We start from the raw sequence: 273,449 nt of genomic DNA, 5'->3' as shown, positions 1-273,449 counted from the left end.
TAGTCAGGGAAAAGCAGGCAAACTGTGTGTACGCCTGAGAAAAGGTCTTACTTGTAACTGAGAGAGAAATTAATATCAAAAGCAGGCAAGCTGTGTACAGCCTGAGCTTGTTTATGTTGTCTGAGAGAAATATGACCTATGTGAAAACCTGAACTGTGTGTTTGTGAAAGGACATTCAGTCAGGGAAAAGCAGGCAAACTATGTGTGCGCTTAAGAAATAATATGAAACCGATACGCTTCTTATAAAAATAAAAATTTATTTTGGGTTTTTTTATATCCCAGAGTATCTGTCATTTCTATATCCCATTCCGATCCTCAGGGCCACATAGGACCATGAAAAAGCCTGACCCTTGGGCATGTTACAAAAGGGAAATTTAAATAAAATATCTTGGAATATAGTATTCCTGGTGGCAGCAATCTTTTTTTTTTTTTTAGAAAATTTTTATTAGGTGAGAATATTAATATACAACTTTCAAATAGCATCTCATTATCCTTTCCCCCCCTTTCCCTCCCCCCCTTTCCCAAGACTTCCAACAGCTTTCCAACCCTATAGCCTAATCAATTCTCAATCTGTCCCCTTTTTCTGTAACTCCTTATCTCATGTTTACTTACTCTTTTATTCAACTAAGCCCTATGTATTAACTTCAAAAATATTGTTATAAACTTAAAATCTATTATCTATTACTTTATATTAGCTCCACATATATTTAAATTTAAACTAACTAACAGTCGGATAAAATATCTACTTTAGTAATTCTAACAATATCTATGAACTCTTAAGTCCACTTACATTTGGGCTAACAATTAGCTAATAATTCACTTCATATGGTAAAGACTCTATCTCTTCTAATAACAAATCCATTCTAATAATTTTCAAATTGCTATAATTCCCCCTTTACGTCCCACTTCTTTTCTAAATATGTTTTCAATCTTCCCGTCCGTAAAAAATTCCGCTGGATTCTGATCTCTCAGCTTCCTTGTCATTTTATCCATTTCCGCCATGTACAGCAATTTATGCATCCAATCTTCAATAATTGGTATTTCTTGCACCTTCCATTTTTGGGCATATAAAAGACTTGCTGCCGTCGTCATATAAAATAGTAATGTTCGGTATTGAGTAGGAACATCTTCCATGCTTAAGTTCAATAGCAATAGTTCCGGGTTCTTCTTTATTTGAAACTGCAATATCTCATTTATTACTTCTATAATATCTCCCCAGAACTGTCTGGCTATTTCACATGTCCACCACATATGATACAATGATCCTTCATGCTTTTTACATTTCCAGCATTTATCTGACATGTTAGCATTTCCAAGCGCAATCTTCTTTGGCGTTAAATACCATCTATAGATCATTTTATAAACATTCTCTTTAATACTGGTACAAGTTGAAATCTTCAGTGTAGTTTTCCATAAATATTCCCATGATTCCATTGTTATTTCTTTATGACAATTAATTGCCCACTTCACCATCTGTACTTTGACCGTCTCATCCTCTGTATACCACTTCAAAAGTATTTTACAAATCTTAGATATCTTCTTTTTGCTTTCTTGTAGTATAGTCTCTTCCAACTCTGAGTTTTCCCATTTAATTCCTTCTTTTGAACAATCCGAATTATAAAGGTCTCTGATCTGTCTATATTGGAACCATCCGTAACAAGAAGATAACTCTTCCGATTTAATTCTTATCATTTTCTGTTCCATAATCAATATCTCTTTATATGGTAACATTGGTACATTTCGCACTCGGTTTTTAGAGCGCGTTTGTACCTGTTCCACATCCCATGTTTGCAAGGTTTTCACACTTAAAAGCAGTCATGGGATGCAGTCCCGCTTTTTGTCCGCTGTATCCCCGATTTTTCCCCCTGCGGACATACCCCGATGTTTTTTTAAGTTCACTGCCGACTGGCAGCTGGCCCGCATTTTGCTAATGTGAACACTTTTGCCCCCTTTTTGCTTCTCTCCCCCCCTCTCCTTTTCCCTGGGAGCTGATTGGTTTGTGCAGAATTAACCACTCCCACCCTCCTCAGCTCTCTGAACTCCCTGTCCACCATTTTTTTTAGTAATGCGAGGTGAGGGTCATCAGGCTGTTTCTTCATTGGTTTCCTTCCTCCTGGTATGCATGCTCTTTTATTTTTTTTTCAAAAGCCAGGAATGATTCCTAAGCTTGCTGCTAATTCCCTGCTAGCTTTAAAAGCAAGGAAAGTGTTAAATAGCTGCTTTCTCCTTCCTCCCTTAGGGTATGCACACACATTCTTTTTTTTTTTTTAAGAGAAGAATGGGTTGCAACGTTGTAATGTTCCTGCACTTTCTTCCTGGCTTTAAAAGCCAGGAAAGGATTAAATGGCTGCTTTTCCCTCCCTCCCAGGCATGTTTCAGACTTTGCCAAAGAGGGGGGGAAAACCCAAGCATTTTGCACACCCCTTTGGAAACAAGCCTCTGCTTCCTGGGAGGAGATGAATTGGCAGCATTTTAACCCTTTTCTGGCTTGATTTAAAAAAATGAGAGTGGTACATGTTTTCCCCCAGAACTCTGCCACCAATTGCCTCTCCAGTGGGCAGGGGACAGCCCAATCAGCAAAAAGGGGGGAAGGGTTCCAACATTGCAACGTTACTATGCATGCTCAATTTTTTTAAAAAAAGTGTGACGTGAATTGCAAGGCCCCAAAAGCCCAAAATTGCACTGAGGTTTTGAAATGAAGCACAGACACCAAATCGAAATTGCAGTGGACAGTGTGAAATGAACAGGTGCAATGCCGAAGCCACTGCGATCGGGGCGAATGCTCATAAATGGCAGTTTAAACCGTAAGTGCAAAAAGGGCCATTGTTCTTCATTGTAGATAGCTCTCGGATCAATCACTTCAAACAGTACCACCCAAGAGGGGATGCCTTCACCCAGATATTTTTTATATTTTTTCCAGATCGTGAAGAAGCTCCTTCTGATATAATGATGCAAAAACATAGAATCAGCTTTTATTTTATCCTGCCACAAGTAGGCATGCCATCCAAACAGCTTCTTATAACCTTCCAATGTTAAGAGCTTACAATCTTTCAGTAACATCCACTCTTTTAACCAAACTAAACATATTGCTTCGTGATATAGTCTAATATTTGGCAACTGCAGTCCACCTCTTTCTTTAGCGTCACACAAAACTTTCATTTTTACTTGTGGTTTCTTGCCTGCCCACACAAAGTCAGAGATCTTCCTCTGCCATTTTTCAAATTGTTTAGTGTCTCTAATAATTGGAATTGTTTGTAATAGAAACATGATCTGTGGTAACACATTCATTTTAACTGCCGCTATTCTTCCCAGCCGTGATAGATTTAGTTTATTCCATTTAATCATATCTCTATCAATCTGTTGCCATAGCTTTTCATAATTATTCTTAAATAAATCAATATTCTTCGCAGTTAACTCAATTCCAAGATATTTAACTTTATGTGTTACTTCACAATCGGTAATTTCCATTAATTCTTGCTGCTTTTGTACCTGGTGGCAGCAATCTTCTCAGAGGGTGTAAGAGAAAGAGTAAAGGCAAAATCTACCCACAAGAAACAAAGGGTCATAACAGTGTCTTACTCTTGCTGTGTAATGCAGTGTTTTGTCTTATTTTTTATAAAAAAGAACTGTGATGCCCACTTCTTGAACACCACCTTTTATGCTATGTTGACTAAACACGAATTGATTTCTTTGATGCATTTCTTTTATCAGTCACAAACTTACTCATGTAAGATATTACCAGTTGTGGAGATGCATAAAAATATTCTGAGACAGTTATCAACGCCTGCCACTGGCAAGAAACAATCTGTTTATCTAGCACTCATGTTCCATTCCTATAAAATATTTGTGTGTATGAGTGATGTGTGATACAACATGTTTCCAATTTCTTTAAAGGACTACAGACTGATTGGGGCCCTTTGGATGCGCATCTTGTTCTATGTATAAATCTGATTAATATCTGTATAGAATTTGTCACAGATACAAAATTCCATGGAATAAACTTACTCAGCCCCTTGGGCTGGTCCATGAAATATTTGTACCATTGTTCTAGACAGTAGGATGAGCAACAAATGGCTTAGAGGCAGATTTCAAAGGAGACAATGAGAGATTAAAGTATGTCGGGCAGTGGTGTGAGATCATAATTCTACTCCCTGGTTATGAAAATTTGCTTACTGCCAACCCTGACTGACAAAGATTAACAAAGAGGAAATGCCCAAGTTCTTTGTGGATTCTTCACAGTATATGTGGTTGTCCATTTCTTCAGGATTAAACTTCATGTTATATAGGAGATCATGACTGCATCCCCCTCCCCATATACTTATAACATTACAGCTCTCCCACCCTTGTTGTTTCCCAGATAGAAATCTAACTTTCCCGAGTTGCAATTTGATCCAGTAGAAAATAAACTATTTATACCCCTCCCTTTTCCCCAGTGGGGACTCAATACAAACAATGTTCTCCTCTCCTGTTTTATCTAAAAGGATAAGTACAATGTGGGACAGGGTTAAACTGTCCAGCTTCCCAGAGACACCATCCAGCTCCAAATGACCCATGATTAATGTTAAAAATCAAACTAAACGTGGAGATGTAATTACAAATGTCCTAGGTAACGTATTGTTTACCCAAAAAAATTTCACTAGATATTTTAGCATACTTCTAAAAAAGGTGAGTTAAGATCGTCTGACAATTATACTACAATTTTTCCATTTTAGAAACCTAGAGTACACAACATTGCATTGCCTGCAAGTGTGATGGATTAGCCTGTGCAGGATGGATGAAACAGGCATTGAAATAACACAGCCTTTTTTGTAAGAAGAGGAGCAACTAAAATTACCAAATTACTCCACCTGGTGAGGGAGACCACTTTAGATTGACAAATGGGCTGTGAAATTGGATGAACTTCTGAGCTCAAATTTCACCATTTGGCTGGCTATTAAAGATGAACTAGTCACATTTTCCTATTAACCAAACTTTGGGGGTGATTGGCCAGAAGAGGTCTGGTGGGAAGCTTCTAGCTTGCCCTCCTACAACATGCTAAAAAGTGCAGAAAAATTGATAACACTGTCAGCCAAGATGGGCAAAATGCACCGATGATGGAAGTTTGGGTTCAAGGACTGAAGTCTATGCCAAGAATACGGTATAGTCCTTCTGAAGCTTTTAATTCTTGTGACCATTCCTGGAGAAGTAATGCTTAACAATTACTCCTAAAAGTATAGGTTAGCTAGTAATTCCCTTGTTACTTTCAAGTAGTCTGTAATATATCTAGCTAGGGTTGTACACCAAAAAAAAAAATCAGAATTCAGGAGTCCCAAAAAATGTGGAATTCTGAGAATATCAAGCTGATTCTCTAATTCAGTTCAGCTATAAGAGAGACATTTTTTTTAATTTGGCCATTATTCCCTATGGGAAAATCAATTGGGGGGCTGCAGGGAATAACTTTTCAAGCAAACTCCATCAAATTTGCAGGTAACCTACTCCTGATTGTCCTCTAACACTGCCCTACCCCCTAAGTTTCAGGAAGATTGGACTTGCTTTACTTTTGTTCCGGAGGGATTCCATTCCCTTGTTTCTGTTGGGCTAAGTTGCAACAGTGTCTCTTGCTTCAGTGTGGGTTGAGTGGAATGGATGTAATTTTCTGGTTGGTCCCCTTGCTTCGCTTTGATTAGTATGCTTCTGTTAATATGCTTCTGTTGGGCTTTCTGTGGGAGGAGCTCAGCTTGCATTTGGGAGTGTGCATTGGTCATGGCAGCCTTGCCCCTGTGTGTTTCTTCATCAGGGGTCAGCTTTGATTTTTTTCCCCTCTCATGGAGTAGTTGAAGGTGCCTTCTTCAGGGGCCCATAGAATTGGACCCCAGGATCCAATCTTCGTGGAACACAGAGATTTTTAAGAGGGCAATCAGGAGTAGGTCCCCTGCAAATTTGGTGTAGTTTACTTGAAAACTACTTGAAAATGACTGCCAAAGAACTATTCTCTTAAAAATATTTGTTGTGACCTGGTTGCTTCTGTATCTCACTCACGTTGCCTAAGGTGCTTTGCCATGCAAATGACCAGAATCCAACAAGGCTCTGAGGAAACAGTGCTGGTTGAGGGATATGAGAAGAAATGGGGTAGGGATGGGATTTTGCCTGTACACCTTCAATCTTATACACAAACACACAATATGAACCTGTAGTGGGACAGAGCACTAGGAGGAACAAATTGGGGGCAACACAGGATTGGTTGGTGGCAGGCTACTGAAAGATTGACTTCTATGGGGAGGGGCTGAGAGATTAGAAAATACCTTAAGCCTTGGCTGGTTCCGTTAGCTGGGGGTGGGGCTGCAACAGGGTGGCTTGTGGCATAGCTGGTTCCTTGGGCTTTGTTAAAACTGATTCCCTCAGGTTCTAGGGCAGAAATGTCTTCGTGAAGTTTCCAAGATGGGGCAGAATCATCAAGGAAACATAAACCACCCAGATCCACAGCAATAAAAAGCTGTGAGTATGGCTTCCACGAGGGCTTTTTTTCAGCGGGAACGCGGTGGAACGGAGTTCTGGCACCTCTTAAAAATGGTCAGATGGCTGGTGGCCCCGCCCCCTGATCTCCAGACAGAGGGCAATCTCAACTCCCCTCTGTCTGGAGATCAGGGGGCGGGGCACCAGCCATGTGACCATTTTCGCTGAGGGCAATTTAAACTTCTAAAAACTCCCCCACTTGTTCCAGCTGACCCAAAGTGATGTCATTCTGCGGTCTTGAGTTCCACCACTAAGTTCCACCACCTCTTTTCCCAGAAAAAAAGCCCTGGCTTCCACTAATAAGAGGGGCCAAGATATCCCATAGCCATTCTGAGAAGATCAGTCTTTTCAGTAAGTTTTTTAAAACGCAGTGCAAAAAACATTTTTTATTCCATTACAATACCCTGTTTCTCTTAATCTGTAAGAATGAGCCAATGATACGTTCCTCCCACTTATAAATAGTGCCAGCATCCAAGAGTGATGCAATGCCTATGTTGGAAGGAACACAACATTTGACTGGTACATATGGTAAGAGTAACTCATTACTGGACTATAGAGAATTGACTTCCATGACCTGAGGCAATGTATCAGTTGGATATGAGAGTAAGATTTGTGGTACCAAGAAATAAATACTTATTTCAGGTTTACAAACAAATCGCAATATTATACTTTGCAGCCTTCCCTATCTTGGGCCTGTATGCTTTGATCACATGGTGTAGTGGTTAAGAATGGCAGGACTCTTATCTGGAGAACCAAGTTTGATTCTCCACTCCTTCACTTGAAGCCGGCTGGGTGGCTGACCTTGAGTCAGTCACAGCTTCTAGGAGCTCTCTCGGCCCCACCCACCTCACAGGGTCATTATTTTTGCGCGGATAATAACAATATACTTTGTAAACCGCTCTGAGTGGGCATTAAGTTGTCTTGAAGGACTGTATATATATATATATATATATATATATATATATATATATATATATATATATATATATATATATATATATATATATATATATATATATATATATATATATATATATATATATATATATATATGTTGTTGTTATTATACATAAACCTACAGTATACTGAATCAACCATTGGTCTTTCAAAGTCAATATTTTCTACTCTGACAGAAGCTCTCCAGGATCTCAGGCTCTTTTATTTCACCTGCTACATGATCCTTTTAAATTGAGATATTGGGGATTTATCCTGGACAGGGTCTGCACACAAAGCAGATGCTGTAACTACAGAGCAAAAGGCCTCTGACTTAAGGAACGCTTCCATCCTTATGCTGCTCCCTAAGAACTGCAGGTGTTCATCTTCGTTCTTCTGTGCCTCCACACATGGGACTGCGCAGGCGCAGGCCAGCTGCCGGAGAATTTTCTAGAGCTTCTATGGCTCCGAAGGGGCCGTTTGTCGCGCGCCTCAGCGACCGTTTTCCCCGCCCAAATGGTCACGTGCTCCTCCAGCGACCAACGGCCCCTTCCGTCAGTTCTCTTCTTGCCGCCGCTTGGAGAGAACGTGAGCTTGTGCTCTGTGCTTTGTGCTTCGTGCCTTTCTTCTGACTGATTGATCTTGGCTTTTTGACTTCGGACTTCTGACCTCGACTATTCTTCGGATCTCGCTTTGGACTTTGACGTGGACTCGGTAATACGACTCGGACTGTTTTGACCTTTCTCTCGCGTGCCCCTTAAGATGGCCTCCACGGCTCTCTTTAAGCACTGCCTTCAGTGCCACACTAAAATGGCCAAAACCGATGGCCATGAGCTGTGCCTCTTTTGTTTGGGGGAGACCCACAATGTGTCGGCCTGTAGGATCTGCCAGGGTTTCACCAACAAGGCCCGGCAGGATCGCAAGGCCCGACTGAACTCCTCACTGTGGCAGACGGTCATGTCTGAGGGCACTCCGTTACCTCCGCCCAAGGCCGGCCCTAGCCCCTCTGCCGGACAGCAATCGAGAGCTGGCTCAGTGGCTTCCGCGAGGTCGGGGTCGAAACCGCGTTCCCCGAGTGCCTCGGCGTCGAGAGCGGCCTCTCCAGCGCAGGGTTCGGCGCGGCCGCCCCGGAGCGCGTCATCCACCAGGTCGGATCCGAGACCAGCTTCGGAACCGAGGATCCTGGTACCGAGTCCCCGGTTGGAACCGACGACCGGTTCGATCCCGATCAAGGCGAAGAGGTCGAAGCAGAGGTCCCCTTCCAAGGCGAGGAGCGCATCGGTTCCGAGGTCTTCTTCGGAACCGGCCAAGAAGAAGAAGAAGACCAAGCATCATCGGTCGCTGCGTCCCGCTCCTCCAGAGGAAGTCATCGTGCTTCCCCATACGCCTTCCCCTCATCTGGGCTCCCCTGAACCGGAGGAGGTCTCCGTACCGGTGCCGGATCCGATGGCCTTTGAGACTGTTCAGGCAGAGTTCTCGTCTGGGCCGGAGCCAAGCCCGCGGTCCCGTCGGAGCCGACCATCGCCTGCCCGTCGATTGCCGAGGCCGGAACCGAGCCCGTCACCTCGTCGGAGCCGTCCATCTCCTGCCCGACCATCTTCACCTGCTGCCGGTCGTGAGCGACGTCGGTCCGGGGACAGTGTCCGGTCTGTCCGGTCCGCTGCATCCCGACATCGTCAAGCCTCCTTCCTTCCCTCGCCATACCATTGCCAGTGGGAAGGGGCACCTGCCGGTTTCTCCATGTCGGAACCGAGGCCTTCGACATCGAGGCCAGCGTGGGTTCCCCCTCCAGTCCAGGTTGAGGAATCCCAGCTCGGTTCCGATGAGGGGGACGTCGAAAGCCTGGGGGACTATCAGTCGGAGTCCTGGTCTGAGCCGTCGCCTGCTGACGATGTGGTGCCAGCTACGGGTTCGCCGTACGAGGATCTCCGCATCTATTCCGACCAGATGGCAAGGATGGCTCAGGCCCTCGAGATGGACATCTCGGCAGCTCCCCGGACCAAGGACAAGCTCCTCAAGCGGATCTACGGTGACAATCCAGCGTCCATTGGCTTCCCCATGCTTGAGGGTATAGAGGAAATTGTGGAGAGGGTGTGGAAGGTGCCCTGTGACCAGCCTCCAACGCCCAAGCGCATCGAGCAGCTGTATAAGATCAAACAGGGCACCTGGCAGGCGTTGGTGAAGCACCCTCCACCTTCCTCTTTGGTCACGGAGGAATTCAACCCCCAGCGGTCAGGCCATTCCTCTGTGCCAGCCGATAAAGAGGGCAGGAAGCTCGATGCCCTTGGCAGGCGACAGTACACAGTCGCCTCACTGGGTCTGAGGATTGCAAATTATCAGACCATTATGGCGGGGTACCAGCTCTACTTATGGAAGAAGTTGGCGTCCTATACTCGGGACCTCCCACCTGAGCAGAAGGCTGTGGAGTCCCTGCTGCAAACCGGGGCTGTCAGGCTATCGAAACAGCAAATGAATGCTGGGAGCCACGCTGCCGACACTGCGGCTAGAGGGATGGCTTCGGCGGTGGTCCTCCGGCGCCATTCCTGGTTGCGGTCGACTGCCCTTTCCCAGGAGGTGCGTTCACGAGTGGAGAGCATGCCCTTTGAGGGGGACTCGCTGTTTTCAAAGGCTACCGACGAGACCCTAAAAAAGAAAAAGGAGGACAGACAGACGGCGCGGTCCTTGGGGCTGGCTCCTACGGACAAGCCCACCTCCAGGCCACGGTATGCCCCCTGGTCCGGCCCTTACCACTTCCAGGGCAGGTACCAGCAGCAGCGGCCAGGCTACCACCAGTATCCGGCTTACCAGCAGCGGTCATACCCTCCTGCACAGCAGCAGAGGAGGCGTCGGCCCTTTAAACCTCGTCCGTCGCAGCCGCCGGCCCAGCAGAGAGATCAGCAGGGCCCCGGGAGGCAGTACTGACGGGTCACGCCAGCCGTATCCCCGAATTTCTCGGACAGACTGAGTCCGCTCCTCACTGAGTGGGAGTCAATAACATCTGACTCATGGGTCTTAACAATTGTTGAAATGGGATACGGGCTGGAATTCATTGAGCTGCCTAGGTGCACTTCACCCCTGACAGCTGTCAATAACACTATGGCCGAGCTGGATGCGGAGATCGTGTCGCTCTTGGCCAAGGGTGCTGTGGAAGAATTGCCCTATGAGGACTCTGTAAGGGGGTTCTTCTCAAGGTTCTTCCTGGTCCCCAAGAAGGATGGGGGTTTACGTCCCATTTTAGATCTGAGGGGCCTTAATGCCTTCCTCAAGGTGACCAAGTTCAAAATGGTTACATTGGCGGCTGTGATCGCCTTGCTGAAACAGGGGGATTGGTTTGCGGTCCTTGACTTGAAGGACGCATATTTTCATGTGGGAATACGAGAAGAGCACAGGAAATACCTGAGCTTCGTTCACCGGCAAAGGGTTTTCCGGTATAAGGTGCTCCCCTTTGGCCTGTCCACTGCCCCACGGGTGTTCACGAAATGTGTGGCCCCTGTGGTTTCCTTCCTGCGGGAAGAAGGCTGTACCATCTTTCCGTACCTCGATGACTGGCTCATCGTGGCTGAATCGGAGTCTAGGCTGGTGCAGGACATTGGCTTGGTACTTAGCACTTGCCAACGCCTGGGGCTCCTGGTGAACTTTGAGAAATCCAAACTGGTGCCCAACTGCAAAGTGTCCTATATTGGTGCACTATTAGACTCTGTGGAGGGTAAGGCTCTGCTCCCCTTGGAGAGGGCTCGGTCCCTAAGGGGTCTGGTTTCCATGTTTAAAAGGAACCGCTTCCAGTCCGTGCGCACTATTCAGTGCTTACTAGGGCATATGGCAGCGGCCACCTCTGTGGTGCCCTTTGCTAGGCTGCGTATGCGCCCTCTCCAGAACTGGTTTGTGCAGAGGTACGATGCTCTGCTGCACCCTCCGTCCCTCAAATTCTCTATCCCGAGGGTCATCCTCTCCTCCTTGGACTGGTGGCTGTCTGATGACAACTTGTTTAAAGGGACTCCCTTTGGGTATCAGCACCATGACGTCACGGTTACCACTGATGCCTCTCTGTTGGGATGGGGGGCTTACTGTGGTGATGTGTCTGTGCAAGATGTCTGGTCTGAGAGGGAAAAGACCCTCCATATTAATGTGCTTGAACTAAGAGCCATTCGTTTCGCACTTGTGTCCCTTACAGCACTGCTGAAAGATCGCCAGGTGTTGGTGCAGACGGACAACACAACAGCAATGTACTACGTAAATCAGCAGGGGGTACAGTATCCATGGCCCTGTGCCGGGAAGCCACGCTCACTTGGCAGTGGGCTATCAGGAATGGCGTGTCGCTCCGTGCTATACACGTGGCTGGGTCAGACAATGCCCGAGCAGATGCCCTCAGCAGGGTCCCTTTGTTGGACCACGAGTGGGAACTGAACGTAGAGTGCATTGGGCCGATCTTTCAGATGTGGGGTCATCCAGTGATAGACGTGTTTGCCACTGCGGCAACCACCAAGGCCCACACGTTCTGTTCCAGGGCAGGGAGCGACCCCCTCTCTATTGGGGATGCCTTCCAGTTTACGTGGACGCAGGGCTTGCACTACATGTTTCCTCCATTCCCCTTGATCCCCAGGGTCCTGTGCAAGGTAGAGGAGGACGGGACGGACTGCATCCTGGTGGCCCCCTTTTGGCCACGGCAGGTTTGGTTCCCGAAGCTCCTGTGGATGTCCCAGCGGACATATGTCAGTCTGCCCCCTTGGCAAGACCTTCTCCTAAACGGGAGCCTAGTCCACCACGACCCCAGGAAGCTGCACCTGACGGCTTGGCGGATCGTTCCTCCCCTGTAGTTTTTACTGACGAAGTACAGAGGGTCCTCCTGAACGCCCGTCGACCATCCACTAGGCGCGCTTATGCAGCCAAGTGGCGCAGGTTTGAACTTTGGGCACTTGCTAAAGGAGTGGTGCCTGACAGCAGCCCTTTAGGGGTTGTATTCGAGTACTTGTGCCACTTGCAGGGCTTGGGCTTGAAGGTTTCCACCCTCAAGGTCCACCTGGCAGCTATATCTGCTGCTCACACCCGAGTTGAGGGTGTTACGGTATTTTCTCACCCACAATCCCGCCAGTTCCTTAAGGGCATGTTCAACCTTTACCCACCTGTGTCGACGCCAGTGCCTCAGTGGTCGCTGTCCCTGGTGCTTTCACGTCTAATGTTGCCCCCATTTGAACCTATGGCTACCTGCCCCTTGGATGTCTTGTCTTACAAGGTGGCATTCTTGGTGGCTGTGACGTCGGCCAGAAGGGTCAGTGAGCTGTCTGCGCTGCGGTCTGACCCTCCTTTCCTTGTGTTTCATCCCAACAAGGTGGTCCTGCGTCCCAGCTTGGGTTTTCTGCCCAAGGTGGTGTCCGCTTTCCACCTCTCGCAGGATATCTCGCTGCCTGCATTTTTTCCTCACCCTTCCTCTAGAGGGGAGAAGGCCCTCCATTCCCTAGACTTGAAGAGGGCCATTGCCTATTACCTGGATAGGACGAAAGGGTTCCGCTCCGGTCCCCACCTGTTTGTATGTTTTGGGGCCAAGGACAGGGGTAACAGGGCTTCCTCACAGACCCTGTCTAGGTGGATTGTGACGGCCATTAGCAAGGCCTATTCTCTGGCAGGGGTGGCTTGCCCGCTTCATGTCAGAGCCCACTCCACGCGGTCCCAAGCATCCTCTTCGGCACTCCTCAGGGGTGTGCCCCTAGTTGACATTTGCAAAGCGGCCACATGGTCCTCTGCAGACACCTTTGTCAGGCATTATGCCATTGATGTCAATGCGGAGCAGGATGTATCTGTGGCCAGGGCTGTCCTACACACCCTTTTTTCCTAGGGGAGTCTTGGATGTAGCTCCTTGCGTACCTGCTAGGTACCCTTGGGTAATATAGTGTATATATATGTATAGATGTATATATATTTCTGTATATAGTGTTGTATATATTGAGTATGTATGTGTTTCTACACGTCTTGTAGGACTGTATATATGTCTATGTGTATGTTATGTTATTCTTCTTTGTTCAATAAAATTGTGTTGGACTTCACCCCACCTTCCTCATTGTGTGAAGCTTGGTACACTCCCATGTGTGGAGGCACAGAAGAACGAAGATGAAAACAGAGTTAACATACCTGTAACTTATGTTCATCGAGTTCTTCTGTGCTGACACACAACCCTCCCTCCTACCCCGCTGTGAATTCCAATGCACAAAGATGTGGTGGCTGTAACGGAATTTGATGTGTTTTAAGGTGTTACGGCTAAGTGTGTTGGTCAAGCGGCGGCAAAGGAGAACTGAGGGAAGGGGCCGTTGGTCGCTGGAGGAGCACGTGACCGTTTGGGCGGGAAAACGGTCGCTGAGGCGCGCGACAAACGGCCCCTTCGGAGCCATAGAAGCTTAGAAAATTCTCCGGCGGCTGGCCTGCGCCTGCGCAGTCCCATGTGTGTCAGCACAGAAGAACTCGATGAACATAAGTTACAGGTATGTTAACCCTGTTTTGTTCCATATCCTCTTTTTTAGAGCTGAAGACAATGACATCATGAAACTGCACCTTTTTTCTGTAGTGGTGCCTGTGCTTTGGAATATGCTCCCATAGGAAACGTGTTTAGCCTCCTCTCTGCTGGCATTTCAAGAATTGGTCAAAACCTGCCTCTTCAAGAAGATGCTCAACGTGGGCTAAAAGTGATCAGATTTGGCTTTTTGTCATCAGCTGTTGCCTTTTAGATTACTTTAAATATGAGTTTTTAGCACTTGTTTTATTGTTGTAACTTACATTGTTTTCAGTACATTATGCAGTGCTTGGGATACTCCTGAGACAGCAGAGAATTTGGTGTGTTAAAATAAATAAATTCCAGCATTGTTCTGCTGCAGCCAAGTATATTGATATAAATGCTGAGCATCAAAGTTGCTTTTAAATCCTGTGGGCATCTTTGATCATTTCAGCCACTTAAACACACTTAAAGGAAATTGACTTTCTGCAACCTATTGCAATCCATTATGCTGGTATCTGATCCGTCTCAGATTTCAGAATGGCTGGAAATTGCCCCAAGAAGAAATTGAAACATCCAAGACTCTGCGCAGTTGTTGGAGTGGCACTCACCACTTTACTGGGGAAATATTTAGAAAGAACGTTTAACTGTGCTTTTTCTTCCTCCATTTTGCTTTGCCATGGAGGTAGAAATATCTCCACGGCATGAACTCCTCAGGCTGCAGCTGACAAGGCATAACAACCACCTCTGGGAGAGGATTCCAGGCTGGAAAACTGCTTGCTCAGCATTTCTCTGATTACACAATTTTTTCACAATACATTGGATTTTAACTCAGTGGGATGTAATTAAGAATGACAGAAGATTATTAGCGGATAAAAGGAGAAATTGCCCCTCAATGACACTGCCATACTAAATCAATTTGATCTATGGATAGACAATCATCTAATTTTCTGTGCAGCATTTGATAGTGTATTGCTCTGGCCTAAATCTTGTAGAGAAATTATGTTAAACAATTTATAAAGAGTTTAAAAAAACCTATTGAGGCTGACATTGCTGTTTCCCATTTGGACTACTTTTTATTGTTTCAAATCAAATAGCAACCTCAAAACTTCTACACCAAGTCAGTTTTTAACAGTAAAATATTTTGGCTTCCCCAATGAATTCTGGGAAATGTAGTTTGCAAAGATGATGATGTAGGGGACGTTTGTATTTTGGTTTTGATTGGATTTTTAGGATTGGGTTGGTGGTTTTGAGTTCCTCACAGAATTTCAATTCTTGTGGGTTTGGAGGGCAAATCATAACTGAGGGAGTAAGTTTATCACTTCCACACATGCAACTTCAGTAGATTTCAGCACCAGTTCTGACAATCAGTTATCTTTATTCCATACATAATGAAGATTGCATGCAATCTCTTTTTAAGACTAGGCCCAGGGGCTAACTGTTCATTTGAGGTCCCCATCTTTTACCTCTAAACCCTGCGTCATTGTCTGGTTGTTCTTAGGTGGAAAAAATAGGCAGATCACATGAAAAAGTTCCAAAAGTTCCACTGCAGAGTTGTACTTCCTGTTCCACTAGCACTTACGTCTGTGGTGCAAAACTAATAGTTTTTCCATTTGCTAGTGCAAGAGGAAGCCTGGTCCTTAGCAGAAACTAACTAGAACATACAAGATTAGTTTTAAAAATACAAGCTATAAACTTTTCACAAAACATCTATATGTGACATCAGAATTTAATGATAAGATTTTCTGCTTCAAAACTTTGAAAAAAAATACTATTGGATGCAAAATATGGCACTCCTTTAGCAAACCGAATGCACCCATTTTTACTGTGTTTGGGAACACAGTGACATTCCAACTTAATGGGCTATATCTTGATCAAATTTGCTCACCAAACAGGATAATAATACCTTCTAACGGTTATTTGCATTTGATGCTGTTGGGAAGCAGATCCCTTCCCCACAGAATTGTGAGGCATTCATGCACTTCCTAGATTTCCCCCAGCTTTTATTCAGTCTTTATTAAAATAAAACTAACAAAAGACTTCCATAAACTAGTAGAAGGGTAGCAGAGTAGTTTAAATTGCAAAGAGAATGCGATGGGTGTTTGGAGCTTGCTGGCTGGTGTGAGTGTGAGAGAAAAAAAAAACTTACGAGTAGGTTTATAAAATAGTTCTTTATTATAGGAACTCCATACTCTGATAGGAAAGAAGAGAGAGAGAGAGAGATTCCTATCTACCTATCTAGTCTAAGGATGAGCATGGATTGCAGGACAAGGTGGAGAGAAGAGATAGTTGTTTGACAAAGAGAGGAAGATAAGGATATCACGAGGAGGAAGTCCTGAGATTAGCAATCTACACATCAAAGGATAATTCAGGGCAATAAGGAGTAAACAGATTCCCTGATCTCTCTCTCTCTTTCTAACTTTCTGGTTTGTCCCCCCTCTAAAAACTGAGGAAGGAACAGCGTTAAATCCTCCTCTTCTAACAGTCTTCCCCAACCTGTCTTGCTATGAAGTTTTGGGAAAGATTGCAGCAAAGCCTGGATGGCTGCCTTATGAGTGGGAAAGTTTGCATTTTCCAAATCTCACCCACACAGCAGTCATATCCCACCACACCAGTAGGCTTACCATTTGTTTATGGCAGGCAAACTTCAGGCAATTCAGACTATTGGGCACACAATCATTGCACCTGCACAATGACATCATTTCCAGCACAGCCCAGAAGTGACAGCATTGAGCCAGGGCTGATTCTTTAGCATTCAGCCAAAAACAGTATTTTGGGTCCCAAATGCTATGTTTTTGGCTGAATCTGAAGAATTTGAGCTGGTGTGACGCCATTGTTTCTGGGTTGCACTGGAAGTGACATCATTGTGTGGAGACGATGATCATGTCCCCCTGGTAAGTTCCCACCTCCTGTTGGTTGCTGATGTGACCTGGCAACCCTGAACACCAAGGGAGTTTTTGGGTTTTTTTATTCAGCAATTGAATAACATTACAACAATCTGTATATCAGATTCTCTGAATTCCCAGCTTTCATTTTTAAAAACCTACAGCTTATCCCCTTTCAGTGCAGAGATATATGGGGAAAGGCACATCTCTACAATGCAAGGGCTAGAGACTTAAATCTTTTTAAAAAAATTAAAATGGGGAGTTCAGTGAATCTGATTCACAGATAGTTTATAAGTACATTATAATAATATAGCAATATTCAATTGCTGATTTTAAAAAAGTGGTGGGGGGAAGGCTGCTGCCCCAGGATTAGGGGAAAGAACTCTGGAGGAACCTCACATGTGGAAGTTCTGTTGCCATTGTGCTGTATAGGCAGCCACAGCAACAATAGGGAAACCACATATACTCATCCCCATGTGGACAACACATTAGAGCCAATTCATCCACTGAAGACCATGAATGCAATCCTAAACAGAGTTACACCCTTCTAAACCCATTGACTCCTATTGACTTAGAAGGGTGTTACCTCTGTTTAGGACTGAAACTGGTGCCCCATTAAGTGGAACACAGTGGATAACTAAAATACTGAAATTATTCCAGATGTACCTTTTCATTTACCAGTTTTACCGTCTTAGAAGAGAAAGGACTTGGTCATTTCAAACCTTGAAACATAGGACTGTTTATCAATGTTGATGTGGCCCCCTCCACATGTGAGCCCTGGGACAATTGGTCATATTACCACCACCCTTTAAAAAAAAACACTCCCAGAGTATATAACTGACTTGAGCTAGATATCAAACGCTGCTCTTACAGTTCTTTGAATCCTATGCAAAGAGCCAATGTGGGCCAATCCCTCTCTAAGTGTTCTGAAAATATCCCAATGTTATGACATTTACAATGGCATCCTAAGCCAAGTTACACCCTTCTGAGCCCTAGCCCTTGCATTATTGGTGGCTGATGAATATAGAATTTATTCATGTTGGAAGCCTGTCTGCATAAGCTCTATCCCCCATCAGGGGGATAACATTCCCAATCTCATGCATAGACTCCATGCTCACAAGGTGGTAATCATGCATAGGCTGGGGGTAGGGCAGTGCACTCGTGCCCAGTCCCTCTCTAAGTTAATTGATTTCAGTACACATAATGACATCTGCAGCCCAGTACTGAATCAGACCTATCATGGGCTACTGTATCTGGCAGCAGTTCTGCAGTACAGGTCTCTCACATCACATACTACTGGATCTTTTAAATTGAAGATGTTGGAGCTAGAACCTGGGACCTTCAGCATACCAAGCAGATGCTTTACCACAGAGCCACAGCCCTGTTCCAAATTGAGATATTTGTTAATTTTATTTGCTAGTTTTCTGAGAACGCAAGCTATATTGCCACAGATTAAAGACAATACAAAAATGTATCAGCAACTTCCATAAAATGAATCTACAAATGAAAAGTGAAAAACTGGCATTTTTTTTCTGAGAAATTTCTGTTGCCATCTTAACCACTTGATCTATAATATTAACTGTCACAGTTAGCTAAAAATTACCTTGTTTGGTGTGTGTGTGTGTGAGGGGGGAATCTGTTATCCTACAGTGCCCCATATCTCTCTGGGCCCACTTCAAAGGCACCAGCATTCCCATGTTAACTAGAGCAAGTATCAAAACAAAGCTTCATTTTTTCCAAATCCCTGGAGAAAGGCACATATGCATACAGGTGAAATGGATGGGATATACGTAAATCTTTTAAAATTACTGTTTCTATGACCAAAGTCATAAACAGTGAGCCATCACCTGTTAAAAGGGAAATCTAGAGTTTACTGTCAGAGTTATAACGTGATTTTATGACAGCTGCCAAAAATTTAGCCACAAAGTTACTTGTTATATCTTCATCTCTTAATAGCCAAGAAGATTTAGCTTCAAGAGAGATAAAATCCTGCTTAAACAGAGGAAGAATCAATTTAGTTTTCTAATCTAGAAATTCGGGACACTCCAAAAGAATATGATCTATAGAATCATTTTGGTTAGTGCCACATCCACAGAGTCTATTACAGTATGGAATATCACAAAACTTTCCCAAGAACACCGCTGATGGCAAAGCATTCAAACATGCAAGCATATATGCCCTTCTGTACTTTGGGAGAGTTAACTCAAACAAATAGTTTGGCATTTTTTATTTGAGGTGGGATACCAACTTAAAAAGAAGAACATACTCTGTGAACTCTAACCAACATGCTCTTATAATCAAAAGTCTTCTGATTAACTTATGCAATTCACTGCTACTCAAAGTTTCTATCATATAGTGGATGCTCTTCAAACATGATAATTTGTATTTCAAATATTTATCCAAATCACTTGTATGATGATCCAGAATAACTAATTCAAGAAGACCTGGTTCTAAGTTTGATTTCAAGATCCTAATTTTTAAATTAACTGCTTTCCATCAAACCTTTGCTTCATAAGACATCTCCCCAATCTTGGCTCTCAAAGCTATTCTGTTAGCAAGTAAGACCCCTCCCTCATACTAAAAGGGCAGTTTATGGATATGAAATATCATAAACCCCCTTGCCATAAGTTCTAGCCACTGCCTGGCCCCAGGCAGAGCAGGTGCCAGCTGACCTGGAGACTGGAAAGTTACCAAGAAATGAGTCATAGGGGGAATGACTGACTGACAGCTCTCCCAACCCCAGAGAGAAGCAGAGATAACGAGCCGTCCTGAGGAGACATCCAGTTTAATCCCGTCAATACCCTTCTGTGCTTCCCCTCATTCTATCTAACCTAATCACACTATTCAGCTAACCTTCCTGTCTATATTTACCAGATCAACAAGCTATATTTTTATCTATAGTCCACCCCAAGGTAGTCATATCAAACCTTTCCCAATGTATTGTTCTACCTCTGGTCTGGACAAGCCAATAAGGAATTATTTTTGGAAGCAAAGATGTCAGTTATGCTCCAGGGCATGTTTCACCCTATAAGTGGGCTGTCCAGCCCCATGCTCAGGGTGCGTGTGTGTCTTGGTACCTGCTTACGCATGCGCCCTGCCCCCCATTCCTTTGGACTTCTTCTCTCAATGAAAACCCTAGTTGTTTTGCTGCTGCTCCATGGACCTACTTCTCCTTCCCTCCAAGACTGGTAAATGTCACCCTTTCCCCAACACAGTTTCCCTATTTCTTCACTGTTTTCTTAGTTAGCTCTGTGTGCGTATGCTGTGTGTGATTTTTTGTTTGTTTGCCTTTTATTGCTTTGTTAATAAAGAAACCTTTCCTTTAGAACATCTGCCTGTTCATTTAAGAGTTTCTCTAAGAGAACAATCCTGGTGTACATTGGGGGAGATCCCCATTACCCCCTCTTGCTGCATCTTCTTGTATGCTCATTCCCCCAACTCACAAGAAGACCCCAGTCATTTGGGTAACAATCCTGACACACATCTCAGAGTTCCCAAGATATTGTGCAGGAACCTTAATAATGTTGGACCATATTGTGGATGTTTTTATGTCTTTTTATCTGATTGATTAAATTATATATCAGTGTTTTTAATCTTTTCTCGTGTGATCTTAGTTATGTTTTTTCTCTTTTTCCAACTTCCTTGGTTATCCTGCCTAGCAAATGGCCACTGAAACATTTGTTTCTTAAAGCTATAAGAGCTGCGTTAGTTACTTTTGGAGGGGTTAATTCCCTTCCCAGTATTTTGTTTTGTTAGAGATTTCAGATTTTTCTGTAAACCTGGGTTTGCATCTGCAAATTGAAATATCCACAAATTTTTCCATGTTGAGAATTAGATATATTGATATCTTTGTCAACTGAATTTAACACTTTGCCCATTTGCTAAAGGAGTTCGAGGAAATTTATGCAACAATGACTAAGGTGCCACAAGACTTTTTGTTAGCAGAAGAAAAAGTTTCTGTGTGGTTTGAGAACATAGACTATTGAACATTATGGTAATAGACCAGAGTCAAAATGGCCTTGAAGTTTAAACAAATTCGAGATCAGTAAGTACTGTAGACTGTATCCAAGTTTAAAAGCTGCATTGATGTTTGATTTGCAAATAAGTACTGATTCCTTTGCTTGCTTGGGATTAGAAGAAAATGTGTAATTTCATTCTGCATCACTTAGCTTTGAATTTCAACTAGAAAATTTTTGATGTATTCAAATTAGTTGAAATCTGCAAGATAATCATGCAGTACGACTAGGAAGGCAGCTTTAGTTGCTAAAAGATTGACCCTACAAAGATGCAAATGCAAATACCCTCTTTCAATTAATTCACAAACAGAAGAATTGCTGGGTCTGGCTACACATGAATCATTATGTATTTGAAAAAGAAATAAAGAGAAGACTTGTCTTGCAATCTAGAACTGGTATTTAGTTCCTTTTGTTGCTCAATGAGCATTAATTAATAGTTCATTTGAAGATCTGTAAGGATGGCTCAGGCTAGCCCAGTCTCATCAACTCTCAGAGGCTAAGCAGGGTCAGCTATGGGTAGTACTTGGATGAGAGGCCATCGAGGAAGTCCAGGCTTGCTCAGCAGAGGTAGGCAATGGCAAGCCATCTCTGTTTGCCTCTTGCCTTGAAAACCTTACAGGATTGTCATAAGTTGGTTGTGACTTGCCAGCACTTCACACGCGGGCACGCACTCAAGGAACAAAATACACAAAAGAACATTCTTTCTTGTATATAAACGAAATAAGGCAAAAGAACCATTGCTGTAGCTCAGATCAAATCCAGCTTCATTTTGATGTAGTGTTAGGGTTGCCAGGTCCCTCAAGTCTCCCAGCGGGAGACTGGGACGCCGGCTCCTACCTCCTTGGTCCTCTTGCTGTTGTGAACGCGTGCACACGCAAAGTACACGCACACTCCCAGTGTGCGTGATGATGTCACTTCTGGGAGTGACATCATCACACAGGGTCAAAGGCGCCCGCATGACAACGTCACACATGCCAGGGAGGGCAGAGAGAGCGGAACAGTCTCTCTCACCGCCGCCGCGTCCCTTGTCCCTGCCGGCACCGGCTGCACAGGGACAGCAGCAGCCGTGGCGAGAGAGCAAGCTGCGGTGGCCACGGCCTGCTCTCTCTCTCTCTCTGTGGCCACCGCTGTCCCTGTGCAGCCAGCGCCGGCAGGGACAAGGGGTGTAGAGGTGGTGGCAGCAAGAGAGAGAGAGAGCAGGCCATGGCCACCGCAGCTCGCTCTCTCACCGCCACCACCGCCATGCCCCTTGTCCGTGCCAGCAGCAGCTGCACAGAGGGGGAGGTGGCGGCGAGAGAGCGGCCCGTGGCAGCCGCAGCGGTGGCAGTGAGAGTGCCATGCTCTTGCAACCGCCACCTGCTTTCTCTCTGCTGCTGCCGCCGCTCGCTCTTGCAGCGCAGGAGCATGCCCTGCACCCAGGGGTGCACCGCGCCACCCGGGGAGGGGGCACCCCAGGGAGCGTGCCCCCCTGCCAGCCAGATAAGTGGGCACGGGGGGGAGGGTGAGATCAGGGGATCCCCCACCCCGAGCAGGGGGATGGGAACCCTATGCAGTGTAAGTGGCGTGAGCGTTCATAACAGGAGAAAAGGGCAAGAGGATCATGATAATAAAGGAGAAGCTTGGGGAAATGGCCTGCATGAGGAATATCAGGAGACATTATTGATAGCTGTAAAATTTCTTAAATAACAGCATCTGGGAGGTGATATCAGAGTTCCACATTGCAGCTGCTTTTTAACATTAAAGATTTTGGACATCCAATGACAGATCTCCATGGATTGTGTGTAGCAGGAAGATGGGATGTGCACCTTTTGCATATCTAGGGGCACCCAAGCGGGGGAGGATGTTTGTGAAGCCCAAGAGAGTGTGTAAATATTAGGAATTACTCTGGAGAAGGAGCTTACTGATAACACTTTCCAATGTACAGTGCATCCTGGTATCATTTTATCCCTGCTTGACAAATAAGCCTTTTTGACTTTTACAAACCAGAAGAAGTCCTGTCTGAGGAAATCATCTGTTTTCTTGAACTGCAAGAGCGGCCTGCAGTCAACACTATTATCACTTAATTAGGGACAATTAGTAAAAGGCAATGCAATGAATGTGTACTATTTTATTTTCCAGTCCCAATTCTGCTCATATAAGATTACACAGACAACCCCACTCTTTCCTTACATTGCCAGTGTGAGCAAAGAAAGCCACCACCAGGCCTGTATGGTTACTTCTAATATATCACTTTCTCTTATTATAACAAAGATTTGGGCTACTGAACTAAAATCCTGCTGTTCTACTGCAGACCAACATAGCGACCCATGTAAAGATTAAGCTGACTATATGACTGATCTTCCAAAATCGAAAATTCAACATACATCTCTTGCAGGACACATACAAAGATCCTGCCCAAATGAGTTTTGCCATTCATTTTAGCAAGGCAGAAGGAGGGAAGGCAGTATGATACAGCCCAGTCTCATCAGATCTTAGAAGCTAAGCAGGGTCAGTACTTGGTTGGGGAGCACCAAGAAAGACTGCAGAAGAAGGCAACGGAAAACCACCTCTGTTTACCTTGAAAACACATCACTGGGATGCCCTGAGTAGGTTGCAACTTGACAGCACATTAAGGTTGCCAGGTCCACTCGCCCTCTGGGAGGGAGGCAGCAGACCCGGCACTCACCTTTGTTGACGTCTTCATGAACACGCAAAGAGCATGTGCACTCCCAAGCTGAGTGATGATGTCAGCTTGGCATCATGCTGTCCCTGGCAGTGCTCCCACGCTGATTTCAGCCTGCTTGGGGCTGAATCAGGCCTGTTTGGGTCTGAAATCAGCCCGCTGAGAAGTGCAGAAGTGGCCCTGGAGTGCTCTCACACTCTGCAGCGAGTCAATTTTGGCCCCAAACGGGCACAATTTGGCCCACTGTGGAGCACAGGAGCACTGCCAGGAGGGTCCTGGAGAACTTCTGCTCTTCACAGAGGGCCAATTTAGTCCCCAAACTGGCCTGATTTGCCCCAAATGGGCTGAAATTGGTCCGTTGTGGCATGCAGGAGCACATCGCACTGCCCAGACACGTGCCCCAGGGGGTTCTTTTCCCCACCTTTCCCCCCACCTGGCCAGTAAGCAGTGGCGGGACGGAGGTGGAGGTGGGGTATTCCCTCATCCCTGTCCCCTGTGGGGGATCCCAGTGGGGGATCCCCCGTCCCAGTGGGTGACTGGTAACCTTACAGCACATACTTAGCAAGACAGAGCAGCTACATCTACATTCTGATGGCCTTGTTAAATAACGTTCTTGAAGCTGGCCAAAATGTGCATCATGGTGCCTTAAAGTGCTTGCCTGCAACTCATGCACAAGCATGAAAACATCCCTGAGATCTTCCCTAGCCATAGAAGCTCTCCTCAGTGCCCAGCCTTATGGGGTTTTTTTACATCTCACTCTCTCTAGGAACTCAAGGCAGCTTACCTGCGACTATAGTGACTGCAGGCAGGAGAATGAAGAGGGGAAAGCCTGTCTCTATCTCTGTGTGCTTCCCCATCTCAGTACCTCAATGGCTATTTTGGTGGGCCAGGAATCTGGGACTACATATCTGCAAGGGATTCTGCAAATCTTCAAGGCATAGTGATTAGTTGGGTTTTTTTTTAAAAAAAGTACAGCCTGACAAAGTGTTTCTTGTGGGTATCAACTTCCATATCCCACAGGGTAGCCATTTGGGCACTGAGGCAGAGCTGAATTTGGGTTCTCTGCAGTGATGGCACAATGGGCCTTGCAATGGGAGTTGTGTTTGGGGTATTTGTGGGGTGCAGAAAGATGTTTCTAGGTCCTTTGTGTTTAAGTACAGCTGTTATTCCTACATATCTTTGGCAGTCCCTTACCTCTTAACATACCTTTTTGGTTGATATTCAACATTTTTGAAGTTAATATTAGTATTTGTAGAACAGAAAGACTTAATCCTTAATGGCAGCCATTTTGCCAGTGTCTTCTGGCTCTCCTGGCTGAGAATGTTATTTTATGCTATGACGTAAATGTTTTGTAACTTTCGCAAATTTGTTTAATTTGTACTAGTAAATTCTATAGATCAGAAAGATTGCTGGTCTTCTATACTTTGCTGCTGTTGTTTTTAAAAATTGCCCCACTCTTTATTTTTCTTCTTCTGACATCTGTTAGCCTTTAACTTTTCTTTCTGTTACAGCTTTTTGCAACATCTTTCTGTCTTGTTGAGATGCATCTCGTGTCAGTTTTAATATCATTTTATTCTTTTCTAATACATTTTCTTCACTAGGACTCTCTCCTCTAGTCTGTGGAAAACATCCTTCCAGGCATGCTGGTTTTTCTATTAACTCTTTCAATTTACCTTTTTTTTTTTTACAACTTTCACTCCTTCCACCATTAGAGGGCGCTGTGGTTCTACATATTCCATCCCACACTACTCTTTCACTCTAATAGCAGGAAAGATATTTTCTGCTTCTCAGAGCACCCCTTCTTCCCACCAGCCCTACAATAATCTCACAAGAGTCTTTCTTCTCACAGTTCTTCTTCAATTGCCCTTTCCCCTTGTTGCAGTTAAACACTCTTTTCGGTTTTCGATTTAGAGCTTTAATACAGAAGTTGTTCAGTGAATGTATATCATCAACTCATGATGATCAGGTACCAGTTACAGAAACATATTAAATGAAATTCTCTAGATATTGGGCACAAACTCTTCTCCAAATACAAATGTGTTGTTCATACAACATCTACATATGTGGCTCCATGAGGGGGACCACAGGGTTTAATTATGTTGGTATCCCACTCATGTGGAAAATTTCCAGTGGTGGTGGTTGTTAGGAATATAGTGGCAATTACATGTGGGAACTAGAGATCCCAGGTCCCCCAGTAGGAGTGGGAGAGCCTCTGCTCCCACACTTCATCCCCCGCCACTACTCACCTGGCTGGTGGGGGGGGGGAGGCGGAGGAATAGGTCTCTCAGGAGCACTCCTGTGCTTTGCAGAGGGCCGATTTGGGCCCCAAATAGACCAAATCAGGCCTGTATGGAACCCATATCAGCCCACTGTGAAGTGCGCATGTGCTCCTGGCCCCTGTGAATGATATCACTTCCTGGAAGTGACATCATCATGCCATTCCCAGAGCTCATGCTTGAAGATGTTGAAAAAGGTAAGTGCCAGGTCCCCCCGTCCCTGAGGAAGGTAAGGGGACCTGGCAACCCTAGTGGGAACAAAGTATGCAATCTATTTCTTGGTACAAAATGAATCTTGGAATGGTTTTACAATGTAGTCATGTCACTTTTCAATGTTATGTTAGTGTTTATTAACCTCTAAAGCCTTCAGCATTTATGAATAAGTAAAATAGCACTAATATCAATGTAGGCCCTTGATGGACCTTTCTTTCCATCATGTAAACTCATCATTCATTTCTGCCTTTGCTCTTTTTCATTTTACTAGTCATCATTCAGTGGTATAAGTGGAAAAAGAATCTCTTGCAATCATTGTTTACCTCCTAGCAGCACCCCTGTTCCCCTTCCCATTTCCCATTGCACATGGGAGGAAAACTGATATACTTTATTGGGGAGGGAGTAGGGCTACCAGCCTCAAGGTGGTGGCTAGAGATCTCCTGGAATTACAACTGATCTCCAGGTGACAGAGATTAGTTCCCATGGAGAAAATGGCTGCTTAGGAAGGTGGACTCTATGGCATTATACCATTCTGACCCCCCCCCCTCCATCAACCCTGTCCTTTCCAGGCTCCACCCCCCAAATCTCCAGGAATTTCCCGACCTGGACCTGGCAACCCTCGGAGGGAGGTCTAGATGTGCCTAATCCAGGCTGTAAACCACGATATGGTTTATTTATTTCATTTCCCATAAGAAACATGTTTTATTTCAGGACTGGAGAGATGGGGAGAGAGATGTTGCAAATGTGAAAGACCCTTCTACTTGCATGGGGGAAGAGCTGCAGTGTCATTACTCCTTCCAGCTGCAGCCTCCACCCCACATTACACGCCATTTCTGAAGTGCCTCTAATCCTCTGGAATACCTTTTAGAGGGTGCAAGTAGGTGCAACAGGAAAGGGAAAGCATAGGTGCTTGCAGTTCTCTGGATTCTGCTTAATAGTCTTTTATTTTAAATTTTAAAAATTACTTGTGAAAATATTTAATAGAGTGAAGCAGAACAAAGAAAAGGAATTTTTTTCTCCTGTTATGCTCTTTCTCTCTACCTTAACCAGTACTTCCTCTCCCCCATTGATCCAATTAAGGAGATCTGCATGCAGAAGCAGACTTCCATGGACACTTCACTCGCCAAGTTAGGAACCCTGGGTGTCAATTAGAAGCACATCCAGATGCTTATTTAACACAAATGCAGTCAACGTCACACTCCATTCACACCCTCACACTCTGTGGGTGCTTTTTTTAATGAAAATTTGACTATACATCCAAAACATGGATAGAATGAGTAGAACGTGCACCTGAATGTACATTCACTCAGAAGTATATTTGGATGCCATCCAGTTTACTCCTGGTTTCTGATCTAGTAAAGTGAAGGCTGCTTCTGCACATGACTTACTGTGCTTAGAGTCAGCATCTGGCTTCTACAACTGCAGTCACTACAACTCTTCTGTTGGAGGCATGGCTTAATGTGCTTTGCGTGCAGAAGATCTCAGGTTCAATTTTTGGCATTTCCAGATTTTAAAAAAGACAGGTAGTAGTTGTTGTGAAAGGCCTCTTCCTGAGACTCTGGAAAGCCCCTTCCAGAGAAGACAATACTGAGTTTGATAGACCAATGGCATCTTCATGTGTTCATGTGCTTATTCTGCAAAGTGCTTAGTTCATGAAGAGGGCTGTGGCCAGTCTTCTTGGAATCACCCGGTTCCTTGGGAATAGCTCCAGGGAGACCCGCTGTTTCTCCACTCTTCAGTTCCAAACAGAAAGTGTCCAGTGAAAAGAGATGAAATGAAACCGTTTTGGCTATACAGCTCCTGAGATGTTGTGAGGGTGAAAGGGCATGAGATAGTACCCCTGCCAGTTTTCTTGAATCTGTGATAGAACTTACCTTGAGCTCCGAGGGCATCAGGGGCAAAGTGCCCTCATGCTTGAGTTCCTTGGCTCAAATTTCCATGATGAAATTAGGGCCAAGAGAGTTGTTCCCTCTTCCCTTTAGCCACAGGACGGGATGGGCGGAGAAATGAACTAAACAATTGCACATCCTGAATTCTGCACCCTCAAGTTCTTTAAAATGCAAAAACAATCTCACAGTTGAAAGATCTTTTGTGGAGAGCTCAGTCAGAGGGGGAAAGCTCTAAGTGCCCTTCCCACTCCCCCACCATTCTTCTGCTCCCAACTGCACCACATCACAGCTGTTTTTCATTTAAAAACTCTATTAGATAGATGCATCTCCTGTTAATGTAGTTTAGTTCTTAGAATCCTGGTCCAAAAAAGAATTATTTCTCCCACAATTAATGACATGTTTAATCATCTGTGTCAGAAACACAAAGTTGTAATGGATGAATTGTGTCTGGATAAAACAAATGCTATTTCTGCTGTCATTCTGTTTCTCCCTTTTCTCTGCTGCCAGTTGTTCTGTTTATATTCCGAGAACAGTATTAGTGTCATTCTCATGTTATTATTTTGTTGCCATGTAAAAATCAATGAAGTGTTTTAAAAGGTAAAGCTATCCAGATGATGAAACTCAGCTAAATAGGGCATCATTAAAAAGGGCGGCAGGGGGGGGGAGGCGGGGGTATTGTGCCAGCCCATCTGTTATGCTGTCTTACTGTGCTGAAAGAACAGGGCCTCTGTGTGCGTCATTCAAAGGCTGCATTGCCCAAAGGAAAGCCAGGAGGATGGTTTGCAATGTGCATTGTCTTGTACATTCTCTCTCACCATCTCAGGATGCACTCACACATAATGATATCAATATATGCATACTTCCAGCCCGTACATAACAGACAATATATATGGAGAGATGGGTGCCACACCAGGAAATACTTCCCCTTTTAATTTGCTTAACTGTTATTTACAATTATTCCATGCTTTGTGTGTATATGACTTCAAGTAAATCTGTGAGCATTCATCAAGATATAACCTGTTCTGTCTGGATTAGTGCCAACTCATAAGACAGAGGGGTAAGGAAAGTAACTCTCTCTGTATCTCATGGAATTCACTACAGGAAATGTGCAGCAATGATGATGATTCCTGTATAAAATTGGTTATATAAGCTTGCATAGGTTAAAGAGTTAGGAGGGCACTGATGTAAAGAGGCTAATATATACATGATTGTGTTCTACCTCACAAAATTCTTATTCCTTTATCTCACATTTTCTTCCCTGTGATTAGGAGGACAGGGCCCTGTCTTGAATTACATTGATTTGCCCCAGCTGCGCTTCTAGTGTTACTTTCAGAATATACACAGACAACCACATTGTGAACTGAGAATTTATGTTGATAAGCGTGTATTCTGCCCTTTCTCCAAGCAGTTCTGGAGCAGTTTGGGCCCATTTTGGGCTGCTGCGGAGTGCAGGAACGCTCCCACACTCCGCAGTGGCTCAAAACGGGCCCATTTCAGGTGTTGCAGAGCGCATGAGTGCTCCTGCGCTCCGCAGCGCCTCAGAATGAGCCCAATCCGGGGGCGCGTTTTGAGCTGCTGTGGAGGGCAGGAGCATTCCTGCGCTCCGCAGCAGCCCCCAATCCAAGCCCCTGTGGAGCGTGGGCGCGCTCCCAGGGCTGCATGATGACATCACTTCCCGGACGTGATGTCATCACACTTGCGGGAGCACACATCACAAAATTCTACATCAAGCATTACGTGAATTTTCAGTTTTTGAGAAAACAACCTAAAAAAAATTATTTTAACACTGGGCATTAATTTACTGAACTCTCTTATTTTTATTACATACAGTATTTATGAAATGTCCATTTCCAAAGTAGTAAATGGAAATGGAGCCTCTCTTCAGTGGGCTTTTGATAAGGCTATTATGGAGAACACACCTTGTGAGTAAAACAGATAGTTGACAAGCAAACAAATGGCTTGACTAAGCTAGCTAAGCTTAACTACTAAATTAAGCTGTACAGCAGTAAGTAGTAAGTTAAGCTATACAGCTGTAAGTACTAAGTACCGCTGAACCGTACTGAGCGTAATTTAGTCTGTGTGCGTGTGTGTGTGTGCGCGTGCATGTGTGTGTGTGTGTGTGCGCGTACACAAGATGTCAGAGATGAGTACAGCATTAGAGTACTGGATCTCCCCCAAATCTGTCACCCCAGGCATTTTTTTACCTCAGCTGAGTTCTGATACCAAGTTAGCTCAGCTTGGAGAAGAGTACTTGGGGTGGGGTAGGGCTACAGGGGGGGATAGCACTCAGCTTCCTTCAGCTGTGCGCCCCTTTTGGAGAGAAAAACTCCCTACTTTATGCATCCCTGAGGGCACCCTTGAGTTCAGATAAAGAGCCTGTCCTCACATCTAGTTTAATCTCTTTTAGATCTCAGGTGTTGTTAAAGTATCTGTGGATCCACCTTTTTAAAAAAACCTAATGCAAAATCATGATTTTTCAGGGAATTTCAAGTGACTGTATACATAAGCACATTCATGAGATGTGAAAGCACAAGACAGGATGAGCTTCAGATGATCACCACAACATGTGATTCCTCCTCCCTCTCGCCCAGGTCATGGGAATCAGCTTGAATATTAACGGCCAGCTCAAAAGCAATTTTGCTATGCGCTCCCAATTTCTTTAAATGGTGAGATGTCCCAGGGGCAGCACTGGCAACTTAGAGTATCTTGGTAATATTTGCTTAATTTATAAATATACAAGCAATCTACAGTGAAGTCTGAGAGGCAGCAGATTCTCTATCCCACCTCAGCTCACCAGAAAGAGACTATTGGTCCTGATGGTGCTTCACTTTCAGCACATAGCTCATTCTTTCTCACTCTCGTCATTCTAACCATAAAAATGGTTGTAATGATAACAACAACATCAGTGCACTTATATACTGCTCCTTTAAACAAACTAGTGCCACATGCAGAGCAGTGAACATGTTTAATATTTAGAGGCATTTAGCAAGAAATTACAGCATATCCATAAATAAAATATTATACGCATTACAAAAAGATTTTAAAAAACTACTTTCTGAATTATTCAGTTAGATCAGGGCCATGTTTAGGGGGGGCGGGGGGGTCGCTTGCCCTGGGTGCCACTAAAGAGAGGGTGCCGGGTGCGACTGCTGGCCAGGAACACGTGGAGCTGGTGGGCAGCAGTGTAGGCGGCTGTGTGAGAGGGCTGGGAGGCTGTCCATGCCACCTGCTGCTCCAACGGGGCGGCCTGCTCACTGGATGTGCAGAGCTGGTGGTGGCAGCACGGGCAGCTGCATGGGAGGGCTGGGAGGCTGCCCGCACCACCCTGGCCACCTGCTGTGCCAACAGGGTGGCCGGCTTGCTGGGCACATGGAGCTGGCGGCAGCATTACGGGCGGCTGTCCAGGAGGGCTGGGAGGCTGCCCACGCTGCACTGGCCGCCCGCCATGCTGACAGGAGAGCCACACTCTGCTTGATGACATCATTTCTGGAAAGTGATGTCATCGTGTGGTCCTGGGAGTGCGTGTGTGTGTGTAAAGTGCATGCACCCATGTGATGACAGGTGCACCACCTGACAGGAGTTGCCCCAGGTGATGGCAACCCAAGATATGGTGCTGAGTTAGATAATGTGGAGGTCACAGAGTACTTTTAATTCGATCACCACCACCCCAGCCCATGTTACAGTGAGAGACATTAGGTGGCATTTCAGAAACATTTTTGCTGTGAACTTGTGTCCGCACTCTGAAGAGATGGAAGTTCTTGTTAGTAGGTAAATTGGTAACGTGAACAGAATAAGAATTAACAGCTTTAGGTAAAACCTGGATAACTGGTGAAGAAAGCTATCTCCCCATTTGTCTCTCTCCTGTTCTTCAGTCAAACAATAATTAAGAGACAGTGTAGTATAGCGGTTAGAGTGCCACACCCAGGTTCTAGAAGGCCCGTGTTCAAATCCCCACTCTGCCATGTAAGCTTGCTGAATGACTTTGGGCCAGTTATACAGCTTAACCTGCCTCACAGAGTTGTGAGGATAAAATGGAGAAGATACAAACTATATAAACTTCTTTGGGTCCTACCTGAGGTATAAATGCAGTATAAATACTGCAAATAAATAATGAAAAATACAGGGACCATCTCCTGAGAGTAGCTTTCCCCACAGGAGAAGTAGTAATTGGGTACTATTGGAGAAGCCCATGTGGCTTTTCCACCTAGGGCTGCCAAGTGATCATATCCTCCTAGAATTCCTTTTTCTGTGGGGTACCAAAGGAGTTTGTAGCCAAACTCCTAGGTTAGATTTTAATAGGGCAAACTTTAATAAACTTAGAAATAAGATGAGAATGCTGTAAAGGAAATGAGCAAGAGCAGGGTGGGCTCTCCTAAAAGAAGAGGTCTTGTAGGCTCAAGCTATCAACATTTCAGCAAGACAGAAATGTGATAGAGGATCTAAGAAGTCAATATGAACATAAAAACATAAGAATGTAAGAGAAGCCATGTTGGATCAGGCCAATGGCCCATCCAGTCCAACACTCTGTGTCACACAGTGGCCAAAAACCAGGTGTCCTGAGGAGGTCTACCAGTGGGGAAGGGATACTAGAAGCCCTCCCACTGAATGCTCCCCCAAACACCAAGAATACAGAGCATCACTGCCCTAGATAGAGAGTTCCATCTATACCTTGGGGCTAATAGCCACTGATGGACCTCTACTCCATATGTTTATCCAATCCCCTCTTGAAGCTGTCTATGCTTGAAGCTGCCACCACCTCCTGAGGCAGTGAATTCCATGTGTTAATCACCCTTCGGGTGAAGAAGTACTTCCTTTAACTGTTCTAACCCGACTGCTCAGCAATTTCATTGAGTGCCCACGAGTTCTTGTATTGTGAGAAAGGGAGAAAAATACTTCTTTCTCTGCCTTCTCTATCCCATGCATAATCTTGTAAACCTCTATCATGTCACCCCTCAGTCGTTGTCTCTCCAAGCTAAAGAGCCCCAAGCGCTTTAACCTTTCTTCATAGGGGAAGTGTTCCATCCCTTTAATCATTCCAGTTGCCCTTTTAAGCACTTTCCCCAGTGCTATAATATCTTTTTTGATGTGTGGTGACTAGAAATGTACACAGTATTCCAAATGAGGCCATACCATTGATTTATACAGGAGCATTATGATACTAGCTGATTTGTTTTCAATTCCCTTCCTAATAATCCCCAGCATAGCATTGGCCTTTTTTATTGCCGTCGCACACTGTATCGACATTTTCAGTGAGTTATCTACCACGACTCCAAGATCTCTCTCTTGGTCAGTCTCTGCTAGTTTGGACCCCATCATTGTGTATTTAAATTTGGAATTTTTGGCCCCAATGTGCATTACTTTGCACTTGGCCACGCTGAACCTCATTTGCCACGTTGACGCCCATTCACCCAGCCTCGACAGATCCCTTTGGAGTGCCTCACAATCCGCCCTGGTTCTCACTATCCTGAACAATTTAGTGTCATCAGCAAACTTAGCCACTTCACAGCTTACTCCCAACTCCAAATCATGAATGAACAAGTTAAAAAGCACCAGACCCAATAATGAGCCCTGTGGTACCCCACTGCTTACCACCCTCCACTGTGAATATTGCCCATTTATACTCACTCTCTGTTTCCTATTCATTAGCCAGTTTTTGATCCACAAGAGGACTTGTCCTTTTACCCCATGACTATTGAGCTTACTTAGCAGCCTTTGATGAGGAACTTTATCAAAAGCTTTCTGGAAGTCCAGGTAGACAACATCTATTGGTCCCCCTTGTCCACATGTTTCTTCACTCCGTCAAAGAGCTCTAACAGGTTCGTGAGACAAGATCTTCCATTACAGAACCCACGCTGAGTCTTCCTAAATAGCTTTTGTTCACCAATGTGCCTACTAATTCTTTCTTTAATAATGGTTTCCTCTAACTTACCCGGTATTGACATTAGACTGACTGGCCTGTAATTTCCCAGATCTCCTCTGGAACCCTTTTTAAAGATGGGGGTGACATTAGCTACCTTTCAGTCCTCAGGAATGGAGGCAGATGTTAACGAAAGGTTACATATCTTTGTCAGGGTTTCCACAAGTTCACATTTGAGTTCTTTCAGAACTCTTGGATGTATGTCATCCAGGCCTGGTGATTTGTTAGTTTTTAAATTGTCTGTCAGTCGTAGGACCTCCTGTCTCATCACCTCAATCTGACTCAGGTCTTTCAATACTCCTGAAATCAGCGTTTCTGGAGTGGGCAAGCACCTTTCATCTTCCACAGTGAAGACAGAGGCAAAAAATGCATTTAGTTTCTCGGCCATTTCCCTATCGTCCTTCAGTAATCCTTTTACCCATTGATCATCCTGGGGCCCCACTGCCTCCCTGGCTGGTTTCCTGCTTCTAATATATTTGAAGAAATGTTTATTGTTGGTCTTTATGCAATGTGTTCTTCATAGTCCCTTTTTGCCTGCCTGATCATAGACTTGCATTTTCTTTGCCACAACCTGTGTTCCCTTTTATATACCTTACTGCAACTAGCTTTCCACCTTTTAAAGGAAACCTTCTTACTTTTTATAGCTCCCTGCAGGCCTTTTTTAAATACTTATTTGTGCCTTTCCTAACCTGTGGTATATATTTTATCTGAGCTTCTAGGATTATAGTTTTAAATAGTCTCCAAGCTTCCCCAAGGGTTTTGACCCTTTTGACCTTTCCTTTCAGTTTCTTCTTCACATGCCCCTTCATCTCAGAGAAGTTACCCCTATTAAAGTTAAAAGTGGTTGTGTTGGTCTTTTTGGGCAACTCCCTATTTATGCAAATGCTGATCTCAATAGCATTATGGTCACTGTTCCCAAGCGGTGCAACCACTTTTACATCTCTCACCAGATCTTGGGAATTACTTAGGTCCAAGTCCAAGATCGCCTCTCCCCTGGTAAGTTCTGCAACCATCTGCTCCTTAGCACAGTCATTGAGAGTGTCTAGAAACTCAGGGCCAAATTACAAGTGACGAATGACACTTGAACGGCAAGTGTATTCCTCCCTGTTCACTTGCCCTTCACTTGCTCTACACTTGATCCACTTGCCGTTCAAGTGTCATTCGTCACTTGTAGCTTGGCCCTGAGTCTCTTTCTTCCAACTTGAACACATGTTGACCCAATCAATGTGTGGGTAATTGAAATTACCTATTACTACACAGTTCTTTTGTCTAGCCACTATCCTTATTTCTTTCATCATGTTATAATCATCCTCTGTCTTTTGAACAGAGAGCTTTGTGATGAGCTAAGGTGGAAAAAGAAGATGTTCAAGAAATGGAGGGAAGGAAATGCATCCAAAGAAGAGTATCTAGGGGTAACTAAACACTGTATGGCAGAGAGGCCAAAGCTCAGATTGAGCTGAGACTGGGCAGGGGGGCTTGCCACAACAAAAAGGCATTCTTCGGATATGTGAGGCACAAAGGGAAGGTGAAGGGGTTGACACCCCCATTGCTGGGTGAAAATGGAGACACTCTGACAGATGATAGAGAGAAGGAAGAAAGGCTCAATGCCCACTTTGCCTTGGTTTTCTCTCTGAAAGAGAGAACAGGCTGATCTGCGAGAAAGGAGGATGGCAACATAGCCTGCTTGCCTTCTCACCACTCAGCTGGGCATGGAGAAGGCTTTCTGATCTGTGGGCCAGCCCAGCTTCCTGCTGCTGCCTGGCAGCCCACTTCCACACAGGGAGCCTGGCTGGCAGCCTGCTATGGTGCAGGACGGCCCAGCCTTCTGCAGTGCAGGCTGGGCTGCTCCCATGGCCTTTGGCGGCCTGGCCTGCTGCGGCCCCTGGAGGCACTCCGCTCCTGCAGAGGCCTGGTCTGGCTCCAACAGGGCCGGAACAGCCTGCTGCCAGGTGCAGGAGCCCGCCAGGACACCTGGCGCGCTCCTCTGGTGGCGCTCCCTGGTGCTCCCTGAGACGGGCAAAGGGGGCAGCAGAGCTCACTTCAGCTGTGCAGAGAGAAGTCAGGGAAACCGCCGCTTTCCCTCTGCCCAGATGAACCACGGGCAAAGGGGTGCTGCAGAGCCCACCCCAGCTGGCCTGAGAGAAGGAGGACGCCTTCTCTCTGCCCTGCTGCTCCACAGGCAGGGCACTGCCTGTAAGAGCCCGTTTGAGTAAGACACAACAGGATCTGGTGTTAGTACCAATATATGTACCAGGTTCTCTGTATTCTTTTCATTTTTAGAACCAATTAAATCTCTAACCCCTTCAGTCGCAGATATATAAGCAGAAATACGTATCTCCACAGTGGGAGGGGCTAGTTCTTGCTAATTTTTTAAAAAAATGCCAAAGCCCCGGTTGACTATGGGAGGGGAGGCAGCCAGCTGATGAGGGGATGGGGAAAAGGAAATTGGGGAATCTGCCATGTGGAAGCCCCATTGCTGCTATGGAAACCACACAAGCCTGTCCCTGGGTGGAGAACATCATCTGGAGATAACCTGTAAGGTTGAGTATGTAGGCACTTATTTTACATATGTGTACCATCCAAAGTAGACAACAAAATACAAAAAGAATAATACAATATAGAATATCAATCAAATAAATAAAATACATTCTAAAATATAGTTAGGAAGAAAAGACAGCCATATGTACACTTGATTTCCCAAGAGGACACTTCTAGGAGATGAACCTTATTTTTGGTGATAGAGAAGGCATACATTAAGTAATAACAGAAATAACAATAATACTTATTTTTAGCCTCTATACTACACCAGCTCCTAAACTATCTTAGACCTGCACTTACATAATTTTTTGCATCCTGGAAAGTATAAATCAAGTTCTGTAATTCACAAGGCTTTTTAGATTGGCATGTGAATAATCAGCCATTAGATAAATCAATAGACAGGAATATGGCTCCATTCAGAACAAGTGTATGTGACCTTTAACCTACAGAATGGAATTAATTTAGGCAAATGTTGATCAGGAGAGGTATTTGTAATGGAGAACTGGGTCTTCTGTGGCTTACCAAGTGATCGCATGGCATTTGCATACCCAATAAGAAATACTCCACTAAATGACCTTTCCAGATTTCTTCCAGCTTTATAATTTTATGATTCCTTAGTATGACTAACACAAGGGACTGTTTTATTTGGAAATCAAAAGGCATTTTAAATACATATTTAATATGCTAGAAGAAAAAGCTTTAATAATTAAGTTCTCTGAGTCCAAAATAGATGAGATGCAGGGAGATCTGTGACGAAACCTCCCTAATGTCTTTGTAGAAGAGATAACAGCTGTGCAGGGCCCCAGATTTGTGTCTGGGAGAGAGCAGGCTTATCCCTTCTTCCTGCATGTTTTTACTGACTAAAACAGGTGGCTGCTAGCCCCAGAAAGGGTAAAGCACTGGCAGGGCTGGCACCTCCATTGAGGCAACCCCGGTGATCACCTCCAGCACTGAGGGGCCGGAGGGGGCGCCGGGGCCAGGGGTAGGAGCATGCGCCACAGAGCTGGAGGAAGCAGTGTATGGGTGGCTGACCAGGAGGGATGGGAAGCTGCCCGCGCACTGCCCTGGCCACCTGCCACACCTGGCCCGCAGCTACTGCAGCCACCCAGCTCTCCCGCGCTGCCGCCACCTCCACCGCCACCAACATGCACCCCCAGCCGGGAGCAGCAGTCATGGACCAGACGCGGCAGGCATCTAATGCGGTGCATAGAGCAATGGAGCGGGAGGGCTGGGAGGACACATGCGTGCCTCCCCAGCCACCCGCCGTGCCTGGCTGGGATGGCAGCCTCTCAGCCCACCCGCTGCCCCATAGTCCAGGTGCACGCATGCGTGCACGAGGGGGCAAGAGCAGTCCTGAAGCTGCCCCCCCCAATGCCTCAGGCACCAGAAACCCTGGTGCTGGCCCTGAGCACTGGCACCCAGTAGATACCTGTCCCATTTTTTTCATGGCTAACAATGGGGAGAGGGGGTCAAACTGGTGAAACCATACAGTATAGGATTAAATTTCTTCTCCCCACTCTGCAGCCCAAATGTGAATTGGAACCTTGAGCAACTGATATTTTCTTTTTTAAAAACACTGGGAAGGACCATTGTTAAAAAAAGGGACTGGTGATGTCTCTGGCTCAAACCTTCAAGACAAGAACCATAGAATTAGACAGATAGATAGGCTAGTATCAGTCTCCTTCCTATCTAGGGTTGCCATGTCCCTTGTCTCCCCCAGCAGGAGCCTGGGAGCCTGGCTCTTACCCTGCTACCTCCCCAGATTCTCTCTTTGTGTACACATGCGCGTGCTCCCGGCTTACATGATGACGTCACTTCCAGGAAGTGATGTCACCACACAGGTTAAATGGCATTCCCTGTGCTCTCCGACAGGCCCAGTTCAGCATGCCGCACTGCCTAGGGGGGTGCTGGGGAGTGTACCACCTTACCAGCCAAGGAAGTGGGTACGGGGGGAAGGGTGGGAGCAGGGAATGGCACCTCTATTCCGGCCTACTCTACTATCACTCACTTTCTCTGATTGGTAGAATGTAGTCCAAGGGAACTTCCTTCCTTCTTCTTCCTTCCTCTCTTCCCTACATGCATTAGGAGAAGCCACATGGTATCTCCTCCTGGGACAAATGAAGCAGATGGCTTGTTAGCTAGGTTAGTTAGTCACTTTTTCTCTCCACTATACTTAAGTGAATGTACTTCTCTAAATAAATAGACCACTATTGATTCTTTAACTCAAAGGAGAGGCTCTCTGTGTGCAATTTATAAGATAATGTGGTAAATATTAGTTTAGGCTATGCTGCTGCACTGAAGCTTAGGAGGAGCACTCTGTTAATAAGGAAAGGAAGGGCTGACTGACCGGTCCAGCCGTCCTTAACTAAACCCAACAACCATAAGAGATCATCTCATCATCCTTAGCACTGAGTAAAGTAATTTATGATAATGATTTTGCAAAGTACTATAAAGTTTTGTGCTGGCTTGGAAGGCAGAAATAATCGATCATCTTGCACAGCATTCAGCATTCTGAAATGTCCAGCATATCCCTCAGATTGCCAGATGTCATCTGAATTAAGGTTAACAACTTCCTTTCACCCATTTCTTTTAACTGGATATCACAGGTCTGTCATAATACCAAGGGTTGGTTAACATAAAACACTTTTTTCTGTACATGTATCTTTTAAAAAAAACCAAACCAAACCAGAATTCCACATATACATCTCAAGTCTACAACCATTTGCATAACTGAATAGAACATACAAGACAGTCATTTGTTGTGGACCAATTACACAACAGCTTACAACACAATCCTTGGAAGAGGGGGTACACAAGGATCCAACTAGGTGCTATGCCAGTGTATCTCTGAGGTGTGCTGTCCTAGTACCCTGACAGTGCTATGCCCCAGCCAGGCACTAGTTTGGCAATACTGTGGAGCAACACCAACACAAGCCACTGTGCCAGCAGGGAAAGGTGCATACCCAGGGGTGTGGCAGGAGTTAATCAGCTCTTTAAGCCACCCAGCCCAGGAATGCTCCCCCAAATTGAAAGGAGCAGACCAGCAGTTCTGCAAGTTGGTGGCTGCCTGCCACAGTGGCCCTCAGGATTGCACTGCCCATTTATTATCATACTGATTATCTTGACCCATTTCAGTCTGGCTTCTGACCTAGTTTAGCACTAAAACAGCCTTGGCTGCCTTGGTGGATAACCTTCACTGGAAACTTATCACAGCAAGGGCATGTATGTTGGTTCCTCTGGACCTCTTGGTAACCTTTCACCATACCTTCTGGATTGCCTAACTAAGGCAGGTCTGAGGCATACTGTTCTGAGATGGTACCGACCCTTCTTGGAGGACAGAGCCCAGGAAGTGGTCTAAGAGATTTCTCTCTATCATATGTACATTTGGTGGGCCAGTTTGGACTCTGGAGTCAAGAGTAGGCTGGATGAGGAGGAACAAAATCAGGTTTAATCTCAAGATGGAGGTTCAGTTGGTTATGAATATAGATGGCAGAAATTAGTGTTGGAATAGTGTTTATTCTCCCACCCCACCCCACCTCCATCCCCAAAGATGAAGGTGTACATCTTGGGTGGTGATCCTCTTGACCCTGCTGATGGTAGTGCTGCCCCCACAGCATTACCACCAGCTTTATCCCAGAATCCCATGGAGAGATGATGGGGAAAGCCTGTTGAGGAGTCCCTTGGGTGAGGTCTTTGGTGGCAGCAGCAGCAAATAGCTGGATGGTCTAGCTTTCCTTCTCTCACCAAGAATGTTGCCTCTGGAGACCGTCAAAATGGTGCTACTCAAGTAGGCTGTTGTTCTCCTGCTGTTTACTTGTTGATGTCTTCTTGTATTAAGTTTGCTCTGCTATCTTATATGAGTTCATCCTGGGAAAGCACCTTAACTGCTCTTCATGTGGAGCATTTGATATGGTGCATGCTATATGGAAGAGAAGTTTTAGAGAAGACAGTGGCTGTTTCCAGATGGCTTACCTGAAGCCGCTCCATGCCGCAATGTTGTGGATCGTGCTGGGGAAAACGCAAAATATCACATTTTCTCGCTCGAGTTTTGCACAACGTCGCACAAAACTCACGCGAGGACTCCTGAGGACTGGAAGGTAGCTAATGTTGTCCCCATCTTTAAAAAAGGTTCCAGGGGAGATCCGGGAAATTACAGGCCAGTCAGCCTGACGTCAATACCGGGTAAGTTGGTGGAAACTATTATCAAAAATAAAATTAGTGGGCACATTGATGACCAAAAGCTGATGAGGAAAACTCAGCATGGGTTCTGTAAGGGAAGATCTTGTCTCACCAATCTGTTAGAGTTCTTTGAGGGAGTGAACAAACAAGTGGACAAGGGAGACCCGATAGATATTGTTTATCTTGACTTCCAGAAAGCTTTTGACAAAGTTCCTCATCAAAGGCTCCTAAGTAAGCTCAGTAGCTATGGGATAAAGGGCCAAGTCCTCTTGTGGATCGAAAACTGGCTAATTAATAGGAAACAGAGAGTGAGTATAAACGGGCACTTCTCACAGTGGAGGGTGGTGAGCAGTGGGGTGCCACAGGGGTCGGTATTGGGTCCAATGCTTTTTAACTTGTTTATTAATGATTTGGAATTGGGATTAAGCAGTGAAGTGGCTAAATTTGCAGATGACACGAAATTGTTCAGGGTGGTGAAAGCCAGAGAGGATTGTGAGGCACTCCAAAGGGATCTGTCGAGGCTAGAAGAGTGGGCATCCATGTGGCAAATGAGGTTCAATGTAGCCAAGTGCAAAGTAATGCACATTGGAACCAAAAATCCAAAATATAAATACAAGTTGATGGGGTCTGAACTGGCGGAGACTGACCAAGAGAGAGATCTTGGAGTCATGATAGATAACTCACTAAAAACGTCAGCACAGTGTGCGACTGCCATAAAAAAAGCTAATGCTATGCTAGGGGTTATTAGGAAAGGGATTGAAAACAAATCAGCCGGTATCATAATGCCTCTGTATAAATCGATGGTGAGGCCTCATTTGGAGTACTGTGTACAGTTCTGGTCGCCACACCTTAAAAAAGATATCATAGCACTGGAAAAAGTACAGAGAAGGGCAACTAAAATGATTAAAGGGTTGGAACACTTTCCCTATGAGGAAAGATTGAGGCGCTTGGGGCTCTTTAGCCTGGAGAAAAGACGACTGAGGGGAGACATGATAGAGGTTTACAAGATAATGCACGGGTTAGAGAAGGTAGAGAAAGATGTGTTTTTCTCCCTTTCTCACAATACAAGAACTCGTGGGCACTCTATGAAATTATTGAGCAGTCGGGTTAGAACAGATAGAAGAAAATACTACTTTACACAAAGGGTGATAAACACATGGAATTCGTTGCCACAGGAGGTGGTGGCAGCTACAAGCATTGCCAGCTTCAAGAGGGGACTGGACAAATATATGGAGCAGAGGTCCATCAGTGGCTATTAGCCACAGGAGATAGATGGTATTCTCTTTGTGGGGAGGTGGTGCTCTGTTGTCTTGGTGCTGGAAGGAAGGCAGTGGGAGGGCTTCTGGTGTCCTGGCCTCACTGACAGTCCTTTAGATGGCACTGGATTTCTAGCCACTGTGTGTGACAGAATGTTGGACTGGATGGGCCACTGGCCTGATCCAACATGGCTTTGCTTATGTTCTTAAGAAAACGTGATATTTCGCGCTTTCCCTGGCACGATCCACAACATTGTGGCATGGAGCAGCTTCAGGTAAGCCATCTGGAAACGGCCACTGAAAGCCTAAGCCCATGTGAAAATCATAGAAGTTGTGTTGTTACCAGAACTGCTTTTTATTATAATGGGGAATTAGCTATAGCAGTCTGTAACTTTAATATTAAGCGAGGATCATAACCTATGTATACGGAGGTCCCGATCCCAGACACTCTAGTGAAAAAGAGGCAGACAAGGAGTAAGGTCCAAACACGTGTATTGAGTGTGGCGTAAGCCTAGCTTGCACAATCATACAAAGAACATACAAGGTCTAAGAAATATAGAGTAAGAAATACAGAGACGTTCGCATTAGCGGGTTCCCAACGATGATAAGGGAAATACTCACAATCCTGGAGCGAAGCAGAGACACAGCAGCGAGGGTGGCCCAATGCCAGCACTGGGACCACAGACGGACAGCAAGGAGGTCTGGATAGGGAATGGCCGAGGCACCGAGTGGTCTGGGAGACCAGCTTAAATACCCCAAAATGTACCCTGGGGCTGGTGCTGTACTTGGTGGTTCTCACAGTTTAAAACAAAGGGTCTAATGGGTTACTGAATGGCTTGGATGGGCCACTTTGGTAATCAGATTGTGATAAGTGACACCTCAGGAAGAGGGGACAAAAGAGGGAGGGGGAAATCCAAGTGGGCTGAAAGGATGTTCCAGCGGACAGGGCTTGTCCTGATGTCATCAGCTTCTGGAATGCGGAGGTTTCTTTGAGATGCATTCTCTAAGTGCTTGGGATGGTCGGCACTTAGTTCCTTCTCCGGGGCGGCTCCTAAGATATGCAGAGCGGGGCGAGGGGCTCTCGCTGCGGACGTGGTGTGCCCGCTTCGCCGAAATGGCTTCTCAAAGCAGTCTTCTTCCCAGGGTCTTCTGGCTGCCTGAGAACATGGATGCCGGCTGGGCATAGCTGGGGCTGGATAGCAGGCTGCCCGGTAGCGAGGGCAAGCTCGGCGACCGGCCCGCGGGAGGCTCCAGGCGGGAACTGACCAGGGAGCGCCTAGCCAGGCTCGCTGGAGGTTTCCCCGGCAGGCGCCCGGCTGCTAGCAGCGGCTTGGGCCCATATGAGGCAGGCTTCCATGGAGGCAGGGGGAACAGCACACAAAACACAGTCCAAAGCAGGGAACAGGCACGGTCCGTGGCAGATGGCAATGCAGGCACGGGGCACACTTGTAACAGAGTCCAAACACACACTGGGAATTCCAGATACAGGTCAGGGCAGGGCTGCCCAGAAAGAGAGTCCTTGGTGCAGTTATCCAAACATGGAGTCAGTAAACTACACAGTCTATTACAGCAGCAGGGTAATTGACACGCAGGCAGGAAACTGACACGTGTACCAGAACACACACGTGCAAAGCAGTCTTTGGTGCAGCAGTAAAACAGTGATGCAGGAAACTCTAACACAGTTCATAGCAGGCTTTAAAGCAGGGGAGGGGGCCTACTTGGCAACAATTCCCCCCCTCGGAGACCCCGGGACGTCAGGCGCGCGGGTCTCCGAACTTGACTTCAAAGGCGAGGTGATCGGCAATGTCCGGTGGTCGAGCTTCGAGCGAAGAAGGAGTGGGAAGGGAAGGAGGGGGAGGCGTCACTCAAAAATTTAGTTTGGAGAACCACCTAACCGAATAAGTGCAATTTAGATCAGCCAATGGGCTGCAGGTCTCTGGGTTCAATTCATAGGCAGCAATGAGCAATTCATGCATATAAATAGCAATAATTCATAATTGTGTACATTGATTAATTCATGGATGAAGGTAATTCATACGGAATTCATGATGGGTTAAAAGCACTAAAAACCGGGAGCAATTAATATACATGGATCGATTCATAGATAGTTAAAATCATAAATACATAAATACATAGGATTAAAAGCAGAGACAATTCATGGTTGAATGTAGGAGTAAAAACAATTCATACAAGGTAAAGTGAAATGTGCAAGCAGGGCATAGACCAATTCATCGAGGGTAGAGTAACTCATAAATGGTTAAAATCATAAATACATATATGTGATTAAGAGCAATAGTTCATGAAGTTAAAAGCAGCAAGAATAAAAGCAAGTGCGTGGAAACAATTCATGAGGGGGGGGGGTAAGCGGCGGAAGGGTTCATGGGGGACAGAAAAATAAACTCTGCGGTTAAAAACCAAATCAATATGGCTGGATTAAAATCAAATTCATAGACTAGAACTGCCTCGGCGGAGGGAGTCGGGTTAAAAAGGCAATTCAAAAGGTTAAAATCAAATTCATCGGGATAAAGTTAATAGGGGGTGATAAAAAGGGTCCCAGTTCATGGGGAGATCATGGGCGCACTTGCAGCAGATAGAGGGAGGGACTAGTTCGGGGCTAAATTCATGGGAGTAAAATTCATGAAAGCAATGGCAAGAAATTCATAAAACGGTAGAGCAACAATAGATCACAGACGGCTCAGTCCGCAGTACAGCTGCTAGACTGGGTTGCATATTTACAAGAACAAGCAGGCTTAGTCCATGTGTTCCAAAACACACTTCCACCCCCCCTTGCTGTCTGCGTCAATCCGCAGGGCAGGGTCGGCAGGCGGCGAGAAGGGCTTCAGACACACAGTTCTAGTCCTCATGGAGGTGGCGCTGCTGGCGGTCGTTTGGAGACGGGCCGTGGGCTGGGAGGCAGATAAACACGTCCCCCCCCCTAGTCCACAAGAGGGCCTCGGAGCGGAGTCCGGCAGCAGAGCATCCATGGGGCCGGTGCAGGATCCGTACACATAATAAAACATAGTCATAGTTCATAACAACATAAGCAATAAAACAAACAAGGGTTAAAGGAGGGCGCCAAGAACGACCCTTAAGGCAAAAGAAGGTCGGGGTTATAGTGATCCAAGCGGTAAGACAGCTGGAGTTGCTGGAGCTGTCGGCGGCTCCAACAGCCCAAATAAAGTAGTGAGGCACATAACAAAACTTGAAAGGCCAAAATAACGATGATCGGGTGCAAAGCCAAATTGTAAATTCCAGTGGCAGTGGGGCTCCAGCCAAAGAGGGTTTCCCACCACGAGTGCTCACCGGTGGTCTTGATTCGTTGGACCAGATCCAAAATCTCCTTCCCGTTGTGGGACACAACCAAAGCAGTAGTATCCCCGTCCCTCTGGATGCTCTGGAGGGTGCGGTGGAGCTGCGGGTGGGCCAGGAGCTCGTGGATTAGTTCCAGGCCGATGCCAAGGGAGACTGGCTTCACATAGCGATAGATGGAGGGTGCCACCAGGATCTCTTCTTGGGTCCAGACCGGTACCGTGTAGGTGAAATCGCAGGCTGCCACCGAAGACAGGTTGCAAAAGCAGCGATTGACTCCCGGGATCACGGGCTTGAGCTGGAACGAGTTCAGGATCACAAAATCGCAGGCCGTTCGCACGCAGGCACATCCTTTCCCAAGGTAGACCACAGCGGAGCTGTTCTCCCGGACGACCTCAAAAGAGCACTCGTTGAGGGCGTCGACTTGCGGGGCTACACAGGGGTGATGAGGTGCAAAGGCTTGGTCCTGGCAAATGAAGTCGGTCTGGTCTCGATGCTGGCACCCTTGGAGGCTGACGAGCTGCCATCCGGTCGGGGTGAAGCGGGCCCAATGGTCGGGGTGGCGGGCGTAGAGGACCTCGGTGTCGCTGACTTGGAGTCCCAGAGGCACGACTGGGTACACGTGGAATGACGCGTGCGCACTGGCCGTTAATAAAAATAATTTAAGCTCCTGGGTGGTCGGTGAGAATGAGGAATTTACGAGAGACCACCAGGATTCAAGCTCCAGTTCTATGGGTGACAATTTGGGCATAATCAATCTTTTAATTTCCAGGGGCAAGTGCCCGTCCATGGCTTGCCGAATTAGCCCCATGGCCACAGCCTGGTTTAATTGTTGGGCTTGCATACATGCCATGGCTATTGACACGTTGCGTTCGAAAGACTGCGTTCCTTTGAGCAGCAGAGAAAAATCTCTTTCAATTTGACTCTCCCAGTTAACTAAAATGGAGCTGATCTCATGTTGCCCATTCGAAATGGAATTTAGGGACTGCACCACCGGTTTACCTAAGTCGGAGATGCTAGTCGTGACATGGGCAAACTTATTAGCGAGAGTCTCAATGTTGACCGAATCCATGATTGCTAAGCCTCCGGCTGCAGGAGCAGTCCAGTCGGCAATGCTTCGCCTGGCACGCGAGAGAGAGGGGGAGGGATCGATCCACAGTTGTAGCCATGCATTCCAACCCTTGCTACCGGCCTCCAGATAGGGAGCGCACTGCGGCAGCCTCTGGGTTACATTTAGCTCAGCTAAGTCTATGCGGATCTCTTTTAAAGACATTTGCGGGCGGACTAGAACTCTCTCTCGAATGTCAGTTTTCAAAACATGGGAGCCCACTATATGCGTGCCGCCTTGGCTTAATTGTTCATTGCTAGCAATCAAAGGGTCAATTTGGATGGTGTGGGTCTCCTGGGTCCGGATCAGCAGGGAATAATTGCCTGGTTCGTGAGTCAAATTTACAAAGAGCAGCCCAAGCCGGTGAAATTTCTCTACTAGGGGCTTGGTTTGGCATTCGGGCGTCTGCTGAACCAGAATCCAATCAGGTGGGCCATGTTTGGCTAGATCTTCCTCTTTTACAATCCAGGTCAGGTTCTCCCAGCGCTCTATAGCAAAGGAGAGAACTGTGCCTGAAGGGGGCGTGATAGTTACTGATGCAGATTTAATGGTAGTAGTGCCTAGTAGGATGGTCATTCTAAAGGGGTCTCCTGCCTTCCATACTGCGGCCGACACTAAAATAACTTCACAGTATGGTCCGAAAGCCTCAGTGACAAATGGCGAGGTTTTGAAGTTGGCAGGGGTGGTATATCTGTCTACCACCGGGACTGCGGTGGGGGCTGGCCTTATACGGGGAAGAAACATACAAGGAATCGGAGCAAGTGGTGAAACTGTATCGGTAGGCGAGTAACAGACTAATTCTTGGGACATAGTTTTTACTCCCACACATAAAATAACAAGCTCTGGGGGTCGGATCCACTGCTCTTCGCAACTGCGGAAGTTAGTGCGGTCCGTGGGGGTGGTCATATTGATCTGCTGCACAACCTTGCAGACCATCATTTCATTTCCTGCCAGGGTATTGATACATCTCCAGTGGGGGTAGGGCATTAATTTGGACGGGCGTCCCTCTATTAGGGTGCCTGCCAGCACGAGCAAACACAGGGTAGCCAGGTGCCTCATCTCCTGGCCTTCTTTTTCCTTTTGTAGCGAAAATATCCTGGGGAGACCTGCGGATATAAGTACAGGTTCCCTGAGTTTATTGCAGCAAAATAAATGAAGTAAAGGGGGAAAAAGAAAAAGGGAGAGCGTTTTTCTGCCAGCACTATTTACTGGTTGGGGCTCGAACGAGAAGTCCCAGAGCACTAAGCGGGCCTTCCAGCTTGTTGCTCTGGGGAACTCCTGTGCGGGGGCTTCTTTCTAAAGCGTGTATATTTCAGAGGGTAGCGTCTTTGCGTCGGGCGAGGGTCGGCTGTGCGTTAGGCGGGATTATGCAAACTCGCCCCAGGGGTCCCTGGGTGCCTAGACTATGTGGCCTTCAGGTGCCCCTTGCTTGGTGGCGGGCTGCTTTTATTTTGCGGGCTGAGAGCTATCGGTCCGGCTCGGCCTGGCCTTGCCGCTTTTAAAACGAAAAAAACTAGAGAGCGGTTTCCAGCAACTATAAGGGTTGCTGCTAAAGGAGACCTTCGTTCTATTTTTCTGAAATGATTTTTAAGTAGGGGTGGTTAGGGTTAAAGGTATGTTTTATGATGGTTTGCTTTTGCTTTGCCTTTTTCCCTCTGCTTTTTTTTGCAGGACCTCATGTATGTATTTCAGCGGACCATATTTTTTCCTAGGATCAATTTTTGGAGGGACTCCCTCGGGAGGCCCCAATTTCATGTTAAAAGAAAGAAACACACAAAGCAAAAGCACACGGGCGTGGGTTATTTTCAGGTTGCCCTCACTTGGAAGGCCTGGCAGGGCTTCACTAAAACTTCAATATGTCTCCCCCCCTTCTTTTCCCTTGTGCGGCACGGGCAAGGGAAAAGATTACGTGGGGCGGGCGGCTGCTGGCGGAAAGGGCCGAAGTGGAGCCGAGGGTGCTCGGCGGCGTTTATCGAAAAGCGGCGGAGGCGGCCGAGATCTGCCGGCGCCACTGGGTCTGGGTTGTTCGGGGGTCATCTTGGCGCGGGGGATTCTGGCTATGTAAATGAGGCACGCTGCCCCTTGTGCGTGGCGAACGCACCCCAATAACACATTCCAGAGGTAACATATTAACAAAATACTGGCGGGTCTTTTACTTTTGCACTAAAAGCGTACTGGCTGGTGGCGCCGTATAGCAACTCACCATGACGAATATGAACATTAGTAAAAGAGGGGTATTGGGCTGTTTGGGGATCCTTTTCCAGGGGAGGCACGGCCCTCAAAGCCAAAGCCGACCATCATGCGAAAGCGTGGGTCTGGCAGGTGAGACCCCGAATCTACGTAGATGCGGGATCTTCACCAGCACGGCGGGTGATATATTTTCGAATACAGGGATCACCTTATTTGGTGATTCCACCATGTTCGAAAGAATGCAGTCACCTCTGGGCTAAAGCCTCTCCAAACACTTTCACACACAGCAAATCTCTTTTGCCTGTGCAATTTTGTTCCGAACATGCGGCTTACAATCCAATTAAGAATCACTTTCGGTGGTGGTCCTATTTGGCTTTGATTGCCGTGTCCTCTCTTAAGGGTCCCAACTGTGGGGCCCGCCTAATGAGGTTCAAGAATAGAACTGGAAAAACTTTTGACATTCACACCTACATCTACATATTCTACTGTTTCTTTATTCTAAAGCTACAAAGGTTTGGTCTAAGGGGACACAGGGTATCTCTGGCCCAGGGTGGAGGGATATCTGGCGGATCACCGGGCAGAGGGGGGCTGGGCTGGTGGCGGCTCCTCCAGGGTCATACACAGGGGGGGCGGTTTGGAGCGGCTTCCCTTTCCATTCTTTTAACTGAGAGGCGTGAAAGTATTTTAGCCAAGTGCCTCCTGTCTTTCTCTGGATGGCTACCTGATAGACGGCTGGGGAGACTCTTTTTGTGATGGGGACTGGGCCTTGCCATTTGGCTGCTAGTGAATGCGCCTTTTGCGAGAACTTCCTGTATAGAACGAGCTGTCCTTCCTCCCACTGCCTGGGGTTCCTGACCCATCCTAATTTGCGGTCCATATCTCTCTGAGCTGTGCCCAACTTCTGGGCCACTTGCATGTGGACGGCGTGTATAGATGAGAGCAGGTCTTGGACCCAAGCGTCATTGATCACTACGGGCTGCATATCGGAAGGGAGCTGCGTATCTAGCCAGAAGGCTTCCGGGAGCTGCATTCTTCGCCCTGTCATTACCATATGGGGTGTGAGCCCGTGAACTGCGGTAGTGCCTCTAATGGCCATTAGGATTATGGGGAGTTTTTCATCCCAGTCTCTCCCGGAGGAGCGAACCATCTTGCGGAGAGCCTCCTTGAGGGTCCGGTTGGTTCTTTCTATGGCGCCTGAAGCTTGAGGGTGGCCGGCTATGTGGAAGCGTTGCTGGATGCCTAGCGCCTTGCATAGCTCCTGGGTGACTTCTCCGATGAAGTGTGACCCTAAATCAGAGTCCATGACTCTCACGATGCCCCATCGCGAAAAAACATTATTAAACAGTAGTTTGGCTGTGGTGGCTGCATTGTTGCGCTTACAAGGAAACGCTTCGACCCATTTGCTAAAGGGGTCAATGCCAGTGAGACAGTAGCGATTGCCGCGAGCAGTGGGGGGAAGGGGGCCGATAAAGTCAATCTGTATGCGAGCCCAGGGTCCGTCAATTCTCTGATGCTGGAGGGGGGCTCTAGGTCCGGTGGGGTCTGCATTGACCATAGCGCAGGACAGACAGTTGTCCACCCATTGCGCTATTTCGGTGCGCATGCCAGGCCACCATCCAACCTCTTTTACCCTTTCCAGAGTCAGGTCCTTGCCTCAGTGTCCCTGCTCGTGGACAAACTGAATTAAGTCGGCCCTAACTTCCAATGGCACTACCCAGTGGCGTTCACCGGCTGCATCTACTGCCCAAACTATGCCTTCCTCCTCTCGGATTATTAGTCTTCCTGTCTGATCTCTTCCTGCGGTTAGGAGGTCAGCTACTTCTGGGTCAGATAGCTGTAGTTGTGCTAGGTCGAGTGTTCCTGCGGTTCCCTGAGCCTGGCTGCGGGCTTGTGCGCGGGTGGTGACAGGGTGGAGAGGACAATCGGTGGCTGATTCCGGTAGGGGAGCATTTTCAGTGGCGGCTGCCTTAGCTGCGAGGTCTGCCTGATCATTCCAATAAGCGGTCTCTGAGTTTGTCTTCTGGTGTCCCTTGACATGGGTAACCTGTGTTGGGCCTGAGCGGGACTGAAGGAGCGCTGCTACTTGCTGCCATAGCTGTAGGTGGGCTACGGGTTTCCCATCGCTAGCTCTCCACCCCTGATTCTGCCACACCGGGAGCCAGACCGTGGCGGCTTTGGCCGTCCAATCCAAGTCTGTGTAAATGGCAAGTGGGCTTTCTGGGGGCTCAAACTCAAGCACTGCCAGAAGCGCTTGCACCTCAGCCGCTTGGCTGGAATGGGGGCGGGCTGGACCTTTGAGGGTATGGGCGTCGCTCACTCGCACGGCGCCGTAGCCTGTCCGAGGGGAGCCTCCAACGTGAAAGGAGGAGCCGTCACAGAACCAGCATGTGAAGCCGTTCTGTCGGGCTTCCTCTAGCGGGACTCCCCAAGTAACTGGCCAGACAACCTGCGGTGGTGGGTCCAGGGGGCACTCGTGCTCGGTTCCGGTTACTAGCAGGCCATAGGGGGCTGGTGGCTCGGTGGTTTCCTTTTTAAACTCTACTCCGCGGTTGACCAGGGCCAGGGTCCACTGTGCTATGCGGGCGTTTGAGACTTGTCCGTCTTGTATCTTGCCAGACAGAATATATTTGAGAGGCGTGTGAGTGGTTTGAACTATTGTGCATGAGCCTCCTATGATAAATTCCCAGTGGGTCAGACTCCAAACTAGGGCAAGGCACGTCTTCTCGCATGGGCTAAACTTAGTCTCTACTGCGGTTAGGTTGCGAGAGGCATAGGCTACTACTCTAGCGGTTCCTGCTTGCTGCTGGGTGAGCGTGGCTCCTATGCTCTTGTCTGACACTGCCAACTGAATAAAGAATGGCTGGGTGACATCTGGATGGGCTAGGGCCGGGGCTGCGGCCAGACTGCGCTTCAGCTCGGCTAAGGCTGTCTGTTGCTCCGGTCCCCACTCCCAGGGAGTGTTCTTCTTGAGGAGAGCATAAAGGGGGCGAGCTTTGTCTGCAAAGGACTCGATGAAGTCTCGGGAGAAGTTAAAAGTTCCTAGAAGGGCTCTGAGGGAGGGGACATCGGTGGGTGCAGGCAGCTTGGAAATGACCTCCATTCGCTGGGCGTCCGGGGTGCGACCCTCGGGTCCCAGGGTCAGACCCAGGTACTTGACGCTGGTCTGAACCAATTGGGCCTTTTCCCTGCTTGCCTTGAACCCAGTCTCGCGGAGGAGTTCCAGGACTTCCCTGGTGATTTGGCGGGCTAATTCTTCCGTGGGGGCGTGGACTAAAATGTCATCCACGTAGCTCAGTACGTGGGGCCTCGAGGAGGGTTGGAGGCGTTCCCACATCTGAACTACATGGGCATGACAAATACTGGGGCTGGAGTGGAATCCCTGGGGTGTCCGCTTGAACGCGTACTGCTGGCCGCGGAAAGTGAACGCGAACTTATACCAGCAGGACTCATGCAACCGGATGGAGTGGAAAGCGTTGGCCAGGTCTATGACCGAGTAGAACCGGGACCCAGCGGCAATGGCCGTCAGGATCTCATTGTACTTGGCCACAACCGGGGCAACTGGAGGGGTGGTGGCATTCAGGGCACGGAAGTCGACCGTCATTCTCCAGGTCACTCCATCTGCTTTTAGAACTGGCCACAATGGGGCGTTGCAGATGGACTGCATCGGGAGTATGACGTCCCACTCAAGGAGTCCTTCTATGGTCTTGGCTATCCCTGCCTCAGCTTCCGCTGGGTACTTGTACTGTCATTGGGGAGGGGGGTCCTTTCCTTCTATCAGGACGCAGGCGCCCTTCACTATCCCACACTCGGCCTTGTCTGTCACCCATACTTCGGGAAAGTCCTGAACCCAGGGGTCTCCTGTGATGGGGGCGAGAGGAAGGGGGGCTTTAAGGGCTGCACATCGATGGACTGCATTAACAAAGTCTGGGCCTCCCGGGATGCGCCACAGGAGCCCGTTCGCTAAGTCAATGGTCAGTCCCTCGGCTCGGAAGAACGGCATACCCAAAAGTCCATCATCTTCTCCCCGGTTGGCGCATGCCGAAATCCGGGTGGCCAGGTTCCCAACGGAGAGGGGGATATCCTGCCAGACCGGGGATTCCTGCATGCCGCCTCCAAAACCGGCGAGCTGCATGGTGGTGGGGGTCTGAATTCCCTTTGCAACTAAGGTGGGCCGGAGTATATTAAGTGAAGCTCCGGTATCTATGAGGAGAGTGGCAGGCTTCTTCTTTTCCCCGGGAGTCCCGATCCCTGCCTTTACTGTCGGTCTCCCCCATGTGTCCGGCTTTAGTTTGGCAACTATGCCCACGGAAGGAGACTGGGACTCGGGGCATCCCTATTCCGATCCTGCACTCTGATCGGTGGAAGCGGCGCTTCCTCTAAAGGGGTTGTTGGGGCTCGGGCGTGGCCAGGGGCTCGGGGTGGCCAGGTTCCCAACGGAGAGGGGGATATCCTGCCAGACCGGGGATTCCTGCATGCCGCCTCCAAAACCGGCGAGCTGCATGGTGGTGGGGGTCTGAATTCCCTTTGCAACTAAGGTGGGCCGGAGTATATTAAGTGAAGCTCCGGTATCTATGAGGAGAGTGGCAGGCTTCTTCTTTTCCCCGGGAGTCCCGATCCCTGCCTTTACTGTCGGTCTCCCCCATGTGTCCGGCTTTAGTTTGGCAACTATGCCCACGGAAGGAGACTCGGACTCGGGGCATCCCTATTCCGATCCTGCACTCTGATCGGTGGAAGCGGCGCTTCCTCTAAAGGGGTTGTTGGGGCTCGGGCGTTCCCGGACCGCAGCTATCGGGGGACTCGAGAAGGGAGGGTCTGGCGGCAAAGGGGGCGCCGACGGAGGTACTGGGGGCTGCTGCTGGTCTTCCCACTCCATGATCGCCTTCATTAGAACGGACGTGGGCTTTCCATCGAAGAGCTCCATGTTCGCTCCAATGTTTTTGAGGCGCATCCAAAGTTCCCAACGGAGGGAGTCCCTGGACTGGGGCGTGCTGCCACGGTCCCGGTAGCCCTCGTGGTCGCCCTGCGATGCTCCCCAAGCGTTAGACTGATCTGGAGGCGGGTAGACCTGATGGTTGTACGGGTGCGATGCTCGCGAGTGAGAAGGGGCTATGGGTGCATCCTGTAGTCGGGGCTCATGGGGTCCTTGCTGGGAGGAGGAACTGTAACTCGGGGCGGGCGCAAAGGAGACCCCTGGACGGTAGTCCCTCGGTCCCCTTCCCCGGCTAAAGCTGCCGCTCCTTCCCCTCAGGATTCCTCCCCTGGCCTCGGAGTACGGGCTGCGTCCCTGTGGTCGGTACTGAGAGTGGGGGCCATGATTGGCATAGGTGACTGCACATATCGGCTCGCTCTCCTTCCTACGAGAGGCCGGGGGCTTCACATGGCGGATGGCGCCGGTTTCTCGCAACAGGCCAGCAATGCTTCTGATGCGAGCTTCCAGGTCTCCCCATGAGATGCTCCCGGGCTCTACTCCTGCTAGTGCTAGGCGGGTGGTACTATTGAGTCCATCCAAGACTGCTCTCCTGAATTCTAACTCGTCAAAGTCGGGTACATCGCTGGCATCCAGGTCCACTTCGTCTGCTAGCTCTGCAAGAAGCTGTTTCCTAGCTAAATATGCCTCTGGGTCCTCCCCAGGTTTCTGGGACTCCGCAATATACAGGGCTTTCAAGCTCTTGGTGGGCCACAGGAATGCACAAATTTCCTTAATTGCTCCATACTGGCTGCGTGTGGCTAGCCTTCGGTTAGAAATATAGGCATTGAGGGCCGAAACTATCTCAGAGGCGGCGCATTGGCGAGCCAGTTGGGCTACATCGGAACCACTAGCGGAAGGCTGAGAGGTGGTCACATGGGTGAACCACTGGATGGCTGTGTCTCGGTTTAGGGGTCCCATGCGATCTGCTATGGCTTGGAGCTCATCAGGCCTCCAATTGCGGGTTTCCTTAACGACCCGGTCTGTTTTCCTGCCAACCTCATCCATGGATACAATTTCCTTAGTAGCTATTGGATGGAGGGGCTGTGGGGCTTCCTCGGGCTGGGGCGATTGGGATGCCCAGCTATCCTTACTATCTTCTGGGAGGGCCAAGAGGGCTGAGGGGTGCACGGCGGAAATTACGGCCTGTTGCATCCCCAAGTGTCGCTTCAGGGCCTCTAGCTCCCTCTTACAAGCGGAATGGTCCGCGGCCGCGGTTTTAGACTGGTTGTGGTCCGCCATGAACCGGGCGGCATGGGTGAGCTTAGTAATCTCTTCTTGTCCCTCAGTTAATGCGTGCTCAGCCATGTCGGCACGAGCGGTGGCCACTTCAGCCTTGTGCTGAGCGTCCTGGAGGGCGGTAGTTAGTCCTTGCTTCTCTAATATGAAATTGACGCGTTCGGCGCGCCACTCAACTGCTTTCTCCTCATTGTCTCTTTCCTGTTCGACTAGTTTGGCCCTGAGACTCTGGATTTCTAGATGCAGGGCGTCCTGTTCTCGTTTGGCTTTCTCCTCTAGCTCCTTCCTCTCTTTGTCCTGGGCTGTTCTAAGCCTCTCTATTTCCTGCTCACTATCTTCCTGCGCTATCTGTAATTTATTTATCAGGGACACGCTGTCCTGTAAGGCAGTGAAAAGGGCCCAAGCTCCGTATCTGTCTTTCTTGCTCGACTTGGGTTTCTCCTTCTCACAAAAATCTTGGAAGGCGCTTCTGACTATCTGGAGCGGGTCGGGTCCCTTGAAGGAACCGGCTTCCCAAGGGCAATCTCCCTTCTTCACTAGCCACTTCTCCAGTCGGGGCACGGTGGGGTTTGCCCGGTACATTTTTACTTTCGTTTAAGGCTGATCTCGGGGGAGGTTAAAGAGTAGATCAGCGACACCAGGGGTGGGGCGATTAAAGCTGCTCAAGGGTTTTAACAACTTCTTCCTCTCTATGTTCCTTTTGGGAGGTTTATCCTTCCCTCAGGTCCTCAAGGGTTTTTACCAGGGGGTTTTAAGGTTCTACTTTTAGGCTCACAAGGGGATTTTTAAGGGTCCTACACTCGGTTCTCCACCGGGGGAGAAGGGAGAATTCCTATTCCCGTTTCAAGCTTGCCTACAAGCCACGGGACCAGCAAAGCTTACTGGCTCAGAGGGTGCTCTCAAGCTCTCTAAGCCCAAGAACAAAACGCTCGCTGCTTCCAAGCCTCTGCTCAGAAGCTAAAGCTCAGGGGTCTCCCAAGCCTATGTGCTCAGAAAACCAAAAAGGGTTCCCAAGCCTCTGCTCGGAAACTGCAATTAAGGGGGTCTCCCAAGCCTCTGCTCAGGCAACCAGAAATGCTCCCAAGCCTCTGCTTAGAAACTGCAAATGCTCCCAAGCCTCTGCTCAGAAGCCAAAATGCTCTCAAGCTCTCTGCCCAAGAACTAAACAAAGTGTCCCCAGGCCTCGTGCTCAGAGACAAACGGTTAAACTGTCTCCAAGCCTTGACCAAAAGACTGAAAGCGCTCAAGGACTGCCTCTGCAAGTCCCCAAGCAAAAGTGCTCAGGAGTAAAGCTTACTGTACTCCCAAGCGAGGTGCGCTCGAGAGTCCTAACAACTCCCAAGCAAAAGTGTGCCCAAGAGTCCCACTGACTCCCAAGCGAGGGGCGCCCACGAGTCTGACTTAAAACTCGCAAGCGGAAAAGCGCCCAAGAGTCTAACTTAAAACTCTTAAGCACGGTGCGGCCGGCTGCCGCGGGGCTTCAGGAACCTGGCTTCAGATTCCCAAAGCTAAACTGACTGAACAACCAAACGGACTATCGATCCCTTCACGTTTCCTCCGGAGCGGGGATTGAAGCCTAAGTGCTGGCAGGAACGGGGTTTGGACGGACTTAGGAGAGACGGGGGAGGGCAGAAGAGAATTTTATATGTGCTGCTTCAGGATATATATAAATCTATAGAGCCTACTTCTGGGATCCCACCCACATAGACGCGTTTAGGCGGCCCGGAAAGTGGCCAGGAACTTCACCAGTTCAGAGGTCCTCACCCACAGTACACCGGTTATAACGGCTGGAGGGCCTCGCAGTGCACCACAAAAGGCAAGTAGTCCAAAGCTGGCTGAAGGAGGAAATGGGGGAAAAGCCAACCCACAAGATAGAGATGCTCGCTAGAGCCACACACACTCACACTTTTAATTCCCTGAGCTAAATTGCGCTCTTTGCACTGAGGTCTGGAAAATTTTCCTCTAAGTCAGTTCGCCGAAGACACGCGTGTCGACTCACGTGTATTCACACGAACTGGGTTATGCCCGCATTCTCCACCAGTAAACTGTTACCAGAACTGCTTTTTATTATGACTTCCGGTTTGGGATTCATGGAGGTCTAACGCAGCTCCATTTGTGGAGCTGACCGGATTGCCGTTTTAACCGGCCGGAGGGGTGAAAATAACCCGCGGCCGACTGCTCTCAGGCGGGGAGCAGGCAAAGAACGCTCAAGACCCTAGGGTGAGCTAGATCTCGGACGAGGGGGGGCTCTACACAAGGAGTCTCCCCCCCGATCCTTGAGGTCCCACCTTGCGACGGGTCGGCTATAATCTCTGCGGCAATTTTGGGGCCAATTCGGCTGGCATAAGACCTACATACCCAAGCTTCGATCGGGGAGGGAAGTCGAGAGGAGAATTTAAGATCGAAACAGCGATTACAACCCGAGAAAGTTGAAGAGAAGGTAAAGATCGCTATCTCTTGAAACGGGACAGATTGACAAAAACAGAGAGGAAAGAAAGTAGATTTTTAAACTGCAACAGACTAGTGAAAAGGAGGTGAAGACTCGGCAGGAGTTGTATTTTAAAAGAGACTAAGTTTAAAGAAGTTATTACAAAAATCGGACTATTGTTTTGAATACCTGTGGTTTTGGAGCTGTGGGAAAAAGACACCATCGCGAGACCTGCTGTGGGAAGACGGGAGACAGGAAGTGCGTAACAACAATAGAGTGGCTGGAGGGAAGCGGCCCTTGCCAAAGGACAGGAAGTGGGGAATCGCTATCTTTGAAAGTGGAAGGGTCGTGGCTTCAGCGGAAGAGGAAGTAGGCCATCTTGGATTACAATAACATAGAGAAACCATAGAGAAAAGACGCCCGACATTTTGGATATAAAAAATTAATTTTGGCAAAGATTGGGACATTTAAAAAAAAGGAAAACGTTTAATTATACGCCACGGAGCTGAGGAAGAGAGCAGATTCGTGGGAGCGAGCTAAAGCAAGCCCCACGATGTCGAAAAAAGAGTGGCAATCGGCAATAGAAAATTTGGACAAAAAACTTATAGACATGATGAAAGAACTTAAGGACACGAAATTGGAGCTTATTAAAGAGGTCAAGGAAGTTACACAGACAGTAAAGTCGGAGCTGTCAGAAGTGAAAAAAGGCGTGGAAACGATTAGCAGTGAATTACAAGGAACGCAGCAGAGAGTTAAAACAGTAGAAGACGCGATGGAGAATTTAATAGACACGCAACAAACAGAGATGAGGCTGGTGAAGGGGAGGATGTCAGTTGCAGAAACTAAACACATGGAGAAGCAGCTTCGTTTTCGTGGTCTGCCAGAAGTGGAAGGGAAGTCAGCGCAAGAACAGATGACTGAGGTGTTGGCTGATTACCTGGGGAAGGAGGAGGAGGAAATTGTGGCTATCCTAGATGTGGCGTATCGTGTGAACTCGAGAATTGCAACCCAGAGGAAACTACCAAGGGATGTGATTGTGCAGTTTACAACTAGAAATATGAAAGAGAGGATTGTGACAAAACAATTTCAAGATCCATTGGAGATTGATGGCAAGACGATTATTATAATGAAGGAACTGCCCAGATCAGTGTTATTGGACAGGAAAAAATATAGAGTGCTAATTCAGACTTTGAAGGACATGAATATCAGATACAGATGGGAGTTACCGGAAGGAGTGTCCTTTGAGTTTGGAGGGGCAAAAAAACGCATCAGATCTGAGCGGGAGATGGAGAGATTTATCAAGGACAATGAAAAAGACTTACCAACAAAACCATGAATATGGAGTGTAAAGTATTATCTTGGAATGTAAATGGACTAAACTCACCGAATAAGAGAAAAAATATTTTTCATTGGCTATTAAAACAAAAATGTGATATTGTTTGCTTGCAGGAGACCCATATTAGAAAACAGGATGTAAAATATTTAAAATCTGGAAAATTGGGCAAAGAATTTGTAGCGGCTTCCAACAAGAAAAAAAGAGGAGTGGTGTTGTATATAAAAGAGGAGCTGCAGCCAAAACTTGTTATGAGAGATGTGGAAGCTAGATTTGTAGCAGTGGAATGTAATTGGAACTTAAAGAGAGTGTTGGTAGTCGGACTTTATGCACCTAACGGTGCAAAGGAAAGCTTCTTTGAGGACTTAAGGAAGCACCTAGACGATCTTGTATATGACCAGATAATTCTTGCTGGAGATTTCAATGGAGTGACAGATTTGGAACTAGACAAAAAGACTACAAAAGCACAAAAGAAAAGAGGACTATTGCCAAAGCTTTTTTTTGAGTTGATTCAACAAGAGACTCTCGAAGACGTATGGAGGAGAGAATATCCTAAAACCAGACAGTTTACTTTTTATTCTGCAAGGCATCTTACATTATCAAGAATTGATATGATCTGGGCCTCAAAGGACTTAGCGTTATGGACTAAGGAGGTAGAAATAATGCCGATGGTAGGCTCAGATCACAACCCAATTATGTGGAAATTTGGAAAAAGGAGAAAAAGGAAAGCCTGGAGAATAAATGAGGACTTGTTACAGGAAAGTGAGAATATGGAAACATTGAGAAGAGAGACTAAGTTTTTTATACAATACAACGTGAATAAAGAAGTACCAACCAGTAAAGTTTGGGACGCGTACAAGGCGGTTGTAAGGGGCATACTAATGGACTTAAATGGCAGAGCAAGGAAAAAGAAAGAGGAGAAGAGACAAGAGATTGAGGAGAAAATAAAGGCCAAAGAAGCACAGTTAAAAAAGAGACCAGGGAAAAAGAAAATACATCAGGAAATCAAAATTCTTCAAGAACAGTTAACAGCAATGAGTAATAAAGAATTGGAGTGGAACCTTAAAAGACTGAATCAAAAAGCTTTTGAGGGTGCTAATAAACCTGGGAAATATTTGGCATGGCAATTGAAGAAGAAAAGGGAAAAGAAAATAATAAATAAAATCTGTGAAGAAAATAAAACGTACCTGGAGCAGACTACCATTAGTAGAGCCTTCTATAAATTCTATGCGAAGCTGTATAATAAAAAAGAAGTAACCAAAGAATCAATAGCATCATATTTGGAGAAAACTAAACTTCCAGAGATTTCGGAAGCTTGGAGAAACAAGTTGAACAGTGAAGTAACTGATGAAGAAATAAGTAAGGCAATACAATCCGCAAATCTAGGAAAGGCGCCAGGGCCAGATGGACTTACGGCTAAATTTTATAAGACAATGGCCAACGAACTGGCACCATTCCTAAAAGAGGTGATGAACGGAGTTTTCAGGGATCAAAGAATTCCAGACACTTGGAGCGAAGCGAATATATCATTGATCCCAAAAGAGGGCCAAGATCTGACTAACGTGAAAAATTACAGGCCTATATCATTACTTAACAATGATTACAAAATTTTTGCGAAGATATTGGCGGAGAGACTGAAGGGGTGGCTCTCGGAAGTCATAGAGGAAGAACAAGCAGGCTTTTTGCCGGACAGACAAATAAGAGACAATTTAAGGACAGTGATCAATGCTATTGAATACTATGACAAGCGTTGTGATAAAGAGGTTGGTTTCTTCTTTGTAGACGCTGAAAAAGCGTTTGACAATTTAAACTGGGACTTTTTGTTTGCCACTATGGAAAAGCTACAATTGGGAGAAAGATTCATCAGAGCAATTAAAGAAATTTATAGAGACCAGACTGCAGCAATTGTAGTGAATGATGAATTGACCAAGAAATTGACGATTAGTAAAGGAACAAGACAAGGTTGCCCGTTATCTCCATTGTTGTTCATTTTAGTATTGGAGATTCTGATGATACAAATACGACAAGATGAGGAAATACGAGGAATAAAAATAAAGGACTATTCATACAAGGTTAGAGCATTTGCAGATGACATAATGTTAATTGTAGAAGATCCATTGGAGAACATGCCAAAAGTGATAGATAAGATCAAGGAGTTTGGTGATTTGGCAGGTTTCTTCATTAACAAAAAGAAGTCAAAGATACTATGTAAAAACATGACTAAGCAGAAACAACAATTGTTAATGGAAACAACGGACTGTGAAGTAACTAGTAAAGTGAAATATTTGGGAGTTGAGCTGACTGCAAAAAATATAGATTTGTTCAAGAATAATTATGAAAAATTATGGACTCAGATAGAGAGAGACTTGATCAAGTGGAATAGACTGAATTTGTCATGGTTGGGCAGGATTGCAGCAGTTAAGATGAACGTGTTACCAAGAGTAATGTTTTTGTTACAGACAATACCAATCATCAGAGACTCTAAACAATTTGAAAAATGGCAGAGGAAAATATCAGATTTTGTTTGGGCAGGCAAGAAGCCTCGAGTGAAAGTAAAAGTTCTACAAGATGCAAAGGAGAGAGGCGGAATGCAACTGCCCAATCTGAGACTTTACCATGATGCAATCTGCCTAGTTTGGCTAAAAGACTGGATGACATTAAAGAATAAGAAACTATTAGCCCTAGAGGGATATAAAAAAATTTTTGGATGGCACGCATACCTATGGCATGACAAAGTAAAGGTCAACTCGATGTTCCTGCATCATTTTGTAAGGAGAAGTCTATATACAATCTGGAAGAAGTACAGAACTTACCTACAAGAAGGAACCCCCTTGTGGGTGGTTCCATATGAGGTGATAGATCCGAGAGCTGTGGATAATGAACAACAATGTTTAACGTACAAAGAAATAACTAAGATTGAAGTATCTAAACTTAGAATAAAGACGCAAGAGGAACTATCACCTAACTATGATTGGTTTCAGTATAGACAGATTAGAGACTTATACAACTCGGACTTTGCAAAAGGGGGCATACGAACAGAGAACTCGGAACTAGAGCAGACCCTTCTTAAAGAAGACAAGAAAAGAATATCCAAGGTATATCAAGTACTGTTGAAATGGTATACTGAGGATGAGATAGTTAAAACACAGATGGTGAAATGGGCTATAAACTTTAATAAAGAAATAACAATGGAGGCATGGGAATACTTGTGGAAAACTACAATGAAGACAACGACATGTATTAATATTAAAGAGAACATTTTCAAAATGATCTATCGTTGGTACATGACACCAAAGAAGATTGCGCTAGGGAATTTGAATACATCTAACAAATGCTGGAAATGTAAGAAACATGAGGGCTCCCTCTATCATATGTGGTGGTCGTGTGAGGTAGCTAGGCAGTTCTGGGGGGAAATAATAAGAGAAATGAGTGAAATTTTACAGTTTCAAATAAATAAGAACCCAGAACTCCTGCTGCTAAACTTGGGAATGGAGGGAATTCCAGCCCATCATAGGACGATGATATTTTATATGACTGCAGCAGCTAGACTTTTGTATGCGCAGAAATGGAAAGTACAAGAAGTGCCAACTATTGAAGATTGGATCTACAAATTGCTGTACATGGCTGAAATGGACAAGATGACAAGAAAACTGAGAGATCTGGACTCAGGGCAGTTTAACACAGACTGGGAGAAGCTGAAACAATATCTGGAGAAGAAATGGGAGGTGGGAGGAAAACTGTGGCAGTTTGAGAACTACTGAAGTATAATAAAAGTATAAAAGAGAGGGGTGACTTTACCGGGGGAGGAAGAGAAATGTGAATTTATAAGCAGTTAGATTAATTGATCGAGATATATATAGATATGTAAAGATTAAGTGATAGAATACTGATAGAGAATAATTAATGATAAGGTTTAAACATGAGGATTGAGTAACTAACAATATTTTCTTTCTCTGATAAGATTTATATGCACCAAACTGAATGCATAGAAGAGTTAAATTGATTGATTATGTGATAAGTTAGATAGAATTACCATAAAAAGATGAAATGAGTAATATATAGAGAATAAATCAAATTGTTTGATTTAAATGTGGGAAATTTTTATGGTTTACGATGTATAGGTTTATGATATATAGAAATATTCAAAACTGGAAAATGGGATAAATTGGTTATCTAAAGACGTACGGTTTGGGTGTATAATAAGTAAAGGAGTTAAAGATGTACTGCTTAATATAATGGAGAATGTATATTTGTTTTAGACAGATGAATTTTATAGAAGTAAGGGAAAAGGGACAGAGGGTGGGAAAGCTGTTGGAAGTCAACAAAAGGGGGGGAAAGGGAGGGGGTTAGAAACGAAAAATTAGGGGAAAATTGAATGTAATGTAAAAATAATAATGCTCTAACCCAATAAAAAATTTTTCAAAAAAAAAAAAGAACTGCTTTTTATTATAATGGGGAATTAGCTATAGCAGTCTGTAACTTTAATATTAAGCGAGGATCATAACCTATGTATACGGAGGTCCCGATCCCAGACACTCTAGTGAAAAAGAGGCAGACAAGGAGTAAGGTCCAAACACGTGTATTGAGTGTGGCGTAAGCCTAGCTTGCACAATCATACAAAGAACATACAAGGTCTAAGAAATATAGAGTAAGAAATACAGAGACGTTCGCATTAGCGGGTTCCCAACGATGATAAGGGAAATACTCACAATCCTGGAGCGAAGCAGAGACACAGCAGCGAGGGTGGCCCAATGCCAGCACTGGGACCACAGACGGACAGCAAGGAGGTCTGGATAGGGAATGGCCGAGGCACCGAGTGGTCTGGGAGACCAGCTTAAATACCCCAAAATGTACCCTGGGGCTGGTGCTGTACTTGGTGGTTCTCACAGTTTAAAACAAAGGGTCTAATGGGTTACTGAATGGCTTGGATGGGCCACTTTGGTAATCAGATTGTGATAAGTGACACCTCAGGAAGAGGGGACAAAAGAGGGAGGGGGAAATCCAAGTGGGCTGAAAGGATGTTCCAGCGGACAGGGCTTGTCCTGATGTCATCAGCTTCTGGAATGCGGAGGTTTCTTTGAGATGCATTCTCTAAGTGCTTGGGATGGTCGGCACTTAGTTCCTTCTCCGGGGCGGCTCCTAAGATATGCAGAGCGGGGCGAGGGGCTCTCGCTGCGGACGTGGTGTGCCCGCTTCGCCGAAATGGCTTCTCAAAGCAGTCTTCTTCCCAGGGTCTTCTGGCTGCCTGAGAACATGGATGCCGGCTGGGCATAGCTGGGGCTGGATAGCAGGCTGCCCGGTAGCGAGGGCAAGCTCGGCGACCGGCCCGCGGGAGGCTCCAGGCGGGAACTGACCAGGGAGCGCCTAGCCAGGCTCGCTGGAGGTTTCCCCGGCAGGCGCCCGGCTGCTAGCAGCGGCTTGGGCCCATATGAGGCAGGCTTCCATGGAGGCAGGGGGAACAGCACACAAAACACAGTCCAAAGCAGGGAACAGGCACGGTCCGTGGCAGATGGCAATGCAGGCACGGGGCACACTTGTAACAGAGTCCAAACACACACTGGGAATTCCAGATACAGGTCAGGGCAGGGCTGCCCAGAAAGAGAGTCCTTGGTGCAGTTATCCAAACATGGAGTCAGTAAACTACACAGTCTATTACAGCAGCAGGGTAATTGACACGCAGGCAGGAAACTGACACGTGTACAGAACACACACGTGCAAAGCAGTCTTTGGTGCAGCAGTAAAACAGTGATGCAGGAAACTCTAACACAGTTCATAGCAGGCTTTAAAGCAGGGGAGGGGGCCTACTTGGCAACAGTGTGTGAAAGAGAGTACTCAAATGCTATTCTGGTGGATTTTTCAATGTTAGCAAAACACCCTTCACAACTCTGAGTTGTAACAGTTTCCATGTAAGAATGTAAGTTCAGCCATGCTTGATGTAATTCAGCAATGTGTTTCAACCCTCACCTGCTAACACTCTCCAGCAACTGACAATCTACCTCTGAACCTGGAAGCTCCATTCAGCCATTATGCCCAGTAGCCAATGATAGATCTAGGCACCATAAAATGTGTCCAATCTCCTGTTAAATCCATCAAACACAGTACTTATTACCATATCTTTTGGCTGGGAAGTCCACAACTCAACTCTCTTGTTGTGTGAAGATGGTACCATATTGCCAAGCACATAAAAGAGCCAGACTACACATTACTTACCTCAATCAGAGACTACTAGAAATGGCCTCCCACTGCATACCATTATCATCACATTATTCTACTCATTTTCCACTAGTGAAAGGCACTTCTGTCAGTAGAATGGAACTTCCTTGCCTCACCCATACTGCTACCACTCATTGGTCTCCCTGAAATGCTATTTCTCAAGACCAAACAGGGGACCCTCAAGAAAAGCATGCAGGGCAAATCAAGAGTATGCAGTGGGAAGGGGAAGCAATGGACATTCCCCCTCCACTTCCATTCACAGAAAAATTAGCCTGGATCTAATCCTACATGCTTAATTCTAGGGACAACTGTTGAAATATTGGTTTTGTGTGTGTGTGCATGCATATATATTTAAAAAATACAAAAATGATGGCTTAGATCCATCCAGGGTTTTTTTTCAGCTGGAACGCGGTGGAACGGAGTTCCAGAACCTCTTTAAAATGGTCACATGGCTGGTGGCCCCGCCCCCTGATCTCCAGACAGAGGGGAGTTTAGATTGCCCTCCACGCCGCTGAGCGGCACAGAGGGCAATCTAAACTCCCCTCTGTCTGGAGATCAGGGGGCGGGGCCACCAGCCATGTGACCATTTTCTCCAAGGGCAACCCACTGAGTTCCACCACCTCTTTTCCCAGAAAAAAAGCCCTGGATCAATCCAAGAGTAGGTGGAAGGGATTCTGCTCATGAAGCACAATTTTCTCAGTTCCCCTCTTCCTGCCACTGTCCAAAATGCTCCCTTGAATGCTGTTCCTGGGGCAGGAGCAGCATTTCAGGAGACATTTTGGAGTTCAGCAAGAATGGAGAGGCAAGAAAGTCATACCCCAGACAATGAAATCCTTAGGCCTGTGGGAACATTCAGCTGGATTTAAGCCAATATTTTGCAAACACAACCATTTTGGTCTGTGTATAAGCCAAGATTGTTACAGCTTGGATCCTATGCAGTGTGAGCAGGGCTGAACTGCATAAACAGCAGCTTTCCTGCTTCCCACTGCAGTCTTCTATGATCACTGAAATTTTGCCCCACAAGTCAGTGCTCCTGCAGGAACATTATGGAGGTTGAACTGGGGTGTCACAGCAAGAGGGCAGAATGGATAAAATTATCCTTCCTCTCTTCCAGGAAAGGAAATGCCTAACATGAGTGAAATGGAGGTTAGGATCAAAGCCTCTGTGTTTGCAAAATATGACTTGGCAGAACAGATGGTTTTTAAAAGCAAGCAATCAAACAGAATGTTTAAATAGAATAAATAACTGTTAAGTTTCTTCTGTTTGCAAGCAAGCTTCACACAATTCTTTCCCTTAAAAAGGGAAGGAAATAAAATTGATCAGTGCTGATGTGTTCATTTATCCACATGTTGCAACTGCTCCATATGTGAAATGGTCTGTACTGTGGAGCTGAGGAAATCGAATGATATAGTACCCAGGTTACAAACTGAGCATTAGCACACAGTGCAGTAAGTGGTTGGATTCTACTGTCTGATTTATCCATCGTTGTTTGTCATTTTCTGATGTTAAGCCAAATTCACATGAGCCACTTAAAGCACTTTTCAGCCCCTCTGCTGCTAATGATGTTCAAGTGAAAAATATAGAGAGGTTTAAATGTTAGTGGTTTGGCCTTTTGATATGTGAAGAATACAAAGGCAGATTTGTGGACATGTACTGGTTTTCCGAATAAACGAATAAACATTTTGATCTTGTTGAGCTTGTCAGTGCATGTATGCTTCGGTTCAGAGGAGTTAGCCGTGTTAGTCTGTGGTAGCAAAATCAAAAAGAGTCTTAAAGGTGCTACTGGACTCTTGTATGCTTTGGCTGTAAGATTTAAATCATATACAGTGTGTTGTGCATAGTTATGGGCACGAACTGAAAAAACCCCCGAACAAGCTGTTCGTTGTTCATTGCCATCCACGAACAATGAATAGTAACAAACATGACCCTGTTCACAAACATGTTCGTTGTTCGTGGCCCCTTAAGGATCCCTTTAAACTATCAGCTGGCAGATGGCAAGGGGCATTCCCCCCAGCCTCCTGCCAGCTGATAGTTTAAAGGGCCCTTTCTTGCCATGTGCAAGGGGCAGGGCCCTTTAAACACCCCACAAACGGACCTTGCCAATGTCCAATACCCACCAAATTTGCAGGGGACATAGTCCTCACTGTCCTCTGAAGACCCTCCAAGTTTCAGAGAGATTGCATCCCAGAAAAGGCATGATCCATGTGTTCCCCCCCTTTGCTGTCATTTTCTGTTCACAGTGGCAAAAACAGAACTGCCTGTTGGAAGGCAGCTACTTTGAGAGGTTACAAACTGACCTTCCCAATGTCCAATACCCACCAAATTTGCTGAGGATATATTCCTCACTGTCTTCCAAAGACCCCCCCAAGTTTCAGAGAGATCGCACCCCGGGAAAGGCACGATGCATGGGTCTCCCCCTTTGTTGTCATTTTCTCTTCACAGCGGCAAAAACGGGACTCTCTGCTGGAAGTACTTTGAAGGGTTAAAGTCAGAAGGAAAGCCAGAAGGAGTTCAGACAGAGTTCAGTCCCTGCCGTTGCCAGGGGAATTGATTGAAAGGCCCCAGACTGTCTGGCTTGATGAATGGCTGACGAAGGCAACGAACGAGGCTTGCAACGACCACTTGTTTGTTTAGAATGGAGCCTCATGAATGGCTTGTTTGCGAACAGACAAACAGGATGTTTGTGGGTTTTTTCTGTTCGTAATGCTGTTTGTGCCCATGTCTAGTTGTGAATACAGAATTTTATAACTACTTGTGAGTGTACACTACTTAAATTGTAACATATGAGGTCTCAGCTGAAGGTACCACAGATACTTTGGTGTGTTCAGTTTACTCTTTTAACAGAACTTGTGTTGTTGTTGTTGTTGTTGTTGTTGTTGTTGTTGTTAAGTTTATAGCTCTCCCCCCCTGCAAGCAGGCTCAGGGGGGCTACAGCAGTAGATAAAATTACAGTAAATAGACAATAAAATCACAAACTGATTTTCCACAGCTTAATTACCAGTAACATAGATGGGCCCCCTTCCCCTTTCCCTTCACATCATACACATAAAAAGAGGGTGAAGGTGTGAATTTATAATTCAACTTTAGTTCATAATACATGGGAGAGGAGATGATCATATAGCCCCTTTGCTAGTAGGAGACCGGTAGGGAGGCTGATTAGATGGCTCCTTTGCTGGCCTCAACCATATGCCTGGTGGAATATCACCGTCTTGCAGGCCCACCGAAAAAATACAAGATCTTGGCAGGCCCGAGTGTCTTCTGACAGAGAGTTCTACCAGATGGGGGTCAGGACAGCCTTGGCCCTGGTCGAGGCCAGTCGAGGCTCCCTGGGGCCAGCGACAACCAGTAGCTGTTTATCTGCAGATCTAAGTGATTTCTGGGGTACATAAAGGGAGAGGTAGTCCCTCAGGTATGTTGGTCCCAGTCCGTTTAGGGCTTTATAGGTCAGGACCGAAACCTTGAACCTGATCCAGAACTCCACGAGGAGCCAGTGTAGCTGCTGCAGAGTTGGTGTCACATGCTCCCTGAATGGGATTCCCATCAGGACCCATGTGGCAGCATTCTGGACCCACTGCAATTTCTGGGTCAGGCCCAGTGGAAGCCCTGCGTAAAGCGAGTTACACTAATCTAATCTGGAGGTGACCATTGCATGGATCACTGTTGTTAGGTCATGGGCAGTAAGACAGGGGGCAAGCTGCCTGGCCTGCCGAAGATGGAAAAAGGCAGACCGGGCAACTGCCATGACCTGGGCCTCCATTGATAAAAAGGAGTCCAGCGTTACACCAAGGCTCCTGACCAATGGAATGGGCACAAGTGGTGCCCCATCAAATGCTGGGAGCTGGATCCCCACTAGGCTTGCCAATCCCCCGCCCGGGGTGAGGGATCCCCTGCTTACACCTCCTCCCCCCTGACCCCACTTACCTGGCCAGCAGGGGGCGCACCCCCGGGTGCCCCCCTGCTGGCACAGTGCACCCCACCACAGTGTGCCTCTGCGTTCTGCAGTGGGCCCGTTTCAGGCCAAATCAGGACCGGGGGGGATATAGCCCTTTGGTGAGCATGGAAGCGCATGACGGGTCACTCTTTGACCCACATGTTGATGTCATTTCCCAGAAGTGATGTCATCACGCACACTGGGAGCACACGAGTGGAGAATTGCACTGAAGACTTCAGAGGGTAAGTGCTAGGATCCCAATCCCCCACCAGGGGACTCAAGAGACCTGGCAACCCTAATCCCCACATCTGCCATCCCATGACCCAAGTACAGGACCTCTGTCTTCTCGGGGTTCAACTTCAGTCTGCTCTGCTTCACCCATCCAGAGATGGCCTCCAGAGCTCTATTTAGGGCATCGGGAGCAGAGCCAGGCTGGCTGTCTATCAACAGATACAACTGGGTGTCTCTGTACCAGCTGGGCAAGGGAGCGCATATAAAGATTGAACAACAGAGGGGAGAGTATCACCCCCTGCAGCATGCCATACACCAATGGTTGGCTTGCTGATAACCTCTACCCCAGCACCACCCTCTGTCCCCGACCATGGAGAAAAGAGAGAAGCCACTGCAAGGCAGTCCCTCAAATCCTTACATTGGCAAGGCAGTGGGTCAACAGTTCATAGTCGACCATGTTGAACACTGCTGAGAGATCTAACACCAGCAACGCTGACCCACCTTGACCCAGATGCCTACGGAGAACATCCATGAGGACAACCAGCACTATCTCAGTCCTGTGACCTGGGCGGAAGCCGAACTGGAAAGGGTCCAGGACCGATGCATCTTCCAGGAAACCCTGCAGCTGCTCCACCACTTCCCACTCAATCACCTCACCCAGAAACAGGAGGTTTGAAACTGGGCGGTAACTGGATGGGTCAGTGGGGTCCAAAGTAGGCTTTTTCAAGAGGGACCTCACTGTGGCTTACTTTAATGAAGTAAATGTGCTCATTCCCATATGGTATGTTTTTTAAAACTAATATATATGGATAGTCAAGGAAAAGATAGAAACCCATTTGTCACAAAAGGAATACAACTTCGTGAAATTATAGAGGCTCTTTGGAGGGGACAGTTTGTATTTTTGTAGTAAGGGACACAAGGATTAACAAGGATATTAAAGGACCACTTGTCAGGGCTTGCCGCGACTGCCGCTGGGCGTGGCACTGGGCGGTCTGCTCCTGACGTCACAGGGGGGCCAGGGATTCTGCAGGACCCTGCTCTGTGGAAGGAGGGGCGGTATACCTCACCCAGACTCCCTCTCAGTCCACTCGCTGGCCTGCTCAACCTGGCCTGCTTATCCCCTGCATCCTCCTTCACCTCCTTCCAGAACTCTCCCCCAAGCCTCCACCCTTGCATCCTACTGCTCTCACTCCACATGATCACTCCTCACTCACACCCACCACCCCAGAGCTCTTCCTAGCCACCTTATATAGGGCTTCCTTTCCCCGCCCCGCCCTCCTTCTAGGCTTGTGCCCTCTCCTGACTTGGCCCAGCTGTGCCTTCCCTCAGGTGTTTCCCTCCTACCACTAATCCCTTCTTGGCTTCCTTGCCTTGCTGGCAGGGTGGGATTGAATGCAAGCCATCCCCGGCTGAGGTCTCCTTGGCCTTGCTCATGAGGAGCTGCCCCAGCCGGCTTCGGTGCTGCTGAGCCTGCCTGGCCTTGCTCACGAGGAGCTGCCCCAGCTGGCTTCTGTGCTGCTGAGCCTGCCTGGCCTTGCTCACGAGGAGCTGCCCCAGCTGGCTTCTGTGCTGCTGAGCCTGGCCGGCCTTGCTCGCGAGGAGCTGCCCTGGCCAGCTTCAGTGCTGCCTGTTGGTTGATGCCGGACGGGGCTACCCATCTCCTCCCCCAGAATGCCTGTGGCAGCTCCACCTGGAGGGGCTTGGCTCCTAGCACCTCCTGAGCCAGGCTGCTGTTGTCTAGCCAGGGTGTGGCTCTGGGCTGTAGTGGCTGCTTCTCCTCCTTGGAAGGTAAGGGCTTTGTTTGGGCTATTGCTGTGTCCCTATTCCCCCTGCCTTGGCCCTTTTCCTCTAGCCTGCTTAGCCCCCTCTCCTCCCCCTGGGGGGTGGGACTAGCTGGCTTCTCCCTGCTCCCTCCAGCCTTCTGAGGCTTTGGCCTTTCTCCCCTTCCCCCTGGAGCAGGCAGGTTCTGGCTCTGTTTGCCAGACAGAGCGGTTGAACTGCTGTCTCCCGGCTGCCCCCTGCCGCTGCCTGTCAGCAAGTCCGGGGGCTGGGCTGCTGACCCCGGACACACCCCCCCTCTTAGCCTGGATGTCGGCTCGGGGGGGTCTGGCTCGAAGAGCCGTGACATGAAGTCTGCATCCATGTGGTTGGCCCCCCGACGGTAGGTGATGGCAAATCGGTACGGCAGCAGGGACAGGTACCACCTCAGGACGCGGGGGTTATGCTCCTTCATGCGGTGCATCCACTGGAGCGGTGCATGATCCGTCACCAGCGTAAAGGGGTTATTGGCCAGGTAATATCTTAAAGCCCCCACGGCCCACTTGATGGCGAGGGCTTCTCTCTCGAGGGTGGCATACTTCTGCTCCGCTGGCTGGAGCTTGCGGCTTAAGAACAAGATGGGCACCCTCTCCCCGTCTCGCTCCTGCATCAAGATCGCCCCGAGGCCCGAGGCCGACGCGTCAGTTGCCAGGATGAAGGGCCTCTCAAAGTCGGGGTTCCAGAGCTTCGTGGTGTCTGACAGGGCGGTGCGTAAGTCTTGGAAGGCGGCCGTCCGCTCTGGTGTCCAGCTGAGGCGACTAGAGCTGCCCTTCCTCAGGCAGTCTGTCAGGGGGGCTGCGCGGGATGCAAAATGGGGAATGAAGCGCCCATAGTAGCCGAGGAGCCCCAGGAACCGCCTGAGCTGACGCTTGGTCTGAGGCTGGGGGACATCCCCGATGGAGGCCACCTTCTCAGGGGGAGGGCGGACCTGCCCACCCCCTATGACGAACCCCAGGTACTTGAGTTCTTGGAACCCCAAGTGGCTCTTCTTGGGGTTGGCCTTCAGCCCCGCCTTCTGGAGCGCGGTGAGGACTCTCTCCAGATGTTGCAGGTGGGTGGGCCAGTCGGGACTGAAGATGACGATGTCATCAATGTAAGCCATTGCGAAGTCCCGACAGTCCCCCAGGACTTGGTCCACCAGTCGCTGAAAGGTAGCCGCTGCCCCATGGAGGCCGAAGGGCATGCGGCGGAACTGGAAGAGGCCCCGGGGGGTGGCAAAGGCTGTCTTTTCCTTGTCCTCGGGGCGAACTGGCACCTGCCAGTACCCTTTTGTTAGGTCGAGGGCTGATAGGTACCGTGCGGGCCCCAACTGCCCCACCAGAACATCCGCCCGGGGCATGGGGTACGCGTCGAACTTGGCCACCTTGTTCAGCTCGCGGTAGTCGACGCAGAATCTAGTCGAACCGTCTGGCTTCGGCACCAATACGATGGGGCTGCGCCATTCACTTCGGGACGGTTCAATCACCCCCAGGCGCAGCATTTCCTCTGTCTCCCGATCCACCGCCTCCCACTGCTTCCGGGGGATGGGCCGCCAGGTTGCCCGTGCAGATTGCCCCGGCTGGGTGGGGATGGCATGGTGCACCAGGTTCGTGACCCCAGGGCGTCTTGAAAAGACCCCGGGCACTTGCCTCCACAGGGCCTGTAGCTGGGCCTTCTGTGCAGGGTTGAGCTGTGGATCCACCTTCGGCTCCTCGAACTCTGGGGCGTCAGCGGTCCATGGCAGCTCGCTGTCTGGGAGGTCTAAGGGGTCTTCAGCCAAGACGCACCCGTCCTCTGGCCTCTCATGCCACCGCTTGAGCAGGTTCACGTGCAGGGTTCTGCATCGGCGTCGGCCTGGCCCGCACTGCAGCTCATAGGTGGTGGGGCCCAGCACCCTCCGAATTTGGTAAGGGCCCCTCCATGGGTTCCCCTCCTCCCGTGGGAACCCCGAGTGGTGTACCAGGACCTTCTCTCCAACTTGGAAGGTCCTCATCCTTGCACCCCGGTCGTAGGCCGACTTCTGCTTTGTCTGGGCGTGGGTCAGCTGGCGGTTGGCCTCGGCCTGGGACTGCTGCACCCGCTCGCGGAGCTGGCTCATGTACTCCGGTATGGGGGGAGCAGGGCTGCTGGTGCGGGGACCCCACCGTTCCGCCAGCCGAGAGAGCATCCCCCGCGGCTTGCGCCCGTACAGCAGTTCGAAGGGGCTAAAGCCGGTGGACGCCTGCGGGGTCTCCCTAAGGGCGAACATGAGGGGGTCGATGTATAGGTCCCACTGTCGAGGCTTGTCCTGTGTCATCTTCCTCAAGGCTTCCTTGACGGTCTGGTTCAGACGCTCTGCCAAACCATCGGTCTGAGGGTGGTACGCCGAGGTGAATATCTGCCGGATCCCCAAATTCTGGCAGAGTTGACGCATGGCTTTGGCCCGGAACGGCCCCCCCCGGTCTGTCAAGATTTCATCAGGCAGTCCCACCATGGCAAAAAGCTTGGACAGGGCTCGTATCATCCCCGGGGTCTGCATCGTCTTAAGCGGGATGACCTCAGGGAATCGTGTAGCATAGTCCACGATCACCAGGGCAAAGCGGTGGCCCCGGGGCGTGCGTGGCAGTGGGCCGATAAAGTCCATCGCGATGCGTTGGAAGGGCGTCTCCATGACGGGCAGCGGGGAGAGGGGAGCCTTTGGTGGGCGCCGGGCTGCCACCCGCTGACAGGTGGGGCACGAGCGGCAGTGGGCCTTCACGTCCGCGTTCACGGAGGGCCAGAAGAACTGCTCGAGGATCTTCTTCAGGGTCTTGTGGTGCCCCAGATGCCCGGCCCAAGCATGCTCATGGGCCGTGCGGAGGACTTCTGCCCGGTAAGCTGCCGGCACCAGTAGCTGGCGGATCTCTCCCTGGCCGTTTGGGGCCCGGGCTAGGCGGACCCACACCCCTCCTTGCTTCTCAATGCGGGGAAGCCGTTGGGACCTCCGCTCATCCTGCACTCGGTCCTCCTCACGAGCTGCTGTCTCCCGCAAGCGCTGCAAGGACTCATCTGCCCCTTGGGCCTCGCAGAAGGGGCGGTCGGCCGGGGGTCCCACTGGGTCCTTGGCCTGCGGGCCTGCCCCTGGTCTGGTAGAGGGACCCTCGTCCGGGTCGGGGGCCTCCTCCACTTGCAGCGCTGGGGCGACCTGTGGGTTTGCCAGTCCCTCGGTTGCCTCCCTAAGTAGCCTTGAGAACCCCGGTGCATCTCTCCCCAGCAGCATAGGGAGCGGTAAGTGGGCTACCTTGGCAACTTCCAGGCGGCGGAGCGCTCCCAGGTATTCCACTGTGATCCAGACCATAGGGTACGGCTGGGTGCGGCCCATCACGTCTGTCACCGGGACCCAGCGGTGCACTGGGGTGTCAGCTGGGATGAGTTGGGAACGAATTGCTGACACTGCACTCCCTGAGTCCAATAGGGCTTGTAGGGTCTGCCGTCCTATTCTCACGGTGGTGCACAGACCCTGCACCACCTTGCCGGCTGGTGGGTTAATTTCCCACGCAAACGCGCATACCACTGGGGGGGTGGCTGCGGGGGTGCAGGCTTGTATCTGGTGCTCCACTGCCTGTGCTAGCTCCACCTGAGCTGCTCGGAAGGTTGCCTCCAGCTTCCTCCACATCTCGTCCAGGTGTGCCTCTAGCCATGGTCTGAGCTCTGCCATGGCGTTGGAGTGCATCCCCTCACCTGGCGCCTGCGTTGGAACGACCTTCCCCGTATGGGCCACCAACTTGTCAGGGCTTGCCGCGACTGCCGCTGGGCGTGGCACTGGGCGGTCTGCTCCTGACGTCACAGGGGGGCCAGGGATTCTGCAGGACCCTGCTCTGTGGAAGGAGGGGCGGTATACCTCACCCAGACTCCCTCTCAGTCCACTCGCTGGCCTGCTCAACCTGGCCTGCTTATCCCCTGCATCCTCCTTCACCTCCTTCCAGAACTCTCCCCCAAGCCTCCACCCTTGCATCCTACTGCTCTCACTCCACATGATCACTCCTCACTCACACCCACCACCCCAGAGCTCTTCCTAGCCACCTTATATAGGGCTTCCTTTCCCCGCCCCGCCCTCCTTCTAGGCTTGTGCCCTCTCCTGACTTGGCCCAGCTGTGCCTTCCCTCAGGTGTTTCCCTCCTACCACTAATCCCTTCTTGGCTTCCTTGCCTTGCTGGCAGGGTGGGATTGAATGCAAGCCATCCCCGGCTGAGGTCTCCTTGGCCTTGCTCATGAGGAGCTGCCCCAGCCGGCTTCAGTGCTGCTGAGCCTGCCTGGCCTTGCTCACGAGGAGCTGCCCCAGCTGGCTTCTGTGCTGCTGAGCCTGCCTGGCCTTGCTCACGAGGAGCTGCCCCAGCTGGCTTCTGTGCTGCTGAGCCTGGCCGGCCTTGCTCGCGAGGAGCTGCCCTGGCCAGCTTCAGTGCTGCCTGTTGGTTGATGCCGGACGGGGCTACCCATCTCCTCCCCCAGAATGCCTGTGGCAGCTCCACCTGGAGGGGCTTGGCTCCTAGCACCTCCTGAGCCAGGCTGCTGTTGTCTAGCCAGGGTGTGGCTCTGGGCTGTAGTGGCTGCTTCTCCTCCTTGGAAGGTAAGGGCTTTGTTTGGGCTATTGCTGTGTCCCTATTCCCCCTGCCTTGGCCCTTTTCCTCTAGCCTGCTTAGCCCCCTCTCCTCCCCCTGGGGGGTGGGACTAGCTGGCTTCTCCCTGCTCCCTCCAGCCTTCTGAGGCTTTGGCCTTTCTCCCCTTCCCCCTGGAGCAGGCAGGTTCTGGCTCTGTTTGCCAGACAGAGCGGTTGAACTGCTGTCTCCCGGCTGCCCCCTGCCGCTGCCTGTCAGCAAGTCCGGGGGCTGGGCTGCTGACCCCGGACACCACTGCTCAAAAAGAGTTTCAGGTGAGTGGCCAAGTTGGTCTGCAGCAGAACAGCAAGATTTGAGTCCAGTAGCACCCTAAAGACTAACAAGATTTTCAGGAAGATAGTTTCAGGTGGGTAGCTGTGTTGGTCTGTAGTTAGAAGAGCAAGATTCGGGTCCAGTAGCACCTTAAAGACCAACTAGATTTCTAGGGTACAAGCTTTTGAAAGTCTCTCCCTTTGTCAGACGAAGAGAGCTCTGACTCTTGAAAACTTGTACTCTGAAAATCTAGTTGGTCTTTAAGGTGCTACTGGACCCAAGATTTTTTGGGTTAACCTTTTTTGAGAGTCAAAGTTCCCTGACAAAGGGAGTTTTGACTCTCAAAATCTTGTTCTCTGAAAATCTTGTTGGTCTTTAAGGTGTTGGGTATGTATGTGCCTTCAAGTTGCAATCATAGTGACCCCAGCAAGGGGCTGTCAAGGCAAGTGAGAAGCAGAGGTGGTTTACCTTCCTCTGTAGAGTCTTCCTTGGAGGTTGCCCATCCACGTACCGATCCTGCATAGCTACTGAGATCTGACAAGACTGAGCCACCTTCCATGCCACCTTCCCTCCTCTTTAAGATTCTATTGAATGCAAATGTTGATCAAAAGGGTGAATCTCTGGGTATCCCTAAAATCTAGGACTGATGCAAATGGGGTTAGGTTGCAGCATAGGGTTGCCAGGACCCCTCAATCTCTCAGCGGGGGAAGTGACTGTCGCAGTATTGAGTAAGCTACACAGGTGTCAGTGGCAGGGTTCAAGAGAAGACCTGACACACCAAGTTTCAGTACAAATGGTGTATTATACAATTTACAGGTGGATACATTACAGATATATTACGTTGACTGACAAAGTGCTTCGCCAGCAACCTGCAGAGCTGGAGCTCTTTTCACTACAAGACTCTGCATCCTTATATATTACTTAGTAGCCTATCCCCACACAGTGCTGATTCACTGTGCCAGCCCAGGTGTCCTTGACATTTACAGAGAAGTACATCACTTGGCTGGTATCACATGATAGCTACCTGTCTTCACTCTGTTACTACTGATGACACAGATCAGTCACTGCTAGCTGCCTCATCTGTTTGTTTATTTTATTATCTTGACACTCCTCCTAGGCAGTTCAGAGTGACTCCTAGTTTATTTCTTAACTGTACATATTGCTCAGTATACAAACACTTAGTAAACATATCAGCAATATTACATTCAGTTGAACATCTCTGCAGCTTTACAAATCCTTTGCCCACACTGTCCTTTACATTCTGATATCGGATCAGAATATGCTTGCTTCTTGACTTGGCTCCAAAGTCCTCAGCTAAGTGTTGAGCTGCTGTGTTGTCACATAAGATGGAAATGGGAACTTTACATTCAATCTTCATGTCCTGCAAAAGCTGAAAAACCCACTCCAAATGTATGACACATTTGCTTAATGCTGCAAATTCCGCTTCACAAGTGCTTGTAGCGACAAGAGATTGCTTGACTGACTTGTGCATTATCAGGGCATTGCCTAGGAAAATTACCAGACCTGTCGTTTTACCATCCAGACGGTCTGCCCAGCTTGTATCACAATACGCCTGCACTTGTACTTCCCCAGACACTCTGAGTACAAGTTTGTAACTTATCGTTCCCTTCAGATAACGTAAGATACGCTTGGCTGCTGTCCAATCCCTTCTGTAAGGACAGGCACCTCTCTAACATAGCAAGTGAACTGCGTAGCTTATGTCAGGTCTTGACCAACAGGATAAATATAACAAAGAACCTATTAGGGACTGATACCTCTGTACATCTTCCCATAACTCATCGTTTGGCTCTTTTATGAATCCTGTAACCATGGGTGTAGCCACACTCTTGGCTTCTGACAACCCATACTCTTCCAGCAGTTTAGTAATTTTATTTTGTTGGCATAATTCATAATACCCTTCAGGGGTTTGTGTGATTTCTACCCCTAGGTAATTGCTTACAGGCCCTAGGTGTTTGATCCTAAACTACCTCTCAGCCATCTGTATGAACCATTGTAATTGTGTGTTATCACCATACACATGTTTACCTTAAGACCAGACCTTTTTTTAGTGTCCGATACCTGGAACCTGTTGCATATATACCTCCTTCTGAGGTGCACGTGAATATGCTGTTGTAAAGTCATAATGGTCTATTTGCTTTACTTTGAATCCCTGCCTTGTACAAGGCAACCTTTAGAGACTCGGATCTTACAGTTGGTGAAAACACTTGTTTAAAGACCTCGTTACACACTGGTGATTCATACTCTGTTTGCATGGCTTGCAGCCATAATTGCTTCTCTTCCCCCTCAAGAGTAAGCACTTCTTGGTGATTACTTGATTCTCTGGCACACACATAATTGACCATTGGCTCAAAGCCATATCTTACTGGTGGAATTCCTTTTGTACTTCTGCTGGATACACGTAACTGCTGCCCAGAACTCTGTGCATCCTCTGAGGCTTGCCTCGGCGTAGCAGCCTCCTGTTTGAGCACCTCAGACCCTTGGTCTGTACTATCACCACCATTTGATAAAGGTAACAACACTTGTGGTTTACTTTCATAGCCATGTAATCTCTGCCAATTACTATTTTCGCAAACACTGGCCGACTTGCTGTACCTCAGCTTCTTATTTTCATTAGCAAAGCGATAAGCTTTCATGTTATTCTGATAACCCAGAAATGTTAGCTTAGTTGTTTTGGCACCGCCCTTTCTTCTCAGCTCAAAGGGATGTGCAGCCAAGCCAGCATACCAAACACTCTCAGAAAACTTAGACATGAATCCCTTTTGTATAGCATTCTGTAAGAGATGTTATCTGTAGCACTGGTCCACAATCGATTAGTTACAAAACATGCAGCTGACAGAGCTTCAGCCCAATAGGACATTGGCAAACCTGCATCTGCCAGCATTGCATACAACATTGTTTGCAGAACTCCCCCTTTCTGTTCTGCCAGACCATGCTCCTGAGGTACATAGGTATTTGTTAACCTCTGAACAACACCATTACACTTCAGCCACTGGCTGAACCTTGTTGACATAAATTCCCCACCTTGATCAGTTTGGATGGCCTTCAGGTCTACCCCTAGTTGCTTTTGTACACGTTTTGCCCAATACCTGAATGTGTCAAACACTTCTGACTTTTGTTTAAGTGGGTAAACCCAAGAGAAACGGGAAAAATCATCAGTTATTATCAGGGCAAAACAATTGTTAGAATGACTCTTTGGATAAGGACCTATAACATCCAAATGTACCAGTGCCAAGGGTTTCTGAGACACCCGTTTGCTTTCCTTGGCCACTGGAAATGCATTAGTTTTCACCTGCTTAAAAACAGTGCAATCTAAATATTCATTACAGCGGGAAACCTTCTCATTAGTCAACAGTGATAACGTTTTGCTTACTGTTTTAAAACTAGCATGCCCCAAATGACGATGCAGTAAATGTATACAGTTCACATGCTTACTCTTATTTGTAACTACTACAGCCTTGGCTGCAGCATTACTCACTATATACCTACTGTTTCGGAGCAAACCTCTTATCAGCACTTTGCCATCCTTAGATATTGAACACTCATCTCCGGCAAAAGTGACTGAGAACCCAGCCTTTGCTAAGGCACTAACGCTTAGTAAGTTGTCCTCCAACGCAGGAACACAAAGGACACCTGTGAAAACAAACACTAAAGCAGGGAAGTGTAGCTTTCCCTCACATAACACATTTGCAGCACTCCTGTCTGCTAAGGATACATGCTGCAGGCTGGACTGCCTTGTTTCATCCAGCAAAGCCTCTGATTTGCAGCAATTCTGTGTGGCTCCTGAATCCAAGACAAAATACTGGCCCTTTCCAGCCTCCTCTGTGGTAATGAGCCCCGCCTGCTCGCCATTCCCTGGATGCTGAGGTGCTTGTTGCCTCCTCCTCAGCTCCGGACATCTGCGCAGCAGGTGTGTCATAGACCCACAAAGGAAACATTTTCTCACAAGGGAAACAGTTGGCTTGCTTGCTTCTGGCAGTCAGCTGTCGTCCCTCACAGAGCCCCTTTGGCTGGCCCCATCACTCAGCTCAGGCTTGGCTCGGCTCCCGGCAGCTCCGACTCTCCGCTCCTCCTCCAGCAAACGTTCACACACATACGATGGTGTTAGTTGGGCTGCATCCAAGGACTCAAGTGATGTTATTAAAACATTATAGTCTTCAGATAAGGAACTCAGTAATACATACACTTTGTCCAGCTCCTCCAAGACTTTTCCTCTTGCTTCCAGCTGCTGAAAACATTCAGTCAAAGCATTTATATGTCCTTGCATAGAGTCTCCCTGCTTCATAACCAGGCGATACAGATGCCTCATCAGGGCTATGAGGGAGCCAGCAGACACTCTTGCATACACAGCCATTAATGCATCCTACGCTTGCTTTGCTGTCATCTTCTCCCGCACATATAACAGTTGGTCATCTGCCAGGCTCAACACAATGTGCGCAAGGGCTTTTTCCTCGGCAATTACCTCAGCAGCTGTGGGAGCAACTGGAGGGTCGTTTACATACCTCCAGAGCAACTCCTTCTTTAGATAATGTTCCATTTTGAAGGACCGCATAGAGTAATTTGTTGCTGTTAGCTTATCCACCAGCACTGCCGTGGACTACGCCATCTCACCCACCTCAGCAGTCACTGGAAGCTCAGCAACACCGTCCAACACGTCCTCTGGGCTGCTCTCACTGTCAGACGTGGACATCCACCTTCTGCTCCAGACTATCTCGTTCTTTCTCTCGCTTCAGAACCTCCACAGCCTAGTGCAGCCACGCGGGAACTGGGCCCATAACCCTGTAGCGGTTTTGAGTATGCTACACAGGTGTCAGTGGCAGGGTTCAAGAGAAGACCCGACACACCAAGCTTCAGTACAAATGGTGTATTATAAAATTTACAGGTGGATACATTACAGATATATTACGTTGACTGACAAAGTGCTTCGCCAGCAACCCGCAGAGCTGGAGCTCTTTTCACTACAAGACTGCATCCTTATATATTACTTAGTAGCCTATCCCCACACAGTGCTGACTCACTGTGCCAGCCCAGGTGTCCTTGACATTTACAGAGAAGTACATCACCTGACTCACAGTCCCTTTTAGTTACCATGGACGTGGAATCATTATACACTTCGATCCCCCATGAAGGGGCGAGATCAGTGGTAGAGAATGCCCTTCACTCGCGACCCCTTGATGTCCCTCCAACCAGCCTTATGTTGCAATTGGTGGATATTGTTTTGGAGAAGAATTATTTCCAGTTCAGAGACCAATTCTTTTACCAGTGTAAGGGGGTAGCTATGGGATGCCCAGCGGCACCCAGCATTGCCATATTGTATATGGCCGATTTGGAAAAAAGATTTTATCTGAACCCGGAGGAGAATCCTCTTTATGGGGAGATTCTCTATTACAAGAGGTTCATTGATGATGTGGACATGATCCTGAAGAGTAATGAACATGTAGAGGAACTGGGGCAATGGATGAATTCAGTAGATAATAACATCAAATTTACCTGGCAGTCCCATTCCCATAATATTAATTTCTTAGATGTGACAATTTATAAGAAAAATGATGGCACACTGGGAGTGAAACCATATAGAAAGTCCACTGACAGGTGGGCTTATCTTCACTATTCCTCCTATCACAATATGAATTTGAAACGTAACATTCCATTTGGACAGTTCCTGAGGATAAAACGCAATTCAACTGTACTTGAAGACTACGATAGAGAATCTTGTAGAATGAGGAACGCGTTTATTGAGAGAGGGTATCCTTGCAGGGTAGTGGATAGGGCAAGGATACGAGCAAATGCAGTGCCCAGGAGCTCCCTGTTATGTCCATCTGCGAAAGGGAAGCAGGACAGGATTGCATGGTCGATTGACTTCTCCCCTTTAGCTATACCAATTGCAAACATTATTAGACGGAATTGGCATGTGGTGAGTAGCATCACTGGGTGCACCCCCCCCTTAGTGGGCTTCAGAAGATCTAAGAACATAAAAGATATGGTGGTGCACTCCGATTTTGGCAGGGAACAAGCAATTAGAACTACACCAATTGGCCACTTTCCATGTGGCCACTGCAATGGTTGCTCCCTATCGGTTAATACAAATGTTATTGTGAATCCAATAACTAATAAAAATCTATACATGAAGGACTTTTCTACTTGTAGCACACCAAATGTGATCTATATTATTAGATGTACATGTGATTTACTGTATATAGGTAGCACAGTTCGACCAGTAAAGCTCCGTATTCAGGAACACATGTCAAAGATCAGAAACAAAACCTTAGAAGCACCCCTAACTCAACATTTTATTGACCACCATGGAAACGAACGGGAATTGCAATTCACGGTTCTCAGGGTATTGAGTAGTGGGGGGGGGTTGAATGTTTGAAGAGCCTTATTACGATTAGAAACGGAGTGGATATTCAGACTTGAGACCTTGGTTCCGGGTGGACTTAATCAGGAGGCAGATTTCACACCGTTTCTGTAATGTATTGCACACATTTCACGTCCTAGACACTGGGTAGGAAGTATATCCATATTGTTCCGTATAACTATTTTTTAGATCATTATTGTTCCGTGAGTCCCTTTTCTATCTGTAAAGTATGGTTTGTTTAACTGGAAATGTTAGTTGAACTGGAAATGGATGTTTTCTGTGTATTAGCACATATCACTTTAAGCAAATTTTGCACCTGGGGATGGCATGTTATGGGTGTGTTATATTTAAATGATGCCCATTCCGCAGAAATTACAAACAAGAGAATTTATTCGAGGATATTGAAGCATATGCATTAATTGAATGAAAGAAAGGATTTGGTTCATTCCTGTTCAGCGGTTATTGTGAATTCACTGGTAAATATTTATGAATTGAGGACTGCCATTGGCGTTTAATTTAAGTTTACTCGGAAACTGTTATGTAAATGGTATATTTATTGTATGTATATATGGTTTTAGGCAAATTCACGAAGGCTTTTGAAGAAGCGTGTGTTCAGCGAAACGGGGAACCTAGCCTGGCAAACCCGTTGCCATTCTCCCGTCGGGAGCAGTCCCCAACGGTTTGGGCGCTCCTTGACCCAATTAACTGGTTCCAGCTTATTTACAACTGCGGCTTCTTGTGATTGTGCCTGAACAAGGAAAATGAAATTAAGTAAATAATATATTTTGCAGTACCATGGTCTGTGTGGCTTTCGCCTTGCTTTTTTCTTTATTTTATTATCTTGACAGTGACATCATCACGCAGCCCTGGGAGCGTCCCCATGCTCCGCAGGGGCTTGGGTTGGGGTCTGCTGCGTAGCGCAGGAACGCTCCTGCCTTCTGCAGCAGTCTAAAACGTGCCTCTAGATCGGGCCCATTTTGCGGCACTGCAGAGTGCAGGAGCGCTCCTGCGCTCTGCAGCACCTGAAACAGGCCCATTTTGGCATGGACCGGGCCCATTTTGAGCCGCTGTGGAGTGCGGGAGTGCTCCTGCACTCTGCAGCGACCCAAAATGGGCCCGATCTGCACAAAAATGGGCCCGATTCTTGCCCGTTTGGGCACAGATTGGGCCCGTTTTGGTCCGCTCCCGTGCTCCGCAGTGGCCCCGATCTGGGCCAAAACAGGCCCGATCCTGGTAACTGCTGCACGCAGGAGCATGCAGCACCGCAGGGGAGTGCACACTAGGTGCATCCCCCCCACTGGCCAGATAAGTGGGGGCAGGGGTGGGGGTGGGGGATCCCCTGCTCCCCCAGTGGTCTAGCATCCCTATTGCAGCAGGTTTAACATATTTTCATTGCCCTACGGCTTCCTATATTTTTGTGCTAATGTGCATAAATGGAATATATTTTGCAATGTTGCAGTTGTTCATCTGCAGCATTGAATAATGAAGTTTGCTCTTGGATTAAATACATGTTATGGATCAGAAGATTTATGGTGCCCTCTATGGGTCATTTCATAGAAAAAGAGCTGCAGGAACTCATTAGCACAACTCATTAGCATATGCCCCACCCCTTCACATCACTGGAAGTGTGTCATTAGCATAACTAATTTGCATACACCACACCCCCTGACATCACCTATCCTGGCTGTTTTGGACCCGATCCTGGCCATTCAGGGCTGAAATTGGGCCCAAAATGGCAAAAGGGGCTGAAAATGGCTGAAAAGGGGACCAAAATGGTCAGGATTGGGCTGCTGCTGAGTGGGAGAGTGATCCACCACCCGTCAGAGGCCCGATCCTGGTCATTTCAGGCTGGAATTGGGACCCAAATGGCTGAAATGGCTCCAAAATGGCCAGGGATTTGGCCAGGGATTGGGCCAAAATGGCTGGGATTTGGCTGCTGCCAAATGGAGGAGTGTTCCCCCACCTGGCAGCGTCCCATTAGGGCCATTTTGGCCCCAATTCAGGACGAAACCTCCCAATCCAGGCCAAAATGGCTCAAAAAGGCCATTTTGGGCACGTTTTGGCCTGGATTGGGGCCAAAATGGCCGTGACTCGGTTGTTGCTGGGCTGGGGAGCCTTCCCCCAGCATGGCACCGAACCGATCTCAGCCGTTTCAGCCCCAATCTCAGCAGAAATGGGCCCAAAGCAGCTGAAAGTGGCCATTTGGAACCCTCCCCTGTGCGGCACCGACCCAATCCGGGCCATTTCGGCCCCAATCCTGGCCAAAAAGGGCCCAAACCACCCCAAAGTGCTTATTTGGGGGGCTTTTGTTTTGGCCCCAATCCAGGCCAAAAGTGCCCAAAATGGCCGTTTTGGGTCCGTTTGGGCCCAGATTGGGACCGAAACGTCCGGGACCTGGTTGGTTCTGGGCAGGGGAGGGTTCCCCCATCTGGCACCAACCTGATCTGGGCTGTTTCATCCACAATCCTGGCCGAAACGGGACCAGAATGGTCAAAAAACAGGTGGGCTATGCCACCAGACAGGTGACCTCTTTGGAGAACTGCCGGAACTGTGTTCTGGCACGTTCCCCCTTGAAATGAACCCTGGTGCCTTCTATGAATGAATTAGGGCAATCTTGACATAATTTTTACTTTTATACTGGCACACTTACCAGTACAAGACTTCAAGTTCATAGTAACACATTGCATATCTTTTGTAGGATTTATTGTAATAATATGAGAAAATTCATCTTCAAGCAGATAAGATGATCCAATATATTTAGGCATTATTTCAAAACCAGCAAGCTCTTCTGACATCTTGCTGTTTGCCGTAAGTGAGAAATTTATTTCAGAAGTGGGTTGGGGATATCCGCTTCAAATAAATCACATACTCACGTGAGTTTTTGAACAATGAAATCACTTTAGATCCAACACTGCGTGTCTTATGCTTTGTTTACATTTTAGGCTTGCGCTATGAAACTCCTTCACTGCATATACATTTATTACATTTCTAGGCCAGTTTGTGCGTCTGAGAAAGTTTGCTGTAATATATAGCTGTTTGTGTTGCATTCTATTAATTTTGGAGGTGCTTGAAGACTCTTTTTGTTTCAAATGTAATGAATCTTTCATCACTATGTAATGAAAGTAAGCCTCATTTAAACTCAATACAATGTACTTTGTACAGAATATCATGCTGCCTGCTGAATTCGTTTAACAATTCTTATGTACTACATTGGACTCTGGGTGTTGCTTTCTTATTCCCTTTCTTTTTCAGCAATAATAGGGAATTGGAAGTGTTTCGTGAACTCAAGTTAAAATACATAAACAAGACATTTTGCTTGTTCATATGGTAGAATTTCCAACAGAATTGTGGTTACTGTGTAATAGGCACTGATGTAGTAGTGAATTCCATACGTGGACCATTTTCGCATGTTTCAGCACAGTGCTAAACTCACAGAATGAGGGCGTCTTCATGACGCGATTTCTGACATTGTGCCACAATTCTGTTTTCGCGGCGCGATGTCAGAAATTGTGCCACAAAGATACCCTCATTCCGTGAGTATAGCGCTATGCCGAGATATGTGAAAACGGGTAAGAACATTTAAAAACATGAGATTATATAGAAATATATATAAATGTTATAACGTTGCACTAATACTGAGGAAGTCCTGGTTCAAGTCTCCCTTGCCTCTGAAATTTACAATGTGATCTGGGTCACTCCACTCTCTCAACTTAACCTACCTCACAGGATAATTTTGTGGATAAAATGGAGGAGGGGAGAACCACATGTGCTGCCCTGAACTCCTCAGAAGAAGGATAGGATAAAAAAATTACTACTACTACTAATAAATACATGTAGATACACCAGTTCCACTAGACTGCCTCATGGATAGTTTATCTCAATTGGTAAATGACAAAGCCCACCTGGGCCCAAAGTAGCCACAGATGGCTTGTCCTTGACTTAACCAGATATTTATTTATTTAAATGTTTATATCTTGCTATCAAAGGCACTTGAGGAGGTTTACAAAACAAACTCATTAAAAAAAACTAGGCACAGTACAAAATCCAGCTGAAAATCAAAACCATCCATTTTCCCCACGACTTTTCCTCCAAAGAACTCATGGTAGCATATATGGTTCTCCCTTCTCCATTTTATCTTCACAACAACCCTGTGAGGTAGATGAAGCTGAGAGTGATTGGCCTAAGGTCACTCAGCAAGCTTCATGACAGTTTGGGACTTTAAGCACCAGACCCTGGTATAGATCCACAGGTGTTAGTCTGTAGTTGCAAAATAGTAAAAAGTCCAGTAGCACCTTTAAGACTAAACAACGTTATTGAAGCATAATCTTTCAAGATGCTATGGTTCTCGAATGCTTATGCTTCAATAAAGTTGGTTAGTCTTAAAGGTGCTACTGGACTTTTTACTATTTTGCAGACACTGGTATGACACTCCACTACTACAGCTCAATAAAATATCAACTATAATATTACATGCTGCAGCTACTACACCTGAAAATAACTACAAGGCAGTTGGGACTGGTTCTCCTCAGATGACATCTTAAAAAGCACTACTTGGCAGTGTTACCTAACAGAGCCAGTGTGGTATAGTGGTTACCGGTATCAAACAAGAATATGAGAGACTCAGGGTCAAATCTTCGCTCTGCCATGAAAGCTTGCTGGGTGACTTTGAGTCAGTCAAAAACTTTCAGCCTAACCTACCTGACTGGGTTGTCATGACAGAGGATAAAATGGAGAAGAAGAAAATGATGTAAGCTGCTTTGGGTCTCCTCTGGGAGAAAGACAGGGAATCAATCAATCAATAAAGCAGACCAGGATAGGACCCCTCCTCACATCTGGCATGTCCATGTAAAATGAATAATGCTGCATGTAAGGCTGCTGACTGGCCAGGAAAAAGATGTCTCTGTCACTTTAATGGAAGTTTTATAAGTGGCAATGGGCAGGCAAAGCTTTTCACAGCACGGAGAAAATAATATTATTTGAGAATTGCTTGCAGATCAAATTATGCTGCATGGAATAATATGAGAAAACTGTAGATTCTCTGTAGAACCGATAGTACACACAAGTAATTAGGTTATTGACTGCAACAGCTGTTTACACAATCCTTGCTGACCTGCTCAAGTGCACATATCTTTTGTGTATTGCCAGTTGCTTTTAAAACGGATGCATACTGAAGTTTAATGGCTACCATTACTTCCTGATGGACAAGTACCAATCAATCTATACACCATTTGCTAGCATGAAACAAAAAGGCCTTCTTGTTTTAATAAACTGTAATAATTTTTATCTGATGTAATCTCATTAAAATAAATGGCAGATTCTAGTGCAAATGTTTTTTGATCTACAGTTCATACCAGATAAATTCAGGTGAGGTTCCCCCTTTTAAATTAACCTTCCCAATAACAAGGGACACTATAAAAAGCTATGTTTGACCATCAACATACTGTTGTTTACTCCTCTATTGGCTTACTTGCTTGCATTTTCCCTTGTCTCTGTCTAATGCTTTTTGGAAACAGATTTAAGGCTGGTGACATCTGATGCAGACATAGCTCTGGAAAGTTCAGAAACTGAATCCAGATGGCTACAGTGAAGTCTGACTAACGGGCATACATGCCCTTCTTTGTTACTCCTTTACAGTTCAAATTACAACTGGAAGGTATCGGTAAACTGACAGCAACACTCCATACAAGCTAGATATCTATGCCTACACCAGACACATGAGTTGGCAACTGCTTTTTCTGGTCTTCCTGTCTCCACTCTGTAGTTTGTCACTCAGGGACTGACTCCATGTTATGCGCAAATGCATAGAAAGAGTCTCTGAGAGAAAAATGGTTTTGGAAAGGGACAATGCTGAATGAGAGAATGCTCATGGGGAAATGGGATATTCAACCCATTCTTTGCTCATAGTTTCTCTGTTCCGAATGTATCCTACTAGCTGCTTTCCACAAAAATGCATGTTTGTTTGTGCTTTGAATTGTGCAGGGGGAGCCGTCTGGAACAAAGAAATAGTAGGAGGGGAATGGGCTAGGCACTTTTTACTGCTATCACTTCTCTGCTAATTAATATGTTCTCCCAAAACATATGAAGTAGTCCTATACTTTGTTACTAAAGTGCTCACAGTGGTATATGTAAATTTCTTTGTGTGAACTAGGGTTGTTAACCTCCAGGTGAGGCCTGGAGATCTCCCAGAATTACAACTCCAGACTACAGCGATCAATTCCCCTGGATAAAATGGCTGTTTTGGAGGGGAAACTCTATGGTATTATACTTCACTGAGGTCCCTCCTCTCCTAAACCCCACCCTTCCCACATGCAACCCATAAATCTCCAGGAATTTCTCACCTTGGAATTGGCAACCCTCACTGGGCTTAGGGGAATGAATATTGCACATCCTGAAGTAAATGAAAAATGATTGCGTTCCAGACCAGGTTTAGGATGGAAAATGAAGACTATAAGACCTAGGGCACCCAAAGAGGAGGCAAGCAAGAATGCAGGCACATGTGCATGGGCACATGTGCTGGCAGTATACAAGATAATGGCATGTGTGCAATTTGCTATTGGGAAGGGAGCTCAATAACAGGCACTTAGCACAATAACTGGCATTCACAGTTGAAAGGATCTCATGTAAGATGATCTGGGTAAAGACTGCTCTATCTGAGACCTTAGAAAACTACTGCCAGTCCAAATACTGGACTACATAAATCAATATGCTCAGTGAAAGATATGGAAATGTAGAGGTTGAATGGGAATTCAAGAAAGAGACCACTGACTTTGTTTTAAAGCAGCATTCTTCAATCTTTTATTCAGGCATTATATTTATACGCCACCAAATTCTTAAGAGCACAAGATGGCTCAAAACAGCAGTAAGCACTTCATCAATAAAAATGATTGGTAACAAAGCATGTTTCTATAAAGCCAGGAAAACATTTGAAACCAACCACAATGAATCAGATCTGTTCCATTTAGTGTGAAAAAAAAACATTTCCTATTGCTTTCAGAAGAGCAATGAGTGTGCGTTAAGCTTGATAAGGGGTTCTATGGCTCTTTGGATTTAGATACCCATTATTATATTTTTTTATAAAATCAAAATTCAGTATGAACACAATTCAGATGAATTTCTACATGTCCTAAACTCCATTTGAAATTGACTTGGTTTGGTACGGTTTTGCTCATAGTAATAGTAGCCCTGCTCATGTCTGCCATCTGCCCATTCAGATTTCTCATGTACTGAATAATGTCTGGGAGGCAGGAGCTTAGAGTTTTAACTGCCACATGATGCAGAGTCCCATGCCTCTTAATCAGAGCATCAAGTGATTCATTCAGTGAGCTTATTTCCTGCCACAGCCTATGCCCTACAAGAGGAGGAAAGCAGCCTGGGTTCACTTTGAAACTTTTCATCATCTTGCATTTTAGGCTCCTTTTTACAAGATAAATGGCAAACTTTTCTAATGAGGATTTTCTCAGAATGCTGCATGTTAATTGGGCAATTGATTTGAACTGCAGAAACAGAAACCAGAGATTTTTCCTCCTGCAACCAGCACAGGCATCTAAAATGGTGTTATAAGTTTAAAACATCATAATCACAAGATTCTAATATTTGGTCTTTGGGGAGTGCTTTAATTATTCTGGCTTAAACTTTTAGGTTACACCGTAGCCCTCCTTTAAAGCAGCTTTGATGCTTATGTGCAAGCCTTGAATTACGGTGAAGTGCTTTATTGCATGATTAGTAACAACAAATCTCAGGTGTTGAGAAGAAAACATGATAATTGGAAAGCTTTGCTTTGTTTCTGCAGCTGTGGTTTTACATTTGCTCCCTCAGAAACTAGATAGCTGTAAAAGGCGAAAGATTTCAGCCTGCTTGGGGGTGGGGGGCTTCAGTTTGGTTCTGTTGGGCTGTCTGGTGTGTAGATTGTAATTGGAGTGTGCCTGTGGCTGTAGCAGCCATGATCCATATGTTTCTGCAGTGGGAGTCAGTTTTTCCCTGCAATAGAAACAAATGGGGTGCCTGGGGGCACCTTCTTTGTGGTGCCATAAAATGTCCCCCCAGGGTCCAATCTCCATGAAACTTGGGGAGTTTTTAGAGGACTGTTAGAAGTAGGTCCCCTGCAAATTTGGTGGATTTTGCTTGCAAAATGCCACTCCAGCCCCCTAGATAGCTCCCCTAGTTTCCCCCATAGGGAATAATGGAGATTGTAGGTGGCTGGGGGTACCTTCTTCATGAAACTTGGGGGGGGGGGTTGTTAGAGGACATTTAGGAGTAGGTTTCCAGCAAGTTTGGTACAATTTGGTCCAAAAAGAGTCCCCCAGACCCCAAGAAAGCCCCGAATCACATTTCCCATTGGAAACAATGGCCATTTTTCCAAATTTGCTCTGTACTGCCAAGGAAGATTTGAGCATATGCAAGGAGGGGGTGCATAAGATACCATCCCTCATCTCCCCCACACCAACCAAATTCAGTGCTCTGCACAGACAACTCACTGATTATGACCATGGACACTTGCAAATGCAGCTACACGAAGTTGCAGGACACTTGCTCAGCTTAGGGAAAAGTAAACATGGGCACGTTGGAGCACACATCTAAACACTTGCACAAACTTACGTAAGTTGTCTCGTGTAGTTTAGCTCTCAGCCATGATGCTCACTGGGAAACCTTGGGACAGTCATTCTCAAACTACTTAGACTGCAGGATAAAATGGAAGAGGAAAGCTCTGTGGTTGCTGACCTGAGTTCTTTAGGGAAAGTGAGGGATAAAAATGTAAACAATTACATACAGCTAGGTCTCCCAATTTTTCTTTAAAACTGTCTCCGTCTGTGCCCCAATGCTACTGCTAGCCTTATTTTTTTTCTGGGCATCTTTTTAATTACTTTGCCTTGGTCTCCCTTACCTAGTTGTGTGTAGATCAATTCCCTTACTTTATTTTTCTCACATTTCTCTTATTCCCTACTATCTTCTCTTCTATTATCATCGTATACACCTCCGCTTGGTTTGTTGGCCACCAGAAGCTCCCACTCACCTTTGTTTGGTCACATAACAGCCTCTTGTCTTCAGCAGCATGTTTTTGTTTGGTGACTGTTCAATTTTGGGTACCATTGTATGGCTTTTAATTTACACCGTTTATTCTTTTCCTATCTGGCTTGTGTTTTAGTACCTCCAGTAGCTAGTAGGAAGTTGATCAATTTATAAATAACAAAACAAGCAAATACTGCATTATGCGGCTCCCACTGAGTCAAATAGTTTTGCCTTGTGTATTTCAGCTATGCCTCCATTCCACATAACCTGTAATCTGGCAATATGTGTATAAACTGCTGCCAACATTCATCTTGCAAATAAAATCACATGAATAATATTTTCACAGATTATGGATTCTTGAACATCAGGCTCCTGAGTAAACAGACACCCAGTCTACCTCAGCCCTTAGTGTGGGAATGTGCAGAGGCCCTTTGTAGTTTGCCTTTGCTTTCTTGCATGATGTGCTTAAACTGAAAGATTTAATAGTAAAATCCTTACAGTGACTCAACAGCAGCTTTAGGATTTGTGGGGCCCCATGCAAGTAAAAGGAAAATAGCTTCTAGCCTCCTGTCAGCAGGCAGAACACAGCACCAGGCAGAATTTTTTACAGAAATTTGCCCAAAGGTGTAAGGAGATTGCAGAATTGAAGTTGCAGGGTGAAGTGAACAGGTGTTAGGCTTTTTCAACTAGACAGAATTCTTGCATAACATGGCTGCAGATGGAATGTCTTGAGAACGTGCAATCAACTGCCTCAACATATAGAGGAGAAGCCTGAGGTTGCTCTTTGATGAGCTGCCATTCAAGACAGCAGTGGGGAATTTGCAGGAATAACCCAGGACAGGGCTTGGGGTTGAGGTGCAGGGCCCATCAGGAATGCTGCATGTGCCTGTGACCATCATACTGGCAATTTGGGGAGAAACAGCACGCCCAGCTTCAGTTTGGCATTGCAATGAGAAAAACACTTAAGGGACATTGATGCACTGTAACAAAAAAGCACTTCGGCTCCTGAGAGACAAACTAATTTGAAAGGGATATCTTTTTATTGACTTGCTGTAGTGTACATTGAGTAATGGATCATTGGATAGCGGCGCGCTGTTGTTGTACAATAGTAATCAGCTGCAGTTGGATTGTCTTGTCCACATAGAAAAATTCTCAATTACTCTAGCATAGTTATAGTTTAATTTTTATTCATTATTTTCTCCCTGATACTTGAACAGTTTACATGGTTTAAAACAATGCAATCAAATAGCATGAGAAAATATCTAATAAGCAGAGCAATAATGCAATATCCAACAAGATCTAGTGCCACCGCACTTGAAATAGTTGTGTTCTGCAATTAATATACTGGAAGATTCAATAAATAAGATTTTATTGACAGAAAAATGACAGAGGAGTAAAACATGACTAATGACACTCTCTGCTTAATAAAGCAGGCTTCCTTTTCTCAGGTTCCTCAACAGTCCGTTCTTGGATAAATCTGCCAATGTGATGTCACTACTTCTGAACTCTTAAGCCTACAGCGCTCCAGTAATACTCAAAACGAGGCAATGAATACAGGGATGACATTTATGCATGCAGCCTGTGAGGATTCCGGAGGTGCCATTCTAAGCTTGCCTCTTTGTGTGATGAAAATTGAAAAAGCTGAACGGAATAGATGGGTGACTAGTGGTTGTTATTGTATCATATGTTTAAGGTCATGTAATGATCATGAAGATGGCTACTGAAAAGACTGAAATCACTTAAAGGCAGAGCAAGAAAGGGCTATATGTCAAGCCTATGTCAGCCCCAGAACTTTGCCATATTGCTTGGGTGGTGTCTCAGAAAACTGCCACATCCCTCTTTTGAACTTTTTTTTTTAAAGTTTGCTCAGCTGAGCATATAAAGAACTAACCAGAATCGCCAGAAGAACTGAAGAGGCTGCCTATCTGTCAGCTTTTATGACATCAGCCATGATCTGAGAGAATTGCTGCTGAAAGCTGTCAGCCAAAATAGGCTGGACTGAAGGCAGTTATTAGAAATGTACTGCAAAGCAAAGCTCTCTTGTACAGACACTACATACAGAGGAAAAACGGGATTTTTTTTTTTAAAAAATGGTGGGTGCTTTTCTGCCAGCCTTCCCTCCCTGCCTGCTATTAGCTGAGCTAGTGGAGTGCCCCCAGAATGTTTAAGAACAGGTAGAGGTTAGCCACCAGATGCTGGAAAGTTTCTGCTGTGATTCTGAAGGCAGTGGAAGGTCAGTTTGGCTGAGGAGGAGTAAAAATCTCATACAGAACCTAAGGAAAGAAAGCTTATCAATGGAGAGGCCCAAGAGAATAAGGAATTTGTAGAACCAGGAATGAGACAGGAATAGAAAAGGTTTTATGCTGTAGAGGGTTATACAGCTAAGGGGTAGGAGGCCAAAATAAAAGGCAACGGAAAACCCTTTTGTGGAATCTAAGGACAGAGGAGTTAGTAACAAGCATAGAGAACAGAAGGAAATTAAATTCAACATGTTGATTCAGGTTAATTATTCACTAATATATAACCTACTGTAATATGTTAAAACCTCATTGTTAACATACACCAAAAAACAAGTCTTTATTATTCCTAGCCACTGAATGCATGTCAATTTTTTTAAAAAAATAGTACCACTTTCTGTGATTCTGAGACATGAACCTGACAAATACAGGGAAACTGTTCAAAAGATAAAAAACAGTTTCCAAAATGTCTATGTACTGTCACCATTCACACTTCATACATTGAAAAGCTGTTAAGAGGTCACTCTTGGCTGGCTGCAAAAGTACAGGTGAAATTGTGTGTGAAGTTCCTTTAAAAACGGAAAGCTCAGATGCATACCTATCAAGCATTACACCTGGCCTGCTTTCTGTCATTTGAATAGAACTTGTGCAAAAGAACTGCTCACAGACTCTAGCCCTTTGTACAAATGATGAACATGTTATTTCTAAAATGTATAAACTTCTGTTGAGGTTTGAGACGGAGGAAGAGCAAGTAAAAGAATGTATGATGAAATGGGCAAAAAATTGTGGACATTATATATTAATGGAGCAATGGGAAAATATGTGGACAAGAGGGCTGAAATTTACATTAAGCTCCAGTATTAAAGGAAATTTTTACAAAGTGATGTATCATTGGTATATGACTCCTTAAAAATTGGCTAGAATGTATAAGGGGGTGTCAAATGTATGTTGGAAATGTGCTAAACAAGAAGGGACATTTTTTCATATGTGGTGGACATGTAAGAAAGCAAAGAGTTTTTGGTTGCAGATAAAATCATTGATTCAGAAGATTTTGAAGATGAAACTTCAACTGAAACTAAGGACTTTTCAGTTGGTAATAATGGACAGCCAGTTGGAAAAAAGTTTTAGAACACTGTTTTTATACTTTATTACAGCAGCAAGAGTACTTTATGCACAAAAGTGGAAAACTACAACATTGCCTACAGTGGAGGAATGGTTGACAAAAGTTTTGGAGTTTGCGTTAATGGCAAAACTTACTGCATTAATTAGAGAAAGGACATTAGTTAACTTCTTGACTGAATGGAAACTAATAGACTTTTTGCATGAAATGGGTAAAATTGGAGAAAATTGGAACTCAACTTGTAGTGTAATTTCGGGTTTTTTGGTTTTCTTTTTTCTTTTCCTCTTAATTTTATAGATATATGTATTGTGTGTTATATTTAGAATTGTGTGTTTTTCTTGTTTTCTATGTTTGTTGTTTATTGTGTTGTGGTGTGTAGTTTATAGTTTAAATAAAAATTTTAATACCAAGAACTGCTCACAGACTCTGAAAGCCAGCCAAATCTAATTTCAGATAGTGCGCATTTATATCAAGGCAAGAGGATTAGCATGGTGGTTGGCAATGGAATTTCTAGATTATTGGTTACTGTCACCCCTGAAGTTATACTGTGACCCACTCTTAGTTACCATCTGTTGATAATTTAATGGAAATGGGTTCTCTTTCTGGTTCTCTGTGCAGCTAGCCTGGCTTTGTTCACAAGCACTTCAGGAAAAAAAGAGAAAGGTTTGTGCTTCCAATTTTTGTGCTATAAATTATTCTTGTGGATAACTCAGTAGTTGTTAGAGCTTCCAGTGCAGCATCATTCACAGTATTTTAAAAGTATTTAGAAGCAGCAAGTGTTACTGTTTACAGCTCAAAGGGAAGCATCAATCTGCCCAGACTGTTGGTCCAACAAAAGGTGTAATTTGGAATCTTTGGGATCTAGTCAATTTTTCTTTGAGACCAAAACAGCAACCACACTTATAATTATGAATTTAAATGTAAAACAAACATTTTCAAGATTATGTAGGAGAGATCCAACTTGCTGTATAGATCATGGACAATGCAATCCTGAGACCTGCTGTGCCACTGGCACCTGTGCATCCATGAACCTGCAGTGCCTCTCGTCTGCTCCCTACCAACTTTTGCTGGAGAGCCACGTCAGTGGCTGAGCCTGGCAAGGCGCACACCCCTCTGCTCCCAACAAACCTGCCAGCATCCCTAATGGCTGCACCACCCCCACAACAGGCACACAATTGGCAAGCAAAGACGCAGCCAATGCACAGACCATGATCCCCATTGCCTGTCGACACCTTCATCCCCGTTGCCACAGAGCAGGCATCTGGGAATCATGGAGGCGCCCCGTGGTCATGGAGGCGCATGGGTGGGTGGAATTGCCCAGCCAAGCATCAGATGGGGAGAATGCCCCCCCTCAAAGGTGCAGCCCATGGTGAGGGGGAGGGATGCGGAAACTGCCCCGGTGTAAGGGAGGGACCCACCAGGCGGCCTGACTGGGGCGGCCCCGGAGCCCACTGCATCCACATACCACTGCAGGTTTTGGGAGAGTCTTCAGTATGCTCTGCTGCTTCCAGTCATGATTTGTGGGCCTTCTTTTGAGCTAGATCAAAGGAAAATCTCCTTTGACATGACTAAAAGGAAAAAGTACTGAATAGTTGCAGGTGAAGCATCAGTGTGGAAATCCTTGTGGATTCTTCACCAAGAGTCAGTATGGGGAGGGTGCAGAGATAAGCTCCACACACACACTTGTTTGGCCCTTTAATGGGCTTTTTTGTGCCCATAGCTGAACCACAAGGCAGCCTTGCACTGTGGCCCATCTGGGAAGCATGAAAAGGGGGATGTTGAGGAGACCTGGCACAACTATCATCATGACAATGCGTAAGAGAAGGAGTGTGTGCATTCAGATGGGTGACTTCAACTAAGTATGGGTGACTTCAACTTCCCCGATGTGTGCTGGGAGACAGGCTCAGCAAAGCGTCATGAATCATGCAATTTCCTGACCTGCCTGGCCGATAACTTCCTAGGAAGCTACAAGGGGTTCGGCCATACTAGACTTGATATTAACCAACAGGGAAGAATTAGTAGATGAGATGAAGGTGGTGGGGACCTTAGGGGGAAGTTACCATGTCCTTCTTGAATTCCAGTTGCTGTGGGGAGCCAAGGAAGTTCGTAGCCAGACTCGTAGGTTAGATTTTCGTAGGGCCAACTTCGATGAACTCAGAGGCTTGATGAGAGTCATTCCGTGGGGGAGTGTGCTGGAAGGAAAAGGAGAGAGTGAAGGGTGGGCCATTCTCAAACACGAGCTTTTGCAAGCTCAAGCCTTCACTATCCCAGCAAGACGGAAACATAGTAAGGGCTCCAAGAAACTGATGTGGATGCACAGAGAGCTCCAGAATAAGCTAAGGGAGAAAAAGGAAATGTTCAGGAAATGGCGAGAAGGACACTCTAAAAAGGAGTATATGAGGGTTAGTAGGTACTGCAGATCAGCCATCAGAGAGGCCAAAGCTCAGTACGAGCTGGGTCTGGCCAGGAGGGCTCGCTACAACAAGAAAAACTTCTACAGATATGTGAGAAGCAAATGCAAGGTAAAAGAGGCAATTGGACCACTGTTGGGAGTAGATGGAGAAACTCTGATGCAGGACAGAGAAAAAGCAGACAGGCTTAATGACTTTTTTGCCTCTGTTTTCTCCCTGAAGAACTCAGGCACATCTAGAGATAGTAGAAAATGTGGCAGGACACCTGAGTGGCTAATTGACATTGACAGAGAGGTAGTGGAGAGGCATCTGGCTGCACTGGATGAATACAAATCCCCTGGGCCGGATGGGGTGCACCCAAGAGTGCTGAAAGAACTTTCCAGAGAACTTGCAGAACCCCTGTCCATCATCTTCAAGGCCTCCTGGAGGACTGGGGATGTGCCACAAGATTGGAGAAGAGCAAATGTTATCCCAATCTTTAAGAAAGGGAGGAAGGATGACCCGGGAAACTACAGGCCGGTCAGTCTGACTTCTGTTGCTGGGAAGATATTAGAACAGATTTTAAAGGGATCAATCTGTAAGCATCTGAAGGACCGCTCAGTGATCCGGGGAAGTCAGCATGGTTTTGTTCCTAACAGATCCTGCCAGACCAACCTGGTTTCCTTCTTTGATCGAGTGACCAGCTTACTGGATCGGGGGAACTCTGTTGACGTGATTTATCTGGATTTCAGTAAAGCTTTTGATAAGGTCCCCCATGACATTCTGATGGGCAAACTGGAAGACTGTGGAGTAGACTATAGGACAGTTCGGTGGATAGGGAACTGGTTGGAGGACCGCATTCAAAGAGTGGTGGTCAACGGCGTTTCATCAGATTGGAGGGAGGTGTCCAGTGGGGTGCCGCAGGGCTCGGTTTTGGGCCCGGTACTTTTCAATATTTTTATCAATGATCTGGATGAAGGAGTGGAAGGGCTGCTCATTAAATTTGCTGATGATACCAAATTGGGAAGGGTAGCAAACACCCAAGAAGATAGAATTAAAATTCAACAAGACCTGAATACTCTGGAGAAGTGGGCAGCTGTGAATAGGATGCAATTCAACAAAGGCAAGTGCACAGTATTACATCTGGGCCACAAAAATGAGAAGCACAAATACTGGATGGGGGATACACTTCTGGGCAGTAGTATATGTGAAAGGGATCTTGGGGTAAGAGTGGACTGTAAACTGAATATGAGCAGTCAGTGTGATGCGGTGGCAAAAAAGGCTAATTCAATCCTGGGTTGTATCAAAGGGGCCATAGCATCGAAATCGCAGGAGGTCATAGCCCCTCTCTATACTGCCTTGGTCAGGCCACACCTGGAGTATTGTGTGCAGTTCTGGAGGCCTCACTTCAAAAAGGATGTGGACAAAATCGAGAGGATGCAGAGGAGAGCGATGAGGATGATCAGGGGTCTGGAGACTGAGCCCTACGAGGAAAGGCTGAGGGCCTTGGGAATGTTTAGTTTGGAGAAGAGGAGGTTGAGGGAGGACATGATTGCTCTCTTTAAATATTTGAAAGGCTGTCATTTGGAGGAGGGCAGGGAGCTGTTCCAGTTGGCAGCAGAGGGTAGGACGCGAAGCAATGGGCTAAAACTACATGCACAAAGGTACCGACTGGATATTAGGAAAAACTTTTTCACCGTCAGAGTAGTTCAAAAGTGGAATCAGCTGCCTAGGGAGGTGGTGAGCTCCCCCTCACTGGCAGTTTTCAAGATGAGGCTGGATGAATACTTGTCAGAGATGCTTTAGGCTGATCCTGCACTGGGCAGGGGGTTGGACTAGATGGTCTGTATGGCCCCTTTCAACTCTATGATTCTATGATTCTATGGTGTTCAGGAATCCTGGGCTGCCACTCAGCTGGGGTGTCTTGCAGGAGATTATTGTATCAGGGGCAGGGGGAGGTACAGTGGTGGTCAGATAGGTGACCTATGAAAGTGGTTGCTGTTGGTCTTCTTGGCATTGAAAGGAGACATGGGTGTGGAGACAATGGTGCAAGGCCCAGATGGCCAGAGGGAATGGAGTACACGCACTCTCTCTAATTTTAAAGTAATACAGAAGATTAGATATCAGGGTGAAGGTTTCTAACACAGCCTTTTCTCTGACAAGCTAGTTTTCTGTCGATAATATTGTTTTCATGCATGCAGTTCCACCACTTGCAATCAGAAGTGCAACAGTCCAGGAGCAGTTTTCCATATGATCAGTTGTTTGTCAAGAATGGGGCAATCATTCTGTATCTGGGAGGGAAAAATTGATATGAATTGCCACTTCAAGAGGCCAAGTCAAATTAATTTAAATGCTATCTTTTTCACTATAGTGGGATTTTTATACACTCAATATGGCAAAAAAATTGCATAACATGAATAATTTTAATATGAGGTAGATTGAAATACTGGCTCATTCATTAGGTAAGTATCACATGTAAAATGGCCAGTGTGCACAATCAGCCCACATTTCTGCTGGAATTTGACAGGCCTACAGAATCCCTGTGGAAATTGCCCCCTAAAATTAGAGGGCAAAGATTATTTGATGGAATTTAAAGGGCTGGTTACAATCCTTAGGCCCTTCCCTTGGTTTCTTGTATGACTCAGTACAATCTCCCTAGTTATCTGCATTGTCTAATTTAGCTGGTTGCACAATAGATAAGGAGAATTTGGCTTTTTTATTTTCTCTCTTCATCACTATCTTAGATCAGCAGTGTTAACACTGCGTTGCCCACATGAAACTGAAAGGTAGAGAAATGCTACTGACAAAGACCTATGATCTGAGTTGCATGAAAAAAAATAAAGACTGATGCAGCAATGCTAAATGGACAGTATCAATTATTAACAATTCAATTTAAAACTCCTGCGAAAGGAATACTGTATGGTCCTGTGATTGCCAGCCTCCCTATTCTCCCTGTCCCTGCTTACCTGGTTGGTGGCGGGGGGAGGGGGGAGAGTGTTGGGAGGCTGCCTGGAGCAAATGCCATGTACGCACTCCAGGTCATTTCTGCTGTTTTCATTTCCGATTTGAAATGGAAGGGATGGGGCTCAGAGGGACCAAATCGGCCCAAATTATAGCAATTATATTTTGGGTCAATTTGGCCCCACTTAGCTCCCATTACTTCCATTTTAAACCAGAAGTGATGTCAGAGAGAGAGAGAGAGAGAGAGAGAGAGAGAGAAATGAGGAAAGGTGCCCAGCCAGCACCCAGTAATTATAGATTATGCATGGTTTTCAGACTTTTAATCATGCTAAACTGGATATCCTTATTATGCAGAAGTACTTTTTCTAACAAAGCCTATCACCATGTATCAAAAACTGTCAGGTGTAAAGTAGCCTGTGTTGATACCTTAGGGTTGATAACTTAGGGTTTTCAAACTTCTTCCGAAGTTGGGAACATTTAACCCAGACATGCTTAGCACTGGAAAAGATCTGATATAATCAAATGCAGTCCTAACAGTTTCTTTTTTGGAGCTTAGCTGAAACTGCTTAGTCATTGATGCCTGCATTTCCAGAGCAGACATTTGTGTAAAAGGCAGGCAGGGGGCTACTCCTCCTAAAAAAGCAAACAAGATTGCTTATCATGGCAATGATGCACAGTCACAGATTATTTAAAGATTAGTACACTTGCTGAGTCATATAAGATAGGCCAGGTAAATGGTCTGCTTTTGCATAGGAGGAAAATGTACGTTCTTCAGAAAGAACACAAGATTAAGCTAAAAATAACAGCAGGAATGACTAGGATGATTCAGTTATATTAAGCAAATGATATATAAAATTAGATAAAGTAAACTTCCACACATTTACATGTAATGGTTGTGGTTGTACTTGTTTTGTATAATTCCATTCAATTGTGCTCCCAGGGGGAAGGGGAGGCAGGAGGCAAAGGAGAATAAAAGGCAACAAGCACACAGTATTGGAGTAAAACACTGCCAGAACTTTACTGAATGCAGCCATTGGAACATTGGCACAGCACACGATATGGATCCATGCACTGGCAACTCATCTGTCACCCAATCGCACATCTCCCAGGTCACCTGCTGGAAGACAACAGGATGGCAGGAATAGGGACTCACATGGGTACAGACGGTTCCAGGGCTCTGTGGCAGGCCCCAGTGATACAGAGGCCAAGAAGACCAGAGGGAAGACTTTGGCCCCCAGAGCCTACTGGGGTACCCATGATTGGGTGCCCTGGCTGAAGCCGTGGGGACCTATCTAAAAGGCTGCAGCATGCCACTGTGGTGGCAGAAGGTGTCGATGGAGGAATCTACCACCCAGAGGATGGGTGAAGAAAGGGGTGTTCCACCCCTCATGTCCTGCTTTGGCCATGCAGCACAAATCAGCCCCCCAGAGATGTGGGAGTAATGGTTAGAGTGTTGAACTAGTACCTAGGAGACCTAGGTATGATTCTCCACTCTGCTATGGAAGCTTGTTGTGTGACCTTGGGACAGACACAGACCCTCACCCTAACCTACCTCACAGGATTGTTATGAGGATATAATGGAGGAGAAAATAATTATTTAATTTGGTTTGAGACCCCACTGGGGGGAAAGGCATGGTATTAATGTAGTTAAGAATTAATGAGGTTAGTTTTTTTTTTAATTTCACTTCATTTATAGCCTCTTGTTGAGGCTCACATCATTTATAGCCTCTTGTTAAGGCTTAGGGCAGATTACAAAATAGGGGGGGGGGGGAACAATTTGACCAGACAGCATAAAATATCCAATAAACAATGTAGTAGGACTAAGATTACAGAACTGGAATCAATGCAGATAAACAATCAAAAAAAGAGAAAAACCTGTCAGAGGCTTGACATACATAATGCTTGAGTACAGTGGGAAATGGGTAGCTGGAGATTGTGGTTTAATCCATATTGGTACTTCTCATGACTCTATGTACAGAGAGATTTGATGTTTTACAAACTGAGCACCCATGATGTTTCTGAAATCAAATTAATTTGTATGTTAAACCATACTTTACTTGCTATTCTGGCTTTTCTGCTTTCTACCAAGCTTCTTTCACATGATCTGTAACTACTTAAGCCTAGTCTCTCTCTCACTCTCTCTTTAAAAATTATGGCAGTTTAATTTAAAAATTAATAAAAATTTTTTTTAAACCTGACCAATACATGGATGCAAATATTCAGTTCAGATCAAAACTTACTTAACCACAATGCAAGTCACAAATGTTTCTGACAGTCTCTGTATATGCATGTCTGTATGTATATAGACAGTTGTTTATATATAATAATAATATTTATAAACTAATACAGCATATATACTATTTTGAATGTTGCAGCGTAATATTAAAACACTTTATGTAAAAATCGTATGTTGTTACATTGCCCTGAGCCTGTCTGACGGGGAGGGCAGTCTAGAAGTCTAATAAAATAAATAAATAAATACATTTAAAATAGTTATTTTAAAGATTTTTTTGTGACAATACTTATCAAATGTCTTTGGTAGCTGTGTAAACATACAGCCTGATACTGTGCATGCTTACTCAGAAGTAATCCTCACTGCATTCAAATGTGCTTTCATCTGTGTTTGTGTGCATGTGTGTTTACGACTGCAGCCCTAGACTCCAACTAAAATGTCCATACTTATTACTCAACTATTTAGATAGGATTTCTTGCAGGCTAGGTCTATTTAAGGCTGTTAAGAAATTGACATCCTGGTTACTGAGTTTATCTGAACAGAACTTTAATCCCGCTATACTAATTACAAGATCACAAAATGATGCTCATGCACTCAGAGGTTTGTTAACTTATCTGTAGGGATTCTGTATGTAGCAATTCTGTCTGCTATCCACTTCTGATGGAAGCAATACTCTTATAGATGAACATGGGACCAGTTTGCTACATTTGTCCTTCATAACACCATCTTTATCAGTTGAAAGAGCACTTTGTCTAAATTCTGAGTGAAGTAACTCACATAGTTCTGCACATGATGAAGAATGAATGAAGAAGTGTACAGCTGTTACTCTTTACACGGTTACATTGAATTTTAAGGCAACAAGTGACAGGTTTGTGTTATCTTACCTACAGAAATTTTACAGGTATTTCACAAGCATTCTGTTTGGGATACATTTTGTGACCTGTAGCTTTTATCATTGATATTATTTTCCCTCCTCTTACTGGATATATTTAGTTAACAGGCAGATTGTCAAAATGCAAATAGTGAGATATGTAAAATTTGTGGAAGGCAAAAACCAAAATATAAATAACGCAACAAACAAAGCAACAACTAAGCTGCTTTATTTATTATTGTTTCAAGGTAGCAGTGACGCTGATGTCTCAACCATTTAACTATTGCACAGATTTATTTATTTACTTATTATACTCTGCCTTTTTCACCAAGACTCAACATAATATAAGTTAATACAATCAATAGCTGGGATATATTAATATGACATATTAAATATGTACAAAGAACATCACTTTTTAACACCCCCCCCCCCCCAGATTATGAACTAGAGCTAGTTCTGGGGTGGAGGGGGTTAAGATACCTGTTTTGAATCCATTTTGTCCAGGAGAAAAGTAGGTTATTAATACTGTTAAATTAGATAAATATATGTACATGCTAAGCATGTGCTGCTATTAACAGATAGTCAATGAGAGGGGCAAGGCAAAGACCTTTATTCTCATATTTCCAAAGTATATACCATGTCCAAGTCTGTCTTGAGTGACCACAGTTCTGCACAAAGCACCCCTCCCTTCTGGGAACAAGTTTTATTGTTTAGGCTACAAGGATCAAACTTCTGAGAAATTAACAAGAGTAAGTGGTTAAGGAAACAGTTTTAAATTTGCGATTGTTCTTTATCCAGATTACTTATATATTTCAGTTACCAAAATGAGTTTTAATTCAAGCATGCTGATCTAAGTGGGTTGTATCATGTCTTTTTCTAATGTTGTACCACTAAACATCTTGCTACATTTGCTTTTTTGATTCTTTTCTCTCTGTAGTTCTTTATCTAATTCAGGGAGCAACCTTAAAGCTAGACTGTGAATTTCTTAGGATGGCAATTAAGCCTTATATTGATGTAGCTTTGACATTAGAATTGTTCTGCTAGTGCTCTAATGTTAAACTATCATTCACTAATGTACTGTTTTTAACATAGATGTATAGGAATACTGATTGTTGGTACAATAACTGAGTTCCTTTGTATAAAAAAGAAGTTAGATTACTTCCAAGTTATCTGATTTTAAACAGCATTTCAGAGTGTGAAATTAGAAGACCAGGAAAAGTTGGATCCAGTTTGTGGATGATGAAATTATTCAATACAGGTCACAACCAGCCCACTCCCCTTACCAAGATGATACATTCACCAATAAGATTAGAATTCTTATGACCCACTCCAATGACAATTGCTAGCATTGTCACAATGTGGCAAAAATCACAAATAAATTGGGCTGAGTTATACTAAATCTTCAACCTTTCCAGACTCAGGACCCACTGTGCAAGCATGTGACAGGAGAAAGGAAAGCCAGAATTATGTCCTCATTGGTGTCAAGGGCATGGGCAGCAGAACAACAGAGCCAGAGACAGGAAATATAAGGCAAGTAGTAGATGTACCCTAATGAGGTGAGAAGCCAAAGATCAAAGCCATGGATAAATGCAGAAGTCCGTGCTGCACGACCTCATTGCATTGTCTCACTGCTTCTCTCAGAATATGTGTAGTCTAGGCAGAAGGCATGTGACAGCTGCACACACTAGCCATAAGTGTTTCCAAAAGATACTTAAAAAGATGGCTCGAGGGTTCCAACCCACAGGTTGAGGACTATTGTATTGAACAATACACTAGCTAGGTAACAATAAAGAAGGAAACTTGCAATGGAAATGCCCTTCCCCAAAGCAAGTGTAACACCAATTCTTTGTGCTACCACTTACCATGTAAATCTTGGCTATCAAATTTCCTGGACCCCGCTGGTGTCCAGTAACTGTGTGTTCATTTTCGTTCTTCTGTGCAGTTCCACATGATATTGTGCATGTGCAGGTTTGCCAATCAATAGATTTTGTAACTTAAAATTCCTCTAGGTGGCACCTGCTCCTTCCCAGACTCCAGGCATGACATGTTTCCCACTGACCCTCATTTCATCTTTTGCTGCCGGTCAGAGAGGTTCTTCAAGGTATCTTTCTATCAGATTCTTTCTTCACCTGGAAGAACAAGAAGATACAGTCAGAATGGCTGAAAAGGCATTATTTAACAGTTGCACTCAGTGCAATATGAAAATGACCAAAATAGACGGACACTCTCTTTGCCCAGTCTGTTTGGGAGAGGGGCATAATGTTAGCTCGTTCCAACACTGCCAGAGCGTTATCTCTAAACCCAGAACCAAAAGAGCCACCAGGCTCAAGGCTACTTTATGGGAATGGGCATTGTCAGCTGTGACTAGTCCCTCTGCTAAATCATCTAAGTCCTCTGCCATTGCAGACCTCACTGACTGACTGGATCTGACACCATCAGCCATTGTGCTGTCTGAGGCATTAAGCCCCTCGGATCCAACTGTATTATCTTTGATCTGAAGACATCACTTGATTTTAAGTGCGCCAAACCTATTATAATAACCAGTGTAAAGAAATAGAAGAGAACAACACAAAAGGAAGAACAAGATCCCACAAGATCTGGGAAATCAAAGGGAAATTCAAACCACGGCTTGGGATGCTGAAAGATCAACATGGAAATACAGTATTTGATCAGGACAAAATAAAGGAAAGATGGAAAAAATACACTGAAGAACTATACAGAAGAGATGGAAGGATGACAGATATTTTTTGAAGAACAGTTCTTTGATGAAGAACTAGAAATCTTAGAAAGTGAGGTAAAAGCTGCACTCAAAGAAATTGGGAGAAACAAAGCACCTGGAGTAGATGGAATACAAATAAAGCTATTTCAATCTACAGAAATGGAGTCCATCAAAATCTTAACAAGAATCTGTCAAAAAATATGGAAAACAAAACAATGGCCCCCAGCCTGGAAACGCTGAGTTTACATTCTAATTCCAAAAAAAAGAAGATACCAAAGAGTGCAGCAACTGTCGGATTATCGTGTTAATTTCTCATGCAAGCAAAATAATGTTCAAAATTCTACAGTAAAGACTCTTACCATATATGGAACAAGAAATGCCAGATGTTCAAGCTGAATTCAGGAAGAGGCACTAGAGATCACATTGCAAATTTACGATGGCTAACGGAACGCACCAGGGAATTTCAGAAGAAAATCAGCTTGTGTTTTATATATTACAGCAAAGCTTTTGACTGTGTGGATCATGAAAAGCTATGGATAGTGTTAAAATAAATGGGGGTGCCACAACAACTGGTTGTTTTGATGCGCAACCTGTACTCTGGACAAGAGACTACAGTTAGGACAGAATATGGGGAAACACAATAGGTTTTTTACATTATACATCTAAAGTATTTCTGAAGGGTCTTTAGAACATGTTCCCTCCAACGGCTCAAATTGTACCTCAATGGTCATTGCAGATGGTTCTGGCTAGACTGATGGCTAGACCATCTGAGCCTCTAGCCATTTGTCCCTTAAGGATCCTTTTGATTAAAGTGGCATCCTTGGTAGCTATTACTTCCACCAGGAGAGTAAGTGAACTAGCAGCAGTGTGAATGGTGAACTAGCAACATCTTTCCTTAAGATTCATGCGGAAAAAGTGTTGCTGAGACCTAGTTTGGAATTTCTACCAAAGATAGTTTCCAAATTCCATACCTCACAGGAGTTAAATGTTGCTTGTATTCTTCCCTTCTCTGGAGTCCAAGGTGGAGAGAATGCTCCATACCTTGGATGTAAAGAGGGTCATACTTTTTCGCCTGAACCGTACAGCACCATTCAGGTCAAAGGTCAAACTTTTTGTTATGCAGATCCAAATAAAGGGGGGAAAGCTACTTATCAGGCCATTGCCAGATGGGTGGTTCAGGCTATCAAGATGTGCTATAAGCCAACTGACTTACCTTGTCCACTGGAAGTCCACCAGGTCACGGGTGTCTTAGGCAGCCCTATTGAAAGGTGTTCCTCTACAAGACATCTTAGAGCCACGCCATGGACATCAGCTAATACCTTCATTGTTACACTCTGGACGTGTATAATACGAGGGAAGCAGTCATGGGTCAAGCAGTCCTACAAATGCTGTTCTCATAAAGAGTGCATTCCTTCTCCATGGGTAAATTGGCTTGCTAATCTCCCATGTTGGACTGCACAGAAGACTGAAAATGAAAACAGGGTTGCACTTACCTGTTAACTGCTGTTCATGGAGGTCTTCTGTGCAGGCACACATACCATCCTTCCTACCTTGCTGTGTGCTCTTCACTACTTACCTGGAAGCCCAGCAGCTAAGGAGAAATTGAGGTTCAATGGAGTCGCTTCTCCCAGAGATTGGGCTGTTTCGGTGGGAAACAAGCTGCACTTACAATCTGTGAGGGGACAGATGACCCCTAGAGGAATTTTAAGCTACAAAATCTACCAGTTGACAGGCCTGCACATGTGCAGTCCCACATGTGCCTGCAACGAAGGCCTCAATGAACAAGAGTTACAGGTAAGGGCAACCCTGTTTTATGAAATGGCTTAACTGGAGAGAGAGAGCGTGCTGCTAATTTATGGCTCTTGGTATTTCAGTTCTACTGAAGATAGACCCTGCCAACAGCTGTGTCTAGCAATATCCCCAAGTTCTTCTTGACTGGCTTTCACTTTTCACACAGAAGTAATTTCTGTATCTGAATATCCCAAACACACTCTCCACATCAGGAAACGAGCCAGATAAAACTGATTTATAAAAATGGACAGAATATCTAGGATACGCTAGTTTGGAACTGTGCATTGCCTGCAATGATAAAGAGACTTTATAACTTTAAGCAGAGACTTTGTAACTATGTTAGGTTGGTTTCCAAGGGAGGAAATGCACCTTTGATGAGACATAAAATGAAAATGAAAGGAGCAGAAGTAGCAGAAAGTATGAATGTGTTTGATGTATGGCTACTACCTTGTTTTGCCAAACTAAATCATTCATTAATGAAGTATTTACAAATTGTATCTAATTTACAACTTACTCCATTTTTTTCCAAACCTAGGAGAGAGAAAAGGCAAACCCCCCCCCCTGTCTTTCTCAAGGAAATCCATTTGCTATTATGAAGAAACTGCTCAAAAGGAAGAATTATTAGCAGAAAAGGGGGACAGCAGGCTTGGCACTTTGGAAGGAAGGGTGCCGATATGGAATACAGCTGACTCGGTACAACCAGGGTGGGGTGCCCTAGTGAGAGAGGAAAAGAAACTGGGAGTGCAGAACTCAGCAGTACACAAGATGATAAATAACTCTGGGAACCGCAGACGAAACGCCAGCCTCCATCAGGAGAGGGTTCCCTTGACTCGGGTCAAGGTTCGCAGCCGCCGCTCCTATTGGTCCCCGAGGCTCATGTGGGGAGGGGAGAGGGAGGGAGAGGGCGCAGTCTGGTTGGCGGCTCAGCTTAGCGTCGCTGGTGCTGCATTTGCTGGAGGGGGCGGGCCGTGGGGGGTTTCCTTGGCGACTGGACGTGGAGGAGGGAGGGCTGAGGCGGCAGGGTCCCCGCCTGCGCCTGGAAGCGGCCGTCGCTGTCAAAGGGATAAGAGCGGCGCTGGCGGAGGCCGGGCTGGGCAGCCTGGTGCGAGAGGCAGGAGCAGGTAAAGCACGGGCAGGAAGCAGCGGTGCTGGAGCAGCCGTGGCCCTGCGAGGCCTAAGAGATGGGAAGGGCGGTGGGTGCAGGCAGAGCGGCTTCCCTGTCATGCTCACTCTCGTTTCTCAACTCTCCCCCCCCGCCCCCATTTAGTGCGGCTTGCCTTTGGAAAGGGCAGGGGCAGTCTACCCCCCCCCCGTCCTGTCCAGCCTTATGGGAGCAAGCGGAGCCCTTGCCTTGGCGGCGGGGCGCCACTTGCCCCTCGCTCCTTCCTCCATTATTGTAGTGATGTGCTGGAGTAGTTTGCCCTCTTTTGCTCATTCTTGCCTCCTCTGTATGACTGCTGCGAGGAAGGCAGCAGGGGTTGCCAGGTGCTGCTTTTCTTACCGAGGTTTTTCCTCTTAAAAGCCACTTCTGTCTTAGGGTCATGGTTTTTTGTTTTTTTTCCAAAAAGTGGCAGCTTTAGACCACGGCACTTATTACTCTGCAGTATTCTCAGAAGTGGGAGTATGCTCTCATTAGATAATCTTAGGGAACAGGTAGCAACTTCTTCCTTCAGTGGGAGAGAGTGAAGAGTCATATGGTTTGCCTATGTTATGGGGGTCCTCTTTTCTCCTCCCACCGAACCTGTGCTCATTGCTGGCTCTGCGTTACAGTTCTTGCTGCATTTTTGCTCTAGGAATACAGTACTTGCCAGGAGGTTGATACGCTAGCCTGGAATCCACTCCCCCGTGTCTGTCTTCAAGCACCAAGCGGGCTGCAGGAGGGTGGAAGGAAAGGCAGTGATAGTAATTAGTCATAGTAGCACCCAAGTTGTACGCAGAGGGGAAACGATGCATTATAACATTGGGCATGGTTCTTGTTAATGCAGCTGCCAAGTGCAGGAGAGGGCTTGCCTTAGAAGCCAAACAAGCTTTGCTGAAAGCTTTACATCTGAAGTAGATCTCTTCCCCCCTCCCCTTCTTTTACTGAGCCTTCTTGGGCAGCCTTCTCATACTGTTATTGGTTGCAGTGGTTGTGTCTGTTCTGTTCTTCTCTATGTCACTTTTGCACCACTGCAAGGCTTTTAAAAAAATCTCTAAGTCAAAAAACATATTCAGAGAAGCACAAATATGGTTGAATGGGAAAGTATTACTCTGGCTGTCAGGGACAGGCAAGCCAACAGTAATGGGATGGATTATGATCCCTTCCTTGGGGTCTTGGAAAGAAGGACATAATCTTCAGTAGTATAGGTGTGCCCTATTATGCATTAACACTGTTGGGCTAGTGTGAGAAGAATCCAGCCTTTTGTAATATTGTTATTTCTCTGGAGTAACCAAGCTGAGATAGGGCAAGGAGGAGCTAAGAGTTTTGTGCACCCCTTTAGAGGAAGTCAGGCTTTGAGAAACACTGCCTGAGTGATTCATGGTTATGATAGTTTATATGCTGTTTAATACGTCAGTCTTAGAATTGCTTATGCTCTGTTTAGTGTTTCTTCAACTCTGTGTTACACTGTGTAATCCGCTTTGAGTCTCAGTGAGAAAGATGGACTATAAATAACATAAATAAATAAAAATCTTCCATGGCACACTTTTAGTTTCTTGTGTAACCTTATAATGCAGATGAGTAGACTTCTAAAAAGTGAGTTATTCAATGATACCTGTGGCATTTTAATCTTGCAAAAGTTGTAGCAATTGATTATGCAAGATTTGGGTCCAATAGCACCTTAAAGGCCCTGACCTGGACAGCCCAGGTGAACTTTATCTCTTCAGAAGTTAAGCAGGGTCGGCCTTGGTTAGTAATTGGATGGGAGACCTCCAGTGAAGACCAGGGTTGCAGAGGCAGGCAATGGCAAACCACCTCTGTTAGTCTCTTGCAATGAGAACCCTGCCAGCAGTCGCTATGACTTGAGGGTACTCTCCACCACCACCACCACCACCTTAAAGATTAAGTAGCTTTCCAAGGTATGAGTTTTTGAGAGTCAAAGCTCCCTCTCAAAAGCCCATACCCTGGAAATGTAGTTGGTCTTTAAGGTGCTACTGGACCCAAACCTTGCTTTTCTACTGCAGACCAACATGGCTACTCTCCTGTAATGAAATTGATTATGTAGTATATTATATATTTTGGAGGTCAGATTTTGCACATTTGTGCGCCCAAGATTCATTTTATTGACACCATAATTCTATGAGGTAGGCTAGTCTGACAGAGAGAATTTGTTCAAGGCTACCCAACTGTGCTGAACCTGGTCTTGCACTTCTAAACCCAGGATTATAAACCATGAATGTGTGTATAAAAGGAGGAATATTGTCATCTTGAAAATATCTGCTGTTGTATGAAAAGCATATCTAATAACCTGCTTAATTTTTGAACTGATAATGTGTCTGGTGTTAAATTTTCCCTCATATAATGTATCACTTGAACAACCATATTGAATTACTATCTCTTCTATCCTATGAACATGGTTGATAAGAAAAAGTGTTTGTGAAAACACCTTACTAAGTGCTCTATATAATATAAACCTGCCTGCAGGCTTGCAAGCTAAATAGTTGTTCACATTGCAGCAGCACTCTTAACAGTGCAATTTTTCTTTGGTCCCTTTAAATTGATTTGTTTCCTTTAAGATGAGCTGAGTTGTTTAAATATGATAGTCCTGTAGCACTTCTGTCCATCTTTACTTTTATAAGTGCTGATATATGCACGCAGTCTTCCAGGTACATTGGGAAATGGAAGAGAGGATTCTGCATCATTGCAGAAGTGTAAAAGTACTATAGACAACTAAAGCTGAAAAAGGGAAATATTCCAACATTAGTCTTTAAGATGTTACAAGGCTGCTTATTATCTTTGGGTTTCCCATGACTTGTGAGTATATATCTTAAATATCTTTAATTATTTATGCAAAAGAAGTAAAATTGAAGTAGTGTCAATATTCTGCTAGAGTATTAATGCTAGAGATAAGATATTTAAGTACAATTTTGTGAATGCTGTTTAAGTCCAAGGTTTTTTTTTGCTATTGATAATGAAACATCAAATGTAAAATGTTAGTTTTGGTTAAAGAGAGAAACTAGTTTTTTTATTTATTTATGTCACGTATAACCTGAATTTCTTGCTGAGATTTAAGGTGGATTACAAAATATATAAAACATTTCAGTCAAATAGCATAAGACATCTAACGCTCAATGCTATAGAACTAGGATTACAGAATGCAAATAAAACACGTCTAAGGCTAACATACCATAATGCAGAGAGTTACAAAGGTAGAGGACAGTGCAATAAAAGCAATGCGATACATATAATAAACATTTCAGCAGACTACAATCTTGTTCTCTTGTAGAAGTGGCCTGTGGAGCTGTTCCATTATGCTATGGTTCTGATCTCTTTATTTATGTCATTTATGCCCTCCTGAATATAGATATATCCTGCTTTTTAGTCAAATTAGATCCCAAAGCAAAGTACAATGAAACTGTTACAATATATAATACACATACGTGGGTGTAAACGTGGCTGGGAGGGAAGAAGACCAGGACATTTATTGCTTGCTATTAGGTAAAGGTAAAGTTAGTCCCCTGTGCAAGCACCAAGCCATTAGTGACCCATGGGGGGACGTCGCATCGTGACGTTTTCTTGGCAGACTTATTACGGGGTGGTTTGCTATTGCCTTCTCCAGTCATCTACACTTTACCCCCAGGAAACTGGATACTCATTTTACCGACCTCGGAAGGATGGAAGGCTGAGTCAATCTTGAGCTGGCTACCTGAACCCGGCTTCTGCCAGGGTTGAACTAGGGTCATGAGCAGAACTTGAGCTGCAGGTATTAAGTAGTTCACCTGGACAGCTTACTCCATCTCGGTAGTCTTAATTAAAGCCTGGCATGCAAAGTTCAGATTTTCTACACAATGGAAGCAGCTACACTACATTCTACAGTATCTGTTGGAGCCTGGCAGAATGTTGAGAAAGTGGGATTGTCAGTCTCTTGAGATGCTAGTCCTCTGCTTTCACTCCTCATCTTCTGCCTGTTGGTGGCTTCTAATTGCTAAGCTGTGGGATATCTTCTGCTTCACTTCTGGAAATATGTCCCCATGAAAAGGAGCTGGTTAAAACAAATGACCTTTGTTTCTCACGAGAGGTCCACTTGCTCTTAAAGCCTGATGGAAGGTTGACATTAATATATTGTCGAAGACTTTCACAGCCGGAGAACGTTAGTTGTAGATTTTCCGAGCTGTATGGCCATGGTCTTGGCATTGTTGTTCCTGACATTGCTGCTGGCGAAACGTTAGGAACTACAATGCCAAAACCATGGCCATACAGCCTGGAAAATCTACAACAACTTGACATTAATACTTAAAAGGATTTGAAAGGACTTATCTGATCACTTCTGGCAAGTTGGAAACATCTGCAAGTGACCAGCACAGGAAGATCTTGTAAATTGTAAGAAAATTGGCTCTTTCCGTTAACATATTGGCTTGCCAGCCTTTTGTGGCAATGTGTCACAGGCTAGCAAAATTATGAATGGGCTTGCATGGACTTATTTCCCATACTGTCTTACAATCCTGCTTATTTGTTACAGTAGTGGAATAATGAAAAAGAGTGTTCTTACATCAACAAACCAAGTTAAAGGATGCAGTTATTTGCCCTTCCTTCAACACTTTTCTGCATACTCTGAAATACCATTGCTGAAGGCTGTGGGGAGGGAACCCCTCCAGAATAGGATGCCATACAGCAGTGCGGAGGAGGACTTGGTAAGAATCACCCTCTTGTATGAATTAAACAGGCTGTAGGTATGTTAGCATAAGAAGGGTGACTCCTGCTGAGTCCTCCTCCTTGTTGCAGCTCCCTCCCCAACACCTGTGTTACATGGCATTCTGTTATGGAGGGTTCCAAGACTGCCAGTAACAGCATTTGTGGGGGGGGGGGACACAGTAAGCTGTTGGGGGAAGGGAAGGCAGATGAAAATTCCTTCCATAAATGCATTCTGTTAGTGCAAGTAGAGGATCAAAGCTTTTATTTCCAAACTTTGAAAACAGATGTGTCCTTAGTTTGTGGGTATCTTTGAAAACAGATGTGTCCTTAGTTTTGTCTTTGCTGCCCTATTCTGCACTGTTTATTCTCTGAGATTATTATAACAATGTGAGGGACCCTCAAGGCCTTGTTTCATGTTCCCCTCCCACACCATGTCCTCTTTCCCTTTCCTGCCTCCCATGACCTCTCCCTGTTTCCTTTTCCTCACTTTCCTTTGCCTGTCCTCCTGTTTCCACTTTTCCCCTCTCTACCCCAGGCAACCTCTCCCCTATGGGCCAATTGCATGCTGCTGGCTCAGGCAGGCACAGTTGTGTGGTGGGGAAACTGCAAGAACTTGTATGAGGTACGTCTCTTTTCCCTGTATCCCTTTCCCACACATTATTTCCTCTTTCCCTCCCCCTGGCAGCCTCCATATGCTCATCTTTTTCTATATTCTTCTCTCCTTCAAACCCATTAAACAACTTGCCTTTTATCTGCTCTCCATCTTCATATATATATATTTACTAATTTTCTTTATTTATCTACTGCCTTTTTCCACTATGGAGACCCAAAGCAGCTTACATCATGCTTTTTGCCTCCATACTATCATTAGAACAATCCTGAGAGGTAGGTTAGATGATCAAAGGTAGGTAAGTCTTACCAACAATCCTGAGAGGTAGGTCTATGATGATCAAAGTCACCCAGCGAGCTTCCGCAGCAGAGTGGTGGTTTGAACCTGGGTGTTGTGCATCCTACTCTGAAACGCTAACCACTATGCTACACTGGCTTGGGAGGGGACTGCTGTTGAACAGTAGCAAGCAACCAGGCCTAAGTGAGCCATGCAAGTCGTGATATCAATGTGGTGGTTGTTTCTGGTCCTGATCCCAATGGCCAAAACAGCCCTGGAAAGGGCCCTGTTGCCTCCTCTTATGTTTCCTGACACAAAACAAGCCTGGAATATGATCTAACTGTTGCTTAATTGCCAGGCAACACCTACTAAGAGCATCCAGTTAAAGCTACAGGAGCTCCTTTAATCATTTTGGGTTTTTTTAAACCCCTCCCAATGTATTTTTTTAGATTTCAGATTTTTCTGCAAACCTGGGGCCTTTTTCAGATGTGTGGGAAGATTTGTCTGTTCATGGCTCCACTCTCCCAATTTAAGTATCCACAGATCAGGGCCACTTTTCAATTAGTATATAAGATGATGTCATAGCATTCAGCCTAATAAAGTAAAAGTATGTCTGTGTGTAAAGGAGTGTGATAGATGTAATTAAAGAACTTGTAAAGATTTCTTTGGTTCTTTAGAGTAATACAAGAAAATGTGCTTATGTTGCTGAGACTTCGTTTCATGGACTATTCAATTAATTGCGGAGTAACTTTGTCTTTTTTGACTTGGACTAAGAAGGGAACTTTAATTAACTATAGATCCAGCAGATCTGTCATTCCTCCTATGTCTTCAATAATTGCTAAATAAATCACGGTGTAGTGAGATAAAACTGTGTTAACTGGTGCAGAACAATTTTGCCTGCATGTCTTGAAGGAGACCTCTATTATTCATTGTTGGCGTTCTTTTGGTATCCTGATAATGCCGTAAGTGATTTTTTAAGAACTTATTCTGTATAGGCTTAAAGGGTTAGACATTTTGTTGCTTAAGAAGCTGGCTGTTTTCATGTGGCATAATGAAATATTAGATCAGAGGTTGGCTGAAACATTATTTAAAGAATGCTGCTGTCAGGATATTCCATGTAAGTTTTATAGCTTTTCTTGAGCCAAAATTTCATTTTGTTGCTTCTTTTATCTTGAACGACTTCAGAGAGTAATATGGCTTTTTATGGGTTTCTTTTTAAAAATAAGATGTGAGAGTTGATGGCTTTTTTCACATTTAAATAATCATGGAAAACCCAGAAATTAAAACCAACAATTTCCTTTCATTAACTTAACACATTGCATATGTAAGTTCTATGATTGGTATTGGAAATTCATATATTTATTTGCTGAGACACTGCAAATATGTGTTTCAGATTGATTTTATGTTAACACAAAACTCTGGTGCAAGCCCATTCTGTCTTCAAATTTGTTCCCACACCATACCACACCCATGAAGCAGCCTTATACAGAGTCTGACTGTTGGTTTATCAGTGACTGGCAGTAGCTCTCTAGGGTTTATGTATAGATTTATTGGACATCATCTACTTCCTGACCCTTTTTTAAGCTTGGAGATAACTAGGGATTGAACTTGGCACTTTTAGCGTGCAAGGCTGGTCTTCTACCCTTGGACCATAGTCTCACCTCTACCTTTAAGGGCTACTGAAACTTAATCCTGCCAAAATGGAGACACTACTGGTGGATGGAAGAATTGACCCAGGAGCTGATGTTTCCTGTTCTGGATGGAGTTGCATTCCCTTTAAAGGAGCAAGCTTATAGCTTGCAGATGCAGCTGTACCCAGGCATACTGTTTGATAAGACAGTAGTAGAGGTGGCTGGAGATGCTTTGGCTGGTGAGACAGCTGCAGCCTTTCCTGGGCAGGAAAGATCTTGCTTCTGTGGTACATGCCTTGGTAACATTTCGTTCTGCAAGTAGAAGGTTGTGGTATAGACCGCTGTTGTTGAGCTGCACAGCTGTCTTTTAAAAACATAATTTAAAACCCTGACTTTCATACCCATAAACAGTCTCTGTAGTGGCTCCCACCTTATTGAAAGGACCACATGAGGAGGTCAGGAAGGAGGGCATTTTTATAAAAAGGATAGCACTTTTTTTAAAAAAAAAATTTTAAACAATAATAAACAGCACTAGCCATTAAAAGGTATACAGTGAATACAGAAGGTAATGTCTTATAGAAACAAGAAAGTTGTTTACAAATGTTTTAACTCCAAAATACTGTCATTGTTTAACCTTACAACTAGAAGTAAAATATACATTGCCTTTAAATTTGGTTTGTTTGTGGGACCACCTATTCAATTTTTACCGAATAACCATTCAACAAATATGTGCTTCTTCAAACATAGTTGAAATTATCCATTATAGTGGCAAGAACACCACAATACACCACAATCTTTTAATAGTTAAACTTGATATGCAGGTGTCTACATTGTGAAGTAACCAGAGTTAGTTACTGTTTGCAAAATCTTTGATTTTGGTTGTAGCTTGTTTTCTTCTATATAGGTAAAAAAGGGAAACCATTTGTCAGTGAAGTTTGTTTCCTTAGGGAAATGTTCAGCTCTATATAAATCATCATTTATCTTTTCAAGAATAAAGTTGTTCCAAAGTTTATCAAACCAATTCTCAATCGTCGGTGCTTGGTTCACTTTCCACAGCATAGCTATGGCACTTTTGGCCGTGACAAAAAACGTTGCAATAAGCTCTCTTCTTATTCTTGGGATTGCTAAATCTTCCCATTGGTCTAGGAAGATGATTTTGGGGTCTAGAGGGACTTTGTAGCCCGTAATTATTTTGATCTTGCCTAGTACTTCTTTCCAAAAGTTAGAGATACAATCGCACTCCCACCAGCAGTGGGCGTAGGAACCTTCTTGTCCGCAATTCTTCCAACATAATGGGGATAAGGATGAGGAGATCAATGATAGCTTTTTAGGGGTTAGATACCACCTATGAATGATTTCGTATGTCTGCAGTTTCATTACATTTACATTTGAGTTGAATGTGTAAGAGGACCAAATCTTTTCCCACGTGGGGTTTGATTGATCAACTCCACAATCCTTATACCATCCGATTTGACAGTTTAATTGCTTTTTAGTTGTAACGTTTAGTAAGATTTGATATAGCTTGGCTATTGACCCTTTTTTTTGGAAAGTAGTATTGCTTAATAGTGTTTCAAATTCCGTTAACGGTTTGTTCATAATTGCTGAGAGATCTATTTCATATTTTTCAGTTGCAGATATTTATACCAGTGTAATTTCTGCTTTAATTTGTGTTCTAAGTCTACTTTCCCTAGCAAACCAGTTTGGGAGGCAATGTCTGTTAGTTTTGTTATATTCTCTTTCCTCCAGACCGCACTGAAGGAGGTATCATTTCCTGGCTGGAACCAGTGTTGCCCCAGGAAGGAGGCATACCTGGATATTGTGGGGCTAAATTTCTGCCTATATTGGTCCCATGTTTCCAAGATTGGCATTATCAGTTTGTTGCTGTGCACACACTTTGGACGGTGATTATTCTTTTCCCAGATCATATCACCTATTGTTCCTGTTTTTAATAGGGCTTGTGTTATTAAAACCCAGTCTGGGGGGTTTTCTAGATAGTACAATTGTAGGAGGTTCACCAGTCTCGTCGCTGCTTGGTATATCGTCAGGTCAGGGTAGTTAAAACCCCCAGCTGAGGTTTTTAATTTTAATGTAGAGAATGCTATCCTAGAATGTTTGCCTTGCCATAGGAAGTTGTTAAGAGTTATTTGCCATTGTGAAATTTGGAATTTAGGAACTCTGATTGGGATTGCTCTAAGTGGGAAAAGGATTTTGGGGATGAGAAAAGATTTGATGAGGTGGTATTTATCCATCCACGAGAGCTGCAACTTATTCCACTGTGTTATGTCTAATTTAATTTGGTTCATTATTTTATCGTGGTTCAGTTTTATCAAATCATTGAAGTTGAGGGATATGTTAATTCCAAGATAGTTTAGTTGTTTAGGGGTCCATTTATAACTGTATAGGCTATTAACTTGATTTATCTTTTCATTCGTTAAATTGTTTGCTAGAAATTGCGACTTTGACTGATTGACTATGAGGCTTGTTATTTGTCCAAATTCTTTAAGAAGAGGGTCAAGGTGACTTAAGGATGTCAAGGGGTTTGCCATATATATCAGCATGTCATCGGAAAACAGGCTGATTTTAGATGTTATAGAGTTTGTATTAATTCCTTTAACATGTGTGTTCTCTCTTAGGGCAATTGCAAATGGTTCCAACGCTATGGCAAAAGAGGGAGAGGGGGCATCCTTATCTTGTGCCACAGTTGATGTCAATGTTTCCTGATCGGATTCCATTCATTTTGATGTTTGCTGTCTGGTGTGAATAAATAGATGTGATTGCTTTCAAAAACCGATCCCCAAACCCCATGAATTTTAAAGTGTTGGTCAGATAGACAATTTCCACCGAGTCAAATGCTTTTTCAATGTCTAGCGACAAGAAAATAGCTTCCACCTGTTCCTGCTTGCAATAATCTATTAATTGCAGCGTCCTGAATATGTTGTCTGTAATTTCTCGTTTTGGGATGAAACCAGATTGGTCTTTGTGTATGTATTGTGCTATGAATGAGTTTAGCTGTTTAACCAAAATTGAAGTGAAGAGTTTGTAGTCGTGATTGAGAAGCGAAATGGGGCGGTATGATGCTTCTCTTTGTGGGTCTTTTCCTTGTTTATGGATGACAATTATGTCTGCCATCTTCCAAGTGGGAGGCATCGTGCCAGCTTCCAGGACTAAATTACAGGTGGATGTGGACTTAATACATTCGCAATTTTTTTATAACATTCGGCTGGGTAGCCGTCTGGGCCAGTGGCTTTGTTGTTTTTGGCCAGTTTGATAGCATCTATTGTTTCCTGTAGTGTTATAAGTTTTTCTAGGAGTGAGCGATGTATCTCTTCTAATTTTTTAATCCCTTTGAGTGATTGTAAGAATCTAATTATTTCTTCTTGGTCTGGTTTTTTTGAGGTATAGAGTCGTGTATAGTAATTGTTAAATAATTTAAGTATTGAATGTGGGTCCTACTGTATTTTGCTATTCTCATCTAGTAGAGAGTTTATAATGGTTTTTGCCCTTCTCTGTTTAATCTTGTTGGATAATAGGCGTATTTCTTTTGGTGTGTTAAACCAGTGCTTTTGCTTGGCTGCTATTAATTGTTTATGAGTAGTGTTAATTTCTAGGGTCTCTAATAGTTTTCTTTGGGTTATTAGTTTTTGATATGTTTTCTTGCTTCCCGTTAATTTGTGTTGTGACTCAAGTCTGGCGATATTTTCAGTTAGTTCCTGTTTTTGTTTTGTTCTGTTTTTATTGATTCTAGCTGATAGAGCTATAATTTGTCCTCTAGTTACCGTTTTTATTGTATCCCAAAGGATATTGGGCTTAATCTCATCTGAGGCGTTATCTGATATTGCATTCTCTATTATTTCCCCTATTTCCCCAGCTGAATATTGGTTGTGTAATAAATGTCTCGGTAAACACCATTGTCTGAATTTTTGAACTTTGGTTTCCAATGTGATTTCTAGGTTGACCCAAGAGTGATCTGAGACCACATTCATTCCAATGTCACTTTTGAGAGTATTCCCAAGCAAAGAGGGGGAGACTAGTATGTAGTCAATCCTTGTGTATGTGTTATGTCTCTGTGAGTAGTATGTATTCTCTTTTTCTCCTTTGTGATGAAATCTCCAGATGTCAGTGAGGTGATATGTTTGAAATAAGGAGCCCAGTTTTGTTTTCCTGTTTGTTTTTGATTTTTCCCCAAAATTTGATTTGTCCATTGTATAATCCATAATATAATTGAGGTCCCCCCCCCCCCCCCGATCAGGTGCCCTTCCTGAAATTTCATTAGTTGTTTAATGGTTTCATCTATGAAGTTTAATTGCTGTGTGTTAGGTGCGTATATGGAGGCCAGTGTATACCACTGATCTCCTATCAATCCTTTAGTAAATATATATCTGCCTTTTCAATCTTTCATTGTTTTTTTATGTTGGAATGGGAGGTCTTTTGATATCAAGATAGCAACTCCCCTTGACTTCGAATTGCCTGCTGCATGGTACTGGAATTGAATCCAATTTGCTTTCAACACCTCAGTGTTATTTACTCGGAGGTGTGTCTCTTGTAAAAAGACAATTTGAGAATTGGTTTTTGCTAGGTTTGATACAACTCACTTTCGTTTCACCGGGTTTCCCAAACCTCTGACATTAAATGAGGTGACTTTCATCCTGGATCCCATTTCATCTTGGATCAATGCACTTTAGTCGCTATTGGGGTGTTTATTACAATGTACTGGGTTTGCACTAGCATTCCTACCATTTAACAGTACTCTGTATTATTTCAAATGTGTACTAATCTCGTGTTAAGATAAACTCTCTTTTATAACTTATCAATATATCTCTGATTAACTTTGAGTACAACTATCCCCAGTTCAGTTGTGAATTAACTTTGAACAGATTCTGGAAAAATCTACTGTAAAACTTTAAGGAATACTTTACAACTGTCCTTTTAGAAATCTTTAGCAATAGTCAGTAAACCTACCACTGTGGTTGTTGTGGGTTTTCTGGGCTGTATTGCCGTGGTCTTGGCATTGTAGTTCCTGACGTTTCGGCAGCAGCTGTGGCTGGCATCTTCAGAGGTGTAGCACCAAAAGACAGAGCTCTCTCAGTGTCACGACACTGAGAGATCTCTGTCTTTTGGTGCTACACCTCTGAAGATGCCAGCCAAAGCTGCTGCCGAAACGTCAGGAACTACAATGCCAAGACCACGGCAATACAGCCCGGAAAACCCACAACAACCATCGTTCTCTGGCCGTGAAAGCCTTTGACAATACATCGAAAACCTACCACTATCAATTATAAAATAGAAACAGTGTCCTATATAACGGTATGAACGTTGGTCTAATATTGCAGGTTATATATAACACCACTGTACAAAGTCTCCAAATAAACTTATCTATTGCGCACTTTAACCACTGTTTTTATAACAGGACACCCAAATGTAAATCTATAAAATCTGATTGTCTCTGGAACCCTGATATACACCTCTGTCTATAATTTTATGCTACACCAAGTTTTGAGTATTTTATTAAGTTAACTATAACAGTGTTGTGTAAGTATTAGCTTACTCCTTGTAGTATTGTTATACATCACTAGTAAGTTTATATAGTATTGAATGTATTATATTGCAGGGCTATTGTCGGGTATAGAGTGAATAAAAGAACATGAAAGACACTGCAGACTTGGACAACCTGAAAAATCAGCAGTGGCTGAACATAGCCTAACTCAAATAGGGCACAGTATCTTATTCCAGGACACCAAAATACTGGACAACACTTCCAGACGGACAGCGAGGGGTTCTGGATAGGATGGCACGCGCACCATGCGGTCTGAGAGGCCGGCTTAAATACCCCAAAACGTACCCTGGGGCTGGTGCTGTACTTGGTGGTTCTCACAGATTAAAACAAAGGGTCTAATGGGCTACTGAATGGCTTGGATGGGCCACTTTGGTAATCAGATTGTGATAAGTGACACCTCAGGAAGAGGGGACAAAAGAGGGAGGGGGAAATCCAAGTGGGCTGAAAGGATGTTCCAGCGGACAGGGCTTGTCCTGATGTCATCAGCTCTGGAATGCGGAGGTTTCTTTGAGATGCATTCTCTAAGTGCTTGGGATGGTCAGCACTTAGCTCTTCTCCGGGGCGGCTCCTAAGATATGCAGAGTGGGGCGAGGTACTCTCGCTGCGGACGTGGTGTGCCCGCTTCGCCGAAATGGCTTCCCAAAGCAGTCTTCTTCCCAGGGTCTTCTGGCTGCCTGAGAACATGGATGCCGGCTGGGCATAGCTGGGGCTGGTTAGCAGGCTGCCCGGTAGCGAGGGCAAGCTCGGCGACCGGCTTGCGGGAACTGACCAGGGAGCGCCTAGCCAGGCTCGCTGGAGGTTTCCCCGGCAGGCGCCCGGCTGCTAGCAGCGGCTTGGGCCCTTATGAGGCTGGCTTCCATGGAGGCAGGGGGGAACAACACTTAAAACACAGTCCAAGGCAGGGAACAGGCACGGTCCGCGGCAGATGGCAATGCAGGCACGGGGCACACTTGTAATAAAGTCCAAACACACACTGGGAAATCCAGATACAGGTCTGGGCAGGGTTGCCCAGGAAAAGAGTCCTTTGTGCAGTTAACCAAACATGGAGTCAGTAAACTGCACAGTCTATTGCAGCAGCAAGGTAATTGACACGCAGGCAGGAAACTGACACGTGTATTAACACACACACACACGTGTAAAGCAATCTTTGTGCAGCAGTGAAACAGTAACGCAGGAAACTTTAACACAGTTCATGGCAGGCCTTAAAGCAGGGGAGGGGGCCTACTTGGCAACAGTGCTACACCTCTGAAGATGCCAGCCACAGCTGCTGGCAAAACATCAGGAACTACAATGCCAAGACCACGGCAATACAGCCCGGAAAACCCACAACAACCTTCGTTCTCCGGCCGTGAAAGCCTTCGACAATACATATATAAAATTTTCAATTCCTCTCCTTTTTTTTGATACTTTAATATTTTATCTATCTATATATATTCTATCTGTTTATTGTCTAAAAAGAATATTTTTTATTTTATTTTGTATTTTTTAAATTAATTTTTTTAAAATTTATTTAATTATTCTTCTTTCCGTTATTATTTTATCTTCTTTCCCTCCCCCCTCCCACCTGCCCTCCCTCTCTTTTACCCTCTTAATAAGTGAAAACAATCTCCCTAGCAACAATAAATTGCAGTTTGATTTATGATAATACAGGTAATTGATAAGACTAAAATTAATAATGCGCTCTCCTAAACTAGTGTGTGATTTCCTCGCACTAGTTTTGGGTAAGGTGTAAAATCCCAAACCTGGAAAGCAGTCTAATAGAGAGCATAATTGAGAGGGCTGCAGCCTCCCTTCCCCAAAGAAACCCTTGCCTAGCATGAGAGTAAATAACAAACAACCTTGAAAAGTGAGGTGAAACATGCTCTTTGCTGCCATCAAGTGTCCCTAATTGGAATCTTACTCCATTTTGTGGAGATAGCTGATCCGACGATTTTCTCTTTTGGATCCGACGATTTTCTCTTTTTGTTTCCATAGGTGTTTCTAAGTCGATGGAATTCAGAAGCTCTATTCCCAAGTAAGTCAGTGGCTATATAGCTCTTCCCGCGGTGGATTACTAGGATTTTGATGTGGTTCAGCCGTTTATATCTTGTGTTGTTCTTCCTCAAAGCCTCTGTAATCGGTTTGAGTTCCCTCCTTTTTGTTAAGGCTTCTCTGGGTAAGTCTGCAAAGATGTAGATAGGCTTTCCCTCAAAAGGTATCGATCCACGAAGTCTGGCTTCCTCCATTATTCTTATTCTTGTTCTCTGATCTGGTATTTCGATTATTATGTCTCTTGGAAATATTTTATTTTTATTTTGCTCCCTGTTGCCGACGCGGTAAGCTTTTGTGATTACCGGTGTAATTCCCTCTTCCAGCTTCAACTGTTTAGCTAACCATCTTGTTATGATTGTAATCATATCTCCTTTAAGGGTGAATATTTCATCCACCCCCCTCAGCTTCAGGTGATTTTGTCTGGCACTAATTTCTAGGCTAATCAGTCTTTCTTGCTGGCTTTCAATTAGTTTATTAACAGTGCTCATTTCAGTTCGTTTCTTTTATAGCAGTGAAGAAAGATTGTTGGTTTTTATCCACTTTATTTTCTTCTCTTTTTTTTCCTTATGTTGTTATGCATAATATTTGGCAGCGTTGTTGTTGTTTGCATTATTTAAGGGCCTTTGGGGTCAGGAGGCTCAGAACTCTCTCAGTATGCGTCCATTCCCTCAGGAGTTGACGCCCCACCCCCCAAAAGGATAGCACTTTCCACTGGCACTATAACAAAAGGGTTCTGCAGGGTGATTTTATAAAGGAGTAGGCTACCCCAATGTTTATTGTATGTATTATCTTGTACTTACTGCATTGTTTTCTACTTCTGTGATTCCTTTTTTGTTTAGTTTAGAACATGCATTTGGCACTTGTTTGCATTGTTTCTATTTTTTGTAATCCTAGTCCTATTGCATTGTTGGATGTCTCATGCTATTTAACTGCATTGTTTTACATCAGCGATACTCAGTGGTTTGGGAGCCATAGATGGCTCTTTGGCATTCCAGTGTGGCTCTATTGAGCACTTTCCCCCCAGTGTGGCACCTGCCTCATGTTTCGGGAAAGTGGGCAAGGCTCTTGACTGATTGGAAGCTGGTTCCCACCTTGAAGCAGTTGCTACCGGAGGAATGAGTAAGCTGCAAACCTCCTTGAGGTGTAGGCTTCTTGCCAGGGATGGAAGTAAATGTGGCTCTTTTGGTTGATGGTAATTGTGCATGTGGCTCTCCAAGAGCCACAGAGTCAGTACCGCTGTTTTTCACTATGTAATCTGCCTTGAGTCTCAGTGAGAAAAGTGGGCTATAGAGTTTCTTTATTAATAAACTTTTAAGGAAGCTTGGGTCTCCTCAGAACACTATTTGAAAATCATCTGTTGTACATCTTTGTTCCTCATTTTTTGGTTCAGTATACTGTATTGTTACGAATTTGGAGTCTGTTCTCTGTGAACTTGGCTTAAAATCACATGCCCTGGGGAAGCTAGAGGTTATAACAGAAGGAATGGTTATGTCTCTTAATGAGTTTAGATATCTTCTTAATGGATAAGAAATGGTTCTGTCCAAGGAGCCCCCAAGGTTTGAAGGAAGTGATTCTCTCCACTCCAGGTAAAATGAGCAAGAAGTGGGTAGGTGTGCCTTTGTGTGTACAGAAACAGAAGAGAAACAGTCAGTACTGTTGAGGGTTGGCTGAAGAACATGATGGTTAAGAGTCAGTGGATCTCTTGCCTTGTACAAGTGCCTTTTTGCTTCCTCCTGCATACTATCTGTATACTTGTGAAAAAAGCAAATATTACAAAACACTGTAAGTCTCTGCATGCTAAGGTTGTGCACCAAAAACAAATTTGGTAAATCTGAAATTTTTTAACCAAATCTGAGAAAATAAAATTGGAATTCCCTGAATTCCAAATTGATTTTCTAATTCAGTTTGGCTATCTCTGAAAAATTTGGTAATTTTCAGCCATTGTTCCCATTGAGGAAATGACTCTGGAGGGCTATCTGGTAGGCTGGAGAGGTCATCTTTCAACCAAACATCACCAAAATTTGCAGAGACCTGTTCCTGATTGTCCTCTAAAGACCTCCTAAATATCATGAAGTTTGGGCCCCTTCCATCTTAGATAAACAATTTATCCCATTTTTAAAGTTTGGGCCCCGGGAGCCAATTTTATGGGCTCCCAAAGAAGGTACCCCCAGTCACTCTATTATTCCCTATGGGGAAAAACATCTGGGGGCTATCCAGGTTGCTGGCAGTGGCATTTTTCAAGAAAGCTCCACTAAATTTTCAGGAGACCTACTCCACACTGTTCTCTAAAGACCCTCCCAAGTTTCAGGAAGTTTGGCCCCTGGAGGCCAATTCTGTGGGCCCCTGAAAAGGAACCCCCAGCGACTCCATTGTTTCCTATGGAAACAAAAATCAGAACTAACTCCACTGCAGAAACACACAGAGGCAAGGCTACCACTGCCAAGGCATACTCCCAAATGCAAGCTAAGCTTATCTCAGGTAAGCCCAACAGAAGCACACTGAAGCAAGGGATTCGTTTTCGTTTTCGCGGCCATGTCGGACGCTCCTCTTCGCAGGTCCGAGAGGAAACGTCTGAGCAGCCTGACCGGGTGGCTGATCTGCAAAGATTAGCCCCCAGGACTCCCAGGGAGGGAGTCAGGGTCCGGGACGCTGCGGGAAGAGCCCTCTGGCAAATCGAGGCAGGGGGTAAATTGCCCGTTTGTCCCCATGGAGGCCGGCAGACGTGCGCGGCACCTTGCGTGCTGCCGGGCCACGGAAAACGGCAAAGAACAGGACTAGGCGGAAGCCTGTAAGTAAGCGAATCCCTTCTGTTATTACAAGCGTATGTGAAGGAGTGGTGGGATCTGAAGTTAAGAAGACTCGGATTTCTTCCCCCTCGCTGAGTTTCAGAAGGTTGGCGGTCCCCCCCCTAAAATGGCAGCGAAAAAACAGAGTCCTGCTTTGGGCAAGTCAATTTCGGCTGCCCTGCAGGGGAAAGCGGAGTCGCTGGAGGAATTGGTGAAAAGATCGGTCATCGAAGCCATAAAACCCTTTGTTGACAAGCTGAATGAAACAGATCAAAGGGTGGGCTTAATTGAGAGCGATGTGAAAGCCATTAAGGAAGCAGTGGGAGGGGCAGAGAAATCTGCTCGGGAAAATGCGTCACTCATGAGAGCAATGAACAAGGAGCTAAAGCTGGTGGAAAACCAGCTGATCGGGCTGCAAGTGGAACGAACACAGACTGTTTTGCGTCTCCAGAATGTTAAAGAGGAGGAAAACGAGGATCTAAGGGAGCTTGCCTCGGAATTATTGGCGTCACCCGCGAGGGCAACTAAGGAAGAGGTGAAAAGCGCCATTTTGGAAGTCCGCCGGGCTTCTTCAAAATATGCAATGAAGCAGCAGCTGCCTCGCGAGATTTTTATTGAGTTTGCATCCAGGAAGGTCCGAGACACTATCCTATTTAACTCATATAATGCGGACTTGGACTTTCTGGGAAATAAAGTCAAGATACTGAAGGACGTTCCATTTCTAGTTCGGAAAAGAAGATTTAAGTACAAAAAGCTCGCAGCTCTCCTGAGGGAACGAGGGATAAAGTATAAATGGCTATTTCTGGAAGGAATTTGGTTTAATTATAAAGATCAAGCCTACAAGATAAACTCAGAGGATCAGCTAAAGGATTTTGTGGACAAAAATCAAGAATTCGGGCAAGATACCATGCAAAATGAAGAAGACTCGAAGCCTGAAGGGAGGGGGGAGGCAGTGAGCGCAGTGGCTGTAGCTGCTCAGAGAGAACTGCGTCCGAGGCCCGGGGGGGGGGGAGAAAATTTAATATGGGTTGTATTTTGTATTTTGCAAGGTCAACCACTCCATTATTGCTTTATGAAGGCTTAAATTTTTAACCATGGCAGTATGAAGGGAAAACATTGTAGTGTAGTGTTTATTGTTTGTATGTAACCCCCCCTTTTTTCCAGCCCTCCTTCCCCTTTTCTTTCTTCTTTCCCTTTTCCCCTTTCCTAGTACTTTTGTAGGTTTTTTTTTGTAGATTTCTGTTTTAGATATTAAAAATAAAAAAAAAATCAAAAAAAAAAAGAAGCACACTGAAGCAAGGGAATGGAATCCCCCAGAACCAAAGTGAAGCAAGGAGAGAATAACACCACATCAGGGAATCACATCTAATCCACCCAAACCCAACAGAAGCAGGGGACACTGTTGCAACTTAGTCCAAGAGAAGCAAACTGAAGCACGGGAATGGCTTGTGCGTGTGGCTGGGTACTGCTTGGTTCTTTTCTGTGGTGTTCCCTCACTGGCTGAACCCAGTGCCTGGCTCCTGTGAACGATACTGGTTCTGTTGCGTTAAGTTGCACCAGTGTTGCTTGTCTCAGTTTGGTTTGGGTGGAATGGATGTGCCCATAGAATTGGCCTCTAGGATGCAATCTTCCTGAAACTTGGGGAGCTCTTTAGAGGACAGGCAGGAGTAGATCCCTGCCAAATTTTGTGGAGTTTGGTTGAAAAATGACCTCCTGCCCACCCGCCAGATTGATTTTCCCATAGGGAAAACAATGGCCAAATAGTACTGAATTTGATAACTATTCAGAATACTTGTTTTTTTTATTCAGAGTACTCAGATTTCTCCAAATCAGCCAAAATTAGATTTTAATCTGAATTCCAAACTAAACTGCACATCACTACTGTGTGTTCTTCTCTAAAAGGAACCAACCCTTGTACGTGCTGCCCCTGGAACCTCTTACCACTCAAAGAAAGGAGCATGTAACTGTATTTTGCAAGTGTTCTTCTCACAGTCAAATACTGGTGATCTTCTTAATAAGACAACAGAACTTTGTAGACTTGCCACATCATAACTAATTCCGTAACCCTTTGCCATGGTGCTGAACAGTGCCTGATCCTCTTCTCCAGATGGGTTGAAATCTGTGCTGTCTCAAAACAGAAATGTCTTCACTCTACCCTTTGGACTTAATGGGACTTTTGTGAGATAATGTTAGATGAAATCTAGAGTGATCATAACTGCCTGGCTTGATACAGGCTGTTCTGGTTTTCTTATTCTCTTCTTCTTGGACCTCATCCTCTTTCCTCGATTCATACCTTCCATCCTAGAGCATGAGTGCAACGTACTGAAGCGCCAGATCCTTCATTTGAGCTGTGAGGGGCGATAGGCTTAAGAGGTTGGAGATTTCCTGGTGGATCTCACATAATTCGATTGTGTAGTAGTCGTTTACATCAGAGTTTGTGCATCTGAATGGTTCATATTTAACACCTTCCTGCAAGCAGTCCTGAAATTAGAAATACAGAGTTCCTTGTACTGAAAGCAGGAGTGAAGGAAACATTGAAGGATGGTATATGTTGCACAATTGCATGAATGCATAACCCACCTTAGTTAACGTTTCTGATTTGCCTTTGGTTGGGGATGATATACAAGAGGGAAAAGTAAAATTGACTTCAGAAACAGTTGCTCTTTGCATTTATGAGAGAGGGGCTACAAAGGTCATTGAACAGCAGCCCAGTGGATCTGTCAGTGCCATGGGTTAATATGCTTTTTCTAAAGTAAAGGCCTTGGAACATTTTTTTTTGCCTTAAAAGGATGCTGAAGGTAATCAGCTACTGAGCTCATTCTTAACCCCAGATTCTGTTTCTATCATATTGTAAGCCAAACAGAGCCAGCTGAAGAATCTCTTCATGATTAAATGTTTAAACTTGCTTTAAAAACAAAGCAGTTACAGTATTTAAGGCAGAAAAGGGTTTTTTTTTGTTTTACTCGTGTTCTTTTGCCAAGAAGCATTAAGGATGCATAAATGGTATTTACTGGGCAATAGGCTGGGGCTTTTCTTCTCCATCCCTTTATTCCTGTCTCCCCACACCTATCTGTTAGCAGTGTTAGGGCTGGTTACAATCATCCATTCATGTTGTGCTGCTTTTGACCAGTAAGTTCTAGCTACTTTGCCCACTGGTCCAACTTATGACACTTGCACAGAATTGCTGAATATATGAAGATCTTCTTTCCTTTCAGTGGCAAGAGCTTAAACATATGTAAAAAGGATGTACATGTTGGGCTACCTTTGAAATGAACAGAGCCACTTCCAGGCAGGCGTACATGTAATCCATCAAGGTGCTCAAACTAGCTGCTGTCATGCAAGTGTCAGAATGGACTTCCATGCCATTTATCAGTGTGGATAGCAGGGGACTTTTTAAAAAGCTTGGGAGGCTCCACTCTTCATTACACCTAAGCCCTGTAGGTCAGGAAGGGCCCCCTGTTTCTCTGGAACTCACATGCTCCCAGAGCTAAAGAAAGGCATGTAAATCTCATGCACTTATTGGAGTTAATTTGGTGAAACTATTTAGGTTGGAGTTCTGGCCTTTTCTGGTGGTTCTTCAGGGCAAGGGTGCTGCTGGACAATACTACACAGTGGCTCTGGCTTTTCCCCACTTGCTGGCTCAGTGAGAAAGGTGCCTCAGTAGGAGCCAGGCTGGCTTGGCCTTCGAGGACAACCTGCCACTGCTATCCTACTGATTCCAAGCCCCCAATGTGTCTCATTTTTTTCTGGATTTAAAAAGCTCTGAGAGGGGCAGACCATTAAAAGCCTCTTTTGTAAATGGTTCTTACATCCCATACTGCTTCTTAGATTTCAGCTTTTTATATTAATGGGTCCTTTTATTGGGTGAATCCCCACTAGTGGTTTTCCATGGTTCAGCTTCCAAATGACCTTGGGGTTTTTTTGCATTTCCACATGTGGGAAGGCAATCCTAGCAGCAGCTTCGAAGTCCTGCAGGTTTTGTCCGGTTTTTTTCCTTCCTGCTTTTCCCCAACTTATTTGTCCATTCGCTGCAGATTAGGGATTTTAATTGTGCTAAATTCTTTATCTGATGTTCTCCCCACCCTTGCCCTTTTCTCCTGCCCTTCGAATCAACTAAATTTGATTGGTTGAACACAGTTTTCCAAGCCACACCTACTACCCTTTTCCTTCCCCTCTTGTTTCTCTCTCTTTTAAAAAAAAATTATAAAAAACGTTGCAATGTTTCTACATGTCTACCCCCATTGGGGAGTAATGTGGGAGACAAATGAAGTATATAAATTGAAAAAAGCTTCTCATTTTGCCTCTTGGTGACCTGTGATTTTTACCCCAGTCTTCGTGTTTTATAGTCCAGGGGTTTGGAGTCCTGTTCTCTGTTAGGTCAAAAATGTGCAGTGTTACACAACAGGTTTGATTTCCCACCCCTCCACTTGTAGTTGGCTGGGTGACCTTGAGTCAGTCACAGCTTCTAGGAGCTCTCTCAGCCCCACCCACCCCACAAGGTGATTGTTATGAGGATAATAATAACATACTTTGTAAACCATCTAAGTGGGTGTGAAGTTGTCCTGAAGGATGGTAAATAAATTGAATGTTGTGGTGATGGTGGGTTACCTTGGTCCAGTCATACTCTTTCAAGCCTAACCAGTGGTGGTCTTAGCCTTGGGGCATCCAGATCAGCAGCTGTGGGCCCCGTGCTGGTGTGTGTGTAGGTGCACAGTTGGAGTCTTCACCCCCTGCAACCAGCTGCTGCCCTGAAGCTCCCACCACAGCAAACCAATCCTCTCCACTATTAATAGAAATGTAAAAGTAAAAGAAATACAGCCCCAGATATCTAATTTGTGTTCTGTTGCTCCATAAGAGCAAGGAATTTGAATGAAATGTAACAAATGCAGATTGGTATGATGACATGTGGTTTGAGTAGGTCTGTGCTATGTGTTCCATGTGGTGAGGTGATTTGTGCTTCACCATAACTCCAGTTTCCATCCTAGCCTAAGTTTACTGTGCTATTGCAACCAGATTAGAACCTGTCTGAGTGCTGGTGTGGGTGAAAATCAGCTGAGTTTTGAGTTTGGCACATGGCTAAACTGTTCTCCAGAAGCTTTGAATGGAAATAGCTCCACTTTTTAGAAAAGTGATGAGGCAGGTTAGAATTAAGTAATTCTGAAATGTGCTCATTTATCAAGAGATTTCCTACTAGTAATAATAATAATAACATTCGATTTATATACTGCCCATCAGAACAACTTAACTCCTACTCAGAGCAGTTTACAAAGTATATTATTATTATCCCCACAACAATCACCCTGTGAGGTGGAGCTGAGAGCTCTGAGAGAGCTGTGACTGACTCAAGGTCACTCAGCTGGCTTCAAGTGGAGGAGTGAGGAATCAAACTCGGCTTTCCAGATTAGAGTCCTGTGCTCTTAACCACTACACCAAACTGTCTCTAGAAAGAAATATTCGTGCTCATACGCTTTCTTCCAATAGGAAATCTCTTAATAAACAGCAGTGTATCATTTGGGGGTGGGGGGAAGGAATCCTCTAATATCTTGGAAAATATCCTCCCAGGTTTGTAATATTTCAAAGTAGAGTATCCCCTGTGTGACATTTCATCAACATCTATTTAAGACTGTTTCAGATGGGTAACAATGTTAGTCTGCAGTAGCAGAGCAAAATGTTGAGTCCTTTAGCACCTTAGACCCAGCAAAATTTTCTAGGCTATAAGCTTTCTTGAATTAAAGCTCACTTCGTCAGATACAAATAAGAATGAAGATCCATCAGCCCTTATATCCTACTCAGAAGATGGTAGAGTGTCTACACTGGACAAACAGGCCAGTCCCTACTCAAAAGTATAAATGAACATAAACCTTAATATTAAAAATCACAAAATTCAGAAACTGGTGAGAACATTTTAAACTTCCAGGACGTACTATTGCTTATGTAAGAGTGCAGTTCTACAGAGAAGCTTTAAAGGGAGATTTCAAAGTGAGATGGCAGAACTAGAATGCATTAAGAAGTTCAGGATAATGCAATAACATAAAAATAAGTGCTGGAAAGGACTCTTCTGAAAAGTGTATATAAAGTTTTCTATGAAAAATATATTCAGAGTACTTTATAGGAAGATTCAATCAATCCAAATACATTGGAAAGGATGATTTCTTTCTACTGAAAGAGAAGTGATGAGGTTTCCAACTAGGCAGACAAAGTCTCCTGCTTTAGTGCTCTTGGGCTTCTTATTTCACACTAGGCCCTAGGATGGTGGGAGGAAAATGTTTTAAAAAACGGCTCCACACCAGTGCCACACCATCACTTCCAGCAGTACCCAAATATGATGTCACGTCACCAGCATGGTAAACGAAGTGACAGTCTAGGATTTGCCCAGATCCTAGAGTGTCACCATGACAACATGCCAGCAATATGACATCAATTCTGGTATTCACTGGAAGTGACCTTCCATCACCAGCATGGCCCTATTGCCCACTGTTTGTGCCTCCCTGCTTGTTGGCAACCTTATTTCCAACATGATTTCTATTAAAGATTGAACACTTTTCTGAATTAAGGTTACATGCAAACCAACCAAAGTCCTTTCAGGTCCTATTGACTGACTGCAACAGATAAAGGTTAAGCATACATTTAGCTTCTTGATGTTATCAGATCATCTTAAATGTGCCAGAGTTTAGCTGGATCATATCCTAATCTTACAACATGTGTAATTAAATAGAAATCGTAAGACTTTTGACATCTTTGAGCTTGGTTTAGGTGTGGTGTGCATTGTCTACTCATTCTGTAATCCTAGCCCAGTTGCCTTGGTCTTTGAATATCTTACCCTTATCTATCTATCTTGAGTCTCAGCAAGGAAGGTGGGATATAAATAAAGTAAATAAAGATAAACCAGGAGTTGCTGTTGCATAAAAGCACCTGGGGGATCCTTGGACTCATGTGTGTCCCTTCCCCCTGCATGTGTTAAGATTGTAGCTTTGCTGTTACAGGTGAACTGGCAAGTGATGGTTTGTGTTTGCCATACAAAATGCAGTTTCAAACTAGGACCGAACTGTTGGAAATCTTTGTTTGCAGTACAAGCAACCCCCAAGGTTATTCTGAAAACAGGACTAAAGCACATACATTTATTAGGTATATTCAGTATATTTTATTTTTTATTTCTCAATATCTTGATCTTGTTCTATAGGTCAGTCACTGACAGGAAGGTCTTACACTTTATATAGTACTGTCAATGAGAGAACAACAATTTCTGGTGAGTATCAAATATCTCCATTGGAAATAAAGATATCATAAACATAATGGGATAAGAACGTTACATTGTCTCCTTTGAGAAAATCAGCGTGCTGTATTCATACTGCATACCTGTAGTAAATTATTCAATGTTACTTTAAAAAAATGGAATTGGAGACATTAAGGGACATAGCATGACAGACAACTGTTTCTTATAACTGAAGTAAGCATGGAGTTTGTTACAGGATAAAATATATTAATGCATTCTTGTGTCATTAAATGCCCATAAGTATATACTTTAGCTTTTGTTTCTTTGTTACTCTGCTCCTACATTAACACAGATCCTGTGTTTCTTATTGGTAATTTGTAGAAACTTTTTATGCAACTTCTTTGTTCTCTAGAAACTGCATGAAAACAAGTTTAGAAAACAGGTTAATTCTGAGATTAACTTTTGTTTCTTAATTTTTAAAAATAGCTCAGACATGAGCAGTGCCAGTAACTCACTGGCACGTGAATTTTTGTCAGATGTCAGCCACCTTTGCAATGCAGTGGACCAAAGCACAGAGACCAGGGAGGAAGAAGAGGAGAAAACACACATAGAAGCACTTGGACAGTACCTTGTCCAAGGTCGTGGATTTGTTTTACTTACTAAACTTAATTCCATCATTGATCAGGTAATACAATGTGTTTTTGTGTCAAAGTGTGGTAGGTCTTGTTTGAATTATAGCATCTTAGGTAGATTAATAAACTTGTATCAAAACAGCTTTCAAACACTGGCCGTGATCCAGAGAGTTGTGAGTGCTCTCGCTGCACTTAAGAGTTTAAAAGAATATGAGAGAAAGCACAGCTCCCTTTGCCAACTTTAATTCTGAGATTGACCAGGAAGAGAGTACTTGATCATATGCTGGATGCCCCTTCTTCCTGTTTTTTCCCCACATCAAATTTGTACTGGGAGGAGTTTATGCTTATGCCAGTTAGCAGTTAGGAAGGGGAAATACAGGGGCCTACTTATCAGGTCTGCCTGTTCATCAAAGGTACCGCTGAGAACTACAGGCTCTTGCCCTTTGGCTCATGCTGTGGGACATGCCCAAGTTCTATAGTTACTTGCAAGGAAAAGACAAACTTAGCCCAGATGAGACTCAGCTGCTGCTAGCTTGCTGCCAACAAGATCTTCCTCACTCCTCTTCCCTCTCCCCACCATCTGGCCTACGCCTGCTGGTGTGAGGAGGGCAGAATATAAATCAAATATAAAATAAAAAGGGCAAGTTAGTTTAGGCTGAGAGGGAGTTCTTTGCCCAAGATAACCCACAGTGTAAACCTTACATAGAATTACACTCTTCTATGAGAACTGATGTGCTTAGAATGTTGTAACTCTGTTTGGGATTGCACTGCCAGTGAGTTCTGTGGTCAAGTGAACTTAGGTCTTCCCATTCCTGGTCTGTCATTTCTTCAGTCTTCCAAAGCAGAAAATGATTTATTTTTAATAATTTAATTCAGAAGCTGGGCATCCACAGACTAACAGAGAAGTGCTCACAGAGAAGTGCTCCCAAACAATCAAAGGTTCTTTCTGAAGAAAGCGATATCAGACATGAGTACATCAGCTTACTGACATTGCTAAGGAAGACAAGAAACAAGTTTAAGTTCAAACTACACAGATTACGAGTGCCCATGCACAGTGTCATATACAACAAGGTCAAGTGGAAGCCAAGGATCAAACCCTTTAGGAGGTCCAGCCACCAAGCTGGTCTGACATTTTAACCTCCACTATGTACACTGCCTCTAAAGGTCTGCTCTCCCCATTCTCTGAAACTAGGGCAGTTAGAGATCCATAAAGTATACTTAGAATACTTTATGAATAGCTGTAGTAGATCATGCTCTGTTTCCCATATGTATCAAAAGAATAGTATTAAGACTAACATCAGCCTAATGTTTCAGAGCAGTAGCATTATTCCTTAAGTGGGTCCTGGCTTGTAAGTGAAATGTAGCTGAAGTTGTTTGAATGAATTTTTATGGAGGCAATATGGTATCATAATTTAAACATTTCAGTCACTTCCTGCTTCATCTGTGTCTATTCAGACTAGTAGGGGATGACTAATTTATTCTGTATGATGGTATTATCCTGCAAGTGATTTGTTCTTTCAGAGTGATAAGCTTCATAGCAAGAATATGCTAAGTACTCTCATGCCTTTAAGTTAGATTGGTTGGGTGTCTGTTAGGCCTAGCAGTAATTGGGAGTGGGTTTCACAGCTGTATTTAGAACTTGGCTTGCTGGTTCATGTATCACACTAGAGCAGTGGGTATTGGGGCATTGAAAAGAATATTAACTTTAACTTTTATATCTCTAGTTAATGACAATTTATAACTGTTTAAAAATTTGACTCTTAAAACAACTATGAAATGTTATGCAAACAAGCCTCTGTCTCCTACATAGGAGCTGACCTGTCGAGAAGACCTTCTTACTCTCCTCTTGTCTCTTCTCCCACTGGTATGGAAGATACCTGTGCAAGAAGAAAAGGCAATAGGTAAGTTATTCTATTTCTCATTTTATTGAAAAGATGCATCTTAATTGAAAATACAGGTTGGGTCTTAAGAAGGGTGAGCAGAGCTCTGTTCATAGAATGAATCTTTGCCATTTCTGCTTTTCTACTACAATATCCCCCTCCCACTGATTTCTGAAGATCAGAGAAATCTTGTGAATAGAGTGGGGTGTGGCACATAAGTCTGTGGTTGAAAGGGGGAATCCACAGATAGCAGGGAGATCATCTGTCCTGTGCTAGCACAATTGCCTTCCACTTGAGCAAGGATATCTTGAGATCCAGGGAGAAGAAAAGATCGAGTATATTCTCGCTTTATGAAATGTCCAGAGCAACACTAAATTGTTGCTGTTTCTGATTTGCAGATGGAATTCTGAGTGAGAGAGCTTATTGCTTGAATAAAACAGCTAATGCGGTAAAGTGGTCAGAATGTTGGGCTAGGATCTGGGAGACCTGAGTCTCCACTTTACCATTTCATGTCGCACACTCTCAGCCTAATGTACCTCACAGGGTTGTTGTGAGGATGAAAAGGAGGAGAGGAGAATTATGTAAGCCACTGTGGGCCCCCATTGGGGAGTAATGTGGGAGACAAATGAAGTATATAAATGGAAAAAAGCTGCTCATTTTGCCTCTTGGTGACCTGTGATTTTTACCCCAGTCTTCGTGTTTTATAGTCCAGGGGTTTGGAGTCCAGTTCTGTTCTCTGTTAGGTCAAAAATGTGCAGCGTTACACAGCAGACTTGTGATCTGCTGTTAATGTTCTACTTTATAAAAATATAAGCTAGGCAAGACATTTTTAGTGTTCAAGAATTTAAGAATGCTTGAACATGTATATAATCTATAAAAGACCTGCAGCTGGGGGTTGATTCATACGTGGTCCAAGCATATAGATTATATGCCAGGCTGGGTATGACAGTGAGTCCTGGGCTATCTCCCTATGCCATTTGTAGAACTTCCATTATGAGAGTGAACAAATACCAAACAACCGGCCCCTGTTCTTGAATCTAGCTGTTGTGAAAACTGTGGGCCCACCTTGCAGGATCCTTTTACACTTTTTTATCAGTTTTATCAGTGAGACATATGTGAGCCAAAGCTTTACTTGTAACTCAACTCCACTTGATTTTACACACCTTCATCATGTGTGAATTGGCCTTGGGGGCTCCTTGTTGATCGATTGTGATATATACGAACAATGTCTCTCTTCTTTCAATAGATTTTAATCTGCCCTTCTCTGTTGATATATGCTTGACCAAAGAGGCAAATCCAAGTTCTCTGAAACCTGCTCAGGAAAAAGAAAATGTAGAAGAAAGCTGTCATCTATCCACTCAGGCATCTGTAAAATTAAATTCTTCTCGAAAAAGCAAACGTCAGCGCAAAACCACCCATCGTTATTCTGTGAGGGATGCAAGGAAATCCCAGCTATCTACCTCTGATTCAGAGGGCAATTCAGATGAGAAGACTTCTGTAATGATTAAGCACAGAAGGTCCCAATTTCTGCAGCCTTTTCTAACAAACCCACCTAAGGAACAATACATTGTTGGCAGGGGTAGCTTTCCGGAAGCTGAAGAGGTCCAGCTTTGTAATGTTAGTAGAAAGAGCGTAGAGGACTCCAAACAGATCATTCCAGTTCAAGAAATCAGTTCTGAAAATTTGAGTGAGCCAGCTGCATCATCCTCTAGCAACCTTGAGAACTCTCCCTTTGACTTGTGTCTCATTTTGTTGTCCTTGCTGGAAAAAGTATGTAAGTTTGATACTGCCTTGAACCACAAGCCTGTACTGGCAGCAAATGTCATGTCTACATTAACGGAACTCTTGTCCAAACTTGCAGATTGTTACAATGCAAGCTGTGCTGCAGAAAATGAAATTGTTTCCTCAAGCTGGACTGAGGAACCAGTTGCTCTGGTTCAGAGGATGCTTTTTAGGACCATATTGCATCTTATGGCTATAGATGTTAACAACGCTGAGACCATGCCTGGCAATCTGAGAAAAAATCTTACTGATTTGCTTAAAGCAGCTTTAAAAACTAAGTGTTTGCTGGAGAAACAGTGTGATCTTTTTGCTGCAAAACAAAGGAGACTTTCTCAGAAGGAGGTTTGGGATGATTGTGTGTTTTCAAGATATCGTCATAGAGCCTTCCTTCTGCCAGAGTGTGTAGAAGGAGTTCTGCAAATTTTGATTTGCTGCCTCCATAGTGCCACTTCCAATCCACTTTATTTTAGTCAGGCAATGGATCTGATTCATGAATTTATTCAACATCAGGGGTTCAAACTATTTGAAAGTGGTGTGCTGCAGATGGAATGGCTGACTGCCAGGGACTCTGAGGGGAGCACAGAGGCGTCAGAATATCTCAGAGCCCTGATCAACAGCATTATGAAAATAATTAGCACTATCAAAAAAGTCAAGTCAGAACAACTTCATCAGTCAGTGTGTACAAGAAAACGACACAGGCGATGTGAGTATTCTCACTTCATGCATCACCACAGAGACCTCTTGGGGCTGCCAGTTTCTGCTTTTAAAAACCAAGTCTCTAAGAACCCGTTTGAGGAAACGGCAGATGGGGAAGTTCAGTATCCTGACAGGTGCTGCTGCATTGCTGTTTGTGCTCATCAGTGTCTACGTTTGTTGCAACAAGCTTCTCTTGGCAGCACATGTTTTCAGCTCTTATCCGGTGTCCATAATGTTGGGATATGTTGTTGCATGGACCCCAAGTCTGTAATTATTCCCTTGCTTCACTCTTTCAAATTGCAGGTCTTAAAAAACTTTCAGCCGCACATATTAAGCATCCTTAATAAGTTTATATTGGACCAATTGGGTGGAGCAGAAGTTCCTCAGAAACTTACCCAGGCCTCCTGCAATATTTGTACCATTGACTGTGACCAGATCGCTGAATTAGAGGATGTATTGCATGGGAACGCTACTGATGTTGTATCTGCATCAAGTTCTGCAACTCCATATAGGTTTCAAGGAATTTTACCCAGCAGAGGATCTGAGGACATGTTGCTGAAGTGGGATGCTTTGGAAGCTTATCAAGGACTTGTCTTTGAAGAGGATGACAAATTGCGTTGCATGCAGATGGCTAGTCACATTTGCAGTTTGATCCAAAAAGGCAACCCGGTTATTCAGTGGAAATTGTACAATTATATATTCAACCCAGTGCTCCAGAGAGGTGTTGAATTAGCTCATTACTCCCAACAGCTTAGTGTTGCTACAGACCTCAGTCAGCTAGGCAGCTACCACAGAAGGTGTTTCCCTCAGGAAGTGCTTCAGATCTATTTACAGACTCTACCTGCACTGTTTAAATCCAGGTTTGTTAATTTTCAACATTGTTGTGCAATAAAGAAAACGTTTATGCATTTTCTAACCCCTCTCAATGAAAGTTGGAAGCTTGGTTTGAAATGTATGATTGTAGTTCAAAAACAATTGTCCATCTTTCGTTAATGGGCTTTGATTAATAAGCACTATTATTGAATAGCAGGATTGGAGTCCAGTGGCACCTTAGAGACCAACAAGATTTTCAGGGTGTAAGCTTTTGAGAGTCATCTCATATCTGAAGAAGTGAGCTCTGGACTCAGATCTGCCACTGGGCTCAAATCTTGTTGTTCTACTGCAGACCCACACGGTCACTTCATTGTTGCATAGTTTTCATTTTTTAAGTGGGGTTTATGTGGAACTGCTATTAAAATGGAAATTGTGCAGAAGTGCTCTTGCAGGATTTTAACATTTGTTTGAACTTTAAAATATGCATCTTGACAGTGTACACACTGGGCTGGATCCAGGCTAATATTATGCTGATTCTGCTTGTGTAAAAACTTTTTAAAAAGTTCTTCTCTCTTTCTGGCTATAGCCTTTCAAAGGCACCACATTGGAAGCTCTGGAAACTCTTTGGAGATACAAGTAGTTATTGCTGAATGGAAAAATAGCCTCCTCGACACATTACGGTGTGTAGGTGCTTTATATAGTAATGAGAGAGGGGTTAAATGCTATTTCACAAAAATAAAACAATAATTCTGTAGCATACTAATAAAAACATAAAATCTGATACAGGTTTTTCATCCCACATAAAATCTTAAATCACAATTCCTTTCCCCATTTACTTTTAACCCTCCCAAAGGAAAACCGATTACACTACTTGGGAATAGGGGTTAAAATGACCCCAACTTACAGCCCCCAAAATGGAAATCTGATACTTCTCTCAATAATTGCATTAGCTACTAAGAAAAAAAATCAGGCCTCAAGAATAACTTTCTTCAGCAATGCAGGACAAAGAAGTATAAAATCTGGAATAGGGGTCAAAAATACCCCTAATTGAAAACATCAAGTCTTCACAGAAATATAAATGGGGTAAAATTGACCCCCACCACTTTTAAGAGCCAGTTTAGTGTAGCGGTTAAGAGCGCAGGACTCTAATTTGGAGAACTGGGTTTGATTCCCCACTCTTCCACTTGAAGCCAGCTGGGTGACCTTGGGTCAGTCACAGCTCTCCCAGAGCTCTCTCAGCCCCATCCACCTCACAGGGTGTTTTGTTGTGGGGATAATGATAACATACTTTGTAAACCACTCTGAGTGGGCATTAAGTTGTCCTGAAGGGGTGGTATATAAATTGAATGTTGTTGTTATTTATTATTATTATTTTTGTTGTTGTTAAAGAACAAGATAAGTTTATTTTAAAGAAAGCAATCATTTTTAACTGTTTTAACTGCTAGCCTTCTTGTAACCTGCCCTCAGGCTGCACCTGTTGGAGCCTTACAATTTAAGAGCTCTTCCTGAATTACAAACAAACAGCTCAGCGGACAGATGGCTAGGAGTTATCTAAACTTCCAGGCTGAATAGCTCCTTCAAGTCTGGAAAATGTGAAGAGGTTCATATGATGCCTGCAAACATTCCCAGGATTGTCTTGCAGCGGGCTAAAATGACCCCATTTTCAAAAATTGCCATATAGTTCAATTTGGGCTTTTCAAAGTAGCTATGGAGCAGAAGGGAGCTTTGATAGCGCACAGCAGAAGGAAACAATCAGCTCAGTGGGCAGATGACTGGGGTCATCTAAAGTTCCAGGCTGAATGTCTCCATCAGGTCTGGAAAATGTGAAGAGGTTCAGAGGATGCCTACAAACATTCCCATGCTTGGCTTGCAGGGGGCTAGAATGACCCCATTTTCCAAAATTGTGATAGTTTTCAATTTGAGCTTTTCCATGTGACAGTAGACATAAGGGAAGCTTTGGGAGAGCTCAGACACATGGCTTTTACCTGCTGTTACTATATACACAACAATTCAGGTTGCAAACCATGGTTTTCTTGGGGGTCAATGCGACTCCCAATTCCAAAAGTAGAATAAAACCCCAAAGCCAAAAGTGTGATATTTTTATACAACAAATGTTTGTGGATATAAATTATGGAGAGAAATTTTAGTTTCCCCTATTTGCTTCACCTTCCTAAAAGTATAATAGGTGTTGGTCCATCTATTTATACATTAAAACAGTGCTAAAATAATTTTTCAAAATTTGTTGAGGTCACTAAAAACCCCATTTACAATTATGCAAAGTACTTTCACTTTCAAGCCACATTTATTGGGGGTCAGAATGACCCCGTTAACGCTTTTGATGAACCTCAAACTTAAAAACGAAAAGAAGTGTGGAGGGAAGAGAAGAGACTTCAGGGCATTGGAGTTCATTGAGGAGAAAGCATAACAGGAGATTGGTGTCTGTAGAAAGTTTTAAATGGGTAAACCAATTTTTTTCAGTGACTTCTGGGGTCAAAATAATCCGTTTCCTTGGAAGGGTTCATAAAAATATTTTGTTATCTTTTGGTTATATAAATCAGAAATATAGCCATTATATTCAGCCTTCTGGACTGTGAGCAAAATACAAATAGTTGCTAGCATTCGACAATACAGTTGCTAGCATTATTTTGCAAACTCTTGTGAAATAGCTTGTACAAAAGTTCATGCAGTGCTATAATAGGTTGTATAGTGGATCTTATGCTTGAACTTGGACAAGAACTCTTGTGCAAGTGGAAGAACATCTTTGAATTTAGCTCAAATTTCCTTGTTCTCCCATGATATGTAAAGCATCTATTGTGATTTGAAGAGGCCTTCTGCATGCAAGCTGGCACCTTTGACTCCAACAATAATTTTCAAACCAGAAACCTTGTAATACTTATGATCAATACCAACATTTTAAAAAGCACTAATATTATAAATGTAAGAAGGTCCTTACTAGATCAGACCACAGATCCATCCAAGTCAGCATCCTCTTTCATATGATAGCTAGCAGGAGGCCCTTGGAAGCCTGTAAGATGACATCTTTATTGCATTACCATGCTGTTGTTCCTTCCCATCAATTGATAGTTATAATTCTTCTGATCATGGAGGTTGCATTAATAACAACTACAAAAGATACTACATTTGGTTTCTGAAAAATATATTAAATATTGTATTTTGAGTCAATTAGAAAATAATATATTTAAAGAGAGTTAATAAAGTTGCCTCTGGCCAACATTTACCCTCTGATATCATTCATCACATCTTTAATGGCTGTGACTTTGAACCAATCAAGAGCATATTACAGTATTTGAGGTTATGAAAGTATAAATGGCAGTTTCCAGAAGTGACATGGAAAGGAGGATTTATTTCTCTATAACAACATTCAATTTATATACTGTCCTTCAGGATGACTTAACACCCACTCAGAGTGGTTTACAAAGTATGTCATTATTATCCCCACAACAAAACACCTTGTGAGGTGGGTGGGGCTGAGAGAGCTCCTAGAAGCTGTGACTGACCCAAGGTCACCCAGCTGGCTTCAAGTGGAGGAGTGGGGAATCAAACCCGGTTCTCCAGATTAGAGTCCCGCGCTCTTAACCACTACATCAAACGATGCCCTTTCATTCCTAGAGTAAAGAGCTGGTCATGAATTCAAAATGTTGCGAATATTTTTTTAGGGGGGGAAAGCTAGCAAAAGTGTAAGCAAAAATATTGGATACTTAAAACCTTTACCCTGGTCACCAAAAACAAATAAATCTTACATTGCTTCTGAAAAACGTTTGAGCTTTGGTTTATTTCAGTTTAAAGTAAACAAGGACATTTTGTTCAGTCAATAGCTAACATAAATATCATACCTCAAACAGGATTTGTCTATTGTGAAAAGCCAAATGCATCCCAAAGCTATCAATACTTAGTTATTTTTTTACTCATTTAAAAATATTAGATCATTTGGTTTAAATTCCCTCTAACTCTGTTGGATTGTAGCCTGAACTTTGACTACTGAGGTGAAAGAAATAAAGGAGCCAAGAGGAAATGGCAAAACTGCATTATATTTTCATTTTTTACTTGTTTTATTTAATTGATAACTTATTTTCTCCTTCTCTTTGTAGAATTATACGAGAATTGTTCTTAATCTGCAATGGAGTAAATCAAATGACTGAATTAAATTACTTGGATTGTGTACGAAGTTATTCCTTGAAAGCATTTGAAACATTAATATTTTATCTTGGGGACCAGCAGACAGACCAAGTGGTGCTAGACCTAGATGGCTTAGACAACGAACAAAAAAAGTCTGCACAAGATCTTAGTGGTTTTGTTCATAGGCAGCAAGTCACTTCAGATGTGCCTCAAAGCTTGAGCAAATTTTATGCTGGTCTCAAAGAAGACTATCCAAAGAAGAAGAAATCAGTCAGTCCTGATGTACACATCAACATGATAAACATATTTCTCTGTGTTGCTTTTTTGTGTGTCAGTAAGGAAGCAGATGCTGATCGAGATTCAGCTAATGACTCTGAAGATACTTCAGGTTATGATAGTACTGCTAGTGAACCTTTGAGCCACAGGCTGCCGTGTCTGTCTCCAGAGAGTCTTACTTTGCCTTCTTCAGAACATATCTATAGGGCAGCAGATATTTGGTCAATGTGTCGCTGGATCTATTTATGCAGCTCTGTTTTCCAAAGACAGTTCCATAGACTTGGTGGCTTTGAAGTATGTCATAGACTAATAGTCATGATTATTCAGAAACTTGCCACAAAAGGAGAAAAGGAACAAGATGAACAGAAGAAACCTTCCAGTAGCAATGGTAAACGTTTAACAGAGGGTTCTTATGCTGAGCCTTCTGTCAGAAGTGTCTCATCAAAACTGATGCTGAGCAATGAGATGAACCAATTGGATCACGACAGTCTTGATGAAAATCTTGAGAATGAAAGACAGCCTCAGTGGGTTACCTCCTGTGACCACTTAAGTACAGAACAAATGTCAACTGATGGTACTGCAGAATCCAAAAAGGATTTAAGGCGAGAAAGTGAATGGCCACTCCAGGGTATAAGACTTTTGGAAGCTCTCTTAGCAATTTGTTTACACAGTGCAAATAACTTCCAGCAGAAGACAGAAATGGATTTTCTTCTCCAGGTAATACACCCATTGATACTCATGAAACTATTTGCATTGGAAGTATCAATAAAAAGCTGTTTTAGAGATGGAAGCAGAAATGACTCATGTTGGGGATTTTAGAACTCTGTTTGTTGCTATATGAAATTACATATATTGAACTACCAAGAAAATTAATATTAGGAATATAATTTAAATTGTAGCAGAATATCCACATTTTAAAGAAATTGTAGTAGACGCTTCGTTTGAATAAGAATGTTGCTCTTCCACTAAAAAGAAAAACCAGAGTGTGTGAAATACATCTTTGTAGGAAGATAAAGGATGGACCTACACATTGTATTTATTTCTATGATTGTTTTTCTTTTTCAAATATAGTTATTGTGGCTGATTTCTCGAAGAAAATAATAAAGTTGAGGGATAGGGAGGAGAAGAAGGAATCTCTCTTCTCCCAGAACTGCTTGTGTTACTGCTGGCAGGGGTGGGGGAGTCCCTGCAAGTTTGATCAGAAATAAATGTGGCTTAGTGTGGTAGTTTTCAGTGGGGAAATGGTCAGGGAGGAAGGGGTTTAGGAGCTGCTCCTTCCCCTCACTGTTCTCTCTATTGAAAATGCAGTCCTGCAGGCTGCCTTAGAAAAAGGGGTAGGGGTGGGGAGTGATACTGGAGCTAAATCTGATGTATAGATCTGGACTTAGGTGCCATGTTAAACTTGAGAAGGAGAATACTGTTGCTTCAACTGCTGGAAGAGCTGGGAATGTAAATGAAAAGTGTGATTGATTTTTTTTTTAGTACCATTTTAATTAACCAGAGTAAATGTGTAGACATGGTTTTTATCTTCTTAACGCAGAATGTTTCTGTGGAAGATATATTACTTGATATGAGGGACCAGCTTGCAAAATCTAGAATAACGGAAACTGAACTGGTGAAACCCTTGTTTGATTCATTGCTTCGAGTTGCGCTGGGAACCCGTTTTGCTGATCTAGATCATTCTGAAGAGAAAAAGGAAAAGGTAAAAAATAGCATATTGTGGAATGTTTGTAGATATTCTGTAGTCATAGATGCAGGTGAAATGTAAATAATATGTACACAAATTATTTAGTTTTCTTTAGGACTATGGATAATTCCTTTTACTAGGGTAGAAAGTGTGAGAAAGCTACTTTATACTGAGTCAGGTCACTGGCCTCTACTCCAGTTCAGTGAATATCAGTGATCTTGGTCAGAATCTTATTCCTAAAGCTGCTAGCTGAAGTCTTTTAACTGGAAGCGCTAAGGGCTAGAGCCTTGTACATGCCAAACAGACTCTCCTGTTGCTTAAATGTGTTTGGTCTAGCCTGGGCATGGAAGCTTGAAGCCTGGGAAGTGTAAGTAGGAATAGAGCAGAGTGATATGATGAAAACAGGACAGCAGCAAGTTAAAAAGCAGATATTAGTAGGAACTTGTAGTGGAGGAGGCAGGGAGTAGAAATTATAGAGGTCAAGGTAAAACTAGAAGTTGTGGAAAGTTTCATAGCTGCCCTTACAGACCAGAAGGCCTACTGAGTGTTGAATGTAAGGAAGCAGACAAGTAAAAGAGCATTAGGGCTGGATGACTAAGCTACAGATGCCAAAGAAGCAAAGGTGTGTGCATTGCAACAAACCAATAAACTTCGGTGGCAGAGCTCTAATACATTAAATGCAATTTTGCTGATTTCTTGAAGCAGCTTATCCTAAGTTTGGAATCTTTGTATCCTTATGCTTCCAGCCCTAATTGGCCTTTGTGTGTCACTTCTACATATTGTTCACAAGTTCACCAACATATGGTGAAGCAGATATTGCCAGTTAGATCCCTGTTTGGCAATATTTCACTGCAACCAAGTATCCCACGAAGCCTAGAATATTCTTCTGTGGAGTTTTTTAATGGGATGTGTGTGCTACAGATTCATCAGTCTGCAAAGGAGCCTGTGCCTCAGCCGGGTGACTTATCTGAAGAAGCTGAAGAGTCACAGTGCTGTAACTTTAATGTTTTTGCTGAGGAAGAAGCTTATGATGCAGACAGTGAAAGCAATCCTGATGACAGTGAAAGCAGGGATGAAGGTAAGCCTGAACTTTCATTTTATAAAATGTAGTCATGCATTCTAGCAACATCCATGATGCATACATAGAGCTTCTGAGGTAGTTTTCCCAGTTCTTTCCTATGAATAGAGAAATATCCCTCCTGTCCAGCACGAAGGCTTCTTGACCATGGGGTTTTAGTTGCACTTGTGTGTGTTGCTGGAACATTAAGGGGAAATGCATTGCAGCATATATTAGTAGGTATGAGTTTTTATGATATTTTAGTTAAGGTTTGGATAATATTTCAGTCTAAATACAGTATGGTGGGACAGTCAAAACTTATACAAATAAACCTGTGTGTTGATCTTAGAGTTTCTCTCAGCTGATGTCTTGAAATCTCAGTGAGTTACGTTTCCAGTGCAATGAAGAACTGATTGTAAACTAATTTTCCCTCCAGAACATGAGGAACTCTTGATTGCAAATGTGTTCAAACCCTCTGTTAAATACTGTCTAATAGATTGTTTCTAAACACTGATGCCAGAGTTAACCTTTTGTGGTGTATTTTTTGTCCTCTTTTGATTCTTGCAAGAAGTCTGTGTGAGTCAGGAACTGAGAATATATGGTGGCAGCAGCACCTACAGTCTGACAAACTCATTGATCATTGCTAATGTGTTTTGCTGTATTTCCTCCATTCCTGATTACCCTGAAAAAGGGCAGATGAGCATAAAACACATATCTTTTGTGGGTTTTTTTTTTGCTCATGAGGCTGTATTATTTCTAGTAGTGACAGTGTGATGCTTGAATCCTAAAAAGTAAAACTTTGCTTTTTGTAAGAGGTACCTTGCAGATCTGTGTTTTTGCCCAAACTGGATGCAAAATTGTGTTGTAGTTGTGGTGGTGAATAAGCACCTCAATAAACAAACTGATAAAAATGGATGATCTTAATGTAGGAGGGAAATATTTTTGCCTGGTTCCACTTCCTATTGCAGTCCTACTTGCTATATGACAACCCCAACCATGAGTGTCAGTTTCAAGGGCTGTTAAGATGGGGAAGTTCTGCCTCTGGAAAAATTTTGCATTGGCAGTTTTTGTGATCTGGCTCCCTCTTTTATTGCAGTTATAAGTGAGTTAGGAAGCCATTGAATGACTGGGTTTTAGTGGTAACCATGTGTCTTTTCTTCCAGGAACAGACATTAAGACAGAAAAAGGATCCTTTGATTATTCCAGTTTTCACAGTGACATGACTGAAAACCTCACCCAAGGGGAACTAATATACCCTGAAGTCTGCATGTTGGAATTACAATTACTCACTGTTGGCAGTCCAAGCCTAGATGTTCTCACTCACGTCTTCCAGAGTTTCTTGAAAGTAATCAGGCTGAAGGGAAAAAATGCAACGTTACTTACGCAGCAGGTAAATAAAATTAAAGTGCTAGCTTAGATACTCTTAATTTTGCTATATGGCAAGAATAAGTGTAAATCACAACAAACTGATCTTCAAGAACTTTCTGGAACAATGTTGTACACATTATGAATATTTTTCACCTGAGTCTTTTGGCTCGTGTGGGTGAAAGGTTAGTGTTGGAAAGCAGCAGCAGGGATGGGAGAGTAATAAGCAGTTTGGACTAGGGGTGTGCAATTTGGTTTGGAATTCAGATTAAAATACTGAATTTTGGCTAATTCATTAAAATCCAAGGAATTCAAAATCAAAAACCAAGCATCCCAATTTTTAACCTAATTTTCAGGGGAAAAAACAGTAATGGAAAAATCAATCTGGGAGCTATCTGGTGGTCTGGAGGGCTCATTTTTTAACCACAGTTCACCATATTTGGGGAGAACCTACTCCTACATGAAATACCTCCCCTCCCCAAGTTTCATGAAGATTGGACCCCGGGGGCCAATTTTATGGGCCCCCAAAGAAGGTGCCTACACCCACTCTCCATTATTCTCTATAGGGAAAAATATCTGGGGGCTATCCGGGGGCTGGGGGGTGGCATTTTTCCTGAAAACTCCTCCAAATTTTCAGGGGGCCTACTTCTGATTGTCCTCTAAAGAGCCTCCCAAATTTCAGGAAGATTGGACCCTGGGGGCCAATTCTGTAAGTCCCTGAACATGGTGCCCCTAGCCACTCCATTGTTTCCAATGGAGAAAAAGTCAAAGCTGACTCCCAGAAAACACATTGGGGCAAGGCTGCCATGGCTAAAGCATGCTCCCAAATGCAAGCTGAGTTCATCTCAGAAAAAAGCCCAATAGAACCAAACTGAAGCACAGGAATGGAATTCTCCAGAACCAAGATGAAGCAAGGGGACCAGCACCACATCAGAGAATCACATCCATTCCACCCAAACAAAACTGAAGAAAGGGACACTGTTGCGCTTCATGGTGGGGATTCTGGTAAATTATTATGATTGCACAATCTATAGTCTTTATATTCTTAGGGTGCTGTGAAGAGTCTCTTGGGAGGATTCCTCCACATTTTGACACAGACAGATTCTGGTTTTCATGGTGAGTGCTAATTAACCATAATCACTGCTTTATTTGTACATTCCAGCACTTGGGGCAGTAACTGTAATGCATAGCTGTACATTACGAATTTTATAGTTTGAGAATGCTCAATTTGCTGGGAATTCTGAAAAACCTTGTATAATTCAATGTAATTAAGCCTTTCCCTCTGATTTTAGTGGTTGACTTTACTGAATTATGCCCTGAATTTGGTTGTAAATTTAAGATTTTCCCTCATTTCTCAAAGTATAATCTGATATGTATTGTGAAAAAGTATATTGCTCCATATGTTGAGTTCAATCTTTAATAAACTTTAGACATATTATTGAGAATGTAAAACAGCTGACAGACTGACTTTTTAAAAAATATTCTTTCTCCTTTTAGAAGACAAGTAATTATGGTAGGGCACTAATCTCCTGTTCCTTAGTTTATATGACGTCCTACATCCAAGAAACCTGCGCTTTTTTAAAGGACAAATTGATTCTAAACATTCGGGTTTAGGCCTAAATTCAGTGGAAATAAACGGCTTTTCCAAGTAAATGGTTTATCTTCATACTGCATAATCCAGTGAATGGCACATGGTAATTTCAGCTACTGCATGTCTTAAATCCCAAAGTATAAGGCTATGCATCTTTTAAATATAATTCTGCTTTTTGGTAACTCTGTTTACAAAGAGAAATACCCTTCCTAGAAACTAGGGGTGTGCAGGGCCAGGGTGATTCGGGTTTCCTGATTCGGTTTACCTGAATTGGGGGGAAAGCTGCTTCAGAATATCCAATTCAGAAAGATTCGGGTTTGCTTCGTAAAGATTTGGCCATTATTTTCAATGGGGAACATGCTCCTGGCTTTCCAGGAGCCTGGGGGCGGGGGGTCATTTCGTTACACAGCAAACCAAACTTGGTGGGGACCTTCTCCTAACTCTCCTCTAATGACCTCCCAAGTTTCAGAACCATGTTATGGCCCCCAAAGAAGGTACCCCATCCTCCTCCGCTTTCCATTATTCCCTATAGGGAAAAACAAGGGATCTTTCTAGGAGGCTTGGGGTGGCATTTTGCAAGCAAAATGCACCCAATTTCAGGGACCTGCTCCTACCTGTCCATGCCTTCTCCAAGTTTCAGGGAGAGAGCACTTTGGGGGGCCATGTTATGGCCCCCCAAAGGTGGTTTTCGCACCACACCATTTTATTTTTACTGTGGGGGAAGACTCCCACACAGCAGAAACACATGGATTGTGGCTGCCAATGGCCACAGCCACAGTATGGCTACACTCCACACACCCCAAGCAGTCCCTCAGAAGCAAACTCCCTCCCACAAAAAACTAACCACCCCTGCAGTAACTGCCCAGCCACTCCCCATTGGTTCCTGTTGTGGGGATATCCAGACTTCCAAAGCAGGAACCCATGGAATGTGACATCCATGGCCACAGGCATAATCCCCCTTTCAATCTACCCCCACAGCAGCCCCACAGACCCAAAGACATGCACCCCCAAGTCCCCCCCCCCGAGCAGGCTGGCCAGCCACTCCCCATTGTTCCCTATGATGGGAATTTTTAAACTGTCTTTCCTAGGGCAATTATGCACAGGCCAGGGGTGCCCAGTGGAGGGCACACTCCTGAGTGCAAGCTCGTCCCTGGGAAAACACACCTGAACCATAGACACTCACCTCCAGGTTCCCCACCACCCCCAGAGCAGGCTGGCCAGCCACTCCCCATTGTTCCCTATGATGGGAACTAACGGTCACACCAGCGAATAACACACAAATACACATTGAATCAAGTTCATTTTTTTATTTATTAGCTTTCAGTTACAGCATTAAAGGCACATGATGCTAGTGTCACATCACAACAGTCTCCTAGACAGTAGTACCACATCTATCCTCACATCAGAGAATCACAAACCCACACACACAATTACTTGCAAAAACACTTTATTTCTTGGTGTTCCTGGGCTGAGGGTGGGAGACAGCATACAATAACAGCAGCACATTTATACCCCACCCCCAACATAACCATAGTGACTCCAAGGGAGCCAAACCACAGTGTCACACATCCATTCCACCCAAACCAAACTGAACTGGGGGAAACTCTTGCAACTTAGTCCAGCAGAACCATTGTCATTTCTTGCAGCTGGGCTCTCAGTTCAGCCAGTGGGGAAACACCACAGAGCTGAACAGTACCTAGCTACAAGCACAACATAATGGCATTTGTGGAGCACGGTTGCAGAGGTTCCCCCCACCCCCCACCAGCTTCAGGCTGAACTGGAAAACACCTGTGAGGTAGTGTGGGGATGTAGCCTTCATCATCAGCTGGCCCCCATCCGCACCATCCCTATCTCCTCCACTCCTCCCCCACCCCTTCAACATGAACATTTTAACTTTAACAAAAACAACATTTTACAACATTCTATTCAGCAGCATAGCTAAGTTTGGCTGCTACTGTGAGTTTCTTGCTGTGAGTCCCTAACCTAACTAGTCCCTATCTAACCTGTCTCTCTCTCCAGGGGCAATCAACATTTCTGGGGCCTGTTATCAATTATCAGAATAAATTTGTACCCACAGGGTCTGTGACAGTTTTGGATTTCCCCCCCCGTTTGCGGGGGTGGGGGTGGGGGAGGCCAAATTGCAGGGTGTATTCTCTTTGCCACTGAGTTCCACCCTCCTCCTGCTGGATTTCTTTGTACTTCTAAAAGTTTAATGTAGGGAAGAGCGTGATTCTCCAGGTCCTGGACTTGCAGAGGAGGGCTCTGCAAGGAGGGCTCACCTCATTCACTCTGGAAGTCCACTCCTGAGAAATCAAAGAGCCGAGAGTTGACCTTCAGGAAGACCAACTGCTCAACTCTCCATGGGAGAAGGTGAGAGCAATGTGGGCAGACAATGTCGCCTGCATAAGAAAAGACGTGCTCGCTCTCCATGCTCATCAGAGGACATGAGAGGAGCCGCTGCACCTCAAGGGAGAGGTCTGGCCAGACCGCCTCCTTGTTGGCCCAGTAGCTCAGCAGATAAGTGGACAGCAACTTACAGGGCTCTGCAAGGTAGTCCCTGACCACTGCATCTGCTGAATCCTCTCACACGACTCACGATCCCAGAGGGGCTGAAGGCCCGCCAGAGCATCTCCATCGACATCCCAGCGGTGGCCACAGGGGGAGCCTGCTCAGAAGGGGCGCAAGAGGGACCCGCAGGGCTAGGCCCCTCGCCCGTCCCCTCTGATGACAGGTGGCCCCTATTGGCCTGCCTATGCCTCACCTGTGCACAGGGTGAGGTTCCCGTCCCGCTCGACAAAAGTGCCCTTAATGCGCGGGTTGCACATGGTTGCCAACATGTATGACTCCTTCTGCGTGAGAGACGTTAGCTTGGCAGCTATGCCTTCTGCAGCCTTCTCATGAGCATGCACACCACTGGAACAATGTCTGCACGTGGTGCGTCTGGGTCCACAAAGGAAGCCAATGAACTCTGGAGCGTGTGCACCAGAGGAATGTCCAGACCCAGGGTTGCCATGTCAGACGAGACTGCTACAGTGAAGTCCTTGAAGGGCTTCAGGACCTCCACTGTCTGGGAGACCGTGAGCCAATCCTCCTGGCTGAACTCACCCTCCTGCCTCCAAGCCTCGTGCTCTGAGAGCCACGCCTCGAGGGCGGCCTGCTGCTCCACCAAGCGCTCCAGCATGTCACAGATGGAGTTCCAGTGAGTGACTACGTCAGAGATCAGCACATGCTCCGGCACACCTGCCCTGGCCTGCTTCTGGTGCAATTCGTGAGTGGACTTCACACTGCATGAGAAGCGACCCGTGAGCCTCCGACATTTCTGCAGGAGATACTGGAGGTCACAAGTTGCGGGGTCCTGCGGTTCCGGAAAGGAGCCCACCCCAAGCGTAGCTTTCACCACTAGGTGAAGTTTGTGAGGCATACAGTAAATGCGCTCATGGCTCACCTGCCGCGCCACTGCCCTCATGGTTTGGCCACCATCCGTCACCATGAATCCCATGGTGACAGTGTCCTCGCCTATCCAGCCGTCCAATCCCTCCTCAAGGTGGCTGCGATGTTCTCCGCCATGTGCGACACATCAAGAACCTCGGCATGGAGCAAGGCCTTGAGGTAGCTGGCCCAGCGGTCTGCCATCCGCCCCTGCCTAACACTGGACACCTCACCCCCACCCTGAAGGTCCTCGGGTTGCCACTGGTGAGCAGTAAGCGAGAGGCATGCATGCTGCACACTAAAGCAGCTCCAGATGTTGGATGTGAAGTGCACAGTTCTCCCAGCAGCGTGGGACAACTGTGCCTTCACATGGTCCCTGGCAGCACTGTAAGACGAAGGCACCACGGTCTTGCTTAACGTCGTGCGAGCAGGGATCGTGTACTAGGGATAGGCATCATGGAGCCGCTCCTGGAAGCTGAACAGCAAACTTTTGAAACACAGTCAACAGAAACAGTTCTCCATCCAGTCAAGCCTCTAACCCTTTAAACCTTTAACCCTCCCCCACCCACAGCAACTGGAAAATAAAAGTCCCAACTAAACTATAAACCTTTAAATAAATACCAGCCTCCCCCCCACAAACAAATGCCCGAGCCAGAAGCTGCTTACACCAACAAAGGCACACGCGTGCACGCACGCACACACAAAGATGCAAGAATCCCTCCCCCCAAAATAAAGATTACTGTAAATTAACTTTTTAAAAACAATCCCTCCTCTTCCCCCCCAGACAACCAAAAAAATCCCCCCCCCGAGAAAACCCTGTGAGTCACTGACTCTCTCACCACTCCTGCAGTCCAGCGATGGTTGGGCAGGCAGGCCCAAACTGGAATCTTCCAGGTGTAGTCCTCTCCTCCTCAGTGAAGTCCTCCAGCAAGCCAGCCAACAATGGAGACAGAGAATCTACCCACCAACAGTGTGAAAGTCTCAATGTCTCAATGTAGGCCAAGGAAAATCGTGGGCTTTCCAAAAGGCAAGCCTCCAATTTAAATCCCCTACGGCATCTCCTTCCAGAGAATCCATTGGCTGGAAGGAGGATGGAGCAGTGGGATTGGACACTCCTAACTCCCCCTTCCCTCTCCCCCCTTGAACTCACTCACCCCTCCCATCCTGTAAATTAGGTGGGAATCTCACAGACTTTGCTGGCTGCTTGTATTGCATTGCATTGCAAACAGCCAGCGAAGTTCTGAAGCAAATTCAAGCTTCCTGCCTGTTTTTACAAGATGGGAGGGGGAAGGAGGAGCTTGTAGTGAGTCACGTACTCCTTCTGCCCCTTTCCCTCTCATAAGAAAGCGTGGGAAGCTTGATTTAGCTTCAGAACTTTGCTGGCTGTTTGCAAACAGCTGGCAAAGTACTGCTCCCAGCTGCCCCGAAGCTTTCTGAAGTGACCCGATTCACTTCGGAAAGCTTTGCTTTGGTGTTTTGTTTCAGAATTAACTCAACTGCCTTGTGTTTTTTTTTTTACTTGCTTTGTAGAGCAGGCTGAGCATTTGTGCTTTTGCAGGTAGTAAAGTTAAGCAGTTCTTAGCCTGGTATGTGTCTTCCTTGGACCTCTGACAGAAGCCATTCTGGGTTTCCAAAAAGGGAAAGTGGGATATAAGTGAAAGCATTTGTGTAGTAGTGACAGTCTTTCAAAATCATGAGGTGTGGGGGCGTGACACCGGCTCTGAAGGAGAAGGTTGTTTGAGAAGAGAGCTCTGTCCCTCCCCCCTCTAATTCCTCATTGTACATCGGCATAACAAAACTAAAAACCAAAACAAGAGAAGAATATGGGCAAACAAGGCATGAGGAAGAAAAAAGGAAAGTTAAACGTCTCAAAAAGACTGCAGGACTTCTTCCCAAACTCGCAGCAGGCAGCAGAGGAAAAGTGTGCTGCAATCAAAATGGTGGACGAAAGCAGCAGAGGTAGGAGCAATTTAACTACCCTTGCTGATCCCACGTTTATTGAATTTCTGCCCGTATGGAACAAAAAATAGTGAACAAAATGTCAACTTTGCTTCAACCATTGATAGATCAGCTAACAGAAATAAAATCGGCTTTAGATAAAACAGCACAGATTGCTGGACAAACACTAGCATTAAGCACTTCATTACAGTCTGAACTATCTGGGTTACAACAAGAGAACAAGCAACTACAAGAAAAAATTGTTCATATGGAGATAACAGCAAAAAAATCAAATCTGAAGTTTAGAAATTTTGAAGAGCAAGCAACTTTAAATGTTGATCTGCCTTCTTTTCTAGCATCTTGGATAGCACAACACTTACACCTCAAAAAAGGTGCAACCCCTTTGATTACCAAAGCTTACCAAGTGGGAACCCAAAAAAAATCCAGAATCTAAGAAGCCTAGAGATACCTTAGCTACAATTCCAGACGGGGAAATACAGAGAAAAATCCTGGCAATAGCAAGGAAGAAAGGCTCAATCCCTTATAAAGGAACGCCTTTCTCAATACTTACAGACTTGCCATCTTCAGTTTTAAGCAAAAGAAGAGATCTTGGATCAATAACTGAAGCATTGAGGAAAGCGCAGATAAAATATAAATGGACCAACTATACGAAACTTCATGTTAAAACACAGGACTTTACTTATCAAGTTACAGACCAGGAATCTGGAAGATTAATTTTTTCAAAACCTCGGTATTGCATTTCCTATGAACTGCAACAGTACCATACAGAAAAGAAAAGAACCCAATCTCTTGCCAACATACAGGGGAAGCAGGATTCCACTGAGATGCAGCCAGCAAGCCGAGAACAAATAAAATTTGATGTAACAAAATGTGATGTAACAATGCAAGTTAAATGCAAATTTTAATATGTAAATATGTTATGACCGTATAATCTTTAAAAATCATATAGGAGTAGAGGTATGGGGGGGAGGGAGCAGAGCTCATATAGGGCTCCCATTTATTTTTTTACAGTTCTTTAAGTTTGGTATATATTTAGATACCAATAGTCTATAGGGTGTATCTCTTAGGCTACAGGGAACTGATTAGCATAATTTAGACAATAGTTTATTTATCAGTATGTAAAATATTAATTATTTAACCGATCTAGGTATTAATATCATTGGAAAAGGGGGGGATTAGGGTTAAGTGTGGGAGGGGGGAATGAAGGAAGGAATTATCTTAATTAATAAGAGTTCTAATAAAAGCTACAAATCAATATTTTTCTTTTAAGAAGGAATAGAGTTAAGAGAGGGAGGGGGGAAGGGAAGGAGGGATTAGTTAAGCAGGTTAATAAGTGTTTGAATAATGGTTACAAATCATTGTTTTCTTTTTTATATATCGGTATTTCGGTAACCAGTCTACTGAAGATCTGGCACTATGACAATGCTTATTTAATCACCTTTATAAAAGAATCTATTTTTATATATTATCTTTGCCAATATACTGAGTATCATCAATATAGAAATAGAGCCTTATATCAAATATAATATTATAAAGATTTTTCAATAATAATGTCAGGCCTTTGGATAATGCTTAAGAAAAAAATTTACTCATTTATTTAACTGTTTTTGTATAGGTAGCAAACATTGGAAAGAAAACTAATAATATCATTGTATGCTAACTATTTTTAACATCTGTAATAGAAGACTTGTTTGATATTGTATAATATCTACCTTTATTATATTTGTTTGTTTGTTTGTTTTAAAAAATTATTGGATGGGTTAACAAACATAAACATAATAATCATTATCATTTTCCACCCCATTGCATTTTCCCCATCCTTTCCCCCCTCCCTTATCTAATGACTCCCAAGTTTTCCATACCCAACTTAACCTAAAGAATATATACTATAAACTCTTAAAATCTATAATAATATGCATAATATATATCTATATAATACATACTAATCTAGTCTATTTAGTTGTATTAACTATATTAATATAATATAATATAATATAATATAATATAATATAATATAATATAATATAATATAATATAATATAATATAATATAATATAATATAATATAATATAATATAATATAATATAATATAATATAATATAATATAATAGTTGTATTAACTAGATTAATATATATATTAATATACTAATATTAATTAGTATACTAATTAATATAGTAATTACTAATTAGTAATTAATATACTAATATATAATATATAATAGTATATATAATATACTAATCCTTAAATACCTATTATCTATATTATAAATCTGTTGCTTCTAATACATCACTAAAATATTATATATACTCCCTATTACCTATTCAACCTTATTTCTTCCCATATGAATACACTGTCTTACTCTTAACTTTATAATACTATAATACTATAACTCTATACTAATCCAATAAAATATAATAAAATATACCCCCTTCTAACCTTAAGTAAAGTTCTATCTCCCCCTTAACAACTGTCCAAAGACAATTTCCCCTTCATGTCCCACTTTTTCTCCACATATTTCTTGAATTTTTCCCAACTTAATGTATATTCCAATACTTCTTGCTCTTTCAATTTCCTCGTTAGTTTGTCCATTTCCGCCATATTCAGAACTTTCAAGATCCAGTCTTCCATAGATGGTATCTCCTGAGTCTTCCACAACTATGCATAACACATTCTGGCCGCCATAATCATATAAAATACCATAACTCTATCCATTTTATCGAAGTCTTCTAGGTTCATACATAATAACAACAATTCCGGGGTTTTAATTACATTCCTTTGTAAAATATCTGACATAACCTTTACTATATCCCCCCAGAACTGTTTTGCCTTGTCACAAGACCACCACATATGATAAAATGAACCTTCATGTTGTTTACATTTCCAACATTTATCAGACATCTGACTATTACCATTGGCCAACTTCTTCTGTGTTAAATACCATCTATACATCATTTTATAAACATTTTCTCGCACCGTGGTACGTGCTGAAATTTTAACTGTATTTCCCCATAACTTTTCCCAAGCTTCCATTGAAATACCTCTGGGTTTCTTTCCAGCCCAAACAAAATTTAAAATCGTTCTCTGCCACTTTTCAAATTGTTTACTATCTTTAACAGTAGGTATTGTCTGTAGTAGAAACATCATTCTTGGAAGAACATGCATCTTAATTACTGCAATACGACCTAACCATGACAAATTCATTTTGTTCCATTTAATCATGTCTTTATCTATTTGTTGCCATAGCTTGTCATAATTATTCTTATATAAATCGATATTTTTCGCTGTCACTTCCACTCCTAAATATTTAACTTTGTTCACTACTTCACAATCTACCTTGTCCATCAACTCCTTTTGCTGTTGTTTAGTCATATTTTTACACAATATTTTGGACTTCACCTTATTTATAACAAATCCAGCTAAATCTCCAAAGTCTTTCATTTTCTTCATCAGTTTAGGCATGCACTCTATTGGATCCTCCACTATCACCATTACATCGTCGGCAAAAGCTCTGACTTTATATGAAAATCCTTTTGTCCTCAGTCCTTTTATTTTATTGTATTCTCTTATTTGCCTAAGTAAAATCTCCAATACCATTACAAACAGAAGTGGGAAAAGCGGACACCCTTGTCTTGTTCCTTTTCTTATTTCCAACTTTTTTGTTACATCTGAATTAACAATTATATTTGCAGATTGATTTTTATATATTGCTTGTATAAATTTCTCTCCCAGCTGCATCTTCTCCATTGTTGTAAACATAAACTCCCAGTTCAAATTGTCAAAAGCTTTCTCCGCATCCACGAAAAACCCCCAACCTGCTTCCCTGGGTTTTTATCATAGTACTCAATGGCATTCAGCAGTACGCGTAAGTTATTTTTCATTTGTCTTTCAGGTAAAAAACCAGCTTGATCTTCTTCTAGAAATTCTACTAACCACACCTTAAGTCTTTCCGCTAATATCTTAGCAAATATTTTGTAGTCATTATTAGTTAGAGATATTGGTCTATAGTTCTTAACATTACTTAAATCTAACGCCTCTTTCGGTATCAATGTAATATTAGCCTCATTCCATGTATCTGGCATTTCTGCCCCCTCCAATATCTCATTCATTACTTTTTGCATCAATTGTTTTAAATCCTCTACCATCACTTTATAAAATTTTGCTGTAATTCCATCCGGTCCCGGAGCTTTACCCACTGTAGTAGCTTGTAATGCTTGCACCACTTCCATTGTTGTTATTTCAGCACCAAGCTTCTCTTTCAACTTCTCCGGCACCTTAGGCAAATCGATTATGTCAAAATAGTCTCTTATCTTTTTACAGCCCACTATTTTTTTCTGATATAGTCTTGCATAATATTTATAGAATGCTCTCTCAATCAGTCCTTGATCGTATAATTCCTTCCCCTCTTCCATAATTTTACTTATTGTTCTTTTTTCTCTCTCTTTCTTCAGTTGCCACACCAAATATCTCCCTGGTTTATTGGCTCCTTCAAATGATTTTTGCTTCATTTTCTTTAATTCCCACTCCACTTCTTTATTTTCCATAACCCTAATTTGTTCTTGAAATAACTTTTTCATACAACAATTTCTTTTTACCTGGCCTCTTTTTTAATTGCTGTTCTACTTGAATAATTTTTTCCTGAATCTCTTTTAACTTCATTTCTTTTTTCTTTTTGTCTCTTCCATTTAAGTCCATCAACACACCTCTAATTACTGCTTTATATGTATCCCAGACCTTATGTGTTGACACTCCTTTATTAACATTGCATTGAATGAAAAACTTTGTTTCTTTTTTAAGCACCTCCACACATTCTGGGTCTCCCAAAAGATCCTCATTAATTCTCCATCTCCGTTTCTTATTTCTCATTCCAAATCTCCACATCACAGGATTATGATCTGAGCTAATTTTCGGTAAAATATCAATCTCTTTAGTAAATACTGCCAATTCTTTAGACGCCCAGATCATATCTATTCTAGAAAAGGATTGATGACTAGTTGAGAAGAAAGTATATTGCTTCGATATAGGGTTGTACTTTCTCCAAATATCTTCTAAATTTCCCTGCCCTTACTTTACTTGATGATGAGCTTTTATCCAACTGTAAATCCACAACTCCATTCATATCTCCAGCTACAATTATATGATCATAAGTCCATTGTTCCATTTGCTCTCTTAAGTCTTTAAAAAATAAATCCTTAGAACCATTCGGTGCATATACTCCAAGTATCAACGTTTTTTTGGCATTACATAAAAATTCCACAGCCAGGTACCTTCCATTTTTATCAGAAACTATTAATTTGGGCTGCAATTCTTCCTTAATATATATAACAATTCCCCTCTTCTTTTGTTTTGTTGCCGAAACAAATTGTTTTCCTAACTTCTTATTAAATAGATATTTAACATCTTGATCTCTAATATGAGTCTCTTGTAAACAAATCATATTGCTTCTTTGTTTAGATAGCCAATGTAACACAGCTTTTCGTTTAGAGGGTGAATTGAGTCCATTAACATTCCATGAAATTAATTTGTACTCCATAGTTATAATCTTCTTGAACTAGGAAAGTCTTTTCCATTCTCCATCAGAAACACGTCCATTGCATGCTTTGACTTAATCACTTGTCTCCCTGATTGGAATTCAAAAGTCACTCCTTCTGGCAACTCCCACCTATATCTAATATCAGCTGCCTTCAGCTTTTGTATCAAATCTCTATATTTTTTCCGTTCTTGGAGCACTTTCCTTGGTACTACTTTCATAATTCGAACCCTTGTCCCAGCTATTTCCAGTGGAGTCTCAAAGTGCCTTCTAATGATTTCCTCCTTCATTCTTCTTGTGGTCAATTGGACAATAATATCTCTTGGTAAATCCTTTTGATCTGCATACTTTGAGTTGACTCTGTACACAATATCCAAGTGCATCATCATTTCCTCCTCTGTTTGTTCTAAAAATTCTGCCAGTATTTCAGCTACTTGTTTCAGAGCAGATCCGCCCATTTTCTCCGGAACATCCCTCATACGAATTTGCCTATCCATTGCTTTACATTCCATCATCACAATTCTTTCACCCATGCCCATAGTCTCTGTCTTTATAGCCTCTGTTTTTTTTTCTCCCTCCTGCACCATCTGTTGTGTTTCTTGCACTTTTTGTTGGGTATTCTGTAAATCTGTTTTTATTGCCTCCATCTCTTTTTTAACTCCGTTATTTCCGTCTTAATAACTTATTTAATTTCCATCATTAAATTTTGCTGTAATTGCTGTACCGTCTCCCAAATCTCTTTATTTCCCTCTGTTATTTTTTTGTCCAAATTCTCCATAGCAATTTGACAGTCCTTTTCTTTTTTTGAAGCCATCGGGCTTGCTTTGGGCCCCTATGAATCTGCTCTCTTTCTTAACTCCGTCTTCCTTTTAAATCAAGTCTCAATTCTTTTATATCAAAATTTCGGCCATCTGCCCTCACTTAAAATGGTGGTTAAGGCTTCCCTTACCCTTAAAATGTCAGGCGATGTTTTTCTATGGTATAAAATGTCGGGCGATCTTTCTCTATGGTAATGATGACCACACTACGATCTTCCCTTACTTTCAATGGTGGGCACTTCACTTCCTCTTCCAACGTTGTTTTCCTTCCGGCTCTTCCTGACCTCTCCCTCGCCGCTCTGTCTCCTCTCCGTCTATTATACTCTGCTGCAATAACTTCCTGCCTCGCATCACTTCTTCCGATTCCCACAATCCTCCCTCCGCGTCGCTATCTCCCCAACCACAAGTATGCAAAACAATATTTTCTTTGCTCTTTTTAGCTCTTTCTCACTCTCAAACTTCAAATTAAACAACTCAGTTCTTTAGTATGCTTTTTTTGCTTAGGATCTCAGTTCTTAATTTTTTTCTAAGATTGGTCTTTGTTCAGTAAAACCGTCCGTTGGGGGAGATAGTAATCTTTACTTAACACAAACTTCTTGGGTTGTACTCACTGCTTCAAACGTCCAATTCTGTCAAATTCTGTTCCTGAGGCTTGGGGTACGACGAGCCTATGCCAATTTAATGACTCCAGAAGCTGCTGCAGAGATTTTAGCTGCCCTTCTCCGAGGAGAGTCTCAAGGCTTGGGAGGAAAGCCCTTAATTCAGAGCCTCCCACCCGCCAAGACCCTTCACTCTCGGGGCTTCAAGCGTTCCAGCCTGATTTCTAGCTGAAATCAGGGGGCTGTGGGCGATCGATGCACCCCACCAGCCAAAAACAGCACTTCGGATGGTCCGGAGCTCTGGATCACGACAGTCTCGCCATTACCCCCAACTGGAAGTCCTTCTATATTTGTAACTGTTTATTAAGCATAATTTAATTTTAAAAAAATATTTTAAAAAAATCATGAGATGCTAGAAAATGTACTTGGAATTTGTTGTTAAACATAATAAAATAGCTCTTACTAAAACTGCAATCCTGAGTCTGGGCTATACCCTTTCACTCTGTAGTTGGCTGTTCAAATAAATAAATATTATCTTGTACAAAATACTTTCTTTTATCATGGAAAAAACTAGAATTCTGGAAGAGAGACTCTAGCCATCCATCTCCCTGACATCTAATTGTTTTAATGTGGATTGTTTAGAGGAGGAGTGTTTAGTTATGTAAGCCCCAGATACAGTGGTGTAGTCTGGACAATGAGGCATATGTTGAAAGTATTAAACTTATTCAGTGCAGCATATCTGTTACTAAAGTACACTATAGTATGATACAATCATGTTCTCTGTAAAACTGATCCTTAACAAGGTATGTGAAAGCTAGATCTCTAGATATGAGGTCATCTTTATCCTGATACCATGCTTAGGCTGTGGGTTTGAGCTAATTGGATAGCTGTAGCCAAAGTCTTTGGTCAGGTGTACATGACCCAAGCCCTCACAGCCAGTGGTGCTATCTGCATCAGCTGCTTCACCACCTTCTCAGCCATGGCTATTACCTGTGGTAGTAGGCGTCAATTATTTGAAGTCCAGGTCTCTCAGTTGGTTAGTGGCAGCCCTCCATGTTGTCTTCCACGGTCGGCTTAGCTCTGTAATACAGAGCGTGTGGGCCCCCTATGGGTCCTTGGGGGTCCTGTGCCAAAGGCACTGGTTGGCTTGTTGCTATGTTCTTACATAATTTTTTAACCAGCTCTGCCTGTGCCTTATATTTCCGTGCGAGTTCATTTGTCAGCTGGGTTTGATGTTCCATGAGCCATTGTTTGAAACACATCAAATCCATGAATGAGGATGTTGTACCCAAATTATGTGTGTCTGGTTATCTTGGCCAATTAAGAGAAATGAATACACACAGATAATGAAGTCTAATGAAGGATGTTGTAAAGAAAAGCCAGATATATTTGCAAATATAGGACACACTACTAGGTGAGCTCTGAGTGTGTCACCAGAACAAAGGCGTACATGCTATTTTAAAGGTACATTACATCACATTGGAGAAACGAAAGTCACACTCAAGGCAAAGCATCTGACTTCTTTCACATCTTTGGATTGGCTATTGTCTGTTTTTCAAACTTAGTCTCGCGACGGAACATCTGCAATTTTATCCCTATTCATACCTCCTTCTTATCAGCTTCCCCATATATGGTCACGCTACCCTCACTTTTCCTTATCTCTGTTTCTGCAGATGGGTCTAAGGAATGTCCATTTATCTATACTTCCTGAAGGCCAAAAGTTCTCCTTTTCCAGTGTGCAGCCAGAAAGGCCCAAGGATCCAGAGGGGCCCAGGCAGGGACCAGTTACTTTAAAACATGCACAAAGAACGTATTTCATGTCCCTTTTTCTATACTAGTGTGATTTCATGATTGATCTAAAGTCAGTACTAAAATTTGCTAATCTCACAAGGATGTTGTTGAAGTTAGGCAGAGGAGCTCCAACTGGATTAGGCCCCACAAGGCGTGCTATGCGCCTAAGGGAGGGTTCAGGGGCCCGTTGAGGTAGCTGCAGTGTCTTTTACACTGGGAGGAGTAGAAGACATGGGCCTTTCCATCACTTTCCAGGCCTCAGATATGGAGATGAGGATAATTTAAACTACCCAGTTCCTCACCCGTATTGGGCTGCTCCCTAGCCTCTCTGGAGCTCCCTGGCAGAGAAAGAAGAGCAGTCCCAACCGACTTCTCCTTGGTCTGCGGAGTCAGGGCTTTATATAGCCCAGGCCGATCTCCCATGGCTCCACCCCTCCTAGTTCCCTTCTCCTGAGTCCTCCTGACCTTGCAAACCTTCCCTCCCACTCTTGGGCTTGGAATTGGGCTGGCAGACACCCTTGTATAGCCTGGAGGCCTGTTGCCTCTGAGAGTCCAGGAAGTCTTACAGCTGGCAGGGGCATGGCAGCTGCTTCTAGTGGCTTGGGCCTTGTCCCTGGCATCTTTGTGGCCAGCTTGGATGGGAGCCAAGGCATGTGACTGGCCTTAGGGTGAGTATCGGCAGTGAGGAAAAGGCCAGAGCCAGCAGGAGGGTCCTGCCTCCTGACGTATTCTGTACTTCATTTGGTATGTAGGGGAACTTATAAAGTACTTAAAATGGAACATTCCAAACAAAAGGTTAATATAATACCATGTCTGGGTTATTCCCAGTCATTTAATCCTCTGCTGTATTTTTGTGCTAAGTACTTCACTGCAGTAGGATAGTATGATTATTGGCTGCAATTCAAAAAACTTATTTAGGTTAATGCAAACATGTCTGCCGGCAAATCAGAGCATTTTACTTAGTGTAGTCCATGGTGCTCTCCTTAATGCTCCTTTTGAGAGGAGGGAACCTTCAGGAATACTGTGGAATGTGAAGTGGAATTTGACAGGGGGATGGAGCAATAGCTGAAAAATCCCCCTTGGTTTGGACCACAGAAATGACACATGAAACGCACATAGAAGACAACTATAGATCCACTCCATTGCTTCCCTGGAAGTTTTGGAAGAAACTTATCCAGAAATACAGGAGCTGCTATTAGTATGTGAGAGCAACTTAGAAGCTATGCTGTGAGGTTCCAAGAGGCCATTCTTAGTATCTTTTTTAGACATTATTTGTTTGAAATAATGTACATTAGAGAGCCAGTTTGGTGTAGTGGTTAAGAGTGCAGGACTCTAATCTGGAGAACCGGGTTTGATTCCCGACTTGAAGCCAGCTGGGTGACCTTGGGTCAGTCACAGCTTCTAGGAGCTCTCTCAATACCACCCACCTCACGGTGTTTTGTTGTGGGGATAATAATAACACACTTTGTAAACCACTTTGAGTGGGTGTTAAGTTGTCTGGAAGGGTGGTATAAAAATCAGTTGTTGCTGTTATATTTATAGCAAATCATGTTTCTTTGGAATAATGTACATTTACTTATAGCAAATCATGCTTCTTCTTAGTGTGCCAGGAAGTATTGGTAGATCTGCTGGTGTCTCTGATGAGCTCAAGAACATGTTCAGAAGAGCTAACCCTTCTCTTAAGGATCTTTTTAGAAAAATCACCATGTACGGTAAGGATTGTGTTGAACTCCTAAAAGGAAAATATTAAACTACTGAATGCAGTAACCATGGTACTGAATACACTTCAGAATGAAATCGCCTGCTAATCCTCTATTCAGTAGTAAAACTGCTGTTAGGGTTTCCAGCCTCCTGAGGTCTGGAATTCTCCTAGAATTACAGCTTAACTTATCTCCATATTGCAGAGATCAGTTCCCCTGGAGGAAATAGCAGTTTTGGAAGGCAGAATCCATCACATTCCATAGTCTAGGTGAAACAGAAGTCCTAGAGTAGCTACAAAAGGTGGATGCTGTAAGACTTCTGTTTCTTATATGGTATATCATAGAGACAAGGAGAAACTGATCACTATCTTTACAGAGGCCAGGCAAAGGCCAGTTTGGAGACTGAGAGGGATGGGAAGACTGTCAATATCATCCTGTGGGTCTTCAGATGCATTTTTCTCAACTTTTGAGAAAACTCTGAAGAAGATTTCAAGAGGTTTTTTTTTTTAAATTGAGTGGACTGTAACTGCTTAGCAGCTAGTATACCAGAATAGACATTTAGGATAATTTGGTTACATGACACGCAAACCTGCAAGTAAAGTGGGACAAAAATTGTGGAGAGAAGTAATAAAATGAGAATTTTTAATTTAAAATTTGAATTGTGGGAGAGAGTGAATTCACAGAAAGAAGAGCTGATTTGACCTATATATGCCATTGCAAAATGTCACATTAAACTTCTACTTAGCTCCCTCCCCAGCATTGCCCCCAAATCTTCAGGAATTTCCCAAAATGGATTTAGCAATCCTAGTTTTTGTAGATTGGGTAATATACAAGTTAGTAACAATACAGAAGTGATTCTTGGTCCTGAAAGATCTGCAGGTTCAGGATTTAGTAATTCTCCAGGAAAAACAAATTTGAAAGTAGAGGCGCAGGCACTGAGAGTACCTCTGCATGCTGCTGTGAGTCAGGTGTACTGTAGTTCCTGTTTTGAAAAGGTTCAGGTTTTTCAGTGCTTTGGCAACTGAGCAGTAAATTCTGGGTTTGGATGCAATACATTGTCCTATTTCCTAACTGAATTTCTAGTCACTTGGTAGCCTGATAAAATCCATCATAAAGCAACAGCAAGCCCTGTAATACTTCTGGCCTAAATCAGTAAAGAGTCCAGTAGCACCTTTAAGACTAAACAACTTTATTGTAGCATACGCTTTTGAGATGCACAGCTCTCTTCGTCAGATGCAGAGAGCTGTGGTTCTCAAAAGCTTATGCTACAATAAAGTTGGATAGTCTTAAAGGTGCTACTGGACTCTACTGTTTTGCAACTACAGACTAACATGGCTAACTCCTCTGGATCTATAGCCTAAATCAGGAATCTTGAAAGCCTGTTGAAGGAAGAGAGGCTTAATTTGGTGTCTAATACCATAAATTGAAATATCTCAAAGAAGGCACAGCTGAGAGACATTACCAAAGATGCAGCAGCATCCCTAAAAAGATCTCTGTGTACTCACAGATCTAATTTCTGCCAGAGGCAGACTCTAGAAAAGGGCTATCTCCGGTTGAATTATGGTTTCATTACATGGAAACGAGCTGTTAATTATTTTGTATGTATTTTATTGTTTGCTGGTTTGTGTGTGTTTTGCACTGGATAGGACTCATAAGTCTTAAAAATAAATGTGAGTGATTTGGTGAAAGTGACTATCTTTCTCAAATCTATCTTGTTTTATCAAGAAAGATGCTGATAGATTTTGGAAACAGCTCTGAAAATGTCTGAAAGACAAATTCTATAAAGGAAGTTAAAAGGGACTGAATAAATTGAGAGAAGATTAGTTTAGGGAAAAGATTAAAAGCAGGAAGGTACAAATATATTGATGGTTTAGATTATGTTGAAAGAATAATAGATCTTAAGATTACAGTACAAGATGATAAAGTGATGCTTTAAAAATTGTCAAAATATTCATGACTTCATGCAGTAGGCCTCTGTAGGGAGAGTAAAGGGTTGCAATCAGCTACTTGATTATTTTCAAGTAATAGTTATGTTTCAAATGCTTTTGATATTGGATAATCCTGTCTTTGAAGAGAGGGTTGAGCTAGTTGGTTAATGGAATCCCTTCTAGTGCTAATCTGTATTAAGGTTTTTGTATGCTATTGAAATAGGACAGAGAAACAATTCTGCCATATTTTATGTAAATAGTAAGCAATTAACCTTTATCAAAAGACTATATGCAATATTTTAATAGCAGCCATTTTTTTGGATTTAAGTATTCAACTCAAGTACTTCAGCCTTAATGCTGAAGCATTCTTAAAAGTGAGTACATCTCAGATAGTCTTTAATTCTAAAACTAGGTTATGTTGTGTTGTCTTTATTCTTTGATTTATTTTTCTTAGGCCACACTGCTTAAAGGAGTTCTGAAGATTTTGGATGCAAATACTGAGATGAGGCCATTGCAACAAATTTCATTTCCTTTGCATCAAATTTCCAATTCAGGTAGCAGTCCTTTGCAAAAATCCACCGTCATTGGCAGCAAGATTACAAGTGGGCTAAGAAGAACCAAATTTGCACAGATGAAAAAGGAACAGGATGGTGAGAGCTTGCCTCACCATCTTCTTTCTTCCTGGCACGTTGCTCCAATCCATTTGCCATTGGTTGGGCAAAACTGTTGGCCACACATGTCTGAAGGCTTTAGCATCTCGTTATGGTTTCATGTGGAATGTGTTCAGGAAACACACAGTTTCTCAGAGAAAGCAAAAAGGATAAAAAGGAGAAGCAAGTCAGTCATTTCACATGAGAGCAGTTTTGATGATACAGGTAAGTCTGATTGTGAACTTTCTTTTGCAATTCAACTGAATTCAGTCTATAAGAGTTCTGATTTGTTTAAAACATCCATTTATTAATGTTTTTTCTAATTGCTTATTGCTTCATACTCAAAGGAAATAAAGTTGTTCCAAAGAGAGCCTTAATAACTTCAACCATACATAACAGATTGTATAGGGGCCAAGTCATTCTTCATCTTTCTTACGGAGGTTTAGAATACAACATGTCTATATCCCCTACTTTAATAAAGAAATTAATATTTATTGGATGATGAGACAGTTTTGTGAGGGGAAAAAACCCTCTGAACTTCTTTGGCCCTTTATATAAAATGTCTTATTTTTTTTAAAAAGGTGATGACTGCCAGTGGATTAAAATTTTATTTAGGGAAACTGCATTCAAACCGGTGTTTTGAACAAGAATTGTTGCTAGATGAATACAGAAGGGGCTGTCAAGAATTTACATGAATTTTTTATCGGAGGAGAAACGGTTTTAAGATTACTTTACTGGTACTTAGTATAACAAACTTGAGTGAACAATGGCAGTCAATGCATGGCAAGGCAAAGCGTGCTCCCATGCTCAGACTGAGAGAAATGCAATTCATAATATTTAATACCATGAAAAGTTAAGATTATTCAAAGTAAAATTTGTGATAAATGAACTATATATTGATTCTTACTTAAGTGTGTGTTCTGCCTGCTTAGTGAATATAAGGAAATGATTTTGCCATTATATAACAAATTGAGCATGATATGCTGCAATTCAGAGACCTGCACAGCTGGCTCCTTCTATCCAGTGGGGTTTTTAATTACCCTTCCCCCTGCCCCATGATGTCTTCCAGAGCTGAGATACATTTTCAAACTTGGGTGAGACTGAGAAATAATTTACTGTATGGTGATGGTGAAATTACCTTCTGTTTAAAAAGGAAAGAAACATATTCTGTTGGGAATGCCCAATACTAAGACTGTTAATGTGCTTTCAAAACAATTTTTTAAAGCCAAAAATTGAGATACTGTGGTATCAGGATGATAGGGATTCCAGAGAGTGGACACAATGAGAAAGATAGCAAGCAAATGCTAGATAAATTGAGAGATTTTGAGGTTAGCATGTAAAGAATGAGAGTGGAATTTAAAGAGACAAGAGAGCAAAAAGATGAGCCAGAAAATGGGTTCTTTCATTAGCTAGCCCAGCTTCCATCTACATATTATATATATATATGTATTATTATATATATATCACACGTGGTATATATTTGTGAGGTAGGCTAGGCTGAGAGATTAGCCCAAGGTCACCCAGTGCATTTTGTTGCAGAGTGCAGATTTTAAACCCTTTCCTTCCAATCCAAGGGTAACATTCTAACCAGTATTCCTTGTTAGTGGAACAAATAAAGGAGGCTAAAGGAAGTGAGTAAATACAAAGCAAACTTGGTATAGTAGAAGATGATAAAGAAACTGGTCAAAAATTAGCTAAACCAGAAAGATCAAAAAAGAGTTTTTGTAAGAATAAGAGAAACAATAACCAATTCAAATGTAGTAAAAGCAATAGAAACAGATGGTAAATTGAAAATTTGATAGAGGAAAGAATAGAAGAGACTTGAGAAGAGAAAATATGGAGTTGGGACAATAAAGAACAGGAATGAATATTGGAGACTGTAAAAGGCGCAAATCTGAGAATGAATTAGGTGACTAAAAAGAAGCTGAAAACATCCTACAGCATGTGTTCAAGAATGGAAAGTAGAAATGAGCGAAAGTTTTCACTGAGGACAACCTGTACTGCAATACGACAGAAGAACAAAATTACTGAATTTTTACTGAATACAGGTTATTGAATACTGAATTCAGGTTACTGAATACAGGCATCATCATAGAATCATAGGGTTGGAAGAGCTCTCCAGGGTCATCTAGTCCAGCCCCCTGCACAGTGCAGGAAATTCACAACTACCTCCCCTCTCCACACCTCCAGTGACCCCCTTACTTTATGCTCAGAAGATGGCAAAACACCATCAGGATCCCTACCAAACTGGCTTGGGGAAAATTGCTTCCTGACCCCAAAGCGGTGATCAGCATTACCCTGGGCATGTAAGAAGGGGCCATGAGAACTAATTACTAATGTAACCCTTCCTGCCCTCCCTTTCATGATCTGTCTAGGTTCACAGAATCAGCATTGCTGTCAGATGGCTATCTATTCTCTGCTCAAAAACCTCAACCCAACACCTCCCCAGGAAGCCTGTTCCACTGATGGAACGCTAAAACTATCAGGAAGTTCTTCCAAATGTTTAGCAGAAAACTCTTTTGATTTAATTTCAACTCATTGGTTCTGGTTCAATCAGGGGCAGCAGAAAACAACCATAATATCACTGTTATTTCTTACTCCTTTTATTTTTACCCAGAGACACTCAACTGAACTTCAATGCTCAGATACGTGTATTTCCTTACAAGTATATACTTTCTTTACATATAATGCTACTCCCCCCCCTTCCTTATTTGTCTGTCCCTTTTGAACAGGTTGTATCCCTCAATCCTCGTATTCTAATTGTGTCACTCCATCAAGTTTCAGTAATGCGTATTATGTCATACTCCCCTTCCTGTATTAGGACTTCAAGTTCCTCCTGTTTGTTTCCCATACTCTGTGCATTGGTGTAGAGACATCAGAATCCATGAGTTATATTCCCTGATGTTCTTGTTTCTGTGCTTACTTGTGAGTTAATGTTTCCTAGTATGTATTCCACTCCCCGCAAATCGTTAGTGTTCACATCTTCAGTTATAGGCTTTGAATGTTTCTCTCTTTCCCCCATAGGATTTAGTTTAAAGCCCTCCTTATCAGGTTTGCAAGGCTCTTACCAAACACATTTTTTCCTACCCTCATGAGATGCAAACTATCTCTTGATAGAAGAGCTTCATCTCGAAAGCGTAAGCTATGGTCCAAAAAACCAAAGCTTTCCTGATGACAACATCTACATAGCTAGTAATTTATCTGCAGTATTCTTCTTTCCCTTCCTAAACTATGGCCTTGTGTTCCCAGGCCCTTAACTTTTTTACCCAGAGCCACATAGTCTCTTTTAATGTGCCCTGGACTGTGCTGGGCAATAGCATTTGTTACCACATAGATAACCAAGAGAAGATAATAATCTGTGGGGGGTTTTTTTATAATATTTTTATTTTTTTATTAACTACATTAACTAACAATACAAAGGGAAGAAAGGGAACAAGGGGAGGAAGGAAAAAAAACACAACAACTTCAACATGTAACAACTATGCTACACAAAATGTTTTCCCTTCATACTGCCATTATTCAAAAGTTAAAGCTTTATGTTATATTGATGGAGTCGTTGACCTTACTAAATGCAAATTACAATTTAAATTCAAATTAAATTTTCCTTCCCCTCCTGGGTCCCGGACGCAATTCTCTCTGAGCAACTGCAGCCGCAGTGCTCGTTTCCTCCCCCCCCCCCTCAGACTTCTCCTTTTCGTCTTGCTTGGTGCACCGAAATTCCGGATTTTTATCCTCAAAATCCCTTAGTTGATCTTCTGATAATATCTTGAAAGCTTGATCTTTGTGACTGAACCAGATTCCTTCCGGAAATAACCATTTGTACTTTATTCCACGTTCTCTCAGAAGAGCTGCGAACTTTTTATACTTAAAACGTCTTTTCCGAACTAGAAATGGGACGTCTTTCAATATCTTAACTTTATTACCCAAAAAGTCCAAATCTGCATTGTATGAATTATATAGGATAGTGTCCCGGATCCTCTTAGATGAAAAATCAATGATGATCTCGCGAGGCAGCTGACGCTTCATTGCATATTTTGAAGTAGCCCGACGGACTTCCAAAATGGCGCTTTTTACTTCTTCTTTAATTGCCCTTGCGGGTGTCGCCAGTAGTTCCGAGACCAGACCCCGTAAATCCTCATTTTCCTCCTCTTTCACATTCTGGAGGTGCAAAATTGTCTGTGTTCGTTCCACTTGTAGCCCGATCAGCTGGTTCTCCACCAGCTTAAGCTCTTTATTCGTAGCCTTCACGAGTGACGCACTTTCCCGAGCAGACTTCTCTGCCCCCCCCCCCCCGCTGCTTCCTTAATGGTTTCCACTTCGCTCTCAATTAAGCCCACCCTTTGATCTGTTTCGTTCAGCTTGTCAACAAAGGGTTTTATGGCTTCACCAACCGCCCTCCGCACTACTTCCTCCAACGACTCTCCCTTCAGGGCAGCCGAAACTGACTTGCCCAGAGCGGGACTTTGTTTTTTCGTTGCCATTTTAGGGGGGGGGGAAACCGCCAACCAGATTCTGAAACTCAGCGAAGGGGAAGAACGAGCCTTCTTAGCTTCAGATCCCACCACTCCTTCGCGTGCGCTTGTAGTAACAGAAGGGATTCGCTTACTTGCAGGCTTTCGCCTAATTCTGCTCTTTGCCGTTTTCCATGGCCCGGCAGCACTCGAGGCGCCGCGCACGTCTGCCGGCCTCCGTAGGGACAAACGGGCAATTAACCCCCCGCATTGATTCCGGGGGGCTCTTCCCGCAGCGTCCCGGACCCAGCCTCCCTCACTGGGAGTTTTGGGTAGGAAAACTCATCAAATAATCTGTGGGTTTGATGAGTTTTCCTACCCTTTCTGTCACATCCTGGATGCGTGCAGCATATCTCTTGAGACAACAAGTCCGGTCAGCACACTTGTTGGGCATCCCCAATTACCAGCACACACCTTCTCCTATACTGGGGAGCAGAAGCTTGAGTCCTCTCATCTGGGAGGGGCCTCAGAAATTTGCTTCAAGGTTTGAGGAGGCTGGGGGAGTATTGCGCACGACAGTGTAGCAGCGTTGCCAAATTTATGGCATGCACCACCAATCACAGCTGCCCTTTCCCATCATGCTACTTTTTTTTTGCTACTGAAAGTGGGCAGGTCAGATGGAAAGTGGAGGATTTCCCAGATTAAACTGAGAACAAAGGATGTGTGTTACTCTAGTATTTCTATTTCTGTGCTGTTCCCACAGTTTACTTCTAAACCCTAACTGAATATCATTGGTGGTAAACAAATCAACCAGATTTCTCATTGATGGTAACCCAATCAGTAGTTATGGTCATTGGCTTCTCCACCTAAGGTATTGGTGGTGGACAGTGCCTGCAAGTCATAGCTGACTTATGGTGACCCCTGGTGGGGTTTTCAAGGCAAGAGACTAACAGAGGTGGTTTGCCATTGCCTGCCTCTGCAACCCTGGTCTTTGTTGGAGGTCTCCATTCCAATTACTAAACCTAAGGTGTTATATGTCTCTTTTGTTAAAAGAAGTAAAATAAATTGTTGGAGATAAGGTTGATTATGAGACTCCAAGGGAGACCAAGGGAAAAGTCTGGATTTGTAATCTGACTTTTTTAAAAAAAAACCAAAGTTAGGGAGATGGTAAACTAAGGTCGAATCCACATTCACTCATTACCCGCATGTTTATCGGATATCTTCCGTTTGCCTCCAATCCACGATTTTTTCCTCTTCGTTCACATTCCTGCTTCCAATTCGTCTTTCTCGCGCGTCCCTCCGGTCACACGGCCGCTCGAAAACCGCTTTTTTGGGAGGGACCTTTTCTTCCCACCCATTTTTTTAAAAAAAATTTGAGTGCACTTTTCCGTTATTTTGATCTTGCCTTATAAAGAAACATCATTGAAGATAATGATGCCTCTCTTTCCCCCACTGACAGCACTGATGGCTCTCTCCCGTTTCTTTTTTGGAAATTTGGAAGCATGTGGGAAGCTTTCGTGGGCATTTCCTATGCAGGACAGTTCAGTGCCTGAATTTTACTGAAGTTTTACTGACACTTCCTTGGAGTGTCATTATTTCGATATTTCATAATTTCGATATTACAGTAATATAAAATAAATAAAATAAAAAACAGTTAAAAAGGAAGTTTTGCGAGTCCGTTCTGAGGATGGATTCACCCCAAAATGATTTTTCAAACTACCAGATTTGATTCAGAAACAGCATAATCAATTAATCCAATGCTATGAAGTCAAAAACAGTCTTTTGCAGACTATGGAGCACTTGCAAGTTGAATCAGCCAATAGGAACTCTCGGAACGGCCGGAGAGACAGGAAGGGGGGTGGTTTTTAAAAAAACCATGTAAATTGCGCATTGGCCCGTTCACGGCCACCGTGAAACTCCCGTTGAAAACCTGTGACCACATATTCGGGAGAAATGCGAATGAAATGCGTCTGTTTAATGAGGTAATGTGACCGGCACTTGGGATTGCGTGGGGAATGCGGGGAACATGCGACTTAGAATAAGTAATGTGGATTCGACCTAAGACTGGAAAAGGGGTAAAGAACACCACCCCCATCCCAGCCCATCTGCTGGACTAACAGTGAAATCCTAAGCAGAGTTTCTCTAAGAAGAGTAACTCTGTTTAGGATTGCACTGTAAGAGAAGTAGGAAAAATAAAAAGGACCAAATGAGAGTAGCAGCAGTAACAGTAACTTATAGGGAAATCCAGTTTTTAACATCAAAACCAGAATAACCAGGAGAGAATACAATAAAGCCTTGAAAGCAATAGCTTAATAAAGTACAAGGAATAAAACACTAGCATTGCAGTTTGGTTGGTTGGATAAGAGGATCAAGTTCAGATGCAATATCACCAGCAAGTAAAAACAGACACACTTGATTAATTATACATAAAGCACTAAGCACTACCACTCCGAGTGCCTGATAGTTCCAAATTAAACAATGCAACGGAGTCAGAGGCAGCTATGATCATTACTATTGTTAGAATAAAGAATAACAAAGAAAAAGGTCCCTGTCCTGCTTTGAACCTGAGTGCAAACAGCAACGGGCAGATTGTTCCTCTCAACGGTCTAGAAAGTCCTAGCCACAAAAGGGCATAATGGGGAGCAATAGAGGACATAGTCCTTTATTATAGACTCTGTGATCTCAGAAGGTATTAATAAGGCAGGAAGATATACAGGTCGTCATCCTCCACCTTCAAGCAAGAGTAGTAGTTCTTGACAGATTCATACACACCTACCTGTACATAGTCTCTGGCTGCTGGGTGTACAGTTACTACGTTGGGCTAATACTAGTAGTTTTGCTTCATTATTCTTCTGTTGAGTGCTTCATTATTCTTCTGTTGAGGGGGGCATACAGGAATAGAAGATAGATGGTGTAAAGATGCATTAGATCAGCCATGGGTACATAATGATTGTTGTATCTACCTGCAATTGTATGTTATCTGCATGGTTTTGTAGTCTGTGGTTGGGACTAGAGCAGTATTTAGAGCATAGTATTTATACTATGCTGTTTGTTGTGATTGTATTGTATAATATTTTGTATTGTTTTTAATTGAGGAAATTGTTGTGAACCGCGTTGAGCTTTTAATCAAAGAGAAGTGGTATATAAATCAAATGAATAAAATAAAAAAATTATTAAAGGGGCTTTATACCTGCCACACAGCCCTCTGAAGGAGTCTGATTTTCAGTAGAATACTATCACCTGGAGGAAATTACCCCTTTGTAATGCTGTTGGACTGAAACAGGCCAGTTCCAAACTTCACTGTGAAAGCTTGCATACTTGTGTACGACAAGGAAAGCACTTTTTCTCTCAGAGATGAAATTATAATTGTAAAAAGTTTGTTGTAAGGACACTGAGCTAGGCAATTGAGGGAAACTGTGGAGGGGAAATGCGAAAGAAACAAAAGGAAAATCTAGTTTCCAGCTGACTTAAGGACTTTTCTGGTCATTACATTTTCCTTGTGAGACAGGCCAAGTGCTCCAGAAGTTGTAAGTTGCAGGATGCTGACAAATACCCCCTTCTTGCCAGTTGATATTTCAGGGTTGTGTGGGAAGTGGAGGGTTCATCTTTGACTAATCAAAGGTGTGCGCACCTATGTAAATGTTACCTCTAAAAATTTCCATGTCAATGAACTGTTTCTCTGGGATCATGTAGATTTTTTGCATCCAACACTTCTGGGGTTGGGCGCAAAGCTAAGAGCAGAGTGCTCTAATATGTTAGGTGGGAGGACACGCTCCACTGTCGTTCCCCAAGATGATACTTGACAGGCAGTTAGGAGAGTCACCTAGATGTCAAATCCTGGATGCAATAAAGGCAATCTTTCCAAAATATACAATCGTCTTTTTCTGGTGATTTCAGTTGCACATATTGGGAGGACCGTCTGTAGAGCGCTGACTTCTTGCATGTGATGAAATGCAACAATGGCAGATTTCTGTAACCACAGTTAATATTATAACATTTGAGGCTTAAATTTGCATTGTTCTAAGTACAATCAGGTAAATGTCTAATCTGCTGTGAGTGATGTTATACATGCTGTTAATTCAGGAGGCAATGAAAAATGAAAAGGCAGGTTGTTATTAGAAAACACATTTGCTAAAATTGATTTGTTTCATATACGTTTCCTCTTCTGACAAATGTAAAATTGAACTGATGGGCATATGTAATGTTTCAGACCTAATGGGGACTTTGGTTTTATGTTTTATAGAGAGCTATATGTTAACACCTCTGTAGCATGCAAAACAATTAAACTTGTTTACGGTTCTGTAACTGTGCATTTAATTTTACAAATGTTCTGTGTTCTAGAAGAAAATAAATCTGGAGTTGATTACACCAGCTTGGGAGACAAATTTCTTGAAGATGGCTGCCTTCATATATTTTCACTGGGTTCTAAAGCACTGATGATACAAGTGTGGGCTAATGTGAACACTGGAGCTTTCATCTTTCGGTACTGCAATTCATTAATTTTAAAGAAGGGAGCATGCATTTGAACATAAGGAGGGGCTGTGGTGGCTCAGTGATAAAGCAGCTGCTTTGCATGCTGTGGGTACCAGGTAGTAGGTGTTGTGAAAACTTCCTGCCTGGAAGCCTGAAGAGCTGTTGCCAGTCAGAGTAGGCAATGCTAACCTTGAGAGATAAATGGTGTAACCAGGGTCGGTGCCAGAGGTTCTGGCGCCCGCGGCGGCATGCGCGCACTCTGTGTGCACACACGCCACAGACTGCGTGATGATGTCATCGCAGACATCATCACGCGCCGCAGGGGGGCTGGGGCGCGCAGAGGAGCGCCGAGCGCAGAAGCTGCGAGCTGCTGCTGGGGTGGCGCGCGGAGGCTGCTCCGTACGCTGCCCCAGCAGCGGCTCACGGCTTCTGCGCCCGGCTGGGGTGGAGGAGCACGCAGCGGAGCTGGTGTGGCTGGCTGCAGCTGCTGCTGCTGCTGCAGCCAGCCCCGTGCTTCCGCCACCGCCATGCACCCTAGCTGGGCGCAAAAGCTGCGAGCCGCTGCTGGGGTGGTGCGCAGAGGCTGCGCCCGGCTGGGGCGTGTGGCAGTGTCGGAAGCACGGGGCTGGCTGGCTGCAGCAGCAGCTGCAGCCTGCCATGCCAGCTCCGCTGCGTGCTCCTCTGCCCCCGACACCCCCTCCTGCACCCCCCCCAGTGCCCTCACGCCCGAGGCCAGTGCCTACCTGGCCTCAATGGGCGCGCCGGCCCTGGGTCTGACTTATAATAAGGCAGCATCATGTGTTCAAACCCAATGGGTTTGTCTTGTTGTCCAATGCAAGGGCTAACAGTTTCAGAGTTTATCATTATACTAGCAACAATGCCCGTTGTGGGAAAGAAATACAACGGGCTCTAGAAAGGGGAAGGCGGGCATTCCCTCTTCCTCTGTCACTGATCCTGGCTGGATGAAGGTGGGGGGGGCATGGCCACCTGCTCTGCGCCTGATCCCAGCTGGGTGAAGTGGGGCGGGGAGGCATTCCTTCCTCCTCTGTCACTGATCCCAGCCAGATGAAAGTGGGGCGGGGGGGGGGGATGGCCAACTGGTCTGCACCCGATCCTGGCTGGGTGAAGTGGAGCATTCCATCCTACTCCATCACTGATCCTGGCTGGATGAAGGTGGGGGGGGGTGAGCACAGCTACTTTTTCTGCACCTGATCCCGGCTAGGTGAAATGAGGGGGGCATTCCCTCCTCCATCACTGATCTCCGCAGGATGAAGGCAGGGGGGTGGGGGTGGCCACCTCCGCACCTGAACCAGGCTGAGTGAAGAGGCTGGTCTTCCTGCCTGCTCCACATCTGATCCCAGCCGGTTGAAGTGGGGGTGGTCATTGCCAGTTGCTCCACTCCTGATTCTGGCTGGGTGAAGGCGGGGGGTGGGCATTGCCACCTGCTCTATTCCTGATCCCACTTGGGTGAAGGCAAGGGGACCGGCATTGCCACCTGTTCCACTCCTGATCCCAGCCTGAGCTTTCTGCTGCAGCACGCTGTCTGGAGGTCTGGCTGCCTCATCTGGGCTTTCCTCCATAGCAGCATCCTCTGGTGGAACACCAGGGTAGGAAGTGAGTTGTCTTAATACGCTTAGCCTTTTATATAGTAGGATAATAACACCCGTGGCGCAGAGTGGTAATCTGCTGTACTGCAACCCAAGCTCTATTCACAACCTGAGTTCAAACCTGGTGGAAGGCGGGTTTAGGTAACCAGCTCAAGATTGACTCAGCCTTCCATCCTTTCAAGGTCGGTAAAATGAGTACCCAGTTTCCTGGGGGTAAAGTGTAGATGACTGGGGAAGGCAATGGCAAACCACCCCATAACAAAAGTCTGGCAAGAAAACATCGTGATGCAACATCTCCCCATGGGTCACTAATCACTTGGTGCTTGCACAGGGGACTACATTTACCTTTTTAAATAACATAATAATAACATTTGATTTATATACCACCCTTCAGGACAACTTAATGCCCACTCAGAGCAGTTTATAAAGTGTTATTATCCCCACAACAATCAACCTGTGAGGTGGGTGGGGCTGAGAGAGTTCTGGAAGACCTGTGACTGACTCAAGGTCATCCAGCTGGCTTCAAGCAGAGGAGTGGGGAATCAAACATGGTTCTCCAGATTAGAGTCCCACCGCTCTACTAGCATCATGGTGTTCTTATCTATTTTTTATACATGCTTTACATTTAGAATGGCTTCTTTCTATGCTGAGGTCTCAGAATGAGATGCAAAAGATGGGAATTCTGGTATTTCTTTGTTGGAACATTTTTAATTTTTAACAGAAGGCTAGTTTTTGTGTTTCACACAGCCCTGCTTTGTGCAAATTGAAAAGCTTAATTCTCATGGACTCCCTTCCCCCAAAGGCCTCAACCATAACTTTTTGCTAAATGCTATACTTGTGCGAGTGCCGGTATAGTTCTAGTACTTCACTTAACCATGAGCCTGGACAGAAATCTGTGTGTTAGGGTGGGGAAGGGGGTAGAAGAGTATTCATGAAGATCTTTGTCCGTCTTTCAGGGTTTCTTTTTAAAGGGATTGATGTAAAAATGCTGTGATGATGTTAGTCAAAATAATTCCTGATTGGCTAGTGATATCAGCATATAGCCAGTTTTGATTACCTATACAATTTGAGTAATCTCAGGCAGTCAGAAAATTGAGTGAAACAGCAAAAAAGTATCATCGCAATAGTGCAAATGTCCGTTGCTGTTTTTGAGACAAAAGATGAATTGGAAAAATATTCATCTCTGCTTAATATTAGAGATGGGCATGAACAGGGGAAAAAACGAACATGATGTTTGTTGTTCATTGCCATCCATGAACAGGGACTCACGAACACTTATGAGCATGACCTGTTAACGAACATGTTCATGGTTGGATGTTTGTGGGGGCCAGCAGGCTCTCTGCCAGCCATCATCCAAGTTGTCAAGATCTCTACTGCACCACTCCCAGATACCTGACCAGGGCAGGTGCCAGGAAAGGTACCAATAGTAAATAATAGCTTGGCCCCAGAGCCTGGCAGCAGCCCTGGAACCTGAAGGGGTAGATCCCTATCCCTCCACACACAAAGAAAATTCAAGCTCCAATGCGCTCTCCCTGTCTCTCTATCAAAATGCCAACAGCAGCTGTCTCTCCCTCTCCACTGTCTGCAAAGACTAGCCAGAGCTGGGAGCCCCCCCTTCCCCATGGTCTTTGCTCTCTTGTAACAAATTTGGAGCTCCACACTTGAAAGGAAGACCTGCCTATCAAGCTAAATTGAGCTTAGATTGAGGTTTCCAGGGCAACAGCTGGAGTTCAGACAGAGTTCAGACAATCCCTGCCTAAGTTGCCAAGGGAATTGATTGCAGGTGCCAGACTGTCTGGCTTGACAAACAGCAATGAACGAGGTTTGCAATGGCCACCTGTTCATTTAGAATGGGGCCTCATGAACAGCTAGTTCCCGAACAGCAGATTGGGCTGTTTGTGGCTTTTTTTTTGTTCGTATTGCTGTTCATGCCCATCTCTACTTAATATCCTGTTGTAATGTAATATAATAAAGGTGTTGGTGGGGAGAATGCCGTGTCCCTGTTCCTTGCTGTTTCTCTAAACAACAGCAACTGAAAGTAAGGGAGAGAAGCTCCAGCACAGGGGCAATTTAAAGAGAGATATGCTTTTTTCTCTTTCAAGCAGGTAAATACAATGAATGAGTACTGCTGTGGGAGGAAGCCTGTAATGGGCCACATGAAAAAATGAACTTGCCTATGCTTTTCTTATGCGGGAGCTTTCACCGTTTATTGAAACAAAAACACAGATTTGTAATTGTGGCTGATTTTAACTGGCCACTGTAAGGGCTTCAAAGCCTACACAAGAATCTTAACTTCTATAGTAGGTCTTAGCTTACTGGAGAACAAAACAAAAGCAATTTCAGAGTAAGACAGGTTTAAGCCTTAAATTTTTTTTAAAAGGAAAATGATAGCTGCTTCATTCATCAGTTTTCTTCTTTTCTGTTTTCTTAGTATGTGTATGGATCCAAATGATGAAATGAAAGCAGGGCTGCTAGCACAAGCTGAAACAACTGAGAACACTTTTCTTCTAGGCAAATGGCAACATTTGGCTTTGACCTACTTACAACAGCCAGAAAGCAAGAAGAATATCCATGGAACACTATCTCTATGGATTTCTGGTCAGAGGTAATTTTTCCAAAGTGGTAAATTTATGTGCAGTTTCTCTAGAGACCTGCTTGAGGCAGCTTAGAAAGTACACAATAAAATAACATCACAAAAGCATCATAAAATTACCCCCAAAATTTGTAAATCCAGGGACTTAAAAACAGCATAAACCAGTAGACTAAAATTCAAAAAACAATCCTTAGGCTAGAAGCAGACTGTTAACCAAGTAGTTAATATCATGGGTAAAAAGAAATGTTGTGGTTTTGTACATAAAGGACAATAAGGTGGGAGCCAGAAGAAGACATTACAAAGAAGAGGTGCCAGAAGAGGTGAAAAAGCCTGTTTCTAGTTACCACCATCCTCACCTTTGCAGCCTCATTTTAGCACAGAGATTAGGGCTTTGGAAGTTAGCTGATGAGCAGGACAGTATGGGAGGAGGTATTCTTTCATGTATCCTCCTAAGCAGTTTAGAACTTTAAAGGTAAGAACTAGCTCTTTTAATTGTGCCTGGAAACCTTTCAGAACATGGGTGATAGGACCCTGCATCTAATCCCTGACAATAGCCACATTTTGGACCATTTGATATTCCTGGGCAGTTTTCAAAGATAGTCCCATTAAAACTACATTACAGTAATCTAACCTGGGTATGCACAGAGTATGGATCACAGTAGCCAATTCATGCTTTTTAAGGAATGACAGGAAATGTATCACCAGAAGGTGATAAAAGTTACTGTCATTCTTTAGAGGGAACATCAACTCTACATCTACAGAGTAGTGTTGATAAACTTAGCTATTTAAAATTTCTCTGTATCCTTTAACATACTCTAAAATCTCAGTATCCTTTACGTTTTGCTCTCTTGCACCCCTGCTGTTTAATTTATATATAAACGATCTTAGATCCTACCTCCTGAGGAATACCTGCCATTTCCTGTACATAGCTACATACAAAATTCTGATCCTTTTATACGCTGATGATTCAGTGATAATGTCCAGATCAGTTGTGGGACTCCATAAACTGATAAATTTCGAGTACTATTGTAATCGTGAAGACTTGTCTATTAATGTAGCAAAATCTACTGTCATGATATTTAGCCAAAAGAAAAGGGAAATCTTTAGAAAGTATATAGCAGGCCAACATATAGAACAGGTTAACCAGTTTAAATATTTGAGAATCTTATTTTGAAACACCTCCTGCATGAAAAATACATTTGGCTCTGGTGAGGAACATTTCCTTGAGAGTAGGGAAAACAATTGTAAAATACTTCTATAATGTGGAAGATGAATTTGTCCTTTTCTGTACAGTGTGGAAATCTGGATTTGGGCCTCTACCGAAAGAATGGACTATATCCAATATGATTTTTTTCTATTTGTTGACAACTCTTAGATTTGTTTTGGGCATAGTCCTCAGAGCTGAATTGTGTGACTTATTGATGGAAGCTATTGATGGAAAACATGGATAAAAGCATTTCTTTTTAAAGTAAAAATTTTAAAATAAAATGCCTAGGAATAATAAATGACATGGTCAAGATTACTGAGACTAAAGATATAATCAGGCAAATAAAATGTGTGTTAGGAAGTTGGATATTAGGAGTACATTTGTTAGGGCACGGAGGGTATGTTTGACTATTTAGATATTGCCCTCTTGATTCAATTGCTAAAGTATTTTTTTTTATTTGACAGTACCAAATCTCAGACGAACTTTTACTCTAGCAAGAATGAATGCTCTTCCCTCAGCAGTTTTGGAGGGTAGATACAAGAAAGTACCATATGCTAACAAAACATGCAGATGCCCATGTGATAAAGTTGAAACCATTGAATACATGATTATACAATGTCCCATATTTAATGAGTTGAGGGCTAGCTTAATTACCCCTCTACTTAAAAATATGGAACTATCTATAATGAGAGCCCTGGTGACATGGTTATTATCAGATACAAATGATTCCGTTACCCTTTCTGTGACAAAATTATATAGGGGCAATAATTAAATATCAAAGAAATAATATTAAGTAAAGTTTTCCCCATTTTAATCTCTGCATATGGTGATAGCTGTATGAGCGGTATCAGATAGATAGATAGATAGATAGATAGATAGATAGATAGATAGATAGATAGATAGATAGATAGATAGATAGATAGATAGATAGATAGATAGATAGATAGATAGATAGATAGATAGATAGATAGATAGATAGATAGATAGATAGATAGAATTGTGCTCTCTAAGTGACTTTGCATTAATTATGGATGCAGTGAAAATGGATTTTCTGTCTGTAGAAGAGAGGGGAGAGTTTTTGCTAATTCCCAACTCCTACTGCATACTGCTGGTTTGGTCCCCATGTTGTGTGTTTGGGTCCACTGACCTGCAAGAGGACAGTTTCCAGGGGAGGGGTACAGAAGGCTGCAGTGAGTGTGAGTACCACTTTGGGAAAGGGGTACTTTGAAGAAGGACAAGAAAAGAATGGTAGTTTGATTTGTTTGGAGTTCTGTATTAGATCAGAATCAGTTAGTGGGAATGGCTACTTTACAGTTTGAGACTGCAGATCCATGTGAACATGGATGTTGACAAGCTTATAGCTGTAGCTTGTTTATTCAGTATCTTGCATTTTGTCTTTTTTAGAAAACCTGAAATTAGTTTAGATTATACACTTCCAAGGAAAACAAGTCTATCATCTGACAGTAATAAGACCTTCTGTATGACTGGCCATTATACATCATCTCAAGATGAATTCTTGCGGTTGCCTGGGAGATGGCACCTGGGAAATCTTCTTCTCTTTAATGGTATGTATTTTGAAGGAATTGCCTTACTACACCTTTAATTATATTGTCTTGAATTGTGTCATAGGAGCAGGAGATTATTAAAATCATGAAGCTTAGATACAGGATTCTTAAGATGATGCTGAAGATCATAGAATCATAGGGTTGGAAGGGACCTCCAGGGTCATCTAGTCCCCTGCACAATGCAGGAAATTCACAAATACCTTACCCCCACACACACCCAGTGAACCCTGCTCCATGACCAGAAGATGGCAAAACAACATCAGGATCCCTAGCCAAACTTACCTGGGGAGAATTGCTACCTGACCCCAAAGTGGTGATTGGCATTACCCTGTGCGTGTAAGAAGGGACCATGAGAACTAAGCTCTGATGTAACCCTTCCTGCCCTCCCTCTCATGATCTGCCTAGGTTCACAGAATCAGCATTGCTGTCAGATGGCCATCTAGTCTCTGCTTAAAAACCTCCAAAGAAGGAGAGCCCATGACCTCCTGAGAAAGCCTGTTCCACTGAGGGACCACTTTATTAAATAAAACTACAGAAGAGAACCATTTAATAACAGCAGAGAAACTAAAGATTAAACAAAAAAAGTTCTCGTAAACTTCTTTGATTAAAACGATTTGATGGATGGTTAAAAGTCTTTGACAATGTTTTGAGTTTCTAGTTGTGGGTTACCAATAGTTTTGTAATCTGGGTATGAGTGTGCGTAACTTTTGTCAAAATGCTAAAGATTTTTTTTCTATATAGATATATAGATTTCTCATCTTTGTTGTAGGAAAGCTCTGAGTATCATCTTAATATTATAAAGTAATTCTTAATCTATTATTCTGCATCTGTGTTACAAACTTTGAGTATGTAAGTAGCTCTAAAAAATCTGTTATATACAAGTATATAAGTAGCTCTAAAAAATCAGCTCTGCTGTGTTTGGCAGACGTATCTTCAACTTTATTCTTTGACTGATTGTACTTTTACTGTAGCAGTAGAAAAGAGCAAGAGTCCAGTAACACTTGTAAGACTAACAAAATTTGTGGTAGGGCATGAGATTTCATGCTCTTTTCTGCTGCTACAGACAGACTAACGTGGCTACTCATCTTGTACTTTTACTCTGTTGAAGATTTCATTTGCACTAAGTTGGCATCTGCATGGCTTCATAACATTGACCAAGGGATAACGGCCCTCAGCCATTGTTAATCCTTTCATCTTTAGGACAAATTTTTGAGCACCAGTGAATTTCCTGCAGCTTTTATGTGTATGAGTTAGTGGTTTGCATGTTATATTATACTACTTGAATGTATATATAGATGCTACATAAACATCTGCAGGATGACAATTATATATTCGTAAGATCTATAAGACCTCTTTTACTTAAAAAAACCAAACAAGCCAAGGCATCCACGTATGAAAACCAACATTATGGTGATCTGTCATTGAATTCATTAACTCAAGTGTTGGGCAGCTGTGCATTTACATTTGAAGCAGCAAGTACCAAAGAGTTACAGTGTGGTTTTTGTTCTTATAGGTGCAAAAATTGGTCCGGAAGAAGCTTTTTATCTCTATACCTGTGGACCAGACTTCACCTCTGTAATGCCTTGTAAATACGGCAAAATGATAATTGATGATTCCAAATATTTAGATAAAGATATTCTGCAATGTGAACAGATTGAAGAATTTTTAATGACAAAGAGAGAGGTGGACACTGGACCATTAATTGTAAGTTTAATATTAATATGTTATGGTTATTTTTTAAAAGTATGTTGTACTTCGTAGCTACCCAGGTTTCAGCTCCTCTTGAGCAAGAATAGGTGTGTGTGGCATATAATTACCTAATAGTAATTACCCAATCTAGTGTGGCATATAATTACCCAATAGTAAACTTATTTTTGACTGTCACTCGGATAATTTTACCTTGTATCTGCTTGATTGCAACAGTAGCATAAAAGGGGGCGAGAAAACGCTTTCTGTTGGAGTGAAGCTGTGAACAGATTGTAGGAAAGGAAGTCTGGTGGAATGCTGAATGAAATATCCAAAAGCAAAACTATGGGCCGATGAGTGCTGCTGTAGCACAGTGATTAACTCAGGACATGGCCTTGGTTAAGCCACTCCTCTCAGCCCCAGCTTTCCAGCTGTATTGTGGGGATAATAACAACACTAACTTGTTCACTGCTCTGGGTGGGGCATTAATCTGTCTCGAAGAGTGGTATATAAGTGTAGTTGTAGTTGTTTATAGCCCTGTGGCGCAGAGTGGTAAGCTGCAGTCCTGCAGTCCAAGCTCTGCTCACGACCTGAGTTCGATCCTGGTGGAAGCCAGGTTCAGGTAGCCGGCTGAAGGTTGACTCAGCCTTCCATCCTTCTAAGGTTGGTAAAATCAGTACCCAGTTTCCTGGGGGTAAAGTGTAGATGACTGGGGAAGGCAATGGCAAACTACTCCGTAACAAGTTTGCCAAGAAAACATCGTGATGCAACATCCCCATGGGTCAGTAATGACTCGGTGCTTGCATGTACTGAGTTCATGGTAGTAGTGGGATTTAAACCAGCAGGGTGGCGATTTGTAGCTAAACCACTTAATCACTGTGCTGCAGCAGCTCTCATCAGCCCATAGGTTTGCTTTTGGATATTTCATTCATCTGTTTTTCCCAAACAGCTATATGTTTTGGGCACAATGAATATCTTTATAGTGCTGGTTCAGGAGGGAAGACTCCCAACTTATACTGGCTCTGCTAGTGGAAGAAAGAAGTTGAGATGACTTTTGCCTGATTTTCTCCTCCCTGCTGTAGCCCCTTGTGTCTCATGTCATTCCTTGCATCAGTTTGGTGGATGTCATAAGGAACTGTGAAAAGAGAAATGTGGGGATAATTTGCATCTGCAACTACCTTCCACTTGTGGTTTATAGCATCTAAACCAGTCTTTGCTCCTCCTTTAAACCAGTTGAAACTGCTAGTACACAAATGCTAATGGCTAGAGATGTTCCCTGTTTTTGTCTTTTCCCCACAATCACTTCTGACTCCAGGGAAGTTGATTTCCAGAGTCACTGGAGCTGCCTGGAGTACTAGGCATCTAGGTCAGTGAGCTGCGGTGGAGGGAAGGGACTATTGTCCCTGCCTTATATATCAGCAGACCTCTGCTGATACAAGAAAAGATCTCCAGTCACCCTCTCTATTGGACTCTTGCTCTTTTCTACTGCTACAAACTAACATGGCTACCCATCTTGATCTACATCAAGATCAGTTGACTTCAGGAATCAACTTTCCTGGGATTGCACATGGAGCTAGAGGGAAAGGAAAGTGGGTAAGATCTACAGTCCTTATATGAGCAGCTTGCTGAATCCAACTCTTTAAGAATGGCAAATGAAATAGGTGGACAGGTGAAAGAAGGTGTGATACAATGAAGGACTGACTGGGTTATGTAACTATACTCTCGTCTCCCACCCTAAAGAACTTGTTTCTTCCCCATCCACCTGATCTATAAATTGTTGCCTCCTCCCTAGTAATAGTGTTCAACTGTTACCCCTAAGGCTGCCTATAAGACTTAGAAAAATAGCTATCATTTTATTAAATAACCTTGTAGAGATAAACTGGTGGCACATATTGTATGCTTCTGTACTGTAATAGGCACTTAATAGGAAAATTGGGATTGAGTATAAACTGTGAATGCCTTAAGGTATTTTCTTTTTCAGGAAAGTCTTGCTGCTGTTTATACCCCGTGTTGCCCTGGCCACTACACAATCTATGAGCCAGTAATCAGACTTAAAGGTCAAGCAAAAACTATACCTTCCCAACGACCTTTCAGTTCAAAAGAAGTACATAGCAATTTGCCAGATCCTCATTATCTGAAGATGTTGCAGGCAGATGAATACAAAGGTCTTCAGGGAATACTCCATGAGATTGGTGGAACTGGGGCATTTGTCTTCCTTTTTGCCAGGGTAAATATAGAGAAAATTACTTTGTGTATTAGTAGTCTTGTTAAGACATAGACATTCAAATTGTATTGTTTGTTGGAATGAGAGGTAATAATGTAAAGAAAATAGGTGCCACAAATATAGAATTGAAGTAAGAAAGAGGCCAAAAGGAGAGTTGATGTTGAGTAGTTGCTAAGAGTCTAAGCTATAACCTAGGGATCTACTTTGAATCTCTTACGTGTGTGTGAAGTTCTTGGAACAATCAAAAGTGTGGTGTAGTGGTTAAGAGCGGCAGAACTCTAATCTGGAGAACCGGGTTTGATTCCTCACTCATCCACTTGAAGCCCACTGGGTGACCTTGGATCAGTCACAGCTTCTAGGAGCTCTCTCAGCCCCATCCACCTCACAGGTGACTGTTGTGGGGATAATAACATACTTTGTAAACTGCTCTGAATGGGTGTTAAGTTGTCTTGAAGAGTGGTATATAAAGCGAATGTTGTTGTTGTTGTTATTATAAATGCTAATTGTTGTGTCCAGTGCCTAGTCTCAAGGCAGAGAAATGCATGCACCATCCTTCCCTTATTGATTTAACTTATACTGTCTCGGCCACAAGCATGCTGCTGACAAAGAAAAGATGTCGCTATTACGTTCAGAGGACATGGCTTTCTATATATAGTCAGCCATGTGCTAAAGAGAAGTTACAGTATAGTACAGTTAACTCTTACAGTGCTTTATTAATTAATGTATAATGTATTATCTTATTTTTAGGTTGTAGAGATCAGCAGCTGTGAAGAGACACAAGCCTTGGCTCTAAAGGTTATACTTACCTTAACAAAACACAATCAACAGAGAATACATGAGTTAGAAAACTGCAACAGTTATTCAATGATTCATCAAGTGTTGATAAAACCCAAGTGTATTGTTGGATTTCACATTTTGCAGGTAAGGGCCACACTGAAACTCATGTTTTCTGGCTAATCTTGGAAAGATAGTTAATCTGCTTCTTAAAGTTCATATACATTTGTTTCATTCTAAGGACTTGGTCAAGGAGCAGTGAAACAAATCGACGTAGTCCATTAAAACAAGCATGCAATTTAGCAGGCTTAGGCATTCTCAAATTGTTTGGGGTCATACTGTTGGTTAGGATCTAATGATAAGCTTAATATTGTCCTTGTGGATGTAAATGTAGCCTGAAAGTCATTTGTTATCCAAAGACATTTTTATCCTTTTAATGTTAAAAATGCTCCTCTTGTGGATGGATTTTGAGCTCTAATTTTTATCCTATATGTTTTTGTTCTATGCATTTCATCACTTTAAAGTTTGAAGGTATAGATTATTCAATATTATCACACAGAATGGATCCACTATAATTGCTTTCTTTATTATGTGACATCGACACAAGTACAGAAATGGAGGGGAGGGAGGATTTGTTTAGAAGATGTAAGTCTGTGAGTCTTGTTTTTTTCCTGCTGAAAACATAATCCTGTTGGAAAAGTTATTTTTAATTTTTAAAATCAATGATCCTTTGAAATGTAAAACGGAAATCTTAGCTGTTAAGTAGAAATTCTTGTATTTTAAAATCACAGTGAATTTACCACGGGTCAGTATGCTGTTAAACAAGTAGGCAAAATCACCACAGCCAAACCAGATGGTGCCATGGGGTTTTATCATTGCTATTTTCTCCACTAAATGTGTGTGCTGTTTTTTTTTTAAAGACTATCCTTGCAGGTTGCTGCAGTGAGAAAATAATTACTCTAAATAACAATGGAGAATTTACTCTTGATGTAGAGACTACAGCAGTAATCCAAGATATTAAATTGCTGGAAGAGTTATTACTTGATTGGAAGATATGGTCTAAAGCTCAGGTAATATTTATTTATTTACAAAATGTGAATGCTGCCTCTCCAGAGACCTGCAGATAGTAACTACTAGTTTTCAGATAAATGAAAGATGAAATATTTTGTTCATATCCATTAAATGTTATCTATTCCATCTGAAATACTTGAACTTGTTTCTAAGTTCTCTGGCTATTAGAGTGAAGAATAAATAATCCAAAACTTGCATTAGTCATCCTCATGGGTTTATGCAGTTTTCCATATATTTAAAAATGTAAGTTGAACATGACATATGTGAATATGATAAATATTGAAATACTTTGAAGAGTTTAGGAAATAGGTGAATCCAATGTCTGTAGACTGCATGTGCCATTGTGTATTTTATTTATTAAACTTCCATGCTATTTCTTAATAATTTAAGTGAGAACCTTTTAACTTGAGTACCTTTTACCTTTATCTTTGCCAGAATAGAATTTATTCCTCTTGTGTGGCTCAAATGTGGCTAAATAACATCATTGGTTGTGAAAATGCTTTTATTGTTATATTAATAACAGTAATTCTTACCAAGCTGAACAAAACAGAAAAAATAATACGTCATAGAACAGAAGTTTGGTAAGAACAGAAGTTTGGTTAAAACAGAAGTCTTAAAGATTAACAAACTGTATTCTAGCATGAGGCTTTATGCATCAGATGTCATTTCTTCAGATGCATGTCATACTGGTTTGTTAGAGAGCCTAAGAGGCCCTCCATCAGTCCTTCAAAGAGGGTGTTCATTTAAAATCTTATATCCACTTTGTTAAGGGGCCCAGAGATAGTGAATCTAAGCAGCACTCATTTCGAGGGGGAACGCACTGGAACAGCATTCCGGCAGTTCCCCCAAGTCAGGGGCCACCGCCCCCCTGACTTTAGAGCTGTTTAGGCCTTGATTGGGGCTAAAATGGCCCGAATCGGATCGGTCCCCCCCCCCGGCAGCGACCCGATCCTAGCTGTTTTGGCCTGGATTGGGGCCAAAATGGCCCAGATCGGGTTGGTGCCAGGCGGGGAAAGCCTCCCCGACCTGGTACCAACCTGGACCCAGCCATTTTGGCCCCAGCTATTTTGGGCCTGTTTTCCGCCCCAATCCGGGCCCAAAATTGCCATTTTTGGCCCGTTTTGGCCTGGATTGGGGCTGAAACGGCCAGGACCAGTTGGTGCCAGGTGGGGGAGGCTTCCGCTGACCGGCACTGACCTGATGTGGGCCGTTTTGACCCCGATCCAGGTCAAAACGGGCCCAAAATGGAAAATCACTCTGGGAGATATCTGGCGGGCTAAAGGGGTAATTTTCAACCAAACTTCACCACATTTGGAGGAACCTACTCTTGACTGTCCTCTAAAGTTCCGCCAAGTTTCATGAAAATTGGACCCCGGAGGCCAATTTTATGGGCCCCCAGAGTAAGTGACCCCACCCACTCTCCATTATTCCCTATGCAGAAAAATATCTGGGAGATATCGGGGGGGGGGCTGGTCATGACATTTTTTTGAAAACTCCACCAAATTTTTAGGAGATTTCCTCCTTACTGTCCTCTAAAGACCCTCCCCCCAAGTTTCAGCAAGGTTGGACCTCTGAGACCAATTCTATGAGTCCCTGAACAAGGTGCTCCTGGCCACTCCATTGTTTCCTATGGGAATCAAAGTCAAAACTGACTCCCATTGCAGAAACAAACTGGGGCGAGGCTGCCATGACCAAGGCACGCTCCCAAATGCAAGCTAAGCTCATCCCAGAGAAAGCCCAGTAGAACCAAACTGAAGCACAGGAATGGAATCCCCTCCAAAACCAGTGAGGGAAGGGAACCAACACTACATCAGAGAATCACATCTGTTCCACCCAAATCACATCTATTCCACCTAAACCAAACTGAAACAAGGGACACTGCTGAAACTTAGACCAACAGAAGTAAACTGAAGCAAGGGAATGTCTTGTGTTTGTGCTTGGGTATTGCTTGGTTCTATTCTGTGATGTTTTCCAACTGGCTGAACACAGCGTTTGGCTGCTGTGAAGCAAGGGGACCAAATTCACACCAGAGTCACATCCATTCACCCAAACTAAACTGAAGCAAGGAACACCCGTGCAACTTAGCCCAATAGAACCATTGTCAGTCACAGCAGCTAGGCCCTGGGTTCAATCAGTGGAGGAATACCACAGAACAGAATCAGGCAGTACCCAGCCACAAGCACAAAGCAACGGCAAGTAAGCACAATTGCATAAAATGGATCCTACCCACATGGCCTCAGGCTGAAATTGACAGTGAGGTACTTGAGAAACCCAAGTAATCTTCTATCTGTAGCAGCCTTCATCATCGCCCCCCTCCCACCCATGCAATGAGGAAAGTTGACATTAGAACAACACATAATGTACATTATATTACACAACAGCATTCTGTAGATTCATCTGGGTGTTTCTGTAGTGATGCTTCCTTCACCTACCCAGTCCAGTTACTCCCTCTCCATGGTGACAGCAATGTTCTCCACCGTGAGTGCCACATTGAGAACCTTGGTGTGGATCCAAGCCTTGTAGTAGCTGGCCTGGTGGTCTCCAATCTGGACTTGCTTGACATTGGTCATCCCACTCTGAAGGTTATTGGGTTGCCACTAGTGCACAGTAAGCAAAAGGTACACATACTGCAACTGAGTGCAGGTCTAGATGTCCGACTGTGCCTTCATGTGCTCCTTGGCAGCCCTGTGAACCGAGGGCACCATGGTCCTGCTCAGCATGGAGTGAGCAGGGGGCATGTATCAAAGACAGAGACTGGTCGTCAAGATGATTCAAATCCTCCAACTGACCCGGGCCCTACAGAGCTGTCATTGTGCAAAGCAGGCGTCCTCCGTCTTCTGGAAATGCTCCCAGACACTGGAGGACAAGGGGGGGCATGCTGCTCTGCAGCTGCAGGCACACCAGGAGGCACTTTCTATGAGGCCCTCAGGCCAGACAAACCATGTCTAGGGTGGGCAGAAGATGGCTGAGGGTGGAGAGGCTGAGATGTGGGTGTCACCACTTCCACAACCTCTTCCTTCACCATCCTCTCCTCCTGCCTCACCCTGAAATGCCTGCTGCTGGCCTCAGAGGAAACTAGAGAAGGCTCACCAATGGTAGGTTCCTCCACCAGTTCAACATCCTCCAGATCTCTGGGGTGAGCATGAGGGACAGAAAACTCATGTCCCCAAGCCCACCGCAAAAGGCTTCTCATGCTGCTCTTCCTCCCGCTGCTGGGTCTCAACAGCTGGAGAAGGGGGAGCCTCAGCAGCAGGCCCCTGCCTCATGCTAGCTCTTGCCTCAGGCACCTGTTGTGGGGGTGGTGCTCCTGCAACTGCCTCAGGAAAGAGGGCTTTGGGAACCCTCAAGCTGGTGAATGCAGCTGTGTAGGGGTGGGCCTCCTCCGCCCAGGTGGGGAAAGAGCTGCAGCCCTCCTCCTCCCCTCCACACCTCCAATCATATCCCTCATTTTTATCCCAGGGCCCTTCTCTGGTCTCCTGTCACTCATTCCCCCCCCATGGATCCTACACTAACTAGTAATTAACCTTATTAAACAGTTAAATTACCAAACTACCTACTCTGAAAGCTTGCTTTGTGCATCTAAACTTGGAGATAGATACTCAGATCTCTTTTAAAAAGGCTATATTTAGGTATGTGGCTCTAGACTAGCAAGGAGCTGAATTCCTCTTAAGGAATTACGCTATCCCAGAACCCCAATCTACAGATATGACAAAAAACCTACTTCTAATGTGCATGGCCTGACACAGAGGAAGCCTAGTTAAGGGTCACTAATGGGCAGCCTGTTTATCTATAGAATTTGGTTAGAACCTGAACTCTTCTTAATTCCTATACATGTTTATTAAAGGAGAAAAAAAAACCTCTGATCGGTCCCTAAAAGGTACCAATTAAATTTTGCTTTACAAGACCTACAACTAGCCTATATTAAAAACACTTTTTAAATGTTCACAACTGTCTCAGGATACCCAAAAAATACACCCAACACCCAAACACCACTAGGTAACAAGGTAAATCGAACCAAGCATCCCAGCAAACAACAGCCAACAACAATTTAACACCAAACCAAACTTAGGCCTATTCTGCATGGCACACTTTAAGCCAGCAATACTAAGCATTCACGCCATTCGGTGCTGAAACAGCTTGGGTTCCATCATTCTGTACTGCACAACCTCAAGGCAATTTGGTGTCTGCTGACAAGTTGAGATGTGTCTGTTTGGAGCCGCATTTTGTGGGAGCTGGAGCTGACGTTATTTTGTTTTTATTTTTTTGTACTGGGCCGTTCCAGGCCCACTGGAGAGGCAATTGCTGGTGGATTTCTGGGGGAAAACATGTAGTTTTCCTGCTTGTTCCACTCTCATTTTTTAAAAGCCAAGCCAGGAAAAGGTTAAAATGATGCTGCTTTGTTCCCTCCCAGCAGCTTCCCTGCCGCTTTGTTTCTAAACGGCTGTGCAAAATGCTTGACTTTTTCTCTTTGGTATTAACAGAAGCCTGAAACATATGAGGAGGGAGGGGAAAGCAGCCATTTAATCCTTTCCTGGCTTTCATTTTTATTTATGTCATTTATAGTCTGCCTTTCTCACTGAGACGTTATGCGGATTACATAACATGAGATTAGTACAATCAGTATCGAGGACATTTCTGTACAATAACATTAATAACATTCAATTTGTATAATAACATTCGATTTATATACCGCCCTTCAGGACAACTTAATGCCCACTCAGAGCAGTTTACAAAGTATGCCATTATTATCCCCTCAACAAAACACCCTGTGAAGTGTGTGGGGCTGAGAAAGCTCCAGAGAACTGTGACTAGCCCAAGGTCACCCAGCTGGCTTCAAGTGGAGGAGTGGGGAATCAAATCCGGCTCTCCAGATTAGAGTCCTGCGCTCTTAACCACTATACCAAACTGGCTCTCACTACATCAAAGTGGCTTTCAGTATCAAGGACATTTCCACAACAATGTCATAGGATTTTACAAAGATGCAGCATTTGCAAGAATCCAATATAGAGTTGAAGAATTAATGAAACAGAACATAATCAATTCTAGGACTGACATTAGATAACATGAAGCACAGGTAGTATAGGAGTACATATTCAAGCAACAGATAATATACAAGGCAACATAGTGATGAAGTCTATGGTCCCTAACTCATTAGCAAAGCATTTGAGAGCCGCTCTCTACAATACTTCCCTCCTATCTGAGTAAAAAAGTCTTTTTGAGTAATTTAGTTTTGCATCATTTGCGGAAAGCCAGGGGAGTGGGAGCTGTCCTGACCTCCTCAGGCAGACCGTTCCATAGGGTAGGGGCCACCACAGAGAAAGCCCATGTGCAGGCTGCTATTGATTTCACCCATGTGCAGGCTGGCACCTGCTAGAGATTCTGTTCAGATGAGGGAAGCTGCCATGGAGGGACGTGAGGTGATCTCGTAGGTATGCTGGGCCAAGGCTGTGAAGAGCTTTGTATGTAATAACCAGTACTTTGAATTGAACATGGTAACTGATAGGTAGCCAATGGAGCCAGGGGGAATATGCTGTAACATTACAACCCATTCCTGACTTTGGGGGAAAAAAGTGTGCACATACCCCCATGAGAGGAAGGGAAAAGCAGCTGTTTAACCCTTTCCTGGCTTTTAAAGCCAGCAGGGAATAAGCACCAACACTAGTAGGGGTGTGCACCAGGGAAATATTCGGTTTTCCCACTTCGGGTTTACCCGAAGCTTCGGTATGCTTCGTAATGATTCAGAGCATACTGAAGTGAGATTCCCACCTCCCCCCTGAATCCCCCTTCCCTCAACCTCAACCCCTTTACTGAAGGCTGGAGCAGGCGCCTCTGCTGCCGCAGCAGTCAGCAGGGCAGCGGGGAAGGCCACAGCCGGCGCCTCCACCACCCACGGTGCTGCTTTGGCCTCCATGGCAGCCAGCAGGGCAGCAGGGAGTGCCGCAGCCAGTGCCTCCGCCACCCTACCGCTGCTTTGGCTGCCGTAGCAGCCAGCAGTGTGGCGGGGAAGGCCACAGCCGGCTCCTCCACTGCCCGCGCCGCCACTTCCGCTGCTGCCAGTATGTCCCAGGTAAGTGGGGTGTTGGTGGGAGGGAGCCCTTTAAAAAGGCCCTGAAGCTTTCCGAAGCGACCTCAATCGGTTTGGGAAGCTTTGATTCAGTATTTCCGAATTGGGGCCATCATACTGGCCCCAATTCGGAAATACAGAATCTTTATGAATCGGGCCCGGTTTGGGTTTTTTTTCTGAACGAGAACCCGAAGTGCACACCCCTAAACACTAGGACTCATTCCTGGCTTTGAAAAGAAATAGACTGTGTGCATACCCAGGAAGAAGGAAGTGAACTGAGAAGCAGTCTTATGACCAGCGTTCCTGCGAACATGAGCTCGTGCGCAATAGCGCATGAATTTTTAGTAGCCAGCGCACAGCGGGAGAGGCAAACATAGAGTTGTCCTTTGCCTCTCTGTCCCAGACTCTCAGCTCTGGAAGCAAAGGCAGGCTGCCAAGCAAACTTCCTGTCCTGCGCGGGGTCTCTGCCGCTGAGCAGACTCTCTGTCACAGCGGCAGGAGCCGGGGAGGAGCCAGGGAGGAGCCGGAGAAGACGGGGGTCCGCACAGTTTCTTTGCCAGTGGTGGGAGTCAGAGAAACACGTGCAGTGCTTCTCGCAACTCCTTTGCCGGCTGGGGATGGAGCCAGAGAAAGCGGCGGCCTGCACAGCTTCTGTGCCAGTGGTGGGAGTCGGAGAAGGATGTGCCGGTGCTTTCCATGCGGCTCCTTTGCCAGCTGGGAACAGAGCTGGCGAAGGCAGCGGCATGCGCGGCTTTTTTGCTGTCCGGGAGCCGGAGAAGCACTTGCTGTGCGCGTGCTTTCTTTGCTGTGAAGAAAACTCCTCATCAATCCCAGCGGAAGCGGCAGTGGGAGCTGGAGGAGAGGGCCACCAAGCAGCTTCTCTATTGATTTGGTCAGTTGTGTGGATCAGAGTCCATGCTGGAGGCATTCCTCCAAGAATATAAGCCAACAACTCATTTAACATAAAAATGAGAGGTGGTGGGTGGATGGTTCATACACTATCAGTGCAATCCTAAGAAGAGTTAAACCATTCTAAGCCAATTGAGGTCATTGGACTTAGACTGGAGTTACTCTGTTTAGGATTACACTGTATATTTGTCAGGTTACAATGATATTAAAAGGTTGCATTTGTGAATTGTTACTATAAGGTACTAGGGGAAGAAAGTAAAACCAGGATCCACACGGATCCTCATGGATCCTATGTTTTTTTTAAATAGGAAAAACACAAATGAAACATAAAATCACATATCACAGCCAAGTCCACAGACTGAAATATAAAAAACACAGATCCAAAAATATTTGGCGCTGCCACGGTGAAAAAACATGAATCTGAGACACCGATCCTCATGAATTCATATGATTTTTATGCTGAAACAAAACAAAAAGGCTGTCATACTTTAGATCATGATCGAGTCTACAGAGAGCAACAAAACAATCACGCATCCATGAATCCGTGGTGGTGCCATAGCGCAAAAACATGCTCAAAAAGCACGGATCCTCATGGATCCTCTTGATTTTTACGTGGGACCACACAAAATCCACGACACGATACCAGATCATGTCCATTGCTGCAAAAGGCAACCAAAAATTCAGGCATTCACTGCTTCGTGGCACTGCCATGGTGCAAAAACATGCATAAAAAGTATGGATCCTCATGGATCCTCTTGATTTTTATGTGGGGCAACACAAAATCCATCATACAATACCAAATCATGTCCACCGTGTGTTTGCGCCATGGTGGTGCCACGAACCAGTGAACGGCTGAATTTTTTGGTTGTATTTGTGGATACGGACATGATCTGGTATTGTATGGTGGATTTTGTGTGGTCCCACATAAAAATCAAGAGGATCCATGGGGAACCGTGCTTTTGAACCATGTTTTTGCGCCATGGGAGTGCCACAGCATGGTGGATGGCTGATTTTTTCTGTCCCATTTGTGGCAATGGACATGATCTGGTATTGTATGGTGGATTTTGGGTGGCCCCACATAAAAATCAAGAGGATCCATGAGGATCCGTGCTTTTTTAGCATGTTTTTCTGCCGTGGCAGCGCCACTGATTGGTGGATGCATGATTGTTTTGTTGCTGTCTGTAGACTAGGACATGATTTATAATATGACAGCCTTTTTGTTTTGTTTCAATATAAAAATCATATGAATTCATTAGGATCCGTTTAAAATAATCTGGATCCGGCTTTTACCCACTCCCAGTACTAGGCAAGTGAAACCTCTTCCTCAGACTTGGATGAAACGTGTTCCTTTTTTTCCTCAACAAGTTTCCACTACTGTATACTTTCCTGGAGCATGTAAAATATATAAACTAGTACTGTCAACTAAGCCTTTCTCACTGTTGGTTAAACATCCACTTCACCAGAACTATATTCAAAATTAATACTTGTAGGAGTTATAGTCCCATGAACTTCTCTTATGTTGCTTTATATTAAATGATTCTTCTAGCCCTTGAGAGACTTTTTTCTCAGTTCTTAACGCACACGATTTTTAATGTAATTTAATGTAAACACATATCTCCAGGCTCTACGGTACAATTTTCTTTTTATAAAAAATATGGAATAAAGGATTTAAGCATACTTTGGGAACACTTCAGTTTTGAAGTAAAATGAATTTATAAGTGCCTGTTTAATGAAACCTTATAGTCTGTTAGCAAAGTCTCTGACAGCTGTGCACACAATTCCCATTCTGCACTAGGTACAAACGTGTGTTTTTAACCTGGGCGTGCAAAGTGGTGGCTGTCTGCCCATCTATTTTTTCTCAGCACTTCACAAGATAATTTGAATGCATGTATTGATATCCATCAATGGTCCATGTCTGGGCAGGTACACTGTGTGAAAAATTCATCTTTAAATGTAAGTCTGGCCAACAACTCTTCACTCTGCCGTGGATACTTGCTTTGGCTCCCCCCCCCCCATAGGAAACAGTGGCTGGATTTTACTATATTTTTTTTTAACAGTTAGTAAAAATTCAGGATACCTGATTTTTTTTTGGAATACCCAGATTTTACCTCCCCTTTCAAAATATGGCCACAATCAAACCTCTGCTTCATGGCATGTCTGTCTGGAGATTGGACTTTCTGCTCCTTCCTATATAATTGCAGGAAAAGTCCAAAGTGTCTCTAAAACATTTCATTGTATCTGAACATAGCAAGTCCAGAAAACAGCTTATGTGACTTGATTCTGTCTACAAATAACGCATAAAACATTCTTTAAAAATGCTTAAAATACAGTTTAGAAATTAATTCTCAGATATTATTAAGGTTGAGGTTATAAACTTCTAAAAACTTTTACGCGATGGTCAACTGTATGTTTGTGTTCTTGTATGTTTGTAGGTTGTAATCTTTTTTTTAAAAGACATTCTCAAAACTTTTATGCAAGTCAGCTCACAAAATAAATTTTTGTACAAGTTTCAGCTCACAATTTTTTTTTTGGCTCACAAAACTGCACAGCTTAGAGGGAGAATTGCTTCTTTACCTTCCTTTACTGATAAAAATGGCAGAAAAGGAGTTCAGAGAGCTGAGGAGTGTGGGAGTGGTTACCAGTGGACAGATCAATCAGCTCTTGGTAAAAGGAAGGGTGAGAGAGAAGAAGAACAGAAGTGTTTGTTTCTTAACTGACAGAACGTGCGCCAGCTGTGACTGGGAAGCAGCTTCAAGAAGAATCGTGGAATGTGCGGGGGGGGGGGGATGGGGAAAAGACAGACAAAAACTAGTTCTGCTTCTCATGCCTCCTTTGCAGGTACAGAACTTGAGAGAATATGGGAAGCAGAATAGATTCTGAAATGCTGTAAAGTGACCATGCAGAAAACACCTTAGGCAGCAGACAACAGAACCCAGCAGAAAACACTAAGCAAAAAACACTATGAAGATACAACACCCCAATCCCCAACAAGAGGGGAAAAGAACTCTCCCCTCAAGAAGAACAGGATAATTTAATAAAATTAACTAGAACTATAACACCAAACAACAAATCACCCACAACAGGATTAAAACATAAAAGACCTCCCCAGAAGAACAAGCAATAAAATGAACAGTAACCAACTTCAAGCCAGATCCCCCCCTACACACACAAAAGCCCAACCAAAGCACCCCACCAAGCAGAAAGTTTTTAAAATGCAAAATAAAAAAATAACTTCTCCCTTTTCCTTCACCAAAGAGGAGAAAACCAAGTTATTCTACAACTCTCAAATCAGGCAGCAGAACAAGGCCTCCCAAGTGCAGCAGCAGGTCTCAACAGACAGCAGCAGGAGCCCACTGGGCAGCAGGATCCAGTTGCAGTCCATATTGAATCCAAAACAGGCCAAGCCCAGGCCAAACCACACAAGCAAGGCAAGACTGAGACAAGCCTGCCTATTGAACTCCTTGCAGGACGGATTAAAAAGGCAATCTCCTTCTAGATAATCCCATTGGCCAGAGACGGAGAGCTCTTGCAAGAATTGGCCACTCACTCCCCCCTTCCATCCTCCTTTCCCTTCCCTTCTGCCTCTGCCTCACTCCCGCCTCCCTTCTCCCCCTCCCACCTGTGAAAAAAGTCAGGCAACTGTGTTTCTTGGCTGTTCCTTAGCTTAAATTGCACATCTTTAGTTCTAACTGGGCACCTTTTAATATGTTATGGTTTAGCTTCTTGCCTATAAACCAGGAAGAATCAAAGGATCATAAGTCGCTGAAGTGCCTTTTCAGGCATCGCAATACATTGTGGTTAGTTCTGAACCAAGAAGTTCTTGATCCTAGGGGGGAAGGAAGGCAGCACATGAACCTGAAGACTGTGGCTCATTCTCATCATGAACAGACTGGATTGTTCCTGAGTTCTGGATGCATCCCTAGTTTTAATCAATACAGTTTTTAATACAAGTTTATAACTCTGCTTTTGTTGTAATCTAGTGTGTGCTAAGGCTGTGACATTTTGAATTTTTCAGCAAGGTGTTTGGAAAACACTCTTATCGGCTCTAGAAATACTTATCCAAGATAATCACTGGCAACAGATGTTCAATATTAAACAACTTCTAAAAGCTCGAGTAGTGCATCACTTCTTGCTGACTTGTCAGGTGTTGCAGGTATTTCTTCATAACTTTTCTTTTGAAGTTATCAAGTACTCAGGCAACAGCTCAGTGCTGCAAATTTTGATGCCATTGTTATAGGACTGTTGTTGCAGCATTCTACTCCTTAGGTATTCAGAGTTGGGATACTATCCCTCCATAATTTTGAATATGTGGCTTTAAAACTATAAACCAAGATTTTGAAGCGGCTTGAAGACCATCTTGTTCAGTTTCCTGTCTTGAAAGAGAGCTGTAAATAATTCCAACTAGAGTTTTCTAACCGTTTTCCTTGTAACAGTTGTAAAAGTAGTGGGTTGAATCCAGAATAAATTTTCCATCAGGGGAATGGAACTTCCCTGCCTTCTCTTTTTCACTGCAGCCCACTGATCTCTGTGAAATGCTTCTCCTGTAGGATGGGGGCCATGAGGAGGGTTTGCAGCAGAAAGGGGAATTGATGGAAATTGCCAGGTTCAACACAGTCATTATGTTTCTATCCTTGTATAAAAACATAGAATAAAACACTGATTTGTAGGAAATAAAAGCTCTTTTCAGCTACGTTTCTCTATTTCTTTCCTAGGAGCACAAAGAGGAACATTTCACATCCATGCCTACAGAGATTTGCACATCATTTGTGAAAATAATTGAAGAAGTGCTTGGCTCTCCCCCAGATCTGGAATTGCTGACATTGATATTCAACTTCCTCTTAGCAATTCACCCTCCTACTAATACATATGTTTGTCACAATCCCACAAACTTTTACTTTTCCTTGCACATAGGTAGATAAAATAGTTTGCTCAGTTTGAATTTGTAAATAAGAAATTTACATGAAGTCTACTAACAGTGCTATCTTGAACAGTTACACCCTTCTAAGTCCATTGAAATCAGTAGAAGTGTGTAACTTTGCATAGGATGGCACTGGAAGCCATCTCCTTTGAAAATACTTTTCCTCATATGTTGATAGCCTGTATGATTATTTTTGCTCATCTAAAGTTCCCTAATTATAGCTACTGCTGCATTGTGCTTAGCTTTTGGTTCCACAATCCAGCCATGTCAAATTGATAGAAGATCAAAATATTTGAAAATTACAAATTTTAACTGTGATGGACTTGAGAGAAGTAACTTGTTAAAAGCTGTGCTGTAGAGAGGTAGATTTCTCAGAGTTTCATGGTTCAAAATTTCCACTTCAGAGTAACAAGGCACTATTATGATACCATAGAGAAGCTGTGGCATGACATTTAGTAAGTCATGAAAGACTTTGATCTATCACATTTTTATCCTCTCATCTCCAAGGTTGTTAGGTCTGTGTACATTGTTCATATATCATCCAGAATGTTGGTTTCTGATATTCATGTGGTCATCAACCTCTTCAGTCCAGTTTGTGCTTTCAAAAAAATCACAAAAATCCCTCATGAAGCATGGCCACAGTTATAGATCTGTTATTCCATCCCCATGCATGAGCCACTAGGACAGTATAGCTTCCTGATAGAGATTATACAGATAAATGTTTCTTACTTCCCATAGTTGTATGTGAATTGTCATCTGGAAACGGCATGCTCCCCCTTGGCTCATATGTTACTTTTTCTGTGTGGCATAGAGCTGCAGTACTCCTCATCTCTAATCCAAAGTCCCAAGCATATATGGAACTTCTAAAGATATTCCTGAGATGCCAGAGAGCTGCTGCTAGTCTGACTAAACATAACTGACCTTGATGGGCTAGTGTTCGGATTCATTATAAGGCACATTCTTGTGCTTTGAAATAGGGCAGCTGCATACATACATTCTTTTATAGGAAGCTACTTCTGCTGCTGCGGGTGGTGAAATTCTGTGTGGTTAACAGGACCTCTGCCCTCTGATCACTGGATTGGGATGCATTTTTATTTACCCCTACATTCTGCAAGAGCCCTGTTTAGTTTAAGTAACTGTGTTTACTCAAATAAGTTCCACTGTGTTCAGTGGTACTTATTTCCTAGCAAGTTGGTTTATGAAAACAGGATCCTAACTGAAAGTGCGTTCCTATGTGCAATCCTCATACAGGTCAAATATAGGAAGTTCTATCAAACTTGAGGCTATTCTTTTTAAATCAATATACATGTCTGACTGCCTGTGCCAGTTTATTACTATAGCTTTATGGATGGCCTCACACATTTAGATGGCTGTTTTAGGTCCAATGCACGAATGTCATTAGTAAGCTATAAATTTTACATGTTTGTTCAACGAGGCCCTGATGGATCATGATGCTAGTTAAAAGTTGATTAGCATGATACAGCATAATATATAGCTACTTCAGTTATATTCTCAATCATATTGCTTCTAAGAGCAAAATCTTGTTTATTTTTTTTAGATGGTAAAATTTTCCAAGAGAAGGTTCAGTCAATCATGTATCTGAGGAATTCCAGCAGTGGTGGAAAGTCTATTGATAGCCCAACATTGGCAATTACAAGTCCAGCTGAATTTTCTGCTGCACCTCAAGAAGGTGAACATTTGTATATATTTCCTTGGAAAGGTCTTCAGTTCATACCCCACACTGTTACTACTTAGCCTTAGTACATAATTTTGTAAGCGAGATTTTATCAAATGGATCAGTTGTTGCTCTGCTTCTTTTCATTGGTTCAGTATGGTAGTTGGACTAGAGATCTTTTAATATCCTGGAGTGAAGAATGGAGAAGTCAGATGATATTTTAACTTAGGGTAATTCTACTGATGGGTTTGGGTCTCCATTCCACTCATGGATTCACCTCACTAGATTTATCAGATCATGTTTACATAGGTCAGGCTGTTAGGACAGATGCAGACAGCCACTTACTTAGAGGATGTGAGAGATCACCAGCAGGCAGAAGAACACAGAATGTGCCTGTGCATATGTCAGTTCAACATAATTTACTTACATATCATACATATACAAGCCGATAGCTTCAAACTGGAATTATCTCTTAGGTACTAGAGAACCAGTGTTAATTCACTGTGAAGCAGCTGCAGGCAAGGGCTGTCCTCCCACTTCTCTGACTACTATGATAGTTATGACTTAAATGTATTCTCTAGTCCCATCCCTCTGCAATAAGCCAGTACAGATTTTAAGGAGGCAAGGCTGTATGTGTCCTTTCAAGATAATAGGTGCCCTTTCAGGGTAGTAGGTACAGTAGAGCTGTTTAGGGTAGTGGTACCCTGTTGTCTATAAAGGCGATCAATTTTTGTATCATTTACTTTATATTGAAGAACAAAGGTTACTCTTTTTCAGTTCCATGGTCCACCTCAACCTTGTGTTTGTGATGGGAACGCAGATCTCGGACCTGAAAAAACAGTTGGTAGAGGTGAAATGTGGGAAGATCCAAATTGTGAAGGAAAAGTAAAATCCTCACTTCCTGTCCAGGAAGGCCCTCAGTTTGCCTAATAGGAACCCCAGGTGACTTCAAAATAGGAGTTTATGGTAGAAAATATAGTTATTCATATTTTATGTATTATCTCACTCATGGGAATCTGTTCTTCAAGATATTTTAGTGCTTGTTTCCAGGTATGGGAGCTCTTTTGCTCTCTAGATTACAAGGAAGAGAGCAAAGCTAAAAAGTAAAGGCAAAGGCAAAAATTATCTTAGATTTTCTTCAGAAGAGGCAATTACAAAAAAACCCATGCATGAACAGTGAAAGCAGATTGTGATATTTTATTATAGTCTTTTTAATAGCTTGATTAGGAATCATACAAAGTATTTGTCATGTTTGTTTTCTTAGGAAATGATTCTTCTGAAGTAAGTGAATCTCAGACAACAGTTGCTCTGAAACCTGAACGGCGCTGTAAAAGCCTACCAGCATCTCCTACTTCCTCTCCACAAATTTATCAAAAAAGGTTCAGTGGAAATGTGGGCAGGAGTGTGGAGAATTTACAAGTAGTTAGAAAGCCTGGTCCAGTTGAGCCCTTGGAACAAAATAACATTTGGAGAAATTCTGAGATCTTTAAAAGAATGCAAGAGCATCATTTAATCAGTAGCTGTGAGTCAGCAAAAACTGTTGTTGATTTGGAAGAAAAAACTTCTGCAGAGAAGCATGATACTCTAAGAGAAGAAGAGGAAATATTAGATGAAACCTATGCAATCCAAGAAGCAGAACCAGAAATGAAACATAAGGAAGATAGTGCTGCACTTGAAAAATTGCCGAGGCGTCCTAACGATCTAAAGGGATTGTCTCCCCTTCAGAAAAACAGCAGTTTAGCAGGTTTTGGATTAGCATTTTCTTTTCATGGTGGATCCACTATTGGTCGTTGGCCAAGTCTTGCTGATAAGAACTTGCCTTCTGAAGAGTGGGAACATCTTACCTTTCCTTCAACTGAAAGGACACTTCAGAAGTCTGAGAAGGATTCTGATAGGTATGTGAGTTGGGGGAGTGACTACAATTAAAACATTCAAACCGATGTTCTCACAGTGCATGCCAATAGTATTTGAGTTCTCATTTCTGTGGATTCCATGTAGGGCTCATGATGCAAGAAATAGTTTTCCTCTTGCTTTGCACTTGAATGTAGCTTGGTGGATTTGATTTTGAGGCAATTCACACAATTATGTTTTGGCTATTTTTCATGTGGTTTATACTCATATATACAATAATTCTGAGAAACATTCTGGCATGGTTCATACATGATAAGAAAGCATGTGAGCTCATGGATTTACATAGCATTTTGGTTTGACTTTACATCTGAAAGATGCCCTTGTCAGCTTGCAGATATACTTGGCATTGTTGCTTTCTGAAGCACTGTGACTGAAGAAATTGCTACAGTGTTGTATCTGTGTACAATATATGTTTGCTACCACAGTTGGAATTGAGAGAGAGAGACAAAAATTGGGAACTAAAGGACCGCTTTATTAAAATAAAAACAACATATCAACCAGCATGGCAAGGGCCTAAACTAGCGGTACAGGTCAGGCCCTGGAGTCACTCCTGGACCTCCACCCTGACTTGTCTGGACGAGTCACCTGCTGCCCCGGGTGCGAGCTATCCATCATATGGCTGGGACCGGGCCTGGCCAGGCTAAGTGGTTCACCCCTTTAAAGCTCCCCCATCCGGCTCTAAAGCTGCGGGGGGAGACTGGCTTGTCCAGGGGTTCCCCATTAGGGCATCTGTCCTCACAACTGGGCCATAAAGCAGCCAGTCACACCTGACAGACACCAATTTCTCCACCAATGGGAATATGCCAAGGGTGCTCACCAGCCCACTCATTTCCCCCTAACTTCTAACCTGCCCCCAAGTGAAGTCGACCCACCAAGCCAATTACCTCCACTGCCTGATATGCAAGGTAGGTGAAAAACTCCATTCCCTATCAAGACAATTTTGGGAAAAGGAGAAAAAATTCCTACATGTTTAGTTTTGTTTAACTGAGATGGTTTTTAATCTCCATTACCAGTCAGTTTTTTCTTTTTAATTCACGCTCATTCTTCTATGTAGTTATATAGATATAGGGTATTCTAATAATAAATCCTCTTCTCTTCATCAGATCAACAGAAGACTGTCTTCTACTCATATGTTGTGGCCTGTATCGTCTCTTACGTGGAGTTCTCTTAATCTTGCCCGATGTTATGCTCCAAGATGTTATGGATAAGCTTATTCAACCAGAGATTCTTATAGTTCTTGTGAACCACCCATCTAGTCTCATACAACAAGGAGTCATTAAAGTAAGAAATACATATCTACACACATCTGACCTGCGTTTTATGCCAAGAGATACAAACAGAGAGAGGCACGGAACAACTTCCACAACAATATATATATAACCGTGCCCGACTTACTAAGCAGCAAAAGTGCTGTATGACTAATTGGAATCAATGAAGAGGCTATGAAAACCATTCAATAAAGCATGTGATTATTCCAAACTATTTCATACATATAGAAAATGATTTCATCAATCCAATCACTCAAATATGTCACTCATATTGGGTACATAACATGTATTTTTACAGGAAAGAAATTTTTATATTGCAATGCCACTGAATATATCCAATACAATAAATGTAATACAATAAATGAAACTGCTGACGGGTCGCCAGCAGGAGGTTCCCGTTCCGGATTCCCCTTTCTCAAAGCAGTTACCACTGTGAAGTACAAACACAAAATATACAAGATAATTTTTCAACATCATTATAAGTGCATTTATAAATACAGCTGATTACAATACTTTATACTCACAATTACCAGTTTGATGGATGTAATATCTCAACAATTACTGTAAAGCAGAAACATATCAAATTCATAAAATGTCATCTCCATTATTATCAAAATTTATCTATATACAATATGATGATCAAAATTTAAAAATTATTCTATACTTACAATCAACCAGTCAATGTTTTTCTTGAAATTCAAAGTGCATAGCAATGGTTCACATAATGGCCAGCTGTAAATTTCTATGAACCAATGGCCTTTCTAGGCAATCTTCTTTCTTTTTCCCCCACCTAGAAAAACTCCTCTGCCCATGCTGGAACTCAGGGTATTTTGCAAAACCATAAATCAGTTGAAAATTAAAGAATTGCAATTTTCTAAAACAAGCCCCATCCTTTCCCCTTTATGTTAGCTGCTCAGCATAGAAAATGACCTAAAATACTTAGTTAAATAAGATACTATTCCATAAAACTATATTAAAATCTCCCTTCTTTTCAAATGATTGTTCCCTGTGAGAAGAAAATACAGTTGATTTTATTGTATTAGTTTCTTTAAAAATGTGAATCTCATAGAAATGATACACAAAACATGTTTTAAAACATCAAAATACACAGAAGAACCCCAAATCTTTCTTTTCTTCTCCCTTTAGCTTTTGGATGCGTATTTCCACAGAGCAACCAGGGAACAAAAGGAAAAGTTTCTGAAGAATCGAGGTTTCTCATTGCTAGCTAACCAGTTGTATCTTCACCAAGGCACTCAGGAACTTATTGAATGCTTTATGGAAATGCTGTTCGGTCGTTCAGTTGGGCTGGATGAAGAGTAACTACGATTTCTGAGTCCCCCCCTCCTTCCTTCTGTAGATCAATTTATTTTTTGGTTGAAATACAAGTTGGGCAGTCTTCTGCTGGCAAACAAATCATTTTTCAGCAACTGATACATTATGACCACAGTGGTATTCCAAACATAATATTATATTGTAAACTCAAGAGAAAATTATTTCATTGAATTAGGGGGGTGGGGGTGGAGCTACTTAGCTTTTAGAATTGTGCTTAGCACATCTCATACCACTTGTTCAAGTATCAGTATATTTGTTTCTCTTGCTTTAAAGAACTCAAGCAATGAATAAAATGAAGACTTGGCATGGAATACAAAAATAAAAGCCAGTTCTTCCTCCTCCTAATGGCCTGTTAGACATAATGCTGCATGAAATTAAATGATTGAAGTGTACTACGGAATCCTAGACTCCCCCTTCCCCTTTCCTCTTGAGGTTTTCCTCAGTCCCCGTCTATTCCAATATGCAACTGTCATTTCTCATTAAACTGATGCTGAGAATGCTCCTATACTCCCTAGCAGAATCCTGATTTTGTTGGTTCATTTTGAACAGGATTAACAACAGTTAGACATAATGAAGAACCTGTGTAGAAGGAAGTTAGGATCAAGTGCATACCCATGAGAGGAGATGTAGAAGAGAACATATTCCCCTGTGGTTTATTTCTGTTCCCCTAATCTTGGATAGTGAACTTCTGTACCAGGCCTTAGAAGTCAAGTGATGGGGTAGTGCAGCAAACAAGCATGCAGAATTCTGAACTTATTTAGTCATCCTAGATTGATTTCCTAATTATGATTATGCAAAAATTATAGAAGTCTGCTGTGCTTTCCTCTTTGTGTGATCTTGAATCACTCCACTGGGAATATTTACACTTACTAGAAAAGGATAGACAGCTGAAGCCAAAGCAGCCTTCTAGATATGTAATATACTAATACATTTAGAAACAGCTTTTCTAAAATAATTTGGATTTTTCTCTTATTTTATGAGAGTGATTCCTAAATGACGAAGATGTAATTATGTTTTGCTTTCCCATTGGACAATGCCAAGAAAATATGGGAGCATAACTGTTTCTTGCTACTTTTCTTCTGGTCAGTGTTTTTGGGATGAATTTGCTTGAGAAAGCATGCTTCTTGTCTGGCAAGCGCTACCTGCCTTTCTTCTCCCCTCCCCCCAGCTGGGAAAAGAGAGTTTTCCCAGTGGCCTCTTGAATTATGAACAAACATCTGCTTCAGGTTTGGCACAAGGAGGAGTGGCGGGGTCAGAACATTGGGGCAGAGGCCAGATTTTCAGCCTAGGGGGTGCCCATGGCCCATTGGATTAAGGTGTTAAAAGAAAATGGCATAAGCTTTTTTCATCCCTGGTTTAGTTATGGTAGCTTCAGTAGTAATTGGCACCATATAACAAATCCTCTGTTTGTGGCCAATATATTTTATTTGTAGTAGAATATTACCAGCTTTCATGTTCATGATGGTATCAGCTGCATATGATCTTACCTCAGCTAATAGGAACAGGATTTCCACTCACTGTGGTAATAAGATTTTTCTCTTGCCCATATTACAAACATGTTATTGTATTTACTACCTCTGATTGCTTAGACTTGCTGAGCTAGCTAATTAAGTACTTAGTCTAGTACACAGTCTCAAATTAAGATGCTACTCTGTGCCAGAAGTTTGATTTATCTGCATGCATTTTACCATTGAATCAACATTATGATATTGGCTCTTGTAAATTCCATCGTACTGACAATGCTACCCCAAATATGGAAATGTCAGTAAGGCAAGTGCTGATTTTTATAATAGGATACATCTAAAAATACATTACAGATTCCTATTTTTTTTTAATTTTCAGCTTTGATCCGGAAGATGTGAAAAATGCTGGACTCTTTCAAAAGTGGTGTGTGATTCCTGTTCTGGGACTTCTAGAGAATTCCCTCTATGATAGCATCCTGCTACATAATTCTTTCTGTTTGGTGCTGCAAATCATAAATTCCTGTTCTAAAGTGGCAGATATGCTCCTAGATAATGGCTTTCTATATGCCCTGTGTAATACTTTAGCAGCCCTTAATGGATTAATGCCCAGGTGAGGAGAGTGTGCATTTGTACCATTTTAGAATTACAACAGATGGAATACTAGATTAATATTACTCTGTATTTTAGATACTCATGTGGGAAGTGGGGTTAGGACTCAGTGATGTAGAACAGTTTTTTGAAAAACATTTTTATGCCACCTTTACACCCAAATAGGTCCCCCAAGGCATCAACATAAAAAAGTTAAAACATTTGAACATTAAAACAGGATTTTAAAAAAATATAAAATAATTTAATAAAAACATGTAAACACAGTACCAACCCCACCCCCCGGGGGCAGTAACAGTTACTGGAGATATGCCAAACAAAACAAAATATTTTCACCTGCTGGCAGAAAACAGTGACAGAAGGAAACAGATGAATCTGTATGGGGAGGGGATTCCTGAGAATTGGTGCAATGATCAAGAAGGTCATTTCTTGGGTTGCTACTCATCTTGCCTCAGATGGCAGGAGAACTCAAAGCAGAGCCTCCAAAGATGACTAGAATAAGCAAGATATGTTGGTCCCAAGCTGTATAGGGGTTTAAAGGTCAATACCAGTACCTTGAATTGAGCTTGGAAGCAAATTGGGAGGCACAGTAAATGGGACAGGATCAGAGTGTTATTCTCCTTATGACCCATTCCAGCCAACACTCTGGCCACAGCATTCTGTATCAACTGTAGCTTCTGGACAGTCATCAAAGGCATGGAGCGCACTAATCTAATGTAGATGTTACCAGGGCATACACCACAGTGGCAAGATCTTTCCTGCCCAGGAAAGGCTGCAGCTCCTTTAGGGGGACTTGCAACCCCATCAAGAAAAGGAGAGAGCCCTATGCCTAAGTCAAACCTTTCCCCCGCCCCTGTTCTGTTGGGATTAACTTTCAGTTTGTCACACTTTTTCAGTTCCAAACCTGCCTCCAGGTACCTGTCCACAGTTTCCAAAGCCTCCCTGGCAATTCAGATCTCTGAATAACCTCTCCTAGTGGCTTTCAGTAGATGTTGAAAAGCATGTGAGACAAGATGGAACCTTGCAAGACCCTGTAGACTAGAGGCCAAGGTATGGAACAGCAGACCCCAGTACCACACTCTGAAGTCTATCTTTGAGGTAGGACCAATCCACTACAGAGCAGTGCCTCTGAGTCCAGTCCAGAAGGATACCATGATCATGGTATCAAAAGCCACTTAGATGTCCAGGAGAATTAACAGAATCATACTCCTCCTTTCCATTTTCTGGTGCAGGTTGCTAGGCCTGGCCAAGGTTGTTTCAGTTCCATAGCCCAGACTGAAAACAGATTTGAAAGATCCAAATATTCTGCTTCATTTGGTAATCCCTGAAGTTGCCCAGGCACCACTTGTTGATTTGTCACCTTGCTCAAGAATGGTACATTTGAGACTGGATGATAATTATTCAGCTCTCGAGAATCCAGAGCAGATTTCTTTAGGAGTGGACACATGACTGCTCACTTCAAGGCAGTGACAAGCACCCTCTCTTTCAGGGAGTGATTTACTATTTCCTGGACCCAGTCTACCAGCCCCCCTCCAGCAGATTTAAGTAGCTACGAGTGGCAAGGGTCATAGTACAAGCAGGTGTTAGGTCTCAAACTTCCAAGAATCCTGTTCACATCCTCAGCTGAAAGGTGACCCACACAACTGAACAATTCAGCACCCTGGCACCATCCAGTTCTATTGCTGCCAATGTAGAGTCCAGGTTAGAAAGACTGCGAGAAATTTTCGGTCCTCAAAGTGCTTAGCAAAGTGATTGCAGCAGGTTGCAAAAGCAGTCCACCGCCTCCTATTGGCCAGAGCCCAGTAAACCTCTGACCATCTGGAAGAGTTCCGCAGGTCTGCACTGCAGATGCAATGATGATGGAAAATCATTCTTTCTTTGCTGCCATTCCAGCCACAGAGTAGGCATTAAAATGTGCTCTTGTCTGTGCCTTGTTGGATTCATCACGAGTCTTTCTCCACTGTTGCTCTAGCCATCTTTCTTGTCTTTTCATTGTCTGCAGCCCCTCGGTAAACCAAGGGGCAACCTTGGCTCTTAGACATGAGAGAGGGCACATGTGACAGCAGTTGTGTCAGTTGCCCAGATCTTTTCCTCATCCCAGAGATCAACCAGGGTATTGACAGGAGCTCCAACCATATCAGCAGGAAAATCCACTATTTCCATCTTAAACCAGTTGTATCCATTAGGCTGTGTGGGTGGATCACCTTAGTAGAACTCCCACCCCTGCAGAGTCTTGGTATCTCTGTAAGTCTAAACCCCAAGAGATAGCAATCTCTCCATGATAGACATGGGCACGAACCAAAAAAAAAAAAAAGAACCACGTGATTCGTGATTCGTAGCATTCCACGAACCACGAACTTCCGACCTTTTCCCAGTTCAGGAATTGGTTTGTGGCATTTCAACCACCCCACACTGGCTGCTGAAGCTGGTGTGGGCATTTGAAACAGACAGCCCCTTTTTTCTGCTGCCCAGGCTGTCAGTTTCACAGACCCAGTGCTGGAACCAGTGTGGGATCTGTAAAACCGACAGCCTGGGCAGCAGGAGAAAGGGGCTGTCAATTTCACAGACCCTGCCGCTGAACCCAGTGTGGGGTCTGTGTAACTGACATCCCCTTTCTCCTGCCACTGTTTCCAAAACAAGTTGATTACCTCCAGCATGACAGGCCCTTCTGACAGAGAGGTAGGTGGTTGTTCTGTGAGAAAGGGCATGCTGTCCTTTCTGTTCCTTGAGTTCTGAATATTGGTATAAAAGTATCTTGTGGCTTTTTCTACAGACTGTTACCAGAAAGTCTATAGTTAATAAATATAGATATCTAAGTTGAGGGACAGAAGGAATAGGACAGGAAATGTCAAACAGTATAAGCTAGATGTGAGGTATGGTAGTGAATATGTAGGATCTCTCTCTCTCTCTCTCTCTCTCTCTTTTAAGAAGATGCAATGTGATTAACAGTTAAATAACTTCCTGTGCAGCATCCTCTCAAGTGACTACAGGCTACTTGTGTATGATATACAGCAGTTATTTGTAGCGGTGACGATTCATGCCTGCAGCTCTTCCGGTTCCCAGTATTTTCGAATTATTGAAGATCTCATGGTGTTACTTGGATATCTTCAGAACAGCAAAAATGAACGGACACAGAGTAAGCCTCAACTTGCCTCTCTTATAACATATATCTGGGTTATTTTCTTGCTGTATTTCTTGTTTACTATAGAACTTAGTGAAAAATAATGGCACAATAACTCTAAGGATGTATTCTATTTTATTTATTGTTTTTTACTGTCCTACCCTTCCTCTAAGGAGCTCACAGCAGGTCAGTAAGGTAGGTTATACTAAGAAAGAATGACTGGCTGAAGATCACTCAGTGAGCTTCATAGTGGAGGAAAGGTTTGAACTCAGGCCTCTGTTCCAGTCACTGTAGCACATTGGATGTGTATTAGGGTAGCTCCACAGTTTTCATTCAAGTAAAATTGTGTCGTTTATAATTTCCGTCTTCCAGTTAGTTGCTTCAGGTATATAGAAACTATTAAGTTTTCTGTTGGAAGATTGGCTCCTGTTTAATGTAAAGACTTGTCCAGTATTGTCACACTAAATGGCAAGGCTTGGAGCATGAACTATGGACTTTCAGCTATTCTTAGTCAGGAGAATGTGGAAGGGTAGTGCCTCCTTGAAGACCATGAAGTCTGCCCACAGATGACTTCTAGCTATCAGTGGTATGGTTGCACCAAAAAGTTACTGCCATTTTGTTTTGGATTTCTTCATCTATGGACACTCTGAAGAAAATGCTAATTTGCTCCTTTGATCCCTGTTGCTTTCAGATATGGCAGTTGCATTGCAGTTCAGAGTTCTTCAAGCTGCTGTTGAGTTCATAAAAACTACAGCAAATCAAGATACAGAGGATCAGAGCAGTTCATACCATTCACCCATTTTACATCATCAAGCTGTACTTCAGAAACGTAAAAGCATTGCTGGTGAGTAATGTGTCCAACCCTGTGTGTGCAGTAAACGCAAGCTGTGATGCCAGTAAAGAAGGGGGCATGTTTTATCAATGCATCTGTTTCATCATTTCTAATCCCATGGAAACAATATTATTAGTTTGAACATAACAGCAGTTTTTTTCTCTCCACCTTCAAATCCATGCTTAGACTCACATTTCCCATTGGTTTGCATCCCTGTGAGCTTAAGAGCATAAGAAGAGTCTTCTGGATTAGACTAGTGGTCCATCTACTCCAGCATCCTGTTTCACACAGAAGCCAGTTGGTTGCCCTGGAGGGAAAACATGGCATAAATGTTGAGGCCTTACCCTGCTGCTGTCTCCCAGAACTACTGTTCATAGGTTTGCTGCCTCTGGATATGGAGGTGCCCTTCAGTCACCATGGATTGTAGCCATTGATGGGCCATGCTACATCCCCTTGAGTCCTGAAGGAGGCTGGAGTGGAGGCCAAGAACAAAAACAGGTCCCCCGGGGTGGGGGGGCCTCACCTCCCAGAGTAACGAGTCACCACCAGTCCCTTTTCGCTGACCCTAAAACCAAGACTAAGGAACAAACTATCCAGTCCTGGGTGTTAAACAGGAAGTCAGCCCTGCAAGATTGGATGCCTGCAGGCTGAGTGCCACAAGAACAGTTATGTGATAGCTGTAGCCAAATTAGGCCAAAGTACTGGGTTTTGATTGAAGCCCCAAAACCCAAATAATGTCAGAGACGTACAATAATTTATTAAGAATTGTGCAGAGGATTACTAATACAGAAATTGTTCCAGACAGTAAAATAAATAATAAAACTAAATATCAACCCTAGAATACTATACAGGCTTTGTTTCCTTAACACGGATGTTACCTTGGCAGGTCAAACCACAAAGTTTTACAAGGTCCAGGAACAAAAGATTTAGACATGACACCAAGGCTAGTTGTCAGGACCAGAGCTCAAGATGGTGTGCAAGCAGCTACTATCCCCAAACAGCAAACAACGCACTGAACAGAATTAAAACCCTTGCTTTATGCCAGATTACCTGCAGCATGCCCTGATCCTGCTTGACCAATCAGTGGTGTTGCTAGAACATATGACACATCTCTCTGCAGCTGAAACATGTTCCCATTTAGTTTGAGCAACTTACTCCTACCAGTGTTCTTAGCTCTGTTGTGATGGAATGCAGTAGAGAGCCTCCTATCCTGGCCTGTGTCTTTGAAGCCCTCTGATTCCATGAACTCATCTGCACCGGTGTTCCATCTTACATCTCTGAGAACTGCTAGCTCAGAACTCAGTTAATATCCAGCGATTTCTTTTTCTGTGGCCTGAACCAAAGTTTTGAAAAGCCAAGAAGCAGATTGAGAGGCCAGTGTCTTGATAGACCTCTCCTCCAGGAATCTATCTAACTCCCTTTTCAAAGCTATCTGTGGTCAGGTCATCACTACCTCTTCTGACAGTGAATTTCACAGTTTAATTACTCATTCAGTAAAATATTTCCTTTTGTCTGTTCTGAACCTATTTCCCAATAGTTTCATCAGGTGCTCCAGAGTTTTAGTGTTATGGAAAAAAGAGGGAAAAGCTCCCTGTAGCCACTCTCTCTATTCCATGCATAAATTTATAAACTTCTATCGTGTCACCCTTTAGCCATCTTTTTCTAGACTCAAAAGTCCCAGACTCTCCAGCCTTTCCTCATAAGAAAGGCGTTCTAATCACCTAATTGTCCTTTGCATTTTTCCCAGTTTTGCAATGTCTTTTTAAGATCTGGTGACCAGAATGGCACACAATAGTCTATATATAGTTTTATATAAGGGCATTACAATGTTGTCTGCTTTACTTTAAATCTTATTTGCTAATACATCCTAGCATGCAGTTTGCCTTTTTCACCTTTGCTGCACACTGGGTCAGCATTTTAATTGAGCTTTTCACCGCAATCCAAAGATCTGTCATTCGCATTTTCACCCAATTCAGACCCCATCATATTTATAATTAGGTTTTTTGTTCCGGTATGTATCACCTTACACTTAGCCACATTGAATTTCATTTGCCACGTGATTGATTTGATTTGATTTATTAGACTTTTAACTTGCCACAAGCAGGCTCAGGGCAGATAACAACATCAAATCCACATACAACAAAAGATAAAAGCATACAAAACACACAATAAAATACATCAAATATGGTACAAATACAGATTAAAACTAATTCATGATGTGGTGCTCAGTATTACACGATTATGGGGTGGGAGACAGCAGGTATCAAAAACAGACTAGCAAAAAACAGGGGGCGGGGAGAAGGCCCCTATCAGGAGGTCTGGCTGGATGATTCGCCAACACCTCAACTACAATCATAAGCCTGGCGGAACATCTTCATCTTACAAGCCCGGTAGAACTGGGCCATGGTCTCAACAGATAGAGAGTTCTACCTGGCCTGAGCCAGAACCAAAAAGGCCCTGGCCTTGGTTGAGGCCAGGGCTCACTAGCAGATGTTTATCAGCTGAAGGGAGCACCCTCTGGGGATCATATGGAAAGAGATGGTCCCACATGTATGCCTATTCACCCAGTTTAGAGAGGTCTGCCTGTAGCTCTTTGTCAGTCACCTTGCTTTTCACTTTTCTGAATAATTCGTATCATCTTCAAACTTGGCTACAACACTGCTCAGCCCCAATTCCAAATTATTTATGAACAAATTAAATAGCACCAGTCCTAATATTGATCCCCGTGGGAAATGAGCAGTGGGGACCCTTTATTGGAGAACTGTCCATTTATTCCTACTCTCTGCTTCCTGTCACTTAACCAACTTTTAATCCATGAGAGGACCAGTCCTCTTATCTCATGGTTTCTAAGCTTACTCAGGAGTCTTTAGTGAGGAACCTGGTCAAAAGCCTTTTGGAAGTCACAGTATATGATGGCTACCGGATCACCTTAATTCACATGCTTGTTGACCTATTCAGAAATCTCAAGAGGTTCTCCAGCTCTGATCGTTAGCTGTCAGTTAGTTTTTCTGTTGGGCTGTATTGAACAGGAGGCGATTAATACTCCGTGACCTCTTATTTCAGCGCAGCCCATTAGAAATCTCCCATCTTCTTTCCCTTTTTTGAGTACCTTCACCATAGCTTTTGCTGCCTTTTCCTACCTGCTGATGCATCTTCTGCCATTGCTTAAATATTAGCCACTTTTGCAAGTAAGACTAAACACAGGCTTACGGTCTCCAGTGAGCTCCTACTGCTTTCAGAAATATCCTGTCTGGTAATGTGAGGAAGGGCTGACATGGTCTAGAGAAAAAGATGTGCTTGACAATTAATGAATAGTCTAGGTCAGCTGTATTTGCTCCTAGGGATGCCAGTTGGCAGTCACTAGTGTAAAATATCCTTGCAATTTCAAAGACAAATCTGTCTACCAATTCCTTAGAAGCTTTACCTTTTACATCATCTATTCTTGTTTGTTCATGCTATAGTATTATTACTCGTGTGTTTTCCATAGCTGTCTAACTTTAGGGATGCCCAGAGGTCACTGGTCCATCTACTAGCAGTCTATGGTTATCATCATGCTCCAGTGATCGACAGTTGCAACTCTCCAAGTTCTTTAGCAGAGATCTCTCAGAGCCTTACTTCCTGAGACCTTTTAGCTTGAAACATCAGGGCTTTATCTTGGACTACTTCCTTTTCCCATGAGTGTGGTTTTGCTCTCTGAGTCAATTAATTAAATAACAGAAAATTTTATTTATTTATATTCGATTTATAGTCCGCCCTCACCTCACCAGCAGGCTCAGGGCGAATTACAACCAACATACAAGCTAGACAAGATGGAGGATTTGAGAATGGCTCTCCTGTGGATACTTTATTCTTGAACGGGATCTAGAGAAGGGGGAATTAAGTCTTCCCCATGTGCCATTTTTCTGAAGGATCTGATTATGGATATCCTGGAGTTTATTTACATCAGCCCTAACATAGTATTAAATGTTTGTTTATGTTATTTATAGTCTGCCTTTCTTGCTGAGATTCAAGACAAAATTAAGCAGTGTCAGGCTATGTGATCAATGGCTGGGATATTCAATAAACAATACAATGAGATATGAATTGCAGAAATTTGAAAATAAGCAGAAATCTGTAATAGAACTGAAAACAATGCTGAAACAAAGCATAAAGCAATTAAACATGACATATTAAAATGTGCAGAAGCTACCCAGTAGGAGCATACTTTCAGGAACATATGGTATACGGCAGTATAGTCTACAGTCCCTATCCCTTTACCAAAGAAAATTGTGTACCCTGTCACGAATAGGAAGACTGGCAGGATAGTGGCTAGGATAAGGCATGTCTGACTGGATTTCATGAGGGATGTTACCTTATTAGTAATTTTTATTGAGGTACTATCACACAAAGAAATTTGGAAATGGAGCATTAAGCAACAACTGGAACCATGTAGAGAATGCACCAACTCACCATGGTTTAACTGTATTTGCTGAAAACGGGAAATATCATAGGACATAAAGAAAGAAATTACCATACTTAATCTCCTTTGTTTCATTCAGTTGAGATTTTTGATGGCTTGATACTCTAAACTTACTTCAACTATCTATAATTTTAGGCTCTCTTCATAATGAAATATTTTAGCAAATGACTTCGTTGTAAGATGCAATGTAAATATTTAGGTTAGTCATGAGCTACAACTGATATTTTCTGTTAATTGTTTAAAATAAAGGTTCGGTTGCAGTAAAAGACTCCATTATTCCTCATCTGCCAAGAGAACATTTCCATTCCTACGGTCATCTTCAGATGTTTGCTTCCTTCAATCTGTTAAATTTGGAGACACCCCTCCAGTCCCCTCTTGGATCGACTTTCTGTTCATGCCCTACAGAAACAGGTGCAGTAATGGTAGCTGTGCCTACCAGTTCATTCTGAGAAAACATTTCTTATGAAATGTTTTTGCAGGATTGGGTTTGGAACAGCGTATCATCAAAATAGTTTTGCTGAAATGTCAACAGTGAGATTAGTTGTATCTCTTTTGACAGCTAACCTGACTGATTTCAACTGTATTAACAGAACTAATTCCTTATATTCTGCTTCCTTCAAAAGAAAACCAAATTTCTCCACTCATCACCGCCACTAGTGTTGTAACTACAAGAAAATTATTACTAAAATAGAAACTTAAAACACAACTCAAGACTTTTATCCTGTATAGTAACTGATTTTTATTTTATTCTTGAAGCAGGTAGAAAATTTTCCCTTGCACAGTCAGACACGCTGCTAATGAGGATGTGTACACTTGCAAACGATGAACTCAATTTAATGATGCAAAGGAGAATGAGTCAAGAGAACCCTATTCGTGCCACTGAAGCAGAGCTTATGCAGAGGTTACAGAGACTTACTGTTCTGGCAGCCAATAGGTTCATGTATCAAGGTAATCATATTTCTTCAAATATTTTTTAAACCCAATCTATTTGCCAACAAGTGTTAACCAACTTTCTTTTACAACTTGGCTTTTACAATTGATATGAGAAGCATTAATGTTAATTTATTTAGATTGTGGAAAGACCTGAGTAATTGGAGGACCTTGTAAAGGTGAAGAAGAGCTTCACAATGTTTCAGTAGACAATGTTCAAGAATCCCTCTGTGAGTGCACAGCTGCTAATACTGCAACATATGCTAAGAAAGAGATCAAAATTGTACTATAGTAACATTATGCAAGTGGGTAACTAGTATGTCTGTTAATTAAACAGCAGGAGAGACTATATGTTGTAATGAATTTGATTGCTCAACAATATATTCAGAGCTGCCCTATGTGTTGCTAGTTGATATTATTTTTAGTTCAGTCATCAGCTTCATTTTACCTTCTAGACATCCTCCACAGACTTGTCACAGATTATTAGTTCTCCTGTCAGGAGGGAGCATTCTTTTAAAAATATACACATGGAAACTAACAGTCTCTCTACACAAGACATTTGACACCCGGGAACATTACAGGAGGCAGGAAATCCTGGGTGGCTTTTTGCAAAAGAGAGAGAGTGATGTGAGGGATACTTTCTCTTGCAAAACTCAGGTTTTCCTCTGGGAGGTCAGGAGGGTGGGGGGAGAATCCCTTTACTGAAGCAAGGGGGAGAGGGAGGCTTGCCAGGCTGCAGAGTTTAGAAGGCTGCTAGCTCCAGCAGCTTGAAGGGCTCTTTTGGAGCTTGGGTGGGGCGGGGCGGGATGGGATGGGAATCCATTCTGCCTGCTGTTTCTTCCCCCACCCCACCATCTTTGCATCACTCGCCTGCAGTGGTGCGGGGCTTGGCTCCATTTGCACCACTACCTTCTCACTCTGAGCTGCTTGGCTTTGCTATGGCTGCCTGTAGAGGCTGTCTACACTCAGATAATTTGGCCCAGCAGAGTCTAGCTGCCTGAATTGGATCTGGGGTTTATCCTGGAGAACAGGCATAAATCAGGCTGTTTTGCCAATTCCTGAACCCAGATCACACACCCCTAGCGTGAAAGCTTTAAGGATATGTCAAAGCATAGATACTGCATGTTTGTAATCAGGCCTTTCAGTCGTTCATTACAAGCTAAGTGTATATAATTTACTGTAGCATAAGAACTTTGACATGTGCCTCTTTAAAGATGAACATGATATTGGTTTAGAATAATCTGATCTCACACTGATTTATTAACGGTTTAAAAAATTACAGAGCTTAATGACGATTGCTTTGATATGCTGGATATGTCAGAGGCTCCACTCCAGGATAGACCCCCACTTTCACAGATGGAACAGACAGAAGTAGAATACCAGCAAGAGCTAACAAAATATAAAAATCCTTTCATGCAAGAAATGTTTAAAATAATGATTGAAGGAATTGGATTATCTATTGTAAGTAACCAAACTTAGTATCTTTTTGACCTTTAGTATTTTTTTTAAAAAAAGTATACCCATGAAGACTTCTCAGAGTCAAGTTTGCATAATCTTTCACTCACTCTCCCCCATTGCATTTTCTTGGGTCTTTATTCTGGTTTTATCTTTTTAAAAATAGTGTTCTTTTTGGAAATAAGTGTACAGCAATTTCCATACTGTTCCATAAGTACATCCTAACTGTAGTAGGATAGTAACTTAACATGCCATCTTGTACACAATACAATTTTTTAAAAACATTATTACTATGTTTTTAATTGTTATTATGCATAAAGTCCTTTAAATATTTTAGTGAAGCTAGTTGTGGCCTCTCTCTCCTTCAGTATTTTTTCTTTTTCCCTTTAATATATTCATAAAAGGAAATGTTGAGGAAATCAGTTTTTATTAAGGGGGTTGTGTTATATTGGTATTTCATGTGCCAAGGTCTAATCTGAAAAATAAAGTTCTATTTTTTTTTAAGCATTCAATAAGAAAACATTTTTTCTTGGTTCTTAGGGTGCATGCAGACCAAGCCTTCCGAGGCCACAGTGGAAGAGAATTCTTTTGTCCTGCAAGGATACATTTCGAGTGCAGCTTGGAAGACTGTTAGTGCATGTTTTGTCTCCAGGACACTCTTTACAAGAAAGAAAGCAAACCTTACAAATAGTATCTGCTATAAATCACCAGGAAATTCTTCGAGACTGTTTGAGTCCAACTTTGCAAGTAAACATTGTAACACGTGAAATGCTAAATCCTTATGAAATTCCCTAAATTTCTCTTGGAAAAACATTAAAGGAAACTATTATATATACATTGTTGGATACTTTTGGCAATGGCTTTGTGGTAGAGCTCTTGTCCATTCTTTTTGGCTAGTTTACTAGCGATGTCTAAGAGTTTGTAAGGTTTTTGAAACTGCAATGTCATTTATCACAAATGGCTGTTTAACTCCTTTCAACATCTAATCTGATTTGTCACTTTTTATACAGGGGACTGTTTTGAAATAGGCTACTTGGTTGTGTTAAGCTAGCTTTTATTTAGTAACCTTGTCATAGATTAGTTTTGTAAAGTTTATAGAGAGTCCTTGGCTAGAGAGAAAGTAATGGCTAGACTAGAACAAGGAAGGCCCAGGATCAAATCCCTGCTTTCCATGGAACTCACTGGGGACTTTGGGTCAGTCACACTCTCTCAGCCAAGCCTATTTGACAGAGTTGTGAAGATAAATTGAAAAACAGAATTATTGTGTTGCCCTCAGATTCTTGAAGGAACAGCAGGATAAAAATGTACTAAATTTATGTGAATTATATTCCTAAAATGATTACTTCCCATTTATTTTGTTTCAGCATGGGCAAAAGTTGTCACTTTACTTATTTGAATTAATGCATAATCACAAGGATGAACTGACGGAAGAAGATCAGTTATCAGTGGGAGTCTTTATGAATACATTAAAACTTTGTGGTTACAAATCTGTTCCTCTCAACATACCACCAAAGCCAGACTTTATAAAAGCTATGAAAGAGGTGTGTGAATTCACATAATAATTTTCCTTACTGATCCTCTTTTGATTAATAGCATTAATCCACTGAGCTAAGTTTTGAAACTTTCCTCCGCTGTAAGGAACCTTTCTCCAACTTAATTGGTTTTTCCTCCAAAGGCAGGAGGACTCCTTTAGGCTGGAGGACAGTTCCAAGGCTCCTTGGAGGATGATTGGTTGCTTAGAATATCAATCAAAATGAGGGAAAGTTAGAAAATACCTGAATCTTTCAAGCAATGTATAGGTGATAAAGAAGTAGAAGTAACTGTGAGAGAAATATTTTTTAAATCTTTTTTAAAAACTTATTTTTGCCAGGACCAAAAAAAACATGAGGCAGACGAAGAGGTGAACAAAGCTGCTTGGGAGAAGACAATGGCTAATAATAGGCAAACGTAAGTTCTTAACTATTTTTATTTAGGGCAGAACTAGCCATTAGCCCCAAAAATGGGGCTGCAGAGAAAAGCAGTTCTGAGTCTAGTTCCCGCTCTACTGCTCCCTAACATGTAGTAATGAAATGTATCTGTGACATCTTGTTTTGTTTTTCCACACTCTCTCCACCCCCACATTCTTCCACTAATTTGGAGCAGGAAAAAATAGTTGATGTTATAAAAGTCAATTATTTCATAGTCGATTATTTCACATTTTGGGTGAAAGATAAGGAGGAGATGCCTTTTCAGTGATATCAGGATATTTTTGGAAAGGTTTAAGTCTTGCTAATTGTGTTTTGCTAGAACTGATATATAGTTTGCAAGAATCACAACAGATAATAACACTCCAACTCTTTTGGAGTGGCACAAGGAGGGATGAATTTGTAGTGTGTGCAGTCATTCAGATCTTGGCCATACAGATAGTTACGTTATCATATGATGTTGAACCCTTATTATGGATGTTATTTTAAGTAGACTGGTGATATTCTTTTCTAAATTGGTTTCCACATTCAGTCTCTTTCAGCGCCTGGATACAAAGTCAAAGGACATTTCTAAAATAGCTGGAGATATCACTCAGGCTGTTTGTCTGTCTCAAGGAATGGAAAGAAAGAAAGTGATTCAGCACATTCGAGGAATGTATAAAACAGACTTGAGCGCTAGCAGACATTGGCAAGAACTTATTCAACAGCTTACACATGATAGGTAAGCAATTTCACTATGATGATCTGCTCTTTAAGTTGTGAGTTGCTGTGTCTATTCTTGTTTCTTAAAGTTTCACAACCAAAAAAGACTGACAACATTTACTCATCAGTGAATGTCTTAATAAAAAATGTTAAACATTGGAGCTTCTTTCTGGACTTCTTCACTGTATATCTGTAAAATCAAAACTGCAAACCTTGTGAAGGTTGAGAAGGCAAGTAAAATACGATATGCTTGCAAAGACTTCAGGAATATTTGGAATGCTTCCTCTCCCCCACCCCACTTTCTTATAACAACAACCAAGTGCTATAAACTACAAGTATATTTACTAAAATCACTTGTATCTTAAATCAGCAAGAGATTATTTTAGCGGGTATTTAAACTTCAGTAAAATGCTTCTGCTTTCAGAGCACTGTGGTATGACCCTGCCTCCTACCCAACGTCTTGGCAACTGGATCCAACGGAAGGTCCTAATAGAGAAAGGCGCCGTTTGCAGAGGTGCTACTTAACAATTCCTAATAAGTACCTTCTCAAAGACAGACAGAAATCAGAAGGTAACTTTTCACATCCTCTAGGATGCAAGTTACTGTCTTCCAAGATGTTATAAAAATTATGTTTTCTTTTCTCAAACAGAAGTTATTAAACCCCCTCTGGCATATTTATTTGAAGACAAAACACATTCATCTCATTCTTCCACTGTAAAAGATAAAGCAGCCAGTGAGCATATAAGGTTAGTTTGAATAAGAGCTTATAAAAAGCTTAAAGGTAATTTGAGTTTCTGATTTATGAAAAATAAGTAAAAGACAAAGAAACTGTACTTAAAGGAAGAATTAACATAGTGCGGGCTTGTAAATAATCACTTGTTTGGTTGCTTGTGGCAAGTAAGAGTTGTCTCCAGGGTTGCATCCAGATGCCATAGTAAGTCGTATTTTGTTGGATAAACTTGGATCCATATGGGAAAAGGCGGGGTATAAATTATTAAATAGTAATGAGTCAAGTAGACATAAATAATCAGTAAGTAACTGGTTTGTGCATAAACACCATTTCTCTGCTACTTGTCAACTTTCTCCTAGCAAGGAGGACATCTTCCCTGTAGCCAGAGAACTGTGAGTGGTAGATCTACTCAGCAAGCAGTCTACAATTAGTACAAAATGTGGCTAACAAACCAGCTATATATCCCACTTTGAAATCCTGTTTGGTGTCAAACAATGAATTCCAGTTTAGTGTTTGAGATGTCTCAACAAACCAGGATTAGTTGGTTCATCATGATAACTTCATGCAGCACAAATTGAGAAGTCTGTGGTCAAAGATGAAGGTTTCCCAGCTCTGCCCTTTGTATTCATCTGAAAAGCCTTAGGGTTGGGGATCCTCTGAATGGCATTTGTTACTGCATATAGGACCACAGGTGGGAAGAGAAGCACCTGTTATATAAACCTTCCCTCTTCTGTGAGCTCCAGCTGTATTGTTCAGCCTGTCATATAAGATCCTCTTCTGAAACCCTACTGTCTGTGCTTCCACTTTCAGAGGTGAGGTGAGTGTGGACGAAAGATAGGGCTTTTTCAGTGGTTGTGCATCCCCTTTGGAAAGCCCTCCCCTGTAAGACTTGCCTGGCACCTACGTTACTTCCAATTAGGTGCCATTCCCTTTTTCCCAATCTTTTAACTAAAAAGTTTTATCTTTTAAACATTTTCTGGTCTGCTGCTAGCCTGAGGTATATTTTATCTATATCTAGGTTGCTTGGTGCATATTATATGCTGCTGTTATACCCTACCTTGTTAAATAGCATTGGCTTGGTTTTATAATGCCTGTGTTTTGATAGTTTTGTTTCATTAGCTGTAATGTGTCTTCAGCAGGTCTCTGGAAAGGTGCCATATAAATTTTCTAAATAAATAAACATTCCATGCATGTTAAAGGCACTGTTGAGTCTAAGTGTTTTAAATGATTGCATTTGAGAATGGTCCTTTTTCAGTCATTCCACAAAAACCAACTTGTGGCATTATATATTTTCAGAGTTAATCGAAGATGCATCAGTGTGGCACCATCTAGAGAGACACCTGGTGAATTGCTACTTGGTAAGAGAAATTATATTTCATTGGTGTATCTAGTTCTCAACCATCTGTGGATACTTAAATCTGGGGATCAGGACCATGTTGAGCCAAGGAACATTTTCCTGCAAACTTGGGGGACCCCCCCCTCAAGGTTTACAGATAAATCTGAAAACCAAGAATAATGGAGTGTATCTGGGGGGGGGGGCGTAAATCCCTCAGAACAGAAGAGTCAGAAAGTGGGGGGCAGGCAGATGGGAGGCAAGGAGAGGGTGTGAGGGAGAGCAGCTCTAGGAGTGGCAGTGTTTCAGCTGGACGAGATGGCTGGCAAAGGAGTCTGCTGAATGAGCAGGGAAAGATGAGCATGTGGACAGTGGCAGAGGGCAGTCGAATGGGAGAGCAGAGCAGCAAGGAGGGTGACTGGCTGCTGAGCAGAGCAGCAGGGAGCGAGCAGGAAGAAATGCTTACCATTACCCCTTGAGTGAGTTGGGTGGAAGGGGAGCTGCTGCCATTGCCCCCCATTGTCTGAGGCGAGCAGAAGATGGGGAGCCACTGTGGCAGACAGGCAGGTGGCTGCAATTCAGCCAGGCAGGCAAGTGGTCACCTGGCTGAGTGAGGGGGCAGGTGAATAGAGCAGCATGGAGGGGGAGGAGGTAGGAGGGATGAGGAAAGAAGAGGAGGGCAAGGGGGAGGTGGTAACCGGTGTTGGAGATAAGGGCAAAGTAAGGTGTGAAAGGAAAGAGATGGTTGGAGGCGGAGGAAGGGGGTGTCAGAGGCCAGAGGATAAAGGGAATTTCCTAGTGAGATTCTTATTAGTCCCATTTTGTAGCCTCATAATTCAACTATTGGTTAGGTAGATAAGTGGCTGTCTTGCTATCCGCACCTTCTGATACGCTGGCAAATGCTGGAAAGAGAACTTCCAGGATAATACTAGTTTCATGTAGGTAACAGTGTTAGCCTGTAATAGTAGAACAACACTTTAAGAACAAAATTTTCCAGGGTATAAGCTTTCATGAGCCAAAGGTCACTTTGTCAGATTCCAATACCAGATAACAGGATAGTCCTTTTTTTTTAGCTTGTAGAAAGATAGCTGATATGTTTTGTGTAGGTGTGTCTGTTTTGAATTTTTGAAAGTATCTCAGAGTTTCCTTACAATTTGTAAACAAACTACACATTGTAAACTATTTAAACTGTTGCCTGTTTTAACCGAGGACCCTTTGGATTCTAAAGCCTTCTATTTTGGGTTTCTTCACTCCCTTAACATCTGTATATATGTAGCTTTCATCTGCATTTCTCTCCTGTATTATGCTTTTACTTGAGGCTTAGTCCCACAGAATTCAGTGGGACTTGATTCTTAGTGAGCACGCATAGGATCATATTATACGAATGACTCTAGCCTTGTCTGTTCCGTAACTCTTTACTGATGAGCTATGTATGTTGGGAGTGGGAGCTGAAGGGCAGAACAGGTTTTCAGTTGTGCGTTCCTTTTGGGAAAGGGGGAAATGCTCTTCTTCTTGGCTACTTGTCAGCTGATGGGTCACAAGTTTGATCAGCAGTTGAAATGAAGAAAGGAAAGGGAAAAAACAGGACATTTCAAGAACAGATGCAGTGTTAACAAAAGAGCTCTTTGTTTCTGTTTCATTGCAATATTGTTATTTAGTGTACTGCCTCCTTTTCTCATGTAGCAGGTGTTTAACTAAATAGTAGAAATGCTACTTTATTAAAGCATATGGGAGAGTGGAGTAATTAAATTAAATAATATAAATTAAATTTATATTACAGATAAGATGCAGTGGAATCAATAAATGCACTCAACATCGTCCTGTGTTACCTTTAGAGCGGGGGTCCCCAGTGTGGCATAGGGCCTACACATTTTTTGGCACCTACCGAATGTTTTTAGAAAGTAAATGGGGCCAAATGGGGCTCTTGGGCAGCACCCATTTGGATTAGGAACAAAAACAGCCCAGGGGAAAAAAGCTTCAGTTGGCCTTCTTGCGTACTTCTGGTCCAGTTGAATGATAATAATAACAGTTTATTTATATACCGCCCTTCAGGACAACTTAACACCCATTCAGAGCGATTTACAAAGTATGTTATTATTGTATTGTCGAAGGCTTTCACGGCCAGAGAACGATGGTTGTTGTGGGTTTTCCGGACTGTATTGCCGAGGTCTTGGCATTGTAGTTCCTGACGTTTCGCCAGCAGCTGTGGCTGGCATCTTCAGAGGTGTAGCACCAAAAGACTTTTTCTAGTTATTTATGTGCGCTAGGACTCACATAGAAGCTTTGATATTGTGTTAAAAAAACAACCACAGCTGCTGGCAAAACGTCAGGAACTACAATGCCAAGACCACGGCAATACAGCCCGGAAAACCCACAACAACTATGTTATTATTATCCCCACAACAGTCACCCTATGAGGTGGGTGGGGTTGACAGAGCTTGGAAGAGCTGTGACTGACCCAAGGTCACCCAGCTGGCTTCTAGCAGAGGAGTGGGGAATCGAACCTGGTTCTCCAGACCTTCTAATAGGTCCAAGGGCACAGAACTTGAAAGTGCTCAGTGGCTGCAGAAAACAGGAGGGGAGTTGCATTTTCCCTTGTGCAGAAACTAAGGTTGAGTTTTTATCTCATTCTGTCTCCAAGGAGCTCGGGGCAGCATACACAGTTCTCACCTCTCTCCTTTTATTCTCAGAACAACTTTGTGAACTATGTTAGAGAAAGGGAGACCAATTGGCTAAAGGCATTGAAGCAAACTTGATGGTTGAAAGGGAATTTGTGCTGCATCTCCTAGCCAACACTCTTACTAGTACATCACAGAGGGTGTCCAATATTTTAGATGGAGACTAAGAAAGAATGATTTAGAGGATGGTATGATACAACATGTTAAGAACAGCCTATTAAAGTTTCTAAAAAGTAGGTCCTATTCGGTTGTTAGAAAGTGGGGGGGGGGGCGTTATTAGGTTACTTCTGAATTCATCCCCAGCACCAGGAATAAAGAACACCCCTTCTCTCCCTACATTGGAGGCAGTTCTAGTTATTTATGTGCGCTAGGACTCACATAGAAGCTTTGATATTGTGTTAGAAAAACAAAACTTTTGTTTTGTGTAGCTTTGATATTGTGTTAAAAAAACAAAACTGGGCTAGGCTGGAGCTGCCAGCAAAACACTGGGAAAAAGGGGGTCCTAGGCAGCCTTTCCTTTCAAGGACAGGGCAGCCTTCCCCAGCCCATCCATCCTCAAGACTGGCCTCTTTTTCTCTTCTTGCACTCTCTCTGTAGATGTTTCTGCTGGTTGCCATTACTTTAGCCTTGCCATCAGTCTTCCAGGGCAAAGGCCCAGCAGGAATTGTACCAGTGAGGTTAATGGCCAGTCTGTCTGTGGCCACTGGAGATCTGATTGGCTTTGAAGATTAAAATATTGTTGTTTCACTAGCAGCTGCCACACAGTGTTTGGTTTTATTCTCTCACTCCTCTTTCTCATTGTATTTTTTGAAATCATCCCTCTTTTGGGCTGCACTTAGTCTTCCTCTGTGTAGTTGGCTCCGCCTCCTGTAGCAGTCATTTTGTGGTTATGTCCATCAAACTGTGCCACAGGCTCAATAAGGTTGGGGGACCCTGCCTTGGAGACTAATGAATTTTTAGAGCATATGTAGGCCTCTTCGTTGTTTTGGCTATGTCAGACTAACACTGTTACCTCTCTGAAATAAATATGTGGACCTTACTTTTAGAAAACTTTCAGTTGCTGAAAATGTACTATCAACTTGTCTTATCTGTTTGCTGATGGTGGTGACATGCTTCCATTGTGGATATCCCATATAAGTTTGTAAAAAGACAAATTATGTATCCTGTATTTATCATTGGGCAGGTAAATGTGGAATGTATTTTGTGGAAGACAATGCTTCTGATGCAGTTGAAAGCTCAGTGAGTAAAAATTGCAATGTCACTCCTCCTATCATCTTTTCTCATTTTTAGCTATAATTAGAATAAATTTGGGGTCAGTCTTGTAACTGTTTTAAAAGTCCTTTTAAATGTGTTTTGTGAACAACAGTGTTTATGAAAGATTTTAAAAAGTAACTTCATAAATATTTCAAAAGCAGCCATCCACAGCACCGAAATAGGAAAATACACAGACAGCACCTGATTCTAATTAATTAATGACTTTGGCTTCTCCTTTCAGAGTTGCAATCTCAAGTCAAGACTCTGTTATTACTTACAATAAATGCTTATAAGCTCAAAGACTTCATAAAATGTAAAAGTAAAAGAGCTACTAGAAGTATCTTGCAATCTGAAATTATTAGCAATGCATTTATAATTATTTCATTGTGAGAAGCCTAATAATCACAATAAGCTGTATTTTCTTCAGGGTTTTCATGGAGAAACTGAACCAGCATCATTTTCTTGGACATATGAAGAAATCAAAGAAGTTCACAAGCGTTGGTGGCAGTTAAGAGACAATGCTGTAGAAATATTTTTGACCAATGGCAGAACATTACTGTTAGCTTTTGACAACTCGAAGGTAAATTTGTATGAATGCATACTGATTTTGTTTTACTTCATTATATCCCACTTTTCTCTCCAGTGGGGACCCAAAGTGTTACAACATTCTCTCCTCCTCATGACAACCCTGTGAGATAGGTTAGGTTGAGAATGTATTACTGGCCCAATGTCATCCAGCAAGCGTCCATAGTAGATTGTGGATTTGAATTTGAGTCTTCCAGAACCTTGTATGACTCTCTAGCCACTACACCACACTGGCTCTCATAGAAATGTTAAGCATAGGTTTTCCTAGTGATTTCTTTAGTACATACTAAAATAAGCTTATTTATACAATATACTTATGATAATTATTCACAGCATTGAGAACTTGTTCTTCAGCAAGAAGAAAATTGTTGGCTACTGACAGAAAATTACTGATTTCATCAGTTAAAGGGCCTTCTCTAATTTCCCCACAGCAGATCTCTAACACCCCTCTATATATTTTTCTGAGGGTCACTGAGAAACAGCATTTTGAGGAGAGGCTGGATGACTATAGTGGTAGGGGGAGACAAGGAAGTTGTGTTTTCTTATTCCTTCTGCCAGCAGAAATTCAGCATGATCCAAGCTCTTATGGGCTGTGAAGTCAATCTGTTGCCTTTAGTGTTACTATAGTGAACTTTTATTCTTGGCAAGAGGGAGAACAGTTTAGTTTCAAAGGCTCTTACCTTTTTCAAAAGTTTAGAAGGAAAATGGTACTTGGTTTCCTTTTATTTATTAAACTTAATTTATTTTTAAAACTCTTTTTAATTAGTTTCAGTGATAGTTGGTTATTTATGCCATGTCTCCTAAGAGTCAACCCCTAAAACCTTGGAGAATAATGATCAAGTAATACAAAAATTGACATAGTATTAGTTATATTAAAGGTAAAGGTGCAAGCACCGAGTCATTACTGACCCACGGAGGGACGTCACATCACGACGTTTTCTTGGCAGACTTTTTACAGGGTGGTTTGCCATTGCCTTCCCCAGTCATCTACACTTTACCCCCAGGAAACTGGGTACTCATTTTACTGACCTTGGAAGGCTGAGTCAGCCTTGAGCTACCTGAACCCAGCTTCTGCCCGGATCGAACTCAGGTCGTGAGCAGAGCTTGGGCTGCAGTACTGCAGCTTACCACTCTGTGCCACGGGGCTCTCTAGTAGTTGTATTAACATGGAAAATATTCACTTTTTATACATGTAAATTGAATTACTCTAATTCTGGTAAGTCTGCTATAATATTAAGCACTTTATACAAACAAATGTGATTGGTTGGGAGCAGTGTGCATTGACAGTGGAGCATGGCTGATCACTTAAGTTTGTATAATTGCCTAAATATTAATACTTACCAAGACTTAAACTATGCATGTAAGTGTGTGACTGAAGTATTGAGATAAACCAATAACTCTATTTATGTGTGGTATAAAAAACTAAAATATTTGTGGTTTAGTGGAAATTTGATGGTTTTGGTTCTTTTTTTTAGGTGCGTGATGATGTTTACCACAACATCCTAACAAACCATCTTCCTAATCTTTTGGAGTATGGCAACATTACTGCATTAACTCACCTATGGTACACAGGACAGATCACTAACTTTGAATACCTCACACATTTAAACAAACATGCTGGACGTTCCTTCAATGATCTCATGCAGTATCCAGTATTTCCCTTTATACTTTCCGACTACACTAATGAAACACTGGACCTACATGATCCAACTGTTTATAGGTAAAACAAAGAGCCAAAGTAATCAATTTACTGAATTTACCTGCTGCTGTTAACTTCATTGCTTTGCTTAATTACAGCAAGTGCTGTATATTATGATTATAACAAATGGCTAATGTTTGTAATTTCAGAAATTTGGTCAAACCAATAGCTGTACAATCAAAAGAAAAAGAAGATCGTTATGTGGACACTTACAAGGTATTTAATCCTTTGTTGTATAGCGCCAGGTTTGATATATTACTAGCAAAGTAGGCTTCTTTCTGCAAATATATATACTTACTCAGATTGAGTGAAGGGAAAATGACTCAACTTTCCCCTTACTAGCTTCTCTTAAGAGCTAGTTGAATGTATCATGTCAATTGTTGATGGGTGTTTTCCTTGGCGGCAACTACTTGTCCTCCCAACTTATCTGAAGCTGTTTAAACAGTCCCAAGCACCCATTGATTGGACTAAATACTTTGAGTTAAAACTGCAAATGGATATTAGTTCTTTAACAGTTGTAAAATTATCTTGATGATGTTGTGGTATCCTTTTTAGTGGTATCTTTTAATCACTGTTTTCTCTACCCACCCTCCTGCACAGTAAATGATGTAGCATCTGTAGGCTTTAATTGTGGCTTAGGTCCATGTGGGAACAGTATAATATTTTAATGTGAACAAATGGAAAAGCATATTAACTGAAGTCTTCATAATTATCCTTTTGTAGCTATTTGTACTAAATAGAATCAAATAATATATATTATAGTACTATTTGTACTATATAGAATCTATATGCTATAATATATGTTTGTACTATATACTACGGTACAACTATATACTATATGGTACTATATATATTTTTCTCTATTTGTACTATATAAAATATTCTTTAAAATCAAAGAAAGCCTGCTTTGAATAAATGTAGGATTGAAAGAACAAGGAGAGACCCCTTTTTGCAAGCGTAAATAAAGCAAAGACAGAAACCTGAGACATGATCCCAGTCTCAACTGTGAAGGAAATATAAGCTGAATTGGCCCTGCAATCACTAATGGAGCTACCCTTCCCTTGTCAGCTCACCTGATTACAAATAAATTGCAGTATCAATATTGTACTGGTTATTGGAACAGCAGTTGATTTCTCTTCTTGTAGTATCTAGAAGAAGAGTACCGCAAGGGAGCTAGAGAAGATGACCCAATGCCACCTGTGCAGCCTTATCACTATGGATCTCATTATTCTAATAGTGGAACAGTACTTCACTTCCTAGTTAGAATGCCTCCTTTCACAAAGATGTTTTTAGCTTATCAAGGTAAGATTACTCTGTTTATCACTAAAACAATTTATCATTTTTATATCCAGCTATAAAACACAGCTTAATAGCTGATAGATAATTTAAATGTTCTTCGATACTTGTCAGGATACTAGAAGCATCTGCTATACCCATACTTGGGGAGAGGGGGGGTTGAGGCTGGAGGTTATGATGTTATGTTTATCTGTCACAGCTGTGGTTCTCAACTCTCCCAGGATGTGAATTCTTGCTGGAATAGTCTAATTATCTGTCTTAGACAATGCTTGTTCCCAGCCGTTGAGAAAGAACCTTGAATCCTGTGTCCTGTTCTGTACAGATAGTTCCCAGCAGTAGTAGTCAGCCTCTGGGAAGGGGGCGGGGAATGCTAGCCTGTGAATGATATATGTTCATGATATTTGGTGGTGCTTCATTCCTCACAATGACCCTCATAAGATCATGATACTAGAACTTTCCAATAAAGCTTTATTAACCCAATGGAGTCTTTTGGAAAGCTACTTGGCAGATCCTTAAAATACTCTTCAAATGAGCATATAATAGCCCTTAGAAATTCACAAGATTAAAATTGTGATCTGCTAAATTGTGCCTTTGCCAATAAATATATCTAATAATTTGTGTTATTTTTCCCTGTCAGAGTTCTATTTATTGATCTGTCTATAATACATACCCAAGATAATTTTTGATAGCAATTTAAACTAACCCCAAAAGTACCACTTCATAATGTTGAATACTAGTATTGAACAGTATGAAAGCCATTGTTCTATCTCAGAGAACACAGCACAGAACTGAAGTTTATAAGATACTGCATTGGTTTGTGGCTTTTCCCCATCTATTTGATTAATACTTGAATGTTGTAAACAGCATGAATTATGCTAAGTTCTTGCTTTGTATGACTGCTGAGAGTGATGCTGTGTAACCAGTGTGATATATTATTGTAACCATTATAATGTGGCTTCATTTTACAGACCAGAGTTTTGATATTCCTGACAGAACCTTTCACTCTACTAACACAACCTGGCGTCTGTCATCATATGAATCTATGACTGATGTAAAAGAGCTCATCCCAGAGTTTTTCTATCTTCCAGAGTTTTTGGTTAACAGAGAAGGTACGCTTAAAAAAATAAAGCAAACAGTTATCCCCCCCTAAAACACCTTGACTAAAATGCCAGCAACTGCTGTCTCAGTGCCTGAATGAGATAATCAGGTGGCTTGAGGGAGAATAAAATGAAATGAATCCGGGTATGACAGAGGTTGGTAAAATACTTGCTCTGAAAAGGGCAGTTCTCCTCACTGCTGTTTGGGTGTGATGTTCATTGAAGAACTTATTTAAAAGCTAGGGAGTCCTGTTAGATCCAGGTCTCCTGTTAGGAAAAACAAATAAACAGGTAAATATGGAGCTAAGAAATGCTCCCCCCCCCCAACAGCTGTATTTAGTAAGGAAATTTTATTCTTTGACAAGATATGTTCCTTTTTGTTTCCAATTTATGCCCTGACCCTGAATGAATCAAGGTTAGCCCACTCTCATCAGATGTCAGAAGTTAAGCAGGGTTGGCCCTGATTAGTACTTGAATGGGAAACCTCCAAGGAAGTACATGGTCACATGCAGAGGCAAACCATCTCTGTTAGCCTCTTACATTAACAACCTTATGGGGTTACCATAAGTCTGCTGCAACTGGACAGTACTTTCCACCACCAAAAATTTTATATCCTGCCTTTCTGCCCTCATAAGGGCTACCAAGCCAACAGGTTAAAACATACATAGGAAAAATTGCATCTTGAAAAACATTAAAATAAACAAAAACATTGTTAAAGCAATTAAAACTAGAGGTATACGCTTCGGGTTTCTGATTTGGGAAAAATACCCAAAATGGAGCCGATTCGCAAAGATTCGGGATTTCCAAAATGGATTCCCGAAGCTATTTGTGTAGCTTCAGTAAGCTTTGGATCAAGGAGCTGAAATGTCCCACTCTATGCCGCTGCGCAGCAAGAGGGAGAGGGACGTTTAAACTGCCAGTCAGCCGCCAGTCAGCTGTTTGTTGGGGGTTTCCCGACAAGCAGCTGAGTGCAGCCTGCCGGGGTTTAAATTTCCCTCTCTGTGTTGCTGTGCAGTGGCACGAAGAGGGACATTTAAATCCCCGACTCAGCCGCTTGTCAGGGAGTTCCCTGACAAGTGGCTGAGTGCAGCCTGCCGGGGAGCATTCTTCCCTTCAACCTCTCCCCCCATCCCTCTAGCCAACTGGAAAGGGGGAGGGTTTGAAGGAAAGAAGGTTCCCCGCACTGCTTGCAAGCGGCGTGGGGAACCTTCTTCCCTTCAAACTCACCTCTCTTCCTCCAGCCAGCTGGAAAGGGTCCTTCCATGCTTCACTTGCAAACCCTCCTGCAACCCAGATGGAATTTAAAGGGCTGGTCACAAACCCCGCCAAGCAGCTGATCTGCTCGGTGGGGTTTGAACTTCCCCCCTCACGGTTTATTTCACCCAATAGGAGGAGAAGGAGGGGGTTCCCTCCTCCCCCTCCCATTGGGTGAAATAAGCAAGGGGGATAGTTTGTTGGTGTGCTCAGAATCTTTACAGAGCACACCAAAGCAAGTCAAACAAGGGATTGCCATGGGAAACCCGAATTTTTTTTTTCACATCCCTAATTAAAACTAGACCTAAAATATATATAAAACCATAAAAACAACAATTAGAATATTAGGCAAGAAGGAGAGATCATTGCAGGAATGCCAAACAAAACAGTCATTACTCACTGGCAACAGAAGGGGACAGACAATGACAGTAGGTGGTAATAGAGTCTTCCTAGGGAGAAAGTTCCAGAGTTTTTATGCCATGACTGAGAAGGCCCTCTCTCAGGTTACTGCCTGCCAAATCTAAGAAGGCAAGAGTTCCTGAAGAAGGACCTGCAAAGATGACATAGTGGTTGGGTAGGCTCATAAAGGAGTAGTCAGGTATGTTGGTCCCAAACCGTATCAGAGTTTAGAAGTCAGCACCTGCCCCTTGAATTGTTCCGGGAAACAGATTGGGAACCTTACAGTTGGGTCAAGAGTGAAGTGACATGTTCCCTACCACTGCGGTCAATATCATGGCTGCAGCATTCTGCACCAGCTGAAGTTTTTTTCCAAACACTTCTCAAAGGCAGCCCCACATATTACGCATTGCAATAATCTAATCTAGATGTAATCAGGGAATGCACCACAGTAGCTAGATCTGTTCTGCCCAAGGAAGGACAGAGCTGGCTAACCAATCAAAGCTGGTAAAAGGCATTCCTGGCTGTAGTTGTTACTCAAATTGCTTTATATGTTGAGGCCCTGTAACAAGCAAAGGCATCCCCTTGCTGGCGCAGAACAAACACATGTACAGTGGGGTATTTAAATTAACATTTTAGGATCTTTAACTTGTGTATACCAAGGTCTAGATGCAGCCCAGAACTCAAAATAATGAGGGAGAATAAGCACTTTTAAAATGAAAATGGTTTTATTGAGATAATATACTGTAAGCCAAATTAAACTGTTACAAGAAATGAGAGTGAGAGATTACAAAGCAGCAAACCAATAACATTTCTCTAAAAGCTATGTGGCTGTAAGGGAAAACAAAAGAGGGGGGTAGGCATATGAGAGCATACAACCTGTTCTGTAGTTTGACAATCCTGTAGAGTCCTGATGTAAAGAGCAGAGGAGTGGAGTGTATAGACAGAGACCAACTCATGTCTCAAAGGAACCTGTACCACACAGAGACAGTAGCTGGAAAAACTACTGCAAGGTATTGGAGATTTGCAGGGGCAATATTTATGGCCTAAATGTTCATGATCTAGAATGTACTGGTCATAAGGTGGGGCAATTGTAAATGAACAAAAGACAGTGGAAGTAACAAATGGCTGTCTCTAGGAGGAGGATGGGTCTGTGATTAAAGCTGATCACCTGCTAGATCCTGCCCTGCGTTAAGGCTATTAGAAAAACTAATTATGGAGAATCACTCAAGTTTAAAGTGGGAAGGAGGCTGATATTGAAAAAGGGAATTTTCTTGGTTTGCATAAAAGTTAAAAATGCTCCCTGGAGGAGGTTTAAAGAAACATCAAAGGCTAGGTGAAAAACAAGATTAAGGAGAGGGCAGAAATCTTCCTATACAGTCATTAAGGGTCAAACCACACAAGACAAAATACACTTGAATTATACTCAAATACACTCAAATTACAAAATACACTCAAATTACCCGTGTAATTTGAGTGTATTTTGTCTCATGTGGTGAGACCCTAAAATAAGGGGAGGAACCAGGTGGGATAGTCTATTGCTCATTGTCTTGGAGACCTGGGTCATTCATTAGGTTCAGATGGTTCAAAAGCCCTTGGGGAGAATTACTCTCTGATTTAATCAGCCTGAGGTGGGCTTTAGGGAGAGTGGATCTACATTCCATTGCTGCTTTACAACTTACCACCTTGTCCTTAGCATGGCTTGCTGCCACTGCTATTAGTTTAACATTAGCATGATGCAGGCTCAGTTTTCTAGCCTTAAGTCCATGTTAGAACAAAAATGGGGGATCAAAAGAGGCTTCCACCTGCTTATCTAGCAGTAGGCCTAGGTCTAAGAGTATCTCCAAACAACACCCTTGTTCCTTCAAGGGAAGTGCGATCCTATCCAGAACAGACGGCACATTAAATCTGGGTTAGACATTCTGGTCACGAGTGGCATTTCTATTTTTTCGAGATTAAGCTTCAGTTTTTTAGCCTACATTCCCTCCAAAACTGCCTCCAGGCTCTGATTCAGGATTTCTACAGCCTCCCTGGAATCAGCCAAAAGCACAGGATAGAGCTGTGTGTCATCCATGAATTGGTGACAACTCAGTCCAAACCTCCAGATGACTTCACCAAGGAATGTCATATAGGTGCTAAGGAGCATAGGGGACAAGATGGAACCTTACAGGACTCCACAGGCCAAAGGCCAAGATGCTGAGCAGCAGTCCCCAAGCACTACCTTCTGAAACCACTTCAAATTGGTGTTTCCCAGTTCCAGCCTAGAAAGATAGTCTGAAAGGATTCCATAATCAATGGTATCAAAAGCCAGGAGAACCCACAGAGTTGCATTCCCTCTGACCATCTCCTGGTGCAGGTCATCCACCAGGGCAACCAAGGCTGGTTTCAGTCCAATAACCAGGCCTAAAACCAGATTGGAAAGCATCTAAACAATTTGCCTGCTCCAGGAAAACTTGAAGTTGTCCAGCAACCACCATTGTTGTATTTGTATTCTTCCAAATATTATTAATTGCACGTAATTGTTTTTCACATCAGATCTTATTCATTACTTATTTGGTTACATTTTGCTATTTCCATGTAAATAGTTGTGTTGGTAGATGTGTATTTATGTGTATGCTAGATGAATGTATAATTTTTTTAGAGTAAGTATGTTTAACATTAAAGCTTCAGCCTTAATACCACAGCATACTGTATTATGGCAAGAATTAGGTGTGTTTTGGAGCTACTAAAAGTTGTTTCCATCAGTTAAACTTCAGAAAGCTTTGTAAGTGGCTGATGAGTGAAAAGTCTATCATAATATGTGTTCACAAACCAATGATATTAATCCAAAAGTGAGAATACCACTGGAATTTAAACTATAGTAATTACTGCCATAATGGTATATCTATTGAGTATAACCCATAACATTACAAATGTTAGTTAAAATACCTGAGAGCAAATTGAGGGGCGAGAAAGGAGAAATGTTGCTTAGACATATATAACTAGATAAAACTTTTTTTCAATGTTATTATTTTGAAAGTAGAAAAGTTCTCGTTTTAGTGATCAGACTCAGATCAGAAGATGAGTCCAAATACCTGCTTAGCCATTGATTCCCATTGGGTGACTGACTATATTATCTTGTGCCAGTTACACACTATTAATCTTATAGGATCCTTTTGATAATAAAATGGGGGGGGGGGGGAAACTATGTACTGCTTCAGGTTACTTGGTGGAAAGAGGGAAATTCTGGTGCTGGTTGTTCAATTTGTGGCCACCAAATAAAAATCAACATTTTTATATATATAGGATTTGATTTTGGAGTGCGTCAAAATGGGGAACGCGTAAATCATGTCAATCTTCCACCTTGGGCTCGAAATGATCCCCGGTTGTTTATCTTGATCCACCGTCAAGCTTTAGAATCTGACCATGTTTCCCAGACCATTTGCAACTGGATTGATCTAGTGTTTGGGTACAAGCAAAAAGGCAAGGCTTCAGTTCAGGCTATCAATGTCTTTCATCCTGCTGTGAGTATTTTTCGTATATTGTTGTTTATTAATCCCTGGTACAGAAACATTTTGAACATTTTAAAGAATTTAGCTGATTGCTTGGAAATGATCTCACAGAGTTTTTCCTTTGTTATTGCTGTCAAAGGATCCTAAGTATAAAGAGAGAACAGGAAACGTTTACAAAACGTATTTATTTAATTTACTTAGCATACTCTACAGTCATCCTGAGGTAGCATATATATTAAACTACTATGCTAATTCAATAAAACAGTGGCATAAAAAAGAATTAAAAAACAAGCACCCCATAAAAACAATTATTAGCAGGGTATAGACATAGCACAATAATAGCACAGACATAGCACTATCTATGTAACTAAACAAAACATCAACAAAATCCTGGGTGAAACAAAAACTTCTAACCAGTTGCTGTACTGAAAGGTCATAAGATTTGGTGGATTGTTGCAAGGATACATTCTGAATGGAAGTTTAACAGGAGTAGTTTAATTTTGATAGATGCATTTGACCTCTTCATCAAAGGCTTTATTTGCAAAACAAACTAATGGGTCTTTAACACAAAACACTGTTCCACAGCATCTTCATCTCAACACTTGCTAAGTCTCTGAATCAAGAACAATTTAGACTGATGTTTCTTCACATAGGCAGCTACCTCCTACATGGTGTCTCCCTAGTTTCTGGTGGTAGGTTGGCCTTCCTGGACTTCTCCTCAGCTTGTGGGGGTAAGGAGTCAGATACCAAGCTCACCTCAAGGCTCCCACCAGCCTCCTGTAGCTCTTAGCTCCCATCTGCCTTGCTTTGGAAAGGGTTCTAATGCTTTTGTGGCAGTTTGGTGTAGTGGTTAAGAGTGTGGGACTCTAATCTGGAGAACCGGGTTTGATTCTTCCCTCCTCCATTTGAAGCCAGATGGGTGGCCTTGGGTCAACCACAGCTTCTAGGAGTTCTCTCAGCCCCATCCACCTCACAGGATCTTTATTGTGGGGATAATAATAACATACTTTGTAAATTGCTCTGAGTAGGTGTTAAGTTTTCCTGAAGGGCAGTATATAAATTGAATGCTATTATTATTATCTCTGCCCCCATTATCAAGGTCTCAGAGTCTTTTCTGGTTTACCAACAAAAGTATCTACTGGTCAGTTTTATCACATTATAGCATATTTCTATTTGAGCAACAAAACATTCAGGCCTATTTTGATATTTTTATTTACATCTAGCCAGCCAGACCAGAAGTCCCTTAGCAGGATAAATCATAACAGATTTCTTATAGTTTTATTCCGCCTTATAAAAACCTGCATTCCATGGTGTGTGTGTGTCAAATAGCTCTTGTAATTCACAATATTATTTCACCAAATCTTTTTGTTATTTTAAAGCATCTAAAGTGATGTTTAAAATCTCATTGGTTGGTCCACAAAAGAAAAATAATAATGGATATTGTATTAATAATAAAATAAGATGGCCATCAAAGTACTTAGTTATAAATTTTAAAAAGGTAGATGGTCCTTGTGAGTCCTTGAGAGTCTTTCTTCTTCTGGACACTTCCTGCCCCAAAGATCGCTGGCATTGGTTGTGTAGGCTTGACGTGAGATGCTGAAGAGAGTTTGGCTATCTGTCTGGTGTACTGACTGCCTAGTGCACCCCTAACTACCCTGTTGAGTCTGTTGGAAATAGTAACTGGCTGGGTCTTGGAATACCCCAAGCTTTTAGTTTGGGGGGTCTTCAGTGTCTCTGCTGATGTCCATACCTCCTCACAGGCTGTGGACCCAGTGTCTTCTACGGCAACACTAGGACTTTCTCAATTGGCTCCCATGCATCAAGCGGGCCACACTCTGTTTTTTTTTAATAAAATTTTATTGGTGAGCAAATAAACAAAAGATTTTTTTTTCCAAGTTTGACACATATAATCTCATTATTCCCCTTGCTCTATCCCCCCACCCTTTCCCTCCCCCCTCCCTATTGACTTCCAACAGCTTTCCAACCCTTAACCCTTCTTATTGCTTAAATCTAATTCATTTATATTTTCCTACCGCCTCTAGATCATAATATCTCTTACTCTAAGCACATTCTTATTTTTTTACATAAATTCTATCAAGCATACTATCAATATAATATATATCATAACAATATAACACAACAGTATGGTATAATATATAGCCAGATTCTCAGTGTCTCTTACTTTAGACATTTTCTTTTTCTCTTCTTTTAAATATATATTCCATCAAATATACTATCAATATAGTATATATCACAAAACTTAGATTGTATGCTATGCCACCAATGTAGCACAGCACACAACCCAATATAACCCAACCACATAATATAGTATAATATAATGTCTGATACGCTACCTTATTGTTTTATACTATATGCTACGCACTGTATACCTCATTAATATATCTGTTTAACCATTTTCGTTGTCCCATATGTTCAATGTAAAATTCCCTTAAATATTATATTTGCTTAGATTATAGTTACATTCCCCCTAAGTGGTAAGATCCCTTCTCTCTTCCCATTACGACATTATTCTTTTAAAAATTTTCAAACTGCCACAGTTCTCCTTTTACATCCCATTTTTTTTCCAAAAATTGTTTCAATTTCCCCCAGTCAACAATATATTGTCCTAGGTCAAGATCTTTAAGTTTCCTTGTCAATTTGTCCATTTCCACCATGTACAGCAATTTATAGATCCAATCTTCTACAGTTGGTATTTCTTGTGTCTTCCATTTCTGCGCGTACAAAAGTCTTGCCGCTACAATCATGTAAAATAACGAAGTTCTATACTGCGCTGGAACTGCCTCCATTCCCAAGTTCAGTAACAACAGTTCTGGGTTCTTGTTTATTTGTATTTGTAAAATCTCATTAATTGCATCAATTATTTCACCCCAGTACTGTTTGGCTACCTCACATGTCCACCACATATGATATAATGATCCTTCATGCTTTTTACATTTCCAGCATTTGTCTGACATATTAGTATTGCCAAGCGCAATTTTCTTTGGTGTTAAATACCATCTGTAAATCATTTTGTACACATTTTCTTTAATGTTCGTACAAGTTGAAATCTTCACTGTATTTTTCCATAAGTACTCCCATGCCTCCATTGTTATTTCTTTATGAAAATGTATTGCCCACTTCACCATCTGGACTTTTACTGTGTCGTCCACCGTAAACCATTTTAAAAGTAATTTGTAAATCTTAGATATTTCTTTCTTGCCTTCTTGTAATATCACTTCCTCTAACTACGAATTTTCCAGTCTTATACCTCCTCTCAGGCAGTCCGCATTGTAAAGATCTCTGATCTGTCTATACTGAAACCATCCATAACAAGGAGACAATTCTTCTTCTGTCTTTATTCTCAGCTTTGAATATTGTATTTGTGTAATCTCCTTGTAAGTTAGGCATTGCTGTTCATTATCAACAGTTCTCGGATCTATTACTTCATACGGAACCACCCATGAAGGAATTCCATATTCCATGTACACCTTATATTTCTTCCATACCGTGAAGAGGCTTCTCTGAATATAATGATGCAAGAACATAGAGTCCGCTTTCACTTTGTCATACCACATGTATGCATGCCATCCAAATATTTTTTTATGTCCCTCCAGGGCCAGCAACTTGCGATTTTTTAACGTTATCCAGTCTTTCAGCCATACAAGACATACTGCCTCATGGTACAGTCTTATGTTGGGCAGTTGCAAGCCTCCTCTTTCTTTAGCATCTTGTAAAACCTTCATTTTCACTCATGGCTTCTTGCCTGCCCACACAAAATCTGAGATTTTCCTTTGCCATTTATCAAATTGTTTGGAGTCTCGAATAATTGGTATAGTTTGCAACAAGAACATCACACGTGGTAAGACATTCATTTTTACTGCTGCAATTCTTCCCAGCCATGATAAGTTCAGTTTGTTCCATTTTATTAAGTCTCTCTCTATTTGTATCCACAATTTCTCATAGTTATTTTTAAACAAATCTATATTTTTCGCCGTCAATTCTATGCCAAGATATTTTACTTTATTAGTCACCTCACAGTCTGTTATCTCCATTAGCTCTTGCTGTTTCTGTTTGGTCATGTTCTTACATAAAATCTTTGACTTCTTTTTGTTCACATAAAACCCAGCCAGATCTCCAAACACTTTTATTTTCTCTATTACCTTTGGCATATTTTCAATTGGATCCTCTACTATTAACATTATGTCATCCGCAAAAGCTCTGACCTTGTAGGAAAACTCTTTTATTTTCATACCTCGGATTGTGTCGTCCTCACGTATTTGGCTCATCAATATTTCCAAAATCAAAATGAACAGCAGTGGAGATAAAGGGCAACCCTGTCTGGTTCCTTTGTTAATTTTCAATTTCTTTGTCAAGTCCTCATTCACTATGATTGCTGCACTCTGGTCTCTATAAATTTCCTTGACCGCTTGGATGAACTTTTCTCCCATTTGCAGCTTTTCCATAGTAGCAAACATAAAGTCCCAGTTCAAATTGTCAAATGCTTTTTCTGCGTCTACAAAGAAAAAACCAACTTCTCTATCACAGTGCTTATCATAGTATTCAATAGCGTTTATCACTGTCCTCAAATTATCTTTAATTTGTCTGTTAGGTAAAAATCCCGCCTGTTCTTCGGCAATGAATTCCGACAACCATCCTTTCAACCTCTCTGCCAACACCTTTGCAAATATTTTATAGTCATTATTCAACAACGAGATTGCTCTGTAATTTTTAACATTGGTCAGATCTTGACCTTCCTTCGGAATCAGCGATATATTGGCTTCATTCCATGAATCAGGAATCCTTTGATCCTGCATCACTCCATTCATTGCCTCTTTCAGGAAAGGCGCCAGTTCATTAGCCATCACTTTATAAAACTTTGCCGTTAGTCCATCTGGTCCTGGCGCCTTTCCTATTTATGTTGATCGTATTGCTTCCTTTATTTCTTCTTCCGTCACTTCCTTGTTTAATTTCTCTTTCCATTTTTCAGGAATTGTCGGAATTTCCATCTTCTCTAGATATTCCGCTATTGAATCTTTGCTCACTTCTTTTTTTTGGTACAGTTTTGCATAAAACTTGAAAAAGGCTCTACTAATAGCCGCTTGATCCATTAACACCTTGTCGTCTTCTAAAATTTTGGTTATAGTTTTCTTCTCCTTCCTTTTTTTTAATTGCCACACCAAATATTTCCCGGGTTTATTTGCACCTTCAAATGACCTCTGATTCATCCTCTTTAAGTTCCACTCTAATTCTTTATTGTCCATTGCTGTCAATTGTTCCTGCAAGATTTTGATATCCTGATAATTTTTCCCCCCAGTCTTTTCTTAAGTTGTATCTCTTTAGCTTTTATTTTATCCAAAATTTCAGATCTCTTTTCCTCCTTTTTCCTCCTAGTTCTTGCATTCAAGTCTATTATCACCGCCTCTTATCACCGCTTTATATGTGTCCCATACTTTATTGGTCGGCACTTCTTTGTTCAGGTTATATTGTATGAAAAATTTGGTCTCCCTTCGCAACAACGCAATATTTTCTTCTATTTGTAACAAGTCCTCATTTATTCTCCATCCTTTTCTTTTATTATTTTTCCCAAATCTCCACATGATTGGATTATGATCTGAGCCTGTCTTTGGCATTATCTCCGCCTCTCTGGTCCATAATGTCAGTTCTTTAGAGGCCCAGATCATATCTATTCTTGATAGTATAGAATGTCTTGCAGAGTAAAATGTGTATTGTCTACTTTTAGGGTATTGTCTCCTCCACACGTCTTCTAAACTTTCTTGTTCCTTAAGCAGAAAAAACGCCTTTGGTAATAATCCTCTTTTTTTGTGAGCAGCTTTAGACTGCTTATCCTCTTCCAGGTTTGTAACTCCATTGAAGTCACCTGCCAAGATTATGTGATCATAGGTCAATTCGTCTAGTTGTTTCTCTAAGTCATTAAAGAAATTTTCTTTTGCACCATTAGGTGCATAGATCCCAATCATCAGTATTTTCTTAGAGTTCCAAATAATTTCCACTGCTAAATATCTGGCTTCTGCATCTTTTAAAACTAGTCTGGGCTGCAATTCATCTTTTATGTACAATACAACTCCCCTCTTTTTCTTTTTAGAGGCGGCAACAAATTCTTTTCCCAATTTAACAAATTTCAAATATTTTTCATCTTGCTTTCTAATATGTGTCTCTTGCAGACAAACTATATTACATTTTTGTTTTGATAGCCAGTGGAAAGTAGCTTTACATTTACAAGGTGAATTTAGTCCATTAACATTCCAAGATATAACTTTACACTCCATGATCACTTTCTTATAGTTTTTGGTAAGTCCTTTTCATTTTCCCTAATAAAAGTCTCCATCTCGTGGCCAGATCTGATGCTCTTTCTGACTCCACCAAACTCAAATGTCAGTCCTTCTGGTATTTCCCATCTGTATCTAATTTTCAGCTCCTTTAACATCTGAACCAGTTCTCTATACTTCTTCCACTCAAATAGCACCGATCTGGGCAACTCTTTCATGATTCTCACCACTTTTCCATCGACTTCTAATGGATCTTGAAACTGTTTGCTCACAATTAGTTCTCTTGTGTTTCTAGTCGTAAATTGAACAATCATATCTCTTGGTAACTTCCTCTGAGCTGCAAATCTAGAATTGATTCTATACCCCACGTCCAAGAAAGCTGCAATCTCTTCCTCTTCTTTCCCCAGGTATTCTGCCAATATTTCTGTAATCTGGTCTTGGGCTGATTTTCCCTCTACTTCTGGGATCGCACGAAATCTAAGTTGCTTTTCCATCTGTTTACATTCTGCAACGGCCATTCTGTCTCTCATTCCTCTCATTTCAGTCTTTTGCACGTCTGTTAAAGTTTCCAGCATTTCCTCTACTGCGTTAACTCTCTGCTGTGTAGCTTGTAGGTCATTTTGTATTTTATCCATACCTTTTGTCAGTTCTGCCATCTCCAATTTAAGCGTCTCTTTAAAGTCTTTTAGTTCTTTCGCCATCTCTAGCATCATGTCCTTAAGCTCTTTATTTCCCTCTGAGACTTTTTTATCCAAATTTTCCATCGTAGTTTGCCACTCTTTCTTCGACATCGTGGGGCTAGCTCTGCTTCGCTCCCATGAGTCTGCCCTTTTCCTTAACTCCGTGACGCTATTTTAATACTTTCTTTTTTTAAAAGTCCAATTCCAGTTTGTTTTTGTCAGACGCTAATTTAAACTGTCCAAAATGTCGGGCGTTTTTTCTCTATGGTTTTGTGCTGAAGCGCTCGCCCTCACCTTCTTTAAAGATGGCCTACTTCCGTTTTCATTGAAGTTGCCAGTTGCCCTCTTTCAAAATGGCGTCGCCCTACTTCCGGCGTTTGAGTAAAGGGCCCTTCTCTCCCGTCTCTTTATGGTTCTGACGTACTTCCTGTTCCTCTACATTGCACAGCAGTTCTCGCAATTTTTAAGCTTTCTCACAGTCCGCTATCTCTTCCCCGCCACAGGTATGTAAACAATAATCCAATTTCCACGCTAACTTCTCCTTGCAAAGTTACTTATTCAAATTTTTTCTTGCCGGAATCTTCCCCCTTATATAACTAGTCTGTTGCAGTTCTTAAATCCACTTTAACCTCTTATTTCTTTTTAAAATCTGTCCCGTACTGAGAGATAGCGATCTTTACCTCCTTTAGCATTTTTCTTGGGTTGTAGTCGCTGCTTCTGTTATCTAATCAAATCCAGCCCCTTTGCTATTTTGTTGAAGCTTGGGCATATAGGTCTTATGCCAGAATTTGACACCAGAGCCACTGCAGAGATCTTGGCAACCTTTCTTCGGGTGGGACCTCAAGGGTGGGTGGGAGTTCGTTGTGTAGCACCCCCCCCTCACCCAAGATCAACACGCCCTCAGTTTCTCAAGCATTCTCGCCTGTTCTCGGCCTGAGAACAGGTGGCTGCGGGCAATTTGCGCCCCTCCAGCCTTCCAAACAGTGGCACGGACAGCTCAGCTCTTAGAGCTGCTTTAGACCTTCATGGATCCCAAACCAGAAGTCCAAGCGGGCCCCACTCTGGATTTAATCTTTGGGATGGGGATTCATGTGGACCTAGACATAATTGAAGTGGTGCCGTGATTGGACCACTTTGTCCTGAGGGCTTGTCTGGGGGTACCAACCCCTCCCCCCTGGCATAAACAGCAAGCTGATTTATTCTTGCCCATGGAGACTGGTGGATCCAATTGGTGTCCAGAATGCTCTGCAGGATTCGATGCCCCCTGGTGATTCATTGGATGAGCTGATGGAGGATTGGCATGCCCATCTCTCCGAAGCCATTGCTCCGTCACCCTCTCTGCTCCCACTCCAGAGTGGCCCCTTGGTATACTGAGGAGCTACAATGGATGAAGCAGGAACTGAGACGGCTTGAGTGAGTGTGGAGGCAGGGTCAGGACGAAGAGGCAAGGACATCTTATAGGAAGCTTATGAAAGCCTATGAGGTGGCAGTGAAAGCAATGAAGAAAGAATTCTATGCTTCTTACATCTCATCCACGAACTCACGGCCAGCAAAATTATTTAAGATAGTTCGGTCCTTGGTCTTCCCATCACAGGGAGATTGCCAAACTGCGAATTCAAGAATTAACTACGAGGCTTTGGGGAGCTATTTTGCGGGTCAGATACTGTTTCTCTGCTGCAACCTGCCAGCCACAGTTGATACAGTGAAAGAACTGGAGGCCCCCTATGTTAGATCATTTCAGTCTATTATCCTGGGACAAGGTTGACAGGACCCTGCAGGGGGTTAGACCTACCCACCTGCATTCTGGACCCTTGCCCATCATGGCTGGTGAAGGCCAGCACTGGCAGGCTTCAGGCTTCCTTGGAGGCCATTGTTAAGCTTTCCCTGAGCTCCAGGGTTTTTCCTGGAAAGTTGAAGGAAGCGGTGGTATGACCTCTCTGGACCCCATCAATCTAGCCAGTTACCACCAGATCTCAAACCTCCTATTTCTGGGTAAGTTGATTGAGCAGGCTGTGATAGAACAGCTGCAGGTATTCTTGAAGGGTTCCTCTATCTTGGATCCATTCCAGTTCAACTTCCACCCTGGCCGTGGGATGGAGACAGCATTGGCTGTCCTCACAGCTGATCTTTGCAGACCCTTGGATCGAGGCAGGATGACACTGCTGGTGTTACTGGATCTTACGGCAGTGTTCGACGTGGTAAACTATGATCTGTTGGCCAACCACCCCGCAATGTGGGGATATATGGGACTGTCTTACAATCATTGAATCATAGGGTTGGAAGGTACCTCCAGGGTCATCTAGTCCAGCCCCCAGCACAGTGTAGGAAATTCACAACTACCCTCCCACACACACCCTAGTGACCCCTGCTCCATGCCCAGAAGATGGCAAAACACTGTCCCTAGCCAAACTGGTCTGGGGAAAATTGTTTCCTGACCCCAAAGTAGTGATTGGCATTACCCTGAGCATGTAAGAAGGGGCCACAAGAACTAAGTACTCATGATCTGCCTAGGTTCACAGAATCAGCATTGCTGTCATATGGTCATCTAGTCTCTGCTTAAAAACCTCCAAAGAAGGACAGCCCAGCACCTCCCGAGGAAGCCTGTTCCACTGAGGCACCGCTCTAACTGTCAGGAAGTTCTTCCTAATTTTTAGCTGAAAACTTTTGATTTAATTTCAACTCGTTGGTTCTGATCCAACCTTCTGGGGCAACGGAAAACAACTCCATACCATCCTCTATATGACAGCCCTTCAAGTACTTAAAAATGGTTATCATATCACCTCTCAGTCATTCCCTTCTCCGGGCTAAACATTCTGAGATCCTTTAACCTTTCCTCATAGGACTTGGTCTCCAGACCCCTCACCATCTTTGTTTCCCTCCTCTGGACACGTTCCAGCTTGTGTATATCTTTCTTAAATTGTGTTGCCCCAAAATGAACACAATACTCTAAGTGAGGTCTAACCAGAGCAGAGTAGAGCGATACCATCACTTTGTATGATCTATACTTCTGTTGATGCAGCCCAAATAAATTTGCCTTTTTAGCTACCACATCACACTGCTGTTCAGTGTATGGTCTACTAAGATCCCTAGATACTTTTTCCACGTACTACTGCCAAGACAAGTCTCCCCCATCCTATAATTATACATTTGATTTTTCCTACCTAAACACATAACTTTACGTTTGTCTCTGTTGAAATTCATTTTATTTGTATGTGGAAACTTTTCAAAAGTCTTATTGAAATTGAGATGAACTATGTCTACGGCATTCCCTTGAGCCAGCAGTTGGGTTCAGGAAGCTGGCTCCTGGCCCTCGATGGGGCACCACTTGTACCCATACTGACAGTGAGAAGTCTGAGTGGACCTGGATGCCTCCTTATCAGTGGAGGCCCAAGTCATGGCAGTTGCTAGGTCTGCATTTGTCTATCTACATCAAACCAGGTAACATGTCCCCTACCTCTCGACCCGCAACCTAGCTACATGATCCAGGCAATAGTCACCTGCAGATTGGGTTGCTATAATTTACTCTATGCTGAGCTACCCTTGGACCTGATCCAGAGATTGCAATTGTTTCTGAATGGAGTGGCGCGTGTCCTTATGGGGACCCTGTTTCGGGCACACATAACACCTGTGTTGCGCCAGCTGCAGTGGCTCTCAGTGGAGTTCCATATCAGGTTAACATTTTTGGTTTTAACCTTTAATGCCCTTAGTGGACTGAGGCCAACTATATGCAGGATAGCCTCTCACCATGTTCCCCAGAGAGTGCTCCATTTGGCAGATACACATCTATTGGTGATCCCTGCCCCTAGGGATGTTCACCTTGCCTCAACCAGAGCCTGGGCTTTTTAGGTCCTGGCATCATCCTGGTGGAACTCTCTGTTTGTGGAGACCAGGGCCTAGCAGGATTTTTATCTTTCCACCAGGCTTGCAAGACAGATGTTATGCCAAGCCTATGATGGTTGAGGCAGATGAAAATCCTGCCAGCCTCCTGTTGAGGAGGGGGGTCTCTGTTCCCCCTCCTTTGATTTCTGTGGTTCACTTACCAGCTTGTCCACCCACATCCCATGAGTTCTGAAGTTGCGTTGTGCAATGTGAGCAATACATCAAGAGCTTGTTTTTACTGAAACTGAAGGGTTGATGTTCTTATGTTATTGTTGTTTTTATCTTTTATTTAACTTTTAAATGTTATCCATTCTTAGCCTGCTAGCAGGGAGATCGAACGATAAATCTAATAATAAATAAAAATAAAAATGTTTTGTTATAAAGAAAAACAGGTAGATGAGCTTTGTGATAACTAAAGTTTAGTTTTTTGAGGTGACCAAAACTAGGAAACAGGATAGAAGGTGTGACTGCTTGCAAATGAGATTTTAAAAAGGTTAATTTGGTAGAAGGTTGCCCTTTTTATTTTCTTTCTAAGCTTTGGGACTGTCCATTTCCACATGTCTTGTTCCTTATTCTCTAGTAAGAATGAAAACCAAAAGACGTTTTGAATGGCATTGTTCAAGCTTGGCTATACAGAGTTTTTCCTAATATATTAAGTTTTGTGTACATGTCAGTGTTTTAAAGTTCATCCATACCCTTTGAAAAACAAAGACAGTCTTGTATTCTTGTATTTGGCTTGCATTTTAGACATATTTTGGAATGGATGTATCTGCTGTTGAAGATCCAGTTCAAAGAAGAGCCCTAGAGACTATGATAAAAACATACGGACAAACCCCTCGCCAGCTGTTCCACACTGCACATGTCAGTAGGCCTGGATCCAGACTAATTATGGAGGGGGAGCTCCCTGCTGCCATGGGATTATTAGTGCAGTTTGCTTTCAGAGAAACAAAGGAACATACTAGAGAGGTCATATATCCGGTATGTTAATGTAATTCAAAGGTTACTCATGTTCTTATGCATTATTTTATGTGACAGTGTGATGTCTATTGTAAAAAAAAAAAAGGTACTCTGAATATATTTTTTTCATCATTTATTAAATGCAAAAATGAGTATTCTCTCCTTTTGCTTGCTTCAAAAATTCAATCTTGATCGTTACTCTTGGGAGGAGAAAAATGACAAAGTTGCATCTGGCCAGGAATTTCTCCTCTTTCTAACACTTCTGCCATGTTCAGAGATTGGCATTCAGTGACTATATGCTATTTTCAACCACATTGTTTCCCTTTTAAAGGACACCCTTTGTTGGACTGCATGGCATCAAATAATCTTTTGTCCTTGGGGTGCTTATTTCATTTAATGCCTATAGGTTTTCCTATCAGTGATTTGTTAGCAGAGATGTCAATGTATTTCCTTTTTTAAAAAATTAAGCTTTCTGCTAATAAGGGACTTCCAAATATTGTCAGTAATTAGGTTTTTTTCAGTCCTGTGAACTACAATTTAGGAAATATTGCTCTGAGCGCCAGTTGAACATTGGAGCTTAAATTGCTTCTTTGCAGTATAAACTGTTTTGTGCTGTCAGTCAAACTGATTAGAAGTGTATTCGGGGGGGGGGGGGGAGAATGGTATCTGATGGCACTACTCCAAGTCTCTTGATTTCTAATTTCTGCACTGTGGCATATATCCCAAGGCACATTCAGAGTCCACGTTGAAGTGAATCAATAAATATATGAAGGCCTTGATGGGACCAGCAGGCTCAGATATGATTTCCTTCCTTTTCATATATACGTTTCTAATTCAGTGGCTGGCTCAGGGTCTGCAGATCTGCTTTGCTATCTGGGGGAAAGAAACTCAGCAGCAGCTTTGAAACCCCGTATAGAGTGCAAAGCAGCTTTATAGATTAATAAACTCAAATGAAGAAATGGTCCCTTGATTACGTTGCTTGAATCTCTAAAATTAAGTCGTCATTTAGGATCATAGAGACAATTATTAACAGAGTGCCATTGAAATTAACTTCTCTGCAAATGTCAGCAAAACATCAAAACAATTAGCTGTGATAGAAAAAGTTCTTTGTTCAAATTTTACTATTATGCTTGCTGGAGGATCTTAGGCAATCCAAAATCCCTTAGTCTCACTAATATGGGGGTAATACTGGCCTACTTTAAGGGTTGGTGTAGTAAAGATCACTGATATGATGTATCTTCTGACTCAGGATATGCATCAGTTCCCTACAAATAAAACTATATGTTTGAATGAACAGGTTGATTGAAGCAATAAAGCAGCATATACGTTGAACATGCTCCAGGGGTCCTTTTCATAATAGGGCTCTGGAGTATTGATTAGGGATTGATATTCTGGAATCAGCTGGAAGAGGAGTTCTAACTGATTACAAACGGCAAGCTATCATAATCTGGTTTTTTTAAAGTTACTAGTCTTCCTGAAGCCAAATCCCACCATTTTGTTTAAATTTTATTTTTCATCACTGCACTAGTGCAAAATCAGAAATGAAAATGATTTTTTCGCATCTTCTCCCACCTCTACACAGGTGATGGGCACTGGAGACACCTTCTCCCCTCCCAACTTTAGTTACTTCCCAGTGCCCAAGTTTCTGCAGCTTCCCTCCCCCCACCCCTTTGCAGCTCATTCCTGATCCTTTCAGTTTAGATCAATAGAAAAGAGGATGTCTGCTTCATAGTTGACAACAGAGGCAGTGGCTTGCATGCTGAGAAGTAAAGGGAAGAGGAGGAGTCAGAATCTTGGCATTACTGGAACTGGAATGTTAAGTAGAAGAAAGGAAATGGAGGCCATGGCTGTAGGAACCATGGCCACAGACATTAGAAGGAGACAAGAGCAGAGCCTTTCCCCAGTTGCATGCTCAGGAGGAGAGCAGGACAATTATATTTCCTAAGAATAAAAGGCACTTCAAGCTGCCAAGCACTACCATCATCTGCAACAGAGCCAGCCCACAAAGTACACAAAAAAGAAGACACTGGACCCCAAGGACTAGTGCATTGCAGGTGTAGAATTTCAGGCTTCCAGTAGAATTTGTTGGTTTGGTCCTGTTGATTAGAATGGGACTTATTTTCCAGAAAGTGTAGTTAGAATCATTTCCTTCAGTTCTGATGAGATCCTTTCATACTGGATGGTCATGGCAAATGCAAAAACTGAAATAGGGGGCAAAAATTCATCTATTAAAATGTTGAGAGACGGTAACACAGACCCCTCAGAGTATGAACAAGAGCCACCCTAAATTAAAATTACTGGGAACAAAATTGTGCCCTGCTCTTCTATCATGGCAGACCTTGATAGACCTTGTGCCTCAAATTAAAATGATACCCCTCATAAAGTTAGCCAACTAATACAATTGTTTCAGAACTACTGCAGAGATACAGAATTTTGCACCTTTTAATAATTTAAAAAATTAAATTTAAAAAAATTAAAAAATTAAATTCAAAGGTGAATTTAAAAATGGCTAATTTGACTCTTTTTAAAAAATCTACAATAGTATTTTAAACCTAAATAGTTTCTTCTGGTATTCTGTACCATATTTGTATCGTCACAGAAATGCCAATTTACTTTTCTAAGACTGCAAGTGAAAATACCGAACAAAACAGGGCACCAGATCAGTTCCGAAGGAAGAACACTGCTTATTTCACTCATGTTTGGAAATAGATCAAGATGGGTAGCCGTGTTAGTCTGTCTTAGCAGTGGAAAGGAGCAAGAGTCCAGTAGCACCTATAAGACTAACAAGATTTGTGATGGGGTATGAGCTTTTGTGAGTCACAGCTCACTTCTTCAGATGCTATTGGACTCTTGCTCTTCCTCTTTTCTCATATTTGGAAGTTTGCCTTTATCGCTCAGAGTTTTATCTTCCCTCAATCAGTTGCTTACCTATCTTTATAACCTCCATGTTCTATGATATGTTCAAGTTTGAGGATTAGTTTCCTATATAGTGCTGTTCGACTAATTTTCAGATAGCTGGAATTGATTTTTACTTTTTTATCCAGAAAGCCTGTTGCTCCAGTCAGAAAATCTGATATGATCTGCCATTAGGAAACCTCATGTCTGTAGTGTTTTCTTTTTTCCTCCTCCTAGTTTCCCCTTTATCTGTTTTTCAGTTCTTATCAGTCACTGGAGTAACTCTTTCTGTGAAGCTTATGTATTAAATAACAGTTCCTTTCAGCTTTGCATTTTAAGAAGCTTTATAACATCGACTTAAAATGCATTCCTAACCATTTTTATGTCTTTGTTATAGAGCCCTTTGCCTTGGATCAAAGGCTTAAAATGGGGAGAATATGTAGGTTCCCCCAGTTCCCCAGATCCTGTTGTCTGCTTTAGCCAACCACATGGTGAAAGGTTTGGTTTCCTGCAGGCTCTGCCAACTAGAGCTATTTGTGGCTTGTCCCAAAAATTCTGCCTCCTTATGATCTATAGCAAAGAGCAAGGTAAGGATGCATGGATTCTGCAACAGCGATAGAAAAAAATCATGAAGAAAAAGATCATGATGATCTATTAAACAGCTAATTTGTCTAGTCTCTACTTAGAGTGCATAGATAATGTTAATATTGAGGCCTGACTCTTCTATTACTTAGTTGCCTTGGTTGCTACTGAGATTCCCAAACTGCATAGGAACAGAATTGTGTAAAGTGGCTCCTACATAAATTGTAAAAATTTTAATCCTCCACAGAACTATGCAAAACAGATGACTGGTAAGAACCTGTAAATGGTGGTTACTTCCGGCAGCTGTTTTTCCACACACTTCTCTGCAGCAGTTGCATTGTTCTGGATACGTTTGAATTGGTCCTTGTAATCTGGTTTAGCAGGGATTTACAACTGGGAAAATCATGTTTGTATAATACAAATTGTATAATAATAGTATCATACAATGCATTACACTATTTTTAAAGAAGTGTACAAATTTTTGTTCTATGACAACTTCACATATGTGAATACACAAGATACCATCTACATCACTAAAATTAAAAATTGCTTATGTTGTAAAGATTTAACTGCAGTCATCCATTATTTAGATCAGTACATTTGTGCCTCTTTTTGATTTTTGTGGACCAGCATATGGTGTGTTTAGTACAAGATATGAATATCTTCACTGTTGTTTTTTCAGGTGTTAGAAGCATGCACAGTACAGATATACAGTGGTCAGCCATTCTGAGCTGGGGTTATGCTGACAACATTTTAAGACTAAAAAGCAAACAAAGTGAACCACCAGTGAATTTTATACAGAGTTCACAATTTCATCAGGTAAAATTATTTAACTCTCCTGACTCAAAAGTTTGCATCTATAGAATGCAGTGTTAGAAAAAACCCAAGGTGTGTGTGTGCCTGTGTTCATGGAAACAAAGAGACTTTTGACACCAAAAAACTAACAGCTTGTTGTAAGATGAATGTTCATGACTGGAGGTCACCATCAGATGCTTGAAGCATTATCCTAAAGAAGATATGCCTTTCCTAGACATACTGAATGTCTTAAGTGTGTGGCATATTGGCCTCTCTGTTTGTTGTTGTTGATAGTATGCCTTTCTCAGAGTATATGTGCCAACTGAAGATAATGTCGTCATCATCATAATCATAATCATCTTGAAGGCAGGAATTGTGACTCTTGAAAGCTTGTACCTTGAAAATTTTGATAGTCTCAAAGGTGCTACTGGACTCAAAGCCTGCTGTTCTACTGCAGACCAACGAGGCTACCTACCTGAAACTATCATCATTGTTACTGACAAGATTTTCTGCCCTCACAGGGCCACAAAGGCACAGACAATTGAAACCAGAGCTAAAATACATGCAAATCATAAAAACAACAATTAAAATATACCATCTCAGTATCAGCAAGAAGGTAAAGTTGATGTGAAATGGTTGTTGCCCCCCTCGAAATCATGGATATCCTTCCACTGCCAACTCAAAAGACAGGAAAGAGTGATCACTGTAGGAACGCCAAGCGAAACGAAGAAGTCTTCACTCACTGGTGGAAGCTAGCAACAGAAGGGGACAAGCGAATCCCCTTGTGGAGAGAGTTCCGGAGTTTTGGTGCTACTACTAAGAAGGCTGTCTCCCAGATTGCCACCCACCTAGTCTTGAAAGGCAGGAGTACTTAAGGCAGGGCCTCCAAAGATGACTGTGGTAGTCATATGCATGTGATTAAATTGTTAGTCACTGAAAGCTTGTGGTATCATAGAATTGTTACCCTGTAATGTGCTGAGACTCTAATGTGTGAAAAGAGAGCTTTCAGAGATCTTGTTCCCTCCTTTCCTCAACCTGTGAAGCTGTCTTGTATCAAATCAAAGCCATTGGTCCTTTATAAAAACTGACATACACCTAAGGAACCACCAGTACTCCCCCCTCCCCTCACCACCTATATATATCTGGCCAGTTTCTTCTTACCCTCCATGCATCTGACGAAGAGAACTGTGGTTCTCGAAAGCTTATGCTACAGTAAAGTTGGTTAGTCTTAAAGGTGCTACTGGACTCTTTACTATTTTGCTACTACAGACTAACATGGCTAACTCCTCTGGATCTATGACCAGTACAGTCTTAAGCAAAAAAATCCCATACAGGGTGACTACAGTCTAAGTCTCTTGAAATCATTTATTTTGTACTGGAGTAATTATGCATAGGATTGCACTGTAAAATATGTACAGGATAGTCAATACTGAAAATGTTGTCTTAATCAATATAAGCTACCTTGAGAGCTCTTTGTATCTGTCACAGAGTTATAAATGTAATATGACAGATTTGGTTTCAAATCTTTCTATTTTCCAAGGTAACAAGTTGTGCTTGGGTCCCAGACAGCTGTCAACTTTTTACTGGCAGCAGGTGTGGAGTCATCACAGCATATATGAACAGATTCACTAGTAGTACAGTAAGTAAATGAGAATGACATATAAGTGTGTAAATGTCTGGCCGGAGTAGTCTGCGTTCAGAGATTTTTTTCTGTGATCTAATTTTTAACAAACCCAAATGGGAGAAATCTCTGCTAGATTGTTCTCCCCTCCCCCAAATCACCTTTTTGAGGGGACTCTATTGTGGGTTTATCACCAAAGGGGTAAGGGCGGTGATGGCTAGGTGACAAACAAGACCAGTGACAACTTGTTGGAAATAAAAAGGCCACACCTTTATTGGTTTACAGCTTATGGAGATTTGACACGGCATAGGGTGTGAATCCAAGCATTGGATGACCTGCCTACTGGCTGATGACCACCCTCACCCCCCTTAGCCTGCCAGCTGAGAGGGGGAACCATGGGATGATAGGACATGAGATTCTATATGGACACAAACCTCTGCATGGATCCCCCTGCCACCTGGGAGTGAGCATGCTCTGACGCCCCCAAGATGGGCTTGTCCCTGCAGTATATCACCCCCAAGATCCTTTAAGGTAATCCCCAAATATGGGGAAACTGGGCTCACAGGCCCTGTTTCTCCCCATAAGGATCCATGTCCAGTGCCAAAATAGCCCCCTCCTGAAGTTGTGACAGAGAGAGAACAGCCAAAAGCTTCAGATCCAAATAATGCATTACAGAATCCAAAAAAAAAACCATCAAGGAAGAAGAATTCCCAACTCAGCTGAGCTATTACAAACAACCCAACTATCCTCAGCAGAACTAAGGTGGGGATGGGTAGAAAGACAGAACAAGGGCAGAATGCTGGTGGCGTGGCCAGCTTTCCAGCATATAGCCAGCAAGCAGACCAAAAGGAAGACTTCACCCTCTAGGTCCACTGGGTAGGTCCTTCACACAAGCCCAGCCAGCCTGATGTTGATTGGCTGGCTGTCCAGACATTTTGAATCTGGGGCTGCTTGCTTTTCTGTTCTGCTAACTTTGGGAAGGCTTGTAAGGCAGTTTAAGAGACTTTTTGGTTAGCTGGCAGCTGGAGGGGTTTACTTTAATTCCTTCATGTTGTTGTTACTTTTCTGTTAAGAGCTTTTATTGATCTTGATTTACAACTTATTATTGATTTAGTCATATTTGTCAGCTAGTTTGAGCTCCTTCTGGGGAGAAAGGCAAGGTATAAATCTTTCGATAAGTAAATTAAACATAAAAATAGTAATGCTTAAAGTGCTCAAAATATATGATTGCAACTTGTTGTTGTTATTGTTATTGTATTCAACCTATATAAATATGCTTGCCATAAATATGAGCATTCTTCTCACTGTTGCTTAGGTAAAGAGAAATAAGCCATCTTTCTAGGAGCCCCTGAGCTCTTTCATTTCCACACACTGTAGACAGCATGCGGCTTCTGTGTCTTGTCAGCTGCTTGAGTTTGAAGCCATATGGTGTGACAGCATGCTCACACGCCAGTAGCATCTGTTCTAGTTTCTATTCCCAGCTAAGTAAAGGTGTAGGGGAGAAATTTGATTATGTTCCATACAATAAACATGCAGCAAATTTTACTACCTTATGTGAGCATTACTAAATTACCTGTATTGCAAGTTAAAGCACTGTATGACATTTTATGGGTTTAACAAACTATTTCCATACACCTAAGAACTTTTTTTGCTGGCATAAGAAATCTTAGAATTGGTAAATTAGAGAGATATGTCTATTAAATTAGCATCTTGATAGTCTAGCAAATTCTACTGCTGGAGCTCTAATACACCTAGCAAAACTGTTGTCTTTTTGTCTGTCACCTCTGCTGATCATCTTCTTGTATAGTGAAAATTCTGCATCTTAATTAGTTTTGTGACTGACACTTTTGAGAAGAAAAGGTAAAATAAAACAATATGTAGTTCTTGAATGTAAATTTACTCTTGCCTGATTGGGTCATTCAGATTTCACATTGTGACATGGATCCCACAGAAGATGTCCTCTGATGAAAAGGTGTTAATTTTCACCAATTCCCTCCAATCGGTACAGACCTCCAACTCTCCCCCTCATGCTGTTCCTGTGGGCCCTCATTCCCCAGGAGAAGCATGGGGGGGGGGTCAGTTTGGGCTACAATCAGATGGGAGAGGGAAGAAGTTGCACTCCACTGGTAAAAATCCTTTGAGGTCCAAACTATTTAATGTCTGTAAGGCAAGATCTTGGCTGTCACTCAATATTTACCCAATATTCTGAAATCGCAGGTACTGCAGTGCTGGTTTAGTAAAGTGCTTCCTAAAGCCAGGGCAGTTTACTTCCTTTATACTTTTCTTCCAGCTACAATTTTATTTTTAAGTGTGGCAACATAGAGGACCTGTGAATTTCCTGGGAAGCAATTTGTGTTGTACAACAAGCTACCTGTATAGTCTTCCTCTGTGTTAATGCCTGTGTGGGAGATCTGAAGAAACTACGTTTCACAGCTAACACTATGCTATCAGTTGTTGTTAGACAAGTATTTATTAGTGTTACAAATACTTGAGCTTAGAGAAACCCTGATGTGCATTTTTGTATTCAGTAAATTGCATATAAGAGTCAGCACACATTGATTCAAATAAAAATAAATGGTAAAATATGTACACTTCCACAATTAGCATTACATTTATTTGCGATATCATGTCCCCCTTCCCCAGGTCTGTCCTTCAGTCAGTCAGTTCTTAACTGTGACTTTATTGCTTTCCAGCCATCTGAGGTAGAAATGGAGTCTCAGGTGCATCTGTATGGCCATACTGCAGAGATCACCACTTTATTTGTCTGCAAACCCTACAGTATAATGATAAGTGTAAGCAAAGATGGGACCTGCATTATATGGGATTTGAACAGGTACAAACACTAGATATTTTCTTCTGCTATCTAAATAGTACCTACCTGCTACATTTTAAAGATTAAAATATAATTTAGTATTGTTTTTTGTGTTCCACTAACCCTACAAGTATAGTAGGAAAGATCTAAACTTTCCTTACTCATATAGTACCTAGCACATTGGCACTACATAAAAGTATATCAGTGGTAATACTAAAATCAGTTACCATTGATTTAAATAAAATGTTGCTTTAAAAGAGCAATTCTGACAAATGTTGAAAATATTAAGATCGCTAAACTGATTCTTCCAGGCTCTGTTATGTGCAAAGTCTTGCTGGGCACAAGAGTCCTGTGACGGCTGTGTCTGCTAGTGAAACAACAGGCGACATTGCAACCATTTGCGATTCAGGTAGGTGCCTTATTGGAAGCCAACAACTTAGTCTTGTAGCCATCATAATCAAATGGAGGGCTTGGTCACACTTTATCCATGTTTCTAGCGTGACATGGTGTTCAGCACAAACTATTCTGGAAATGTGTCTGGTTCATAGTGTCAAGTGGTTCTTATAGTACAAGAGAGTTCTGTGTACTCAAGTGAATTGTGTTGTCATATTTTCTACATGCAGCTGAAAACAGGTTTCACTGATGTAGAGTTCTCTGCTGTGCGAGTTCCACAGAATAAAAGATACAGAGTAAAGCAAAATTAATCTTCTGTATTGATCTGTTTCTGGTGGTGTAGGCATGTGCATGTCTTAGAACTGCATAAAAGTCTCCACTGGGCCAAGAGTAAAGTAAGCCAATACTCATCTCTATTAAAAACAAGTTGCCTTACTAATGCAAATAACTTAAATAATTTCAGAGATAGAATGACAAAATCAGAAAGTCTTTTGAATCTGTTGACAAGCAAAATATCACATTGTTGTAATGAGCCAAATCATTATCCAGGCCATTAGACAGACAGATTATTATTATCAGTCTATAGGTATAAGCTTCCATTGTGGGCAAAGACTAAAAGGTCTGAGGCTGAGCTTCTTACTGGTATATGCCAGAATGACCCAATAAAATTGGACAGGATCCAAAGAGCCTCTTTTGTGTACCTGGTGCTTCTTATGAAGACTGACGATTTTCCTCAGTTCAGCTTCCAGCTGCAAGCCATCACTCTGAACTGAATTTCAGTCTGAAGGGATGCTTGACAAGTATGGATTGGGGAGAGGAGCTATAGTGGGATAAAGGACCTGAAGAGTCCAATGTGTATACCTAGAACACCATGTGGACCTTGTTCCTTATCATTATCTTTATGCAAATTCTTAGGTAAAATGAGAGCATATTGTAAAAGCTGTGGAGAGAGTAGGAGGAAGAAGGGAGAGATTGATTTAGAACTTTAATGAGCTCTTAAGGGATTTGAATTCTCTCTTGTTCATTATGATCAGCTCTCATATCCAAGAGATGAGAGTATCTTGCTATATATTCTTATTCAATATATTGTATCATAAAAACTCCTAAAGGGGGAATACAGTCCAAAATTGCTTCAGTTAAATTGTCTCATTCTTGCCTCCTGATACTAAAATAATTGGCAGTGTGGAGATCGTATTACAGTCTTCATTAACTGCACTTGGAAAATAAGGACAAATAGCACTGATGTTCCAACTATGTCTGAAATGGAATCATATTTAATATACAGTGTAGGTGTTTCTAAAGAAGGATCTGGTAGAAAGTGTGGATTATTTATACCTATTTGTAGTTACTGCAGGCCTCTAGAGACTGAAATGATTTCTCAGCAAGTCTCTAAAACGCTAGAGAGACTGATTGAACAGAATGCTGTAATTCTTTTCATCATATATTCTTCTTTCCTTGTTCAATGGAAAGGTCATGCATCTGTGTCAGACACTGATCTCCTTTCTGCTGGTCAATGGAAGTGACTCTTCCTTTCCCTGTTTCTGACAGTTTGTAAGGAATTTAGCTTACCTCCATGTCTGTCTGCACTGAGCTTATTCTAAATGCTATGGTAAATTCCATTACTACACAGAATCATAATATACCTGGACTGTGAACTGTGCCTAAGACTTCAAAAGAAAAAGTCCATTCTGTTTCAGGAATGGAACATACATTGCCTACCATGAGAAACCTCATCTGAAGCTCAGTTTTTATTTCTGGTTACTGTTTTCTCCACACTACTGCAAGATATCTAGGAAACATAACTGCATTGCTGATCAGGCCAAATTCCAATTTAGATTAGTACTCTGTCTCCAGCTACACAGCTCAGGAAAGCTGGTAACTATGGTATGATGATTATCATAGTACTTCCCTGTAATTTGCCCTCACTATCTGTTAATCAAAGCTAATACTGCTTCTGAAGATGCAGGGGGCGGGGGGCGAGGGCGGGTTCTGAACATGGAGAGTCAATTTAGTAAAGTAGTGGTCAAATATTCCATGTCATCAGTGTGTACATAATGAAACAGGCTTCACATACCTTACAGTTTCTCTTTCTGGATGCTGTGCTTACAAGTGCAGTGGGGAGGATGTTTACACCATACTGGTGATATATTATGTTTGTGAAACTGTAGCTGAGTAAGCCTTCTCTGAGCTTGATGCAGGTTGTCAGAAGTTCTCTTCTTTAAGATTCCAGGGAAAGAAGAAGCCTTTTTCCAGAGCATCCCTTAGCTCAGTTTGGAGAAGTCAACAATACAGACTCTAAAGTATGCCATGGTTCTAAGCTCTTTCAATTAACTGACTTGATTGGTACCAGTGAGCTGTTGTATCTTGCCTGTTTGTACTAGGTTTTAGTGAAAATATCTGTGATTTTACAAAATTAGGGGTATATAGGTGGCTTCTGTGTCAATCTAATGGCATTACCTTGAGTCTAGTAGTATGTTCAGTAATTTGTTAGTGAGTTTTTACTGGAATAGTCTTTTTGCAAGTTTATACTGCTTATCTTATAGTCATCTTCATCTTTTGTATTTCAGTTGGAGGTGGCAGTGATCTCAGGCTTTGGACAGTGAATGGTGATCTTGTGGGACATGTGCACTGCAGAGAAATTATATGCTCTGTTGCCTTCTCTAACCAACCTGAAGGAGTCTCCATCAATGTGATTGCTGGAGGGTTAGAAAATGGAGTTGTAAGGTGAATCAATATAGCAGACAATCTTACCTTTTGATAAGATGTACATCTTTTGAAACTTTGTACTTTACTGTTATTTCTTAACATATATTCGTAAACTGTGGATAGTTATTTCTGTGGAGGGAGTGGAGCTGCTTTCCTCATATTGAACGTCCCTGCCATTGATTGTATTGACTTATACTGTGTAATCCATCTCAAGTCTCAGTGAGAAAGGTGAATTATAAAATTACATATAAAAAGATTGCTGCAACCACCTACTTTTGTAGCTGGATAATGGTATTGCTATAGATCAAAGTCCTTTATTTGTATTTGTGTGCGTGCATGTGCACATGTGAGAGAGAAATGGGGAGGCTTGTTCCCTTTGTACCCTGGTTGTTAGCTTCCTATAAGCATCCAACTGTTGAAAATGAGCGCTGCATTATGTGCCCTTTTGCCAGATCCAATAGGACTCTTCTTAAGTCCACGATAGTCACTAGAGATGGGCACAAAGCAGGGGAGTAGCGGTTAGTGGTTCGTTGTGTTTCACAAACCATGAACCACCACTAACTTGCCCAGTTAGCATTTTTCTTATCTGTGATAGTCTATCTCTGATTGAAAAAGTCTCAGTGCCAAGATCTTGCAGTAATGTCTTTCCAGCTTCCTGATCTAAAACTTGGTAGATTGTATCTTGTATTTTGACTTGAAGATGTGTATAATTAGTCCATTTATATTTTATTTGGGCTTTTCTCAATGCTTCTGTTGTAGATCTGAGTTCTTTTCTTTAATATTGTGGATGGCAAGTCTGTAAGGATTTGAATATTTGTCCCTTTGTAGGGGATTGATCCTTTATTTCTTGCTATTTCTAGTATTTTGCTCCTTGTCTTCCAGTCTGGGATTGTGGCTAATATATCTCTTGGTTTATTATACTTTGGATTATTTTGTGACGCCAGGCGAAAAGCCTTGGTGATTATAGGAGTTGCTCCCTTTTCAAGTTGTAAATGCTGTGACAGCCATGATTCTAAAAAGGAGGGTAGATCTGCATTATCAGATATCTTCTCATCAAAATTTCTGAATTTAAGGTTAGATTGTTTTGCCTGGATTTCCAATTGTAATAGCCTTTCTTGTAGCTGTTTATTTTCTTGTTGTAAAACGGCTATTTCAGATCGCAGTGAATTGCTTAATATAAGAGCACGATTAGCCTTTTGTGCTACTTTGTTTATAGCCAATTTTATTTCAGCAAGTTGTTCCTCAAAGGGTTGAAGAATAGTTGAGACTATTCATAATTTTTTGCTCCAATTGAGCAAGCATTCTGGCTAGTATTGGGTCTGCTGAGCTAGATAAGTTGGGTAGTTTATTCTTACCCTTGCTGTTTTCAGCAGCCATTTTGGATGTTGCACTTTTCTCCTCCGTTGCTTGCTGCAAGGCTGGGAAGAATTCCTGAAGCTTTTTTGAAGTGTTTGCCTTCGTTTTTTCCTTCTCAAGGTTTTGTTTGCTCATATTTCTTTCTTTATTCACTTTTAAGTTCTGTTATGATGTTTTATTTTGATGCTTTAGGGTGGGGAGGGATGGAGCTAACGTTCCAAGCTTCCTTGGAAAGCCGAAGCCACACCCCCAAAGGAGATGTTTTTGGGGAGAGAGGAGTATTCTTTGAAAGGACAGGAGGACAGAGACAATCTATGAGAGGAAGTTAATCTTGAGGGGAAAGAGTAGATGTTCTTTGGGGAGACAGAAATATTCTTGTATAGGAAAGGACAGAGGCGATCCATGAGGGAAGGTCAATCTTGGGGGGAAGGTAGGGTTGCCAGCTTCCAGGTGGTGGCTGGAGATCTCCCAGAATTACAGCTGATCTCCAGGCCATAGAGATCAGTTCCCCTGGAGAAAATGGCTGCTTTGGAGGGTGGACTCCATGACATTATACCCTGCTGAAGTCCCTCTCATCCCCAAACCCCACCGTCTCCAGGCTCCCCCCCCACACACACACATATCTCCAGGAATTCCCCAATCTGGAGCTGGCAACCTTAACTCTATGGCATTATACCTTGCTGAAGTCCCTCTGCTCCTCAAACCCCACCCTCTCCAGGCTTCCCCCCACATCTCCAGGAATTTCCCAACCTGGAGCTGGCAACTCTACAGGAGAGGTGTTCAATAAAAAAATAAGACTCCTCAGATGAATAACCCACTAGGCTTAGCTCCTGAGCCTGGCTGTGAAACAGAAGAAGGTGCTTCAGAGCCCTGAAGCACCAGAATGTCAAGCAAAAGCTTCAAATAGCCCCCTCTGTGACTGAAAATCTAACAGCAGTTCCTCCTTGTCAAACTGCCTGCTAGAAACTGAAACCATTCACCTGAGAGCTGGGGGTTATACTCCTTCTGCTCTCATAGAGCAGAATGGGAGTTCTCTGGTTGGCGGCCAGAGCTGCCTATCAAGCTTTGGAGGGCTGACATTGGTGTTCCCAGGGCTGCAGAAGATCTGCAGAAATCCATCCCCCTCGTTGCCTAGGGAATAGATTGATTGGCTCCAGGCTGTCTACAGTGATGAACCAAAAAACGAACCACCCTAAAAATCGTAGTGGCTCATTGCAGTTCATCAAAAATGTGCTCCGACGAACTGCTGGTTCGCGAACCAGCCCAGTTTGTGATGAACTTTAGTTCGTATTTTGGTTTGTGCCCATCTCTAATAGTTACACAAAAATATACACATCTGTTAAAGCAGTGCTAGCCACCCATCTGAAAGCTTGCTTTCGTTTGTTCTGAAATACAACTTGAAGCACTATGAAAACATGCAGCACTTGTTTGCTCAGACAAAGAGCAGGATTTAAATGTAAAACGAATGTGTGCTTAGGTGGTCAATGATAGCTTTATAATACCACTTCCAAATCTGTGAAATTATGATGTCATTAGATTATGTATCATTCTGTCTCTTTCTTAGGTTGTGGAGCACGTGGGATTTGAAACCTGTGCGGGAAGTTACGTTTCCTAAATCAAATAAACCTATTGTGAGGTAAAAAAAAACCCTTTTCATTTTGTAGTACACAAATCAACTTATTTATTTGCTTTCTGATCATTCGAATTCATTTTACCGATAGTTTACGGCCAAATAGAATGAGGGGCTGAAAGAGCAATTAATGGATCTCCTAAGTGGTTTTTATTGATAAATAACCACTGGGACAACACCCACATTTTGAATCTTGCCACTGCATTGTGTATATGTGGAGGAAAGAGCTGCAGTGTGCTGTTTGAAAGGTAAATATGCAGGCAACCTGTATGCGCTCCCAGCAGGTTAAATTGTAAATCTGAGTGGCTATTTCAGGTTAGGAAAACAATGTGAGGCAAAGAGTTAACCCCTTCCACTGTGCCACATCCACTGCCACAGCTTTAATCTGAATTAAGAGGCTAGTGGAGGGTGGGTAGTAACTTCTATTTACCAACAAATTATACTTTGAAAACCCTTTCATGCATCTCCCTGCATCTCAGCTAGATTGACCCTTAGTGGTTTGCATTTTGTATTTCAAAATCCCATAATGACACTTAAAACGTCTTTAATACTACTGCCTACTGCCAAAGGTTTAGTTATCCCAGCCATGTCTTACATACAGTCCTGTCACTTTAGGGATAAGGAAGTGTTCAGGTGTATCTTTTCATAAAGCAGGACAGTGTTGATTCTTGTATTTTCCTAGCTGCTGATTTCATTTAGTTGGGTTCTGTGCCATATCGGCCTCCCTATTTCAAACATTACCATGTGGGATGAATAGATAACATGACTGATTCCATGCGCAGGAGGAATAAACAATGGGGTTTTGTTGAAATATAATTCAAAACAGCACAAGAACAGCAAGAGTTTACAGATTCCAAAGTTTACAGAATCCAAAGATCCCAAAGCCAGTGTGGTATGGCTGTGAAGTGTGCCAGTTTTGCTTGGGTCCTTGAGACATATTCTAGAGCATCAGTTATTGCTAACACATCTGACATTCTCTGTGAAATGACTTCAGTACTGGTGGTTATTATATCTCCCCCTCCCTTTAATTTGTGTCTGTAAGCTTCTAAATGTACTGTATACCCTGAGATGGAAAAGATTTTTTTTCCTTTTAATTCTTTACAGCCTTACATTTTCCTGTGACGGCCATCACTTGTACACAGCAAATAATGAAGGAACTGTTATAGCTTGGTGTCGCAAGGACCAACAGCGCTTGAAACTTCCCATGTTCTACTCCTTCCTTAGCAGCTATGCAGCAGGCTGATGGCTCTTCATATTCCTCAATCTTATTTAATTTTGAAGCACTTTAACTCCAGAGTAGATTATAGACCTCTCTGGTTTGACTGGATTTTGAAATGCATTGAACATCTTTCTGACAAGCGAGTAGATCAGAGACACATCCATGAAAGGCTGCTGCGCATGCTCATGCACCCATTGTTTGAACCATATCAAGGATATAGGGAAGTTCTGGTCAAGTGTGTTTTGGTACCAGCAAAGTAGTAGATCTGCTCATCAAGAAATCTAAATGCTGCAACATTTAATGTAAAAAATATTTTTATGAATCATTTCATGGACCCCTCGTATTTTGAATCTTGAAGTACTAGGGTGACTTTTTCCTTTTGTGTTGTAAAAATAAAATAGCATTAAAATACTTCAAAGGTTTATACAAAGAGAAATTGGTCAGTGTTTCTGTGTAACTTATTAGTAGATTGTAGTATACTTTACTCTAGGAAAAAGTATAATTCCCACCACTTTTAAAAATCAAGGACTCGAAATTGCTTTTTAAATGAAGCAAATTAACTCAGTAGGTGCTTTTGCACCAACAGTGTTCAAATACTAAAAGTATAATTCTGTGAAATGTCATACTCTATACTTGTTGCCTTCCTAATTTATAACAGGCCGTTAGTCTATAATGAGTTGTAATAAACTATTGTGACAACATGAAACAATAGTCAAACCAGATTTTCAGGATAATTGTAGATATGTGCAACATAAAGTATTCTAAAGCTGGGAGAATCACAATCTTGTAGTTTACATTTGAGAGGTGAAGAGTCTAAAAAAACCCACAGAAATGTGCTTCCATTTGTCATGCAATAATTATTAATGAAAAAAAATTGAATAAAGGAAGTTTGACTAATCTTTTAAGTTAAGCAGATCAGTTTAAAATATTATACACATATATGGAGCCCTGTTTCATAATTTAAAGTAAACCTGTAGAAAAGTCAGCCACTTCTAAACATGACTCCCCATTTTGTCAAGATTATTATTAACTTCTGTTTTAGTTAATTAAAGTTAATTAGTTAATTAACTTTATTAATTAACTAGTTAATTAAAGTTAACTAGTTAATTAGTTAGTTAAATATTTACAGTTCATTTTAGATTAACGTCATGTCTGTCTTCAGTAGAAAAAATTATATCATCCCAAAATTTCACAGAGATATATTTATACAAAAGCTATAGAAAAACATGTTTCATATTCTATTTTTACATTTAAATCTCACTTTTGATATTATGTATGTCTTAAAAACACTGTACCATGAAAACTGTAACTGGTCACCTTATGTGCACTCTAGACTCTTGTCATGATTATTCTAGTTTAAAACTGTACGAAGGATCCTGAATTTTTTCAAAAATAGCCTTTCCAAAGGCTATCTTTCCAAACCACATTTTTAAAAAACCCTAGACATGGAGCTGCTGGGTGAATGTACACACATTTATTTCCAATCCTCCAGTCTTGCATGTAGCTTCATTACATCCAGTGGCTCTCAACATACAAAAATTCAAAGGGGGAGGGTGTTCTGGTACATGTTTTAATCATAGTTGTTTATGATTGGAGAGAAAGTAATACATGGGTATGTACTCAGTTTTATACACCTTTCCCTTTCCACTGTTTTGGGAGCATTTCATTTGCTCCTACACTGGGATATGGAACGTTACTTATGGAGTCTTATTTTTAAAATTATAAATTGTTATGAAACTTCAATATGCAATATAGCCGGCCTTAAAATACAGTATTTTTATGCAAAAATGTAAAGTTTATGGATAGATTATTTATTCAGCATGATAACGTTGTTCTAGAAGCTTTAAAAACACTTCATGAAAATTATGCGTATCAAACCAAATATCCCTGTAAATAATCATATCTTTATATGCACTGCACCAATATTGTTTGGCAATAAAGCATATATTTCATACAAATATAGGTAAGGCATTAATTTTATGCAGCTAAAAGATTGCTTATAAACAATGCATAATTTTTAGACATGTTTTCATTTTCACATCTTGCGTCACTTATCTGAAGTCATTTTTACTTACATTGGATCCAGTTAGATTCATAAAACAAATTATGAGGGATGGACAAATAGAAAACTATAAATCTTACCAGAATCACAGGACAAACATCAGCTCACTGCACAGTTCCTTAGTTTCCTTTGATACTTGGAGATACGTCAGCTTCAAAAAGGAATAGTTGGCTGTGCCTCTACCTTTTACCATTGCAGGGAAAAACAACTTAGGATCATAAATAGTTTGGAGAGGAAAGATGGTTAGCAGGGAGAGAGCTAAACATTCCTTCCTGCTGTTTTGTTCTACGTCTCTCCCCCCCGCCCCATCGTTTTCTTTAAAGGAACTGGGGTACTGTTGTACATGTGTAACAAGTAGGATAGCCCCATAAAATTCTTCCATATGGTTTACATTTGCAGTGTTTGTGATCTAGGGGACAATGTACTGCTGTACTAGATCTGTAAAAGACCCTGATTCTGAAAGAGGGCTTAGTAGTTGCATTCTTGTGACTAAATTGGTTTCTCCATTTCCAGTCTATGAAATCTGCTAGAATTAGTCCATTACCTTACTTTGTTTTAAGAAAAAGAGATTTTAAGTGCCTGGAACACTTGGCAGAGCAAGTTGCTTACAAAGGTTTTGAATAACACCAGTTAAAAATAAAAATGTTTTTAGACTGACACAATTTAAATGTTTTGCCTTTTATAGCCGCGGCGCCTTCAAGCAGAGAGGTTTGCAGACAGTTGCTAATGAGAATGACTTTAAAATGTGAGGATGCTGTAATTTTAAAAATGATTTGCACTTGCAAATATGCACAGTAAAAAAGAAAAATTACCACATTGCTTCCTTTATAGTAATGTAGTGACGCATAGACGTATGTGTGCCTTAGAAACTGCTGCCTGAATTACTGTTTCAGCATAGCTTGAAAGAAATCCAAAATTGGTAACTATTTTTGCTGTTGGTGGATCAATGTCTGTTCTAGCAGTACATAAACTTTAAGTTCTGTATAAACATACAGAAAAAGAGCTGTTGGTGTGTTTTGAAAATTCACTTGCCCTCTTCTGGTCACATGCACATCTCTGAGAGTCATGTTGGAAACTGGTTCTGCAGCTGGCAGCTGTGATGTCACGATTCCTACTTTTCCCCATTTCCCTTAATTCCCAGAGGAGTTTTACAAACTTTTAACAATTGTTTTTCTTTTTTTAAAAAATAGTAATAATAAATAGCAAAAATGCTTGTAATTCTAAACAGTTAGCACCTTAAAAATGAAAAGTAGACAGATGAAAGGTGCAAGAACAAGGACGGAACTAGCATTAGAATCTCTGGTGTGTTCTTCTCATAAAGAGAAGCTGAGAAGAAACCAGGTTTACTTCTCAGGAGAACTGCTGGCAACTACTCTTTTAATCTGTACACAACACTTATCATTTAGGCTAGATCAGCGTTTATAAGTAATGCCACAGTTAGAACTATTAGCTTACCCTGGGGTTGTTGTGGAAATGGTCTCTCTGCAACCAGGGACTAGTCCACCAGCTGCTTGGGTTTGCCTCTTACCATAGGCATGTAAAGAGTGCAACCTCACTTGATTTTTCCCTAGTACTAAACTGATGTCTCTGCTGAGAATAATGTGTCAGCAGTGAGAAGGTCTTATGCGAGACTGGAAGTTCTTTATTTGTAAAGACATAATAATAATAATAATAAAAAGAACAGTTGGGCAAGGCACCAGACTTGGGCCCAGCCTACTGACTACTAAAGCACTATGAAGATAGATACAGAATACAAGTTAGCATGCACAATACAACTCTTGAACAAACATTGAGATAAGCAAGGCAATAGCAAATTGCCTATACAGCAATTTACTAAGGATAAATCATGTTGTATTCATGCCCTTTTCTAAAACATAACAAAAGTGCAATCGATGCCTGTTTAGATTTTAATTTTAGTAAGTAGTTTAATGTAGCACTACACATGAAATGGCTATGCCATCTGTCCCAATTTAAATATCAACACATGTTCTAAGGCAGTCATGAGATCTTTTTTAAAAAAAATAAAAGGCATGACTTTGAGCTAAAAAAAAGGATTTTCTTCATTAGCAATCTTGGTAAGGTGATGGAGTTTAATGAAACTATAAATCTTGAATTATTATGAATCTAGAGGTGATGCTGAAAACGGTAGAAATTATTAGGCTCAACAACAGAATAGAAATTGAATGCAATTAATTGGTTCAACATAGGTACTACTTTTGGCAATAAATAAAAGCGTAACTAGACGACATGCCACACTAGTCAGGCCACATCCTCTGACCCAACTCCTGTTGTGTAATATTGGAGAACTTTCCCAATCACTGTGGAGCCTCACAAAGAGCCAAACAGCCTCCCCGCCCCCATCCCCAGTGGATGTTTCAACTCAGACAAATGGTGAGGAAGGCTGAAGCCCTGCCTCCCCAGTGTTCTCTCTTGAGTGGAATCTGGCCCTCTGGTGTTTGGGAACATTGGTCTCCTGATGTTGCATGTGACGCAAGTTGGTTAGATGGCCCCTGGCTTGACTCACACATGTCTAGTTGAACCCTGTAAAATGGTGTTTGCTTGGACTGAAGGAAGAGAAGAAGCTTCGGGATACTGGATAATCACTTAGTGATTAAGTCCAAAAATAACATTTTTCATTAAAAAAAACCCCTGGGTTTAAGTAACATTTCTAGAGATCCATAAAGTTGCGCATTCTTCTTGAAACCAAGCTGGAAGGAGACTTGAGGGCAGGTGTGTTAGTAGGATAAAGTGATAACAAAAGGTGATCAGGTGACTTGGAAGAACATGGTAAGGTCAAAGTCACTGAACTTGTTAGGTTGGGCTTGTGGCTCTTTTTTCAGACTCTTAAATAACATGCAGCTACAGTACTGAAGAGAAGCATTTCTAAACACTTTCTTTTCATACTATATTTACATCCCAACTAGTTTTATTCCTGCTAGGGGAAATATGGGTAAAAGGTCTGAAAGTTTTGAGAAGTGATGCTGAGATCCATTGTATCCATAAAAAGAACAAGGAGGGTAGCCTCAAACAGCAAAATCAACAGGTGAAACTGAAAAGATGTGGTGCAAATATTTTTATTGGCAAAGCAAATGAAAAAACTGGTATGCTGATGTATTAAGGATAATGCAGTGTTCTTTTATCTGAAGCAACAGTTCATTGCTACTGCATAGAAAGAGTTCTTCTGTGTGTGAATAAGTAAATACCTAATGACAGGTTCAGCTGAAGACATTTCAGAGCCTAAGGTGGAAACCACAAATGGCATTTTCCACTGTTGGGGACACGACCTAAGGTGACTTCATTGGGTCTTGGATTTTGTTGGATTGCACCATACAGATCAGCACTATCTCCCATTCATTCACTGTTAATTGAACCCCAAATCTGCCATATGAAACAACCATTTAACTTGTGATACAGATGAAGAGTGGGGGTGATAGAGAGGGGTGAGTGAGTGAGATGACTGGTTGATGACTGAGAGTGTGGGAGGAGTTGAGAAGTATGACTTGAGTGAAATCTGATTGGACAATAGCAATGCTCTATGGGCAGTGAACTGCAGTTTTTAGTTACTGAGCAGAGAAAAAAGAGGCAGTCTGGTTTAGACAGGCAAGCTGTGTGCAGCCTGAGAGTGTCTTATGAATTTCTGAGAGAAATACAACCTGTGTGGAAGCCTGAACTCTGTGTGTCTGAGAGAAAACATTCTATATAAAGCAGGAAAACTATGTGCCCCTGAGAAAGTTATATATATATCTGTGTGACTGAGCCTATGTAAGGAAACTTTTAAGAACTGATAACATCTTTGAAAACATCAGCTTAAATAATACTGTGACACCTATACACTTCTTGTAAAAATAAAAGGGTTTTTTTTGCTCATCCCAGAGTATATGTTATTCCTATATCCCATTCCTATCCTCTGGGCCACATAATCCCACAAAGGAGCCTGACACTTGGGCACATTATTAAAGGGAAAATTAAATTAACTATTTTGGAATATAATTCCTGGTTGCAGCAAGCTACCCAGATGGTGTAAGAAGAGGGTTAAAGGCAAAATCTAACTAAGAACTGAAAGGGGGTTGTGACTAGACATGGGCACGAACCAAAAAAAATTAACAAACCGGTTCGTGGTTCAGTGCCGACAACGATCCTGAGATCGAGAACCACAACGAACATTTTCCATTGCCCTGAACCAGTTCACGGTTCGTTGGGCATGGAACGGCCCCCGTAGCACAGAGCCCATATTCCTGGGAAGTCTTTTGCAGGCTCCCCTACAGCCATCACCCAAGTTTGGACAAGATTGCAAAAGGGATCTTGGAGTTGCACCCTCTCCAATCCAAGACCCCCAGGAAACTCCCACTTGATACAATTAGAGCCACCGGTTGACATTGGCCCAGTGTACAGAAGGTGGGTGCTGACAGCGGGGGGGTCTGGCTGCTCGCCGGCGGCACCCCCCATGTGCCCGCCCACCAGGCCAAAAAGGAGCACGCTGGTATTCCCAGTGAGGGCAGGAATGTGGGTACTGCCAGCGGCCGCTGGGCCTGGTGGGCATGGGAAGGCGGTGGCAAGCCGCCTCCCCTCAGGGGGCAGGGGGTATGGACGCTCGCCAGCAGCACCCATCTGCCCGCCCACTGGGCCACAGAGGAGCGTGCTGGTATTCCCAGCTATGTAGGAAGGTGTGTACCAGCGGCGGCCGGGCCTGGCGGGCACGGGGAGGTGGCAGCGAGCTGCCTCCCCTCGGGGCGGGGGGGTCTGGCCGCTCACTGGCGGCACCCCCCATATGCCCACCCACCAGGCCAAAAAGGAGCGCGCTGGTATTCCCAGCTATGTAGGAAGGTGGGTATTGCCGGTGGCCACCGGGCCTGGCGGGCACGGGGAAGCGGCGGCGAGCCGCCTCCCCTCAGGGAGTGGGGGGTCTGGCTGCTCACCAGCAGGACCCCCCATGTGCCCGCCTGCCAGGCCAAAAAGGAGTGCACTGGTATTCCCAGCTATGTAGGAAGGTGTGTACTGGCGGTGGCCGCCGGGCCTGGTGGGCACAGGGGGGTGGGGGGTCTGGCCTCTCACCAGCGGCACCCCCCATGTGCCCACCCACCAGGCCAAAAAAGAGCACACTGGTATTCCCAGCTATGTAGGAAGGTGGGTACTGGAGGTGGCCGCCAGACCTGGCAGGCATGGGGTCTGGCCGCTCGCCGGCAG

The 273,449-nt window shown here is 42.9% G+C and overlaps 1 protein-coding gene across 1 annotated transcript; it reads left to right on the top strand.

Annotated features, from left to right (window-relative positions):
• The first annotated feature begins 108,127 nt into the window (after positions 1 to 108,127).
• On the top strand, positions 108,128 to 267,965 carry LYST (lysosomal trafficking regulator). The gene is made up of 53 exons (XM_054975108.1): positions 108,128 to 108,190; positions 132,968 to 133,033; positions 133,487 to 133,685; positions 135,443 to 135,533; positions 136,759 to 138,850; positions 142,913 to 143,933; positions 144,757 to 144,918; positions 145,825 to 145,981; positions 147,124 to 147,350; positions 148,375 to 148,441; positions 164,643 to 164,752; positions 167,123 to 167,543; positions 176,111 to 176,252; positions 180,281 to 180,454; positions 183,054 to 183,214; positions 184,728 to 184,918; positions 186,882 to 187,127; positions 187,872 to 188,045; positions 188,819 to 188,968; positions 199,958 to 200,095; positions 200,655 to 200,853; positions 202,419 to 202,550; positions 203,800 to 204,430; positions 205,550 to 205,727; positions 206,861 to 207,030; positions 208,889 to 209,119; positions 212,085 to 212,251; positions 212,928 to 213,080; positions 218,284 to 218,475; positions 219,740 to 219,918; positions 220,453 to 220,659; positions 221,277 to 221,453; positions 221,783 to 221,859; positions 222,409 to 222,597; positions 223,003 to 223,148; positions 223,228 to 223,324; positions 224,605 to 224,666; positions 228,503 to 228,558; positions 229,001 to 229,153; positions 230,634 to 230,878; positions 231,007 to 231,073; positions 232,003 to 232,159; positions 233,122 to 233,262; positions 238,186 to 238,403; positions 249,985 to 250,215; positions 253,487 to 253,676; positions 254,354 to 254,490; positions 256,007 to 256,105; positions 258,781 to 258,920; positions 259,211 to 259,308; positions 261,860 to 262,016; positions 264,919 to 264,990; positions 266,089 to 267,965. Exons 3-53 carry the CDS (start codon positions 133,494 to 133,496, stop codon positions 266,225 to 266,227), a joined length of 11,403 nt encoding a protein of 3,800 aa, XP_054831083.1. The 5' UTR covers positions 108,128 to 108,190; positions 132,968 to 133,033; positions 133,487 to 133,493; the 3' UTR covers positions 266,228 to 267,965.
• Positions 267,966 to 273,449: the final 5,484 nt, after the last annotated feature.

This window comes from Eublepharis macularius, chromosome 1 (genome assembly GCF_028583425.1).
Source record: "Eublepharis macularius isolate TG4126 chromosome 1, MPM_Emac_v1.0, whole genome shotgun sequence".
NCBI lineage: Eukaryota > Metazoa > Chordata > Lepidosauria > Squamata > Eublepharidae > Eublepharis > Eublepharis macularius.
The sequence above is the reverse complement of the archived record's forward strand: the minus strand, read 5'-3'. Positions and strand labels throughout refer to the sequence as shown.

Coding starts and splice junctions, on each gene's coding strand:
- LYST (XM_054975108.1), top strand. CDS start 133,494: ATGAGCAGTGCCAGTAACTCACTGGCACGTGAATTTTTGTCAGATGTC. Junction 204,431..205,549: donor TCTGAGAAGGATTCTGATAG/GTATGTGAGTTG, acceptor TCTCTTCATCAG/ATCAACAGAAGACTGTCTTC. Junction 256,106..258,780: donor ACAGATTCACTAGTAGTACA/GTAAGTAAATGA, acceptor ATTGCTTTCCAG/CCATCTGAGGTAGAAATGGA.